Here is a 271,258-nt window from a genome sequence, read left to right on the forward strand (position 1 = left end):
AACCCCAATAATCTAAAACAGTTACCAAAAGTCCCACCTTCAGTTAATACAGTCACTCCTTCACCAGTTACTATTAATATGGCTCTTTTAAATGTTTGTTCTCTGCTGAACAAAACGTGTTTAATAAATGACCTGATTTTACATCGCAATCTTCATCTGCTTTTAACAGAAACATGGCTGAGTTCAGATGCACCTGTTGTTCTCAAAGAGGCTTCTCCGCCAGATTTTAATTTTTCAACGACGAGTAGCAAAAGGGGAGGCGGTACTGCTTCTATTAGTACATCAATACTTTCTGCCAAACCAGTTTTATTTGATATTTTTACCACTTTTACCACAGCAGCAGTTTTTAGCTCTCCTCAGATTTTATGTGTCACAGTTTATCGGCCTCCTAAGCAGAGTGCCATTTTTATTCAAGAATTTTCAGAGTTTTTATCAATCCTGCACAACTCCTTTGATAGGATCATTTTAGCCGGTGATTTTAATCTACATGTAGATAATCCTTCTGATCCTTCTTCAAAGGAGTTTTTAAATATTCTGAGTTATATGGATTTTAGTCAACATGTCACACAGCCAACTCACAACAGAGGACACACCCATGACTTGGTCATCACGTATGACCTGTCCACCAGTGTGCCCTCTGTTATTGATTTGGCTGTCTCTGATCACTACTGTGTATTTTTTAGGATCACCAGTTTTATCCAGCTGGAACCCTCTGTGAGAACTGTAAGGAAGCGTCATCTCACCCCTGAAGTGGCTGCAGGTTTTCTTGAAATTTTTAGAAAGATCCCTCCCACTCCGGTAACCGCCTCTTGTGATTTTACTGTCAATGATTTTAACAATAGACTGAAATCCGCTCTCGACCTGCTCGCGCCACTTAAAATCAAAAGTCTATATTCAAAACGTGCTTCACCGTGGAGAAATGAAAATCTAAAGAAACTAAAGAGAAATTGCAGGGTTGCAGAGCGGAGATGGAGAAAGAACAAAACAACTATAAATCATCAAATATATACAGAGCTACTTAAATCATATAATAACGCAGTGAGAAATTCAAGACACGCATACCTTTCCAAACTCATTCTAGACAATAAACACAATCCCAGAATACTTTTTTCCACCATAAACAACATTTTAAACCGTACATCCACTTCCCCTCAGAAAACACCCTCAAATGCACTCTGTGAGGAGTTTGCAGCCCACTTCAGAGGGAAGGAAGGTAGACACCATCAGACGGAATATTTTATCCTCCATAAGTAATAAGGTCTTAGATAAATCTGAATGTGTGTCTATACCAGAGGAAACACTGGACAGCTTTGTCCTGGTAGAAGCTGAGACTCTTGATAAAGTTTTCTCCTCAGCGAGACCCACCACATGTGTTCTGGACCCAATTCCAACTTCGTTTTTTAAACAATTTTATGGATCTTTTATTGATGAGATTTTAACCCTGATGAATTGCTCCCTTCAGACGGGGGTCTTTCCTGCTGCCTTTAAAAGGGCGGTGGTGAGGCCCCTGTTGAAGAAGAGCAATTTAGATTTGAATGAATTAAACAATTATCGACCGATATCTAACTTACCATTTTTAAGCTAAATTTTAGAAAAGTTGGTTTAAAATCAACTAAATGATTTTATAAACACTCATAATGTCCTAGAGAAATTTCAGTCTGGTTTCAGGGTGAACCACAGCAATGAGACGGCTCTTCTGAAGATTTTAAATGATTTAGAGTAAATTATGACAAACAGAAGTTGACAGTGTTGGTTCTACTGGATCTAAGTGCTGCCTTCAATACAGCAGACCACACTATTCTTTTAACTCGTTTAAAACAGATCGGCTTCTCTGGAGCTGTACATAGATGGTTCACATCCTACCTCACAGACAGGACTTTCATGGTGAGTTTGGATACCTGTTTCTCTAGGGTCCATGGGATTACATGTGGTGTGCCCCAGGGTTCAATTTTAGGCCCAGTGCTTTTTAATCTTTATATGCTCCCTCTTGGCGGAGTCATCAGGAGACACGGGGTTAACTTCCACAGTTATGCTGATGATACACAGTTGTACATCTCCGTGTCTCCTGATGACTCTCGGTCAATGGATGCCCTTTTTAACTGTATTTTAGACATTAAATCCTGGATGGCAGAGAACTTTCTCCAGCTCAACCAGGACAAAACTGAAGTTTTAGTCATTGGTCCTGAGGCCCAGAGAGAGAAGCTCTTGTTTTAAGTGTCTTAACGGTCTTGGGCCTTCTTATCTCTCAGAACTGTTTTTACCATATGAACCCTCACGGCCTCTGCGCTCCTCTGGCAGGCGTCTCCTGGTCATCCCTAAAGTCAGGACACACACTCACGGCGAGGCGTCCTTCCAGTGTTATGGCTCTCGCCTCTGGAACGAGCATTCAGAGGACCTCAGGGCCGCAGAGAACGTTCATGTTTTTAAGTCCAGGCTCAAGACCCATCTTTTTAGGTTAGTTTTTATCTAAATATTTACCACAGTTTTATTTCTCGTTTTACATGATATTTTATTGCTTGCTTTGCATGTTTTATATGGATTATATTTTTGCATTGTTTTCATTATTTAATATTATTATTTTACTGCCTATATGATTTTATTTAATACTTATTTTCTAACTTTTGTCCCTTATATTAGCTATTTTATTATATTTTTACTCATTTTAATCCAGTGTTTCCTCTGTAGGGGCCCTCTGCCCCAAGAGCGGTGGTTGACTGTAGCTTCCTGGGTGCTCTATAGGTGGGGGTCTATGCTCCCCCTTCACTGAGCGCCCTGACTTAGTGTGGAAGACCTGATGCTGCCGGGGCAGACGGCTCCTCTGATGGTGTTTCCTTGCCTTACCTTACTTGGCTCATCTGGACTCAGCCAAATATAATTTTTACTTGTGTGTGTGTGTGTGTGTGTGTGTGTGTGTGTGTGTGTGTGTGTGTGCGTGCGCGCGCGTGCGCTTGCATATGTCTGTTAACGTTTTTAACCTGTTATGGGAATCTGGGGTCATTTTGTAAAGCACTTTGAGTAGCACTTTGTTTGAAAAGCGCTTTATAAATAAATCTGATTGAATCTGATTGAGGTGTGTGGGCTCCATCGGTGTAGCCTATTGCCCTAGAGGGCCAAGGGTGGGCCCCTATGGTGAAAACTAACATAATAAAAAAATATATCTGGATCTTGTTTATACAGCTTGACCTTGTGGCCATTTTATTACATTGTCACTATCAAACTGATATTTCTATCAGCCATTTGCATTATTTTAGTGCCAGTCCTCTCTCAATCTGCACCTAATTTAGAAATGTCATCCTTTTTTTGTCTTCACTATTTGAACTATTTTTTTACAGTAATTATGATATTATATTTGCTGCCTGTAAAAATGAAGTATAATTCATTTATTTCATTCTATTTTATTCATTTAGAAAATACCAAAGCCTGCTGGAAAGTCTGATTTAGTCAGATTAATTGTCATCACAGATGTCAACATTGACGAACCAACCTCTAGTTCAGCTAACTTAGTGGAAAAAATGTAATAAGCTTTAGAGTTCAGTGCAAATGTTTGGAGCACAAGAAAGAAAAGTGAGAGGTGAACGTATGCAACTCAGAACTCCCTTTCATACATTTTTTAAACCTTCGTGGTGCTTAAATCCTGCAGCGGTATTCTTAGTGGTCCCATTTCGGTTCGTCCCTCAGTGGGCCAGAAGCATCAGCAATAACTTCTCTGAAAATCTCTCTTCAAACCCACTAGACCCAATAATGGTGTAATTAATCTATCCCAACCCGTGCTGATCCGTCAACTCTCTCCTTGATGGAATCCACCTTTTGTACCAGTCTGAATCTCAGCCAAAGATTCAAGATTACGACTCATCTCGACAATTATATGAGTTTGTGCGTTCACAGCACGATGCATTCCATCCCTGAGCTCCGGGACTGAGCCAATATTCCTCGAAAGCTCGTTAATTTTCCGGTAAGTCAGGTAACCGCTCAGGCCAAACAGCAGGAATCCTGACACCAAAACCACGAATATCCAGACATCTTCAGAATCCTCGAGAGAGGCATATCAGGTTCCACTGTTTCCAGGAGTCCATGATATACCCAGCTGGCTCTGTCCCAGAGGGGCATCCGGGAGCCCCTTCTCCCGTTCTCATCATTGAAAAAATCTTGTCAATCGCATTGAGAGACCAACTGACCAGATCCATTTTTAATAATTTCCAGTTTCCAGAAAAAATGCAGAAAGCGCCGTACACACAAGACAGGACAAAGAGCCTTGGGATGAGGAGGGAGGGAGACGAGAAAAAAAGCATCTGTACTCTCCAAGAGCCGGAAGAAGTAATTAATAATACTAATAAGCATATAAAGGTCTGTATTTATATAGTGCCTCCCAGAGTCCTATAAACCCCCCAGGGCACTTTACATTTACATTCCTGTTTAATCAAATGTTGATTTCTTTGAGCATAAAGAACCTTTAAGCCTGTTAAAGCCTATGATTAACCTAAATTACAATTTGTCATCAATAAAATCAAAAAGACAATTTAATATGTTAAGTTTGATGAAACGTAAGCAGCAATATGCAAATGAATAAAAACCGTGAAAATCAAAAAGTTGCCTTGAGGCTCTTGATGTCAGTCACAGCTTCACTTCCTTCTGTGCTTTCAGCGATCATGTCCTTGTATTTGCTCTTAAAGAATCCTGCCTGTGGGTAAAAATTAAGTCAAAAACACAGAAAAATGGGATCACTAGACTGAAATGCTTACTGGCCATGCTGGGCCATGATCATGTTTGTTTTTTCACTGAAAACCTTTGTATCTCACATACGATGCAGTGGCTCACCTTATACAGGCCAGCGGTGAGCAGAAGCAGAAGCAACAAGCCTCCCAGAAATCCTCCAATGATCTCTTTAGTGAAATCTGGTTCAGTAAACACTTCGATCTCAGCCTTAATCTGAAAAAAAAACATTTATTAACTGAAAGCTTGCTGGCTCTAAAAATATTAGCCAACATTGTGTAATCACCACGTGAACAGGAGGTGTGTAATTAGAGGCTGTTGAAAAGAAGATGTACTGGTTTGCATCATATTCTAGAAGGGCTGTACTGGTCAGGATCAGTTTGGTAGATGGGAGTCCAATCTGAGATGACGACAAACAGGAGAAATTTGTTCAGGACTTAACTTGTTTCATCACATTTATTCAGGCAAAACCAGTAGCACACAATAAGAGCTGAAAAGAACTACCTGCTCTGTCCATCCTGAGCTGAGGTTTGCAGTAATTGTATACTTTCTCTTCTCATTCCTTTCCATTAACCTGTTGCACCTGAACTGTCTGCACACTGCTACAGAGCGGTCCTGTGGATGGATGCAAAGTGTGCTGAAGTTTAATGAATATTCCTCATTGTCATTTCCAGCAGGACACTCATTCTTACCACAAGTTTAGTTGCTTTTACTTGTGCAACAACGTCTGTTACAACAGGTTCTTCATCTTTACTCCTCTCACAGTCAGTAATCTGCAAATAGAGTTCTCGTTGACATCAGATTGCTGTGCTTGAGACTTTTTGGGAAGAATTTGTAGCACATTCTACCTGCAAGCTTTCTATGTTCATCCAAATGTCTTTGTCTCCAAGCTGTACAGGAATTCTGATCACCACAGTGAAATTAAGAGCTCTGATAATATTAGTGACCTGAGAGAAGAGACGTACGGTGGATAAGTGCACATTAAGGTCTGAATTTAAAACCTACAAAGATCTGCTACCTCTAATAATTGCTGGAATGGTTTTTGTTGATCCTTTTTTCCAAAAGTGAAATTGCTATAGCTGAGAAAGCTGGACAGACCCAACAGACATTTAGTGAATATTTAGTGAAAATAGAGTTTAGTATCATTACTACAATAAAAGTGAATTATTTGGTTTGAACTGATTAAATAAACCAAACCTTTCAAAAGTGACAAATGCTGTACTTCACATCAATGTCTTTCTGCTTGTAGAGCTCACTAGAAGGAGAGTGCTGCTGATTACCACTAAAAAAGAACCGTACATACACTCAACAAAATATATAAAAGCAACACCTTTGTTTCTGCTCCGATTTTTCATGAAATGGACTTAAAAGGTCTAAAATTATTTCCAGAACACAATATTACCATTTCTCTCAAACATTGTTCACAAATCAGTCTAAATGTGTGATAGTGAGCACTTCTGCTTAGCTGAGATAATCCATTCCACCTCATAGGTGTGCCACATCAAGATGCTGATCTGACATCATGAGTAGTGCACATGTGTACCTTATTACGCCCACAATAAAAGAGTTTTGTCGTAAGAGTTTTCCCCACTGTTGTCCACCGAGACGGTCACATTTAAAAGCTCATCTATGCCAACTTTAACCTCTGAGGATCTGAAAAATAAAATAGTTATGACAGGATGCCATTTTTGAATATCTGCTTTGAACATTATCCTCCCTGACCTCCTAATCAAAAGGTTGCTGGCTTTGGGACAACCCTCAACTATTTGCAGATGGTTAAAGAACTGAACTTGTTCACAATTTGTCTGCATCAGCAACAATTTCTCCTTCACCATCTGTTTCAGAAGTGGCATCCCACAAGGATTCATGCTTGGCTTCCTCTATTTATACACTCATTACTATTTTCTGGGATTTTCAGAGAATTATATTACAACGTTTGTGGCACTCATTTCCAGAGAAGAGAATGATGTGGCTGTTGTAAGAGTTTTCCCCGCTGTTGTCCACCGAGACGGTCACGTTTAAAACCTAATCTATGCCAACTTTAACCTCTGAGGATCTGAAATGTACAGATGAGAACAATAAAATAAACTAAGAGCCGTGCAAGGACTGCTGCAAGTTTTTACTCACTTTCATCATAGATATATTAATATTGAGAATTTGGGCATAAATCTAAATGTGTTTCTTTTGTCCAGATTAACTGGCACAGTGATTTTTGATTCAATAATCAGAAATGACATGCACTCGTCAGATTTTATTAGCCCAAGGGACTTTTGATAGCAAAGTTTGTGGCCCTTTAACGTCCCTGTTTACTCAATCACAACACCGAGATTTGATATTCGTGCAGAGACAACCACACTGTCTCTGCACGAATATCAAACTATCTCTCTGACAAATCTAAATGGATGAAATCCCACCATCTCCAACTCAACCTCTCTAAAACTGAACTACTTGTCATCCCAGCAAAACCATCCATACAGCACAATATCTCAATCCAAAATGACTTCCTATCTCTGGCTCCTTCAAAGGCAGTTCGAAATCTGGGTGTTGTGATTGATGAACACCTGACCTTTAAAGATCATGTTGCCTCTGTTGCTCATTCATGCTGCTTTGCGCTGTATAACATACGAAAGATCAGACCATACCTAACACAACATGCCACCGAGCTCCTGGTGCAATCTACTGTCATCTCCCACCTCGATTACTGCAATGCCCTTCTAACTGGTCTTCCAGCCTGTACTGTGAGACCTCTTCAAATGGTCCAGAACGCAGCAGCGCGTCTGGTCTTCAATCAGCCAAAAAGAGCACACATCACCCCTCTGTTCATTGAGCTCCACTGGCTACCACTAGCTGCACGCATAAAATTCAAATTGCTAACACTAGCATACAAAGTCCGAGATGGTACGGCTCCCATCTACCTGAATCCTCTTGCAAAGGGTTACGTCTCGGCCCGGCCGCTCCGGTCATCACAGGATTTTCGGCCAGCAGTGCCCACACCACGCTCAGGACAATCCAGACACTTCTCATGCATCGTTCCACAAATGTGGAATGACCTACCAAGCACTACCAGAACAGGGGCTTCCTTTTCAATTTTCAAGAAACTCCTGAAGACCCTGCTCTTCAGAGAGCATCTTCTTAACTAGCACCTTCCCTGCACACGTACCCCCTCTACTGTCCACTCCTTGTTCCCTCCTCTCCATGACTGATGTCAAGTTGTTGTTGTTATTGTTAGCCTCAAGGGCAACATGCCGATTATCACTTGTAAGTCGCTTATATATATATATATATATATATATATATATATATATATATATATATATATATATATATATATATATATATATATATATATATATATATGTGTGTGTGTGTGTGTGTGTGTGTGTGTGTGTGTGTGTGTAGAGCTCCGGGAGTTGGCGTCACCTCTCCCGGTATGCAACAGTTCAAATCGAAACAGAGCCATATTGTCAGGTAGAAGCCGGCAGCTGGACTATTTGTCATTGTCAGAAAACTCAATCAAACGGGAAATATGGTAGATTCCTGTTGTGCCCCAGGATGCAGAACAGACGTGGACGACATAAGGAATGAGCCATCTACATGATTCCCCAAGATCCGGAGCGCCGCAAACGTTGGATCATTGTAATAAAACGCGCTAGTGACCAGGCTAAAATGAAACTGTGGGATCCCGAGAGTAAAGGTTTTCACTTATGCAGCGACCGCTTCATATCAGGTACTTAAACCAACGTTTCCTCAACTGTGTATGGTATTTATTTTAAATGCTTTTATTACGATTCTTAGCGGGCTTCCTAAACTTATTTTGGCGTGGCTTTTTCTGTCTTATTACTCATATCAACAAGTAAACATCACGTAAAACGTTGCCTCATGAATTCTGCGTGCTGCCGTTTACGTGTTTTATGATAACAGCAATTAACCTGCTAAGCTGTATTTAATTTTTAAGCAATGGTTGATCAATTGTCAGATTGCACATAAAAAGCACTTTGGATTGCTATTATCTGTCTCACTGAGACAGATCTCAGACAGATCCTGAGACGCTCTTGCCTGATATATTTATTTTATTCACGGAAAAAAATCAGACTATTGATTTCTCTTGGCGTTCAGTATATACATTCAAACAGCACAGCACTCTATTTAAACTACTTACATGTAAATCTATGTTATTTGTCCATCCGTCCATTCATTTTCATCTGCTTATCCGGAGTCGGGTCACTGGGGCAGTAGCATCGAGAGGCCCAGACTTCCCTCTCCCCAGCCACTTGAGCCAGCTCCTGCGGGGGAATCCCAAGGCGTTCCCCGGCCAGGTCCTGTAAGAAGTCCGCTCCGACAGCTTCTGGCGTTTTTAAAAAGTATCCCAGGGGCACGGTAAGGGTCGGAGATGTTTAGTCTATTTAATTTCTGACTATGTGAAACGATTTCTTCGGTTTTAAAGTGTGAAGTAAACTCCGACGAAGTAAAATCCAAGCCGATCCCGTTCATTTTGTTTACATTTGTTGCCTGCCAACATGGCGTCTACTCTCTGAGAGTCACGTATACAGGGGTTTGGCAGGATAAGTTAATACTTCTCCCTACCCCCTTTTGGACATGTATAAGTAAATGGTATAATATCTGTTTGAAGTGTGTTTGCACACACACACACACACACACACACACACACACACACACACACACACACACACACACACACATATACAGTATACATACATATATATATATATATATATATATATATATATATATATATATATATATATATATATATATATATATGTGTGTGTGTGTGTGTGTGTGTGTGTGTGTGTGTGTGTGTGTGTGTGTGTGTGTGTGCAAACACATACTTTTCTTCCCTGACCAAAACGGGTTGCATAAATCATCCAACCCATTGTTTCTCATCCACGACACGTATTCTAGTCATATAAACTTTCTAATTAGTTTGAGATTAATGTTTTTCCTCATTTTGAGAAGGTCAGCTGGTAAACAGTTATATGAATGTGGAATAAAAAGGAACTACACAAAGCTGATATAAGAGCACTAATGTAGGAGGAGTTGTAATAATGAGATTAGATCACTAATGTTTTGGTGGGCTTGAGGGCAAACATATAAATGAACTGTTATTTTAATTAAATTGTCATTAAACTGCAAATACAGTGCATACAGAAAGCATTCACAGAATATCATCCTTTTCACATTTCATTATTATAAATAAATTTTTCCCTCAAATTTTACACACAACACCATAATGATAGTTTAAAAAAACAATTTTTAGATTTTTGCAAATGTTTAAAATAGAAAACAAACTCAAGCAACACATGTACAGTAAATGATAATGAAAATGACCCGCACTTGTAGAGCACCTTTCACCGAGTCCAAAGCTTCACACTGCAGTGTATCATTCATCCATTCACACACACTGATGGTGATGAGCTACAATGTAGCCACAGCTGCCCTGGGGCTCACTGACAGAGGCAAGGCACCACCAGTCCCTCTGACCACAACCAATAGGTTAAATGTCTTGCCCAAGGACACAACAGCAGAATTCTCTGTCCAGAGCCGTGATCAAACCTGCAATCTTCCGATTACTGGACAACCCGCTCAACTTGTTGAGCTACTGTTGCCCCTGAGTAGTAGACCAGTGCTGGTCATAAAATGGGAATATCAGGGCAGAGTTGATTTATATCATTAATTCTTTTCAAAAAGTGAAACTTGTACATTAGTTTAATTCATTTCAACGGCTGATATGTTACAAATGTTAATTTCTTTAAATTTGATGATTATAACTGACAACTAATGAAAATCCCAAATTCAATATCTCAGAATGTTAGAATATTGTAAAAAGGTTAAATATTGAACAGCCCTGGTGCCACACTCTAATCAGCTAATTAACTCAAATGCCTGCAAAAGCCTTTAAATGGTTTCTCAGTCTAGTTCTGTAGGCTACACAATCATGGGGAAAACTGCTGACTTGACAGTTGTCCTAAAGACGACCGTTGACACCTTTCACAAGGAGGGCAAGACACAAAAGGTCATTGCTAAAGAGGCTGGCTGTTCACAGAACTCTGTGTCCAAGCACAGTAATAGAGAGGTGAAGGGAAGGACATGATGTGGTAGAAAAAAGTGTACAAGCAGTGGAGATGACCGCACCCTGGAGAGGATTGTGAAACAAAACCCATTCATAAATGTGGGGGAGACTCAAAGAGTGGACTGCAGCTGGTGTCAGTGCTTCAAGAACCACCACACCATGGTCTTGCATGTTTTTGCAGTGTTGGTCTGTATTTCCTAAATACAGCAAACAAACTGGCAAAAGAACTAAAGGAAATTACAATAGAAGACAACGACATACTCATCTCACATGACGTCACATCTCTGTTCACAAAAACACCAACCCAAAAAACCATAGACATAGTAGTTAACAGAATCAGACAGGACAAGACTTTACACAAAAGAACAAACATCACAGCAGATGACATAACACAACTGATAGGACTGGTAGTTAACTCCACTTACTTCACATACGATAACACAATATACAAACAACTGGAAGGCTTCGCCATGGGTAACCCGTTATCAGCCACCCTGTGCGAGTTTTTCATGGAAGACCTGGAACAAAAAGCCATAGCCACTGCCCCCCCAAACTGCAAAATAAAACTATGGAAACGCTACGTGGACGACATACTGGAAATCATACCAAAAGGTCAAACAGAAACACTAACACAACACTTAAACAACATTGACGACACGGGCAACATAAAATTCACTTATGAGTTAGAAACAGAAGGCAGCATAGCATTTATGGACATGAAAATCACCAGGCAGACAGACGGGACCCTAAACATAAACACATACAGGAAACCAACACACACAGACCAATATCTATTATGGACATCAGAACACCCCACCATACACAAAATGTCAGTAATCTGAACATTATATCACTGAGCAATAGGGCCTGCACAACTTTATTTTTTTTTAAAGTCGACAGTCAAGTAATGAAAGTCGAGTCGACTTCGACTAGTCGTTGATGACGTCATACGCCGGAAGCGGCGTGGGGGTTGGGGGTGGGGGGTGGGGGGGGGGGTTCGGTAGGTTCGCTGGAGTTTTTGACAATAAACATTGCGCCCACATTTTCTAAGTTAACACATCTCTTTTAACAACGGTAGCTCCTGCATCCTACTTCAGTCCTCTCCCCCTCCCCCTGCGCAGCAGCAGCAAACTCAGTGATGCGCCTGCAGCCTTTCCTGCTGCTCTAAACATTAAAATAATTATTTCATTTTCTGTTCCTCACTTCTGATTACCTTCAATGGTGTATGTTTGTTGCAACCACCAGGTACAAAAACTAACTTGTTTTTATTTGACTATTTTTCTGTCCTGTCTGTTTATCTTCCTGCATCTCCTCTCAATCCTAAAGAAAAACTGCTACCTGGGTTCATTTATATTCACCTTATGAGTTACCTTTGAACTGCAGTTCTAAAAGATCTACCGACCGCAAAAACAGCGGAGTGCCGCTGCTCGCCGGCCGACTACAACGGGACCGTTTTTGCTGCGGAGTTCATGCCGGAGCGGAGCGGAGTGGAGATAGTGGAATCTTGGAGGTGCGTCACCGGAGGACAACAGGTGATGCGCCTCGCTCCGCAGCAGCGAAATGCATCAGGCACAAATAACAGACAGAAAACATGAAAGGAAATGAGCCGACATGAACGATCGCGTGTTTAATTTGTTTTTGAGGTGGTGACACCTGATTTGGCGGTGCTCAGGACGCAATGTCTGGAGCGCACGTCAACAATCAGAGCTTTGCATGCGCAAACTGGTTAAGATTAGGATGGGGGTGAGGGGAAGGTTAAATTGCAAGAGGGAAAAGGTCTCAGTTTGGTTAAATGTCCGTTTTACCGCCGGTGTAGGTACCGCACAGCGCGTCGCCTCCGCCTCGATCCAGACGCGCAGGGGCTCATCACCTGCTGTCTTTTCTGAGGACTGCATCTTGTCAGTCATTATCACGTGACAGCGACTAGTCGATGACAGGCATAAAAAGCCACTACAGAGCCGTGAAGTCGACTAGTCGACTAGTTCGTACAACCCCTACTGAGCAAACATAATAACAGAAGAGAGAGACCGTAAACAAGAAGACAAACACATACAACACGCTTTAAAGACCTGCAGATACCCGACATGGGCAATAAACAAAGGAAAACAACAAACAAAAACGGAAAGCAAAGAACAACCCAAAAAAAGAACCAGAAACCCAGAAAGACAAGAACCAAAACCAGTGATAACCCTACCATACATCAGAGGCATAATGGAAAAAATAAGAGTAACAATGAAAAAACACAACATAAACACACCAACAAAACCATACACAACAGTTAGAAACAGACTAGTACACCCAAAAGACAAAATATCAGCTGGACAAAAATGTGGAGTCATTTACAAAACCCATGCAAAATATGCAATAAAACATACGTAGGAGAAACCGGATGCCAACTCAACACACGAACAATAGAACACAGAAAGGAGTGCGAGAAAGAGGCAAATCGAAAACACACAAGAGCAGCAAAAGAAGAAGCAGAAAGTACAATAAAAAAGTCAGCCGTAACAGATCATTGCTTAAGAGAAAACCATATAATGGACTGGGACAACTCAAGGATCATAACCACCGAACAACAAAAATACAAAAGATGGATCAAGGAAGCAATCGAGATAAGGAGACGTGGATGTGGGACCATGAATAGGGACGACGGAGTTTACACGCTGGACCACGCATGGGACTGCATCGTCGGAGAGGGGAGAGCGGGCAGTAGAGGGCGACAACATCCTCTGCTGCCCGCAGATAAACGGAGAAGGAAGTGACGCGCCACCATCAGCGTCAGCCTGAAGAAGCCGGCAGCCGTCGGCGAAACGTAGCATCAAAAACAGGTAACAAAACCGTTTCTGTGTTTTAAAAAAAGAACGACAACATGGGACAACATGACTCACATATACACCATTCATCTCATGTCTCATTCACACCAAGATCCATTCATCACTTAGAGTTTAGAGTTAGTCTTGTTTAAAATTGTTTAGAAATAAATCTTCTTAAATGTTTTAAAGGTGACTCTCTCTTCTCTTGTCTCTCATTTAATACGAAGTGTTACATAATCCCTGCAATAAAAAGTTTCAATCTTCTGGTTAAAAGTACCCAAAGATCCATAAGACTGATTTCATATTCACAATGGAATCTCATGTCTTATGGTTCATTACATAGATGTAAATTAAACCCTTACACACAGCAGGGTAATTGTGCCAACTTTTGACCACCCCACCCCTTCCAACAATCTTGAGGTTGTCCACAATCACCATAACTGCTCTAAAGATAATCTTGTTATATCATCCTACCATGTGTGGTGAGTAACAGGTTCTCTGGTTCACTTTGAAGGATGTGGGGACCGCTCTAATCATAAATCCGTGTTTCGAAACATGTTGAATTGACTTGTTCTAATTTTGGAGCCAAATGAACAATCAGAAGCCAATCAGAAAGTTAAACGACGGAATCACACAAAACCTTGGTTTTTTTACTTCAAAGTCATGTCTGAGTGTGAAATGTCCATAAGCGAACAACAAACAGCTGCAGCTTACAAGCTTAACTCTCCCATATTCCAGTCAGTATTGACAAACCTCCTTGGATGAGGAGCCAAATGTCTTCAAGAAACCAGAAGTTCAAGGAGTCCAGTTGCCTTCATTTATGAAAATATAAAAGATTTGTTCTTTTCATTTTTTCTTGAATTGGCTTATGTTTTTACTTATGGTAGCTTTATGCCATCTGTTAGACCATTCCATATTTTAATACCTGCCACTGAAATACACCAACGTTTTAATATTGTTCTGAAAGCCTGTGTTTTAAAACTCAATTTGACTTTGAGGTTGTACTCTCCATCCTTTTCATGAAACAATTTCAGTATTTGTTGGGGTAGTTGGTTGTGTCTTGCCTTAGACAGTATTTGTGCTGTTTGAAATGGAACCAAATTAGGAAATGTCAGTTGTCCGGTCTTTATAAAGAGTTCATTACTATGATCTTTGTATCTGAAATGATTGATTTATCTGATTGCCTGTTTTTGTTTTATAATAGTTGTTTGTAAATTGCTATTTATGTGATTCCACACACTTCTGCACCAGGAAGTCAGATAGAGTAAGAGTAGTGTATAATGTATGAAAAGCTTGGTAACAAGCAATGTTAACTCTATCAAAAGTTATACTTGCTACAACATTTTTGTGTTTTCCAAATAACATGAATTTGGTTTTATCTAAATTAGCAGATTTTTTTTTATCAAACCATTTGAGGCAGCAAACCTTGGTTAAAAAGGTATATTTGTGTCATATAAAGAAAAAAGGTTGCCAGGGTTGCATCTGTTGCTATTCTGCAACACAAATGAAGAAGGATGTTGCATCTCAAATCTGTAGAGAATTAACTATATTTATAATCACATTTTGTCATGTTGGGTATATATTTAACCCAGGACATGAAAGAATCAAAAATGGAGACGAGGGTGAGTAAAATTACAAATACATTTTTTAAAGGAACGTGTAGTAAACTTAAAGCGCTGCTCCAAACGAGAACAGGAAGAACCGAGATCTAGAACGAAAGAACAAACGGGAAATAAAATCACAGTAAACAAACCCTGGAACCAGAGAACCAAAACAGGAATGGTTTTAGGAGAGACTTCTCTTACTGGGAAAATTAAGATCCTTGGAGAGACTGGGCTGGATGGTTGAAGCCAAACGGGGACAAACACAGAGGTTGAAGATCCAAACTGAGATGCGTGAACAGGTATGTGGCAGACAGGAAGGCAGGTATTGCTGTAGATCCGGAGGAGGTTGGTAGGCAGGCAGGGAACCGGTAGGGTGACAGGCGAGTGGCAGAGAGCGAGGAGACCAAGGGACGGTGAGCGACGTGTAGTAGAAATAACAACTCCAGGCGGCAGTGAGTAATCCTGAGTGACAGATGAGTAGAAGTTTCAAAATACAAGACCAGGGCTGACAGGAATGGACTGACTAAAACACATGCTGAACATTTGAAGATCAAACTCGAGACAAAGCTAGTGGTACCCAAAGGCGAGTATCGACCGGCACTGGAGTTCTTCTTCTTCTTCAAGTTTAATGGCGGGTGGCATCTAACTGCTAGGTGCATTTCCGCCACCTACTGTGCTGGAGTGTGAGTCGGAGCAAGAGCGAGAAAAAAAAACTAAATTCTATGCAACAGACCACAGTGCTTTAGATACCCAACAACCAATTTATAATTCCTTTCTTCACCATTTAACAAATTCCTTGCAGTCATCACTCCACCTCCTATGTCTCTTAATTTCTCCCTGAGTTGCCCTCTACTTCCCTCATATTTTATGCAGTCACACAAAACATGTTCCACTGTTTCTCCCCCAACCCCACAACCACACAAACCGGTGGGATGTTTCCCCATCAGATGCATTGTATTATTAAGCCCAGTATGTCCCAATCTTCATCTTGATATTATTCTTTGATCTCTACTATTCAGTCTTATATTTTTCCATTTTCCTATTTTCCCTTGTATATGAAACAAATGTCTTCCTTTCTCTCCCCTTTCCAACATTCTTTGCCACTCTTCCATTATATTTGCTTTAATGATAGATTTAATTTCAGCGGCACTATATGCAATATTTATCATTTTCCTATCTCTTATTGCCTTTTTTGCAAAATAATCTGCCATTTCATTTCCTTCTACTCCTCTATGTGCCGGTACCCATAAAAATTTAACTTCCGTACCCAAATTCCCTAATCTAAATATGGTCTCATATATCTCATATAATACATCTATTTGACTCTTGGTAGACATTAATTCAACTGACACTAATACAGTTAATGAATCAGTACATATAATTCCTTTTTTAATTCTATTTTGTTCCATCCATTGCAGACTAAATAAGATAGCTATCATCTCCACCGTGTACACAGATAAATGCTATGGAGTTCTTTCCCTAACAACTACTCCTATATGTGGTACCACAAATGCAAAACTGGTTTTTCCCCCCTACCAGGTCCTTTGATCCATCTGTAAAGATGTGCACAAAAGACTCATAACTTTTCAATCTATCTTCTGTAATCATGTCCCAATTTCCTTTTCCCCCACTGCTTCTCATTTGATCATAAATACTATAATCAACACACACTTCCGGAAATATCCATTTTGGATTAACCGTATATAAAAACTTTTCAATTTGTACTTTATCATGGATCTTACTCTCTTTTGCCCAATCTTGCACTTTCCAGCTACCATAATCCTTCTTCATTTTCTCCGTTTCCCAACACGGACTCAGTGCCCTTTTTGCCATGTGTTCATTGTCCTCACACCCTTGTATACTTGCCCAATAATTCAAAGCTATCTGTTTTATTCTAAGCTGTATTGGCATCTCACCCATTTCTACCTGTAGTGCCACAATAGGTGTAGTTTTTAGTGCTCCACAACACACTCTTAATTGTATGGTTTCAATCCGTTTCATCAATGTTTTAGATGCTGAACTATAAACTATACTCCCATAATCTATCACTGATCGTATCATTGCACTGTACATGTTTTTTAACGCCTGAGCACTAGCCCCCCACCCACATCCTCTCACACATCTCATTATATGTATTACTTTCTTGCATCTTTCCTCTATTTTAGTTATATTATCCTTCCATATGAACCTTTTATCAAAGTTAAAGTTAAAGTCCCATTAGTTGTCACACACACAGGTGTGCGTGCGAAATTTATTCTCCGCATTTGACCCATCCCCCGGGGGAGCGGTGAGCTGCAGACAAGCCGCGCTCGGGAACTATTTGGTGGTTTAATGCCCCAATCCAACCCCTTAATGCTGAGTGTCAAGCAGGGAGGCATTGGGTCCCATTTTTTCAAAGTCTTTGGTATGACCCGACCAGGAATCGAACCCCTGATCTCCCAGTCTCAGGGCGGACACTCTACCACTAGGCCACTGAGAAAGGCATATATATATATATATATATATATATATATATATATATATATATATATATATATATATATATATATATATAAATATATATGTGTGTGTGTATATATATATATATATATATATATATATATATATATATATAATATATATATGTGTGTATATATATATATATATATGTATATATATATATGTATACATATATATATATATATATATATAATATATATATGTGTGTGTATATATATATATATATATATATATGTATATATATATATATATGTGTGTGTGTGTGTGTGTGTGTGTGTGTGTGTGTGTGTGTGTGTGTAGCGTAATGGTTGTTGGCTCTTTTATGAAAGATAAACCATTCTACATAATAATCTGGAACATTAATTTTTACAAATTAATAACCAAATGTTATAGAGATAAGAAGACTCAAAGGTTGTTTTCATCGATAAACTGACGATCATATCCGTTTGTCTGTGTTTCAGTTCAATGAAAAGACAAGTTTAAATTTTAAGAGTTTTAATCCTTCAATTTAAACTAACGATTTGAAATGACAATCATAGGAAAAACAATCAACATTGGCAACCTTTTTGGACAATCTTTAACGGTTGATATTTTAAGCTTGCACAAATAGACCTTGTGTTGGATGTGCTAAAATTTGAGGATGATGGAATTATGAATGCGTGCATGCAGGTGTCTGAGATTGCTTCAGGGAGCGAAAAGGTGATCTGAGTGAAAAATTATGTTTTGCAATTAAATTTTAGTTCTTATTAGAAAAACAGCATCAGAACGCTATCTATCGTGTTCTGCCTCACCGTACTTAGGACCCCCTTTATGCCCGGACCCCGGAGGATGTGTTATCCAGAAGACACCTTGGCTGGCAGAGAAGACGAAGGTGTGTGGCGGTCCAGTCCCGGGTTGACCTCGGTACACGTTGCTGAAGCGTTTAGGCAGATGCGCTTTCTCAAGTTTAAATTAACTCAGAAATCAAAAGACTCTGGGACGAGTCTGCGTTAGCTGGTTGCATTTCAGCTATTCTGTCTGGCTTGACAGACATAGCGTGGTGGGAGAAAAGAGCCTGCAGGGCTCCTTTCCCAATGGCGTTGGTTCCACACTTCCTCTCTCTTTCGTTCCCACTCTCGTTCTGACTAACTTACCAAAACCACTTCTCTTCCCAAAGCAAACTTGTTGTGCGTCAGAGCAAATGTGTTTTGAGTTACTGTGGATACGGACCTGTGAGGAGGTGTGAAGGTCATCGCTAGACATCTTCAAAAACATTATTTAATTAAGTATACTGATTCATTATAGTTCATTATGATTACCCAAAGCATAATAATCATTCATTTGATTAAAAAACCTTTATAATGAGCATAGTGATCAAATGATTATTTAGCATTAATAAACAAAGAAAGCTTTAGACTCTGTTTTACTATGACTAGACTGTGTGAGAAGTCCTTCTTCTGAAGATGCAGGTGTTGGATGCTGTGGCGTCCTTCAGACTTGCTGGCGGCAAAGGTCTTAATCTGTGGGTGAAGGTGCTGCGTGACCCAGCTTTGACCCAGCCGGGCAAATACGACCTTTGGCACAGAAAACCCATACTTCCTCACGTTACATATATATATATATATATATATATATATATATACATACATACATATATATATACATACATATATATATATATGTATATGCATAGCCATGCCCTGATGTGGGGCTGGGGGATACGTCGACATGGTCGGGACATAGAAGGGGGTGCGCGGCTAAATATGTTTGGGAACCACTGTCCTAGAGCAACCACCCAGTCACCGGCCCAAGCTCCTGTAACTACCAGTGAAACCACTTTGGTTTACACGTGACACAAAAGGACAAAGAACTTCATTCAGTTTTATAAATTTTACTATTGAAGCAATTACTTTCTTTTCTTTAAGCACACTTAATGACCAAAAATGCTGTTTTAAGCATCAGCAGTTTTGCATTATTCTTTGCAAGAGAGGATACAAATGTGCAGTCTTACCATATACACTGAGGCTGTATTTCTATGAGATAAAAAAAAAACACACACTGATATTTACAGGATTGGACATTAAATAATTAAATAAAAACAGAGAAGTCAGTTTTTTACATGTGGACATTGGGATTTTTTTTTCAATAAACTACATGTTTACACTTTGCAATGATGTTCACAATAGACAAGAAACATGTGCATTTGCGAATGTGTGTGTGTGTGTTTGTGTGTTTGCTGTAGTCTTGTAAGGATGTTTCAGTATTCATGAAAATTTTGATATTTTTCTTTTAAATTGTATAAAATGTAATACTCTACTAGAAAATACAGTCTTAGAAACAGAGTTAACTTAAAACAACAAACGAGGAAATAAAACAAAAGGTTTTGCTTTTGGGGGGGGGGGGGTGCATCTAATGCCAAATTTTAAATTAACATAAGCATAAATAATGCCTAACCCTTACTTATATTCTAAAAATTGACATAGTTTGAACTTTATTTCAGATATCTCCTAACGTGAGCCATATATTCACTCGGTATCACCGGAGCTTCCCTAGACAGGAAAGTTCCATTTTTACCAGTGCTTTAATCGCTGCTCCTCCCTCACCACGCCCAATTTCTCTTATCGATGATGAGTGACGGGGGAGTGGTTTCTGAAACACACCTGTTGTTTTTTCTTTATTTCACCATAAAAGCATTAAATGATAGAAAATGGTGAGATATGATGGTTTGTTGTATCGTGTGGTCAGCTGAACAGATGAAAGGGCTTAAGGGAAACTGAGTTCTGATTTTATCCATCTATGGTTTCACCACCAGCAGTTCCTTTATCAGCCTCTGCTTCGACATTGTCAGCAATCATATCCTTGTATTTGCTCTTAAAAAAGCCAGCCTGTAAGAGATAAAGAAAGGGGTTTTAAAACTCTGCTTTACTTTGGTTATATACATTTTTTTAATTAAAAGAAAGGAAAAACTAGTTGTCCTAGTTCCACAAGAAAAATAGATATATTTATTAGTAATGGCCTTAGTCTGTATACCCAAAAGATTCAGTAACTCACCTTATACAGACCGGCGGTAAGCACTGCCAGAAAAGCCAACCCTCCCAGAGATCCTCCAACAATCTCCTTAGTGAAATTAACTTCAGGAAACACTTCTACTTCTGCCTCAATCTAAAAGAAAAAGTAGTATAATTTATGTCAGATCTAATTATTTAATAACAGCTCTTAATGTGCAGTCACCTTGCGGACAGGAGGTGTGTTATTAGAGGCTGTTGAGAAGAAGATGAACTGGTTTGTGTCATACTCTAAACTGGCCGTACTGGTCAGGAGAAATTTGGCAGATGGCAGTCCAATCTGGAAGAAAAGATACATCTTCACATATCTTCTCTAGTCATAACCTGTTATGATTAGCAGCACGTGGAAATCAGTTACCTGCTCTATCCATCCAGAGCTGAGGTTTGCAGAGATGTTGTGTGTCGTCTTTTCGTTCCTTTCCATGAACCTGCTGCATCTGAACACTCTGCACCATGCTACAGAACAGTCCTGAGGCAAACAAATGCAAACCAAACTTTATCTTCTCAAATCAGCATTTCTTGTTGCTTATTTCAACAAAGACGAAAACACTCACCACTACTTTTTTTTCTTTTATTTGTGCAACTACATCTTTAACAACAGGTTCCTCATCTTTGTCTTTCTCACAGTCTGAAAGCTGAAATCAGAGCATGTTCATGTCAGTTTAACCCTCCTTCCATCCACTCCACTGCCACATTTGAGGTTTAATACATGGTTTAACATTTCTATTATATTTTACCTGCAGTTTGTCCACATCCATCCAAATGTCTTTGTCACTGACTTTTATTGGAACTCTGATGACCACAGTAAAATTCAGTGCTCTGATACTATTAGTGACCTGCAAGAATAGGGAGAAACAAATGTTTGTGCACATTCTCGTCTGTTCGGAAGACAAGGAACTTGAAGCTAATAGTGTTCCCACGTATTATTATTTCTACAAATAGGATTGTGGAACAGAATGGTAAAGGTAGAATTTACCGTAATAACAGAAAGTCTCAAAAATGGTTGATATGCAAGTGTGGTTTAACAATACTGAGATTTTTAGAAGTAATCATTGTGTTGTTCTCTGTTCAAAATGACGTTCACAAACAACAAAAGCTTAGGCTGCTGTAGCGTTGTATACAGGAGGATGGGAGATATCTAGCTGGGGCAATACAAAAGGTAAGGTGTTCTAGCAGAGCAACAACCAAACAAATTATTTGACAACAACTTTTATGTACAAAAAATAAATCTCTCTGTGCGTCATCCACTCAGGTTGGTGCTCTACAGCTGGAGGACATTCAGAAAGAGAAGCAGGACAGCTGGAGCACTAAAATGTGGATAAATATTTTAATGGTGCAAATAATAAAAACAAAAGTTTCAACGCCTTGTGTTATCATCAGAGTTTGACGAAAACACAAGGTGTCAAAATGTTAGTTTTTAGTTATTTATATTATGTGACGTGATGAAGGAGCTATTCCACCAAAGGTTATTTTCCCTCTCTCCTCAGATGTCTCTGACACAGAACTAATCTGCATGAGACTGCCTCAAGGTCATACATTTGCTTCTAAAACTGCTCCCTTTCCAGCTCAAGAGAAGAAAGAAGACAAACTCTTACTATTTTTAATAAATCAAAGTGTTGGTCCAATAATAAGATGTGAACCAATCTGTGAAATGACAATGTAATGATTAGTAAGTTTTAATAAGTAATATGACTTTAATCTAGCTGCACTAGACATCCTGATCCACGTAATGTAAGCCACATTGTCATGGTCTGCGTCTGCCCCCTCCTTTTTGTGCCTCCTGGTGTCCTCCATCCCTCTCTAGATTCCCTTTTGTGTCTGATAGCGCCCTCATGTGTCCTTGTCTTCGTCTCAGTTATGTGTCTTATGTTGTAACCTGTAAAATTATTCCTCCCAGGTCCCGTGTCATTTCATTCCTCCCCAGCCCCTCCAGGTCTTCATTCACATTCTGTGTCCTTGTAGCCCCCAGCCTCTCAGTCCCCTGCTCAGTGAGGGTGTGGGTGTGTGTATGCGTGTGTGTGTGTGTGTGTGTGTGTGTGTGTGTGTGTGTGTGTGTGTGTGTGTGTGTGTGTGCATGTGTGCGTGTGTGTGCTTGTCCTGTTTATATTAGTGCATTTGTGTGTGGTGGTGTGTGGGTGTTAGTCCTTCCCGCAGCCTTTAGGTTTAGTTTTTGTGTTTTAGAGTTTTTAGGTTTATTTGGCCCTTCTCAGTTTCTGTTTTCCCATTTTGATAATTATATTCACCTGTCTTCCCTCCAGCCCTCACTCCACACTCCTGCTGCCAATTTCCCTAATTGACTCCTTCCTGTTTATAAGCCTTGTCTTGTCACTCTGTGTTTGTCGGTCCATTGTTGCTGTCAGTGTGTCTGTTGTATTTCTGTCAGCAGTTGTTAGTGCTCTGTCTGAGCTTTGTCTCTTGGTCTTTGTGCTCCTTGTGAGTTTTTGGTCTCCTGTTTTTTTGTGCTTTAAGTGAGCTTTGGGTAACTGTGCTCTGGACTTTTGGACTTTAGGCTCACTGTCTGGATTTATTTTTTGTTTCCTCCACCAAATAAAAGGATTTTTACTTTACACCATCTCCTGCCTGGTGTCATCCTGGGTAATCTGCATTTTGGGTTCTAAACATCCCCACATCGTGACACACATGAAACATTTTATCTTTCTCATCCAATCGGAACCTTCCTTTCTGAAGCGTAGCATAGTCTCTGTGGTGTTTATAAATCTGTCGAACTTTGATTCGACTGTAAATCAAAACATCCAGATTAAAATAAAGTCCCCACGCCATCTTAAGCTTGGTTTATGCTTGACGCATCCACGAGGTTCGCACAGCTCCGTGCGGCAAAATTGCGTCATTTTAACAACCACGCCCCCGCATGGCCCAAAATTTCCGCACCGCGCACCTAGGGGCGACGGTGGCACAGAAGTTAAGTGCTCGCCTCACAATCGGAAGGTTGCAGGTTCGAGACCCACTCAGTCTGTCGCTGTCGTTGTGTTCTTGGGCAAGACACTTAACTCACCTTGCCTGCTGGTGGTGGTCGGAGGGACCGGTGGTGCCAGTACTCGGCAGCCTCGCCTCAGTGCACCCCAGGAAAGCTGTGGCTACATTGTAGCTCATCCCCACCAGCGTGTGAATGTGTATGTGAATGGGTGAATGACTGATTGTGTTGTAAAGCGCCTTGGGGGGTTCCAGGACTCTAGAAGGAGCTATATCAAATACAGGCCATTTACCATTTCACAATTTAGGAAATTTTCTAACCACGCGGACGGTCGGACGCGGAAAAACATGGCGGACTTGCAAGAACTAGTATGGCAGAGGTTCGTAAATACAGACATTTGTATGATTCAGCTCTCAAAGATCACCGTGATCAACATGTTGTTAATAATTCTTGGAGAGAAATAGTTCGCACTGCCGGAAAAGACGAGGACGCTGTTAAAAATGCTGGAATGCCATGTTGTAAACAACAGTAATTTTTACTTCTACTATGGTTTAGTGTTGGATGCATGCCGTAGAGCTCCATGCTGCCCCCTACAGTTTGGGAGAATATTGGCTCACCGCAGAGACAAGCCACATGAACCAGAAACGCTGCAAGTTGTGAATTGCGTTCCATCCGCGAGCCGCATCACCAAGCGGAGAGTAAATGCGTCAAGCATAAACCAAGCCTTTGTTCAGTTCACCCGCATTCTAAGAGAAGTATTGGACCGGCCACCCGGACTTCCTTTTTAAGCAAAGAACCAACAAACTGGATAAAATCTGTTGCACTTTACCAACCAAGCAACGGTTCCTTTCAGAATAAAAGCTGAACTCACTGACCCTCAGGGTCCATCTGACGCTGTCAACCAACTGTCGCTTTTTACCTAGAGACAATCCAAAGACCAGTCTGCCGTACTGCTTACGCTGTTTCATCAGCTCCGGTACCAAAAGGAAGGTCCGAGGACCTGGCATTCTGGATCTGTACGGAGGTCTCATCCTAAGGGTATGTGTGGAGCGACAAAATGGCGTCTTATGTGTTTATGAAACTCCGATCATAGCTTAAGAGCAAAACATCACTTCACACTCAGACTTGCTTCTCCGTATACGAGAGTTCTGATGACAACATCACTCACACATACACCATCCATCTCACGTCTCATTCACACCAATATCCATTCATCACTTAGAGTTTAGAGTTAGTCTTGTTTAAAACGTTTAGAAATAAATCTTCTTAAATGTTTTAAAGGTGACTCTCTCTTCTCTTGTCTCTCAGTTAATATGAAGTGGTTACATAATCCCTGCAATAAAACGTTCCAATCTTCTGGTCAAAATTACCTAAAGGTCCATAATAGGGCCCGACCGATTTATCGGCCGGCCGATAATATCGGCCGATATAGGGGTCATTAACACTATCGCTATCGGCCAAAAAGGCAGCCGATATGGCCGATATTGCGCTACCTATCCAGCAGATGGCGCCAGCTTTATGAACTCATGTTGTGTGGCTCCACTCCTCGGGGGGTGGAGCCACAGTCACAGCACACATGCAGCGGAGCAGCAGCAGAGACGACGGTGATGAGGAAGTAGGAGGTAAATCTTCAGTTTTAAGCATATTTGTTGTGTCAGTGGTAAGTTGAACGGTAAAATAAGCAATGACAAAAGTATGTTTCCCCTCAACATGGTCCCTAAGTTTATTGTGTGCCTCGTGGCCTCGTATTGAAAAGTTAACCTGAAAAAATAAAATAAAATAAAACTGCTGCAGCATTACGCTCTATGCAGAGCTCACACTGCTTCCCCTTTAGTCATGCAGAGCAGTAAGTAAGTAACATTGGCCTTTTTCTGGTAGACATTCTGGGATATTCTCAGACAATTTCTTCCGCTCTTCTTCAGCAGTCTTTTCAAACTCACGCAGTCCACCCGCGGCTTGCAAAAAAAAGAGTGCAGACGCTGATGATCGCTGCACGGCGCGGGCTGGAGCGCTGGCGCGCAGCGCTTTGGTGGCCTATGTGGCCTATAGAATAGGATAAGGGCGACAAATGAAGGCGGTCCCCGTTTCGCGGCGCTTCGGCGGCACACGACCGACGTCGCAGCTGAGGACGGGCGAGGGGGGGTTGGGAACAAAGCAATGAAAAGCTGTGCAGGGAGTCCCCCCTCCTCCCCCTAGCTGTGAGAGGAGTAGGGGCGGTAATACGAGAAATTCCTCTCTACAATAGAATAAATCTATTGTATTTTTCAGCCTTATATTTTACATAAGGCTTTTACATTGCCACATACTAGTCATTTAACGTATCTTATTTTTATTTTCCTAATACTGTCGGCTTTGGAAAGGATCAAAACACAAAAGTGTAAAACTCCACAGACTCAGAAAACAAAAAAACTTGAATGTTGTATTTATACGGACTGAGTTTGTGTGTTCTGTTGTTTTTGAGATTGCAAAATAAATCTTATTTGCATTACTTGGAAACCCTAGTGAGTTATTGAGACAGTTCTTTGGTGTGTAATATAGAAATAAGTTAGCATCAAAAAGGCAGAGAATGAAGGGTTTAATCTTAAGAACATTTGTATTTATTTCTTTTTTTTGTGAGGGAGATTTATCGGCCATTATATCGGCTATCGGCCTTTGTTAAAAGATTTATATCGGTATCGGTCCCAAAAAAAGCATATCGGTCGGGCCCTAGTCCATAAGATTCATTTTCATATTTCCTATGGAATCTCACATCTTATGGTTCATTAAATAGATGTAAATTAAATCATTACAATTAGTTTGAGTGCTGTAGCTCTCCAACCTTTCAGCACATGGGGTTAAACAGCAAAAACAGCACAATGACCTTCACAATCTTAACTATCTTCTGAATGGCCCTTCAAAATAAACTATGAGAACTGAGTCCTTGTAGAGAACCATTCATTTTGACTTTTAGTTACTAGATGATGATCCCCCCCCCACCCACCCACCCACCCACCCAACCCCAGTCTGTAACATAGCTATCAAAGACACACACACACACACACACACACACAAACTTGCAGATCACATGGCTTCACTTTGAAGTAAATGGCTCCATGAGTCCAAACACTATTTGTCAATATTTCTTAATTACTGTATTTTGTTTTTTGTCAAACTGTTTAATTGTCTCCAATTTACCTTTTAATGCAATACTGTTTAGGTCAAAAAATGTGGTCAAATCATAAAACAGAAAAAGTTGAATTTCTTTGGGCTCTAAATGAGATTATGTAACACTTTACCTTTATTAATTGCTGGAATGGCATCTTCAGATTATTCCTTCCAAAAGTGAAATTGTTATAGCTGAGGGAGCTGAACAGACATTGTAAATGTGTAATTTGAATTCACAAATATTCAATTATTACTTAAAATATTTTGTTTGAGTTAAGAGAAAACCAACCTTTCAATGGTAATGAAAATGCTATATTTCACATCAATCTCTTTCTTTTTGTAGAGGACACTGGAACTCAAGTGTTGCTTATTATCACTAAAGAGAGATGAAAATAGTTATGAAATAATATATATAGTATACTATAGTAGCCACTTTAATAGCATAAAACAACAGAATCTGTGACTGCTAAACTCTACCTTGTAGCATTTGCAGTGACAAAAATCCTCCTGTCAAGTGTTCTGGTGGGATTGAACCCATAGGAAACAATGAAGATCGCCTAAAATGAAACAAAAGGGAAGGATGAGACAACTTCCTGTTAGACTCACCATCTGAGCAGCAGTGAGAAGCAGCAGCGTAACAAACTAACCTTAGAGTTACTTTTGAAAATAGGTTTGTCAACACTGCAGTCTGTCTTTCCTCTTGCAACGCCATCTTCACTGTCCAGGGAGTTACACTCAATTCTTCCCTGTTTTAAAGACAAAACATCTGAGTGACCTGCTGGAGCCTCTGATCAGAGATGAACTCAACCAGACTTGGAGCAGATTCCTCACTTGTAGAGATGTAAACTTCCTGTAGGAGAGTCCCACTGGGTATGTGAGAATGATGTGGTTGTTGTAAGAGTTTTCCCCGCTGTTGTCCACCGAGACGGTCACATTTAAAAGCTCATCTATGCCAACTTTAACCTCTGAGGATCTGAAAAATAAAATAGTTATGACAGGATGCCATTTTTGAATATCTGCTTTGAATATTATCCTCCCTGACCTCCTAATCAAAAGGTTGCTGGCTTTGGGACAACCCTCAACTATTTGCAGATGGTTAAAGAACTGAACTTGTTCACAATTTGTCTGCATCAGCAACAATTTCTCCTTCACCATCTGTTTCAGAAGTGGCATCCCACAAGGATTCATGCTTGGCTTCCTCTATTTAAACACTCATTACTATTTTCTGGGATTTTCAGAGAATTATATTACAAAGTTTGTGGCACTCATTTCCAGAGAAGCGGAGTTTACTGACTGAAACAAGGTGTAAACTTTGTTATACTCACCAAGTCAAACAACATTTTGACTTGGTGAGTAAAAACAAAATAAATTGTGATAGACTTCCCTGAACAGAACAAACCAGCAACTTTTCTACATCTTCAAACAATGGGTGAAGAGAGTGGCTCACATAGATTCTTGGCAAATCATATTAGCCACACACTCATGTGGTCTATAAACACTTCTGACAGCTCTAAAAGGCAGGGTAGCAGCAGAAGTGTGTGTGTGTGTTTGTGTGTGTTCTTGTCCTTACTACCTACTGAGGACCAGCATGTGCTTTTAACCAATAGAATGAGGACATTTTTGCGATCCTCAATTTTTAAACATGCTTACTAGTTGGTTTAAGAGGTATGGTGTAAATTAAGTTTTAGTTAAGGTTATGTCTGAGGCTTTATGCCTCTGGTAGGGTCACCCATGGCAAACAGGTCCTAGGTGAGGGATCAGACAAAGAGCAGCCCGATGACCTCTTATGATGATTACTTCAATTGGAAACAGTGTTCTCTCGCCTGGACATGGGTTATTGGGCCCCCCACTTTGGAGCCAGGCCTGGAACAACAGAAGTTGGTCCACGACGGATCATTTTGTTCTTATATCAGCCAATAAGTTATTCATTTTTATTTCCTGTTTTTATTTCATTCCGTTCCTGTCAGTTTCTGCTTGATCTATCAGAATTTGGTTTCAAAATGGTTATTTTTGAATCATTCACACTATTTTCTGCAAGTTAAATGTCACATTTGTTCACCTGAACTTTCATACATCAGTAAAAGAATGTTGTCAATGCTGAGAAATCACAGGAAATGCGTGAAGAATTGGCTGTCCCAGCTGCCATCAGAGTGAACCGGCCCGGCCCACATTGGGTAAACGGCCCACCGGGACTTGATGTCAGTAGAGTTTCACTATTAGGTCTGCTTGCATTGATGTCTATGATCCAGCAGGTGTCAGTAGACCAATAGAGTGACAGTGTAAACACAGTATAATACAGTTTGGGTAATGAGCAGAAGCCTCATCTACCCATCACCATTAGCCCCTGGTTCATTACTCAATACCTCCTAAATCGTTCCCTAATAACAAAGCATAAACGTGTGCCCCTTATTGTAACGTGTTACAGAAAAGTGTTGCTCAAGCCTCACCTGGTGAAGTCAAAATCCACTTTCAGGTCATCTTCACACACATTGTCAACACCACAGCTGATCTCAAACCCAATCTGTGGAAGACATTATGTTTAGCACACTTAATTAAATGAGATTGTTTAAGTTCAGGATTATTGTCAGTGTACTGCTGAACTCTCCAAATCCAAAGGTAAACCTTTGTAAAGAGCGTGTGAATCAGCTGGTAGAGTACGGTTAGAAGTTACTCACAGGATGAAGCGTTGTTGTTTTAGCCTGCTGGTAGAGACTTGGCCTGAGATTTGTTCTTGAGGGAGAACCATGAAAGCTGAATCTGAGTTCATTTTGAAGTGGATTGAGAGCATCTTCTGGACAGGACTGAAAGAGGGTGGAAAGAAAAAATGTTGAATATAAAAGCACCTGCTAGTTGCATCAGATTGTTTTGTAGGTTTTCAGCTTCACCTCAATAAAGAAATCCACATTGTTGCAATTTTGTTGATTTAGCTTAACAACAACAGATTGAGTTTGGTCTCTCTGTTTCTGCTTGATGTAAGCTCGGTTGTTGGGAGTTTTGCGAGTCGCATCCAGAGTTAAAGTGTAATTAATCTGTGCTTCAGCTGAAATGGACGAGTGATTTGATTTTAGATCAAATGCACACAAGCAGACGTAAAAAGTTGTGCTTTCTGAAGAAGGAGTAACCTGTTTCAACTTTAGAGAGACTTCTCATGAGAAAGCAGATTCTCGCTGTATTTTTCAGTGGTTTTGAGCAGTCTGTGTTTTGAGTTGGGATTTCATTTGGAACGAATGACACAGTAGCATCCACCATCACAATGGGTCTGGATCTATAAAGGAACATAGTGTCAAAAATCAAACCATCAGTTTTTGTTTCTTTGGAAATAAAAATCTAACAAAACACCAAAGTGATAATTGGTGTTTCATGTATGAAAGTCAGTATTAATGTATGCCCAGACTTACCTGAGTAAGACGACTGTCCCCTTTGAACCTACAGCTAAGTCAGGCAGACTGTCACCACTCTGATCATAAGACCATGGACTGATGGACACACCAAAGAACTTTAGTCCTGACTTCACTTCAGAGGCTGCAATTCTCTGCAATGAGATTTCTGCTCCTTAGAACACTGTTTTAGCTGAATCCATGTAAAACTATGAAATATAGTAAATTCCTTTTAACTGAAAACATGTTTTATATTCTATTGTCTTCAAAAAACACCCTTTGCTCTGATTACTGCTTTGCACACTCTTGGCATTCTCTTGATGAGCTCCACGAGGTAGTCCTTCAAGACTGTTGGAAAAATGCCAAAAGTCTGCAAAGCAAAGGGTGTTTTATTTTATTTTTTTGTTGAAGAAAATATATACTAAAACATGTTTTCAATTATTTCACACTTTTTGGTTAAGTGCATAACTTCACATGTGTTTATTCATAGTTTTGATGCCTTCAGTGAGACTCTACCAATGGTCACGAAAAGTAAGACAACACATTGAATGAGAAGGTGTGTCCAAACATTTGGCCTGTACTGTAGTTTCTGCATGTTCTTTGTTAATTGAGACTTCCTTACGTTCCTGTGGTCTGATCAGCCACTATTGGAGCTGTTTTTCATGCGTCAGATGGTCTAATCTAAGTCATGCCCTAATTTAGGGTTCCCTTGGTTACAGTTTCAGTTAGAGCATGTTATGTTACTCTTAGTATACATTGGAACCCTCTTTTGAGAAAGTGAGGTAAATACATGAAGACATGTCAAGAAAGCCAACAGTGGTCTCCTAGCTTGCTTGTGCAAGTCCTTGACTGTTGTTGTTATTTACTCACCTGTGAGTAGGTAGGATTGATCCCGTCACCTCCTTCTCCATTGAATATGTAGATGCTACCTTGGCCTTCATTCTCCAGAGGAGCTCCAACTACCAGATCATTGAAGCCATCTCCATTCAGATCCGGCAGAACAGCAAGAGAAGACCCAAACCTTCCTTTGGGGATTGGATCCCCTCTCAGTATTATTAGTTGTGATGGAGAATCGAAGAGGCAGTCGACATTCTGGTGAAGATGAAACAGAAAGTTATTAATTGCTTTATAAAAAGAGTAACTACACCTTTATTAAACTTGCATTTGTTAAAGCCTTCACTTGCCGAAAAACTTAATGTGCACACATAAACCCGTCCATGTCTATTGTTGTCCTTGTGCATCGGAGCAGAAATGAGGACCAGATCAGTGTAGCTGTCGGAATTCACATCCATAGCACAAACCTCTGCCCCAAAATATTCACCAGTCTGGAAAAGTTGTGGGTTTTGTTTTTCAGAGACAATTATTAAAGAGGGACAAAAAATAGCTTCTTAAAGAACATTATTCACATTTATATTTTCTTTGATCCACTGATTGGTTATCAACCTACCTGCTGTTGATAGGGGTCAATTTGTTTTAGAGGTTTTTCTTCTAAAACAGTGATCACAAGTCCTCTGTGTTTGTATCGTGGAGCGCCAAGAATTGTCAAAGTGCCAAGTAGAGTTTTAGCCACTGCCATGGAATAACCTGGAATTTTGTGGTCAAGAAGACAAAGCCATCAATGAAATGTTGAATTCTGTCTGTGTCTAAAGCTTTTAATTACGCCTGGAAAATCACACAATATGTGATTGCTAAACAGAACAACATACCTTCTTTTGACTCAACGACAAATAGTTTTAGCATAATAGCGTTAGAGCTGTGCTTATACATATTTCTGTTTGCTACATTACTTTATTGACACAGTCTTACCAAGATAACTGCTGGGCTCAATAGATTGTGGTTCATATGAACCTGTAAGTGCAGCATTCTGAAGTGAGTATTTCCTGTAGCCTCCTCTCCACTGGTTAGCACCAACAATAGACATCTGAACTCCCTGTCATGCAGACAGGTAGTACAAACATCTAAATGCACACACAAATTGTGATGTTTAACCTTGCAAAGCTATAATTATTTACTTCAGGTGTCAAAGTAGCTCTGAACCCCTCTTGAGACATCTCCAGTTTTAGTGACTCTCCACTGGCTTTAGATCCTGTTAGGTAAAAAAGAGAAGAGACTTTAGTTTTGTAGATTTTCTTAATGCTAGAGTTTGATGTGTGTGTGTGTGCGTGCGTGTGTGTGTGTGTGTGTGTGTGCGTGTGCGTGCGTGCGTGCGTGTGTGTGTGTGTGTGCATGCGTATGTGCATGCGTGCGTGCGTGCGTGCGCGCGTGTGTGTGTGTTTAACCATAGTCACTATGGGTCAGACTTGCTTTCTAGATAGAAATTCAGACAATGCAGGAACATTTCTCCAATCTGAAAATGAACTGATTTGAATCTTGTTTTGTAAAAAGAACAATACCTTCAATGGAAAATATTTTGTCCTGCAAATTCTTCTGTATTTTGTCAAGAGCACCAAAACTTTCCACTTGAAACACAAAGTTCTCAGAAGGACGAGATGCGATCATATTCAACTCCGCTTTTGCTTTTTGACTTGAAAATGCTGCTCCCACCTAGAAATCCAGATAAAATGTTAGCAAAGGTATTATATGCTTCAGTTCCTCAAATAAAAACTGGAATATTATGATATTATAGTTATTTAAGTACTGGCTCATCTCGTGTTTTAATTTTTTTTCCTTCAAATTAAACTTTTTACATTCATTTACATAGCACCTTTTAATCTTGTTTCACAAAAAATATTTCACTACAAAATGTCTTGGATTTGAATTAAAATGCTGAAAGGTTACTTAAAATAGCTGGTCAATCCTATCGTACTGTATTATTTTGTTATGTGAGATCATTTTTTATAAAGTCAAAAGTCCATTTAAAGTAATTAATAAAAATTTCTAATCAGTTTGTCTTTCCAGAAGATAAAAATGGTATATATACCCCGATTGCAAATCGTGCAATATTGTTCTGGTTAGCTAACTGAATTGCATCTGGTAAATTGTATTGGTCCTGAGATTCTCCATCTGTGATGACAATCAAAATCTTTTTCACATTTGACCTGGCCCCTTTGAATGGCGAGAAGACATCATTCCTGTCAAGAAAAAGAATTGTAACAGGGATTGGATATTTAACATGACATTCACTTCAAGAAATGCAGAAAAAATGTTTACAACATACTAAATAGTTTATTTGAATGTTTAAAGAACAAGAAACAAACCCGCTGATTGTGCTGGAAGTCTTTTTGTATTTTTTCTCTTGAATAAATAAGTAAAACCAGGTTCTGTTTAAATTAAGTTGATGGTATTGTTCTTTTTTCTTCACAAGATCATGTAACCATCAGTCGGTATCAGTGATCAGCCCTCTTGCTGATCAGTATTGGTGATTAGTAAAAAAAAAACCTGATAGGAGCATCCCTAATGGGCGGAGGGAAATTACAAAGCAGTGAAGACAACATTTCCCCTCCTGGGCTGGTCAGGGGGAGGTGGCTCTAGAGTCTTATAATGGGTGAGTGTGTGAAAAGCATCTTTATTTATCATAGCCATAAAAGTCTAATGATTAATGACCCTCACTTGTATAGCACCTTTCTGAGTCAGAGGACTCCAAGTAGTGACCGAAAAAATGATATTGCGGATAAAAGCGGCCAAAATTAGTATTCTCCGCAGAGGGGCTGGACTCGCCCTTAGAGATAGGGTGAGAAACTCGATCATCCGTGAGGGGCTGAGAGTTGACCCGATGCTCCTCCACATCGAGAGGACCCAGTTGAGGCTTGGGCATCTGGTAAGGATGCCTCCTGGATGCCTCCCTGGTGAAGTTTTCTGGGCAAGTCCAACCAGGAGAAGACCTAAGGGAAGACCCAAGATACGTTGGAGGGATCATGTCTCTCAGCCAGGGAACGCCTTGCGATCCCCCAGAAGAGCTGGCCCAAGTGACTAGGGAAGGGGAAGTCTTGGCCTCTCGGTTTAGGCTGCTGCCAGGATCAAACCTACAACATTCCGATTGTCTGGACAACTCGCTCACCTCCTGAGCTACTGCTGCCTTTCTTAACGTCGCATTGCACTACGTCATAACCACAAACCAGTCTTGCACAAATGTTTTTTGTCATAAAGTGCTGTAACTTCTCCAGCTGACATAAATCACTGTGAACACAACGCCAGGTTCCATATGATAGACTCCATGGTGTGGAAAAATGTTTTTCCCCTTTCCTGATTTCTTTTTTTTTTCACATATAAATATTTCTGATCGTTAACCCAATTTAAATATTTGACAAAGGTAAGACAAGTAAGCAAAAACAATTTTAACTTTTTTCTGTCAACTCTGACTGAGCGGTGTGTCTGTGTGTACGCACTTGTGTAGCTGTAGCTTCTTACTGCATCTAACGGGTAGAATGTTTTCTTTCTGAGCACAAATGAGGTCTATTTTATTGGTTTGAATATTTTTTCTTTGAAAACTTACATTTTCATTGATATGTTTTGTATGTTTGGTATGTAGGTGAGGGATCAGACAAAGAGCAGCCCGAAGACTTCTTATGATGAATTATATAAATGGAAATCATGTTCCCTCACCCGGACGTGGGTCACCGGGGCCCCCCTCTGAAGAAGAAGAAGAAAATATCATTTCTATAGCGCCTCTCAAGATAAAAATCACGAGGCGCTCTGGAGCTAGGCCTGGAGGTGGGGCACGTTGGCGAGCGCCTGGTGGCTGGGCTTTCACCCATGGAGCCTGATCGTGCACAGCCCGAAGAGAAAACATGGGTCCCCATTCCCATGGGCTCACCACTCATGGGAGGGGCCAAAGGGGTCGGGTGCAGTGTGTGACTGGTGGTAGTCGAGGGCGGGGACCTTGGCGATCTGATCCTCAGCTACAGAAGCTGGCTCTAAGCACATGGAATGTCACCTCTCTGGTGGGGAAGGAGCTTGTGCTGGTGTGTGAGGTTGAGAGGTTCGGACTAGATATAGTCGGACTCACCTCAAGGCATGGCTCTGGAACCAGTTTCCTTGAGAGGGGTTGGACTTTTTAACCCCCCTGTGGAGTTGCTCCCACTGAGAGGCGCCGAGCAGGGGTGGGCATACTAGTTGCCCCCCATCTTGGTGCCTGTACCCCAGTGAATGAGAGGGTAGCCTCCCTCCGCCTACGTGTGGGGGAACGGGTTCTGACTGTGGTCTGTGCCCACCCTTTTTGGAGACCTTGGAGGGGGTGCTGGAAAGCGCTCTTTCCGGTGACTCTCTTGTTCTGCTGGGAGACTTTAACGCTCACGTGGGCAACGACAGTGAGACCAGGGGTGGGTGAGATCCGCCCGGGATTCCTTAAGGATCTGGATGTTGTGGGGCTGTGTTGGCTGACGCGGCTCTGCAATATCGCGTGGAAATCGGGGGCAGTCCCACTGGACTGGCAAGCCAGGGTGGTGATCACACTCCTGAGCCTTCCTGGTAAGGTCTATTCAGGGGTTCTGGGGAGGAGGGTCCGTTGGATTGTTGAACCTCTGATTCAGGAGGAGCAATGTGGTTTTCGTCCTGGCCGTGGAACACTGGACCAGCTCTATACCCTTAAGGGGATCCTGGAGGGTGCGTGGGAATTTGCCCAACCAGTCTACATGTGTTTTGTGGATTTGGAAAAGGCGTTTGACCGCGTCCCTCGGGGAGCCCTGAGGGGGGTACTCCAGAAGTATGGGGTACCAGGCCCTCTGATACGGGCTGTTAGGTCCCTGTATGACCGGTGTCAGAGCTTGGTTCGCATTGCCGGTAGTAAGTCGGGCTCATTCCCAGTGAGAGTTGGACTCTCTGTGCCCTTTGTCACAGATTCTGTTCATAACCTTTATGGACAGGATTTCTAGGCACCACCAAGGTGTGGAGGGCATCCATTTTGGTGGCCTGAGGATCAGGTCTCTGCTTTTTGCAGATGATGTGGTCCTGTTGGCTTCATCAGAACGTGATCTTCAGCTTTCGCTGGAGCGGTTTGAAGCCGAGTGTGAAGCAGCGGGGATGAGAATCAGCTCCTCTAAATCTGAGACCATGGTCTTGATTCAGAAAAGGGTAGAATGCCTTCTCCAGGTCAGGGATGAGGTCCTGCCCCAAGTGGAGGAGTTTAAGTATCTCGGAGTCTTGTTCACGAATGAAGGAAAACTGGAGCGTGAGATCGATAGGCGGATTTGTGCTGTATCTGCAGTGATGAGGGCATTGTACCGGCCTGTCGTGGTGAAGAGAGAGCTGAGTCAGAAGGCGAAGCTCTCGATTTACCAGTCGATCTATGTTCCTACCCTCACCTATGGTCACGAGCTTTGGGTAGTGACCGAAAGAACGAGATTGCGGATACAAGCAGCCGAAATGAGTTTTCTCCGAAGAGTGGCTGGGCTCTCCCTTAGAGATAGGGTGAGAAGCTTCATCATTCGGGAGGGGCTCGGAGTAGACCCGCTACTCTTCCACATCGAGAGGAGCCAGTTGAGGTGGCTCGGGTATCTGTTTAGGGTGCCTCTTGGACGCCTCCCTGGTGAGGTTTTCCTGGCACGTCCAACCGGAAGGAGACCTAAAGGTAGACCCAGGACACGTGGAGAGACTATGTCTCTCACCTGGCCAGGGAACGTCTTGGGATTCCTCCAGAGGAGCTGGCCCAAGTGGCTGGGGAGAGGGAAGACTGGGCCTCTTGCCTTAGGCTACTGCCCCCGCAACCCGACTCCAGATAAGCGGATGTATGTATGGATGGATGTATGTATGTATGGATGGATGGATGGATGGATGGATGGATGTTTGCGATTACTCACACCTTTGTTTCCACTCAAATACACACACATGTACATACAACAATCATCAGTACATACCTGATCTACACACATTACATCTACATGAGCTTAAACACTCCCTTCAAGAAGGATCTGAATCATTCTGTCTACCATAATTATTATTTATATAATTTATTCTTCAATTGTTCCCTAATAGCAATTTCTGTATATCTTTTGAAGCAGTTTATTGCGACTACTTTGAGTTTGTTACTGAGACCATTCCACAGAGTTACCCTACAAACAGACACAAAGACAAATTATTTGGTAGTGTTTTGTTTTTTACCTTAAACAGAAATTGAGCTGTTTTAATTTTAACCACATCTTCAAGTTTCAGTATTTTGGATTTTAGGAACAGCAGGTTTGGTATATATTTAATAACATGAATCTTTTTCCCCAAATCTTATTTATACTTATCTGCTGCAGGGTAACTTTATATTTCCCCATTTGTCTACACAGTAATACATATGTGGCATCATATCTTTTAGTACATCAAGTGTTTTGTTTTGGTAGAAATCTGGTTTCCATAATATTCCAACACTCCTTGATATTTATAATACACATAATCAATATGAAGCTACTGGTAAATCTTCTGGTCTAGTATGACTCCTAAAAACATGATATTATAATGTACCAATTACCAGTAGTAAATCTGTGCTAATACTGTGTTTTCCCAATATTGTCAGTTTTTCTCTTGGTCATATTCAAGGATGACTTGTTTAAATCAAAACACTTTTAAATTTTGCATCTCAATCAAAACCATTTTCAAGATCTGATGTAAGTCTGTTCTGGAGAAGAGGGGTTTTAATTATCAGCAAAAATAACAAATTTTTGTTTGTCTGATACTCGGATGTCATTAATATATAAAATGAACAGCTTAGAGCAAATGGCTAATGGGTGAGGATTTTAGTTTAAAATAAACTTCTATTGTTAATCCAAAACAATTAAAAGTTAAATTACCTGTATTTGATATACAATTGGAAAGTATTCAGACCCCCGTCAAATTTTCACTCATTGTTTTATTGCAGCTATTAAATTAAATCAATTTAATTCATTTTTACCCATTCATGTACACACAGCACCCCATACTGACAGAAAACAGATTTTTTTAAATTCATGCAGATTTATTAAAGAAAAACTTAAATATCACATGGTCCTAAGTATTCAGACCCTTTGCTGAGTATTTAGTAGAACATCCTTTTGAGCTAAAACAGCCAAGAGTCCTCTTGGTAAAGATGCAACAAGTTTCTTGCACCTGGATTTGGGATCCTCTGCCATTCCTCCTTGCAGATTCTGTCAGGTTGGATGGTGAACATTGGTGGACAGCCATGTTTCGGTCTCTCCAGAGATGTTCGGTTGGGTTTACATCAGGGCTCTGGCTGGGCCATTCAAGAACAGTCACAGAGTTCCTGTGAAGCCAATCCGTTGTTATTTTAGCTTCAGCCCAGTCTGAGGCCCTGAGCATTCTGGAGAAGGTTCTTGTCCAGTATATCCCTGTACTTGGTTGCGTTCATCCTTCCCTCAATTGCAACCAGTCGTCCTGTTCCTGCAGCTGAAAAACAGCCCCACAGCATGACGCTGCCACCGTCATGCTTCACTGTGGTGGACTGTATTGGACAAGTGATGAGCAGTGCCTGGTTTTCTCCACACATACGGCTGAGAATTAAGGACAAAAAGTTCTATCTTGGTCACACCAGACCAGAGAATCTTATTTCTCACCATCTCTGGGTCCTTCAGGTGTCTTTTAGCAAACTCCATGTGGGCTTTCATGTGTCTTGCACTGAGGAGAGGCTTCCGACGGGTCACTCTGCCATAAAGCCCTGACTGGTGGAGGACTGCAGTGATGGTTGACTTTCTACAACGTTCTCCCATCTCCTGACAGCATCTCTGGAGCTCAGCCACAGTGATCTTTTTGTTCTTTACCTCTCTCACCAAGGCTTTTCTCTCCCATTAGCTCAGTTTGGCCAGACAGCCTGCTCTAGGAAGAGTTATGGTCATCCCAAACATCTTCCATTTAAGGATTATGGAGGCCGCTGTGCTCTTAGGAACCTTAAGTGCTGCAGATATGTGCCACAATTCTGTCTCTGAGCTCTTCAGGTGGTTCCTTTGACCTCATGGTTCTCATTTGCTCTGACATGCATGGTGAGCTGTAATGTCTTATATGGACAGGTGTAGCTTTCAAGTCCAATCAGTATAATCAAGCTGGACTCCAATGAAGGTGTAGGGCCATCTCAAGGATGATCAGAAGAAATTAAAGTACCTGAGTTAAATATATGAGTGTCACAGCAAAGGGTCTGAATACGTAGGACCATGTGATATTTCAGTTTGTCTTTTTTAATAAATCTGCAGAAATTTGAAACATTCTGTGTTTTTCTGTCAATATGGGGTGCTTTGTGTACATTATTGAGGACATTTTTTTATTTAATTGATTTTAGCAAACGGCTGCAACATTACAAACAGTGAAAAGTTGACGAGGGTCTGAAAACTTTCTGTACCTGTGACGGCTACCAGCCCTGCAAATGGGATGCAGGAGCCAGGATCACCCAGCCCTGGTGATCAGCCTAACATTGCCCCTCCTCCTCCTCTCTTCCAGGCTGCTGAGGAGCACAGCTGAGCTGAATCCTGCTGATGACCCACACCTGGGATAAAAAGGCTGTGCCTTCAGCAGTCTGGGAGGCAGCAGTGCAGGGTTTCTGGTGTCCTCCAGGTGTCATTTTGTTTTCGACCCCTTCGAGTAGAAGAGTTTTAACTTTTATCGTTTTAACTCTGTGTGATCCAGAGGGCTCGTTTTAAAGGTTAACTCTGTGATACAATTTTATTGACTTTGGTTTTAAAACACCTTCTGTTCCAGTAAAACTTTTAACATTTGTCTTAACCAGGTGTTTTTAATGTTAGGTTTTAAAGTTAACTGCTCTTTTAGTGTTAACCTTTTTGAGAGTTTTTGTTTTGCATTATCTTAATAATGCTCGCCATCTGTTTGCACCTGTTTTTAGAACATTTTTATAACATTAGGCCCATTTTAACTCCACTGTTGCATTTCTTATGTTACCCCTCCTTCACATTTTAACACCTCCTGTCAGGGACGTACCTTTACCCCTCCAAGACCATTTTCAACACAGCCATGCACCAACATATTCACACTCAAGAGGTGATGAGCTACATTGTAGCCACAGGTACCCTGGGGCGAACTGACAGAGGTTAGGCTGCAATACACAGGTACTGCCAGTCCCTCCAACCACCTCCAGCAGGTAAGGCAGGCCAAGTGTCATACACAAGAACCCAATAACTGTGACAGACAAAGTTCACACCTGCAACCCTCCGGTTACAGGGTCAACACTGAACTCCTTTGCCAACATCCGCCCTTAGCAGTTAATGTCGATGACATGTTCAGCTGTTCAAAATAAATCTTTAAAATCAAAATTACCCTTGTGATATCTTCAAATCTCACTTAAAAGTACCAGAGAACATTAGACAAACAGAAATAGTGAAAATGCTTTTGTGCCGCTTGTCTTTTTGACCCAGAGGTCGGCTGGGGTTTGGTTTCTTGACCAAGTAGGACACTTACTTGCAGTGGGAAAGCTGGGATCAAACCACCAACTTTGAGTGTCAGGCAAATGGTCTTTCCACTGATCCAGTTACCTCAAATATGAATCAAATGTATATAATACTGTAATGCATTACTATCACAGATACTTACACAACATTCATAATGGCTGCAGCTGTAGCAGTTCCTCTATTTATTTGGTTTATGTTATTGATTTGCTGCTTCCAGTTTGAATCACTTAATGTATTAAAATAGTAATGAGTACTGGTATAGCTGGAAAACTGGGTAATGGCAAACTGCAAAAAAAAAAAAGAAAGAAAAAAGAAAAGGTGTGGAATTTGTTGTTATATTCTAAATAGTCAAAGTGTATTTTTTTGTCAACATTGCTACTTGATCATGCTCATAAAGGGCCATGTTTGGTTAAAAAAAAGTGGAAACATTTCATTTTTCCTGTTAAACTGAATATTATGATGATTAGCTTTACCTGAGTATCTTTTCCCCACAATGCACCGATTAGATTTACAACAAAAGTCTTCATTTTGGTAAAATCTACTGATTGTACACTGCCAGAGCCATCAAGTAAGAAGGCAATGTCAGCCTGGGTTGGACAATCTGTAAAAAATAATTTAGTTAAAATGAGAATCAGTAAATGTCCAAACAGTAACTTAGTCATAACAAATGGATTACTCTTGAATGATGTTATTAGTCTTTGTGAGCGAGATATAGTGAGTGACTGTGGGAACCCTGCTATGTTTACCTGGAACTGAAGATGGGTAAGATCTTCCAAATGCGTCATTTTGGTCAATCTCAAAGCACAAACCGTTGTACATGGTGATACTTTTGCAGTCTTTAGGAATGGTCGGACCACATGCCTGAAAATGGTTATAGGTTGGTTATTTTGATGTTGTAACATTGTATAAGATTCTAATATTTTCCATTGAAAATGCCAGTAGTTCACCAACGCACCAACGTTTTCTGTGTAGCAGGATCACTTCCCATCGCCAAACCAAGGGACATGTTGACATGTTCAGTGTTTTGCACTGTGGAACATTTCAACAATAAAAAAAATACATGCATTGTTTAATTCAAAAATATGTATATATTCATCCACTGGATGTTGTATTTATAAGTATTTGTATTGACTCATAAATGGATTTTCTTGGATTTTCTTCTAAAGCATTTTTCTTCCTGTATGTGTTCTAATTCCATGATAGATGGGATTATTAAAAACTACCTTAAATACAGAAAAACCAGCATTAGTCATCTGTCCTCAGACTACAGCATCACACCTTACTTGTTCTAGTCCTTCTGCTGCACTGGGGTGTAATACATTTTGTGCCACTAGAGGACACGAGTACCGCTATCAAAATGTTTACTGGGAAACCGAAGAAGAAAAAAGGAGCTTGTCACATGACCAAACCAATGTGGTCAAACATGAAACGGTTAGCAAACAGCGAGAGAAAAGTTTATTCTTAGTTATTTCATTCTTGGAACACAATAAGCCTCACATCAAAGCACTGAGCCTGACAGAGCATGGCATATCAAACTGAACCGAGACCAGCAGGTCAGTCGGTCCTACATTTGTCTAGTTAAAAAAAGGTAATTTCAGTTTAATTATTTAGTTCAGTATAAGAAAACATTTTTTTAAACCCTGACCTCTAGAATGCGCTTATAAGCACACAATCACAAGCAGTGCTGTGTGTTTGATGCCAGACGGTCTGGAAATTCTGAGTCTGAGGGACATTTCAGCTGTCGTCACACTCTTTACTTCTTGTTCATAAATGTAACGAGTGTGGGCTAGTTGTGCATCAGAATTATATTAAAAGAGTAGACGGAAAAAGTGTTATTATTTATAGAGCAGGGGCAAATGTTTGTGTGCATCGGGGGGTGTTGGTTGGCTATTAACCGTTAAGGGGCATCTATATATATATATATATATATATATATATATATATATATATATATATATATATATATATAACAATAGAGGACAGCTGTTGTGGTTGATGTGGCAATACCAAGTGATGCGACATCAGGATAAAGGAACACGAGAAACTAGAGAAGTACCAGGACTTCAAAGAAGAACTTGAGAAAGCCTGGAGAGTGAAGACATCGGTGATGCCCATGGTCGTCGGGCACTCGGGGCAGTAACCCCCAAACTGGAGGAGTGGCTAAATCAGATCCCAGGAAGAACATCAGACATCTCACTCCAGAAAAGTGCAGTTCTAGGAACAGCTAAGGTACTGCAGAACCCTCATGCTCCCAAGCCTCTGGTAGAGGACCCGAGCTTGAACGGATGAGACCAGGGTGAGATGGGAATTATTTTAACAGCTGGCAAGGAGGGTGACATGTCTTTCCCAAGGACACAATGACTGAGATAGACTGACATGGGCTCAACCCTGCAAACCCTTGGTTATGGTGCAGGCACTCAAACTCCTCTTTCACCATTGCTAAACAACCCAGTCTCACGGTAGTTCTGTAATCTAATGTTCCGTGCTCATGAACACAAATCCCTAAAATACATCCATCCATCCATCCATTTTCATCCGCTTATCCGGAGTCGGGTCGCGGGGGCAGTAGCCTAAGGCGAGAGGGCCAGACTTCCCTCTCCCCGCCACTTGGGCCACCTCCTCCGGGGGAATCCTAAGGCGTTCCCTGGCCAGGTGAGAGACATAGTCCCTCCACCGTGTCCTGGGCCTACCTTTAGGTCTCCTCCCGGTTGGACGTGCCCGGAAAACCTTACCAGGGAGGCGTCTAGGAGGCTAAAATACAAATAATCATATTTAAATCAGCCTTATAACCAAGTGACTCATCAAAAATAAAGCAAAATTATTTAAATACAGATAAATTTGTGTCAAAAGATTGAGTTAAATGTTAATGGCTGAATAAAAGTAGCGCTGTAGTTCTAAATTGTTTAAAAAAGACGTGCTGAGATGGCGATTTATAGACATATCCAGCCTATCCAGGTGATGGTCAACAGTGTCAAAGGCTGCAGTCAGGTCCAGCAGGACCAGAAAAGAAAACACTCCCCTGCATCACCTTGAGTCAGAAGGTCATTGGAGACCCTAAAAAGAGCTGTTTCAGTATAACGAGCTCTATAGAAACCTGACTGGAAACTATCATCGTCATAGATGTTATGTTCATCAAGAGCAGCTGTGAGCTGTTTAGCCACAACCTTTTCCACGTTTTCCCTACCGACCAAAGCAGACCAATAGGGTTCCAGATTGGTTTTATAACCAGTGCTGGAGTTTTGGAATAAATAAAACCAAAGACATTTCATTTGGTGGTAGAGGTGGTTTAGTGGTAGAGTGTCCACCTGGAGACTGGGAGGTCGTGGGTTCCAATCCACAGTCTGGTCATACCAAAGACTTAAAAAATGGGGCCCAATGCCTCCTCGCTTGGCACCCTGCATTAAGGGCTTTGACTAGGGCACAAACCACCAATCAGTTCCTAAGCATGGCCATGTCTGCAGCTCATCACTCCACAGGGGATGGGTAAAATGTGGAGAACATATTTCACCACAGTGTGAGGATGGGACTTCAAAACTCTAATACTTTAACCAGCTATGTCTAATTAGTGTGATAGTAGCATCCGTTGAAACATTCCTTAGTGTTTAATTGTCTGACTCACATATATTTTGGAAATGTTCTTTGGGTATTGTGAAATTAAACTTTTCCTACCTGTATTCGTCAGACTTCGGCATCTCTCATTGGTGCACTTGAATATCTGTCCCCTAGCAGTGCTTGAAAACTGATTAAGTGGGGCGCTGATGAGTAAACTGTGGAAACGAAACCAGACAGATCTTTGTGAAACATTCATCAGCCCAGAACTGTTTCTTCAATTTAGAGTTCAACAAAGTTCCAAGCTGGATTACAAAACATTACAAACAAGTTGCAGATTCATGGACGCTATCGTCAACGTTCAACAGATTGAAGTTTGGTCTGACTCACTCTGATTGCCGTTGCACCACTTGGTACCCAAAACCAGCAGCGGGTTCGCTCAGGGACTTCCAAGCAGCAGGATCAACATTAAAGCAAAGGGCAGCGTTTAATGCTGAAGATTTGGGGGGGAAATCCAACATTTAATCAACTTTAAAACAAATGATCTGGTTAAGGCAACATTTGTCTTAAACATATCCTCATGATTGTTTTAATTGACACAGTTCAGATTATATGTGTTGGAATTGAGAGGAAATTAAATCCTGCTTAATACCACTAGGGTGAGCTAAAGATCACGTTTTTTTAAAGTCCTCACATAGGAACACTTGCGATATAAAACAAAAGGGAAAAATACATGATAAATATTATAGTTTAGATTTTTTTTCACTCTCTCTGTTAAACAATTACAATCACTTTCATTTATTTTTCCTGTCATTGATAAAAGGAAAAAAGCTCCTTTTGATCAATGCGTGCACACCTGAAAGTGAATTTAACCTACTGGTGTTGAAATTTTAATATTAAACATCTTAGACCCTAACTTAAAGTTGGCCATACAAAATTAACTACTATGATTTTAAATACACTTTGTTATTCTGAGATAACTGAAACTTCTCCTTTTGGTTTCATCACCGGCACACCCTCCTGCTTTAACTCTGTGACCTGACAGAAAACTTCTACATTATCATGATTATTCTTTCTTCAGCGTTACAAAGTAAACATTAAAATAATATAGATCTTCATATTCATAATTACCATTAAGTCACTAATGGAATGTTTAATTCAACCAACAGTGATGAAAACCTCACAGTGGTGACATCAAAGCTGAAATTTAGAAACCAGAATCAGTGAGCTTGGTTTATCTCGACGCTATGCAAAAGAGCGCATTTACTAATTTGTAGTAAAGTGAAGATATTACAGCGGTATTGAACTTTAAATTTGAAATGCTGCAACGATGGCCTGTCCAGAGAATGAAAAGGGTATACTGAAGCCATTATGTTTGAATTTTAATTATAAATATATCAAAATGGGCATAAACTTTTCTTACCTGACAAAAAGAGCAGCATAAAACCGATCCCGTCCATCTTGCTCATCCCAGACGATGTAAAGAAAAATATTTTCGTTTAAACCACAGGAGACACCTCCATCTGTCTTTTGAGTGTGACAAGGAGTAAATGATGGAAGAACGCAGAAATCATGAAGGAACTGCTCTTATATAGGAGGAGTCACATTACTGATACTTTTCATTGCGAAACAAACCATTTTACGGAGTCTGGAGGCTCAAAGGGTTTTTCACATTTCAAGATATTTTTATCTTAGTGTCAAACTGCAAACATTTAATGTAACAACACACTGATGTTCACACGCCAGTGTCCACTTTGTAGTCGGTTTCCGATTGTGAATGTAGAAATGCTCACCAGGCAGTATTCTCTCTTTTGGTAAATATTAGTGACCACATTTCAAAATGGGATAGAGGGACATTTATTATTACATGTGTATGCAACCCATATATTTTAAACTCCAGCTGAAAGTGAATGAATGCAATTTTTGTTAAATGTTGTTTTTCTTAAGAAAACTGTGTGGGTTAGGTTTCTTTGTCAGACGCCACATTCGTTAGTTAGTTCACACAAATAGTGGTGGAAGGGAAACCATGATGAAATAGGATGAATAGTTCTGTCTCACCATTTAAGGTTCGACACATCCTCTAACAAAGGGAACATTTCTCTCTTTTATGGTTGCTTGCTTCCTTAAATTGTCTAACACTGAGTCAGAAATACAAAGTGGGCTAATTTTGTAATAATGAGCCACTGTGTGTTGAAATAGGCCATGCTCACAGCCTTTTGCATTCAAACTTGTTCTTCTAAAGCTCATATAATTGTATCCATGCTGAAAGTAAACAGGCTAAATTGGATTGGCATGGAATGGTGAATGACTTCAGGAGGAGGATACCTCCACACTGGCCCATCTGGATTCTGTGGGAGAAAGTGGAGGTTGTGGACAAATACATCTGCATGCACTTTGACAACAGACTGGACCGTGTCTAGTTCCTGAGGAGGCTTTGATCCTTCATGTGTGCAGCAAGATGCTAGAGATCTTTTGCTGGTCGGTGGTTGTAGTGCCATCATGTATGCTGTGGTGTGTTTGGGAAGTGTCACGGACTCTGGCAGAATCAACAAAGTGATTCACAGAGTCGGTAAAATTATCGGTTACAACCTGGAGACACTGGAGAACGTTAGAAAGGCTCTGATCAAGCTGGTCATTCACACACTTCATAACACTATGGAGGTACAGCAGAGCTCCTTCTCTAACAGAGTGTTCAGGAAATGATTTCCCCTGTTCTAAATATCTCCCTACAGTAGATCCCACAGATGTGGAAGGTGATCAACTTCTGCAGTTTAACCAACCTCATTAAGTTTCTGCAGCTCACTTTTACTTGAAGTACTTCATCTACTACTCATTAATACTGATAATATGCCCAGCTCTGATTTTATGAGGTGTGATTTGAGTAATCCTGATCAAAAGTTTAAGACCATGTAAAAAATGCCCCAAATCATATTTTGCATTGTTGGATCTTAAGAAGCTAAGGTTCAACATGCAACACTAAGAAAAGAGAGTTAGATACACCATTTTCTGAGCAGCTATTTACTACGAACAACACTTAAACCCAAATAGACCATTTCACAGCTGTTCAAATGTTTAACACCACAAAATGTGTGTAAAAAATGTGAAAATTCTTTTCGTTTTCTCTTCATTCCAACAAGCACAAACATGATTTTGATCATGTAGATAGGAAAAATCATGTATTGGGCCTGCTTACTTTAATTTGCACACTGGAGACATTCCAAAGAAAGGTTTTCGGTGTTCCTACATTTTTGCTCCTTTCTGTGTTGATTGAGATGCACAAAGGAAATGTGCTTGGATCAATGCGTACAACTGCTGTATTTTATGTGCACAACATTGTTTAGACAACATTAGAGACCATGTTGATTAATGCACTACTGTGCTTCTCAAACCTAATTGTTATTTTTAGGAAACTAAAAAGGTCTTGTTCAGTTTTACCATATTTTTAGTATGATCCTTTTTCTGGTCTTCCCAAAACAGTGAAGCAACTGCAGCTCATTCAGAATGCTGCGCTAGAGTCTTCACAAGAACCAAGACAACTGAGCACATCACTCCTGTTTTTAAATCTCTACACTGGTTACCAGTTAACTACAGAATCCATTTCAACTAGTTAAGAAATCACTCAATGGCATAGGGCCAGAATACATGTTGGATCTCCTTCCTGTATATACACCAAACAGAACCCCGGGTCAGAACAAAACAGGGTGAAGCTGCTTTTAGCTACTATGCTGTACAAAGAAGCAGCTTTCTCATGACCTCAAATATGCCCCAACTTTAATAACTTTTAAATCAAAACTGAAAACTTTCATGAATTCATCAGCCTTTGAATGACTGTTTTTAATTCTGCACCTTCTGCAGTGTAACTGCTCACCCTTTAACTGTCTTTTTGTTATTCTTAAATCTGAAATTAATTCCTGTATGTAATTTGGTCTAAATGTATTAGTGCATTTTTATTGTGCCATCACATTGATTTTAATGTTTGTGATATTGTCACAAACTGAACTAGAAGGACCCGTAAGGACACCAAACACTGAAAAGCTCCTTTAAAAGTCTTTATTTGATGCAGAGTTACCAGAGGATGACGAAGCTGGAGACAGAGTCGGAGAGGAGACGAGGGTAAAAACCAGATCAGACAAGCAGGTACAGGGAACAGACTGGAGACGAGGTGGAGGACAGGCGAGGGTCGTGATGGCAGGCAGAGTACAAGGCAGTGGTCAGGCGAAAAACGAGGTCCGGAGGCAGAGATCAGGCAGGGTGGGTGGCTGGAAGATTTACTTGCAAGGCTTTCAATAATCTGGCAATGACTGGGTAGCTGAATGGATCTTTTATATCAGGGGAAGCAGGTGTGTGAGATGAGCTGAGGAGTCAGGAGCAGGTGAAGTGGATGAAGCTGATGACAGGAACAGGTGAGAAGAATGGAGTTGATTGTGGTTGCCAGGGGAAACAGGGCTTGTCAGGAGCTTGGTGAAGGGACCAGGTGAGCTGAATGAAGGTTAAATGAGGAGGCAGAGGAGGGTGAAGGATGGGAGTCATGACAGTTATTCTCACTAATGGAAAGCACATTGAACTGCCCTTTGTCACGCTGCCTCTTTCACAACCCTCAACATCCTCCGGGGAGGACCACACACCCACTCAGGCCAACCGAACTCCACTAGCATCCCCAGTGCCAGTCTTCCGTGCCATGTCACCCGCCACATCTACATAAGGAAGTACAGCTCGACGCCGAACCACTCAGTCATCGTTCTAACCGAACCGTGCTTCGAGTTCCAACCAGATCCAACCCGATCACTCAGCCCGTTCTGACCAGATCAGCCCGAGCTACCCAACCTGTCCAGTCAAAGTAAGTCAGCTTTGTTTCCTTTTGGAGCCGCTGTGCTCACCTGTCATTATACGGTTGCGCACCCGGCTCCTAGATCAAACCGCGTGTCAGTCTCGCCCAGCGTCAGTCACTCTGCGCTTGGGTCTAAAGACACACCACATCCCAAACTCTCGCTCCAGTTCAGCTCAGCTAAAGTCAGGCCTTACACCCTTTACCTTCCTTTACCCTTTACCCGCTTCATCTTCCTAACAAACACACAAAAACAAATAGAGACTGTTTCGCAATGAAAGGTCAAAACAGCCTTTACTTTTTAATTTATTTACTTATTTTAACAACCACAAAAAAGAACTAGACAAATTAAATCATGTTCAGATATTTTTTGTATAAAAGCATTTTAATGTGTACCAAACTGCTACTTATTGCAAAATATAAACCAAACATGTTCAGTCATGTGAAAGAGCTACAGTACAATAAAGCCTCCTAAAGATATTGTCTCATACTATTTACAAGACCATCCAAACTCTGAGTACCACTAGGTGCTTGAAATACCGTTTTATGTTTCCGTTTTTCAGTTTGTATCATCAAACATTTGTAAAATAAGACCATTGTAGTTGATGAGTAAAGGGTTGAGTATGTGAGGGACAGGGTAGAAGTGATTTCCTTTTTCTGGATTTATGGTTGCTCCTCATGCATTGACTGGATCAGCTTCTCCTACATGTTCAGCCATTAGCTCATTATATTTGCTCTTGAAAAATCCAGCCTGCAGACACAAAAGATAAGAGGGATTTTAAAAGTGAAACATTTGCATACATTTGGTGGTACAAACAGAAGAATAAAGAAAAATGATGAAAGACTGACTAGTGCATTTAGACAGAAAATAGTTTTTGGCATTTCAACTTCATTAAAAATCTTTATTTTCTATATTTGCTCCATTACTAAAAATTAATAAACTGAGGATAAGTACTTACAGTTGAGTACTTGCTGATACAGAGTACCATTCATTACAGAGGACTATTAAATGATCTTGATCCAGGTCATGGAATAAACATCATCAGATCAAAACAGCTGATATCAGCACTATAAAATATACCTAAATAATGTTAATGTGTTGGATTTCATCCAATCTAAAGTGCAACTAACGTTCAATAGGCCGTGTGTCAAATAGGATATTTGGTCAATACAAAGGGGTCTCTCTCATTTGTGGGTTAAAAATGTATTTGTCGTAAGACAGCTACTGCTGCTGGGGCAGCGGGGTGTCCAGTAACCTCAGGGTTGTAGGATCAATCCCGGCAGAGAAGGCTGCTGTTGTGTCCTTTGGCAAGACACTGGTGCCTGCTGGTGGTGGCTGGAGACACCGATGGCGACAGTGCTTGGCAGACTCGCCTCTGTCAGTTCACCCCAGGGCAGCTGTGGCTACACTGTTGCTCCTCACCACCAGGGTGTGAATGTGTGTGTACATGGGTGAATGACTGTGTTGTAAAGTGCCTTGGGGGGCTCTGAGACTCTAGAAGGGCCTATATCAAATACAGGCCATTTACCATTTACAAAACAAATTATTTTCTTGAAGTCATTTCTTAAGAAAAACAAATGATTCTGCTCCAAATCGTTGCCAAAACATCTAGAACTTTCGATCTTTAAATCACGCCACCACATAGTAAGTGCCCACACATATGGTTCTCACACACACCGAACAGTCTGGACTTTGCTTAAGCATAGTTGCACTACAAAGTCACTAAAATGTGGTTTGCACAACTCTGGACATTATATATATATATTTTTTTTTTTCATTTCCATGTTATACTTGTTCAGCTGCTGTTTTGTATAGATATTTTTATTTCTTCATACATTCTTATACGTTTACATACTGTGAATTTGTTGTACAGTTACTTTATTCTCAACTTAAACTTATATACATTTTATCATATTCCTTCCCAGCTAAATTTACCTTTTATTCTAATTTGTATTGTATTGTGTATTTTGTTGTAAAGCTATTCTATTATTCAACTTTAATTCAGATATATTTTACCTTACTCTTTCCCAGTTAAATTTACCCTTCATTCTAATTCGTGCTGTACAGTTATTTTATTTTCAACTCTTAGGTCACGAGCAGTTGTGTAAGGCATTTCACTGCATTTGGTACTGTGTATGACTGTGTATGTGACAAATAAAATTTGAATTTGAAAATTTTAGAAGAAATACATGTATCTTATGATTTTTTCACAAAGCACACTGTCCCAGTCACTGCTGCTGTGTTGCTGAGCCAAACGGATTGGAATGAAAATGTTGTGACTCACCTTATACAGGCCAGCGGTGAGTAGAAGCAGAAGCAACAAGCCTCCCAGAGATCCTCCGATGATCTCTTTGGTGAAATCTGGTTCAGGAAACACTTCGATCTCAGCCTCAATCTGAATGACAGAATGAAACATTTTTACACCTAATGAAAGCTCAGTCAATACATTACTGAGTTAATGATGGGCAGTGCACCTTACGAACAGGAGGTGTGTAATTAGAGGCTGCTGAGAAGAAGATGTACTGGTTTGCATCGTATTCTAGACTGGCTGTACTGGTCAGCAGTAATTTGGCAGATGGGAGTCCAATCTGAAAACATGAGAAAGACATGAGTGAGTGTTGTGTTTCTTACTAAAGAACGTTCTTCTCACATCTGAAGAGTTGATAATGACCGGTACTCATCACCTATTGATTACCTGTTCTATCCACCCTGAGCTGAGGTTTGCAGAGATCTTATGTGTTCGTTTCTCGTTCTTTTCCATGAACCTTTTGCACCTGAACACTCTGCACCTAGCTACAGAGCAGTCCTGTGGGATGACAAACTCAAACATAGATCATTATACTTCTCATTTTTAATCATAGTTTCCAACAGGTTGTTTATTCTTACCACAACTTTTGTTTTCTTTATCTGTGCAGCAAAATCTGTGACGATGGGTTCTTCATATTTGCTTCTTTCACAGTCTGTAATCTAAAATCACTCTTTATTTAAGTCTCTCCTATCACTTTCCCCCTTTTGATCATTGTTTTATATACATCACAATGTAAATGTTTTACCTGCAAACTGTCCATGTCCATCCAAATGTCTTTGTCTCTGAGTTTGACAGGAACTCGGATCACCACGGTAAAAGTAAGAGCTCTGATACTATTAGTGACCTGACAGAAAAGGGAGGAGGGCATTAAGGTCTGAGCAGTAGACAATAAACCTGATGAGAAAATAGGTCTAGTCTATAATAAAAGCAATCCATTACCTCTATTAATTGCTGAAATGTTTTTTGCTGATTGCTTTTTCCGATTGTGAAATTGTTGTAGCTGAGGGAGCTGGACAGCCAATAAACATTTAGTGAGTATTCCGAGTTCATTATATTTGAAATCATCTCACATTTATTTTACAAAGAGTTAGTTTAGCTTGAACCAGTAGAAAACCAACCAACCTTTCAATGGTAATAAAGATACTGAACTTTACACCAATCTCCTTCTTCTTATAGAGGTTGCTAGATGCAGAATGCTGCTGGTTCCCACTAAAACAGACATTAAATGTTTATATAAGTGTTTTTAGAACAGTTCTCGCTTCTGTCAGTGCGGCCCAGGGCAGCTGTGGCTACATTGTAGCTTATCATCACCAAAGTGTGAATGGGTGGATGACTGATTGTGAAGTGCCTTTGGGGGTTGTAGAACTATAAGAAGAGCCTATACAAAGACAGGTCATTTACAACTGAGTAAAATGCATCAAACAAAGGAATATGTGATAAACATTACCTTGTAGCATTTGCAGCAATAAAGATCTTTTTCTTGTTGTCAAGTGATCGTCTGGGATTGAACCCATAGGAAACGATGAAGATCGCCTAAAATGAAACAAAAGGGAAGAATGAGACGACTTCCTGTTAAACTCTGTCTGAGCAGCAGTGAGTCAGCAGCGTAACAAACCAACCTTAGAGTTACTTTTGAAAATAGGTTTGTCAACACTGCAGTCTGTCTTTCCTCTTGCAACGCCATCTTCACTATCCAGGGAGTTACACTCAATTCTTCCCTGTTTTAAAGACAAAACATCCTAGTGACCTGCTGGAGCCTCTGATCAGAGATGAACTCAACCAGACTTGGAGCAGATTCCTCACTTGTAGAGATGTAAACTTCCTGTAGGAGAGTCCCACTGGGTATGTGAGAATGATGTGGTTGTTGTAAGAGTTTTCCCCGCTGTTGTCCACTGAGACGGTCACGTTTAAAAGCTCATCTATGCCAACTTTAACCTCTGAGGATCTGAAACGTTAAGATAAGAGAACAAAAATAACAAGTAAGTTACATCCATGTAAGGACTGCTGTAAGTTTTTACTCGCTTTTGTTATATATAAGTATTACGGAAGAGGATTAGGCTCTGAGATGGACTGGCAACCTGTCTAGGGTGTACCCCACCCGCAACCCTGGGTACAGGAAATGGATGGATAGAAGAGGATTAGGGCCACTCAAAAGAAGAAAATGAATAGAAAAGAATTCTGGCTTTTTTTTTCCTGAAATCTAACTTTAATAGTATTTAATAAGTCAGAATTATGAGGAAAAGGTCAGAGATTAAATTCATATTTATCTTTTTTTTTCATCTTTTTTTTCAGTGGCTCTAATCCTCTTTTGTGTAAATTAGTATTGGGAACTTGGGTATAAAATGTGTCATCCCACCCCTCTGGAGATAAACTTATTATATACGATCATTTACTGAAGTTTTACTAAATGCCTCAAATGTAGATAAACTCCCGTTCTGTCTGCTGGAACAGTCATAACTGGAACATAGTTGTGCAAATGCCTCTACACAAGAAGACCTTTACGCCTTTGCAAACTAATCAAACTCCTGGACAAGTAATGGGAAAAGTAAAGAAACTACGTGGAATTTTATTAGGAAGTTGTAACAATACAGCATTTATTTTGTCACCACAGAGAAATTAGCACATGCTGTGATGAAGAAACCCTCCGGTTAGGTAACTGCTAACAGGTTGTTTTAGAAGAAGAAGAAATGCTCCTTTATATAGCGCCTCTCAAAATAAAAATCACAAGGCACTTTACGAGAACAAAAATCTAAAAAAAAAAGAGGAGTGAGAAATTGTAAAAAAAAATGTGAGGAAAGGACAAGTGAAAATGAATAAGGAAGAGGTAATCGGTGGATTCCAAGCCCAGCTGCTAACTGGAGAGTTTCACAATGCCGTGCCCCTGGACAGAACACTTCACCAGCCTTGCCTGATAGTGATGGTCAGAGGGACCAGTGTGCCAGTTTACAGCAGCTGCCCCAGAACAGCTTACAACATAGCTCATTACCACGAGTGTGTGAATGAGCGAATGACTGTATTCTAAAGCAGCTTGGGGGGTTGAAGGTGCTGTGTATATACCATTTACGTTTTTGCCATTTTAGGCAGATTTGGGGTGTTAAAGCAAGATGATTGTGTTGTGGGGGTGATACTGAACCAAACCCTTTTGGGCTTGGCTGTCCAGAGGGTTCCGATGTATCTGCAACATGTGCATTTACCCTGATATCTAATGGGAAAATAAAAGCAGTGTGTTGATCTCTGTTATTTGATTTCGCATATTGATGAAACTTCTTTTACCCAAAAGTTCATGCAAATAAATTGCATTAAACTTTTGGTAGTTTCAGCAATAGTTGGTCAAATCTTATCAGACGCATAAAAAGCTTGACATTTAGGTTTGACCTAGAGTTCATGCAAGAATTTTTGTGATAATAGGATTTTTTTTGTGAATGTTCAAAAGGCACACATGAAAGTTGAGATTTGTTATGCTCACCTGGTGAAATTGAAATCCATGTTTAGTTCATCGACACACTCATTGTCAACACCACAGCTGATTTCAAACCTAATCTGTTGGCGGTAAGTGTAATGTTAATAATACTGCTATTATGGCAAAATATTACTAAGTTGGGATCTGGTGATGCATCAGAAAGTTTCTCACGTGCATCAGAAAGTTACTCGTGTGCAACAGAAAGTTACTCGTGTGCATCAGAAAGTTACTCATGTGGATCAGAAAGTTTCTCACGTGCATCAGAAAGTTTCTCACGTGCATCAGAAAGTTTCTCATGTGCATCAGAAAGTTACTCACGTGCATCAGAAAGTTACTCACGTGCATCAGAAAGTTACTCACGTGCATCAGAAAGTTACTCACGTGCATCAGAAAGTTTCTCACGTGCATCAGAAAGTTTCTCACGTGCATCAGAAAGTTTCTCACGTGCATCAGAAAGTTACTCACGTGCATCAGAAAGTTACTCACGTGCATCAGAAAGTTACTCACGTGCATCAGAAAGTTTCTCACGTGCATCAGAAAGTTTCTCACGTGCATCAGAAAGTTTCTCACGTGCATCAGAAAGTTACTCACGTGCATCAGAAAGTTACTCACGTGCATCAGAAAGTTTCTCACGTACATCAGAAAGTTTCTCACGTGCATCAGAAAGTTACTCACGTGCATCAGAAAGTTACTCACGTGCATCAGAAAGTTACTCACGTGCATCAGAAAGTTACTCACGTGCATCAGAAAGTTACTCATGTGCATCAGAAAGTTTCTCACGTGCATCAGAAAGTTTCTCACGTACATCAGAAAGTTTCTCACGTGCATCAGAAAGTTACTCACGTGCATCAGAAAGTTACTCACGTGCATCAGAAAGTTACTCACGTGCATCAGAAAGTTTCTCACGTGCATCAGAAAGTTACTCACGTGCATCAGAAAGTTACTCACGTGCATCAGAAAGTTACTCACGTGCATCAGAAAGTTACTCACGTGCATCAGAAAGTTACTCACGTGCATCAGAAAGTTACTCACGTGCATCAGAAAGTTTCTCACGTGCATCAGAAAGTTTCTCACTTGCATCAGAAAGTTTCTCACGTGCATCAGAAAGTTACTCACGTGCATCAGAAAGTTACTCACGTGCATCAGAAAGTTACTCATGTGCATCAGAAAGTTACTCATGTGCATCAGAAAGTTACTCACGTGCATCAGAAAGTTTCTCACGTACATCAGAAAGTTTCTCACGTGCATCAGAAAATTACTCATGTGCATCAGAAAGTTACTCACGTGCATCAGAAAGTTTCTCACGTACATCAGAAAGTTTCTCACGTGCATCAGAAAATTACTCATGTGCATCAGAAAGTTTCTCACGTACATCAGAAAGTTTCTCACGTGCATCAGAAAATTACTCATGTGCATCAGAAAGTTTCTCACGTGCAACAGAAAGTTACTCGTGTGCAACAGAAAGATTCTTGTGTGCAACAGAAAGTTACTCACGTTCACCAGAAAGTTACTGACGTGCATCAGAAAGTTACTCATGTGCATCAGAAAGTTACTCATGTGCATCAGAAAGTTTCTCGTGTGCATCAGAAAGTTTCTCGTGTGCATCAGAACGTTTCTAACGTGCATCAGAACGTTTCTAACGTGCATCAGAACGTTTCTCATGTGCATCAGAACGTTTCTCATGTGAATTAAATTGGATAAACTGACTTGCATTCTCAGAGTACAACATATTGTCTGGGCCAAATGAAACAGTATCTTTATTTTGTTTACCAATGACCCTTTAGGGGGCTCTGTAGCATTTAAATAAATGTTTTTAAAATAACAAGTTTGGTTTTATCTTACTACAAAGCGTTACAAATGCAGAATCAATGAAAACCTTTTCGAACATGCAAAGACTGCGTTAACAGATTTATATATTGTGTATAAAAGTCACTCACTGGATGAAAGGTTTTTGTTTGAACCTGCTGGGAGAGACTTGGTCTGAGATTCGTCTTCGAGGGTAAACCATCAAAAGTGAATTTGAGCTTATTTTCAATTGGATTGAGAGCATCTTCTGGACAGGGCTGAAAGAGAATTTAGAGGTTAATAAATTTGTATTCAGTAAATGTATTGTCTTCTTGAAATGCTGATTTTCTTAAATGGGTCATTTTAATTTCATTCAGTTTTACCTTGATAAAGAATTTTTCACTTTTGCACATTTGTCCATGTATGTCGACATTAACCGATCCTGTAATGTCTCTCTTTTCCTTAGTGATGTAAGCTCTGTTGTTTGGAGCCCTTCGAGTTGCATCCAGTATTAAAGTGTAACCAATTTGTGCTTGAGCTGAAACATACAAGTATTTTATTAAAAACAAATACACACAGCCCAGCCTGTGTGGACGCATGTCCACCTGTGGACCATCACCTGCAGGAAGAAAATGAATGGTTGGGTTCCATGTAGATTTGGTAGCATACTAAGGTGGGGGCCCTGGTGGACCATTCCCAATACACAAAAACTGGCAGGTATGATGTCACCTCTGGCATAGGAACTACAGTATAGCTTGAATATTACTGGCTTCATTTTATCAAAGTCGCCTTAACATGTAGCGTGGCCACTGGAACCCAAGTCCTGGAAAGTGTTGAAATCTTTTTATGGTTGGAGGTTCTCTGAGTGAGTTGCAAGTGGTTGGGGTGGGCATTTTGTTAACCCAGAGACCTTTTTTCTTTTTAAAACATTTATGTTTTCACAGTTTGTTTTCCTTGCACCTGAAAAGAACATTTCTTTCTGCGTATGACGTGTTATATTAAAAAAAGTTTCCTTGCCTTGCCCTGCATGCATGTTGTGATGATCTTTTGTGTACAAAATAATAGCAGTACTGTGCCTTTGGTTTGGAGAAGGCATATGGATCAGTATTTGTACTTATGCCCCAAATAGCAACTTAAAGTAACCACCTTTTTGTAGGAATTCTGGGATATGTGCTGGATGACACCGTACTGGGAACGTGTAGACCGGCTGGGGGTAGGGAGAAAGTGAAAGCTTGACCTGGAGGTGCATGATTGGGTGTAGTACCCTGCCGGATGTAAACATGTGTTTTGTTTTATTATTTAACTTATGAGGGAGTTTGGTAACTATAATAAGATAATCAAGATAATTATTGCACATGGAGAGGTTTGCAAAGGTGATTTGTGCATTTGGTCAGGATTCTTCCTGGCCAGCTCACATGGGAGGTGTTTCATATGTGTCCTACTGGAGGGTCTGGTCAACCCAGGACATACTGGAAGGATTATATCTTTAGACTGGATAAGGAAGCTGTTAAAACTGACTGGAGAAGGACAGGCTAGGATCCTAGTGCTGCTACCCAGTGACCCAGACCAGTGGCAGTGGAAGACAAATAATGCAACAACAAATACAACTGAACAGAATTAAGAATGAATGAGCTACTATTTGAGATGGAAGAACCTGCATCGATTCCAGACAATCCTCTCATGGTAAAGCAGATTTCAGCTGTACTTTCCAATGGTTTTGAACAGTCTGGGTTTTGAGTTGGGATTTCATTTGGGCTGAACAACACAGTGGCATTAACCATCACCAAAGGTCTGGACCTATAAAGAAACACGTCTAGAGTTATGACTCCAGGATTTTTTTTGCTTTTAGCTTAGTTAATACAAATCCGACAATACCCATTTCAAGAATATTTTTGAAAGATGAAGATAAAACCAAAGTCACCTGAGTAAAACAACTGTTCCCACTGAACCCACTGCTAAGTCAGGCAGTGTGTCTCCACTCTGATCATGAGACCGTGGACTGATGGACAAACCGAAAAACGTTAGTCCTGATTTCACATCAGAGGCAGCCATTTTCTGTGAAAGTGTAAAAATTCCTCATTAGCACATAAATCTTTTCATTTTCAACACTTGAAATTCTGGTGAGAAGAAGGAGGATGAAAAAAAGAAAATTAGCATGAGATGACCGTTGGGTAATGCTTCCTTTTACAGTCCCCCAATTCCTAAGTACTTACATGGTAATTACATAGTAGTGTAATTTGTTTCTGAGTTCTTGAACAGTTATTACCATGTAACACAGGTTTTTATTTTATTGATCATTCCCAGTAAATACTGCCTTACACAATAATTACACTTTTGTACAATTACACACTTTAATTAATGTAATTACCATGTACATCCTTAGTAATTAGGGGAATGTAAAAGGAAGCGTTACCGACCGTTGCTGTTATTTACTCACCTGTGAGTAGGTAGGATTGATCCCTTCACCTCCTTCTCCATTGAATATGTAGATGCTACCTTGGCCATCATTCTCCAGAGGAGCTCCAACTACCAGATCATTGAATCCATCTCTGTTTAGATCAGGCAGAGCAGCAAGAGAAGATCCAAACCTTCCTTTTGGGGATGGATCTCCTCTTAGTATTATTAGTTGTGATGGAGAATCAAAGTGGCAGTCGACATTCTGGTGCAGATGAAACAATGAGGATTTTTTTCTTAAAGTGGAAAAATATATAAATTAATTCATTGACAATGGCTGTTATTTACCAAACCAGTCAGCTTGCAAACATACACTCGTCCCTCTCTGTCGTCGTCTTTGTACATGGGAGCAGATAGGAGGATTAGATCAGTGTAGCTGTCAGAATTCACATCCACGGCACAAACCTCTGCCCCAAAATATTCCCCACTCTGAAGCAGTAAAGAAAAGTTAGAAGTGAAAGATTTACAAAACAGTGAAGGAGCTGATTATATTAACCCAAACTTTGTCATTGTTCTTACAGTACTATCAAGCTACAAATACCTACCTGTTCTGGATAAGGGTTTATTTGCTGGTGAAAATCATCTCTGAAAACAGTGATCACAACTCCTCTGTGTTTGTACCGCGGAGCACCTAGAACTGTCAACATGCCTGACTGAGTTGGAGCTACTGCCATGGAATAACCTGAAATTGTATGGTTGAGTTGTCAAAACAATGTGTAAAAATAACCATTTAAATGTTTAGTTGAGCACATTTAATTATGTGACAGGTGATATGTTAGCATGTGATTCTACTCAATATTACTGTATGTGTGAAAGTGCTCTATGATGAGAAATTAATTACTTGCAAATTAATTACTATTTGTACTTGCTGTTGAGGTGTGTTGTTACATAATCAGAAATATGATCTGGTTTCACTGTAATTTTCTTACCAAGATAACTGTCAGGCCCTATAGATTGTGGTTCAAATGAGCCTGTAAGCACGGCATTCTGAAGTGAGTATTTCCTGTAGCCTCCTCTCCACTCATTAGCACCAACAATAGACATCTGAACCTCCTGTGATGTGAGCAGAAAATAGCCTATTGTGAGTAAATGCATCATTGGTTTTGGATATTTGTTGCTTTTAAACGTGTAAAACTGTAGTTAAGTCTAGCCTTATTTCTAGTGTGTTTCTTTACCCCTGGTAAGATAGCTGTTCTGAACCCCTCTTGAGACATTTCCAGTTTCAGTGTCTCTCCACTGACTTTAGATCCTGTGAAGTCAAAAGAATTTGGCTGTATTTTATGTTTCTTGAAAGCTTTTATGAAACTTTGTAGTTTTACTAAAGAGAATCTTTGTTTTAGGATTCGTGTTTTCACCATTTTCAAACATTATGCTTCTAACTGGCTGTTTAAAGTAACAGTGTGTTTTCCCTGGAGATGGGGGCAGTACATACCTAAGTCATTACTAGCAAGTGGTGTTTTTGTGCTCGACTAAGACCTTACCAACGGATGGCCATTAGGGTCAAAAATCCCTGGGCGTACTTTGCTAGAACGTTCAACCTCCAGCAAAATAACAAGCACATCCAACTCCCTTTCATCACTGGCAACGAGCAAAGAGGTAATTGTGTAAAAGAAAGAAAAGGATCTTTCATGTAGCACCTCTTAAGAATTATTATTTTAATTATAACAATTAAAGTATAAAAATGCTTTCAAAAAATGATTAAAAAAATGACAAATAATTACAATTGTGATTAAAAAAATAATCATGTAAGGAAAGGAAGAGAGAAAATGAATAGGAAAGAGGGAAATCAGTGGATTGCGGGGTAAAGCAGAATAAGTAGAAACAACATTGTTTACGAATTGCAAAAGTTTTTGTAACTGCTTGTTAGTAATCAGTAAGCACATTTTGTCCCTACAGGCTCCCATAGAAAGAAATGTAATCTTTATTTAAGGTTTATATAATTGATGTGTTGGGCATTCCATTATTTTGGGCAGTACAGTAATTTTTGTGTTTATGTATATTAGAGTTCTGTATTAAAAGAAGAGACTGATCTGTTTCCACCACCTGCTGGTGGTTGAGGAGAAGACAGGCGGGGAGAGAGGGAGAAGGAGGAAGTGAAGGAAGCAGCGGCGAGCTGCGGTGTGGGAGTTTTTGGTTCTGTCCTGCTGTTCGGCAATAAAGAGGATTATAATTCAAAACTGTAGCCCGTCTTCCATGTACCCCCGAGAGCCGGCACCTATCAACAAATAAGGGTTACAGACTGGTGGCAGCAGTGCCGTGGACCGAGGCAGTCCACTAACTTCGTCAGGTGGGAGTTAATCGGACATTGTCCGTGGTCGCTAAAGACGTACTGTAAGTGGCTTGTTTATAAAGATGAACAGTTGGCAGTTGTGGCTGTAACCACTGAGCAGACGATGTGAGTTGGACAGAAATATATATATATATATATATATTTTTGCTATTCCTTTTGCTGGAGACGCCTCAGCAGTTGATGGCGTTAGAGACGCCACCATTTCAGGCAATGTAGGCGCAGGCCCAGTTACAAGAAACGAGAACTGTTGTTCATTTTCAAGTGGATGTACCTTCCTGTTTCCACAGTGATGGCAAGGATAAAGAAAGTTTTTCGTAATGGAGGAGACACTTGGAACTTTAAGGCATGCACTGATGGATAGCAGCTTGATATTGCCACAATACTCCCCACTCACCTCAATGGTGATGCCCTAGCTTACTGGCTATCTTTATCACCAGCTGTGCAGCAGGACTATGATACCTGTGTGGAGAAGCTAAATGAAGTTTTCGGACGGAAAGAATTTTTGCTTCACTTTCAGACTTTTGTGGATGCTAGACAGCGTTTGCCCAAGGAATCACTGGAAGTTTCTGCAGCAGAAATTACAAGACTGGTCCTAGAAGCATTCCCAAATTATGGGGAGCCAGCCATTAAAATGGAATGCTTCTGCAGATTTGTGGCTGGTTTAGACCATATCCTGCAGGCAAAATGCCACGAACATGGAGCAGCTACATTGGAGGATGCTCTGGCGGTCGCATGTAAATGGGAACGTGCTGTGGAGGCAATTAAGTTACTTCCTCCCTCTGTACTCCCAAGTCCTGTTTCGCCTTTTGGGGCTACATCAGTTGAACATGCTGAACCAGTCACTGCTATGGTGACTACACGCGGCGACAAGTCTACTTCTGATTCGTCTGAGGGACTGGTGGAAGTTGTTAAACAGCTGTCTAAGGATCTTCAGGCCTTAAAACTGGAAGTCTCCCAGTTGGGTCATGAACACGCTCATCGGCCGCATACATCTGGCTCTCCGGCCTCCAGGCAAAGATATGAGACGGATGACTTCAGATGTGACAGAGGAAGGGACACACATCGCAGATCCCCATCAGGTTCTCCAGCACGGCGTGGTTTCTACTCAGTCAGCCCAGCTCATCACTCTTCCGGCAGATTCTACGGAGATCATCAACACCAAGGAGCCTCGTCTGGTCCATGGGGGAGGCACCATTCGCCATGTCCACCCTCCACACAGCGAGATCGTCACCAGGATCCTCATCGGGGCTGCAGCCAGGATCAGTTAAGGCAATACAGCCCAGCGGGACGTCGCTTTTCAGACTGTTGTTACGTCAACCCATGTTACCATGGTGACGGCCACAGACACCCCGCTTATTAGCCTGATAGAGATAGATATGACTCACGCTCACACCCTACGATTAGGGACAGCTACCCCCAGCACAGACAGGGAAACAATGTCACTTTTAGAGATGACTTTGATGGTCAGGGAAATGACTGGTAGTGGGCACTGAGGGCCAAGTGTCTGCTGCTGTTGATGTGGCCCGACCAGTATTTCCATCACAATGTGGCACCTCTACACGACATGTGCTTGCAGTTATTGACAATATTTCCACAAAAGTCTATTTAGACACTGGATCAGACATCTGACGGATTAGTGAAGCTTTCAGGTTATCCATTCCGTTCAAAACCTTTGCAGTGCGCTCACATTTTCCCCAGAGCTGTAACAGGTGATTATCTGGACAATCTTGGAATGCTTCCGGTAGCCATTAGGTTAGGTAGTGAAGTTTTTACACACACAGTCCAGGTGGTTAGGAATGTCACACAAGCCGTTATTTGGGGTTGGGATTTTTTGTTAGCCCATCACGAGATTCTGGACTTGACACAGGGTGTATGTAAGGTGGGAAATCATAGTGTTGTACCTCTTTTAGTCACCACAGAGACTGCCCCTTTCAGCTGTAGTGCTGTTACTCTATCTCCTATAACTGTACCTGCTAGATCACAAATGACAGTTTTGGCTAAGGTTCAACCCACAATAGGAGTACCTGATCTTGAAACAGAATACACAAGTGTTCTGGAGCCCAGTTTACTGAACCATCACGGACTGCTAGCAGCACGCACATTAACTCAAGTACAGACCGGCTTGGCCTGCATCAGGGTAATGAATCCTATGACAACTGACATCCAAGTACCTCCTAGGTGAGTTTTTTCCCTTAGGGAAAGATGACCACAATGACTATTATGTAGTGGAGCCCACCGTAGGTGTGGTTCAGACGACGGACACCCCCACACCAGCAACATGTCCACCTGAGATTGACCTGAATCATTCAGGACTTACTGACGACCAGCGATGACAACTACAATCTCTCTTGCAGATGTACAGTGATGTCTTCAGTGCTCATGATCAAGACTATGAGTGCACCAATGTAGTGAGACATAGTATCCGAACAGGGGACACTCCCCCTATCAAACAACGAGCGTACAGAACTTCACCCAACATCCAAGCAGAGATAGTCAGGCAGGTGCAGGACCTCCTCTCCCGTGACATCGAGGAGAGCAGCCCCTGGTCTTCGCCGATAGTTCTGGTGAGAAAGAAAGATGGTGACTACAGATTCTGTATAGATTATAGGAAGTTGAATGCAGCTACTATTAAGGACTCATATCCTTTGCCACGTCCTGCTGGTGCACTTGAATGCCTTTCGGGTGCCTGCTGGTTCAGTTCCATCGACCTATCCAGCGGATACTGGCAGGTTGAACTAGACCCTTGTGATAGGGAAAAAACAGCATTCAGTACAGGTAGCAGACTGTTTCAATTCAAAGTCATGCCAATGGGTTTAATGAATGCTCCCCCAACATTTCAGAGACTTATGGAGTTGGTGCTCCACAGTCTACATTGGAAAGATTGTCTGATTTACTTGGATGATGACCTTGTCTTCAGTTGCTCGTTTACAGATCATCTTCAGAGTCTGAGAGAAGTCTTTGACCAATTTTGCTCAGTGGGTCTCAAGTTGAAGGCCAGGAAATGTCATCTGGCACAGCTTCAAGTTACCTTTTTAGGACATGTAATTTCCTGTCATGGCCTCCAGCCAGATGCCAGGAATGTGGACAAAGTGCAGGAGTGGCCTATGCCCAGGACAGCTACAGAGGTGAGGGCCTTCATCGGACTGTGTTCCTATTATCGCAGGTTTGTTGAGAACTTTTCCCTCATTGCTGCCCTGCTTCTCGCTCTGACACACAAGGGGGCCATATTTAACTGGACTATAGAGTGTGAGGATGCCTTCCTGTCATTGAGGCATGCTCTCATTAACCCGCCGATTATGGCTCATCCCATTTTCTCGCAGCCTTTTCTGTTGTATACCGATGCATCACAAAAGGGAATAGGCTTGGTACTGGCACAACGTACAGACAACAAGGAACATGTGATCGCCTATGCCAGCCATACACTCAGCCCATCAGAAAGGAAACTGGCTACCTTTTGACAGAGAACGTTGGGCAACGTTTGGTCTGTAAGACATTTTAAACATTTCCTATCGGGCAGTTCATTCACTGTTGTTACTGATCATAAACCTCTGTTAAATCTGAAGAAAACTGCTGTGGATCAAGATCCGACAGGCAGGCGCAGTAGATGGATTCTCGAACTTGATGTTTATGATTTTAACATAATATAATATCATCATCATCATCATCATCGAGAAGGCAGCCAGCATGTGAATGCGCACGCCATGTCTAGGCGGCCACTGGCTAAGACACAAGACAAAGCTGTACAGTGTGTAAACATCATTACCACCACTGACAGACTTCCTGTTGATAACGCTGGTAACACTAGTAACGCTGACACTATTTCTCCAGAGGTCAGCCACACACTGTCTACAGATTTGGATGCATTACAAACACACCAGCAGAATGATGAATGCATTAGGGAAGTCCTCTCATGGTTTACGGATGGCAACAGGAGGCCTCCTATTGGCCGACTAAAGCGTTCATCTCCTGTGTTACGGAAGCTGTGGCATGACTATCCTAAGCTGATAGTTAGACAGGGGGTTCTTTGTAGAAAAGTCAAAGCAAGTCCACAATCACCCACAACTTTTCAGGTTGTTTTGCCAGCTGCTCTCATTCCTACAGCCTTGACTGATCTGCATGGGAATCTGTTTAGTGGTCATTTCAGTGCTGAACACACGCTTCAAAGAGCGAGAGGTATGTTATTGGCTATATATGTCCCGAGACACATTTCCGTTTTGTTCTGAATGTGGGGCATGTCAAAAACGTTCTTCGCCTGTTCCTCAGGAAAGGGCACCACTGTCGTCAGTCAGTGCAGACAGACCTTTTCAGAAGGTGGCTACTGACATCACGGAGCTGCTGATTACCTCACAAGGTAACAGGTATGTTCTTGTGATAATGGATTATTTTACTCGATATGTCAACCTTTTCCCACTGAAAGATCAGCGTGCCATCACAGATGCAAAATGTATCTTTGAGGACTATATTAGGCAACATGGGATCCCTGAATTAATTTTTACTGATCAAGGCCGTCAGTTTGAATCTGACCTCATCAAACATCTTTGCACTGGACTTGGTATCACGAAAACTCAGACGTCACCATACCATGCCTAGTCGGATGATATGGTTGAGAGACTAAACCGAACTTTGAAAGACCAGCTTTCTAAATTCATTGCACAGGAAGGAAGTGAATGGGACCAGTATCTGACACAGTTTGAAATGGCTTATAACTCCAGTGTTCATTCCAGCACTGGTTTTTCTCCTTTCTTTCTGGTGCATGGCAGAGAGCCCCTTTTTCCTGTGAATGTTCTGTTGGACTGTGGACCTGCGGTGACCACTGTCACGCCGGGTACACCAGCTGCTTATGCTAATAGACTTTCAGCTCGCTTATCACATGCTTTTCGGAATGTGGATGAAAACTCTGCTTCAAGTAAGGAACATCAGAAACACTACTATGACAGAAAGACTGTGTGTCATCCATTAGCATCTGGTGATCTTGTTCTTTTGGATGATCTGGCACAGCAGATGAACAAGCTTGCTCCCAGATGGAAGGGTCCATTCATCATTTGCCGACGGATGGAGAAGGATGGATTTCCAGGGGTCACTTATGAGATACGTAGCCTGGAAATGACCAGTCACGTAAGTGGGTGGTGCATCACAATAGACTGAAAGCGTACAAAGGAACCGAGCAATCGCATGAATCTCTTCAGTCGCATCCACCTACACCCATACCTGAACTGGGTCTACTCAGTACGACTACATCTAGCCTCACAGCTCTGTCAGGAGCTTGGCCTTTTTGACCGCCAACCCCTCCGAATGTGCCTCAGGGGACTGAGAACGACTCTCCTGTGGATTCTGTTCAGATGCCTCATGTACGTGGTCCTGCATCGTCCCCTAGACTCTCTGACGCACCCACATCTCCTGTTCCTTCGGGATCGGGTGTTGCAGAGTCTGATGTTTCCCCTGCACACGATCACACAGTTACACCATCACACAGTTCGGCACCAGTCACTTCACGAAGTGGCCGACATGTTAGACTTCCCGGTAAACTCAGGGACTTCATTACTTAACGGACTAGTTGAGTCTGTTTTTGTCCTGTGTTGTTGGTTATGTTTCAGCTGCACATGTAGTAAATATACTATGTTATGATTGCTCATGGTTGTCATTAATGCACTTTTGGCATAGTGGTTCAACCACTGTTGGTTGAGGTTATTTGGGGTTGACAGTGCAATTATTATTTGAAAGGAGGACATTTTTTGCAGTGGTGGTCAACTGTAATCTTTATTTGAAGTTTATATAATTGATGTGCTGGGCATTTCATTATTTTGGGCAGTACAGTAATTTTTGTGTTTATGTATATTTGAGTTCTGTATTAAAAGAAGAGACTGATCTGTTTACACCACCTGCTGGTGATTGAGGAGAAGACAGGCGGAGAGAGAGGGAGAAAGAGGTAGCTAAGGAAGCAGCGGCGCGCTGCGGTGTGGGAGTTTTTTAGCCTGGCAAGCCAGACTAAATAAATGTATTATTTAGTCTGGCCATGCTCCATTGACGGCTCTCGGCTGTGGGGCGGGTTCTACCGTTGTCTTTCAAATGATCTCCGCATGCTACTGGACAATGAATGTGACATACTCTTGTTTCACTCTGTTGCATCATCCCACCCACCAGGCATATAGAGTGCCCTGATTGGCCCACAAAGCAGATAAAGCTCTGTGATTTGTTCACTAAGCAGATAAAGCACTATGATTGGCCCACCATTATGGACCAATCACAGCTCATTATGTGTTTGAAACCCCTCTAGAGAGCTGTGATTGGTTAGCCACAGTCCTGGTAGGAGCTGCTGAGGTTCCAATGGAGCATGCCTAGACCAAACTTTGCAAAGCAAGAATTTGGTCTAGTTTACTAGGCTAGGAGTTTTTGGTTCTGTCCTGCTGTTCGGCAAAAAAGAGGATTACAAATCACAACTGTAGCCCGTCTTCCATGTACCCCCGAGAGCCGGCACCTATCAACAAATAAGGGTTACAGAAACATAGCATCTAATATGGCATCACCGAAATACTTAGGCCCTTTCCCAATTGGCTAACAGCAACATTTCTCTATCACTCGTTGCTCTGCAACGTGGATAGTCTGGAAGAGTTTTCCTTTGTAGTGGAGTTGCTAATGCTAAGGGTTAGCTTTTAGTCAGGATGCTGTCTTCTGATTCCTGGAGGCTAAACCAGCAACAGCCTTCTCCATTGAGAGTCAAGATGGGTGTGTCCATGAATGTTAAGTGACAGTGTGAAGTTGATCCGTCTGGCTTTTCTGATCCTAGAATTTCTCCATCTGTTTTCTTTCAGAAAAGAGTAGAATGCCTTCTCCGGGTCAGGGATGAGGTCCTGCCCCAAGTGGAAGAGTTTATGTACCTCGGAGTCTTGTTCACGAGTGAGGGAAAACTGGAGCGTGAGATCGATAGGCGGACTGGTGCTGCATCTGCAATGATGCGGGCATTGTACCGGTCTGCCGTGGTGAAGAGAGAGCTGAGTCAGAAGGCGAAGCTCTCGATTTACCAGTCGATCTACGTTCCTACCCTCACCTATGGTCATGAGCTTTGAGTAGTGACCGAAAGAACGAGATCGCGGATACAAGTGACCAAAATTAGTTTTCTCCGAAGAGTGGCTGGGCTCTCCCTTAGAGATAGGGTGAGAAGCTCGGTCATTCAGGAGGGGCTCGGAGTAGACCCGCTGCTCCTCCACATCGAGAGGAGCCAGTTGAGGTGGCTCGGGCATCTGGTCAGGATGCCTCCTGGACACCTCCCTGGTGAGGTTTTCCGGGCATGTCCAACCAGGAGGAGACCTAAAGGTAAACCCAGGACACGGTGGAGGTACTATGTCTCTCACCTGGCCAGGGAACGCTTTGGGATTCCCCCGGAGGAGCTGGCCCAAGTGGCTGGGGAGAGGAAAGTCTGTGCCTCTCACCTTAGGCTACTGCCCCCGCGACCCGACTCTGGATAAGCGGATTAAAATGTATGGATGGATGGATGGTTTTCTTTCAGAAGCAAATGCAGGAGATAGGTGTAGGAGACTAGTTTCATGTTGAGCCTCCATGAAAAACTCAAGTAGCCGATTATGACAAAACATTATCTTTAAAACAGTAGTTTTTTGGAGTTCTACCCTCTTAACATGCCCTGAATGACTGAGGATCTACTCCACCATATATGTCTGGTAATGATTTCATTGTGCTTTTAATTTGAAATTGCAAGATGACATCTATACCTTCAATAGAAAAAATTCTGTCTTGCAAGTTCCCTTGAATTTTTTCAAGCGCTTCAAAGTTTTCAACTTGAAACATAAAGTTTTCAGACGGTTGAGATGCAATCAGTTTGAGTTCTTTTATTGCATCAAGGCTTGTAAATGCTTCTCCCACCTAGAGGTGTAAAAAGAATGCAAGTCAGTTCATACCTAAAATCTTTAGTCATGCCAAAATAGACTAAAACACAAATAACCCATTAAATTAGTTAGATGTATCTTACCCCAACAGAAAATCGAGCAATGTCTTTATTGTCAGCTAATTGTATCGCTTTGTCTAGGTCGCTGTCAGTAGACTGTCCGTCTGTAATGACTATCAAAATCTTTTTCACCTTTAGCCTGGAACCCCTGTCTGGTGAGAAGACATCACTCCTGTCAAAAGATTTTTGAATACTTGTCAGTATATTTTTACTAGTAAGGATTGTAACATAAGGAACGAAAGAACATATTGCTAGAAGAAGTACAATTACAAGAGAGAAAGGCATGGATGCATTCCTTTTGGAAACTTTTACATATTGTTTAGTTGAAATGTGTTGAACAAAGTGGGCTCCTCGTTACGGCTGATTGCTTCAAGATTGTTTTAACCGTGCACCACTCCCTTCAGAGAAGGTGACGGTTTATTTTCCTGGTGGGAGCATGTCAGGATTCTGGGTGGTGCTTAAGCCTAGTTTATACTTCTCCATCTGCGTTTGGACGGACGCACGGAACGCGATAACCCATCCTTTCGAGGGCTCTCCGACAGGCTTGCAAGGATGGAAGGAGCACTCTTTTCTAAACATTCGTCCGTCGAGATGGAGAATGCAAGTTTGTGATTGGTCAGGATGACGCTGTCGTCTACAGTGCCGCCTTTGCGCACTCAAAAACATAAAGAGATCAGAGGATATAGAGCAGCAGACACGGAGCAGCTTGAAGAATACCTCACGGAAAAACTCTGAAAATGTGAACGTTTTATTCTCGCGTGACTGGAGGAGTGAAAAGATACGGAGCAAGCATTTTATTTGTGGACGGAAATGACGGGAAACGTGGGTTTAGATGTGGCAAGTGCATGAAGAGGTGGAGGAAGATGAGGGACAATTTTGTCTGCGTTTAAAAAGTCTCTTAAATACAAAAAACACAATATAAACACACTATCGTGGACCGGATACATGACAGGATACCAGAGAACAGCGCTACACCCTCTGTTGTCCTGGCAGGGAATTGCTTTGCAACACTCCCCAGGAGACGGGGAAGTCTGAAGGCAAAACGTCTCCATCCATTTGTGCGAGTCTCTTCCTCGTGGAGCTGATGGAGAAGTATAAATTAACTTTAAGGGAATGATGGTGACAGATGCTTGACATAGGGCATAAGCATCAGTGCAGCTTGCTCGAGGAGGATTTCATGTTTGGCATTTGACTATTTACATTTTATTTTTAAATTGTTCTTGAATATATTCAGCAATATGAAAATATATTAAATCATTTAAATTTGGGACTGCCTTCACCCTGAGGGAACTTTCCAAGCCAGCCGCAATCTAATGGTTCCTGTAGAAATCCAGAGCTGTTTTTGTTCTATTATGTTCTCTATGGTTTAGAAGCACAGTGGCTGCAAAACTTATCTTTAACATTATCATTTAATGTATACCAAAGGTTATATTTATTTAGATTGTTTCGTAAATTCATAAATCATAACAACCAGGTCTGTAGCCTAGTGGCATGAGTGTCTGCCCTGGGAGATTGGGGTTCAAATCCTGGTTGGGTCAAACCAAGGACTTTTTTTAAAAAAGGCCTCTCCTCTTGTGACTCAGCATTACAGAGTTGGATTGGGGGGTTAAACCACCAAATAGTTCCAGATTGCAGCCACAGCTGCAGTTCACTGCTCCCCCAGGTGATAGGTCAAATGCAGAGAACAAATGTCACGGGACTGTAACTTTAATAAATTATCCTGAAAGCATGTATTACGTTGAGGTTACAGAGGTACTTACACAACTTTTTTGATAGCTGCAGCTGTTGCTGTTGCTCCAATAATTTGTTTTAAATTATCAATGTGATATTTCCAGTTTCCTGACGGAAATGTATCAAAATAATAATGAATTGTAGTTTTTGATGAAAACTGTGTGACGGAAAACTGCAAGAAAATGGAAAAAAAAAATCAATCTTAATGTCTAGAGTGTGTCTATTTGAACTGTGTGTGTATTTGAGCACCTTTGTGGCTTCTGTCTCTCTTCTCAGGAATGAACTAATTAGATTTTTCACAAAGGTCTTCATTTTAATAAAATCTTCTGCGGCCACACTGCCAGAGGCATCCAGAAGAAACGCGATATCAGCCATGTTTTGACACTCTGTTGAAAAGAAAACAGAGTTTAAATAAAATAAATGTCTAAGCCATCTTTTACTGCCTGTATGTTTTTTATGGTGAACTCTTCAATGAACCATCTTGAATAATCCTGCAGATATAATTCTATTACCTTCCGTGGAAGGCGGATAAGAGTTTCCAAATCTGTTCTGAGGATCTATCTCAAAGCACAAACCCTTGTACATGGTGATACTTTTGCAGTCTTTAGGAATAGTTGGACCACATGCCTGAAAAGTATTTTTTAGGTTTTATTATTTTGATGTTTCTGAAAATTTTCACTATCTGCAAAATAACATTTTTGAGATGTTTCATTTTAAAAATCTCACCAAAGTGTTTTGGGTCATGGGATCACTTGCCATCGCCAAACCAAGAGACATGTTGACTGGAGTTTTTTCTTCTGTGAAAATGTTAAAAACAAAGAAACTAAATTCATTCAAGCATCTCTGAGTGTCCTAAAGGGTGCTATATATGGATTATGGATTATTATTATTAATAAAGTAAAATGATCTTTCAAAGTGATGACCACACACACTAAACCACTCTCTACGACTGTGAAACTTTCTCTGTTGAATCTAAACCTCTCAATAATTATGGACGTTATTATTATATTTTGCTTATTAGAACCATGGCTACTTTATTTCACGTATGCATTTTATTTTTGGCATTTTAGGTGTGACTGTTAACGAGTTGGGTTTAGGATTAGCCAGATGAGCCTTTTAGGGGCTTGTTAAAATGGAAAAAAAAGTTTTGTTAGTAATAAGATTATTCCTACCTGACAGAAGTAACTCTTGGCATTTCTCGGTGGTACATTCAAATACTACTCCCCTTCCGTTACTCGAGTGCTGCTCAAGTGGGGCACTGATGAGCAAACTGAGGAAGCAAAACCAAAGGTTTTGGCGCGGTAGACTAAAGAGGCATGGATGTTATCTTACATTGGGGAGCACATTTTTGTTCCTGTTGCTAAATCATTAGTTTCACAAGCTGAGGTACTGTTAAAAAGAATAAATGTAAATTTCAAAGTCATGGCACCTGTTGCACAACATTTTACACAACAATGACTCACCTCAATTGCCGTTGCACCACCTGGTAGCCAAAACCCCCAGCAGAGTCACTGAAAGACTTCCAAGCAGCAGGATCAATATTAAAGCAAAGAGCAGCTGTTAACACTGTGAGATAAAAAAAAACATATCCCAATTTCTATTATACAACGTTTTTAGGGGAAGAGGGATGCAGAAATATCTCTTGTGCACCATTCTATTAGTGAAAACTATTATTACCCACTTTGACATAGATGCAGTAATTGTAATGATTCCACCTTGTTCGGCCATGCCTGTCATGTTTGTTTTTTTCCTTTCTACCAGTCCTCCTGTTAATCATTCTTCTTCTTCTTCCTTTCCGGTTAAATGGCGGGTGGCAACCCTCCTGTTAATCAGCTTCACACAGTTCACCTGAGCCCTGCCTAATTGTCTCCTTGCAGCACCTGTTCACTCCTCCTTTTAAGCAAAGCTCAGGCTCTGTCTCCCTGCCAGATTATTGGCAGCCTTTTGCCAGTAGAGACTTCAGCAATATTTACAACCAAGCCTTTTGACTTTTGACCATGTTTTCTGTCCATGGATTTTGTCTGCCTTGCCCCTCACAGATTCTATTGCCCATCTGTCATCTGGACCCCAACCTTGGCTCTGAACTGTGATTACTGATTCCTGCTCAACCCCCTGATCGGTATTGCTGACTTCTGCCTGCCTGTGTATGACTTTGCCTGTACCTCCACTCTGACATTGGATTTTGGATTCATGAACTTCTGTGGGCTGTACTAGTTGTTTCTCTTTTTGAGGATAGGCGCTTAATCCACAGACCGTCCCATAGCTGGCACTGAGACAGTCCCGCTCCCTCTCCCTGTCATTGCAGCATATGCTGCTCTGTCAGTTTTCCTATCAGCAGATTATTCTGCGATTCCCTCATTTGCCCACATTTTAAATAAAAAATAAACATTCTTTAATGTTTTACTGCTGTGTTTGGCTGAATTTCCAGGTCTTCAGGTTATTCCCATCACAGTAATTAAAAATTTCCAAAACTTAAATGTTTTTTTTTACTTTTTTACAGAGATGTTCTAACCTAAGTTTTCATCTAAATGTGATTCCAAATGTGTTTTACTTAAGAACTTGGCATGATTACCATGGCAGCAAAATTTGAAGCCTCATCGTATTTTTAAACATCTTACGTTTTTTTTTCTAAACTATTTAGTTGCATTATACTTCTACTTTGTTTCCTAAATGGCTGCTGTAACTTTTTTACTATCAATTAAGAAAAATATTCTAAAAAAAATCGCATCACAACAGATTAATCTTACAGTAAACTTACAGCTACATGAAAACATGCTTTTAAGTCTAAGGACATGGTGAATGAAGACGAGGTGCAGAAAACCTCACTATGATGACTGCAGAGTGGGAAATGTCTCTAAAGAACAAAATCCTGTACTGCCTTTAAGCATATTTAAGTATTTTGCTCAACTGTAACATTAGTGCCACAGTGTGACTATGAGATGTTTTAAAAAATAAAGTCTTTGGCTGCTGTTTCCATATTGGAGGAGCAAACACAATAGCTCTTGAAAGATCCACTTATTGACTATCTTGATTTCCTCATGGTTCTGACAAGTTGCTGGATTAAATTTGATGGTGCAAAACAAAAAATCTGATTAGATAATATTAAAAAGCAAAGAGACCTAAACTTTTCTTACCAGACCAGAATAAAATCACATTAATGGTCCGATCCATCGTGCTTTCCCCATTCAGAATAACTAAATGACTCCCATTCTGTAGAACCCAAATGGCACTTCTAGAGGAAATGTTGGAGGCGTTGCAGCACTCGCCCCTTCAGTCTGTAGCATGAAACTTTTTTGATTGGTGTTCTGGGACAAATAGATAAGACACATTTAAACATTAGTTGACTCTGTGGTTTAACTGCATGCAGACAATAGCACACTGCTGTTAAGATATCCCTCTCAAGAGTAACATCATCGCAGACACACCCTGAAAAGCATTAGGCTGAACAACTTTTCAGGCAGTATAACATCCCCCATGCCTTTCAGACCCTTGGACATTTGTCCAATGAACTGTCACAGACTGAACCCACTCTCACCTGTAAAAATGGCAGACTGCACAGACCTCTAGAGAATTGTCAAGTCGGCCCTCATGAAGTCTGTAATTTTTTTTTAAGATGTTCATGCTGATGATACATTTGAGATCATTTTGTGTTATAATGTGATTTTTTCTCAAGCTGAAAGGTCATATCTTGAGTAGGACCTGCTATTAGATGAAACTTATTGAATGTTAAAATAAAGAAATAAATGCAAAACAAACATTTGTCTTTTTCTTCTTTTGTACCTAACCTCTACAGGTCAATGTACTAGGCATAGGTACTCAGTTTCAGCATGTTCTCAGTAATACTTCTACTCGAGTTGGGAAGATGTGGTATTTTCAAAATATCTGAAAATATCTATTTGAAATTATTTATGATGAGAATAAAAGAGACACACTAAATTATTAAAACTTTATTTGTATTGCCCTTTTTTACAAAATGCTGAACATATGAAATAAGGCAGGTAAAAACAGTGATAAAAAAACAATACAAATAAAAACATCCAAATAACAGCATTGCTAAAATATCTATGAAAGTAAAAATTATATCTAAGTACCCACTCAGCTGCTGAAAGATCAAGAAAACACAAAGGTCTCTAGTTTTATTTTAAAAACCTCAAAAGAAGAATGCTTGTCTACTATTTGAAATTGTTGACAGTCCTGAGACGTCAAGTCCCCAGTCAGAATATAGGAATGAAGGTTGGCTATATAGACCTTGTAGTCACCTGAGCTGGACAAGGAAAGATATTTTACCACAGGAGGTTTTTTTTTCTGTAAGAATGTGGCCAGCCGCATTCAGAACCAATTGTAACACTTTTCTGAGGCCAACCAGAGAAAAGATCATTAAAATAGTCCAACCGAGATGAGACAAATGCATGTTTCAGGACTTCAGTGTTCTCAATGACTGGATTCTAGCAAGTTTCCTGAGCTTAAAAACGTCTAATTTTATTTACCTACTTGAGGTGTGAATGAAAAGAAGGTACTGGGTCAAACCAGATGTCTAGATCCTTTATCTTCGCACTGCCACTCGACATTAGACCATAAAACTGCAGTGTGAAATCCTGGAAGCGGTCCAACATCAGAGGAACAGGCCTGTAAATACTGACAGTAGAGAAGGGAATGTCTAACTGCAAATCATCAGCACAGCAGTGATAACATGGAAAGATCAAAGAAAAGGTGGAGTGTGTGTGTGTGTGTGTGTGTGTGTGTGTGTGTGTGTGTGTGTGTGTGTGTGTGTGTGTGTGTGTGTGTGTGTGTGTGTGTGTGTGTGTGTGTGTGTTCTTTGTTTTCCATCTGTGGGTGAACCTCAGGCATTCGCTGGTTCAGCCTCTTCTGCATTTGTGGCCATTTTTTTGTTGTATTTGCTCTTGAAAAATCCAGCCTGTGGACAGAGAAAGATTAATGAGCATTTGCAAAGTAAAGCAACAGAAAAACAATGAAAAAATACATTAAATTATGTTTGTTTATTTTTAACCTTTCTTTTACCAGGTAAAATATTCAGAACTAGTTGCTTTTCACAAACATGAACTGATTGACGGTACAGGTAAAAAAAAGTACTACTAAATCACATAAAGGCTAAAATTACAGAATAAAAAGAGCAGTGCAACAAATGTTTATGTTTATGTATTCAGCAGACACTTTTGTCCAAAGCGACTTACAAGTGATAATCGGCATGTTGCCCTTGAGGCTAACAACAACTTGACATCAATCATTGCGAGGAGGGAACAAAGGAGTGGACGGGGGGTGGGGGGGTACAGGGATGGTGCACTTGAGGCTAACAACAACAACAACAAACAATTTCCAGTCAGTTGTAGGTGGCAGTGAGGCAGCATGATGAATCATGGAGAGGAGGGAACAGGGAGTGGATAGTAGAGAGGGGGACAGGTGCAGGGAGGGTGCTAGTTTAGAAGATGCTTTCTGAAGAGCAGGGTCTTCAGGAGTTTCTTGAAAATCGAAAAGGAAGCCCCTGTTCTGGTAGTGCTTGGTAGGTCATTCCACATTTGTGGAATGATGCATGAGAAGAGTCTGGATTGTCTTGAGTGTGGTGTAGGCACTGCTAGCCGACGATCCTGTGATGACCGGAGCGGCCGGGCCGAGACGTAAGCCTTTGCAAAAGGATTCAGGTAGATGGGAGCCGTACCATCTCGGACTTTGTATGCTAGTGTTAGCAATTTGAATTTGATGCGTGCTGCTAGCGGTAGCCAGTGGAGCTCCATGAACAGAGGGGTGACGTGTGCTCTTTTTGGCTGATTGAAGACCAGATTCGCCGCCGCGTTCTGGACCATTTGAAGAGGTCTCACAGTACAGCCTGGAAGACCAGTTAGAAGGGCATTGCAGTAATCGAGGTGGGAGATTATAGTAGATTGCACCAGGAGCTGGGTGGCATGTTGTGTTAGGTATGGTCTGATCTTTCGTATGTTATACAGCGCAAAGCGGCATGAACGAGCAACAGAGGAAACATGATCTTTAAAGGTCAGGTGTTCATCAATCACAACACCCAGATTTTGAACTGTCTTTGAAGGAGCCAGAGATAGGAAGTCATTTTGGATTGAGATATTGTGCTGTATGGTTGGTGTTGCTGGGATGACAAGTAATTCAGTTTTAGAGAGGTTGCGTTGGAGATGGTGGGATTTCATCCATTTTGATATGTCAGAGAGACAGTTTGATATTCGTGCAGAGACAGTGTGGTCGTCCGGTGGAAATGACAGAGTTGGGTATCGTCTGCATAGCAATGGTAGGAGAAGCCATGTGATCGAATGATCTCACCCAGTGAGGTGGTGTATATGGCAAAGAGAAGAGGTCCTAGTGCAGAGCCCTGGGGGACTCTTGTGGCAAGATGGTGCACGGTAGAGCATTGTCCAAGCCAAGATACACTGAATGATCGTCCTGTGAGGTACGATTCAAACCAGGCATATGCTTTCTCTGTGATGTCCATGCTAGAGAGTGTGGACAAAAGGAAGCCATGGTTGACAGTGTCAAATGCAGCCAATAAGTCGAGCAGGATAAGCACTGAGGATTTGGCAGTCGCTCTAGCTTCTTTTAAGGATTCCGTCACTGCTAACAGAGCAGTTTCAGTGGCGTGGCCCTTTTTGAACCCAGATTGGTAAGGGTCAAGCAGACAGTTTTGAGAGAGGTATTCTGTGATGGCTTTCTTCTTCTGGCACTCACAGAGCACAGTCGTTTCTGCTTTGCTCCCTTATCTTATCTTTTCCCCAAGGCTCTTTTTGTCCCGTCTGCCTACAGAGCGCTTCTCTGCATTTCCTCTGGAAATCACTATTTTTCAGAAATGGATTTAATTAATTGGTCATTCAACGCAATTGATAAGATTTTTTCTACGATGAGAATGGAGGAGGGGGCTCACGCTTGCCCTCACGGGACACACGCAGCGGGATACATGCTCTTCCTGGAAGAAGTGGAATGTCATCTGTCTCTCTCAGCTGTCCATTGAGGACGTCGAAGATATGTGGATATTTGGCCTGGTGATCACTGGATTTCTTCTGATTGGAGTGGGAGGATATCTGGTTTTCCGAAAAATTGGGATGACGGGAGTGATTTGAGGGCGACCCGCACCCATGGACGGCACCGTCCGGGCGGAGACCTCACAGACTGGGACGTTACTCGAGGTGAATCGCAAGCTGGACAATGTCTTAGCTGCGTTACAGGTGTTAGTGCGCAAAATGGATGTCATCTTGGAGAGGGTCACCGCACGGTGTGGAGATGTTTAATCACCATATTGGCTTCACTGGAGGACTTGAATGATCAATACAGACTTTAAGGCAGAGAGGAAAATTATCTCTGCCTGACCCAAACAAAGTCCTGTTATCCAATCTGATGCCATAAGCAGCCTTGGAGTTGCGTGCAAAAAACCCCACGATGGAAGGAATGCAGACAAATGCTGTGAAAACCCTACCTACCGCCTTCAGATTGCGGTCTCTGCATCGAGGTCATCAAGATGGAGGCACTCACTGTGCTCTGTGCTTTCCCATGACCTCCCTCCCACCTGTGGATTCAGTTGGCCGAGCGCCACATAGGCTGCTCCCGCTGAGGAAACCAGGGTCCCAGCACCCCCCCCCCCCCCCCCCCCCCCCCCAAGTTCCAATGCTCTGACTCGCTGGAGCGCTGGCAATAACATTCTCTCTGAATCTCTGATTCTTTGATCTGCTTGAAAGCCACCCTTTCAATGATTTTGGACAGAAAAGGGAGGAGAGAGATAGGTGTGTAGTTTGCCACATGATTTGGAGGAAGAGATGGTTTTTTTAGCAGCGGTTTAACCTGAGCATGCTTGAGAGGGGTGGGAAATGTACCAGATGTCAGTGAAGCGTTGATCACATGTGTGACTGCTGCGGCTACTGTAGGAGCAATAGCTTGGAGCAGCTTAGTCGGAATGGGGTCGAGTGGGCATGTAGTAGGGCAGCTGCACGTGAGAAGCTTGGACACACAGTTCTCAGTGCGCTGGTTCACCCGAAAGACAAAACTCTTAAAAACAAACTGAACAATGTGGTGTATGCTGTACAGTGCAGCGAGGAATGCCCAGACCTCTACATCGGAGAAACCAAACAGCCACTTCACAAGCGCATGGCACAACATAGAAGAGCCACCTCCACGGGACAGGACTCAGCAGTTCATTTGCATCTAAAGGACAAAGGTCACTCTTTCAAGGATGCCAACGTTCACATTTTGGACAGAGAGGTGTAACGTGAGGAAATATGGGTTTTCTGTCACAATGGTGGTGTTGGACTCAGCTGTGTCAAAGCTGGGTCGCGGAGAACTTTCACCCACAGATTAAGACCTGAACGCCAGCGAGTCTGGGAGGAAACCATAACATCTGCCACCTGCAGTCTACCAGAAGATGTGTTTACATGAGTTGTACCCAGACCAAGTCAAAACATAAAGTTTAAACTTCTTTTTCTTGATTTTAATGTTAAAATAACCATTATCATTTTGCTCATTATAAATGTGTTTAATCAAATGAATGACTAGTATGCTTTGGGGTAATTATAATGGATTAATGAATCCACACTTAAGTAGATAATGTTGAATGTGTGGTACTGACCTTCACACTCAAGCACACAAACATTCACATACACCCACACACATCTTGCCCACAGTAAACTCCAGACACATTTGATGACGCACATGTTTTGCTTTGAGAAGAGAAAGGTTTTTGGTAAGTTTTCAGTCTTTTGAGTTCAGTTCGTGTTGGACAACGAGAGAGAACAGACCTGAAAACCAAAGGGGGGGCAGAGCCTGTTGGCTCGTTCTTCCCCCCTTTCACGCTGTTTCTGCCAAGCCAGGCAGAATAGCTGAATCGCGACTTCTAACGAAGACTCATTACCGAGTCTTTTGATTTCTGAGTGAATTAACTTAAGAAAGCGCATCGATAAAACGCTCTACCATCCACGTGTACCGAGGGCAACTCTGGACCGGTTCCGTTCGACACCTATGTCTCCTGTCAGCCGCCGGTGTCATCTGGATGAACCACAACATCCTCCACGGCCCGGATCCGAAAGAGGGTCCACAAGAGTTCGGTGAGACAGAGCACGGTTTTTAGCGTTTGATGCAGTTCTCTGATAAGACCTAAGTTTATCCAAACCATCACTTCACTCAGACACCTGTTTCTTCTTGAAGCAAAATCAGACTCACACACGCATTCATGTCACAACATTCTCAATCTTCATAAATTCACCAGAAGGTCTATTTGAACAAGAACAGCATATAAACTGTTAAAAGATTGTCCCACAAAGTTGCCAATGTAATTGTTATTTCCTGGTTGTCAATTTTCAAAATCATTAGTTTAATTTGAAGAATTAAAACTTTTAATCCTTCAAACTTGTTTCCTCATTGAACTGAAACACAGACACTCAGATATTATCGGCAGTTTATGGATGAAAACAACCTTTGAGTCTTCTGAACAATATAAAATTTGGTTATTGATTTATTAAAATTAATATTCTGAATTAATACGTAGCATGGTTTCTCTTTCATAAAAGAGCATAAATCCATAACGCTACATAGGTGGTTTGAAAGAGGAGTAAAGGAAGCCATTTATGTCCACTGTGAGCAACCATCTTTGAACAGAGGTGGTGGTTTACGACACCAACTGTCTGCCATCTATAATCCAGTTTTGAGATCCCTTCCCAGATGCCTCAATGCCCATGCATATCCTGGGCCATCTGACCTCAGGAATTCACATGATAGAGTGAGGCCAGGCTTCACAATGAGCTCACCCGAAACTCTGGCTGAATAGGACCCACACCCACCCTCACACCTTGGCTCATGTGTTTATGTTGAAGATCATCAGGGGGTCTTTTGTTCCCTCTTTGGGGGGAAACTCCCACTGGGTTTAAATCTGGGACTCTCCACCATTTGACCATATAACTGAAGAAGCCTCTCGGATGAGAGGTGAAACGTCTTCAAGCAACTCAAAGAAGTCCAGACGCTTTTCTTTCAAAGCTCATTAGACTACAATGATCTGGATGACTGAGAGCCTTCACAGAGACATGTGTGAATGTTTTACTGATGTCTTCTCATTTTTACCCCATATTTATTCTAACCTGGTCCTGTGTGTTCATAGAACATTGAATTGCCATGCAAGATATAAATAAAGAAATAAAGATTTAATTTGATTTAAACCTTTTCAGAGAGGCGTGTTTTTTTTTCAGTGATTAGGCTGGACGTGTTGTTGAGCTAAGACTAGGTTTCAACTTAAGCCCAGATCACATGGATGGATGTTTTAATTGTCGAAAGACTAAAACAGAAAGACCAAACACTCTGATGAAAAATCACAGATATACCAATTTTGGTCCTGCTGTGTGTGGTTTTCAGCAACACAGCAAAAACTGCACATTAACTCATTTAAAATGCAACATTGTCTGGTCAGATGAGAAATCTTGCTAGATCAAATGTGAGATTGTAGAAAATGAACATGGTGGAGGAGTGTGCCGTTCACTTCTGTGACCTGGCTTTGTTTGGCTGCATGACCCAATAAACGGGTGGGACACTTGTTTTTCCTCAAAAATCGGACAAAGGCAACATGTTTGAAAGACCTGACATGATCCAAGCAGTACCAACATGCTTCTGAGCAGACCAGATCTCTCTGAACACACCACACACAGCAGGAGAATCTGATCAAATTATCTTTGGAGCCATCACAGTAATCTGATAGCAAGACAAGTAGGGCTGCACAATATATTGCAAATATATCGTTATCACGATATCAGCATGCGCAATATGCATATCACAAAGAACAGATAAATATCGCAATGAAAAGTCAGCTCAAATGTTTGCTACACATAATGCATTCTGTCTATTAAATGAAAGCATGTTGCTTTCTTTAACAAATCAAATAAAGCTCTTCACCCATTTGGCCAATTGGGTGGGTTCTCATAGGTTAGATGTCCGCCCCCGAGGCGGGCGGCAGTTAATTCTGATGGTTAGCAAACACCTGCGTTAGCTTTGTTCTGCTCTTCTGCTCTTGCCACTGATCCACTGATTGCCTTTTCTTGTTCATTTTCTTTTCCCCTTTAATCACATCTTTTACTTTTCTCATTTTTATGAATTTTTTGTCATTTTTTGTTTCTTTGTTTCTGATTATTTTAGTTCCTGAGTTAAGTTTTTATTTATCACAAGTTATATCGTCATCGCAATATTAATCACTGTTATCGCATATCGCAGGTTTTCCTAATATTGTGCAGCCCTAATGACAAGCCATCCTATATAGCCCGTATGTGTATAGTGCCTGCTTAGGTTTCTACAACTCCCCAAGGAGCTTCACAACACAATTGGTCATTCACCCATTCACACAAACATTCACACGCTGGTGGGGATGAGCTATGATGTTGCCACAGCTGTCCCTGGGCTCACTGACAGAGGCGAGGCCTGCTGAACACTGTTGCCACCGGTCCCTCCGAAAACTACCAGCAGGTAAGGCGGGTTAAGTGTCTTGCCCAAGAACACAACAGCAGCATTCTCTGGTAAGAGCCGGGTTTGAACCTGCAGCCTTCTGATTACTGGACAACCCGCTGTACCTCCTGAGCTACTGCTGTCCCTGCTGAATATATATGGCCAGGGTTCATTGATGGCTCTCAGCCGTGGGGTGGAATTTATTGCTGTCTTTCAAACTGTCTCTGCATGCAAATGGATAACAAACAACATGACGTACTCATTGCTATGGATGTCAGTCAGCGACGCAGTCCGCCATACTCTATCAAAGAAGATGCAAATACTTCCTTTTTCTAAATAAACGAAGGTACTTCTATTTGCTCTTGAGTGAAAGAAAAGCCAGAGTCTAAATAGCCCAAATTTGATGCCAAAGCCTTCTCAAATAAGTCATCACCATTTTTGCTTTTTCAGTAACATCCCACCTACCAACAGAGTTCTGTGATTGGCCCACCAAACCAATAGAGCATTGTGATTGGGCCACTATAGGTGGGGCAATCCACCAGACATCGTGGAAGCAGCAGTGAGAAAGATGAAAATACATAATTTTTTTCCAAATAAACACGCTGTGATTGGCCAGCCACAATACTGCCCGAGTCTGCGGAGATTCCAATTTTTCTTCGGCAAATGACGGTCTAGATTCTGGGCTTGTAATCTGGCCCATCTGAAATTATCGGAAAAGGAGGATCGGGTCAAGAATCGGTACAATTATACTGCTGTGTGAACCGGGCTTTCGGACGGACAAAAATTATCCTGCTCCAAATCATCACGAAGAAATATCTGTGTGTCAAGGTTCATCACTAAGTCACCGTCCCTGTTGGCTGTTTAACTGAGCAGCTAGTTGGAATGAAAATGTTTATGTCACCTCAAAGCTGTGACTCACCTTATACAGGACAATGGTGAGCAGAATGAGAAGCAACAAGCCTCCCAGAGATCCTCCGATGATCTGTTTGGTGAAATCTGGTTCAGGAAACACTTCAATCTCAGCCTCAATCTAACAAACATGGAGACATTTTTAATCAACCTAAAGCTTTTTTATTCTAAAACAAACTAGGTAATGATGCAGTCACCTTGCAAACAGGAGGAGCATAGTTAGAGGCTGTTGAGAAGAAGATGTACTGGTTTGCATCGTATTCTAGACTGGCCATACTGGTCAAGAGCAGTTTGGCAGATGGGAGTCCAATCTGAAAGACAAAAGATATGAGTGAGTTTTTTGTTACTGCATAACTAAGTCCATGTTTACTATGTCTGAAGTATTAATTGGGGTATCTGGTCAGAACCGGTACTGATTATCATCACCTAAATGTTGATTACCTGCTCTATCCACCCTGAGCTGAGGTTTGCAGAGATCTTATGTGTTCGTTTCTCATTCTTTTCCATGAACCTTTTGCACCTGAACACTCTGCACCTGGCTACAGAGCAGTCCTGCGGGTGACAAACTCAAACATAGATCATTGTACTTCTCATTTTTAATCATAGTTTCCAACAGGTTGTTTATTCTTACCACAGCTTTTGTTTTCTTTATCTGTGCAGCAAAATCTGTGACGACGGGTTCTTTGTCTTCGGTTCTATCACAGTCTGTAATCTGAGTATAGATTCCTAATGTATGTTATGTTCTCTTTTTTTGCTTTCCCTTTTTTATCGTCGTTTCAGTTTCTACTTAGCATTTTATATTATGGGACAGTTTTATACATGTTTTACCTGCAAGCTGTCCATGTCCACCCAAATGTCTTTGTCTCCGAGTTTTACGGGAACTTTTATTACCTCGGTGAAATTCAGAGGCCTGATACTATTAGTGACCTGAGAGAGAAGATTAGGATTGGGGGTTGGGTAAATGCACTTTAAGGTCTGAAGACTAGATGATAAACCTGAAGGTGATACTGGTCCCAGATATAATGAAAAGTAATCCATTACCTCTATTAGTTGTTCGAACGGTTTTTGCAGATCATTTTTTCCAAACGTGAAGTTCCTATAGCTGAGAGAGCTGGAAGGACAATCAACATTCAGTGAATAAAAAGCTAATTTCAACATGAATTATTCGTATTTGGATCATTAAAAGCTGGATAACCAGCACTCCTTGGTGTTTCTAAGCTCTTAAATGTGAACAATTAAACTATAAACCTGTAGGAAACCAACCCACCTTTCAATTGTTATGAAAATGCTGAACTTCAGATTAATCTCCTTCTTCTTATAGACGTTGCTTGAAGAATGCTGCTGATTATCACTAAATCACACATTGAAATGTGTTTAAAAATAAATAAATGTATAAAACAACAGAATCAGACAAACATTACCTTGTAGCATTTGCAGTGACAAAGATTGTTCTCTTGTCATTGAGTGGTGTTCTGGTATTGAACCCATAAGAAACGATGAAGATCGCCTGAAAGAAAACAAAAGGGAAGGATGAGACGACTTCCTGTTAGACTCACCGTCTGAGCAGCAGTGAGAAGCAGCAGCATAACAAACTAACCTTAGAGTTGCTTTTGAAAATAGGTTTGTCAACACTGCAGTCTGTCTTTCCTCTTACGACGCCATCTTCACTGTCCAAGGAGTTACACTCAATTCTTCCCTGTTTTAAAGACAAAACATATGAGTGACCGGCTGGAGCCTCGGATCAGAGATGAACTCAACCAGTCTAGATTCCTCACTTGTAGAGATGTGAACTTCCTGTAGGAGAGTCCAACTGGGTATGTGAGAATGATGTGGCTGTTGTAAGAGTTTTCCCCGCTGTTGTCCACTGAGACGGTCACGTTTAAAAGCTCATCTATGCCAACTTTAACCTCTGAGGATCTGAAACGTTAAGACAGGAACAATAAGATAAACTAAGAGTCATGCAAGGACTGCTGCAAGTTTTTACTCACTTTCATCATAGATATATTAGTTTTGAGAATTTGGGCATAAATATGTATCTAAATGTGTTTCTTTTGTCCAGATGGACTGGCACAGTGATTTTTGCTTCAATAATCAGAAATGACATGTAGGAAGGGAACAATACTCGTCAGATTTTATTAGCCCAAGAGACTTTTGATAAAAAAAGTTTGTGCCTCCTTAACATCCCTGTTTACTCAATTTTTTCACATGAATAATACATCCATGTTGCCACCCACATGTGCTTACTTTTTGTCGCCATGGCTTTTAGCCAAATGCAACAAGTGGATGACTCGACAGAGTGCAGACCAGACAATTCAGTCCCACAATAAAACCTGAAAGGAATGGGTTCTGGACAAGAGCCACAGCATATCCAAGTATTTTTTTTTTACTTGAAAATTTCAGAAACACGTCAGAAACCTTAATTCACATTTCCTCACTGAGGAAGAAGAAAAGCACCTAGCCGCTACCGCTAGTTGCGAACCCTCATCAGAGGGCAATTGAGTAATGTACAAGGATGTCCACAGAAGCAAGACAAACAAGTTATAAGGTACATTGCAACTTTTACTGAGATGGATTTGCATTTGGTCATTGAGAACCAGGTCTTTTACGCTATGTATCAGATTTTGCAGCCACCATTCCACCTCTCAACTCAATGATAAGCTTGGTTTGTGCTTGACGCATTTACTTTCCACTTGGTGATGCGGCTCGCGGATGCAACACGCTTCACAACTTGCAGCATTTATGGTTCATGCGGCTTGCTTCTGCGGTGAGCCAATATTCTCCCAAACTGTAGGGGGCAGCATGGAGCTCTATTGCATTCATCCAACACTACACCATAGTAGAAGTAGAAATTACTGTTGTTTACAACATGAAAGTTGAGAGCCAACTCAGCTCTTAGAATTGGTGAAGTGTTTTTGTTTCCACCCGGATCACCGCTTTTCCCTTGCCTTCACATATCGGTCCCTCATGTTTTTCCTGCATTTTTTAACTGCGTCCTCGTCTTTTCCGACAGTGCGAGCTATTTCTGTCCAAGGATTATTAACAACATGTTGATCACTGTGATCTTTGAGAGCTGAATCATACAACTGTCTGTATTTACGAACTAGTTCTTGCCAGTCAGCCATGTTTTTCCGAGTTCGACCGTCCGCGTGGTTAGAAAATCTCCTAGGTGCGCGGTGCGGAGAGTTTGGGCCTTGCGGAGGCCAGGTGGAGGAGCGTGGTTGTTAAAATGACGCAATTTTGCCGCGTGGAGCCGTGCGAACCTCGCAAACGCGTCAAGCATAAACCAACCTATAGTTTCCCCTTATACAATGAAACGTAAAACAAATGAATGTAAACACAAACGTGTGGGTTGTTGCAGAGGCTTTTGCCTTTCAAACACCAAGGGGAGGGGAGGGAGGATACAATTGAAATGATAATTGTTCCCAAAGAATCCCACTGATTTAGTATAACCTTCACTTGGCGAAGTGTAGCATGGAACAGGTTGGTTGCATTCCACACGCAGAGGAGGACCAGTTAAAGTTGGAGGAAGATGGGTTTTAGAGGAGCAGTAACAGTGACAAGGCATGAAGGGAAGGGCTATAGCAGTGGGCTTGGGAAGCTAGTTCTTTGTGTCTTTGAGTCAGGCTTGGCTGGGAACTGATACATATCACATAGATCAGAAACTCATGCGTAAAAAACACACAATGACTGAGTGATGAAGGATGGGTGAGTGAGTCCTTTGAACTGTTTGTGAAGCAGGTGTCTGCCCAGCAGCGGGTAAAGAGCTATGATGCACGACTGGTGCAAGCTGAGCTTGATGAGGAGGTTCTGCCAGGGTTTGAGTTGCTTGGTGTTTTTGATGTGGATCCGATCTCGGTGGTCCATCCAGATCAGGAAGGGCTTTGGTGTGTCCATTACCCAGTAGCACTCCTCCAGTGCCCACTTCATGGCCAACTGCTCCCGAAGGAATACCCCCATAGTGATGCTGAGTGTGAGTGAACTTCCTTGAGAAGAAGCAGTAGGGGTGAAGTCTCTCGTTGAAGTCATGCTGGAAAGGAATCGCCCCTACGCTGATGTCGGAAGCATCGACCTCCACTCTGAAGCAGGGTCCAAATGGATCAGAATGGGTGCAGAAGTGAAGAGCCAGGTGACATGTCAGAAAGGCTGTTTGGCCTCTGGGGGCAAGACAAATGGTCGAGGTTGGTTGGGAGGTCTGGTCAGAGAGGTGAGGTGAGGTGAGGTGCTGTGAGCCACCACAGTGTTGTAGTTGTAAATGAAGTGGTGGTAAAAGTTGATGAACCTGAGGAGGGACTGGAGCTGTTTTAGGAAAGTAGGTTGAAGCCAGTCTGTGACTGTGGCGACCTTCTAAGAAACCATTGCCATCACTTTGTCTGAGATGGCACAGCCTAGGAAGGTCATGGAGTGCGGCTGGAAAGAGCACCTCAAACCTAAGCAAGGGTCATGAAGTGGCAACTATGCTTGGGCCCGGGATGAGATAATATTAGATGGGCCCCCCACAACAGGATTTCTCCTTTTGCCCTTGCTCTTTAGGGCCCCCCTCTTACCCTGAGCCCACTGAGCTCTGAGAAGAGGCTTCCGACGGGCCACTCTGCCATAAAGCCCTGACTGGTGGAGGACTGCAGTGATGGTTGATTTTCTACAACTTTCTCCATCTCCTGACTGCATCTCTGGAGCTCAGCCACAGTGATATTTGCGTTCTTTACCTCTCTCACCAAGTCTCTTCTCCCTCGATAGCTCAGTTTGAGAGATTTTTTGCAACCTTGACCAGATCCGTGCCTTACCACAATTCTGTCTTTGAGCTCTTCAGACAGTTCCTTTGACCTCGTGATTCTCATTTGCTCTGACATGCATGGTGAGCTGTAAGGTCTCATATAGACAAGTGTGTGGCTTTCCTAATCAAGTCCAATCAGTAGAAGCAAACACAGCTGGACTCCACTGAAGGTGTAGGACCATTTCAAGGATGATCAGAAGAAGTGGAAAGCACCTGAGGTGTGTGTCACAGCAAAGGGTCTGAATAATTAGGGCCATATGATGGTTCAGTTTGTATTTTTTAATAAATCTGCAGAAATTACTAAAATTCTGTGTTTTATTTTTTTGTCAATATGGGAGTGCTGTGTGTACATTAACGAGGAAAAAAATTACTTATTTGATTTGAGCAAATGGTTGCAATATAACAATGAGTGAAAAATTCACTGGGGTCTGAATACTTTCCGCACCCACTGTAGTTTTGCACTGTCCAGTCATCGCAAGTTTGCAAGTTCGATCTCGGCTTTGAGCAGAGAATGCTGCTGTGTCCTTGCGCAAGACACCTAACCCGACTTGCCTGCTGGTGGTGGTCGGTGGGACCTGTGGCGCCTGTGTTCTGCGGTCTCGCCTCTGTCAGTGCGCCTCAGGGCAGCTGTGGCTACATCTTAGCTCATCCTCACCAGGGTGTGAATGTGTGAATGACTGATTGTGTTGTTGAGCACCTTGGGGGGTTGTAGTGAAAACACACCACATTACCTCCATAGACTGACCACTTATAGATAACTAAAGGCTCCCTGCTGCTGCCTCACATTTACAGTAAAGTAATCCCATAGGTTTATGAAAGACGCTGGAGTTCCGGGTAAGTATTTTTAACCCTTCTTCGATTGTTGGCTGGTTAGGAGGAACAACCACCAGCTTCTTCTCTTCATCTCACACAGGATGGTGTAGGGTGCTGTCACATGTTGGTAGTGTTGTTGTAATTTATTTTAGTGTTACTGAAACTTTCTTTTATCCTCCTGAGAAATAAATCTTACATTCAGTGGCTAAACCTAATAAACAAGCTTCCACCATTGCTCTTGTGTTTTTTCACAAAGCGATATATCGATTAAATTGTGAATCGGCACACCTCTAGTTGTGTCTATACCTTCGACATATTCATTTACCATAGACATTTAATGTGATAATTATATATATATATATATTATATTATATATAATTATAGCACTGTGTTTATTTCTGTTATGTGATTTCCCAAATAGTTTCAATCTTGAGCATTAGCAAATGTTTTGTAATCTCAGCAAATGTAAGTAAAAGTGCATCAGACACACATGAAAGGCTTCACATCTGTTCCCTTTACCTGGTGAAATCAAAATCCACTTTTAGGTCATCTACGCACTTATTGTCATCCCCACAGCTGATTTGAAAGCTAATCTGTGGAAGAAAATGCAATGTTAGGAAAATAAAGAAAAATGCAGAATGATTTGGGAACTGCAAAGCCTTTTAAATGTAGCAACTATAAAAAAAGAAGTCAGACCAAAAGAAAAGCAATATAAAGACCATTATTCTATTGCTAAATTGTGGTTAGAAGTTACTCACAGGATGAAACGTTGCTGTTTTAGCCTGCTGGGAGATGCTTGGTGTGAGATTTGTTTTAGAAGGAAAACCATCAAAAGTGTATCTGAGTTCATTTTTGAGCGGATTGAGAGCATCTTCGGGACAGGACTGAAAGAGGGTGGAAAGATGAAGAGTTGACCTCAGCAAGGTAAACCTTTACTAGTTGCATCAGATTAGTTTGTAGGTATTCAGCTTTACCTCGATGTAGAAATCAACACCAATGCACTTTTGTTCATTCAAGTCAACAATAATAGATCCATTTTGGGCTCTCTGTTTCTGCTTGATGATGTAAGCTCGGTTGTTGGGAGTCTTACGAGTCGCATCCAGAGTTAAAGTGTAATTGAACCGTGCTTTAGCTGGAATGGACAAGTAATTTGATTTTAGATCAAAAGCATACAATCAGGAATTTATACGGATTAGTGCAATATGACAAGGAAAAACCTGTATCGACTCTAGACAGTCTCCTCATGGTAAAGCAGATTGTAGCTGTACTTTCCAATGGTTTTGAGCAGTTTGGGTTTTGAGTTGGGATTTCATTTGGGCTGAATGTCACAGTGGTATCCACCATCACTAAAGGTCTAGATCTATAAAGGAACACATTTAGAAAAGGCATGACGGTTTTGCTTTGGGAAAAGAAATAAAAGCCCAACCAAGAACTAGTCTTGGTCTCAAGGAAAACATTGTACATGTTTATGAAAGATAATGACCAGATTTACATGTACCATGGTTATCTGCACCTGCTTATAAAATAAAAAATTTGAAATGTTTACCTGAGCAAGACGACGGTTCCCACTGAACCCACCGCTAAGTCAGGCAGTGTGTCACCACTCTGATCATAAGACCATGGACTTATCGACAAACCAAAGAACTTTAGTCCTGATTTCACTTCAGAGGCTGCAATTCTCTGCAATGACAAATCTTATACTTAGCACTGTTTATTTTTATTGAACTCCTATGAAAACTATGACATTTTTAAAATATTTTTGTTAGGAGTTTGCTCACTTGTGAGTAAGCAGGATTGATCCCTTCACCTCCTTCTCCATTGAATATGTAGATGCTACCTTGGCCATCATTCTCCAGAGGAGCTCCAACTACCAGATCATTGAATCCATCTGCATTTAGATCAGGCAGAGCAGCAAGACTAGACCCAAACCTTGCTTTTGGGAATGGATCCCCTCTCAGTATTATTAGTTGTGATGGAGAATCAAAGTGGCAGTTGACGATCTGGTAGCGATGAAAGGATTAGGTGTTTTTTTATAGCTAAGTAGACATTTAAAAAGATGTTGATTACTATGACTATGAAACTATGGCTGGTATTTACCCGACCATTGAATGAGCAAACATAAACTCGTCCTTCTCTGTTGTTGTCTTTGTACATGGGAGCAGATATGAGGATTAGATCTGTGTAGCTGTCAGAATTCACATCCACGGCACAAACCTCTGCCCCAAAATATTCACCAATCTGAAGCAGGGAAAGAAAGAAATCATAAAGGAAAAATTATTGCAAAGACAAACAATACATTGCAGTAAAGAAACGTCTGTCGTCGCTGGGCATGTTTTTCAGGACAGCCATGCCTACAGACCTACCTGTTCTGGATAGGGGTGGATTTCTTGTTTGGTTGTTACTTTATAAACAATCCTCACAAGTCCTCTGTGTTTGTATCGTGGAGCACCAAGAATTGTCAATATGCCAGATTCACTTGTAGCTACTGCCATGGAATAACCTGGAATTTTATGGTCAAAAACATCAGTGAAAATGTTTAAATGTTTAGTTGTTAAACAGACTGATAGATCCTTCAACTACTACTACCACCATGACAAATGAATTTGGTATGAAAGCAGTGAAGTTAAATATTTGCTTGTTTTACACGTTTTCTCACCAAGATAACTATCAGGTTCTATGTCTTCTGGTTCATATGACAAACTGCCTGCAGGATTCTGAAGTGAGTGTTTCTTGTAGCCTCCTCTCCATTGGTTAGCACCAACAATAGACATCTGAATTCCCTGTGATGAAGGCAGGAAGTTTAAGAAAAGTTTTGTAAATACATAAATCCATGGTTAGTATCCTGTTAGTCTCCAGTGTGTTTCTTTACCTCAGGAACGATAGCTGTTCTGAACCCCTCTTGAGACAATTCCAGTTTCAGTGTGGCTCCACTGGCTTTAGACCCTGTAAAGACAAAACAAGTCCATTTTAGTTTCCAAAAAGTATTTTGAGGATGAAGTGTTTCTTATGTATATGTTTATGTTTTGCTTTTCAAAAATAGTCAGGTTTTGAGCTGATTTTTACATGTAATATAAAATGTTTTTTTTGGGGGGGGGGAATAACATCTGTACCTTCTATAGAAAAAATCCTGTCCTGCAAATTCTCTTGAATTTTTTCAAGTTTTTTAAAATTATCAACTTTAAACATAAAGTTCTCCGGAGGACTGGATGCTATCAGGTTGAGCTCTTTAGTTGCATCCTCCTTATCAAACGCTTCTCCCACCTAGAGACGTCGAAAATGCATGTGAGTTGATACACTTGAATAATTGATATTTGGATGTATACTTGGTAGACAAAAAAGATCAAGACACAAGCGCACACACACACACACACACACACACACACACACACACACACACACACACACACACACACACACACACAATGGCATAGACATGTTAAAGTTGTATGTATTTTCAATATATAGATTTGCAGCTCACCCCAACTGCAAATCGAGTGATGTGTTTCTTGTCAGCTAATTCTATTGCTTCGTCTAAGCCACTGTCAGTAGATTTTCCATCTGTAATGATTATCAAAATCTTCTTCACATTTGGTCTGGAACCTTTATTTGGTGAGAAGACATCTTCCCTGTCAAAAGGAAAGTTCATACAACATATTGTGAGTTTGAACCCTTTATAGGGACAACGTCTATATTTAGACATTTCCACACACATCATAAATGATGTTGGTGTGCGTTTTCACAAACTTAGAATTATGGGATTTCACCCAACCAGTCATCAGAGGTTAAGCTAGTCATGGTTTGCACCATGGCACCATTCCACCAATCAGTGCGGAGCTATAACGCGCCAAATATCGGTGTGTCTGCAGAACCAGAAAACTGCTCAGTCTCCTCTCGTGTTTACGGTCACATCTCTAAAACTAACAATGCTGGGTTTATGAAACTCTCACATCACCAGGTTGAATAGTTGTGCTAAATAAGGATATATGTATAAAGTTGGTGAAATCTTAGCATGAAAATCATATCTGCCATATTTGAACATTCGCCCTGAACAAGGAAAAGAAATTTAGAAAATTTTTGGTAAAATCTGTTGTTTTTTTAGACTTAATCTTAATATTCATGGTGTAATGTCACGAATGGCCTCATTTTGAGATCCCACAGGTCAAATGCACAGCCAGGTCAACTTACCCTGGCTATGACACATCCTACAGTATCTTTTCCCCTCACAGGAGTCTGGAAGTCTACACGTAGCCCCTTTAATCAGAGCCTACTTCCTCACACCAGCTGGACTGCAGAGATAATAAAGCATAAACAATAACATTCGCCTCCAAGGTCCATCACAGAGGAACTCTTTTAAATAAACTCCTTTATTCTAAGAAGAAGAAAGAAGATTTTATAATTAAAGATAGTCATTAAATATTGCCATTTATAATTATAAATAATGAAATGTTTCATTAATCTGTGCTCAAAGATTGTTTTAGTATGTTTACTTGACGAGGTCATAACATTTGCACTCACAAGTAAAGTTAACACATGACACATAGTTGACCTTTTGCCTAGATTCAGAGTCTCCATCACAGAGGGTGTGTCTCTAAGATGCTTGGTAATATCCTCAGACTTGTCAACTTTTGGTTGGCTAACCAAGATAACATCAATCCGTTAAAACTAGTTTTACTCTGTTTTTTCCCTGAGTTCAGCTTCAGACAAAACAGTTCGAACAGCTCAACAGTTTGAGGGTTTTAGAGGAAAAGCTTTAGACTGGCCATCTTTTGCATAACCTCTGGAACCACAAGGATTTTGACATGTCTGTCAAAACCTTCTTAAACCTTTTTCGCACCTGCGAAGCTGAAACAACCAGATAGTTTTCTGCAGAACAAAGCTGACTCAAAACTCTTTCAGAGTTATTTTTTAAGACGCTCGGTTTCATCCATCTGTCGTGACCCGGGAGACATCTCTGGACTGAAAGTTGGTACCTCGGTACTCTACAGCCCTCCGGTGCCAGCAGTCATCCGACCCCTCTCCCTTTCGGATCCACAAGGGGGTCTCCGAATCCGGGTAATGTAGACACACAGATAGTGTCCGAATGTGGTTCTGATAATAACATCTTTCTAGCTTATTTGCAAACCAAATTTCCATCCAGAACTCAGCTCTGAGAAACAGAGATTCTGAACACAATATATTCACACACAGGTTCCAGACGCCGTCCTTAGTTGCATCCACTTACAGTCAACAATAGTTTAAACAATTTGTCAAGTCTTAATTGTTTGTAAAATAAATTCTTATTTTGTTTATAAACCTGACTGTTTCTTGAATCAAAGCGAAGTGTGTACGATCCCCTAATGAATAAAATAATCTTAGAATCTTCTGACTAAAATAATAAGACCAAGCAGGTGATATTCTAGTTAAATAGAGTATCACCACTTATTGGTCACAAGTAGTGGTAATAATTTAAATAACTTTCTAAGCAATTTACTTAACCCAATTTACCCTCTATTATCATTACAATGGTAACGATAATGATAACAATTAAGATATTGAATATTTTTGCAGCATTTAACTAAGATTCCTTTGGAAAATGGAGTAGGACAGTTATTGTGCCAATCAATTTCACCATCAGTGATGATGATGAACAGGAGGAAGATGACATTGAGGCACATTCTCAAATATAAAATATTCTAATAATCTACATTTGATCAGAATTAGTACCTATTGTTCAATAACTTTTCAAAAATACGTAGTCTACAGTAATCTGTTTTTATAAACATATTCTAAATTCTTTAATAAATGTGATATATTCTGTATTATTGAACAGTGATATAATGTTCAGAAATTTGCTAGATTATTCTAAAGTGTCTTATAACTATCTATATTATTCAAATATAATGTTCATTAAAATTGTTCATGTTATTTTATTGTGGGATTACTTTTACCAGAACAGGGCCAACGTCCTGTTTTGTGCACTTCGTTTTCTCTGATTTTCGGCATGAAAACAAAAATGTAGGAAAATTTTTACAACTAAAATGCACTTTGGGTGTGGAGTAAAATAAGACCCTGGAGTTGAAATTTTTAAATTTAAATACTTCAATGAGTGTCCTATAAAGTGTTAAGAGGTTAAACACAATCATAGAGAGCAATTGTAAACTGCTGTTAAAATGCTTAAAGGTTTATTTTACAGTATCCTAATGGTATCTCTACTCTGTAGATTGAAAAGTGCATTGGCAGAATGGTGATAGTCTTCTGTTTCATGGATATGAGAACACAGTGGCTTCATTACTTTATGTAGCGGACGATGCTGCTAGAAGGAGAGGATTTGTTTCTTCTCTGTCATGGCGGCAGCTCATTGAGGTTCGGGAGGAGCACAAGGAAGGGGGGGGGGGGGGAGCATAATGGTGAGGTTAAATAATGAGATCACAGGGGTACTTACACAACTTTTTTGATGGCTGTAGCTGTTGCTGTTTTACCAATAGTTTGCTTTATTTTATCAATATGAGATTCCCAGGTTTCAGAAGGAAGTTTAGCAAGGTCATAATAAATTTGGACATCTGTTGAAAACCCTGTGATGGAAAACTGCAAAAAAAAAAGGGAAAAATAACAATAATGTAACTGCAGCTGACTTAGGTATGAGCCAGTGTTTCACAAAACATTATCAATTATCTTGTGTCATCTTCATTTTTGGTGTGTGTGTGTGTGTGTGTGTGTGTGTGTGTGTGTGTGTGTGTGTGTGTGTGTGTGTGTGTGTGTGTGTGTGTGCGCGCGCACGTGCGTGCATGCATGCACATGTTTGTGTGTGCATGTGTGTATACCTGTATGTCGTCTGTATCATTTTTCAGGAATGAACGAATTAACTTTTTCACAACATCCTTCATTTTTATGAAATCTTCTGCAGCCACACTACCCGAGCCATCCAGCAGAAAAGCAATATCTGCCTGGTTTTTACACTCTGTGCAAAATAATAGAGTTTGAAGATGACAGTTCAGTTCAAGTTTATTTATATAGCGCCAAATCACGACAAGAGTCATCTCAAGGCACTTCACATAATAAACATTCCAATACAGGTCAGTTCATTAAGCCAATCAGTAAAACATATCCTATATAAAGAACCCAGCAAATTGCTTCATGTCACTGACTGGTGTCAGTGTCTTTACAGCAATCCTCATACTGAGCAAGCATTTAGCGACAGTGGAGAGGAAAACTCTATTTTAACAGGAAGAAACCTCCAGAGGATCCTGGCTCAGTATAAGCAGCCATCCACCACGACTCACTGGGGATCGAGAAGACAGAGCAGACACCAACACTAACCCACCCACACACAAACACACATCCACACACAACATATATACCAAGTAATGTTTCTGTGGTTACATTGTGATTTCTTAGTAAATATCCTATTTGGTGAGAGATGAACTTTCTTTTATTTATCCTAGTGAATCTATAATTAAATGGGTAAACTAGTAGTAGCACATTCAATGTCAAAGAAAGTAAAATGTTATTATCAGGAGAGGGAGAATGTTTAAATGGTTAGCAACAGTGTTCAAGCCGATGGCCCCCTCCATGAGGGCACCATTTCCAAAGTTCAGTGTGTCTTTGTCATCAAGTTCATGTTAATTCCTTCACCTATGGAGGTCACCATTAGTTCTCCTGTGCATTGCATTCTGGGACATTTTTATTATTATGCATGACAAGTAGAGATAAACAATCTTCTCTTCGTGCGTTTGCTTTTCCTCACTTTGAAGTAAAGTCTCATTTATGTTTTTTATTCTCTATCAAAATCCTCAGATTTAAACTGGAAAGACTGAAAGGAAATGTGTGTGCAAATAACGCTTATGTCATTCCCAGAATGCCCTGCAACTTAACAAAAACAATGGTGATGTATAATGGAAATAACATTTTACATAAAATTAATTTATTTTTAAAGGAACACTTGGCAATCTGTAACACCTTTACCTAACAGCTGAAATGTCTCCTCAGCCTTTATTAGTGTCTACAGGAGCGTTTCATAACTGAATCAAACAAATCAGTTGTGTTCTTGATGCAAAACATGCAGAAAATGTGCTGGAAGCAGACTCCAGCGCTAGCATGTTGGCTAGTCACATTACTGTCGACTAACAGAGTTCCTGGTAAGTAATATGACTAAAGACCTGAGAAAAGGAATCATGTGACCACAGGAAAAGGCTGTAGCAAGTTGGCAAACCCAAACGAATATTCAGAGTGATGGGTGATTATAGGCAGGCATGTTGCTGGCTAGCCAACAGGACCAGAATCAGGAGTGGCTGGCTGGCAGACCTGCTCAGCAACAGCCAGAGTCTGCATGGCGCGCTGAGGATTCAGTGGTGTGTGAGGATACAAAGACCTTGGGTAAAGATGAGAAAGCGTCAATGTCAGGGTTTCCAGGTAAGAAGAGAGCTTATGTTGGTGGGTTTGGGTGAGTGTATGATCACTACCACTTGACAAATATAACATGTTGCGTTGTACTTACAAGCACAATAGGCTCATTGCTAGGTCTGCATCCAATCCTTATTTGTCTTAGCTCTCGTGATTCAGGAATTTCCTGATGTTGACTCATTGACTCCTATTGTGGTCAGATGTTCTTTTATTTTTTTTAGTTTCATCAGATGCATAATTTGATGCCTAAATGTTTTCTTTGTTTCTTCCGAGGCTCCATCATGATAAACACGCTACAATAAATGCTAACCAGGTATAGCTGGTCTGTTCTGAGGTGTAAACATGGAGTAAAACGTGACTTTGTGAGACTTCAGGACTGCAAGTCAAATGCTGCTTCCACATCTGGCCCTGTACGGGTGGGGTGGCGTCGGTCCCGCACCAGTGGATTTTGTTCACAACCCCTTCTCAGGAACGCAGAAATCTCAAAGCACGTAAAAGTCCATGATGCTTAAGTTATGCAAAGGCTGTGAGCAGTGTTGCTTTTGGAGACTCTGTGTGTGCGTGCGTTCGTGTGTGCGTGTGTGTGTGTGCGTGTGTGTGTGTGTGTGTGTGTGTGAGCGCGCGCGCGTGTGTGTGCATGTGCGTATGAGTGTGGTAGGTGTGAATTAGTGCCAGCCAATGAGTTGGCAGTTTCTGTACTTGCAGTCCACATGGCAGGGGTGAGGTGGTGCTCAGTCCTCAAAAATCAAAAAACACGTGTGGTTCAAGTCTCCCTTTGGGATCACATTTATGTAGCGAGGAAAACGTTTATCAAACAAGTGTCTGTTACTCCTTAAAGTCAAGACTGTATATATGAATAATTTTGATCTTCATGTGAAAGAAAAACAGTTCATCTTTACCTTCAGTGGAAGATGGATATGTGTTTCCAAATCTGTTCTGTGGGTCTATCTCAAAGCACAAACCATTGTACATAGTGATACTTTTGCAGTCTTTAGGAATACTTGGACCACATGCCTAAAACATAAAGTTTTATATAAATTTTAATTACTTTGATGTTTTACCTCCATTAAACATTTAACAGTTCATCTCACCAAAGTGTTCTGTGTTGTGGGATCAATTGCCAACGCCAAACCAAGAGACATGTTGACTGGAGCTTCTGAGGAAAGATTTGACAACAAAAATCTTTCAAAGTGATAATTGTTAACATAGCAATCAGGCTATACAGGCTGTACAGTGCGACATATATGTTGCATGTGCGCAGAAAATAAACTCTGTGTGATAAACTACTTTTAGACTTAGCACCCGTGCGGCATCTTTTCAAGTTAGTTTTTTTTAACCTATCCTACACTTCTTCTGCCACCACACTCCAGCAACCCAGTCTGATGAGAGCTAGACTAATTCTCTGTTTTCTGAAACTGCATGTATGAATCCACAGCTCAGCTCCTGTTGACCCATCCACCCAAACCACTATTCCTGTTCAATAAACACTGCACATCCTATCTCATCCTGTGTTTTGGATAAATCCTTGGGTACCATCCACTTGGCCCCTGACAAAAAGTCTGAAAGATGTAGGAAGCTGTGACAAGGAGAAGCAAACTTTGGTAATGAAGTGATTCTTACTTGGAAGATGTAGTTCTTTACACTCATTCACGCAATCGAATATTTGTCCCCTTCCATTACTTGAATACTGTTCAAATGGGGCACTGATGAGCAAACTGAGGAAAGAAATCAAAGGTTTTAAAGTGGCAGACTGAAGAGGCATTGGCAAATATTTAGTCTGTTGTTGATTTGGGTTTTGAAAAAAGAAGAAACACAAGTTGCAGACTTATAAAACCTGCTGCTTAACATTCAACGCAATGACTCACCCTGATTGTCGTTGAACCACCTGGTAGCCAAAACCTGCAGCAAAGTCACTGAAGGACTTCCAAGCCCCAGAATCAATGGAACAAAGTCCTGCATCTAACACTGTGGAATAAATGAAGCAGAAAAGCACATAATCGCTCTAATATCTCATTAACTGAACAAACATGTGTCTGTTGTCTAGTTTTTGCAGAGAAAGATGAAAATCCTACAGTTGAATAAAACTTTATACTTTGCAATAGGTGCATTTTCCTAAATAACAGATGAAAAACGACGTTTTCATGTTGAATTTGGATTTTTTGTTGTCTAAAAAAGTCTCTACTTTTAAATTTTGTGTTATGGAAAGTTAAGAATAAGCAATGACAGCATGAAAAATGATCTATACGCACTTGTATAGCGACTTTCAGAGTCAGAGGACTCCAAAGTGCTTTACATTACAGTGTATCATTCATCCATTCACATCCACATTCACACACTGGTGGTGATGAGCTACATCATAGCCACAGCTGCCCTAGGGCACACTGACGGAGGCGAGGCTGCCAAGCTCAGGCGCTGCTGATCCCTCCAACCACCACCAGCTAGCAGGGAGGGTTCAGTATCTTGCCCAAGAACACAACAGCAGAATTCTCTGTTAGGAGCAGGGATCGAACCTGCAACCTTCTGATTACTGGAAAACCAATCTCTACCTCCTGAGCTATTGCTGCACTACATATGGCAACAAGGTTTTGGTTGCCAACACAGTAGTTTAGATAATGGTGGCTTTTAGTTTCTTGGTTGTTTGACACTTTATTTCGTGTGATTTAATATGATGATGTGTTTTAAATTGTTTAAAATGAAAAAATATGATTTGAAAAGACTTTTTACATGTTACATGTTGTTCTGTGGGTTTAGCAAGATGCTGCTGTTGCCTTTTCCCTTCAACCAAAGAGAAAGGCAGTTTTTAACTTTGAAGTAATGGCGTACAACAAACCTCAAAACATTTTTCTTGCAGCTGTGAACCTCAATAGATCTGCTGAACTAGGCTGTCGGCGGTTGGAAACCTCTCTATGGCGATCACAATGTCAGAGTGACTGAGACATAAATGTGCAATGTCTACGGAACCAACACCTGAACAATTTTGGAAGTATATAATTTATCATAAATTGTTCGACTGTGCCACTGTTTATGAGGTTCTAGGTTGAAAACCACATTGTTTTAGCAGCTTACGTACTAGTCAAACATTTAGATTTAGAAGATTTTCCTGCCTGATGAATGCTACATGCGTGTAACAGGTTACAGAAATAGTTTTCTGGAGCCTGTTTGCATTACAAATATAAAATAACTGAAAAAAATAGAGGCACAAACTTTTCTCACCTGAGCACAAAAGCATCACAATACGGATCCCATCCATTCTTACCTCCCATGCAGTGTAACTAAATGTGCGGTATATTTGCTCTTAAACAAATTATTTGGAAACTAGGAAAGAAAATGTCCCTACTTCATATGAGGAGATGCTAAAAGCAAAATGCAAACTTCATAAAAGGACTGCTCAAAACCTGTAGAGGAAATGTAGGTGGAGTTAAACCACCAGCACTTTCAGCACATGACCTGAAACCTTTTCATTTTTGCTTTAGAAGCAAACAGAAAAGAAGTTGGTGCATTTAAACATTTGCTGCAAACATAACTGAAGACCTTGGTTCAGCTGCAAATGCAGGCATAAGAAAACGCGGCTATACTGCCCTGTTACTTCTACAGTGTTCTATAGCCCCTGTACCCTTCTCTTTACACGTACACATGTGTTTGTGTATTTACCATCAGAATCTTCTGACGCATTTAGACATATCCTCCCCAGCCTCTAAAACCAAAAACAATGATAGACCATAGAAAGTAGGAACATCATGCTTTTTCCTCGTTCTGCTTTTTAAATGAAACCACAGTATCCCGTTTATAGACAGATTCTGAAATTCTGTGTCTGAGAAATGGTGTCACGTGCACTGCAGATTGTGTTTAAAATTCATCATCAAATCATATTTGCCTCACAATAATAATAATGCAACGTTTATCTTAAAAAGGAATCCACTCTGTTCCATCCATAGGACCCATCCAGTGACGTCAATGCTACTATTTATGTCTCCAATGTGGTGCAGTGTCAGGAGAGCTACTTGATTGTGTTGTTAATCTTTCCTCAGTATGGAGCTACTATGCTGCTGACAATGTTCTAAATACACTATATGGAAAAAATAGTATGTGAGGCATAAATACAATGAATTGTTTAACAGTTTTTTTTTTTGGAAAGACGTTTACAGTTTGCCATCAAAGAGCTACAGTCAATCACCCTGGATCATGTAAACTTAGAAATGTTCCCCAGCTTTGGAAACCTAAACATTTACTCAATTTATTACCTATGGCATTATATGAAAATCAGCTGAAATTACACGGCTTATCAGCTGATACAAGAATAGTTAAACTCCATCAAAGTTTACGTAAAACGTACCACGACAAATTCAATCTTTTCTTTGGACAAAGTGAGTTTTGAATCAAACCCAGGCTAGCTAAGGACCTGCAAGTGTTTTTAATGTTGAATCAATGTTGAAAAGAGTTGGTAGATGTTCATAATTTACATGACTTTAAAGGTGCAATGTGTACAATTGAAGTAAGAAGGACATCCTGTGGCCAAATTTGGGTGCTGCAGTCCATTTTTCCTAACAACATGTCACTTTCTCATTCCCGTTCCGTGAGTTTCATGCCGGTTGCCAGTTATGTATCAGCACCAGAAGATTCTAGATGCTTGGGCGCCATAAAGGGGTGGAAGGTTAGGACGATTCTAATGGGCCATTCCCATCTGTACCGGGTCGGCCCGGGCCGGGTAGCCCCAGTCGGCCCCAGCCTGGCCCGGTTGATTCCACACATCCTTGTCTTAAGCCCATGTGGGCTGATTCTACCCACCAATCAGAGGCTTGCTCTCATGGAAGGTGTGAATTTGCTGTCAGCAGTGGGTGTGTTGGCCCTGTTCGGCCTGAAGCAGACCCAGGCCACCCAGATATGTAAACAACCTATGCTACCCGGCCCGGGCCGACCCGGTACAGATGGGAATGGCCCATAAGGGTCCAGGCTGTTGAAGGACCCAGAAGGCCAGACCCCTGTTTTTTTTTTTCTTTTACTTTTTTCTTTCTCTTTTTAATTAATGCATTAAATCAATTAATCAATTTCCCTCTGGGATTAATAAAGTATTTTGAATTTGAATTTAATTGAATTGAAATGTGCTAGGGCCCTCATGCGCTCAATGTGTGTTTAGCCTATTCATGTTCATGAATATACTGCAGTAAAACTGCAGCTGGGTGTGAGTGTGGTCTGAACGGGTGCCAACTATTGGAAAATTATTTCATAACTTTTTAATATATATATACTATTTCGTTTTTGGAACAGTGAACTTAGTTCAATTTTTTTTAAATTATGAACTACAAAACATACTAGTTCATTTTAAAATGAACTCAGCGGTTTAAAGGCGCTTTATAAATAAAGCTTTGATTGATTGATTGATAAAATGTACGAACTCAACTTTGAACTAGTTCATTTTTTAAATGAACTTGCCCAACACCGATTATTTGGTCAAGAGCTATAGAAACCTTGTATGAGCACACTAAGCATTCAACATGGTTATAAAATCAAATACATAACATGGTGTCGAACATGTAGCATCCAGAAATGGTCAGTTTTTCATCTATATATTTGACCTACATCATCGGCAAGAACAGGTCAAACTATCTGCGGGATTCTGCTATTTTATCAGCTGAAGTCCAGGCCTCTGCAGCTTTGCACACAGGATAACATATTGTCATCAAATTGTTCCCGTTTCAAGGCCTTAAGCTTTCCTCTTGTCGCTTCTACGGGATTCCTCCTGCCTCTGAATAAAAGTGAACATTTTCAGCTCATATGAGTTACTTATTCATACAATGAATGGAGAAGGGATTAAATGAAATGTTTTGATTAATTTGTACCTAAGTTAATAAGATTGAAATGAAAATTGTCCTGCAATGATCCATTTGTCTGATAATCAGTCTACGTGACAAGCTAATCAGCCATCCTCTCATACACATGTGCATATCTCCATATGACGCAAGTTAAAGTAATTGCATGCACATAGATATCCTTTTATCCACAAATTAGAGCATCTGCTATCCGAAAGAAAGCGTGATGTCCTGAGGGTTGTTTGTTAACACCTCTTAACATGGCAGGTCCTGATTGGCCATGCAATCATAATATGAGAATTATTAAAACAGAACTCACTTCCTGAGTGATTCAGTTCAAGCTCAGCTCAAGCTCAGTTCAGTTCAAGTACACCTTCAGAGTGGCCAATCATGAAGGGACTTTGAACCATCGAAGCTTTCGACAAGCCAAAAGCTGCCTGCAGTGACACAGTAACTTGCTCCTTCAGCTATTCAGAAATAGCTGTTCTAGATGCAAATTATTTCCTCTATCGTTGTGACCCGGAGGCATCCTAGGAGTGACTTGGTTGCATCAAGGTTTTCCTACGAGCCACGTGCATTGGGGTCAACGACTCCTTGACATCTCGGATCCAAACAGGGTCTCCAGGAACGGGTACGTAGGCACGACATGAATTGCGTCTGATGCCGTTTTGATAAATCAGTTCTTTAGATTATAGCAACCACAAATTCTTACACCCAGAATTCATACTTTCTTTCAGATACAAAGGTTCTGGTAAACATCACACACCATTCCATCATCATACATCACAATCCATCTACTTATATTCATCCATCACATAAATTGTTTATAGCTTGTCTTGCATATAATTAGTCTAGAAAATAAAGTTTATTTTTGATTATATCCTTGACTGTCTGAATTAATACGAAGTGGACCATGATCACTGAAAAAGCAAAGAATCCTAATTCTTCTGATTTAACATTCAAAGATCAATCAGGTTGATATCCTATATTTATATAGAATATACCATCTTGTTGGTCATAGGTAAAGGTAGTATATTAAGCTTAAAAGCAACAAATTATTCCTCTACAAACATATGATAAATTCCATAACCATGAAAGCAGCAAAGTACACAAGGAGTGCTACTTCAAATGGAAAACTTTGCAACAGTTTGTAATGGCAGGTGTCCCTGGAGAAATAAGCTCATGCAAACAGAAATAGACTAAAATCAAGCTATTCTGAAGAAGACACTAGATGTAACCTTGTTCTTGGATTCTCAAAATGTACCCTTTAGGGGTAAAAACAAAAGACATCCATTAGGGCCGGCTCTGGGTGATTTGGTGCCTAATTGACAGTAACATCTTAAAGAGACAATTTTAGATGTGTATGTTCGGATTATTTAATATTCTCAATGCTAAATCAATGCTGCACTCGTGCCAAAAACAAGTGTCTGGTGTGGATTTAAATAAATTAATTTTGCATATCGATATATGTGATAAGCCATTTAATTTGAAAAAGTCCATTTCTACTGCTGATTACAAATAGCCTAACAAGTAACTTACTCACCTGGTTCTAGATGGTGAGATTGTAGCTCAGTAAATGTGCTGCTGCTGCGGGATGCCTGGATGAAGACGCTGCAGCGTAAACAAGAAAGAGACGGCGTAAGATGTCATGCTGTGTTTAGGCAGTGCGGTAGGCAGTTGTCACTCCCCGCCGGGCCCGGCGGCAGCTGGGGAGTCCCCGCCACGGCGCCCGCCCGATGTGTCGGACAAAGTTGAAATGTTGCTACACCCACACCTAACGTTCTTCTGGTATGAAAATATTAAATTCATATTGTATGTGTACTTCAAACTTGAATTGAAGTTCATAAAAGGCTGCAATCATACTCAAACAAAAACGGTAAAATAAATCTTACATTCTTCTTCATCACAGTGAGACTCAATAGGTGTAGAAGACAGTCTCGCCCCCGTGGTGTCAACAGGTGCCTGTCGACAGGCTGCAGATACTGTCTCACTGCATCTGGACATGACGATTCAATAGTAAAATTAATTGGTTAAAGTTACGAGATACTGTATTGTGTATGTAAACAGCTAGCGAGGGTCCGTCCATGGACCGTGCGTGGCAGGAGAGGCAGTTAGCTACAATGGTAAAGCAAAAAGTTCCTTTGCCAAATTTATAAAGTCTACATACCTCTGCTTTGGGCCCATTTATTTTTTTCTTCCTCCTTCCTTCGCTTTGGGAATGCTGATCCCGATGGCTTAGGTGTTCTTTTCATCATAAAAGACATCAAAAGTTTAAATGCGACAACAGGATGTCCTTCTACAGTGCTACCCACGCACATGATCTACGGCACCCTTAACGGTCAAATGCATCGGAGCGGTGGCCCAAGCGGGAGCTCGTCATGCAGCCAGAGTTTTTCCTCTCCACTGTCGCTAAATGCTTGTTTAGTATGAGGATTGCTGTAAAGTCACTGACACTAGTCAGTGACTTGATGCAATTTACTGGGTTCCTTATATAGGAAACTTTTTTCTGATTGGCTTAATGAACTGACCTTTATTGGAATGTTTACTATGTGAAGTGCCTTGAGATGACTCTTGTCGTGGTTTGGCGCTATATAAATAAATTGAACTGAATAAAACACAAATAAAAAAAACACACAGATAGAATTACAGTTTAGAGCAAAAGGAGAAGGAGAAGACAAAGTTACAGAGCAGGTTACAGTGGAGATGACGCAGCATAGGAAACTACTAAAACAACTATATGTTTAGAAAAGTTTAGAAAAATAACAAAGTATAAATTGAGAGGTGTTTGAACTGGTGTCTCACTTCAAACATCTGGGAATCAGACTGAACTCAAATCGAACCTTCAAAAATCTCATTAAAAAGGTTGTAAATACTATAAGATTCTATCTAAGATTCTAAATAGTTTTTGTTGTACTTGTAGAAGTAGGTCAGCTGCCTTTAAACTCATGAACACTGTTTGAAAGGCCTTCAATAAACATGAACCCTTCTAATGACACAACCACAATCATTAACTGTTGTTTAAGACAGACTTTTTGAACTAGACTAGAGACCTGTGTAGACATCTGTCTGCATACAAAGCAGACTGTGATCTGTGTCAATAAACTCTCCCTTTACTGTGATCTTCTACTGAATCCAGCCCTAACACTATTTTGGACTGAGGAGAAGCCAGGATGACCCAAAAATGATTCTAATACAGCCTGACCACATACATCCCTAAAACAAATGTCAATTTAAAAAAAACATAACATAAAAGAAAATATAAAAATAAAACACATTAGCTGATACATTTGTCTATCAAGACTGTCTCAGCTCAAAACAGAAAAAGGAACAGTCTGCAAGTGCGCTTTGATCACATCTTTTGGCTGACACCCAATTTTCTTTCTGCCATAACACCATGACAGCTCTACATTTTGACTCATCCAAACCCACAACATCCTCTCATGTCGCTGCTCATCAGTGATAAAGTTTACTCTTTTCTCAGCATAGCCTAACCCCCAGTGCTCCAGCCACTCCCTCGTCTTCTCACCCATGTGACTGGTCTGAACACAAAGCAGTTTGAAAACGTCCATGTGTGCGTGTGCAAACTATGCAGCGCATGCTGGTAAAACTCCTTCCTGCCAAGCAAAGATCACCATTAAAGGTCAGGGAAAGGTCAAAGATCAGAGCACTGAGATGCTGCGTCTGACTTGGATTTCTAAGGGCAGGTTTGCAATGTTGTCACATGCTCCAGAAGCCCTCTATGGAGGAGTGTGTGTGCTATCAGTGCATACTAGATGTAACCTAAAGTCAGCTTCCCACACATAACCTTTAAAATAGTACATTTGATGAAATACCTGTCTTGCACAATGAAGCAAATTTTAAAATAAATCCTGCTAAACAGGATATGAAACCCAAGTCTTTCATAAAATCGAGGAAACATTGCAGATTTTATTAGTTTTGTTTAATGAGAATAGAGGAAGCAGCAGCTTGAATATTATTGTTTTCCTGTTCTGTGTAATAGCTGCAGTCCACCTTTCTATTGATGTGTAACATACTTTATACTGTAGTGCAGATTGTCCTTCGTCTTACACGACCTGTCCCACTTTGTCTCATTCCGCCATTCACCGAAACACTCTTTGCCCTTTCTGTCGCTGCTCACCAACACGCTACTCCAGCTCAGGGCGCTGCTGAATGTCACAAGCCTTCTCTAGTTGCGTCCTGATCTTTTTATAGCTGTGCAGCTGAAATGTGAAGGGTCACAATGGGAGGATAAATATAAGGGCCAGCACTCTGGAGAGGTGTCGCAGACGAAGGTCGGATCTTCTGCCTCCTTCTCTTCTCCCAGCTTGTCTCCAGACCTAAAAGGTAAAAGAGATGACCGTTCAACTAGCTACGACAAGAAATAATGCTCCATTTTAAACCTTGTCAATTCCTAACTTTGAATGTTTTTTTCACTTAAAGCATACTGTGCATGAGACCATGTATGTAAAACTATTACAATAATAGTTCTTCTCAACTAATCCATTTTAAACCACTTTATCTGGTCAGGAAGCCGTCTGCGTGTCACACATGACCTCATTCTAACCACTGCACATTTTTACTACACTCAAACGCCACTTTTAAATTGCATTTACAAATCAACCTCAGTTTAAAAAAAACACTTACATTCAAACTTATCTGATCAACCGGTAAACAGCACCCTTCTCTGGCGTGCATCAGAGGCTGCTGCGAAAACACCCAAGTTTCCACGGTCAGTGCAGCATTCGGGACTCACATGTTTGTGTGAATTTCTCAGACATGTTTGCACAGTAATACTCCATTAAGAGTAACATGGCTACTGAGAAAGTGTTTTTTTTTTCACACTCAGGATAGTTGCCTTGTGCAATGTACAGGGGCACAGAACAAATTTAGTCCTGACTTTTCATAGTGTGAGCACAGACAAGGGGAGTGTGTCCTGTGGAGGAAGAGGGTAGTGAGTGTAAAGTGACAGGGTTAGACTGAAAGGTTATAAAATAGAACGGGGCACCCACATGCTTGTCAGGTGTGGTCATTTTATTGATGGTGGAATATTGCAGAAAGCCAAAATATTGCAGAAAGCAAAAATGATTCTAATACTGCCTGACCACATACATCCCTAAAACAAATGCCAATAAACAAACATAACATAAAAGAAAATATAAAAATAAAACACATTAGCTGATATATTTGTCTATAAAGACTGTCTCAGCTCAAGACAGAAAAAGGAACAGTCTGCAAGTGCGCTTTGATCACATCTTTTGTCTGACACCCAATTTTCTTTCTGCCATAACACCGTGACAGCTCTGCATTTTGACTCATCCAAACCTACTGCATCCTCTCATGTTGTAGTAATGACGTCATCTGGACCTCTGCTACAGTTACAGATAGACCATCTACAAACACACAATTAGAGCCTTGGTTGTTCTCGTTCTTCACTAGGACATAGACACACAGGAAAACCACACATCTGTCTCACTGCTGTGTTCCTGCATCGCTGTCCTCCTTTCATCTTTAACTTTCTCACACTGGTTTGTCATACAGAAGAAAACCAAGACCTCTGATTATAAAACATTGCAGCTTTGCAATTTCGCTGAACTTTTACCCCTTGTGTCTGTCAATGTTGAGACCTGTCGCTGACTTTACTGACAGGATTTGTCTGGTCCTTTTTCTGTCCAGAGTCAAGATGCCTCACGCATACCCCTTCCTCTCCCCTGAACAGAAGAAGGAGCTCAGTGATATTGCTCAGAGGATTGTCGCTCCTGGCAAGGGAATCCTTGCTGCAGATGAGTCCACTGGTAAGAAGGTCATTGAAGATTGTTATTACTACTCAGTATGTACGAGCATAAAGTATCAACAGGGTATGTTATTCACCACAGAGTTACACAAGCCAAAATAGATACTAAAAACACTTTTCTAGGTTTGTCTTGCTGGTTTCCCAGAGACTGTTTTACATCACCGAAAACACCAAAACCACCTAGCAGCTGAGATGGTCCTGTCTTGATTAAATTCAAATCAACTCAAGTTTATTTATATAGCGCCAAATCCCGACAAGAGTCGTCTCAAGGCACTTCACACAGTAAACATTCCAACACAGGTCAGTTCATTAAGCCAATCAGAAAAAATAATCCTATATAAGGAACCCAGCTAACTGCATCAACCTTCAACACTTTTTACAAGTCAGTCTGCCAAAAAAATCTGATTATAGGATGGTATGTTAAAAAGTACCCTAAGACCAAATGTTACAGGCCAGGCAGCTAAAATCAAAAAAGGACAATGCTGAACTGTCAAGTAAAACTTATTGAATTTGCCTTTGGTGCAGGACAGTAGAGAAGAGAGAGAAAGGCATAGTTGTTGTATGATTGATATGATAATCCACAGGCAGTGTAGCCAAACGCTTCCAGAGCATCAATGCTGAAAACACAGAGGAGAACAGGAGGCTGTACCGCCAGCTCCTCTTCACTGCTGAGGACCGTGTTGTGCCTTGCATCGGCGGCGTCATTCTCTTCCATGAGACCATGTACCAAAAGACAGATGATGGCAAAGTCTTCCCACAATACCTCAAGGAAAGAGGCATGGTGGTTGGCATCAAGGTTGACAAGGGTGTCGTCCCCCTGGCTGGAACAAATGGCGAGACAACCACCCAAGGTCAACAAACATACGATCATGACACAGCCTGAATATTTCAGCAATGTTTTCTCTGGCTATTTTCTCATATCAATCCTCCTCAACAGGGCTTGATGGGTTGTATGAGCGCTGCGCACAGTACAAGAAGGATGGCGCCGACTTTGCCAAGTGGCGTTGTGTTCTGAAGATCACCCCCACCACGCCCTCACGGCTGGCCATCATTGAGAATGCCAATGTCTTGGCTCGCTATGCTAGCATTTGCCAGATGGTGAGACACCACAGATAGATGCTTAGATGAGCATGAACCCTTAAAACTTTTACTAAGTTAAAACTGAGAAATGCCACTTAAAATTATTACTTGGATTTTCTGTACCAGGAAGCAGCTGATTTTTTTTATTTTTTTTTTTGAAGAATGACATAGTCACTATATCATCCCACCCACCTCCTTCCTGCGTGCTGGGCATGTATGATAAGCGTTTTATTCTAAGGAAGCAAAACCACATGCAAGTTCTGCAGGGAAACATTTTTGTGACAGTTTTACTCTTAACAGGATTTGACTTGAAGAGTTCAGATCCATGAACCCTTAGTTATGGTTTACGAAGAAATGGCAATGCTTTCACCATAGCAAAGGAATGCCAAGAAAAATGTATGGTATACTGCCCCTAATAGAGTCCTTTTGACCTGTTTTACCCCTCAGCATGGCATTGTCCCCATTGTTGAGCCTGAGATCCTCCCTGATGGCGATCATGACCTGAAGCGCTGTCAGTACGTCACTGAGAAGGTTCTGGCAGCTGTCTACAAGGCCCTGTCTGACCACCACGTCTACCTGGAGGGCACCCTGCTCAAACCCAACATGGTCACCCCCGGACACTCCTGCTCTCATAAGTACAGCAACCAGGAGATCGCCATGGCAACTGTTACTGCCCTGCGTCGCACTGTGCCCCCTGCCGTTCCCGGTAAACAAGATGTACAGCTTGTAAACAGACGGATTTATAAAGTCTCATTTACATGTCTCCCTTGTATTCTCCTGTACAGGAATCACTTTCCTGTCAGGTGGCCAGAGTGAGGAGGAGGCCACAGTCAACCTGAATGCAATGAACCAGTGCCCTTTGCACAGGCCCTGGGCTCTGACCTTCTCATATGGCCGTGCCCTGCAGGCCTCTGCCCTGAAAGCCTGGGGGGGCAAGAAGGAGAATGGAAAAGCATGCCAGGATGAGTTCGTCAAGAGAGCTCTGGTATGTGTGAATACCTAGCTTCCAAATGGATCCTCAGCTTCATTAAAGATTCATTATTGTTGTTATTTTCTCCTTCTGCAGGCCAACAGCCAGGCCTGCCAGGGGAAGTATGTTTCTTCTGGAGACAGCGCTGCTGGTGGAGAGTCACTGTTTGTGGCTAACCATGCTTACTGAGTACAGATAGCCTTGCCACCTTCCATTCACCATCTCTGCAACACTAAAGAAAAATACCAGTGCTAATGTAAAATCCCTTGCCCACAGATAACATCATAATTAACAGCTTTAACAACACCATGGCAGAAAGCAAAAGAGAAGGAAGAAAAACCATCAGAATTTATGGTGAAAATATCTGCCTCCATTCCCTTACCTTTACTTTTTAAACACCTTTGATTCCCAATTTGTTTTTATGCAACTTTTCTTTCTTTGTCTGCCTTCAACAAGTGCAGAATGTAACTGGAGCAAAACATAAAGTTTATTTCCAAAGCTGCTGTTTCATGTTTTTTTGGGCTGTGCTACATGTCTGTTCTTCACTACATTCTTCAGAATGCACAACAAGAAGAAAACGCACAAACTTGTGCAGAATCAACAATGATGAGCATTTCCTGTATTGTAGTCAGGTGAGAGACATGTGTGTCATTTCAAACACAAAAGAACATTTTACTTGAAACTAAACTCAATTTTTTTCAAACATTATAAAGAATTCTGTGTTTTGGTGAAAATGGAGACATGTGTGTGTAAAATGGTCAGTTTTGTAAAAAGCACCACATTTGGTTCACAATTTGAATTCTTAAGGAAATTGCTTCACTTCTGCAAAAAAAAATAGATGTGTGAAAAGACAGATCATGCTTAAAACTTGCTTCTGTCTTCACCAAATAAGGTTTAGATTTATAATAAATTCAGATGAAACCAGTCAGAGAAAAGTGGAACAGCAATAATGAGTCACAGCGTTCAAAACTCAGCAGGAGGGCTGACTAAATCTGAGACAACAAATGTGAGCCGTAACAAATGCTTCATCCATTTTAGTCACAGCAGCCATTTGGTGGAATGTGACCCACACTTTGTCACCATCTAAACATGGCAGCAGGTTGTGGTTAATAATAGCCTCAGGCTGTTTGTGGTACATCCAGGGCTGAAAAACTCACGCTCTTCCTTACTGCTGATAACATCTTACAAATAACATATTGTTTATCATTATTTGGACCAAAAAGTGTCAACATTTGTACAAACAACAAAATGGCATCATCTCAGACTTCTGTACTAGTCGATAGCAGAAAATGCCCAATAGTTCACTGATATTATTATTCACGTTGAAAACGTTCAACAATAAACGCTGATTTCAAACCACAGGAATATTGTAGTAATACTTATAGATGCAGGGTTATAGATGCCGGGAGCTGCCTAACTTGTGCAAGAGGCGATGGACTCCCTGGACAAGTTGCCAGTCCACCTCAGGAATACACAGACATTAACCAGAGTTAAAACCATTCACACACCAACTCACATAGAGTAGGGCTGGGCGATATGGCCTAAAATCAATATCACGATATGTTGAGAATTTCATCTTGATAACGATAAATGGGCGATAACTACAGATATGCACAGAAACAAAAGTTGTCCACTAGATGGGGCTGTCACATGTATTACGTTGAGTCACATTTTTACGTGACTCAAGGTGGTACAGCTTCTTAAAGCAACATGAATGTTGCCAACCTACACACATCTTTTCATTTGTTTATTATCTAATTTATTGACATGGGAAAATTTATCCCGATAAGTGTGAGAAGTTTTGATAACGATAAATTTTCGATTTATTGCCCAGCCTTTACATACAGTAAAGCCTAATTTATACTTCTCCGTCTGCGCAACGCAACTCCATTATCTGTCCTTGTGAGCCTGCTGGAGAGCCCTCGCAAGGACGGACGGAGTCAAGCTCTCTTTTCTAAACATCCGTCTGTCGAGATGGAGAACGTAAGCTTGTGATTGGTCAGGATGCCGCTGTCGTCTACACAACGCCGCCATTGCGCCCTCAAAAACATAAAGAGAGCTGAGGATATCTCGCAGCTTGAAGATCACCTCCTGGAAAAAACTCTTAAAAATGTTTGATTCCCCCGTGACTAAAGGAGTGAAAAGATGCACAGAAAGCGTTTTATTCGTTGATGGAAATGATGGGAAATGTAGGTTTAGAGGTGGCGAGCGCATGAAGAGGTGGAGGAGGATGAGGGAGTAATTTGTCTGTGTTAAAAAGTATCTTAAATACAAAAAAAACACAATATGAACACATTATCTTGAACCGTATTCATGACAGGATACCTCAGAACAGCGCTGCGCCCTCTGTTGTCCTGCCGGGGATGTGCTTTGCAACACTCCCCAGGAGATGGAGAAGTCTGCTTGAAAACGTTTCTGTCCATGCGTGCATGACTATACCCAGTGGAGCTGATGGAGAAGTATAAATTATCAGATAAATATATTATAAATATATTATATATAATATATTATAAATAATCTATCTTATTTCATTTTTGAAATTTTCTGTAAAACATCCTAGTTTATTTTTATAGGATTAATCAGGTTACACTTTATGTGACTGTGGCAACACTGCTAAAATTAGCCAGACTTTTAGTTGAGACACTGGGGCTAATTCAGAGTTGTGTAAATTGGGATTTCACATTTAAATATTGTATTCAGAGCCACAGATCTAGGAGTTCTCTGTCTAAAACAGGCCTGAGAAACTTCCTTCTCTCAAAGCTGACACTTCCTGACCATGCATTCAATCTGAGATGCACAGAACCCTCATTTCACATTGAAGATGCACAAATCAGAATCATTTGGATAAATAAACGTTAAATAACTAAAATAAAAATAAAATAAATATATTTTGCTAGTATTTCCAGATCTGTCCAGTTTTCCTCATGTTGTTTTTTTTCATAGTTATTTTTGGCATATTTTACCGATATTGGGAGATAAGACTAAATAGGTTTTCCGCTGTTTATGTATTTGCCCATTTTAATAAAAACTAATGGGTGCACAAACGATTGGATTTGTAGGCTTGCAGAAATCTAAATGGCAAAAAAGTGTGAGTGTCCTGTCACTGTGACCCGACTGATCATGCGCCCTGGCTACTTGACTAAGGGGATGTCCCTTTGACTGACTGGTTAGCGCGCGTGACTCTCACCCGGGAGTCTGGGGATCGAATCCCGCCTGGGCCCTCGTTTCTCCACCATGCCACATTTGGCGTTCCATGCAGTACTGTCAAGTAGGTCCATGGATTTGAAGTTTGTGGCACCCTGCGTGGGAGCATAGGGACGTGCTTGTGGAAAGAGGGGGAAAGATGTGACAGTGTGAGCGTCCTGTCACAGTATCCCGATTGATCATGCACCCTGGCTACTTGGCCAAGGGGATGTCACTTTGGCTGCCTTGTTAGTGTGTGCGACTCTCACCCAGGAGTCTGGGGATTGAATCCCACCCGGTGTCATGGTCCGTGGTGAGCTGCCTGCCTGTAACCTGGTTTTTCTACTGAGCTTGTTTCCACAGGTGGGCGTGTCTGAGAGCTCCCAGCTGAAGCTGATCTCATCATCAAGGCCAGGGGATTTAAGTGACTCTTCACCACGCCGGATGATTTACTCAGTTTGGGTTCCTCTTAAAGTCCTCAGCCTCTCCAGAACAAACCCGGATCACAACCTACTTGCCACACTTCTCCATCCTCTGACCGCCCGCTCTCAGCCGCTCACCTACCACATCCATTTCAGCTCCTACACCTCTGGACAAACCAACCACCTTTCTTGGATATCCTCAGCTCACCCGGACCCGACAACCCTCCCGGTGCATTTAGTGCTGCCAAGAAACAGTAAGACCAGTCTCCAGTTAAATTCCATCTGTTTCCATTAGTTATTCACTCTGTCTCCCTCCTTAGAAACCTCCGCCTGGATTCCTGCTGCCAGTCCTGCATCTCGTCGAGTCCCGAACCTCCGTTGCTCGTTATTTCCAAAAATAAAACCTTTGACTTACCATCCTGCTCTCCGTGTGTGATTCTGCATGTCGTGGGTCAAGAAACTGCCTCCCGTCATGACACCCGGGCCCTCATTTCTCCACCTTGCCCACACTATGCTTCTGAAGAGTTGTTTATTACAGACATATCATCATTAGAAAGTCAGAATACTTCCACTAGATTGGATATCTAGGAGTTTAATTATCTTGGTATATTTTTGGTGATGTTAGGATTAAATTTAAAAAGGACCAATGAATCAGGGCTTGGTCTAGAGTAACGAGGGTTTGGATTCAGGTTCATGGCGAAGAAAGAGCTGAGCTGAAAATCCTATAATTTACTTGATCATTTATTTTACAAACCGTACCTGGGTTTTCCACTGGGTGCATTACCGGTGCTTAACTTTATAGACACATTTCCTCAGTGGGCTCCACGGTGCATCCCTTCTCAGTGTTTCATACCAAATCGGCAATGAACACATTCCAGACAGTTGGTCCCGCAAGGTCATGAAATCACCATAGAATTGCAACATCACACGTGATTTTGGCAGTTTACCAATAACAAGCAAGGACAGGGATAGCAGCATGTATACAAAAGGTCTGTTGCAGTTTAATTTAAAATTTCTTTTTTACCTCTGCCATTGTTTCATATGTAATGTTATTGATTAAACAATTAGAAATCTGAAGAAGTCTTTTATTTTGAAAGTTGCCAAATTGTTTACCGCTGCTCCCATGTTTGACCTTCTGTCTGGCCCGATCCAAAATGCTGAGCTTGATGTGTTCGGAAGCGAGGCACATAAAAAATAGAGCTAAAGCGTAAACGGATACATAGATAAATTAATAGATATGTAGAGCAACAATGTGACACTGCTTCTGGGACAAGACAAGTTGCTTCAAGGCCAGTGGAAACACACCCATCCACTTGAAATACGTTGTGAAGAATGATTAAAGTGCATTGTTTATTTTTTATTTTTTTTTAAACTGATCTATTGAAGTAAAACTTGATACACGACCACCGTCATTAATGTGACCAGTGAAAGCTCAGCTGAAAACCTGACTGAACTTCCTGTTGTGGTTTCACACACAAAGCTGCTGTCTTGGTCCGTTCCAGTAGAAGTGACTGTCACAAAGTTAACTGTGGTGCCTGCTACTTGACTTGTGATCCACGTCTGAAACTCTGAGACCCGGGCATAGACTTCAGGGAAACCAGACAGGGCACAAGGTATCCCAAAGCTTGTGATGCCGGCCTGGATCCAAGATGAGCCTTGTTTACATTGCAGAGGTCCTCCAGAGTCTCCCTAAAACATTCAGAGATGCAAAATGGTTATAATTAACAAACGGTGAGATGCACACTCAGGAATTTCATGTAAAAGTACTCAGAAAAACAAATCTATGTATTTTGTTTCCTGCCAATCATTACCCATATTCATATTGTGTGTATATCAACAAGCAAACACCTAAAGCCTTTTAACCTGACATGATCCTTTGTTCTGCTGTCCTGCACAGATCATTTGGCTAGTGATGGTTGCATCTGTTGAGATGTAGTTGCAGCTGCACTGCTTGTTTCCAATGACAGGAACCTGAACCTGCTGCAGAGGCTGGGTAACTGGCAAATTCTCTGTCAAAAACCGAGTAAAATGTGTTTTTTTCTTTGTGTTTCACAGATTATAAATGTGACTTTTACAACCAAAAGCCTGCAGAGATCCTCACCGGTCTTATTAAGTTTTCCCCAGCCGGTAGCCCAGCATAGGGTGGAGTTGAAGAACTGGCTGGAGCTGCTGGCGAGGCAGATAGGTCTGATGTAGTCAGTGAAAGTGACAGAGGTGCCGAGCTTCATCAAGGCGAGGTCGTTGTTGTACAGTGTGTTGTTGTAGTTGGGATGGACGATGATCTGGGACACACTACGTGAAACCTCATTGACATTTGGGCCAGCTTGAGTCTCTCTTCCAAGGTATAAAGTCCACACACTCAGTGTCCTCCTGTATAAGAAGAATACTTTGTTTTTAATGTTTGTTTTATTTTTACTCGTCAGTTTTTGACCTTTTTGGTTTACACCAGCAGCTTAATGATGCTGGTACACCAGCTGGCCAAAGTAAAATCTTTTCTATTCAGAAACTTTGCTGAACTTTTATTTAATGACTTTGTTGATTACAAGTCTTGTTTTTGGTACCATGATCTATTTAATCCTTTTTTAAATTGAGAAAGTGGGTAAAACAAACCAAGAAGAACAAAACCTAATAGTTCTCTTAATTTTAATTATATCGGATGGAAACTACTAGAGTTATAGTCAATATGGCTCCAGCATGGCCAAAATCTATTAATAAATTATAAATGATTCTTATATTCATAGAAATCATCATATTGTTCTAGGTACTTTTCAAAATAGTGCTGAGTAACCATAACCACTAAATGAACATTATACTCTTAAAAGTACTGGTCACTGTCAATGAATCTCATACACATGTAGTCTATCAGATGCTGTTTTGCAAATTTTCAAAAGGTGATTGTCCTTAAAGTTTTTCCAATAATTTTAAAAACATTTTTTAATTTTATGAGGAAAGCTGGTTTTTAAATGGTTAGAGGTTGCTAAATCAAGTTCTGCACAAAGTTGTGATTTAGAAAGAGAAAAGTTGGTGAGTTGTGTGCCGTGGTGTTTTACTAGTCCAAAAATAACTTGGACTAGTAAAAGTAGATTAATTCTTTTTTTAATTAGCTCAAAGGTGCAATAAGTAAGAATTTTACAGTGAAATAATCACAAAATAGTCTAATGTCTCAGTCATGTTGGAAGGAAGATTACACTGAAACAGATTTTCTTCTCAGCTGGCTGGGGGGCCTGCCAGTTTTTCTCCTTTAAAAAAGGCTGAAGAGGGAAGCAGCCTTTGTTTATAATCTTTCCCACCTCCCTACTTTCTGGTTCCAGGGTCAATCATATTTGAGCCCACGGGGTTGCCAAGTCTTCACCAGCAAACATTGCTTCATCAGCATTTGTAATTTAACACCAGCCAGCAAATAGCAGCTGTGCTGTGAACAGCCTGGAACACCATTAAAATGTGTGGCTCAAAAGTTATTTAATCTAGCTCTAAGAGGCCACTACATCCTTTTTGTTTTACTCCACCATAAAAGAAGACTTGAGCCATACAATGAGCTAACACTGCTAACAGTGAATTAAAATAGTATATCATTTCTATTAAAGCCTTTAAAAAATCAGCTTAGAAGTGAAAAAAGCAACAAAAAAAAAAACGGATTGGAATTTTTTACGTTTATTACTGAACAGGAACTTCAAAATTACCGGGCAAACAATTTACACTTCGAACAGTAATGCAGCTATTCTTAAAAAAGTGTGAACCTTGGTATCTTTTTCAGCAGTTTTTAAGACCATTTATTTTTGTAAACTTTCAGATGTTTTTATTTGATGTGGTAGGCCTTGAAGCAGTTTCTCTCCAGCTGCAGGCCGAGTCCTGCACTCCTCACACTGCCATGGGGTGCTTCTCTTGCACACCGTGCACTGCTATACCAAAAACTTTTGTTTTAGCAAAAATAATTATTTATTACAAAAAGATAAATAATGCTGGGATGAAGCTGAATCTTACAATTAGCAAATAGTTGAGGGTTGTTCAAATAAAAAATAAAAAATAAAGACTGAACAAACAATCATACCCTGGTTCACTGGAGATCTGTCCTTCTTCGTGGTCACTGTCTTCAGATATAAGCCTTCTGGGACATCTATTACATCGTGTTTATTTTCTTTGAGGCATTTCCATAATTTCATGCTGACTTTTTATGCTAATTAGCTTCCCCGTTCCGTTATCCCAACACATTCTCACTCCCAGAACGTCAAAAACAAACGCTTGGTCAGCCACACTCCGCGTCAGACCCTTGACGCCAAAAGTGCCCTTTTTCGTCACTTATGTGCGAAAAGGGGTTTTTCCTTTTTCTGACTGCAGATCCCAATGCAGCGCTCTCGCCATGTATATTTTCGCTCGAGAGATGCTAACTTCCACGCGTGAGTCCCGTTCCATGCGCGATGTGGACCCATGCACGCGGAATATGCGTGCACGGGTTTTGGCACCCATCTGACGCCATAGTCAGCCATTCAAAAGTTATAAAACGGAGCATTTTGGATGACAAACTCAGCACGTCTCTGAATCTGTGTTGTGATTCGTTGCGCTCAAGACAGGGAATCCCGGTGGCTACCGTAATGTATTGTATATGCCAGAAAAGCCCCATTTTTGATCTTTTCAGCACTTTTGGAATTTTAATGATATCTTGAACGGTTCAGGAATTATGGTAATGAGAATTGTGCATGTCCAGTCCTGTCTGCGGCGACAGGTTGGTAATAAGAATATTGTGGCATTAACAGAGGGGTGCCGGCAGTCAGGGCTAGGGGCCCCCCAACACAAGGGGGCCCCAGGCGGCCGCCGACCTATGCCTAATGGTAAAACTGCCACTGTGAACAAGTGCACATTTCAGCTGTTTATGTTATTTTGTCCTCTGTAACAGCACTAGCTAACACTACGTAGCCGCATCTAAAGCTGCATCGCTGTTTTGCTTATAAAATCATCATACTTTGTCCATCATAATACTGAGACTACTGGTGCATTTTCTGAATTTCACTTCCTTCTTTAATAGAAACTAGACATGAAACAAAAACCACTTTGGTGTGCACTAATAACCATGTGGTGGGGTGAAAGCCACACAGACATAGCACTTTCAGAAAGTTGCTATGCAGTTATATCTCACTGGCGAAGCGAAGCTTTACATCAAATTAATAGTTTTAATTGTGTAACATGAGTTTAGCTGCCTACAAGTGTTGGAATAATTCTCACTCTGTAAAAAGTAACCCAAAAACCTGAAGTGAGACATCCTACGTCTGTGCATGTTCCAATTGTTAAAGGCCCAGCAGTTTGTGACCCAAGTGTGCAATGAGGATGAGCTGTAAGAATACAATAAATGTTCCTTATTTGGTCAGAATCAGCTGACACCACCCTCTACATGTAAGCACTTGCTTTCCACTCCAAAAAAGGATGTGTGCTCAAACAAGATGAGGTCTTTGTTTTGTTGGTGTGTTTCACTGAAAAAACATTTCAATGATTATTTCTGATTTTAATTGATCACTCTGAGATTTTCATGCAGGCTGAACATGAAAATAGTCTCCTACACCTATCTCCTGCATTAGCTTCTGATAGAAAACAGATCTCAGATTATATTTTTTAGGGCAAGCAAAGATCACCAGCTACGCGGATCTTACGTCAGAATGCAGTGGGCTGCTGTCAACACCCACTGGTCATTGATGAGCGTCCCTCCACAGATGTGACTTGTTGAGTAGTGTATGCTGACCTGCCAGGGCCACGACCCAGACGTTGCATTGTCACCTCCGACTATTCTTGTGTTTAGAGGTGCGATTCCACAGTCTGACAAAACAAAGTACACTAAGTATGTGTCCAAGCACTGTCTTCCAGTACGCCTTCATATATTCATCATTCAAATCATGAAGAGTGTCTTGAAAAAGCATCCCTCCAGCTCCCTCAAAGATTTCTTCTGCCTTTACCCTTTTGTAGTACTTTTAGTTTCAGTTCAACAAATAACTTCACACTCAGAAAAAGAGAATTAGAGTAAAAGCAGCATGTTGTTTTCAAATAATGATTTTATATTTTTTATATAATGCCTTTCAAGATAAAAATCACATCTCAAACAAAAAAAACAAAACAGTTTAAACAGTTAAAAATAATCGTAATAAAAGGCTGGGTTTTTTATCCACAATTCTGTCATTAAAATTGCAGCAGTGTTTGAATGTTTCACAGTAAGGAACGTTGCGATAAGCAAATTGTGTGTGTGTGTGTGTGTGTGTGTGTGTGCGTGCGTGCGCGCGCGTGCGTGCGTGCGTGCGTGCGTGTGTGTGTGTGTGTGTGTGTGTGTGTGTGTGTGCGTGCGCGCGCGCGTGTGTGTGTGTGTGTGTGCGTGTGTGTGTGTGTGTGTGTGTGTGTGTGTGTGTGTGTGTGTGTGTGTGTGTGTGTGTGTGTGTGTGTGTGTGTGTGTGTGTGTGTGTGTGGTGCACAGAATGTGAAAAAGGGAGTCAACAGGAAGTTGCTGGAGTGTAGCTACAACACTGTTGATGGGGCTGACAGCAGCTCCATCAGTTCACATAGGGGCCAACTTCATCGCCATCAAAGCCTGATTTGTTAATAAGATTAATTAGCTGTGGCATTTGCTTCATTCATGTGCTCCTTGCTCCTTTCACGTTTGTGAAATAAAAGATGGTTGAAATTTATTGAAATTCATTCAGTCTCTGCTAACATAGTAGAACACAAAACCCAATCTCACGTTGGACAAAAAACATTGTGACAAGTCACAAGTTTTCTGGGAAAATTTTTATTCATGAGACCAAAGGAGAACTTTCTGAAAGTGTGTGTTCCATTCCATCAGGGGTCAAACGGACACTGAATTTCAGAATAACACATTCTTCCAGCAGTCAAACATGGTGGTGGTAGTGTGATAGTCTGTGGCTGATTTGACTCTTGAGGACCTGGAATTTTGCTGATAACATTTTCTTTGTCTGATATGAATTGTGTTTGCTGAACTGAAATATTTAGATGTGATCAAAGCAAAACATTAAAAAAATTGTAAGGAGTGAAATATATTTTTTAATAAATGTAAATGAACTTACCCTGAGTCTTTACCCCTGGAGGAACAAGAGAGGTAAAAGTTACACAATTGGTGGCTGTGCCAAAAATCAACCACAAGGGGGTAGTACAGCTACAGCTTTTTATCTGATGATGTGTTGTTACTTTTTTATTACAAAGCATATTTTCTAACTCATTATTATCATATAAGGTATGATAGATATGTGAATACATTCCCTTTCAGTGGCTGCATGTTTCACTTTTATTATTAGTGATCCAAAAATTCATGATGAGCAGAAAAAATCTGTACATATTTAATTGTGGTTTAACAGTTTTGTTTCTCATCACTAACAACACCATACAGGGAGTGCAGAATTATTAGACAAATGAGTATTTTGTCCACATCATCCTCTTCATGCATGTTGTCTTACTCCAGGCTGTATAGGCTCGAAAGCCTACTACCAATTAAGCATATTAGGTGATGTGCATCTCTGTAATGAGAAGGGGTGTGGTCTAATGACATCAACACCCTATATCAGGTGTGCATAATTATTAGGCAACTTCCTTTCCTTTGACAAAATGGGTCAAAAGAAGGATTTGACAGGCTCAGAAAGGTCAAAAATAGTGAGATATCTTGCAGAGGGATGCAGCAGTCTTAAAATTGCAAAGCTTCTGAAGCGTGATCATCGAACAATCAGGCGTTTCATTCAAAATAGTAAACAGGGTCGCAAGAAGCGTGTGGACAAACCAAGGTGCAAAATAACTGCCCATGAACTGAGAAAAGTCAAGCGTGCAGCTGCCAAGATGCCACTTGCCACCAGTTTGGCCATATTTCAGAGCTGCAACATCACTGGAGTGCCCAAAAGCACAAGGTGTGCAATACTCAGAGACATGGCCAAGGTAAGAAAGGCTGAAAGATGACCACCACTGAACAAGACACACAAGCTGAAACGTCGAGACTGGGCCAAGAAATACCTCAAGACTGATTCTTCTAAGGTTTTATGGACTGATGAAATGAGAGGGAGCCTTGATGGGCCAGATGGATGGGCCCGTGGCTGGATTGGTAAAGGGCAGAGAGCTCCAGTCCGACTCAGACGCCAGCAAGGTGGAGGTGGAGTACTGGTTTGGGCTGGTATCATCAAAGATGAGCTTGTGGGGCCTTTTCAGGTTGAGGATGGAGTCCAGCTCAACTCCCAGTCCTACTGCCAGTTTCTGGAAGACACCTTCTTCAAGCAGAGGTACAGGAAGAAGTCTGCATCCTTCAAGAAAAACATGATTTTCATGCAGGACAATGCTCCATCACACGCATCCAAGTACTCCACAGCATGGCTGGCAAGAAAGGGTATAAAAGAAGAAAAACTAATGACATGGCCTCCTTGTTCACCTGATCTGAACCCCATTGAGAACCAGTGGTCCATCATCAAATGTGAGATTTACAAGGAGGGAAAACAGTACACCTCTCTGAACAGTGTCTGGGAGGCTGTGGTTGCTGCTGCACGCAATGTTGATGGTGAACAGATCAAAACACTGACAGAATCCATGGATGGCAGGCTTTTGAGTGTCCTTGCAAAGAAAGGTGGCTATATTGGTTGCTGATTGGTTTTTGTATTGTTTTTGAATGTCAGAAATGTATATTTGGGAATGTGGAGATGTTATATTGGTTTCACTGGTAAAAATAAATCATTGAAATGGGTATATGTTTGTTTTTTAAGTTGCCTAATAATTATGCACAGTAATAGTCACCTGCTCACACAGATATCCCCCTAAAATAGCTAAAACTAAAAACAAACTAAAAACTACTTCCAAAAACATTCAGCTTTGATATTAATGAGTTGTTTGGGTTCATTGAGAACATGGTTGTTGTTCAATAATAAAATTATTCCTCAAAATATAACTTGCCTCATAATTCTGCACTCCCTGTATGTATATAACCATATACAACTAAACTAAGTGTCAAGAAGTAAGATTTAGTTTGTAGAAGATGAGAATAAGTTCTAACCTTTCCCGGAGAGATGCGAAAATGTGAAGAGTATCCATAGAGTCAGAGCAACCATCCTGTTCACTCTGGAAGCTCTGAGTGATCATAAAGCACTTCATCTGCAGAGAGCACCTGTAGCTGGAGCAGACAGTCGTCCTCAAACCTGTTTCTCTTTCTGCCACAAACATAGGAAGTTCTTAACATCTAGAAATAGACAATGATTGGATGGCATGTTTATGGATATCAACTTTCAGACTTGTGTGACTCCTCGCTCAGCTTTTGTTCATAAATGGGCTTGGCTTTTTTTTTCATACTGAACAGGTTTGTTGCACAACTTGTAAAACGTGTTCACTTGTTCCTGAAAAATCTCTCTTTAATCTTTTAATACAGTTGACTTACACAGACCTATGTTTGTGAAAACAGAAATGTGTTTCAAAAGTGGTGAGAGATTCTTTCATCATCATCATCATCATCATAATTGCCGTCATCATCGCCATCATCATCATCATCATCATCATCATCATCATCCCAGCATGCATGTTAAACCATTAAAACCACAGGAACGTATAAACAGATAAGGCAACTAAAACATAAAATACATAGAAGAGAACAAAACAGAAACAGAAAAACAAATATCTCTATGCGCCATAAGATCTTTGCTCTCTATTTAGGAATGCTAGCAAGCAAAAATTAGTCTTCAAATGACTTCTGAAAACCTGGAAAGAGGAGGACGGTCTCACATTCATTGGAAATGCGTTCCAGAATGACCCGGGATGGCTCGACAACCTCTAGATTTACATTTGGATGTGTTCATCAATTATTGCATGTAGAAAACCCACATTTTGTTTCTCGTGTGTGTTATTTCTTTTACACTCAAGTAACCCAAGCTTGACAAAAACAAACATACATCTCAGACTACTCTGAGTCAAGAACTTGAAACGGTTATCCATGCCTTTATCTCCTCCCGTCTAGATTACTGTAACACACACTTCACACGTTTTAACAAATAAAGCCCTTGACCGCCATCAGTTGGTCCAGAACTCTGCAGCAAGGCTCCTAACTGGAGCAAACAGAAAAGCACACATCACTCCTGTTCTGATGTCTCTGCACTGGTTACCCGTTAACTTTAGAGTTCATTTTAAAGTCCTGATTATAACTTTCAATGCTCTACACAGTCAAGCTCCTCCCTATATTACTGAACTGTTAAAGCCTTATGCTCCAACCCGAGCCCTCAGGTCCACCCACCAGAACCTTCTAGAAGTTCCAAAGACCAGATATAAAAGTTGAGGTGATCACTCCTCCTAGACTGTTACACCCCAACTTTGGGATGATCTTCCTTTATCCTTACGTATCATTGACAGTCTGGACACTTTAAAAAACAGCTAAAGACCCTTTTATTTGAAGCTCCTTTTACCTAAATCTTTTATTTTTTTATTTTCAACTCAAAATTGTAATATTTCATCTGTTTATGACATTTTATACTTTTATGACTTTATTTTTTCTAATGTTAACCTGCTTCTGTTTTGAGATCATTGTGTAACGTCCAGGAAAGGTCAGTTTTCACCTACAGATTGACCTACATGCCACCGGTCATCTACAGACATAAATTCCATTCTCTAAGGTGGATTTTACATTCTAGCTTCCAACAAGCCCAGAAGGTTCTGCAGCTCTGAACACATGATATCGCATTGTCAACATCATGTTCCCTTCTCAAGGTTCTTCTCTGCCAAGCTTGTCTGCCTGTCTAGGCTGTCCTGCACAGAATAAAGGACTGAACTGTTTTAATAGTAAATAATCATATGGTCGAATGAACAATAATGGGCGATGAATAATAATAATGTTTTGATTAATCTGTGCTTAAATTAATAAAATTGATTAATCTGTGCTTGAATTACTGAAGTTGAAATTAATATTATTATGATGATCAGTAATATTTGGTTTAACAAATGAATCATTACACTCAGACACAATGCTCATTAGAGATAAATTAAAGTTAAAGTAACATCACTGCACATAGATATTTTCTTAGCCACAAATCAGAGCATCCTGTATCTGAAAGAAGGCGTGATGTTCTGAGGGTTTGTTGTTAACACCCTTTAACATGGTACGTTCCGATTGGCCAAGTAAATCATAATATGAGAAAATTAAAACAGAATCACTGAGGAGTTATTTATCATTCCAGCATTCCAGCATTCTGTGAGATTCAGCATCCTAGAAGTTGAGCTAACTCTGACTGGCCATCGGAGGAAAACTCTCTAGCCACCGCATCTCTTGCTTTCGACAAGCTAAAAGCTGCCTGCCGCTGACACAGCAAAATGGTTCCTTCAGCTATTCAGAAACAACTGCTCTAGACGCAAACTAGTTCCAACTTGTGTGCATGGCGACATCGCTGGACTGGAGCATCAGTGCTGCGGTTATTCTACAGACCCCGGTGCCCAGAGGTCATCCGACCTCCCTGACCTCCGGATCTGCGAAGAGGGTCTCCAAAGAAAGGGTGAGGTAGACACACATGATTGTGTCTGATGCCGTTTTGATAAGAACCAACTTCATAGTTTAATGCAAACCAAATTCCTTTCACACCCATAACTCAGTTCTTTTAGATACAAGGTTCTGATAAACACACACCATTCAATCACCATACTTCACATCCAATCCACGTAGATTCATCCATCACAGTAGCCTTTGTTAACGTGTCTTGTTTTTAATTGTTTAGAAAATAAATTTCTTATCTTTTATAAACGTGACTGTCTGAATTGAGACGAAGTGTGTTTGATCACTGAAAAAAAAAAGAATCCTAGAATCTTCTGATTAAACATCCAAAGACCAAGCAGGTTGATATTCTATATTTATACAGAATATCACAGCTTATTGGTCATAAGTAAAGGTAATATATTAAGCTTAAAGCAACAATATTTACCACCCTACAGTTATGGTTTTATAACTTTGTTTTATTTTGTTTTGATCTATGTGAAGCACTTTGTGATTCTATGTCTGTGATGAGTGCTATATAAAAAAAATACTTAGATAAGCTTCTTTTTTAGTTTTGTCTCAGAAATAACTGTGATAAAATAAGTTCAAATGAAATGTTATATACTTTACTTTCAGTTTCCTAACATTACTTTTGCTTCACTGTTCTGCTGTTGTTTGACCATTTGACTGCTAATCTCACTTTGATCTTAGTTTTGGAGAAACCGGTTTTCAATACACACACAAATGCTGGGTTTGTATTTCCTGAATGGTGTGTTTTAAATGAGAACATTTATTTGTTTGTTTTTTCTGAGAAAGTTCCAGGTAATGCTCAGTGGACTGATGACATATTGGAATTTTTTTATTTTATACTCAATCAGAAGATTTTTATGGGCACCGTGTCCCTTATTGTTAATGGAAGAATTGACTAAACAATCTGCTTTTTATTAACCCTTTACAGAATATTGTAACAATATCTCATCAAACCACTTCTGGCCTCAAAACATTCAGATGAAGTATTAAGATTAGAGCTTTAAATGGATACTTTGCAACTTTTCATATTTTTAAATAATTTTCTTGCTAAAGTGACCCTTTACAGGCTTAATGAAAGGCCACCCAGCTCCTATTGCCTCTTCCGGCCAGAATATTCTACTAGCAAGTTCAGAGTGCCGGTCCGGTCTGTTCGGGTCTTGAGCCGGAGTTTGCTTCCAGCACGTTTCCTACATGTTTTAGATCATGAACACATCTGATTTGTTTAACTTAGTGATGAACCACTCCTGTGTCTAATTATTTATTGTTATAATTGGATTTTTTTAATGATTTTTTCAAAATGTAACTTTTGCCCTGACAGAAAGGAGTTTAATAGACTCGCCTGAGTGTTTGCCCACATAAGCCCAGTGGGGATTAGTCTCTCGTTTGTTCAGGGCGACACTGCACCAATGTAAAGTAGCCCCCAAAATCTTGGCCAGAGGCCTGTTTGAATTTTAAGTGGCCAGTGTTCTTATTTGTGTGTCCCTGCACTTCTACATTTTTTATTTTTCCCTTCTCACTCCTTTGGGGAACTTTTCGGAGAACACTCCAAGGGCTTTCTTTCACTCCAGTGAGGCCCAGAAACAATATTTCTTTTTTCACAACCCGCCCACTGTCACTTTGTAGCTCTATATAAGACAGCAAACGGACCGATGATAAGAACTTGGTCTCAGGACAAATCAGGCCATGGAGTGTAAAGTCCTCGTCTGCGCCGTGCTCCTGACCCTCGTAAAGCGTGGTGAGTATTGTGTTGTTGCACTCACCGGCTGCTCTCTAAGGCTGCTTTGGTATTTTTGCATTTAATCACCAGCTTTCAGGCTTTCCAGCCTGAAACTAGAAATATGCGAGTGGTTAACAGGGATAACTGGCAGGTCACGGTCCTGCGGTAAACACTGAACTTGTGTTTGTAGATTTCCATCAGATAAAAGCTAATTCAAGGAAAAGATCTGTTTATTATAATTATTATTTGTAAATTTTAAAGTTATATTAATCCCAAAAATCTGTAAAAGTTTTTCTCCAGACGTTGGCTGATTTTCTGGCCTTGTGCTTAACCATGACAGCATAATGTGTCCTTTATGCTTAAATATGGGAAAGGAAAACAAAATGAGGACAAAAGAAGAAGCAACTCTTTTAACAGCAGATGATCATCATCTGAAAGTGAAATATAGGAAAACAACTTCAGCAAAGACATGAAATGTGATCTGAAAGATGCGTCATCCCTCAAGTTGACCATATGACATTTTTTAGCTAACAGTATTTTCAGAAACACCTTTGGTTGTAAAATAGTATTTTACGTCAACATGTGAGATTCTTTGTTTTAATGTTTTTTGTATAAATGCAAACAAATTCCATCTTAATGCATAATAAACTACTGTTACTGCTAGCAAACACAAGCTAGCTATCTTATTCTTTACTCCCAGCAGAGAGCGTCTCGGCTAGTATTAGTGTTAGCATTAGCAACTCCACCACACCGCAGATCTCCTCCAGGCTTGTGTTATTTGTTGAGATAAAACATCCACGTTGCAAGTCAGTGGCGATCGCATTGTTGTTATCAAATTACCAGGAAATAAGACTCCAAACCCTGCCATCTGAAGCTCAACTGTGATGTGGACAAAGTTTGGTTCCAGGAAATGGTGCACTCATTCCTACTAGAAACTGCTACAAATTTAAAAAATGATCAAACGAGTAAACCCCTCCTTCACTCTGAAAGACCTTCAGAAAGGTTGAATAAAAACACAAGTTTAAAAATTACAAAAGAAGTATCAAAAACTAGGACTGATTAAGATTTTTTTTGTATTCTCTGTGATGAGCAGCATTTGTTGTCAGGGGATTTCCAAAGCAATCTTTTTGGTCGTCTGTTGCAGACATAGAAATGTTTTTGTTTATCATCTTGAGTATTGTTAGCTTACTTGAAATATTATTAGTTGGATCGTGACGGGCAATATAATTTCCTCATAGTGATTAATTGTACATCAAGCCGAGTTTTAAAATAAACTGTTTGACAAAAGCCGTCGTCTGATGACTCATCTCACCCCGAGCATAAATACTTGTGAGCTCTGTTGCTCTGTGTCGTAACTGAGTGTGAGAATTTGTTGTTCTGGTTACTATTTAAGCTGATTAGTGGCCTTCACTCCTCTGCCAGGCTTTATACAGCATTTAGACTGATTCTATGAGATTACTGATTTACTTCTGGGATGAAAAAAATGAATGAAACTAAAATAATTTTGATTCTTTACTGCTCACAGTGATGACATGTCTAATTAATAAACCAAATAAGTATGTTATTTACCCGTTATTTACTCGCATTTGCTTTAAATTCCTCTTTTAGATGAGAAAATAAGAGATTTTTATGTTTTTATATGTTGTAAATGATAAAGGTATGTGATGTTTAGACATGGGGCCTCAATAAAAGCAGAGATGGATCACAAGGTTTACAAACTAATGTTAAACTGATTCTTTGGTCATTTTGAAGTGTGTTGCAAATGTTTTAAATAGACACCTAGAATGAGATAGAGTCATGAACCACCTCAGTTTGAAGAAATAGAGTTGACACCCTGCAGGGATGATATGCTAATGGCTAGTCTAGTGTGTTGCTGCCATCTTGAAATAATATAAATTCCTAAATCTTCGCTGTGAATCACAGACCTTATTTATGAACTTCTACACCAAGGTTTTAGTTGTTTCCCTGCTTAAACACACTTGATTTTAGTCAGCGTGTCACGCTGACGGGCAGGAGGTTAGAACCCAAGATGCAGAACACCAGATCACTCAGACAGGAGCGGAGGTAAAAAAATAAATTCTTTATTCCTTTTAAGGTGGAGGCTTAATCCAGCAGTTGAACACACAAAAACTGAAGTTTCAAAAAACCAGGAGCAAGGACTCAGGCAAAAACACGGGAGGACACAGAACAGCACAGACAAATACAATAGACCGACAAACACAGAGTGAGAAGACAAGGCTTGTATACACAGAGAGGAGCAATTAGGGAAACAGGCAGCAGGTGTGTGGAGTGAGGGCTGGAGGGAAAGCAGGTGAATACAATTATCTAAATGGGGAACAAAACCAGAGGAGGGCAGATAAACCTAAACTATAAAAACACGGATAGCTAAACTTAGGGACTGAGGGCAAATATAAACAACCAATAACTAGAGGGGTGAGGGCTGAGGAGAATAATGGGACACAAGAGGAAAACCTGGAGTGGGAACTGGAGGGGCTGGGGAACAAAGGGACACAGAACATGACACAGCGGGTGATTAATAGGCTTCTGTAGAGCTTAAACAGGGTAACAACTAAAACATGCTGGACGGCGGCCCTCTAGGAAGGGAGTTGCACATCCATGTTCTACATCAGAGATTCCCAAAGTGTGGTGCACCCCCAGGGGTGTGCGAGCTGCCGCTAGGGGGTGCGCGAGGTGAAAAGTGTAATGGCTGCGGAGCTCAGAGAAGTCTGTCAAAAGTCACCATTAGCGTTGCCAGAAACTCATTTGTGGGTGGGCCTAAGAAAATGTAAGTGGGCCCAATAAATGTAATTGAAAACAAGTATATTTTGTTTGTGTGTGTGTGTGTGTGTGTGTGTGTGTGTGTGTGTGTGTGTGTGTGTGTGTGTGTGTGTGTGTGTGTGTGTGTGTGTGTGTGTGTGTGTGTGTGTGTGTGTGTGTGTGTCCTCCACACATGCCCTAGCTCAGGAGTCGGCAACCCGCGGCTCTGGAGCCGCATGCGGCTCTTCCATCCATCTGATGCGGCTCTCTGTGCTTGTAAAATAATGAATGGGTATTTAAATTAAATGCTTTATCTTTTACTGCATTAATTTTACATCTGTAAGCTCATTCTAAATGTAAAGATTGTCTGCGTAAACCTGAACAGGTCCAACCCGGTCTACTGTGAGACCGGGTTGACGCGTCACGCTTGTGCGTAATCATATAGGCGCTTTCTGAGCTGAAGACGATGTGAGATTCTGGGACTCTCCTCAGACGCCACATTGGAGACAGGAACAAGCACAATTCAGCCAAAGTTTCATCATCAGGGAACATTTTCTAAGTGACAAGTTTCTCTGAGAGACCGGGTTTGGAAAACTCTCGCTTCAGTGGAAGGAATCTTCCCGCATACGCTCTGGTTCTGCAACGCGCTCCAAGCCCCTCTCCACATCTTCAGCTCGCTGTGCACCTTATGTATGCGCTGACAGTGAGCTGCGCTGAGCGGTGTCCAGCTCAGATGTTCAGAAGGAAATCTTTTCTTGAGTGATTTAGCTACATCTGCGATGTGCGAAACGAATAAAGTGTCAGTTTGTCTGCTTGCGTCGGGGTAATTCTTTCTATTCTTTCTCCTTCAAAATAAATGGCCAAATACGGGAACTATCCAGTCAACACAAGCCCTGCTTTTAACTGTTTTGTTTTCTTTTGAAAATTGTTGCAAATTTAACTTGATTAACACCAGACCCAGGCGCACTGCGCCGTTATCTCCGTCTCTGTAAATGAGAGAAAAACAAAATGATCGGATCCTTTTCTGACCTTCCCCACCTACAAAGTTTAATTACAACAATCAAACGTGACAGAGCTTGGATTTGTATTCTGAACAGTCTACACATGTTTTAAAAAGAAACGTATGAAAAAAGTGGCACCTGCTCAGTAAAACCACCAAGAGGGTGAAAAATATCAAAATATTGTAGGCAGAGACGGGCTACAACTTCTAGATCCACTTTATGTAAATCGTTTTATTGATTATCGTCTTATGAAAGATAACTTTGACGTACACGAGCGACCGGTACCGGCTGCTGTCACCTGTTGTGAGCAGCGCTCTGCTGACTGAGGGTAGGCCCCGCCCACAACGCCGCGGCTGCTGCGGTGTTTTCTTTACTGTGGGAAACGGGTAATAATGGCTCTTTGATAGGAACAGGTTGCCGACCCCTGGTTTAGCGTAACGTCTGATATATATATATATATATACATATATATATATATATATATATATATATATATATATATATATATATATATAGCCATGCCCTGATGTGGGGCTAGGGGGTGCGTCAACATGGTCGGGACATAGAAGGGAATGCGCGGATAAATAAGTTTGGGAGCCACTGTTCTACATCATCATCAGTTTTACATTAAAGGATTATTTTGACCAGAATATCCCTGAGGGTCGTGACCCCTGGATGCACTGGAGGTTCCATGTTTTGCTGATTTTAATGATTGTGGTGAAACTCAAGAAATTCAAATATGGTGCAAAAGTTAGTGTATTTCAAAATTCATCTTTAAAGGTGAAACTAATATATGAGACAGACTCGTCACATGCAAAACCAGGTATTTCAGCCTTTACTTGTTATAACTGTGATCATTATGGCTTACAACTGATGAAAACCCCACATTCAAAATCTCAGGAAATTAGAATATTGTGAAAAGGTTCAATATTCTAGACTCAAGGTGTCACACTCTGATCAGCTGATGAATCCAGAACATCTGCAAAGGGTTCCTGAGCCTTTAGATGGTCTCTCAGTCTAAGCAGAATTACTTACATAAATGGACTTTTGCACCATATTCTCATTTTTAGAGTTTTACCAGTAAATAAGACCAGAAATCCAATTTAAAGGGAATTTCACTAAAAACTTAAGATTAATAAAATTAATTTAAACAAATCTTATTTAGAAAGGAGGCTGGATCTGTTTGAAGCAGGCTGCAATTCATGTGGCTGCAGACAGACTAGCTGTTAGCTCATCAGTCGTGAACATGAACATTAATTCCCCGGATAGAGGTCAGTCATGATTGCATTTATTTCTGTTACACAGAAAATCCCTTGGACGTTCGTGTAAACTGACAGTTTTTCATTTGCAGATTTTACATTTAATTATTTCCTAATTCCTCTTTTTACTCTGAGTGAATTACTATAAAAATGTTTTTTCAGGACATTTATGCTAATGTTGCCATTAAAAAAAGAGTTTCCTATAAACAACAGTTGAGTTAAATCTGTCCTTGTTTGGTTTTATCTGTCATTCCAGTGTCTTCAGAGGACATTCAGGCCAGCCTGAATGCAAATGCATCCCTCCCCTGTAATGTCTCCATACCAGGAGACAAACTGGACGCGTCTCTGATCAAAGTCAGCTGGACTAGAGATGGCTCTGGAGTCGCCTCTTTTGGAGAAGCAGCTGCAGGAATAAAGGAAGGCTTCAGCTGGAACATGGCTGATTTCATCCATGGAGACTTTTCCCTCACTGTCCTCAGAGCCAGTCTCAGTCTGCAGGGGGTGTATGAGTGCAGCGTTAGCCTCAACGCCACAACTCTGCACACCAGTAATTTGACTTTTACTGTCGTTGGTATGTTTTACTTCTCACCTCATGGGCTGATCAGCATTTTAATTCCTAGCTTGAAGCTAAAGATGAGCCTTGTTATTCTTCTCTTCAGCTGCTCCTTCTCTGTCTGTGCCTCAGCGTTGGGTGGCGTTAGAAACAGAGAGCCAACTGGAATGCTACGCTAGTGGCTTCCACCCTCCTCCCGTCTCTTTCACCTGGACCAGAGATGGACTAGTCATTCAGCCTCCCTACCAGGTGGAAGGTGAGATGACTCCAGATGGGTCCTACACCGCCATGAGCAACCTGACTGTCTGGGCATCTAGAGAGGACCAGAATCTGACCTTTGGCTGCAGAGTGTCACATGAAGGCATCGATCAAGAGCTGGATTTCCAACTCAACATCACACGTAAGTGACGCAAGCACAGGAATCAGGTTAGACCTGGAGATGAAGCTAGAAGTATTTCCTGTTGTCTGTTCTCAGACCTTCCTACGGCCAGACTCTCTGTGGTACCATCATCCTCCAAAAGCATCCCTCTCACCCTCTACTGTGACGTGGAGAGTTTTTACCCACAGAAAGTGTCTGTGTCTTGGTTTCAAAATGGCACGTCACTCCCTGACCCTCCAGTGACTCATCAGAACCCAGATCGGACCTTCAGGACCAGGCGTTATTTCACTCTGAGCTCAGAGGAAAGGCAGAAAGGAGGGATGGTGGAGTGTGCTGTAAACCAGCCTGGAGTTGTGAGTCCCATCAGTGCTTCTGCAGATCTGGACAAGGTGGATCCTCAAGGTGCCCCCCCCCCCCCCCCCCCCCCCCACACACACACACACACAGTCACTCTATGTTTCTTATCTTCTAGATTCCCTTTTTCATCATTCTAACAGATGTTGAATGTGCTGTTTCCTGTTAGATGAGACTCCCACCCTGACTAAATCAGCAAAAGCAGCCGTGGCGATGATGTGTATATCCATAGTCCTGGTATTCCTGCTATGTTTCGGCTTTTCCTGGAGGAGAAGAGATGGTGAGTCAGAGCCTGCTGTGCACATTTCAATTTAACTTTAATAATAAAGCATTTTTTATCAAGCACACAGGACCAGAGAGCTAAAAATTGCAGCTAAACACATTTTTTGCAGGCATGAAACAGAAAAAAGGCTTCATAAAACTTAAAAAAAACATTAAATCCACCAAATCAACATCTCACTTGATAAAGGACCGGTTGTGTGACACAAAGGGATTCGGGGTTTTGAATTAAACTATTAGAAAAGTTGGCCTGCACTACCACCCCACCAAACCAAAGCTTTCAGATGATCCAGTAAAGACGCAGTTAAGTGAGTTCTGTGTAGAAGCAGTGGTGCTCCCAGAAATTCTGCGTAGGGGTGGCCAGACAAGGCCAGTGAGACATTTGGGGTGGCACACAAAATGAGTTCCTATGATAATGCTGTGATCATTCCTTCTTTTTCCATTTTTATTTTTTTTTTTCAATATAAAAATACAAAACATTTACCTCAAATTTGAGAAACAAACATGAGAAAAAAGACAAACTTTCAAACCATTTTTCTGTTTTTGCTTCAAGTTTATTTTTAGAGGAGTTAATTTATTGTGTTTCTGTCTCAACAAAAGCCTCAACACGATCTGGACTCTTGTGTGTCTCTCTCAAGGTGCTTTTATAAGACACACCATGCCGGCAAATCGGTGTAATATTACCGCAATGGTATGTCTATAAACGCGCCATGCCGGCATGACGTTATGCAAATTTTGCAGCATTCGTTCCGCCTCTCTTGGTAGTAATATTGCCGCATGAGCTCCTCGCCTCTGACGGCTAAACGCGTGTCAGCCCCACTAATCCCTTTGGAGCGACTGTGGGAGGCCCCCCCGCAAAAGAGGGTGGTCGCGTTAGTGACGTACACTGCGCGCCGAGTGCCGGCCGGAAGGGATGTAAACACAGATAAACATGGCTTCTCACTAGTATCTTTCAACCACCTACAACATGGCAAACTGGACAGATACGGAGACCATGGAGCTTTTGGCCGTGCGAGCAGACGAACAGATTAGTCGCCTTTTTACGAGGACGGTGGGAGACAGCCAGCTGTTCGACAGAGTGATGAAAACACTGGCTGAGCGGGGCGTCAAGCGGGACAAAAAGCAGGTAAGATCTGAGCTAAAGGTCCTGAAAAACAAGTTCCATCAGTCTGACGGGTCTTCCGTCTGACGCTGAATGCGCGACCCTGTACGTCACATGCGGGGGGTCGCCCAGCGACGTCCCTATATCCCGTCTTGGTTGGAGAGGTGCCTGATGGCTGTACATTCTAGCTTCAGCTTTGCTGCTATAAATGCCAAAATCCTCCCCAGGGAGCCGCGGCAAATCCCGTTTTGCAAACGCTATGGTCCTATAAAAACAGTTTCAGGGACACACACAGGGTTTAAATTGCAAGAGTGCTAAGGGGATCCTGACTCCCCCAAAGGTTGACAGCACCCCCCCCCCCCCCCCCCCCCCCCCAGCAACCTGAAAAATGCTCCAGCCCCCTCCACCCCCTTGCTCTCACTGCATTTTCACAAGGCTCCCCAGAAGCTTGCATGTAAATCAAATGTTTTGGTTTCTGTGCCTTCCCAGTGTCATATCAGGAGCCCCCATCTGGCTGCCCCACACATGAAAGCAGAAAGTAACACGCCTGCACCCTCATTTCTAAATAAAACTAAAAGAGTTTCTATCTCTTTACACTCACTCAGCTATCAGACAAAATTTTAAAAAGCATCTGTCCATCAGAGTAAAAATAATGAAAAGTAGTAAGGGTCTGTCTGTTTGCAGGAGGAGATAATGGATATCACCCTGTTTGAGTTTTTTTTTTTTTTTTTTTTTTGTTTTACTATCATCACCAGTAAGCATTGATTCTTAATCTAGTTATTTCATTTCCTCTGTCACATCACTCAGAGAAGCAAAAGTCCCTGATCGTATCCGGAGTCATCCTCCCCCCACGGGTGACTGTCGGCCAGAAGGGGAGGGTGACGGTGAGCATCGAAGGGAGGCGGGTGGATCGGGTCCAGACTTTGTGGTTTCTAAATGACACCCCCATCTCTGACACCTCGCTCACAGGTAGATGTTACTTTCTGTATCACTTCACTGATTCAGTCCCTAAACAGAATCACTATCTGTCAGACACCAGCTGAGTTTTTCTATAAAAACTCTGCTTCATAATCATTAATGAGCTTTGATCGCTTAAAAAAAAGCACAATATTTAAAAAAAAAACATGTTTTTTCCAATAAACTTACACTATTTTTTATGCTTGCATTTTGCTAACAATTTGCTACATCACCCTGCATGTAGGAGCTTCCAAATCTAACTTTAACTGCCTCTACAACCCCTTAACCACCATCCATCTGCCCTTTGGTCTAACTCTCACCTCCCCAGCTTCAGAGAAAGGTCCTCTCCTGACCTCTAGGGGTGGCATGGGATACTACAAGCTGCACACTCAGGGTCCACTGCATTCATCTGGGACGGGAACCCAACAGCTGATCTCGGCGCTCACCTTCATCCCCCAGATTTCCCTCCACAAAGGAGCTGTGTTTAAGTGTCAGGTGTCCTACATCGGGAAGGACACGTTTGTGGAGGAAAGGGTTTCGGAGAAGTTCACGATTCTGTGTGAGGACACACTTCACTTTAACATTTGACTCCTTAAGAATGATTTTCACATAAGTGACTTGTTTTTTTTTTTGTGCACAGCTCCTCCTGAGGTGTCAGAGATACAGCTGGCAGAGACGGGAAATGACCCAGGTATCACCTGCTACATTCCCAGCCTTCCCAGACATTCCTTCTAGAAAGACGTTACATCTCTGCAAATCTCTTGCTTCCAGAAGTGATCAGCATGACGGTCCGAGCGTCCCATTTCCACCCAGATGTCATCACCTTCCGCTGGTTCTGTCAGGGTGGTGAGCTCAGCCCCGTGGCCTCCCAGGCCTCATCCTCACCTCGACCCGATTTCGAAGGATTCTTTTCCGCTTTCAGCCAGTGCAAACTTCCCCGGAGCGAACTGGAAAAGGGAGCTGCAAAGGTGTGGGTCAGCGTCCACCACATTGCCCTGAAGCAGCCGGTAACTCGTGAGACCAGAGGTGTGGAAGGACGAAAGAGAAACACAGCAATGCTGAAACGTCAAACACTAACAATCCTTTCCATCCCGGACAGGATTCATCAAACGGCCCCGTGTATCTGAAGTGGTCGACGCCACCAACTCCTCAGATCAGAGCCTAACTCTGGGATGTGAAATCACTGATTTCTACCCCCCCAACATCTCAGTCACCTGGCTGAAGCTGAGAGACGGAGAGGCGGATGACAGGGAAGAGGAGGTGATGGAAGGAGAGCTGTGGGGTCCGGTGCAAACACATCCCAAACTCTTCAGGGCCACGGCCACGCTGAAGAGAAACACAGCCCACCAGGGGAAAACAGCCAGAAGAGGAGGCATGATCTGCAGAGTCCAGCACTCGTCTTTACATGAGCCAATAGAGAGAGAATGGAGAAATGGAGACACTGGTACAGAGACATATTTACAGTCAACAAGTTGTATTTTTCTATAAACTCCTGACTTTTTCTTCAACTTCCCCCTCTTAGCTGCTCCCTCCATCCCTCCATTGGTTTCTGTTTGTTGGAGCAGTGAAGGCGTTGGCGTGTTCTCTCTCTTGTTGAAGGGAGGTCACCCTAAAGCCAAACTCCTCTGGACAGCTGGGGGACCTACTTTCTCTCCGTTGGTGTCCAGTGAGACAGAGGAGATAGGAGACGATGGGCAGAGGGAGCTGAGAAGTGTGTGTGCCCTGGAGAGGTCCGCCGTGCCACCAAATCCCACAAACAAGCAGCAGGAAAGACGGAAAAACAAACGGGCAATAAGTACACAGACACACACACACACACTCACACACACACACACACACACTTTAATTAATCACGTTTAATTTGTGTTCTTCAACAGAAACAAAAGCTGCAGTCACAGACCCTGATGCTGAAGGGATAGAGTACATCGACGAAAAGGTGGATGGAGAGAATAACATCAGCAGAGATGAGGACACATCATCTGAGTCAGAGGACGAAGATGAGGAGGAAAGCGACAAGGAAAGAGAGGACAACCCAGGAGCCCTTCACATCAACAGAGTCGATCTGAGGACAGGTCCTGGAGAGAATGAGAAAGAGAAACTGAGAGTGTGTGTAGAGATCACACACCCGGCCCTCAAGCTTCCTGCGTATCGAATGTGGACAGGTGAGATTCTTTACTCTCAGGCCCAGGATGCGGGAAGTAGCGACATCTAAAACCCGGTTCACAGGATAATCATGCTGATTTCTAAATGGCCCCGGCCCTTCTGTCAATCTTGGGAATGTGCATGATTACCGTAATGACTCAAAAAAATCACAAAATTATACATTTTATGGAGCACTTTGGTCTGCTCAGAAGAACGTCGGACTGCTCTGATAATAAATCCAGGTTTTGACAGCTGTTCTTGGTCTGATTTTGGGGGACAAACAAGCATGCTTCCTGTTCAGTGTGATGTCTAGCCAATCAGAGAGTGAGCCACATGAACAGCCACAAACGTTACTTTACCTCCTCCTCTTTTGCCACCATCTACAGATGGTTTTGTTCAGCCCACTTCATGCAGCAGGATTTTTAAATAAAACTCTCCAAAGAAATGTATGTATTTTGAATGTCTGCACACAAAACCATGATTGTAGACCCAATAAAAGTTATTGTTTACATCAGGGTAACATCCACGCAAGCTGGAGCGCAAGACCCCCATCTCCAGTCATTATCCAGAGCTCTCTCTCTCTCTCTCTCTCTCTCTCTCTCTCTCTCTCTCTCTCTCTCTCTCTCTCTCTCTCTCTCTCTCTCTCTCTCTCTCTCTCTCTCTCTCTCTAAGCTTGCAGATCCATTTCAAATAGCTAACAAACTGTGGGGACAACAGTCCTCAGAAACTGCCATCTGGACTTCTCACAGCTGAAGCAATGGAGTAACCAGGTCTTGTCTACGTTTTGCGGGCTGAAGGATCACCGTGACACCGCTGGTCTTTGGAGATGTAGGGATGGTCCGATAATTCTGAAGAGGAAAGTAAACAGAAACACAAAACAAACGGAGGCTGCCCGATCCAACTACCCAATACATTTTGTGTAATGACTATAACAGGACTGTTACCGCAGGTCAAACAGAACTACACACCACACCGGTGTTGTCATTCTCACACATGTTTATGTCTGATGATCAGCAGCACAGTTCTCTCTGATGCTGCTGCCTCTGAGCCGATGATATTCCCCTGGCTCCTCGGCCCCCGCAGCCGCACACAATTATATAAAAAGAATATAAGTCATTAGATGGCTATTGCTTGTTTGTTTCTGGACATGTGGGGCAGATATTTCATTCTGTCACGAGACGTTGTCTGCCACGATGTGGGTGGTTTATTCACCAGAATTCTTTACATGACCGTTAACCCTTGTAAGGACTAACGTCTATATTTAAACACTTCCTCTCACATCATAAATGGTGTCTGTGTTTCTTTTCACAGACTTTTAGAATTACGGGATTTCACCCAGCCAATCAAAAGAGATCAAGATAGTCACAGTTCATTCCATGGCACCATTCCACCAATTAGAGTGGGACTATGATGCACCAAATACTGGTGTGTCTGCAGAACCCGAAAACTGCTGGGTCGTATCTTGTGTTTACGGTCAGATCTCTAAAACTAACAATGCTAGGTTTATGAAGCTTTCACATCACAACGTTGACAAGTTGTTAATTATAGCATAAAAGTCAAATTACCATATTTGACCATAAGTGTTGAACAAGTAAAATAAATTATGTACGTTTTCAGGTAAAATATATTGTTTTTAGACAGAATCTACATAATCATGGTTACAGTGAGAAAAAATATCATTTTTAAGATATTGTAGAGTTTTAAACTAATATTTCCTTGCATTATGACCAATAAGATGTGATATTCCATACAAATATGAAATATTAATCTGATTGATCTTTGAATGTTTAATCAGAGGATTCTAGGGTTCTTTGCTTATTCAGGGACCATAAACACACTTCGTATTAATTCAGACAGAGTCAGTATATAGTATATAAAATGAATTTAATTATTTTCCTAAACTAACAATTTATACATGACAAGATATGAAAAAGTAGATGTGATGTGGTGGATGTGAGATGTTGTGATGGAAGCTTGATGTTGTAGCAACCGTTCTTTGTATCTGAGAGAAATTGTGAAATCTGGGTGTAAAAGAATTTGTTGTTTGTTTTAAACTAGAGAGTTAGTTATTGATGAAAACCTCATCAGACACCAGTATGCAGGCTTATGGTGCCCTGGTATGAGTTGCTCCCGGAGGTCTGGAGGGTTCCGGTCAGAGTGGTGAGGTCACCGGATGTCGAAACCACAAAACTCAGAGATTAGTAGCTTCCTCTGAGTTCAGTTTCCCCGGTCATGAGATGCAACCCGGGGTCTGCGGGTTAGGTGTCCAAGGTGGATGTCTGAGTTTAAGTAGCTCTGAAAAGAGCTGTTGTGTCTGTAATCATTTGCAGCGTCGCAGAAAGGTTTTGCCTTAAGGTCGAAAGAGTTTGTTTCAAAAGAGGCTTCTTTCCCGGTTTGGCCCAATTGAGGGTCAACTGGAAACTGAATTACTCGGGAAGTAATTCTTGTTTTATTAAACTACTTTTTCATGATTTCTGGCCAAGTCTGGCAAATCAGAATTTGACACGTTTCTGAGTGTTTACCAACATCCCTCAGAAAGCCACGCCCTCCTTCAGATACAAAGATATTTTAACCTTAATATGTATCTTATTGCAATTTGTATGAGAGTAAACAATGATTAACTTGTTAAATCAAACACATACTGATTTGTGATATAAATGGATCATTGTAAGAAAAATATTCATTTTAAATTCATTGATTTAAGCACAGATTATTCAAACATTTCATTTAAACATCTTGTTCATTAATCACATGTGATTATTTAAATTATTCAGAGTGAAGAATGTTGACGTCTGGCGTTCACACAGTGAGTGCAAGAACCTTGGGTGAGAATGTTTGTTTGAATGTTTTGTCTTCATGAAATGTCAACACGCCCTGAACAGAACCTTCTGGATTTAGAAGGCCAAACAGAAAGTGGATTTATTTCTGTAGATGAAAGGTCACTATGTTGATCAATATATAGGAGAAAATTGACCCTTTTGGACGTTACAACTTTATAAAATATCCTAATAATCTAAATTAGATCAGAAATGCTATCTAAAATATTCTACAGTAATCTGTTATTTTTATATTAAATTGTTTAACAGCTGTGATATATTCTGCATTATTCTACAGTGATAAAATGTTCCAAAATTCTGAAGTGTCTTATAATTATCTATTCAAAATCCATCTTTATTTCACTTGTTTCTGTGTTTTATTTTTGGGATTTTGTTTACCAGAACAAGACCAGCGTCCATATTTGATCACTTCATTTTTATTTATTTTTCTGCATGAACAGACAACAGAAGAATGCTTTTATTATACAACAAAAACAGCAAAAGGTTGACATTTTAAACTACTTCAATGATAAGGGGTTATCCACTGCCTTTAGCGTATTTTATCAGCTGGTATCCAGTCAAATTTTACGTTTATTGTCACGTTTTTTGTTCACTTGTGCAGCCTACAGCTCTATGTGTGTTAACTTTGCTGAAAGATTTTATTTTGCCGCTATTTAGCTCCGTTTATTACCAACAGATAAACACAATGATGGTCAACGGGGAGGTGCTGGCTGTTTGCCCTCCAGTTAGTCTGGAGGCTGGGGGGTGGGCATGGGGGGTGGGCATGTGACGTCACGTTTCAAGTGGTCTGTAATTGTTCAAAGACATTTCTGCCAACAGCTGATTTTCTTCATACACTGAAGCTACATTGTAAAGATAGGAAGAAAGCAGATACAGTGAACAACAATGTTTGACCATTTTAACACACATGAGTTCTGTAGCGGCAGAGAAACACCTTAAATGTAGAAAGTGGATAGGTTTTTTTTTTTTTGGATAAAGATTCGGTATCAGTCTGCTTGTTGCTCAAGATGAGTGTTTGACCCAACAGGAGGTTTGTTCATCTTTCTGTCCTCTCTTTCAGAGCCTAATGAGGAAATTTCATCTTCTGCTTAAAAATGATTCAACAAGACCTCTTCCTTATTCGCCGTGTCTCTATATATTTATCTCTATAATAAATAAAAACTACAACATTGAACTGGATCTGATGTAATCTTTGAAGAAACTACTTTATGTCTATTTAATAATTTAGTCCTAATTTTAACACATTTTCCTGTAAATGTTTGCATTATTGATCCAGTCCAGTGGATTACTGTTGCACATTAAAGACACATTCTCATGGAGATAGGAGTTTTTTTCTGGTTAAATTGTTTCATATTAAAAGGGAGTGTGGCCTTCATTAGTTCTGTGAATGTTGAGTTAGTTCTGGTTTCAGTTTGTACTTCTGTTTTTCCTTTGCCACTTTGACCACAGGAACTTTTTTTTATTGTACAGATGTGCTGCAGAGGTGCGTTAACTCCTGTGATGCTTTCACATGCAGAGCATGTACTGAAACTATAAATAATTGAAGCTTTTTTGTTATTCTAATAACTCTGAATGTCACAGGGACCTTTATCCCTGTAGTTTTGTACTTAAATGGGAATTTATTTTGTTATTAAAAAGTATTTAAGCAATGTTTTCTTAAAGCTTAAAGTGATTTTGAAAATGTAAAAATCGGATGCAACAGAAATAAATTCATAACTCTGAGGTTTAATGGTGGCTGGTGGAGCTGAAATGACATAGACCTTAAAAATACATCTCATCTTTTTAAATCCACACTTGTTTTTCTAAACCATAAAAATGATTCATTTTCTCCAACAGCTACAGACATGTGAGAAACATTCTTCTCTGTGAAGTTGCACCAACAAAAGGAGAAGTGACTTTTGGGAAACTGTCTGAACTGCTGTCATTTATGGAGGCAAAATGTCTCAGAACTTATAAATTACTTCCAATTTTGTTACTGGAGAGCCGTTGACTTCTCCTCTAACTTCTCCAAATGTTTGCAAACTGATAAGCTCTGTGTCATAAACAGATGAAGCAAATTATCCTTTAACCAGTCACAAAGCAAGTCTTCAGAGGTCTGTGGGTGCTTTTTGTTCCATTATGTCCACTGGTGAGCAGAAAGCATTTCACATGTTGCTTCGGCATCTCATCTGACACATTTTAGTGGCTTTAGTTGTCAAAAAGATCTGTTTACATACTCAAACTGTTGCAACGTGTGTTACTCAGCTGTGTTAATCATTCTCTTCCTCATCACAACTGCAGAAAAAAATGTCAAGTCAAAAGTAGGAAGTTAACTGTCAGTTCATCTGTGTAGAGCTGTTGAGTTCAGTCCAGGGGGGAAAAGCAGCAACTGTGAGAGAATGAGCGAGACTCCCGATCAGATCGGCCACATTTAAACGGTGAGAGAATAAACGAGAAGGAAGGAGAGTGAAGATGGATCAGGAAAGCACTTTCGCCCGGGTGGAGAGGACTCTGTGGACGGTCTGGGTGAGCTGATGAATCATTTTAATCTCTAACAAAACAAAGGCTTTGGCTTCGAAAGGGTATCGTTTCTCTAGAGGCTCTCAGTGTGTTAAACACACACACACACACACACGCACACGCAAGAACACACATACATACGCATGCATACACACACACACACACAAGTACACATGCACACATTGCATGAATGTTCTCTCCTCAGACCCCTTAACTTCCTGCACACACACACACACGCACACACACACACTCACATACATACGCATGCATATACATACACACAGACTGGACCTCTCTTTGCTCAGTACATAGCTGTTCTGACCAAGTCCTCCAAACACACCCACATCACCCCGCTTCTCCTCCAGCTTCACTGGCTGCCAGTCAACTTCAGGGTTCATTTCAAGATCCTGGTTCTGGTCTATAGGGCCTTACATGGACAAGCACCATTTTACATCGGTGATCTTCTTAGTCCCTACACCCACAGCAGGTCCCTGAGGTCCAGTGATCAAAGGCTACTGGTTGTGCAACGCACCAGGCTAAAGACCAAAGGTGACAGATCATTTGCTGCTGTGGCCCCCAGACTCTGGAACTCTCTCCCCCTGAGCCTGAGATCAGTGGACTCAGCTCCTATTCAGGCTGGCTTTGGTGTGACCTTCATCACCACCCTCTCCTTATTCTGTTCTTTCTACCAATTCCACCTTTCCTGGGAACCACTGATGTCCATCTTTCTTTTCATTTTCTTTTTCCCTTCACTCACATTTTTAATCACTTTTCCCATCTTGATGATATTTTTAATCATTTTTTAAAATCTTTCTATTTTTAATTTTTGTTCTTTTGAAGCGCCTGTGAGAGGCGCTATAGAAATGATCGTTTTCTGACAGAAAGTGTGTCTCATTCTGCAAAAAAAAAACACCATTTAATTCAAATGTATTTAATTTCAAATGAAAATGTAGAATTTTGCAAAATAGGTTAATTATTGAAGGAATATCAACAATAAAGGAAATAGCGACCCAGTGCTGTTCAGTTGTTTACACATGAGCCATGAGTGGAGGACGAGACTGTTTATTTCCTGCCTTTTGGAGCTCCTGGTTAATGGATCAGGTCAGGATTATATTAGGAAACTGTGATGTTCATCTCAAAATCCTCACCTTGGGACAGCTGTAGCTCAGGAGGTAGAGCGGGCTGTCAAGTAATTGGAAGGTTGCAGGTTCGATCCCGGCTCCAACCAGAGAATGCTGTCGTTGTGTCCTTGGGTATTAAGACACTTAACCCACCTTTCCTGCTGGTGGTCGGAGGGACCGGTGGCGCAAGTGTTCGGCAGACCTCATCTCTGTCAGTGTGCCCCAGGGCAGCTGTGGCTACATCATAGCTCATCCCCACCAGTGTGTGAATGTGTGTGTGGATGGGTGGGTGACTGATTGTGTTGTGAAGGGCCTTGGGGGGTTGTAGAACCCTAAGAAGGCGCTATACAAATACAAGTCATTCACCATTTATTTTCCTATTCTGTCATTTCCACCATGTGGGTTCGGTGCAGAACCACTGGGCTGATGGGTGCTAATAGTTCTGTAACATATTCTGCTAATGGTCTGCTCTTACTGTACTATAAATAATAAGCCAACATTTACACGTGGAGCCCATTTGAGAGTGGTTGCTGGTTTCAACTTGGCGACTAGTGTATCCCAGTTGGGAAACTGATTTGGGTTCGGTCTATAAGTTAGTAAGGGGTTCTATCTGGTGCCACCTGGATTATGCTGTGAGATATGGGTGCATTGCAGCTCACCACTCCCCAGATCTGTCTCTTTTCTGTCCAAAGCCTCAGTGATTCCTGTAAAGTTGATGGGAGCTCAGTGGAAGTTTCCAATCACATGTTTGTTCCATGTCAAACCTGAGGTCTGTACTGAAAAAAACAAATAGTTTCCCATCAGATACTTTCAACTCTGCCTAAAATTGATCTCTGTTCAGAGTTCCTAGCATCAACCAGCAGTTCAGGACACAGTCAACAGAAATCTCAGGGTTAGGATCTTTATCCAAACACAAACAAAATTACGCTTTTCCAATTTCTTAAGTTTTTAAGTGGACATTTGAAGAAGCAAACCTGGCTGCAGACTTTCCCTCTGCTAAAGGCTGTCATTTTAGTCAGCACATATAAACTGATGCATCTACGTGTAATTCTGTCTCTGCAGAGATAACCGTGCATGTTCATGAGCTGGTGTGAATCCGTGTCACACCTCTATGAGAGCCCAGTTGTGTGTTTACGTGTCTAGTTGTGCGTTCTGAAACACTGAAACCACACTCTTAATTTGGCCCCTCCTAAACTGCTGCTGGAGGGTTTTTCTTTTCATTCTGACCAACATTTAGTGGTCTAGGTGACACTGTTTCTGAATCAGTAAAACCAAAGATTCTCTACTTGTTCCTACACAACCATCCAACAATTAGAATCCTCAGATGAACTTTTTATTTATTCATTTCCTGTTTGCAACAGTTTAACTTCATTTTTATTCCAGATTGTTTGATGTCTCTTAGGTGTTTCAAAAGTAGTCTGAAAAAGTCAGTGGAAAAAAACTCACTGTTTAAATGCAGGTATTATTTAAAAGAGCAATATACATGAATTTTACAGTGAAATGATCCCAGAACAGTCTATTGTCTCAGTCATGATGGATGGAAGGTTATGTTGAAACATATTTCAGTCTCAGCCGGATGGGGGGTTGTTGGTTCTTCTACTTAAAAGAAATTCAAGAGGGACGTAGTTGCTGTTTACAATCTGTTAGTCCGTGAAGCTGAAGGTTGTGGCGAGCTAATGCTGCAGCACTAGAATTTGTAATTTAACATCAGCAGGCAAAAAGCTCCAGAGTTGTTTATAGATCTGAAGCCAGTAAACAGGAGCGACCCAGAAGTTATGTCTTGTACCCTAAGAAGCCACGGCATCTTTTTGTTAAAATCGAGTGAAGCAGCCTGAGGTGGTGCTCACTCCTCATCCCTGCCATGGACCTCAAAGGATAAACCATCAACCCTGCTCAATGGTCAACTTTCCTGGTGGGGTCACCCAATAGGACAGTGGGAGGGTTAAATAACAAAAAAAAAACAATACACTATTTGCTTAATAGACAGCCAGATCTCCCTCCTAGCCTCCAGCCCCAGGAAGCCAAGCAACAACAGAGGTGCGCTAAGACCCCTAGTCTCCCTCGGCCTGCTCCAATATAGTGTTGTGTGATCATAAGGTGTATTCCATGGCGGTGGTGAGCGGGCAGCGCGGGCATCATCCGGCCTATGCCAGCTGATGCCACCGCACCACCCCACTTACACCCTCAGCCCTCGGTGTCTAAGTGCAGTTTAAAATAGGAAGTGGGCACCGGCACCCGGGAGGAGGCTGCGATATCCCCCTGCCAAGTGCCATTGAATGTGCTCACTCCCAAGGCCCTAAGTGTGTGTTTGTGTGGAATGTCGTCAGTGGAAGTGTATAAGGTGCAAATAAAATTGGGTGGGTAGGTTGCCACAGGAATGCGGAAATGGGGTCCATACCCGCACTCCCTGACTTGCCCACCCCCCAAGGTCCTATGTGCATGTTTGTGTGATGATGCGAGGGAGCAGGAGGAGAGAAATATGCGGGGATGGGGAGGAATGGCTGGTTGGGCTTAGCCCTCCAGGGAGCCAGCTCCCCTACTGGCCCCAATAGGCACCTCTGTTGTCAAACTGCCACCCAGGGCATGGAGACCCCAGCCCATCCTGCCAGGGCCCAAAGCAGCAGCATTACAGAGCCCCACGGAGTCCGAGGGCACCAACCCAGCCCCACCCCAGCAGAATATCTATGCCCATCCCTGCATTTGCACAACTTCCAGATTATATAAGACATGGGACATCCAGGTAAGGTTGGGTCCTCCCCCTCCTGGACCTCCCCCTCCCCTGTGATGGAACGGCAGAGGAGCCAAGGTCTACCTGAGGCCCCCGAACCCGGCACTGCTGCATGTTCCTGCCTTCTTCCCGGCAGCATACATGTCAGGACCCCACAGAGAGGATGGTCGGAGGTTTCGTTTGGGGACATGAGTCTTTAAAAATTTCGACAGATCAGGAGGGGCCAAATTGTGTTGTGCCTTAAAACAGATCAGTAGCATTTTAAGTTGAATCCTGTAAGTGATCGGGAGCCAGAGAAGAGCTTGTAAGACTGGTGTTACGTGATCCCTGCGCCCCCTACCTGTCAGCAAGCGAGCTGCCGCATTCTGAGCCACCTGCAAGCAGTGAATTGACAACTGCTCCAATCCATGATATCAGGTGGTGGCCACTCACCTCAGATCATGACAATGACAAGTTAATATGGAAAGCTTTTATATAACAGTCCTGTTGACATAGTTTAATGGACTGATGACTTGAAATTAAGGGATGGTGACCCTAAAGCCCAAACCTGGGCAAAACCAGAATGTGGATAAATTACTGTTTTTTAAATTAACACAGAAGAAAAATGTTTTTTTGCTAAAACATTAATGATTTAGGATAACTTTATATGTGTGTGTGTGTGTGTGTGTGTGTGTGTGTGTGTGTGTGTGTGTGTGTGTGTGTGTGTGTGTGTGTGTGTGTGTGTGTGTGTGTGTGTGTGTGTGTGTGTGTGTGTGTGTGTGTGTGTGTGTGTGTGTGTTAAATAACCTTTTGTGCTATAATAACAAAAAAATAAAATAAATTAAAAACACAACGTGTTTTCATCGTCAGAGTTTGTATAATCTGTTTTCTTTTTCTTCCACAGTGTTATTTCACCGAAGCTGTGAACAGATTCATCAGAACGCAGGAAGCTGGTCCCAGCAGCAGTGACCCGGCTGACGGTGAGCCTCCAGACTCCGAACACACACAGGACAACACAGAAGATTCCCATGGAGGAGGAATCAGTGAGGTGCAACTTCTTCCCTCCATCTCTCTGCTCAGCTCATCTGCATCAGTTGTTGCCTGGACAGTTGGCACAAGCGACTCTAAGTCTGAGGAAGGAGACACACAGAAAAGAAGAGGCCATGAGAGCAAAGGCTCTGATGGCGGTAAAGCCACCAGACAGGAACACGTCGACCAAACAGGAAATGACCGAGCACAGCTGCTGGCTATTGAAAAGGAAACAACAAATCAACTCAAACGAGAAGAAACTGAGAATGAAGAATCCTACACTAGTGAACGAGTCAAAGTGACCAGTGAAGATAACCAGGTTACAGGAGATAATGGAGATGTTCTGGATGAAGAGAAAAGTGAAGGAGTTTGCACCAGAACAGCAGAGGAGGTCCGCGTGATCACAGGGGAGGAAGGAGAAGAGGAGAATAGTGCAGAAGAGTTGAACACTTGCATGTTTCAGGTGAGCTCTGAAGCTGGATTTCAGCCTTCAATCTGTGATGGTGATGATGTCATTGTTATTAGACAAGAGGTTGGGGGTGAAGATGATCAGACAGAGGATGAGACAGCTCAGATGGAGGAAGAAGACATCAATGAGGTTGCAAACAATCAGGCGAAAGGAGAAGAGGAAAAACAGGAAAACAGCAGCAGAATGACCACAGATGGCTATGACGAGGCAACTCTATCAACTCACTGCAGCGAGGACGCCGTGCAGACAACACAAGAAAACGCAGAGAAGTTCGTAGATAAAGGAGAGAAAGTGGTGGTCACTGTTACACGCAGCACCTCTCTCTCAGATGTGAGTGCAGCAGGAACGAATCTAGATCAAATCATTGTTGATGAAGGTGAGATGGACGTGGAGAGGCTCTCCGGGAAAGTCCACAACAAAGAGAGCCGCTGGGAAAATGACTGTGCCACCTCCTTGGTTACAGTAAAACCCGAAGGACTGAAGACTGAACAGGAAGCAAGCAGAGAGTCCAAAAATATTCCCCAGGTTGCAATCGAAGGCCAGGATCCTGCGCTGAACGAAACGATTCCCAAAGCATGCGAGGAAACACAAGAGGGGGTTCCTGAGCACAACAATGAGCTCGGGTCAGATGAAAACAAAACACAAAGCTTCTTGGAGAGAGGAAATTATGGGGAAATCCGCAACAGTCAATTACCAGAAGAGGTGGAGAAGGAGGAACAGGCGAGCCTTAAAAACAGTGGCATGGGAGCAGACTATTTACTGGAGGAGGAACAAGATTTAGCTGTGGAGGAGCTCACTGGAAATCTGCACTTTGCACAAGAAACAGAGGAACCCCCCGTCGGAGTGGGAAACCTGGAGTGCAAGGAGGAAGAGGTTGAGTGTCTGGACACCTCAATGAAGACGGAGATCAAACCTTCAGACAAGGACGAGACCTGCAGCAACTCAGTAGATGAGACAAACAAAGATCTGCAAGAAGCTGCAGAACTTGGAAATAACCAAGATGAAACATCAAATTCCCTCGAGGTGAATGTAGAAATGACAGAGACACACTTCTGTCAAGAATCCATGAAATCCATCGAACCCAGCGGTGATGAGAGCTTTAGTTTAGCAAAGGAAATCCCTGATTCTGGGGTTTTGCAACTAATTGAATCTAAGTTATCTGATGACAGCGCTGTAGAAACTCAATCCGTTGGGGCTGACACTGAGGAAAGAGATTACACTGATGAAGCGGAGGAAGAAATCTGTGTTACAGGAGAGGAGCTTATAATCAGTCAGGAAGACAAAGAAACACCCCTGACTGAACAGTCGGAGTCATCTCCAAATCCTGAGGCACAGGCGACAATAACTCAACCTTCTGTCGAAACAGACCAGGAAGATAAGATCGAGACAATAACGGACACTGATGCTGTTGAGTCAGGGGCAACAGAATCCAAAGATCTTCCTGCAATGCCAGTGGAGGACACAGAACATCCATCCCAACCAGAGGAGCAGCACGACCAAGACACGAGCAGCTCAATCAGAGGACAAGAAGATGTCATCGATGAGGAAATCCTAGACTTGTGGATAGAGGCGGCAATGTCCAACGATTCCAGCCAAGAGGAAGAGCCTCAAACTGACACAATGAAAGACCAGATGGAGGAAGAGTTGTGTGAAATGTTACCAGAGGAGTCCGAGCAGATGCCTTCATCAGTCAGTTCCACAGAAACGTCTTTGTCAAATTTAGACTTTGGATTTTTGGACCAGTCTTCTGTTGATGTTCAGACCCCGAAACCTGAAGATACTGGATCACTTGAAGATGTGCGTGACACCCTGGCTACTGTGTCAGAATCAGCCAGTTCCTCTGAACTTTCAGAAGATAATTCTGAATCTCGAGCTGTCATGAAAGAGGAAACAGGGGAATCTGTAGAGTCTTTTCTGAGAGGGAAGGAGTCAGCCAGAGGGACCGAACAAATGGATTCACAGGAGGAAAATCAGCTCACTGAGAAACCTGAGACAGCAGGAGAGGAAAACTCATCTGGGACGGAGGCTGAGACGAAGGCAGGGGGGAGGGACACTGAAGAAGGAGATGAAATGTCACTGGTTGAAGGCATTGATCAAAATGAAGAAAAGATGTTTGGAATATCAGTCGAACTCCGAGTTACTGAACCCAGGCTGACTTTGTTAGAGGAGACAGCATTTTGGACAGAGCTTTGTTCTGGATCTGAGGACAAGCAGCGTTCAGAGGATGCACCAGACCACAGATGGTCCTTACCCGCACTGAGCAGAGGTCATGTGGCAGCAAGGCAGACAGCATCAGAGGATCAGAGTCAGGTATTTCATCAAATCACTCATTAAATCCAACAATAACCACCAATTACAGGTAAGGTTTGGGATCAGCTGTTTGTGTTGTTACAGCTAGACGCGCCGGTGCTGGACATCACAGTGCAGAAGTCACGCATTGCTGTCAAAAACCCCAAAGCGAGGCCCCCTAAAAACCCCCGCTCCCTGATACACAAGCCTTCAGCTGAGCCAGCTCCCTCCACTCATGTGCTGGTCAAAGATCCTCCCGCTGTGCCTTTAGGTGGATTGGGGATTGGGATCAAACTACCTGGTAGGTGACTTTTTGATGTGTCCAAAGCTTGTTTTCTTTTCTTGTTCTTGTATAACTCTTTTGTTTGTGTTTAGGGTTTGGAGCAGGTCTTCCTGTTTTAAAGAAGACTCAAACATCTGTGGAAGTTGAGAATAGCCAGGATACTCAGATACAGGTGCGACTAATAAACACCTGCTTTTTATTGTTGTTGTTGTTGTTATTATTGTTGTTGTTGTTAATATTATTATTATTGTTGTTGTTGCTGTTGTTGTTGTTGTTGTGAGACATTATATTAACAGAGTGAAATCTGCAGGAACCTGAAACGCAAACAGAAGAGAAAAGTGAGGGTGTGAAACCAAAGTGGAAGCCACCAGGACATCCAGGGTAAATAATAATAAAATAATGTTATTAATACATGTTATTCTCAACTAAATCAGGACATGTCAGCTTTTTCTAATTTTCATTTTTTATGTCTTCACAGATTTGGAATTCCACTTATGTCTGAACTTAAGACCAAACTAAAGAAAACGCCCAAAGAGTGAAAAATATTGTTTTGTTTTTTAAACAAATCCTGTAAATATTTTGATATGTTAAAAATTATTATCTTCACTTTTATTCAGCAGAGAACAATAATAAGATCTCTATCTTTTTTAATGCTTACCTTTTATAATAAAACATTATCTTAAAAATAAAGTGAATGGTTTTATTTTATAAGGTAAATGAGTTCTCTGTTTCAAAAGGGAGACTAAAGGACAAGATCCATGAATGCTCTCTCTCTCTCTCTCTCTCTCTCTCTCTCTCTCTCTCTCTCTCTCTCTCTCTCTCTCTCTCTCTCTCTCTCTCTCTCTCTCTCTAAAGAAGACATGTCAATCATGAGTTAATGAGTCACCTGAAAATAATTGCTATTTCAAAATATATTAAATTAATTTTGGATTTTGTGTGGTTTGTATTGTCATTTCAATCATACTGTTCAACTTAAATGTGTTTTTGAGTAGGTTAACAGGAAGAACTCAAATCCCTTTGAAACCACATCAAACCACTCTGTACTTTTAACCTTATAAATGAAAATAAACGTTTGGGGCTGCATAAATAAGAGGTGACTCCAGGACGGAGGGTTTCTCCAAAAAGAAACGTCGTACGCAGCACGGTGGGCAGTGTTGAAGAGTAATTTGTCATAAATCTTTGTCTAATTTCTAATAAATTGAGTTTTTACTTAAAACAACAGATGGCGCTGTTGCTAAAACACAACAAGATCCACGAAGAAGAAACCTCCTGCTGTGATTGGTTAAAACCATCATATAAGAATAAACTGACGTTTTCAAACTTGAGCGGCGCTTCCAGAGGTCTCCAAGTGAAACCAACATAGTTGTTATATTTTAGTTTTATTTAACATTTATAGCTTTAAGTTTAGTTGGACCGTTTGAAATATTTCAAATAAAACGTGTCTGTTTCAAGGTAAGTACCGATAACTTCGTTTTACAAGCTAACGTTATCCAACAAGCTGCTGGATGTAAACGTTGGTTTAGTAAACCTGTCCTCGTGTTTAGTCCAGACCACTGAATTAATCTGCTTGTAGAACTTGGTCCAGAACTGATTTTCAGAATTTTCTGTAATCCCCGAAATAATCTCCAGATGGGCAAACATCGACTTCTGGGCTCATAATGCAGACTTTCAAACATTCAAACCGTTTTACAAAGTGTTTAAAAATAAGTTTACGCGTTTGTTTTTGTTCTGTGACGTGTTTGAACCACGTCCCAGGCCTGTGGGGAGTGCTCGTGTGGATTTATAAAACATTTGATCAGAATCTTTCACAAACAGGCTGAGAGCTGTAAAGGTTGACATGGATGTGTTTTGTTTTGACTCTTACTTTGAAAGCTAAAACCTATTAGTATATAAATAAAATAAAATGCAGCTGTGCTGTTTACAGCCACCTACATTCTTGTTAGGGGTTTAAAAGTAGCTTGACAAACTGGACAATCTGGACTGGTGTGGAATTCTGATTTTTAAAAAGGCTGTTTTGTGTTTTTCTGTTTGTTCTCTTTGATCCACAGGGTGTCCGCCTGCAAAGATCCTCAGAAATGGCCCAAATTAGGTGTTTGAAGTAGATTTTATTGCAGAGTTGTTTTGTTTTTATAGAATAAGAATAAATCCCTACTTTGTTATAAGATAAAAGGAATATTCCTCCTTCATGGCCAGTGAGACAGCAAGGCAAACGTCCCTTATTCAAGAAGATCCTCCGGCAGATGAATGCCGTGAAAATGTTCCACCTGAAGTTTCTGTGGCTACAACGCTGAAAGTTCAGCCTGAGAATGAAATGAGTTCCCCTGTGAGGCTGTGTGAAGGAACCAGACCTGGATCTAATATTAATACTTTATCAACACCAACTCTGAGTGGTGGGCATGGAGGCAAGGCAAGGTCACAGCTATCTGGGATACAGTCTGCTGTCACCCCAGTTTTAAAACGCTTAAATATCGACAACAAATGCCCGAACCCTTTAAAACATGGGAACAGTCCTCACCCATCATCTCCTTTTTACCCCGTGGAGGTTTCTACTGCACATCGAGAATCAAAAGGAGACTTCTGGAGACAAATCTGGGCTAAAGAGGCTCCTTTCTCCCTGATTGAAGAGGAGAGCTTGCCTGAAATTTCCTCGCTTGAGCTTACCTACTTACACTTAACAGCAAACGATTCAGTCCTCCCTCAAGGTTCAACTGCAACATTTAGTGATGAAACCCATCAAATTCAAGTGAGTGTTGGAGAAAGTGGTGGATCTTCTGAGGTACCACAGCTGACCGCCACGACAACGAGCGCAGACCTCCGTACCAAGAGTGCTTCTGCATTGGCGGGGATACTAGACACTGAGATCACTCTGCTTGATGTTTCGTACAACAATGATCTCTCACCGGTTGGTCAGATTTCGTCTTTGGACATTATTCGTGATATTCCCGCGTGTCATTATTTGAATGACAGCAACACTTTGCCAGAACCAAGTAGACGGATTGAGTCACAACCCAGCAGTTCAAACGTGTTTCTAAACAAGGATGTGTCGAGTACGAGTATGCAATCCCCAAAGTGTGCAGCAGAAAGGACTATCAGAATGTCCCTGGAAGTAACTCGTGACATTTCTGTGGGTAGTACCTTGGAAAATGGCACATTTTCATCAGAGACTAGTGGACAGAAAATGCAAACATCTCACACATCAGATGAGGACAAAGTTGTCCCCCAACCTGCAAATATTACTCACGATATAAGCGCCTCTAGTGGTAACAGTAGTTCAAAGGAAATCCCGTCTGATGTGTGTCTGCATTCTGGACCCAAAGAGGTCAACAATCTTGTAGAAACAAAGAATGAAGAGAACCAGACCTGCTGTGACACCAAGTCAACCAACAAGATGTCACAGCAAAGTCCAGAACCCGCAGCATCAGCCAACGACACGTTTACAGTCCCGTCTTCCAACATGACTGCTTCTTCTGATTCTAGCACCTCTGCTTCCTGTTCTGGGAAGAATACGCTAGACCTTCCAACTGTAAACAATCCAACCGCAGAATCTGAGACCAAGAATCAAGCGGAGTCGGTTGCCAAAACATCCTTTGTTGTAAATCAAAGCAGCTTTTCTGAAAAGAAAAACTTTGAAAAATCCTCTCTTCAAAAAAGCAGCGGGGGCTCTACTTTAGAAGCTGCTGCCGTCGGCTTCGAGAACCTCACGTTTGACTGTAAAGCCCCCTCTCAGAGAAATGGCACGATCACTCTGTCGGAGATCAGCTTGACTGATGGTCATCACACTTTGGACAAGCCCTCCTCTCCTAAAGTCTGTAATTTAACCACCAGCCTAAATCGCAATGATTCAGAAGAAAACCCCAAAGAGCTGCCGAGGCACGAGGCCATGCCGCCGCCAGGGGCGGAGGAAAAACCTGGTGACACTTTGGAAGTCACACCTGCTCTGGAAGGCGTTTCTGGAGATGATGGAGGTGACGCCAAACATCTGTCGCAGTCGGGTCTGCCTGTAAGGGATGGTTCTTCCGACACGCCAAACAACCAAAGTGTGGATGCCGTGAGCAACAAAACACCCGAGTTCAATCTGGATAAAACTCTGGATTTTAGAGTAGACCTTTTGATTACTTCAACACCGATGACCAGCTGTAAAAGTTTTAACGTTGGCTCAATCAGAGAGGCGGCTCACAAAAAGCTTTATGAAGCTGGTCCCAGTAAGCCTGCTGACGCGGCGGTATCGGATATCCCACCCAACATAGTCGGTGACCGAAAAACCTTCATGAGGCAGCCTGCTGTTGGAACCCTTCGCCCGCCTTCAAGAGTTGCTCCCCAGTCGTCAATGAGCCGGCGGGGATCCACCGTCCCTGGACGCCTGGAGAAGATGTCGGCCGGCCTGCCTCTGAAGCATTCCAGAATCCAAGAGGCTGCTGGGAAACCCTCTGCTGCTATGGAGGAGCCTCGGAGGGTAGGATGATCACTGGATATGGGTATTTGTATAAGCCTAGAGGACGGTTGGTTGATATTGTCCCGCTCTGTTTTAGAACGCTGGGACTTCAGGATCATACAACCTGAAGTCTTTAACAGCAGGTAAAGGAGGAGTGTTGATCACCTTCATTCGTTTACTTTTGTATTGTATTCTACTAAAGCCGACACATTTGTGTGCACTCCAGCTTCCAGGAAGCTTCCTCCTGACCTGCAGAGACCTCCATCTAGCACCATCCCACGACTGACAACAGGACAGCGATTACCAACGGCCAGAACACACACGCTAGCATCCTCAGGACCTGCAGGTATTCTCAAAGAACCTAGCTGTATGCTTTCATTGTTGTTGTTATTGTTTTTATGTAAATGCCAAATACATGTGCTCTTGTCAGACTATTCCCACGCCCTTAACTCCTCATGAGACTGTAGGCTGGGTTCACGTTTCTGTAATTTAACATGCAACAGCCGACCTAAACCTTTTCATTAATCTCCGTGTCGTTTGGGTTGCTCCACCCTGCGGCCGGAGCAAAGGTGAAGGTACACAGAAGAAGAAAATTCTGATTAGGAGCAACTTTTCTTCTGAGAAGTGTCACCGCACAGGTCATAAATGGGTGAACTGTTGCTTTTGTGTGGTTTTGTTTTCCATCCATCCGTCGTCTTTACTCGCTTATCCTTGCAGAGTCAGGGGGGGGGCTTATCTCCAACTGTCTCCGGGCGTGCAGGCTGGGTGCACCCTTGACAGATTGTCAGTCCATCGCAGGGCAACACAGAGACACACAGGACAAACAACCAAGCACACACACACACTCACACTTAAGGACAATTTAGAGAGACCAATTAACCTAAAAGTCGTGTTTTTTTGGACCGTGGGAGGAAGCCGGAGTACCCGGAGAGAACCCACGCATGCACAGGGAGAACATACAAGCTTCATGCAGAAAGACCCCAGGTCGGGATTTGAACCCAGGACCTTCTTGCTGTAAGGCAGCAGTGCTAGCCACTGCACCACTGTGCAGCCATGGATTTATTTGATATGTTATTTGTTTTAAAGTTTACAACAGGTGTGTCTAAACTGTGACCTGGCCCGGCATGCTTGTGGCCGTGAGGACTAACTCAACAATTTTGGTCCTTTTCTTGAAAGTTTGGACGCCCCTGGTCGACAGTTATAATTAAAGTTGTAATAATCCAACACATTTTTACTTTTGCAATCATTTAAAATGAGAAAACCTTTATTTTCTTGTCTTTATAATTGCGGTCCTTGAGACCTGATAGGTTTGAAGCTTTGGTCTGTGGTTCTAACATGTTGATTTCCTTCTTGATCCAGTTCCCAATCCTGTGGTGAAGCAGCCACAGGGAAAGAAGCACCCATTTCCAAAGGGAGAAGCTTTGCCCGTGTCAAAGAAGAAAAAAACAGGTAGTTGGTTACCGAGTCGCAGCTCTTGGAGCATCTGGATCAGATGTTTCATGTCTGAGATCTAATTTCAGCATCAGACTCAGTAGGACTGTTAGGGATTTTATCAATAAACCCATTTCCTGCAGCCAGAGAGAGAAAAGGAGACGATGAGGCAGACATACAACCAAATCATGATTTGTGGCAAGTGCACAGGGCAAATGCCCCGAACATCTGGTCTCAGAGTTTATTTACACAAATACATAAGGTGTGTGTGTGTGTGTGTGTGTGTGTGTGTGTGTGTGTGTGTGTGTGTGTGTGTGTGTGTGTGTGTGTGTGTGTGTGTGTGTGTGTGTGTGTGTGTGTGTGTGTGTGTGTGTGTGTGTGTGTGTGTGTGTGTGTGTGGTGTGTGTGCGCGCGCTTTCAGGACATTCAGTTAATAGATTTGTTAATAGGACTAAAGTAATGAAATATAAAATTTCCATAACAAGGACCACTTCAAAAATAAATTCTTGGTTAACATTTTGCATCTCAAGTTTTAGCCGTGGAGAAATAGTTGATCTTGTAAATAACATCTATTAATGCAGAGGCCCCAGCATCTCCTGGTGATTCTGCAAGCAAGGTGAAAACCCTAAAGCGGCCTGTCATTGGTCAGACGTCTGCCCCTACTAAAGTCCAAAGGAATGGTGGGTAATGATTACTGAGGTAGTCTGGGTTCAGCTCTGATAAGCTCCTGTTCTCCTTCAGATGCTGAGATGCCAACAGCAGGAACCTCTGGAACCTCAACATCATGTGACAGACCCAGCAAATTCAGAGCTTTGAAACCACCCGGAGCCAATCAGAGAGCTCCTTTGGCGACCTCCCAAAGCCACGGTAAGTTTACTATTTATCAGACTAATCTAATTCTACCTCCAGGTGTGTGTATGTGTGCGTGTGTTATCTGACATCCCCTCTTGCTGCTGCAGGTTGTGCCAAATGTATGGTCCTCCAAGAGGAACTCAAGCTAAAGTCAGAAGAAGTGCAGAGGCTGAATGAAGGTAACGTTTGAGTTTTTATGTTTACCTGAACACTGCAGGTGAGTTGGAACAACACAAGCTAAATGATGCTGTTTTCAGACCTAACTATTTGGGATATTTTGATTTTCATATTGTAGTAAATCTTTTAATGTTTACAATATCTTGATGATTTGGAAGTTTTCTACTGCACTAGACTTGTTTCATGTGTTAAATGGACAGCAGTAGCTCAGGAGGTAGAGCGGGTTAGTAATCGAAGGGTTGTAGGTTCACTCCCGGCTCCCAGCAGAGAATGCTGCTGTTGTGCCCTTGGACAAGAACCTTCCTTGCCTGCTGGTGGTGATCGGAGGGATGGGCAGGGCCAGTGTTCAGAAGTCTCTCTTCCATCAGCATGTAGCTACACTGTAGCTCATCATGAGTGTGTGAATGTGCGTGTGAGCAGGTGGATGATTGTGTTGTAAAGCACCTTGGGGGGTTAGAATCCCAAGAAGATGCTTTACAAATATAGGCCATTTACCAAATGATCTAATGATCTTTTCTCTTGTCTTTAGAGCTGCTCAAGTACAGAAAACCAGACGACTGCTGAAAGCTTCATTAACTGTACAAGATCTTATGCATATTAAAGCTTGATTTATTGAAATGTTGGATTTTAAATGGGGTTCATGTCAATGATGGGTCTTTTATTGTCATACGTTTAAATAAAATCTTTGGTTTACCAAAAAATACTCTGTATGACATGAAACCAGAAATGTTTTATAACATATTTGAAAAGTTCTTTAATAAACGGAGTGCCACACTTTCTATGCTTTTTTAATTTGCTTTAGATTGACTGTAACCTTTTATCAATAAACTGTTTCTGCGTGTATGTAACGTTGATTCTTCTCGTACTTTTATTTGCCAGTGCCAACATCTTTCTGACATGCCACATTATTAACTAACAGAAATAAATCTGCTGTGAAATATGTGTTTTGTAACTTATTTATTTTATTAAGTATAAGAACACTAATCATGCCGAATACAGGCTCGGCCATGTGTTTTTTTTTTTTTTTTACACAATTATTTAAACAAACTATTGGTGTATTGTTTATTCATTGTTTTGGTAGATTATTTGATCATTTCGTGAGGTCCCGCCGCTAGGTGGCAGCATAGCTCAAACCGCCCTGTGGAGGGGCCCATCCTTTTGTTGTGTAGATCTGCGGCGGACTTCCTTTTCTGACGCAAGCACCCGGCAAGGCTGCTACACGCGTTTTCTGTTGCACCTTTTCCTGCAAAGCTGGATTTTACAAGTGTTCAGCGCAGACAAAAATATAATAGAAACTTCACAAAAACATAGGTAAGGATTATTTTTAGCTGAGTAAACCCATATCTGAGCTGTGGTTCAGGTGAAGGTGATCTGCTGTTTACGTGCGCGAGGCCTGCTATTAGCTTAGCAACACCGCGCGACACAGCGGTGGCCTACGGTTTCCGATTAAAAGATTCAATTATTTACCTTTTTTAACAGGAGGCGGGTGTTTTGTGTGTATTCGATATAAAGGTGCCTCGTAAAATAAGTACGCCTTCTGGTTGTCTGTGTCCATATGTTTAGTTAGCTTCAGACGCTCCATTAGCTCCATCCCACATCTGCCTGTCCTTACAGCTGAATACCTTATTAAGCTATTAAGTGTTGAGCTAGCTCAGCATTGTAGAGTGAGTGGTGACAGAACTGTTTTATCAATGGCTGTAGTGTTTTTCTGCCGCATCCTTAGCAGTGCGGTTAAGGTGTCAGTACTTGTGTTGTTCTTAAAGGGGGTCGCCATACATTCAAACACCATAAGCGGGTCATAGTAACCTACTGCACTGCCATATTTGGAATAACTCATGTTGTGTTTGATGCGTTCAGTCAAACCCTGTAGATCGAATGTGTCCTCCTGTCCATGCAGATTGAGAAGTCCTTTCAAAGATGTCTCGTTTCTTCGCCACTGGGTCAGACAGTGAGTCTGAGGAGTCCTTGTCCTTCGAAGAGGCCCCCCCTAAAGCATCCGGAGGAAATTTCAAGCAGTCAGTCCCAGTTTCAAACATAAACCTCACCACCAAGCTGTAAAACATCCTTTCTTATTATGATCGTGTTTGAAATGAATCGATCTCCTGCTTTTCTTTTGCAGGTCACTGCTTCTTAGTGACGATGAAGAGGACACCAAAAGGGTGGTGCGCAGCGCCAAAGACAAAAGGTATTTTGTTCACAGCATAACTTAAAAACTGCAGCTTGTGAGATCTTTTGTGAAACAACCCCCCCTTTAAACCCTAGGTTTGAGGAGTTGACTAATTTGATAAAGACAATTCGCAACGCCATGAAGATCCGTGACATGGCCAAATGCTTGGAGGAGTTTGAGCAGTTATGTCGAGCCTTCCTAAAAAGCAAGAACATAGTGGACAAAGAGGGTGTCCCTTCTTTTTACATCCGCCTTTTGGCCGACTTGGAGGACTACTTGAACCAGGTTGGTCATCAAACGTTTGATTCCGTTTTAGCTTTTCCCGCATCTCTTAAGAAAAATTGTTCTTTTAAAGCTTTGGGAGGATAAAGAGGGTAAGAAGAAGATGAACAAAAACAACGCAAAAGCCCTGAGCACACTGCGTCAGAAGATCCGCAAGTACAACCGAGACTTTGAAGCAGAAATCACATCATATAAGGAGGTCAATACAGAAATCCTCTCATGGTTCTGGACTTTAAAATAGAGAAAATAAATGATATAGTTGTCTAAATATATTTTCTACCCATAAGAACCCACAAGAGTCTGCAGATGAAGAGGAGGAAAAGGAGGAGGATGATTCTGGTTTGTTTGGTTTTTTGTTTCTTGCCCCGGCGTTTTATAGATTAGTGAAATGCATTCAGAGCTAATTTAAAGTCCTGTGTTTATTAAAGCACAGTAATGAAAAATGTCTTCTCATCTTTTACCCTGTAAGTACGTTATTTACTGCACAGCAGCAGTCTGTTGGATGCTTGTGTGACTGTTCCTGGATAACATCAGGCTGTAATAGTTGTCTTTTACACATTTCTCTTACAGAAGGATCCTCCTCTGAAAGTGAAAGAGATGATGAAGATGGAGTTTCAGCTAAATCCTTCTTAAAGAAAAAGCCTGAAGGTGTTTCTGAAGCCAGCAAGTTCCTCAAAAGTGCAAAAGAGTCTGGGGTAAGAGTCGGGATTTAGGTTAAGGATAGATCTGTGATCTGATGGAGCACTGATGGTCCTCCCTTCATCAGGACGAGTCCTCTTCTAGTGATGATGATGATGACGGTGAGGGCTGGGGGGAAGACACCGAGGAGAGTGGCAGTGAGAGTTCTGGTGATGAAGAGGGGAAGAGCAAGTCACTGGCCACAGTTTTCCTCAAGAAGTGAGGCTGAGGGTGTATGAGGCAAGTGGTGAATGCAGTTGGAGCGTGTGTTCTGATCACTGTGAACGTCTCTAGGACCGCTGGACCCGACAGACCCAGCATCAAGAAGAGCGAGAAGAAGAAGAAGATCCAAAAGGTGCGGCTGGAGGAGGAGCAGCTGGAGGGGGAGGGAGAAGAGGGCGACGGACCCTGGGAGAAGGTTAAAGGAGGCGTCCCTCTCCTTAAGGTAAAGCAGGACGTCGTTTTACATTTGATGCTGGAGCAGGACGTGTTTCAGCACCAGGTGACACGGTTTTGTTGTGGATCCATCAGGAGAAGCCCAAGATGTTTGCTAAAGGCACAGAGATCAACACCGCCGTGGTGGTGAAGAAGCTGAATGAGATCCTGCAGGCCAGAGGCAAAAAGGGGACAGACAGGTAAATGGGGGTGCCATTAGGGTTCCTGTAGATTCGATTTTTAACCGGGGTCCTAAGACTTGGTTATTAAACGATTATCATGATTACCACAATCACGACTGTTGAGGCAGTATTTTTTTATCACGTATCATTTTTCATACGTTCAAATGAATTCAGCCCACACTAACTGGCACTCACCCCACATACCTTTGCTATACATGTACAGGATAAAAGTGAATGTTGAAAATGAAAGTAAACACGGGCCGTAAATTTAGCTTTTGTAACCGAATCACCTGAGACGCCTAACTGGAGCGATGCAAAGCTTCTGGATGTAGAGCTGAAGCTCACGTCACCAGACAGTTCACGTGGGACTGTGAAGGACTAACCTTCTGGAACGACTCGTGAAAAAAACTTGGAGCGTGGCTTTGATCGGCATAAAAATAACTTCTGTTCAAGCTAAAGGGAGGGGTCTGTGATGGAGCTACGAGTAAATCACCCACTCAGTGGCTAAAGCTAGTAAACAAGCTTCCACCATTGCTGTTTTTTTTTTTCCCTCTGGTCCATTCCCTAAAGTTTCCAGGTGACTCGTCTAACTTTTATGTTCCTGCCGGCTGTTTGTTTATAATCATTGATGAACATTTACAAATCAATATTTAATCTGCACCTTAAGGCTGAACGAGCTATCGCAGGGTTACTCAAATGTAGCCAGGTGCACCAGACCTGGCCTGCGGGCCGCCTGTTGAGTATCGTTTTGGACCAAAATTGAGATTTTAAACAGCGCCATCGTCAAGGGAGGGGGGGTACTGAAGCCGAGCCCAGTGATTCAGCTGACAGAGTTGCACATTTTGGTTATTTTCCCTGTTTTATTTGTCAATACATCGCACTGTTAGAGCCAGTAATAATGACTGTGGCCGTTGGTCTGCAGCGGGTGGCGTCTCTCAGCACCATGAGGGCGAGAGAGAGAGAGAGAGAGAGTTGTCAGCATAACAACACTAACGGCTGATTTCTACGTAAATGGATTGAATTTTTCTGATGGCACACAGTAATTCAGACAAACATGTCAGAGTTAAAGCAGTGTTTTAGTGCGTTCAGACGGCACAGGAACGTCCAGGCAGCCTGCCTCGGTGATGCAGAAAACTCTGTAAATATTTTCTTATTTACATTTGAAAGTTATTTTTACCTTCAGTTTTCCTTTTTTACACTGAGTAGAACAAGAAAATGCTTAATATAAAGCACCTTTCCTGATAAAAATCACAAGTTGCTCCACAAGCACTTTAAAAATAATGGGAGAAAAAATGATTAGCTTTGCATTTTGTACTGTATGACTATATTGTAATATTTATTATATAAAACATATATTCTATATTATGAATAATGTGTTGAACCTTGATTTGAAGGAAATTGTGAATTGAACTGAAATTGCAATTTCTCCTAGAAAAGTTGCAGTTGAATCTTTTCCTAAAGCGGTTCAGCCCTACTGCACGTGTCGCGTCGCCATGCATCAATCCAGCCAGCGCTTTAGACGTAAAACAGAAGCTTGTCCTGTTTCTAACCCTCGCTGGTGGGTTTCTGCTGACAGGGCCGCTCAGATCGATCTCCTTCATGCTCTTGCTGCCATTTCTAACGAGAACAACCTGGGACAAGGGATCCTGGTCAAGATCAAGTTCAACATTATCGCCTCCCTCTACGACTACAACCCCAACCTGGCAGCCTTCATGAAGGTGCGCCTTACATTCACAAGTTCATGAAGACTTCATGAGTGTTTGCAGCTTCTAACAGGTTTTTGATTAGCTGAGAAAATGTCTTAAATCGTTTTGAACGAAAGAGTCGAACTTCTTGGTTTCTGGTTTGTTGTTAGCCCGACATGTGGAAGAAATGCCTCGATTGTATCGACGAGCTGCTGGATATTCTGTTTGAGAACAACAACATCTTCATCGGGGAGAACATCGCGGAGGACAGCGAGAACCTGGCCGTCTCTGAGCAGGTGACCTGGTGTTTTATACTTATCTGTGAGGGAGCGTCTGGTTCACATCCTGGTTACCTAGGTTACCGGGTTTAACCGCTCTGCTACCGACCCAGAGGACACCGACTCCTCCTTATGTTGTTTGATGTTTGGTTTTAAACTACACCGTGGGTCTAACGTGTAAATATTATTATTTAGGAACTCGGCGCTGTCCTTGTTGCTTTGTCTCACTTGTGTGTTTGAACAGAACTAGAAGACTGCTCTGTGTTTGTGCAGCAGCCTTTCAGGGTTCGTGGTTGTATCTTAACGCTGGCTGAGAGGATGGATGAAGAGTTCACTAAGATCATGCAGAACACCGACCCTCATTCTCAGGGTAAGGGTTAGGCTAAAACGGGCTTTCCTTCCCCTCCTCGTAGCTGTTAACATTTAAAATAGTCCTTAAGAGTCGTTGACGAATGAAAAATTAAAAACAAAACTCAAAGAAAACCCCAGATTGTGTTGTTGGATCATGTCTCCCTTTAATCAGCCTGTTTTTGCTGGTGCAGAGTATGTAGACAATCTGAAAGATGAAGGCCGGGTTTGTGGAATCATCGACCGGCTGCTCAGCTACATGGAGAACAAGGGCTCCACGGAAGAGATCTGTCGGGTCTACCTGCGCAGGATCATGCACACCTATTACAAGTTTGACTACAAAGCTCACAGACGCAGCTTAGGCCTCCAGGGAGAGACGAAGGTGAGATCAGCACCCCGACGTTTTAGAAAAGACGAAGACCTTTCCCTGAGGGTTTCTGTTCTGAGTGATTCTGTCGGTTCAGTCCGAGCAGGACCAGGAGGAGAGCGAGGGGGAGGACAGCGCTGTGATCATGGACCGACTCTGCAAGTTCATTTACGCCAAGGATCGCACCGATCGCATCCGTACCTGCGCCATCCTCTGCCACATTTACCACCACGCCCTCCATTCACGCTGGTACCAGGCCCGTGACCTGATGCTCATGAGCCACCTGCAGGACAACATCCAGCATGCTGACCCACCTGTCCAGGTTGGTGGAGCTGGACTTTAACTAAACGTGCTTTCAGTGAAAACTCCACTCGTGTACATTGACTGTCCCTCCTCTAGATCCTGTACAACAGAACTATGGTGCAGCTGGGCATTTGTGCTTTCAGACAGGGCATGATCAAAGATGCCCACAATGCACTGCTGGACATCCAGTCATCGGGCCGAGCCAAAGAGCTGCTGGGTCAGGGTTTACTTATGAGGAACATGCAGGAGAGGAATGCTGAGCAGGAGAAGATTGAGAAGAGGAGACAAGTAAGTCCTGGAAGAGTGTTGGAAAGATGAAGCATCACGCAAATTTAACCCATTACATCACTCCGTAGGTCCCGTTCCACATGCACATCAACCTGGAGCTGCTGGAGTGTGTGTACCTGGTGTCGGCAATGCTGTTAGAAATCCCCTACATGGCCGCCCATGAGTTCGACGCTCGCCGCAGGATGATCAGCAAGCAGTTCCATCACCAGCTCAGAGTGGGAGAGAGACAACCGCTGCTGGGTACCAAACATGTCTCCTGAAGCTTCAGCGCCATCGGGGTTGGTTCAAAGCAACAAGAGGCGGTGACAGCTCTGTTTTTTACCCTCCAGGACCGCCAGAGAGCATGAGGGAGCACGTGGTGGCTGCCAGCAAGGCCATGAAGATGGGAGACTGGCGCACCTGCCACTCGTTCATCATTAATGAGAAGATGAACAGTAAAGTGTGGGACCTGTTTCCTGAGACGCAACGAGTACGAGAGATGCTCGTCAGGTGGGCGGTTAATCCTAATCTCGTGTTATTGTGGCTGTTGGGTTAATAGTTGTGCTTAATTCTACTTTGTTCATCGTTTTATAATCATGATTGTGTTTCATTTGATAGGAAGATCCAGGAGGAGTCTCTGAGGACGTACCTGTTCACGTACAGCAGTGTTTATGACTCCATCAGGTAAACCACATGAGAGCACAAAAACATCCACTCTGCTTCCATTCTGGTCTAAAGATGACCTTTTCAGCTAACAACAACTATAATTGTTGTCCTGCAGCATGCAGACGCTGTCTGAGATGTTTGAGCTGGAGATCCCAACGGTCCACAGCATCATCAGCAAGATGATCATCAACGAGGAGCTGATGGTGAGTTTCAGGGCTTCTGTGTTCACAGATGTATGTTAATGAAATGCTCTAACTGGTTTTTTTCTGCTCTTTTCCACACAGGCATCTCTGGACCAGCCCACACAGACGGTGGTGATGCACCGCACAGAGCCCACCTCCCTGCAGAACATGGCTCTGCAGCTGGCGGAGAAACTGGGCAGCCTGGTGGAGAACAACGAGCGCATCTTCGACCTCAAACAGGGCGTCTACGGAGGATACTTCAACAGAGGTGAGCTGGGACGTCCACAAGGAGCAGGAGAGAGAGGTGTCTGTGGATCTGAACTCGTCTGGACCTCCACAGCTCAGCTCACAGCTCACTTCCTTTTGCTTTACAGATCAGAAAGGTGGTTACCAGCAGAAGCAGTCGTACCAGAGAGGTACCTCGTTTTTTATTATTTTATTTTATTTTTTTATTATTCATAGTTGGTTATTTGGATTTCTGGTTGTTATTCTTAGACAATGAAAGCGGTTAAACATTTAAATTTAGAGCCTTGTGTGAATGGGATCTGAGAGCGTTTGTAATGATGTGATTAAACTGTCTGCATGGACACAGATCAGAAAGGCTCCTACCAGCAGAAGCAGGGTGGATACCAGCGAGGCGGCTACAGGAACCAGAACCAAGGCGGCTACTGATGTTGGATCTCAGTTTTTCCCACCGAGCGTCGTCTTCATTCCTCAACAGCACCATAACCCGAGCTCACAGTCAGAACTGTACACACCTGATCCTCACACTGCTGAAGAGGCAGCAGCTCATGTCAACTAACTCTGACAGAAGGAAATAAAGTAAATAATAAAGTTTGTGTCTTGAGTTTCATTCATACAAAAATAAAACTAGTGTGGATAGTTTCATCTACATGGAATTTTACACATTTATGTTGAACCTTAGAAAAACAATTTGTTATATTATTGAAAAGCAAAAGTAAAACTTTCCTTTTTCATCAGCTGAAAAATTCCTGTTTAGCTCTGTTAAAGTTTGACGTGTGAAAATTAGTGACGTTAGTCTGTGCTTTTAAATCCATTATGAGACATTTAGACAACCAAACACCAGGGCCCTCATTTACATAAGCCTAGTAGAAATTGTCCTATAGTCCTGAACAAAAACATGATTTGTGAAACATGGCCTCTCATACACGTTTCTCTGCAACTGTGATAAATCCCGCCTGTGTGTACCCAGGTGCTCGTCTCCGTTCTCAGCTATTTACATGCAGAAGCTCTCAACCATATTTAGTCACGCTACATCCTCCGCACGTGAGGGAAATCTCTGGGTTTTCCCCAAAAACGTTGACACCAAGATTGAGACACTGGCTGCCGAAGTGCAAAAGAACCAAACAAGTTGCAGAGGTTATAAAAACTTACTAAATAATTAATGAATTTAAAGCATCATAAAATGGGTAGAGTAGAAATTGTGATAACGAAATCGGCCAACCTACAATGACAGATTCCCGTCACTCATGGGTGTTGTAGCACCAGTTCTGTGACGCAGCTGTTTTTCCACCTAAATAAATATTTCTTGGGTAAAACGTTTAGTGGTTGAGGAACGTATGAGGATGACTGAGATCTTCAATGTGGCGGTTCCCTTGTTCTACCACTAGATGCTGTTCGTACGCATGGTCAGAGCTGTTCTTACATTTAGGAACATCTCTACACACAAGTAGCACAAACTGGTAAATACCACACAACGCGTGAAATTGTTTCTACGTACAAAACTTGCACAGATCCATTCGTAAGTACGGTTGATAAATGAAGGCCCAGATCTGGTTACAGAGTCTTCACTGTTGAGAAAAGGTCAAATTCCAGTACTGCATTGAAAATGTTACTGGTGAGTGTGTCCCAGTGACAAAAACCTCATCAAGTTGCAGGTGAAACTGGAAAATAATACGGTGCTAAAGTCCATTCATAAGTAATTCAATTGAACTGGGAGACCATCTAAAGGCTCACACCCCTTGCAGGTGTTCTGGATTCATTAGGTGAAGAGTAACACTTTGAGTCCAAAATGTTGAACCTTTTCATAATATTCTAATTGTTTGATATTTTGAATGTGGGGTTTTTATAAGCTGTAAGCCACAGTCATCACAATTATAACAAACGCTTGAAATCTCTGGCTTGACTTGTATCTCATTTTAGTTTCACCTTTTAAGTTCAATTTCTGACATAAAGAACTTTGTATCATATGCTTATGTTTCTAGTCACCTGTATGACCTGTTTAACCTGTTCAGGGTAAACGGTAGAGCACTGACATCTGGAATTTCTGGTGGACAACTACCAAAGGAAACAAATTTAAACTTCAATTTCGTACTAGAACGCACAGGGAACTATTTCAATATATTGTTGTGATCTTTGTGGTTTTGATCAAAGGTACGTGTGAACTGTCAAAATACAAATAAGTCTCATTAAAACTCAGGGAGTGAACCAGTTCAACACAAAAACCATGTTCATTGGATAATTGAGCTTTTTATTAGAAGTCTGTTACAAAAAATATGTGTTTACATTTTTTTATTTATATTCTATTAAAAATCACAAAAAATTAAAGGTTGGGACCTGAGATATGATTCAGCACAAACAGACATTTTTAAAGGTCAACTCCACTTGTATTTTTAATACGTTTGTAGTGGTTTCTAGTAGGAAAAATACCTTGTAACGCTTAGTTTATACATCTCCGTCAGCAGGTTTGTACTTAACTATGTTTTTCTAGCTAAAAGCGTTCAAAATCCTCCATTAGCTTCGGGTAAGCTATGGCTACCAGGTCAGTGAAGCTTTGGTTAGCTTGTTGTAGCTACATATGGGTGTCAACCATTGGCTCACACTCCCACAGCCCCACTCTCTGCTCCACCTCTTTTGCCATTTTTTGATTATCTGGGCGTGACAAGATGTGTGACATGGCCAAGATGGCGGTGATGGTCCCCTTTTGTGGAAGTTATGCATTAATAAAAAAAGGGCGGGCTATACTTCCCAGTTGGTGTGTCAATCTCTGTCAGGACTGCAGATGGTGTAAGGGGTATCCTGCCATCAATGCAGTCATATCTCTAGTGCGTTTGTATTTGTACAGAGACTTTTTAACGTGGACAAGTTTGCCCTTATTCTCCTCCACCTCTTCATCGTCACCACCTCTAAACCCCCGTTTCCCATCATTTCCGTCCATGAATAAAACCTTTGTTGCGTATCTTCGTACTCCTTCGGTCATGGTTGTATTAATGTTTATATCGTCAGACTTTTTCTTCAAGACATTCTTCAGTCTGCTCTCAGTCTCTGCCGCTAAATTTATTTGGCTCTCATTTATTTCATGGCGGTGCTGTCAGCAAAGTTAAAGGAGGCGGCATCCTGGCCAATCACAGGCTTGTGGCTTCTGTCACTTTCAACGAATCTTGAGAAAGTTAGGCTGTACTCTGTCCTTAAGAGCCCTTATGACCACAAATAAAGGTGTTGTGTTTCTCTGCACCTTCACAGATGGAGAAGTATAAACTAGACGTGAGTTGTACTCTGGGGGGAAAAACACTCCGATGCACCTGTTTGTGGAACTAGAAGTGAGCCAGATTAGAGTTGAGCTGCACACGGCAGGATTATAGTACTTCCAGATATTTGGAAATATCGACTTGGATTGGCTAAAAGCAATGTGACCATTGACTCTGTCTGCTTTGCCCCCCCCCCCCCCCACCTCCCCCCACCCCCCACCCCCCGGGTGAAAACAATAGGCGTAAGATAGGTGTAGGAGCCTATTTTCATGTTCAGCCTGCATGAAACACTCAGAGTGACCCATGATCAATTAGAAGAAAATCTGTTAAGTTGACCTTTAATTGTCCGTACACAGGCAAGTGTGGGTGTGTGTGTGCGTGCGTGCGTGCGTGTGTGTGTGTGTGTGTGTGTGTGTGTGTGTGTGTGTGTGTGTGTGTGTGTGTGTGTGTGTGTGTTATATTTCTGTTTATCTTAGTAAAGTGTCTGTCAGCTAGATCTGACACCATTTCACTTTGGGTCCTCTTCTGTTATCAGCTCGCTCCCTTCAGACTCAGCTTCAGTCGGTGTTTCAGCTCCTGCCTCAGCAGATCCCTCTCTTTACGAATCCCCTGCAGCACTGTGCGGTTCTCCTGAGCCCGGCGCACCAAGTAGGGCAGCGTGTCATCCACAGAGCCGTATGGCACCGACTTGTACACAATATAACCTTCCTGAGCTAAAGGGAAGAAGAAGTCAAAGAAAAATCACCACAGGAGAAAATGAATTAAATCTTTCTGTAACGTCCTGCTGTCATTTTAATAAAAATGCAAGACCTTTATTGAGTTATTGACTGACTGTCCATCTTACCCAGAGTAAGAGAGACGTGATCACACATTCCTAACAGCTGGCCGAAGCACACCGAGCCGCCATCTTTGTTTATGTTCAGCTCCTCCATCCTGGAAATTCAGTGTGGAATATTTAAAGAAGCGACTCAAATGGTAAATGGTCTATATGTGTATAGCACCTTCTTAGGATTCTACAACCCCCCAAGATGCTTCACAACACAATCAGTCATTCACCCATTCACACACACACACACACACACACACACACACACACACACACACACACACACACACACACACACACACACACACACACACACACACACACATTCACACCCTGGTGGCGATGTAGCTACAGCTGCCCTGGGGCACACTGACAGAGGCGAGGCTGCCGATCGCTGGCGCCACCAGTCCCTCCGACCACCACCAGCAGGCAACGTGGGTTGAATGTCTTGCCCAAGAACACAACAGCAGCACTCTCTGGTCAGAGCCGGATTTAAACCTGCAACCTTACTGGACAACCCGCTCTACCTCCTGAGCTACTGCTGCCCAACGTAGCAGTTGAGGTAGAAAACAAAACATTTTGTGACATCTTCACAGCAGAAGATATACAGATATAGAACAGATATACAATACTGTATGATGTCACGTATGGTCGTATTCTGATCCTAGATCCAGCTGTGATGCAGCTGATGACGTCCATGTGTTGCTCTGAAGTAGCCAAGCGCAGTCGGACATTTCTGCTGCTGCAGTGAGTCATTTCCTTGTAAAACAGTATGCTCAACTGTTTTGTTTATTATATTTTTTGAAAAATAAAAAGCTGGGCCTGTCCCCATCTCGTTGTATTATGAGATTTATGACATGACTCATGAAAAAAACCCACTCACTCAGCATTTACATATCTCCTGTTGCATCACAGTTGGATTCTCTTTTTTTAAGTTAAAAATAAAAAATGTGTTAATTATTTTGTTAGGCTACAGATATCATCTTCAGCAGTCATCAGAGGAGAGGTGGGGGACATCTTGGACAGGTCCATCGCAGATCCACACAGAGACAAATAACCAGTCACACACACCTAGGGACAATTTAGAGTCCCCATCAACCTAACATACATGTTTTTAGTCTGTGGGAGGAAACTGGATCACCTGGAGAAAACTCACACACTGCATGCTAGTGAGATTCGAACCAGCAACCTTCTTGCTGTGAGGCAACTGTGCCACCATGCTGCTCGTCATGCAGCTATGCCCCTAAACCAGCTGTGTGTTTGTTGTCTACACATCCTTACCGTTTGGCGGCTCTCCTCACTGACTCCTCGTTATGAGTAGCCACTATGATTCTGTAGCTCTCAGGTTTCTCAGATATTACATCCAGCATCAAATCTAGGGACCCGTTATAACTGGGAAAAAGAAATAAAGACAAAACTCTCAGTTTAGTGGAGCCTTTGAGACATCCCTGCTCTATTTGCAGTCTTATCAAGACCTTTCCTGTCTGTAAATATCACCAGAGTTTCTACACTGATCTGATTCTAGAAGAGATCAAATCTGAATATGTTTTGCTACTGCAGCTTATATTTTATATAGAGTGGCTACCTGTTATTGGTGTCCTCCCAGCTTCCGTGGACCGGATCTTCTTGACCTTCTCTCTCTGCCTGCTTCCTTTCTTTGTCCATGTAGGCTCCTCGCACCAGTTTAACACCCAGACAGAAGCCTTCGGTCTCAGACAGACGCAGAGCCTCTAACAGGAGAGACCTGGACTCCTGAGGGACACAAGGAGGAGCTGTTAAACCCATCAGTGACAGGATATTGGAGAAGACAGCAAAGAGAATTACCTTTAAATAGCATTGATAGGTGTTCCAAATCCAGGCGCCATCTTTGTTAAACTTCATCATCATCGCCATGGTGACAAGAGACAGCGCAGGGTTAATATAGGTGTATTCTGCATCAACCAGGACTCGGACTTTGTTCACACTTGCCTATAAATAAAAACACAGTGAACAGTATTTAGGTGATTAAATTAGTTCATGAAGCTACTTCATCTGGATGGAATTGAAATAAATGAGCAAAAGTGGGTTTTCTTCTCCACGTTGGCCTGATGTTGTCCTCATCATTGTAAAATCAGTTTTTTGCATGAAACCAACATAAATTTTGTAAAAATATGACAGTACCATTTTAGATGAATAGCATGTATTTAATACAGTGCCTTCTAGGGTTCTACAACCCCCCAAGGTGCTTTACCACACACCTGCTATTCAGTCTGCAACGGACAGGGCTCAAACCTGCAACCCTCCGGTTACAGGTCCTCCGCCACTGTTGCCCTAGATAAACAATCCTTTAAAAATTAAGATTATATGAACACATGTAGAAACATAATATACTCACTTAAACTGTTTGAATAAAAAATTATACTGAATGAAATGATTTGACTGATTTGTTTTAAATGAAATGATCAGAAAGTTTTTGTTACATTTTCATGAACTTCTCTAAGTTTCTCTAAAATACTGAGATGATTTTGTTGTAAACTGGTGCTCTAAATAGTACAGAAGAGTAAAGCTGCCACCCAGGCTGAATAACATGATTACTTTTATTGTTGTATTTTAAAAAATCACATTTGGACAATCTACCAATAAAATGGTAAATGTTAAAAGGCCTGTGGTTGATATAGCACCTTCTAGAGTCCTGGAACCCCCCAAGGCGCTTTACAACACAATCAGTCATTCACACATTTACACCCTGGTAGTGATGAGCTACAATGTAGCCACAGCTGCCCTGGGGCGCACTGACAGAGGCAAGGCTGCCGAGCACAGGCGCCACCGGTCCCTCCAACCACCACCAGCAGGCACGACAGACTGAGCGGGGCTCGATTCGGCAGCCTTTCGATTACGGGGCGAGCACTTAACTCCTCTGCCACTATCTCCCAAAACATCCTTACAATATAATATTTAAATATAAGAACCTGATAGTATATTGTACAAACATGAACTATATAATGTTACAACAATAGCTACCATGCTGTAATATGATATTGCTCTCATTTTGTTTTTACGTGGGTCGCAGCTCTACTCTCCTGATAATAAACTATTATTTTATTAATTCGATTTTAATGGAAAGCTTACATTTATGTCCCTAAATTATTATTTATTTTGTTGTTGAATTGATCCATGTTTGTTTGTTTTCATTATTTCTACTGTTGAGCACGTTGGTATTTCATAAGTGTTGGTCCCAGAGTAATTTCAGAATAGCCTCAGAATGGTCCCTGAGTATTCTTAGAGTAGTCTTAGAATACTCTCAGTGTGGTCCCTTCCTGAGTATACTCAGAGTAGTCTCAGAGTGGTCCCTCACTAGACTCAGAGTAGTCTCAGAATAGTCTCAAAGTAGTCCCTGGGAAGTGTGATTGTCAGAGTACTCTAAGAGTAATCCCAAAGGAGTCTCAGAGTGGTCCCTGAGTAGTTCCTGAGTAGATATGAAACAGGGGGGTCAGAGGACTCAGGTGAGTAAATAATTATTAGATGCAAAAAAAAAAAAACACAAGAAGCTAAGGTTCCGACGCCATATGTGTCTTCGTCAGAGACGCATCTTTTGTTGTAACTTTGACAAAGACACATATGGTGTTTTGTATTTAATATTTACTCATTTGTGTTCTCCACCCTCTCTGCTTCATGTCAGATTGTTTATCGGTTGTCGAGCATCAGCTTGTGAGTTCATGACGTGCAGCCTTATTCTGCTTAATTCCCAGAGTAGTCTCAGAGTAGAGCTAGACCTAGAGTAGTCTCACAGTTGTCCCTCATGCATGTAATCAACACCAGTACCTCTGCTATTGTGTTGAGTCTCTGCAGGCCACACAGGAAGTGAGCAGCCTCATTTTCCTTCAACCCAGGGAAGCTGACATGCTGAAAAAGACAGAAGTCCATTAACAACATGAGGAAATGTTTGTCTGTCTTTGTGGATTATTGACTTACTTGTCCATCCATGGCCTTGACGAGGAGACTCAGATTATACGATCGTTGTGACATGAGGGTTGTGAGTTTCACCTTTGACACAAGCAGTTTATTCTCATCAGTCAGAAGTAAAACAGGGTCTGGATCAAACCAGAGAGTGATGCTGAGGAACAAAGGTGATGGAGCTTGTGTTCAGCTATCAGCGCCATCCCAGAGTAGCTGCTGATAACGTCAACAATAATCCAACCTTAACCTAAGAAACCAGATGCAGGAGGTCAGTGTTTCCCAATCCTGGTCCTCAGGGCACACTGTCCTGCATGTTTTCCATGTTGCCCTTTTAAACACCAGTGTTTTCCTGCTACCACACATGGCTTAAATGAATGGGTGACTAACAGGCATCTGCAACACTTGATGACCTCCTAAGAAACCAATGTAAATCAGGTGTGCTGAAGCAGATCCACGGAAAACACGCAGGAAAATGTGCCCTGAGAACCAGGGTTGGGAAACACTGTGCTAGAAAACCACATAGAACTATGTTCAATTTCTGTTCAATGTCCTGTTTCTACAACTTTTTAGAGAGTAGCTGCAAAGTAACTCTCATACGGTGTCGGCCTCAGAGAGTGGACTGGTGTCAGTACTGGTTCTGCTGGATCTCAGTACAGTATTTAATACAGATGACCTGGAATTATGGGAACAGCACAAAGATGGTATAAATCTCATTTATCTGACACCTTCCGGAAAATGTGTGTTCATTGTTTTTATTCAAATTTAATTGCACTAACTACATTCAATGAGCCTGAATCTGGATCTGGTTCGATTTAAATTTGTTGTGTTGTAAAACGTCTCGAGCTGACGTGTGTTTTATAAATAAACTGAACAAACTAAAGTGTGTGTTCTTATCTTTTTTCCCATTCAGATATTGTGACAAAGCTGGGAACTAGCACAGATGTGGGAGGTTTCATGTATTCCACAAAAACGGAACCTGTTGAAATCCAAAGGAAATCCATTCTTAGTAATAAAGACATCTTTTATTAAAATAAACCTTACACACAGCTCCGAGCTGAGTAGCGCCGTGATCTTCAGCTGCATCATCGGGTCCACACTCCAGGTGTTGCTGCTGGACATTTTCACACATTCCAGCATGGTCTCCATGTTTTTGTCGTACTGCTTTTCCCTGGTCGTGAGTCAGCGTAATATGAGAACATTAGTAGACATGAATTTCACGAACACCTGCCGATTATTTTTAAAAATCGGCAAATTGAGGACTAATTAAAAATGTGCTGTGGGTGATGTAATGATGCAACACTTCTGATGGGGTTTTAGGTTTAAAATGAGCAGCTTTTTGGAAAACGAAGTCAAGAATAGTTTTAGAATAAATTTGCACAACAAATCGACAATGATCGTGTTTTTGTTTGTTATTTTGATTTAACCCCAAACACTTGGTTTTACAGTGAATTTAATACTGTTATTCTAACTCTGAAGAGTGAGGAGATCAACAAATCCCCTCAAAACGGTGTCAAAATCAACCCTCCACTATTTGGTGCACCATAGTGTTTTTAACACCACTACGTTGCTGCTCACCCTGTGCTCTCTCCCAGGACCTCCTCGATAGGTACAGCCAGCATCGGCCTCAGGCCCAGCGAGCTCATCTTCTTCATGGACTCAGAGATCTCACTCTCATTCTCTCCAGCCACAAACTGGGCATAAACAGTGGGTTTGAGCAGGAAGGAGAAGCCCCTGCTCCCTAGGAGGGTTCGAGTCACAGACATCAGCTGGAAAACACGACAAAGAAAACAAGCAGGTGAGTTGGACTGAGGATAAAAGGATCTGTGTCCAGCTCTTTCTGCTGGAGCTTCTTTGATGTGAAGATCTATAAAATAATCCCAAATCCCACCTTTCCACAGTTGTTGACCAGAATAGAGAAGGAACAAAGGCGGAAGATGGCAAGTGCACGTAGCAGCTCTCCCCAGCTCTTCACCCTGAAGGCCCGGGGATCCTCAAAGGACAGCGTAGCTGAGAGAATGTCAGCTTCCTTCACTGCTGCTGACCTGGAGGCCACAGTACCCAGACATCTCAACGACAGGAGGTGAGGGAGCGACGGACGCAAGATCGAGCACAGCATCATCCTAAGAGGAGAAAATGCTGCGAGGGTGTGTTTGTGTCAAATGATCAGGCAGCTCAGGAACTCTGGTGGAAAACTGTAGGAAGATATAGAAACATAAAGAAAATTTCATTCTCCACCAAACTTAAACCCTGCTTACTTTAAAATCCACTGTGGCGAATACATCCACACATTCTTCTGATCAGGACTTTAAGCTTTGTAGTTTAATTTTTAATAATCCTGCACAAAGCCAAGTAAACAAACAACACTTCTACATTTGCAGATGGTCTACATCACCTAAATCTGCTGGATTTTTGCATTTTAAAGGCCTTACCCTCCATTCTATGAGTAGAGCTGCAAACTCCTAAACAATGAAGATCCAGAGAAACAGCAGGAGAGTCTGGGAATGAAGTAGGTTAATGAATGATTGCTTGGAAGTTTAAGTAAACACCCAGTTTGAACATTGAACCGTTCATGGATCTAAATTTCTTTTTAGTTCAGTCCAACTCACTTATTCTCAACTATGTTGATTATGTTTTATTTCAGTCATGTAAATAATATGATTAATTTACTATTGGCTTCATATTTCTTCAAACTATTTGTAAAAACTTCTGTTTTACCCTCTAAAACTGAAACACACAGGAGTTTTATTTTTGTCCTGACTCAGTGTTTTAAATGAGTTCCCTTCTTAAAGTAGATTCTTTATGTTATCGGAAAGTAAACAGTTTCTTGCTTTAGATATTATAAGTCCTAATTTAATAAAGCATGTTTTAAGGTTAATTTGTTTATCAATACCCAGTGTAATTCATCAGTCCAATTGCCTTTTTCTGCATTAGGCCTACTGTTTATACTTTATGTTGTATGTGTTTCTATACAGTAAAGTACAGTACAGTAAATCAAGTATACTGAAGTCATTTCATTCATTCATTCATTCATTCATTCATTCATTCATTCATTCATTCTCTTTACACACTTATTTCTTAGTAGTCATGGGGAGCTGGTGCCTATCTGGTGTTAATCTATGAGTCTTTACTGTGCATAATTACCATTTATAGTCCTACAAGTATGGGGCGCCAAGTGTAAATCGCTGGTGTAAATTATTTAGCAGACATTTTTTTTTATATTTAGCTCAGTTTTCCTACATTTAGCAACTTTTATCACATTTAAAAATATGTTTAAATATCACTTAATTTCAGCTCATCTAAATGTTAAATCTAAACTTAAATGTTAAATCTAAATCTAAATGCTAATTCTAAACCTATATATAAATGCTAAGTGCATATGTTAAATCTAAATCTAAATTCAAATGTTAAATCTAAATCTAAATGCTAAATGTAAATGTTAAATATAAATCTATATCTTAAATCTAAAACTAATTATTAAATCTAAACCTAAACATAAATGCCAAGTGTAAATGTTAAATCTAAATGTAAAAGTCAAATACAAACCTAAATCTAAATATCAAATCTAAACGTAAATGTAAAATGTAAATGTTAAATTTTTCCTAAATCTAAATGTTAAGGCTAAATTTAAATCTAAATGTAAATATAAATGTTAAATCTAAATCTAAACCTAAATGTTAAATCTAAACGTCAAATCTAAATCTAAATGTCAAATCTAAATCTAAATGTTAAATCTAAACCTAAATGTTAAATCTAAATCTAAATCTGTGAGTTAATTACATCTTTCTGTTATATGCAAATTAGCCAGGTGTGACCACGCCCACGACAAAGGCTGGCCAATTGCGCTCATTTTCACTCCTCTTTCTTTCTGCTGGACACTGGCTGTACTGCTCAAGTCTTCACTGGGCATCTTAGCAAAGGTAATAGCACATTTCGCTATCAGTTTTAAGACGTTTGTTGAGTAAACTACTTGTTTTGATCGTGCTGTAAATTATTTCTCAGCTAGGATTGTGTAATAGAACATAATGACCAGTCACAACTGAAAAAGACAGACATGGCTGCCAACTCGCTTCAGGCAGGAGAAATTGAACATGCCGTCATGGCAGGTGTCCGAGCAGCTCTTCAGAGCGTGCTTCCCCCTGCATTGCACCCCGCAGCAATGACGGTAGGTATTCTGGTGGTTTTTCGCTCAGTTAGCCTATTTAAGTGGAAGTGTTCATACACTATAAAGTTGCCATGAACCTAGCTAAGCTAACTAGCTAACAACTGTGTTGCATAAGCCTGTTTAAAAAAAACAATCGCGCCACTTTCTCGCAAAGCTGAGCCGACTTCAGAGAGCCTGTTCATAAGTGGCCAAATGTGGCAGGCGATCATGTGTTTTTCACAAAAGATAACGTGATGGCGGGGGCACTGTGTCCACGCTGCCGCAGACATCCTTATAGCTTTTACCTAACTTTATTTTCATACAGATTGAAGCCACGCTTCTTAAGTTTTTTCACTAACTACTACAAGTAGTGGCAGTTTTTCAGTCTCTGTGAACTGTGGCTGGTTGTGAGCTGCCTGCCTCTTAACACCAGACTTGAGAACTGTGTTAACAATCCATTTTATTTTCATTTCATTTATTTATAAAGCACCTTCCATGACCTTACAGACCAAGGTGCTGAAGACAACCAAAAAAGCTCACGATAAGAACAAATATAATGTTGTGTATGATAAAAAGAAAGCAAAAAAAAACAACAATCAAGGTTTCTCTATAGGAGCGTCCAATAGAGAGTGTGAGGGGCCACAGATCTGCCCTCTAAAGACGTGCAGGAGACGGGGGGAGCTCCAAGTCCCAAAGATCCAGGAGCTGCCCCAGAGCGCAGGAACCCCAGGGAGACTGCGACCCTCGAGAGGCGCATGCCCCGGGGTGGCCACAACCAGCAGCCGGCAGAGTCCCGGGAGATATCGACGGCAAGCCCACAGGTCCGCCCGCAGTCTCCCACCCCCTAGCCGGCCGAGCCCGGGACCCAGCGACCCGGGACCATGGGGCGACCAGCCCCGCCGGGGACCCAGCAGAGCCCAGGGACTCAGACCCCATCAGACAGCCACCGGGATTGATCAGGCAGATGCCAAAAATCTTAAACTCCCTGACCCGGGAGCCACGACCCAGGCAGACCAAGGCACCACACTCCACACCAGGTGTGGCAGGGAGAGGGGAGACGAAGATCTATATCATCAAAAGAAGTCCCAGGAGAAGTGAGGAGTCAAAGGCCCCACCTGACAAATACAGTCATACACAAACACAGTCACACACTCCCTCCCTCATGCTCACACATACACATACAGCCAAAGACTTACAAAAATGCATGCCGGACACCCACTCATGCTCCCCATACACACCCTATTCACTCTGGTCCCGGTACTGCTGCACATGGGGTACAGCCATCACCGGTTTCCAGAGTTCGACCCTTTCTGCTGGGGCGCTGATGGGCAGGCTCCCCCGCCTAATGCTGAGCACAGCAACCCACCACCCCAGTCCCCAACCGGATGGCCGTATCTCCCTCCTAGCCTCCAGCCCCAGGAAGCCAAGCGACAACAGAGGTGTGCTAAGACCCCTAGTCTCCCTCCGCCTGCTGCAATATAGTGTTAGTGCATGTTGATGAGGTGTATTCCATGGCTGTGGTGAGCGGGCAGTGCGGGCATCATCTGGCCTATGCCAGCTGATGCCACCACACCACCCCACTTGCACCCACAGCCCTCGGTGTCTAAGTGCAGTTTAAAATTGGAAGTGGGCACCGGCACTTGGGATGAGGCAGAGAAATCCCCCTGCCAAATGCCGTTGAATGTGCTCACTCCCAAGGCCCTAAGTGTGTTTGCGTGGAATGTCGTCGGTGGAAGTGTATAAGGTGCAAATAAAATTGGGGGGCAGGTTGCCACAGGAATGCGGAAATGGGGTCCATACCCGCACTCCCTGACTTGTCCACCCCCCAAGGTCCTATGTACATGTTTGTGTGATGATGTGAGGGAGCAGGAGGAGAAAAATGTGTGGGGATGGGGAGGAATGGCTGGTTGGGCTTAGCCCTCCAGGGAGCCAGCTCCCCCACTGGCCCCAATAGGCACCTCTGTTGTCAAAATGCCACCCAGGGCATGAAGACCCCAGCCCATCCTGCCAGGGCCCAAAGCAGCAGCATCACAGAGCCTTACGGTGTCCGAGGGCACCAACCCAACAGAATATCTACACCCACCCCTGCATTTGCACAACTTCCAGATTATATAAGGCATAGGGCATCCAGGTAAGGTTGGGTCCTCCCCCTACTGGACTTCCCCCTCCCGTGTGATGGGACAGCAGAGGAGCCAAGGTCTACCTGAGGCCCCTGAACCCGAGCCAGGCACTGCTGCATGTTCCTGCCTTCTTCCCGGCAGCATACATGTCAAGACCTGACCCCCAAGGCCCCACCCAGATCCCCACACAGGACCGGCCACCCCCACACCCCGAGCCCCCAGGCCCCCACCCAGACCCGCCTCTTTTTCCACCAATAGAGGACGTAACAGTATATATAGATAGTATACACACACACACACACATTTACGCTTCTAACCTATTTACCATCAATGTCACATGACTAAACAATTACACATCATGACCTCCCTCACCCTCTATGAAACAGAAATACTCACAAAAACAAGATGGAACAAATATTGGTTGTTTATATCGGCGAAGTTTAACTAATCAAACCGATACCAATAAGTTTTAAAACTATTTACGCTACAGATATTGATGCAGTTATATTGTGCATCCCTAATTAAGACACAAAAGCACATTGTCCCAGTTAAGATGGGGGTACATCTCATTTCCGACAGCATCGTGAGATTTTGGTTCCGGCGGAAGTGTCTCAGGGAAGATACCCGAGGGGAAGGGTGAGTGTTCGTGACCGTGTTTGCCATTTCTGCAGCTCCCCTCTACCTCTACCCTGCCAGGGCCTGTCTTTAACTTTGGGAACCTTGCAAACGTTTTGGTCCATTTTATTTACATTACCCAGTTTAAAGAACAGAAAGCACAACAGAGCTTCATCAAAAACATTTTATTTCTCAAAAATATAAGGAATATTCAAAATGCTAGTCTTCAATTTTTTACAAACCACTACTAGTTTCATCTGTGTGGTCATTATTAAAATAATAATAAAAAAAACAAATAAACAACAATGAAATGTTTACAAATATTTAAAACACTGTTCTCGTGCTGATGAAGGACCCCTGGGGTTGTCTGTACAGATGCCTGAAGGGGTTGGAGAGGGACGAGTGAGGGTCCTGATGCAAGTAGAGAGGGTATGATGGGAAGGTGGAGTAAAGGGCTGATGGAGGGGTGGAGGAGGGCAGTGATGGATCCAGCTGGGGTAAAAGATTTGGGTGGTGCAGAACCACGTCTGGGCGATAGGAGGTGGCAGGGTTAAACTGAGACAAGGTGCTGATTTCAACTGGAGGGTATGAGGAGGTATAGGAGGAGGTGGGGGGACTGGGAAGAGCTGCAGAGGAGACACATGATTGGAAGGTGGAGGGGGGGTGGGAGAACACTTGCTGGTTTAGATGAGGGAGGTTCAGGGTGGGGCTGGGGTTAACAGAGGGGAAAGGAAAAGAGTTGGAGGTGATATTAGGTTGGTGCTGACTAGTGAATGTTTGGGCAGCAGCTGACCCAGGATCTGTGTTAGGGAGGAGTTCTGGATAAAGGAGCGGTTCTGCTTGTTGGCTGTGAAGAGAATCAGCTGATCCTGGATCCTGCAGGTTTGGCTGGCATGAGTTCGATGGAGCCTGAAACGAGCCTGGCATGTGAGGGGGTGCTGACTCTGAGAGGGTGCTGTAGGGGTTAGAGGGGGAGGACAGCTGGGGGGAGGAGGCATCTGAATGAGGAGGTGTTGGGAAGGTGAATCTGGTTTGCTGCAGAGAGGGGGTGGCAGGGAGAAGGGAGGGGTAGTCAATGGGAGGAAAGGAGGCCTGAGGATGGGATGAGTCAGAAGAGAAGGAGGGAGATGACTGAGGAAGAGGAGCTGGGGGGAAGGAGGAGGAGTTGGACTGAGCAGCTGAGAAGTCCGACTCGTACGTCGCTTCAGCCAGAGCGTCTGACCTGTGGAGGAGAGACGAGTTTCAGGTTAGTGTCTCGTATCAGGATCCAGCAAAGGAATCCAGTTAGAGTCCAGCAGATTCAACACACTTTAAGGTTGATGTAAGCAGTAAATAACTGAACAATGCATCAGTAAAACACATTTCAACCACAAGAACCAGAGTCCAACAAAAGCTTCTAGGGAGAAAAACAATCATAGAGAAATCTGTGGTAAGCAGGACTGTTAGAGATGTATAACATTCATGCTTTTTTACAGCCTTACCCATCATTTCCTCCTGTGTCCTGCAGCCCGGTGGCTATCTCCATGCTTATATCAGAAGTGATAAATGCCTGGCCAAGGTCTAGACTCTGATCTGGGGCTGGATATGTGGCCTCCTCAGGTCTGAAGCCACAGGAGGGGTCCGTCAGTGGAGGCAGGGAGGGGAGAGCCAGCGTTGTTGTTTCAGGAGATCCACAGTTAACTGAAACATAAAGAGGAGGGGAAATGGTTTAAGGTGACATCATGCAAAAGTTGAAATTCAAAGGGACGTTTGTTTTGCTCACCGACGTCTAAGGTTTCTGTCAGGACGGTCACTTTGCGTTTCTGTCGTGCATCTCTTTGTCTGGAAAGTAACATTTGGGTTAGATTCTTCACAAACGACAACCAATAGCATCTTCTGGTTTAGGTCTGAATTACTTTTTGCTGTTCATTCCACCTTCTCGAAAGCCTTTAGCAAAGGGATTAGAGTTGATCTTGAGCTCTGTGATCTACAAACAACGTCACATTTTCTTTAGGTTGAAGGACATTCAGGTGCACGCTCTACGTCTTTTGATGGTGAGGTATGTAAAGTAAGCTCCATAATACCTGGTGGTTCTGGTACGCAGTGACGGTGATGAACTGGGTTTCTGGGAACACAAAGGTGTGCTGTCCGCCCCCCCACCTCAACACATCTCTGGCTTCGATCACATGAACTCTGGGCTGGTAGCGATGCAGTGAATGCAGGATGATCTTTAAACAACGAAAACCAAAAGATTAAACCTAAGCAGCTCCACAAAGACCCACAGACACATGCTGCACGGCGCTCTGCCGGAGACTCACGTGTCCCTGTGTGTCCAGAGTGTTGTTGGTGAGCTTGGCGTAGTGGAAGGAGATGCTGCGGCTCTGCCAGTGTGCACCTGTGGCAGGTGAGTCCGGGTGGATGAACACTCGGTCCGGCAGCCTCGCCTCTGCCCCGCCCACGGCCTGCCAACCTCCGCCTTGGAAACGGTAGCGGGAGTCGTCAACTGGAACGATGTCAAGGAGGAGGATGTAGCGGAGAGACGGGTTTAAACCCGACAGCTTCAGTTTCAGCCCAGGAAACATCCGCCTGAGAAAGAAACATACCAAAACTGTCTTTATGTCTTTTTCTTGGAGCTATTTGAGGGTTAGGTGTCCACCCTGCAGACGGCTCTCACCTGCCCTTCTTTGTGATGATCATCTCTGTGCCCACAGAGCTGAACTGTTTCCATAGAGACGAGTTCTCCAGCTCGATCCCCACCTCCTCTTTCGGAGACTTAGAAGACGGCTTTGGAGGGGGGCCTAGGAGCCTGGGGGCCATGTCACAAGCTGTAGGGAACAGAGGTATGTGTGCAGGAACCTCTCTGTCTGTAGAAACGGACAAATCAGGGCTTAAATGGCCAAACGTCGGTGGTAAAGTTGTAGTAAAGCTAGAATAAGTAAATGGCCTGTATTTGATATAGCGCCATCTAGAGTCCTGGAACCCCCCAAGGTGCTTTACAACACAATCAGTCATTCACACACTGGTGAGCTACATTGCAGCCACAGCTGCACTGGGGCACACTGACAAAGGCGAGGCTGCCGAGCACTGACGCCACCGGTCCCTCTGACCACCACCAGCAGGCAACGTGGGTTAAGTGTCTTGCCCAAGGACACAACGACAGCGACAGACTGAGCGGGGCTCGAACCTGCAACCTTCCGATTACAGGGCAAGCACTTAACTCCTGTGCCACCGTCGCCCAAAGTCACTCATTTGAGCCAGCAAGATGTTCACCCTTTTCCCATCATGCTTCTTGCAGCTAAATCCTTAAAAACATTTAAAATGTGTAATAAAAATGAAAGCACAAGTCAGGATGTGTTGCGCTCTTACCTCTATAAAGACTCTGAGGTCCTACAGTCAAACTGGGAAACATCTCCACACCTGTTTTTGCCTCACCTACAGGCAACTTAACATTTCTTAGTTCACCTGACTTTGCTGACAAATCCCAAAAGTTGTTCAGGTGAGGCTCATTCACTAGTCTTCTGGTTCTGCTGATGCTCCTGCGGTGTGCTCGGCTGTAAGGACCCACAGCGCTGACCCGATCTGTTAAATAGGTGTGGAGGACTTCGCACCTCTGGGCCAAATGGTCCCATTTTCCCTTAGCCCTTCATTTGCCTCGCCATCTCTCCTCCCAGTCTCCTCAGCTCTCCTTCAAACTCACAATGGTCATGCTGGAGGTGAGTGGAAACATCTAGAATTTCTTCAGTGTTTAGAAAGCACCAGATGTGTGATCTGAGTAGAAATGGACTTTGATAAGCTTGACTTAACCATCCGGTGAAGTATGGCACTTTAGCAGTGATGTCTGAAAGCACAAGCTGACTTTAAGCTGTCCTAAAGTGCCATAATGTTTGCTTTTTACATTTTTATGCAAATTATTTACAAATAATTAAAAATTTAAGTATTTTACAATTTTTTTGCAAATTCATATTCTGCATACTGATTTCAAAAGGTCAGATTTACTCAGCGACCACTGATCAAAGCTTGAAGACAAGTTTCTGTTATAATCCATGAAATATTTGACTCTAAAACTTACACAACAAAAAAAGTTTTTTTTAATTAATAACCTGATTTAAAAAAAATTTTTCTTTTCAAAACATCAGCAATTATATTTAGGTACTGAGTGCCTAAGGTCTCCCTCGTGTCACTTTTCCTGAATCTTTCGGATTCTTCTGATAATAAAATAGCAAAAAAAAAAACAAGTGACAGAGGCTGTTTTGTGCTTGTTTTTCTGTCGTTTCAGCAAAACACCTCACGAAACACTCAGAAAGCAACTTTTAGAGTCAACCAAAGATGCCCGCTACAACACAATCATCACCAAAATGGCTCTAATGCATTCAGTTGCAGGTATTGAGCTGAAATCTGGCTTTTTTAGTAACTGAGAGTCATTCACAGCTTATGCTCCAAGAAAATGTAATCAAGACAGCCATAAGTCTGTCATTTCAAACATTAAAGGTGCTGTGATTTGTGCATTCCTTGCATAAACACTAAACCTTTAATTTGGGGAAATACGAGGCTCCTCCTGTCAAACACATAAATCGAGTGGAGTAATGGTGGACCCCCTGTAGCTGTCTGATGACTTGGTGACACGTTTCTTCCTCCCAGCAGTCAGACGGTTTAACTCTCTCTGCAGGGCGTCAGGCTGCAGGTGGAACAGGAGAGGACCACAGCTGGCCATCAGCAACAATTTGGTCCCAATGGATCAACGTGAACGTTTTGGTAGAAGTTTATTCATGCAAATACATTTATTAATCTGTTACTGCTGCCTGAGATTAAAGGCTGTCAGCGTCATGTAGAGATGCAAACACCTCTGCATTTGAACTAAAACAATCACCCTGTCTGGGACCCTCTTTACTGTTATTTTGCTGTGAGAGGTTTTACAGCGTCAGTTTAGATTCATCCTCATCCAGCTGCAAATAATTAAAAGGTCAAATTTACTTGTGTTTTTAATACATTTACAGTCGTTTTGAATAGGAATTTGTTTTCTGAGGGAAAAACCTCGGTGCGCTTGTTAGAGGATGTAACAGTCAGCTGGGGCAGAAAGTAGCTTCAGAAGTCAGGATTTGGAGTCTAATTTCCTGATATTTGGACATCTTACCTCTGACTGACTAACCACGATGCAACTTTACCACTGACTCTGCTCAAGAACACAAGCCTGAAGGAGTTCTGCTGTGTGGTGGAGTTTCTAATGCTAAAGGTTAGCTTCTACTAGTTGAGACGTTCTCTTCTGTTTCCTGGACACTTAACCAACAACAGCCTTCCCCGTCATGGAAGTCAATATTTGACCCCTGCACTTTTAACCGTCCAAAAACAATATTACGCTATATTAAATATACACTGGTTGAGCACTAGGACCAATCGGAAAACAACCATTTATGTTGAAGCCCGTTTCCCATTAGAACATACTGTAAAAACACACCCCCTCCCCCGGTCCTCATGCTGGTTGTGTCTCCCTCACTTCTAAAGTCAAAACTACGCCCATGTTCCCCGTCATGAGTCAAGTTGGGTGAGTCCATGAATGATAAGTGACAGTGTGACGTAGATCAGTCAGGATTTTCAAATCCTAGAGTTCACCGTCTATTTTCTATCAGAAGCTAACGCAGCAGATAGGTGTAGGAGACTATCTTCATGTTCAGCCTGCAAGTAAAACTCGGAGTGACCGGCTATAATCATAAATCATCAAAAATGTTTCTTCAGTGATGTTGACCTTTGAAACACGTTGCTTTTACCAAACTCTAAATGAGTACATATTGAAAATGTAAATAAACACTTTTTCTATATTATATTATCTGTTTTCTATATTGGAAACAAGCTCATTAAGATCAAGAATTATTGTCTTCAAATAAGTTTTATAAACATGACTTAAGCCAAATTCCCTTTACTAATATTGGTCTGCCCTGATATGTTGGTTTTATATGATAAATAAATCTGTGTTGTTGCCTTTATGGTTGGTTTGAAGTTTTAAAAGTTAAAATTGATATTAGTTTATTTTGTTACCTATAAAAATAGGCATATAAATCCAGCTTTTATTTTGAAGCCTGTACGCATTGGGAAACAGAAAAGGAAGAAACTGGATGTTTTGAGATGAGCAGTAGGAGAGAGTGCGTTTACATGTCCCTCCAAACGCTGATGGAGTCCTTTAAGCCAGTGGTTCCTAACCTGGGGGGTCCCGACCCCCACAAGGGGGCGCCAAAGCCTCTCAGTGGGTCGCCAGGACCTCTCCACTTTAAGGGGTTGAAACTTCATTTATTACTTGTTTATAGCCTACATTTTACTCACATTTTTTTCATGAGTGAAAAAATTACTGATATTAAGACAGGAAATAATTAGTACAGAAAAAGTAACACACTTTTAAGAACATTTTGCTCAGCTCACTGTTTTATTTTCAAGTGTCAAAAGTTCATTAAAGATACGACTGGTTGATTAATCACAGCCTTTACAGTAAATAATCTAGTATAAACAGTAATATACACATTTAAGTACATTTGCTCAGTGTATTTTTTATGTGTCAAACGTTTATTGAAAGGAATGATTGATTTATCAGTGTTTACAAGAAACAATGTGTTCATAAAAGTAATACAAACTGTCAAGCACATTATGCTCTGTTTGGTTTTGTTAATGACTTTGTTCTGTACTGGAGCCTACTATTACTGCTATCTATTGAATCAAAGCATATTAAAATGTGCTTGAACAATTTTATCATTTCTTAATAATGTTTGTACTGGAAGAGAGAATGGGAGGGGGTCATCAAAAATTTTACTGGTAAAAAACGGGGTCCCTTGGGAAAAAGGTCGGGAACCACTGCTTCAAACAACCGTGTTATAAAGGTGTTCCTCTGCAGGATGGAGCTGGTTAGGACCCAACACTGACAATTCACCAAGGCTAGAACGTGAGAACGATGTTTTCCATCACAGACGGAGCATGTTGAGCTGATTAATGAAAAACAGAACAAATATTTTCGTAGTCATCTGGTGATTTTATTGGATCTCAGTCGTCGTCTTCCCTGTCCTGCTTCTGTTGTTTGAATCAGCATCGAAATCCTCTTAAATATTCTGTAACATCTAATGAATCAAGCGAGCACATGAATAAATTGTGGCTTCAGCACTTCCTGTCAGTGGAACAAAGACAACTAGCCCACAGGTCCCAAGTGGACCCGCGTGCAGCCTCTCCAGCTAAGATAAAAATGTGACAGCTGGAGTCGGTTTACACGAGCGGCGTTTACGTGTTGTTCTAGTTGCTGTTTTCCTTCTCCATTTGTGTTTGTTGTTGCGGATAAAAGTGAGTGAGGTCTGAGGGGAAGTGGAGGTGTGAGCTCCACGCTGGGATGGAGAGCTTGATGAGAGCGTTGAGGTGTGGGATGAGTCTTAATGTGTTTACGAGCAGACAGGTGCGCCGGGGCCACTGCAGCAACAAAACTCTGTTAAACACCGTAACAGGAGCAGTTTGGATTGTTTTTATTTTTCTATGGGCAAAGCAGGGGGAGGTCGAGCTGTTAGCGAGGATTCAGGATTACGACGAGGCTGAGATTTGACACGTATGTGCTAAATAGTTTGATGTCCACCTGCGTTTGCTCACAGAGGTCTAAAGGTCATTTATAGGGGTTTACAGGCTGCACCCGTCTTTTGTTTCTCATTTGGCTTCGAATCCTCATAGTTAACTCAGCTGCTGCTGATTTAGCTTAAAAAAAGATTTCTTACTTCATAATGAACCAACTCTAATCTGATGAGGATTACTTTCCATCCTACGGGCTTCTTGGAAGGGAAAATTTGTGCGGCCAGAAATTCCACACAAAAAAGGTCAAGCTCTCTGATTGTTGGGATTAAAACACACTGTGTCATCTCCAAATAGATCCCTTGTGCATTTAAATTACAGATTATATCCTTTATCTTCGACTCTCACTTGCCAGATGATGACATTTCGTCTCATCTGGAATAAGTACAATCTATTTTGATCAACCGGGATCTATTGTTGTTGAGACTCAGCCGGCCGTGTGTGTGAATGTGGCAGCGAGACAGCGCCCTTCATCACAGCAGGTTTTCACAATCAGTGGATTAAAGCACAGCCTGGATACTTTCACATCAACATGGGTCAAATAACTGGAGCAAATCCGAGTCTGTCAGACAACCTCCAGAGGGTCTCTATCCGCCTTGGACACCAGCACCGTTACATCGTCAGGAAGCCGCACGGCCAGCCTCTCCCTGAACACAAACAGGAAGCCACGCTCGCTGTTGCTGTGGTCACTGAGGATGACGCTGGTGCCCTTCGCCACCGCGTCCAGCACCTCGTGGTGGGACATCTCACCTGAGGAATGGGACTTATTAACGTCACAAACCTTAAAATGTAAAATATTCAAAAAGCAAAACAAGGACAGGACTTTAATTTCATATAGTTTAAACAAGTATTAGATTTTGTTGATTTCTTTCTTGTTCTTTGCACATTTTAAGCACCGCAAGAAATTCAAACATCAAAAACGTACCAGTAACAAATGAAAACACCTAATCTGGTCTAATCAGATCTAATTAATTCAAAAGTAAACTATTCTAAGTAAAATTAGGCTGGATGGATATAAAATAACTGATTTTTTTCCAGCTAGATGGTACAAAATCTGATTGAAAGCAGAGAGAGCGAGTGGTGCGACTGTGACTTTAGAGGAGTGGATTACTTCTTTAATCAGTACATTTGCAGTGGTCACTGCACCATTTCTCAGAACAAAAGTCGCCCACATCACAGCCGAGCTTCAGACGGCAGGTTGTGAGGTCTTACTTTGGACATCTCACCCATGATTGGCTAACAGCAACATGACTCTATCACTGACTTGTAATGTTGATGTTTACTCTCCACAAATAGCACAAGCCAGGAGGAGTTCTGCTGTGTGGTGGAGTTGCTAATGCTAATGGTTAGCTTAAACTAGCTGAGATGTTCTCTGCTGTTTCCTGGATGCTAAACTAACAACATCCTACCCCGTTGTGAGTCCATGAATGCTAAGTGACGTAGATCTGTCCAGATTTTCTAGTCCTAGAGTCTAAAAAACACGTTTTTTCAGTGAACCGCATCTTTGCTGACTATTGTGTGTGGGAGTGGCTAAGTGGAAGAATCTATGAAGGTCAAATGTATTGTATGTAAATTCCAGTGCCTCTGAAACCTTTCCCATCCCGTTTCTCATTTACCAGTGATGTAGAGGTCCGCCTTGACACCGCTCAGCACCGAGGCTCCAGATCCAGCACAGACAGCCACGCAGCTCACGATGGACTCTGGAAGGAACGTCACAAAAAAGACTCAATAGCTCTATAGACTAAAGTTATTTTATGACTGAGAGACGAGGATTTTCAGCTGCTTTGCTCAAGTCTTAACGACAATGTTGCGAAAACCCTTAAAAAACTTCCCTCAGTTATTGCAGCATCAATGTTAACTAAACATCTGCAAAACGGTTTTTGTGTTTGCTAACGCAAATCAACACAGGAGTTTAATCAAGTACAAACAGATTAATTCAAATGTAAGTCCAGTGATTAAATTCTTACAGATATTTATTAAACATGGTCTTGAGTCAGTCCTGCCCCAAGTGGAGGAGTTTAAGCATCTTGGGGTCAAGTGAGGGAAAGCTGGAACGTGAGATCAATAGTCAGATTGGTGCTGCATCTGCATTGTACCACTCTGTCGTGGTGAAGAGAGAGCTGAGCCCGAAGGCAAAGCTCTCGATTTACCAGTCGATCTACGTTCCTACCATCAACTATGGTCACGAGCTTTGTGTAGTGACCGAAAGAACGAGATTGAGGAAACAAGCAACTGAAATTAGTTTTCTCCGCAGGGTGGCTGGGCTCTCCCTTAGACACAGGGTGAGAAGCTCGGTCATCCGGGAGGAGCTCGGTGTAGACCCGCTGCTGCTCCACATTAAGAGGAGCCAGTCGAGGTGGCTCGGGCATCTGGTTAGGATGCCTCCTGGACGCCTCCCTGGTGAGGTTTTCCAGGCATGTCCAACACGGAGGAGAACTAAAGGAACATGCTGAAGGGACTAGGACTCTCTCCCCTGGCCAGGAAACGCCTTGGGATTCCCCCAATGGGGCTGACCCAGGTGGATGGGGAGAGGGAAGTCTGCCTCTCTGCTTAGGCTACTGCCCCTGTTACCCGACCCCAGATAAGCAGATGAAAATGGGTGGATGGATGGATTTGTCTAACACACACCACCTTCAACATTAAAGTGAAGGATAATAAAAAGGTGTTATTGGATCGTGATATTTAGCACCAACCAGACTTTTACCAGCTCTAAGTCCAGCAACCATAATGGAATAAAGTTGTATCAAAAACTTTAAACTGTAGAGCTACATAAGCTGAATTCAGGGGGATTTATTTTCCAGGAGTAATATTCCTATGAACAGGCCAGATTCCACACTAGTGAAGCTTTTACAGAATGTTTACAAGAAAACTGAGCCACAGACACAGCCTCCTCAGTCTTAAAATGTCTTCTACACACTGAGATGGCAGCGACAAACAGAGAAATCTTTAGCTGCAAACCTGAAATTCAGAAGTACACATTTAATCTGAGAGCTGAGTTCACTAATCTTATTTATTTGACCAAAAAAAAAAAAAAGCCACAGTAGATTTTGGACTTGGCTTATTGTTTGTTTTTAATTAGCATTTTCTGGATTGTCCTGTCACTTTGTGATTTGGGCGTGTAAACCCTAAACGTTGTGACATTAAAGGCCTTTATGTGAACATTTATAGTCCATAAAAAATGAATTAAAGAAGAATAAGTCAAATGTGTCATCAAAATATAGCTCCAAATGTTTATTGGGAGTGTGTTTCCTCACCAGGGGTCTTCCCCGCTCCCAGAGCCAAACGGAGATGATTCAAACCCAAGTGGGACTTCATTTTCTGGACGGCTGTAGTCAGGTCTACTGGGTGGTCCAGAACACTGAGTCGGCCTTGACCGTGACCCATAAGAGGAGGCTGCAGGGGAAGCAAGAGGTGGAAAATCACTGGTGTGTGTGTGTGTGTGTGTGTGTGTGTGTGTGTGTGTGTGTGTGTGTGTGTGTGTGTGTGTGTGTGTGTGTGTGTGTGTGTGTGTGTGTGTGTGTGTGTGTGTGTGTGTGTGTGTGTCATCCTCAGGATTCAGTTAAATTCTTTTCTCATAAGTGAACTAAGAGCTGTCCTACCTTCTCCAGCTTCAAAATGCTAAGAGACTGGCTGGGTGTGCTGTGTTTTAACAGAGTCTGGACACTAGAGGTCAGTGCTGAGTCACTGCAGGTCACACTGACATGGACACAGCTGCTGTCTGGTCTATAAGAGAGAAATGAGCCTGTTACACCACAGTGCAGGGAACTGAAAAAGCGCAGTATTGGGATTTATATGATTTTACTTTGGTTTTATGAAGCATTAAATAAACAATTAATAAATTAAAGTGTGAAACTTGACTCATCCTGTCAAACTTTCTGATTCTATGGAGTGAATTTACATGTTGTATTTTCCTAAACTGTCCCCAAAATGCACCCAAATGTAACGTGTTTCTGAGATCATCTCCATGTGCAGCGACATGTTTTCTAACAACCTGCTGCTGGTGAACTGTAGAGTTGTTCCGTCACCACAAGCCTTCAGCTCCTCTACAACAGAATTGAGCTCCTCGGCGTTCCTAACCATGAACTCCAGTTTTTGACAGTGGGAGGCTCCGCCGAGGGCCTGATTCAGCACAGACACCTGACCGCGGCCTGAAAGGATAAAAACAAAACAAGAAAAGACAGTCAACTGATAGCAGTCTTTAAGCTAAAACATGCATTAACAGGTAACTCTTGGATTTCTTTACCAAGACCCCCAACCAGCCAGTCATTCACCCCTCCTTTAGCACTATCCCAAGAAGTGTGAGGGGAAAAGATTGCGATCCCAGCCTCCACAGCACGAATGGCTAACCGCTGCTTCCAGTCTTTCTGAATCAGACGCTTAATGGGCCGAAACAAAGGTGGGTGGTACGAGACGACGAGGTCACAATTCACAGCCTCAGCCTCCTCCATGACCGCTTCAGTCAGGTCATTGGTCAGCAGGATGGTTTTAATCACACGATGTTTGCTTGGCTCAACCAGTAAGCCAACGTTATCCCACGATTCGGCCAGCGACAGAGGAGCCAGCTGCTCCAGAACCTCCAGAACCTCCTTTAACTCCATTGGGCCGGAACACGAAGCAGAACCAGACAGGCAGAGGACGGAAGAGAAATTAGGAAAAGGCTGCAAATAAACAGATTGTCTGCTTGTTAGGAAGTGGTGACTCTTAGTGGGCGGGGGGGCAGAGTAGAGAGAAGAATTTAGGCTTTTAATGTTTAAAAGTTTTTTTCTACTTATGGAGGATAAAACAGTCCAGGAGAGACTTCTGGATCCAGTCCACATCTGAGGAGATCTGTTAAAAAATAAAGAAATAAAAACAACTGATGGGTGACACATTTTCACAATATCTATAAATGTGGCATTGTTAATTACATAATTCAATAATCACATTTATATAGTAAATATTTATTAGACAGATATTTATGGAATAACCTACTAACTGATCAGCCAAGGAAACTTCAGGACTTCAACAGGTCAGAAGTAACGAAAGTTTGTCAATTTTTGCATTTGTTATCAAAAGTAACTAAGTGTAAGTGTTTGAATAAAAACCTACCAGTGACAAATAAATGAATTACAGAAACAGAATACTGCTGCTAACAGGACAAAGCTTTCTTTTTATGTGCTGCCTAAAAGCAGACACTTCCCAGAGAACATTACAGAATTTATTTTAATCTAAACCCACCTTATACACATTTGGACTTTATGTTCACACAAAACATTTTTGGTAATGCTAACCTGATAGCTTTAGCTGCTAACAGCTACGCTAACCAACTAGCATAAAGAGCTACATAGGCACAGCTAAAGTGTACATCAGAGAATAAACATTTGAAGTTGGGGTGTCTTACTTTCTTATTTACTCTTACCAGCCTTTCAGGGAAGAAAACCACGGCTGTTCTATATTCGCTACGTTTCTGTCAGACTGACACACAAATGTACACTTTCTGCAGAACTCACTAAATGTCCCTTCTCAGCTTCCGTTCCGTTAACTGGTCCTGGTCTATAGTAATGTCGATGGTCCTGGTCCTAGCCTAGCCAAAGTGCTTTTTTTCTGCACTGTCAACTCATAAAATAATAGTGTTAGACGTTGTAACGGAAAGAGTGGTAAAACAAATGCTGAATTATATATTTAGTGAGTTTTAAAGTTCATTTACACGTCAGAAAAGGAATTGTTTTATTATTATTTTCAAAATAAACATTTATATCCCAACATTTATTTTGGAGCTAAACACTCAGTTTACAAAAAACAATATTTAGGTTTAGCCCTAAAAAATATTTAGTTGGGATCTCAATATTTATTTTGGAAAATATATATTTGATTTGGAGCTAAATATTTAGTTTGTAAACTAATATTTAGCTCCAAAATAAATATTTACATAGTAAATTAAATATTTAGTTTACAAACTAACCATTTAGGTCAGATCTAAATGGTTAATTTGTAAACTAAATATTTAGTTCAAAATAAAGTATTTATTTTACAAACTAAATATTTAAGTATGAGCAAAATATTTAGTTTTTAAAAATAAATATTTAACTTAGAATTTATTTATTTTTTAGCTTTCTAACAAAATATTTAGTTGGGAACTTTAACATTTATAAATGTATGTATAACGTTGTGAAAATATGAAATAGAAAAATCAACTCCCATTTTTTCTTTTATGATAGACTAAATAACCAAAAAACAAAAAACTATCCACCACAGCCATTAAACTTTTCTCTGTAAATTTGTCACCACTTTCACATAAGGAAACACACTTTATCTCTAATGTTTAATTCTAACCGTTAGTGTGTTTTGATTAAATCATGTTTTAAGAGCTATCTACAAAATGACTACTAATCCACGTTGTTCTTCCGAGTTTGAGAGTACATTATGAAAGAGCTAAGATGGAAAATGCTTCTCAGAGCTGATCTGTGACCTGCAGTGACACTGATGTCTAACCAGTAAGCTTCTACTCTTTGTTTTCCTAAAGTAGACAAAAACACTTTAATTAACTTTATCCTGAATTCCTCAAGCTGAAGTAATTAAATTCTAAAAATAACGAGATTCTGAATTATTCAATCAACTCGTAGTAATAGAAACAGAGTCTAAGGTGATCAACAGCTTTAATAAAGTGTTCTGTATTACACAATGCTCTTTATGTGATGTTATAAAATGGAAGGATCTACTGACCTTCACATGGTGCAGGAGGCCAGCTGTAGTGGGAATGAAACAGGTTTTTTTCTCAGACTAAAGAGACTCCCTCTATGAAGCGTGCATGGGAAAGGAGGAACAGAGACACCCCTTCTTATGTTAATGATTATTTATTTTTACAACCAAACACTGACAAGACACCTAGAATATTTATAAATGAGAACCTTCCTGCACCTGGGACACCAAAGGTTGAGCAGGCCCACTCCATCCCCGATGCCTGTATGTTTATGTGTTTATTTATTTATTTTACATATAAATATCTGCCCCTCAAAAGGCTGGCTGTCTGCAACAAGCACCAAGTGAGAAGGAACTACCCCTCAGAAACGAACTTGGAACTAAACAGGGAAAGACCTGACGACTGACGAGCTGTATTCATTCGTTCATCTGACTCTTCTCAGAAAGATTAGCGGCAGTGTGGCCACTAACAGATGAAATCTGTCTGCAAATGAAGACAGCCGAGGGTTAAAACTGCAGTTCTGGCAGGATGGCAATGAGCTTCTGGGCAGAATGGCTTCCTCAGGATTGAGAGTGACCAAGAGAGAGATGAGTGTGGATTAATGCAAAAAAAGGTTGATGCTAGATGTCAGGAGGGGGATCAGGGAAGGATCAGATTAACAGCACAGCAACGAGCATTACATCATTTTCCTCTGGCCCTCGTCAGCCTTGCCCTTCCACACATAAACATATTATTTTCAGACACATCTAAGTTTGCATTAAGAAGCCAGAAAGCAAAGTAACTTTCTAAAATCTACTAAAACGAGCCTCAGAATTTCAGATATTTAAAAAAAAGAAGTAATTCAGCTTTTTGTTATCACTGCTTGTATTCCTATTTATTAGCATTCACAGATGTGTTTAGGTTCACAGAGAGATCTGCTTCACTTTTGTTAATTGGCACTATAAGCCCCATCTTTGCCCCATCTGTCTGTCTGTTTTAAGCCCAGCACTCTGTCCTACAGCATCTGTCTGTCTGATGAATTCGGAGTGAGAACGCACACCAAGTCCCTGTCCACCATCCAGATTTCCGCCCAGGCATTTAATCTCCACTTTGCCAGCCTCTTTTCTTTCTTTTTCGACACTATAATTGAAAAATAAATGAGAAAATACCATTGTTCCCAGATCAGAAGTGGATGGAAATGCTAGAAACATAAAGACCTAATGCAGAAATTCAGATTATGTCCTATATTTGTCTTGATTTTTCTCTTCCCTCTTGTTTTTTCATTAGAATTTGGAGTATTTCCTCCTTAATCCATTTAATGCCTTTAATGCGGTTACACAACTGCCATGATATGTGAATTTTGATATTTTTCTCTATAAGCTGCTCTGTTTTCAAATCAGTGGCCTGTCCATTCCAGGTCCCACAATCTCTTTATGCCGATGTCCTTTGAAAACAAGGGCGGAGGTCTGTCCATACTAAGAGGAGCAGCAGCAACAGTGTTTCTGGTTCACAAATCCCTTCTGTGAAACAATAAATCCATAGATTATTACATATATTTATATACCCACTACTCAGGATGTTGGGCTTTATGGATTAGATTTGTTTTCTGCATTGAAGCAACAGGCTTTATTTCATAAAAGGCATTTCAATTTTCCATTTTACGAAAAGCACATATCAAATATAGGCAGATACTTTTTATTATAGTTGTATAAAAATAATAATAATTATTGTTATAATCATTATAATCAACACTAACTGCATTTAAATTTCTTTCAGATTCTGTGATTGTCATTTGTTTTGTTTTTTTTTTATTTAAGGCATGAAGCAAAATTTTATAAATATAAAGTCAGACCAGTTTGCTGGCCAATCAAGAACAAACGTAAACCAGGTACTGGTAGCTTTTGCACTGTGTGCAGGTGCAGAGTCCTGTTGGTAAATATAATCTGCTTCTCCATGAAGATGGTCAGCAGCAGGAAGCATGAAGTGCTCTAAAACGTCCTGGTAGACAGCTGCATTGACCTTGGACCTCAGAAAACACAATGGACCAACACCAGCAGATGACATGGCCCAAACCATCACTGACTCTGGAAACTTTACACTGGACCTCAAACAACATGGATTCTGTGCCTCTCCTCTCTTCATCCAGATACTGGGACCTCGATTTCCAAAGAAAATGCTAAATTTACTTTAATCAGAGAACATAACTTTGGACCATCACCAGCAGTCCAGTCCTTTTAGTCTCTAGGGCAGGTGAGATGCCTACGATGCCCTCCTTGAGTACGGCGTCAATGGTCGTCTTTAGGACAACTGTCTGGTCAGCAGTCTTCCCCATGAGTGTGTAGCCTACAGAACTAGACTGAGAGACCATTAAAAGGCTTTTGCAGGTGTTTTGAGTTAATTAGCTGATTAGAGTGTGGCACCAGGGCTCTTCAATATTGAATCTGTTCACAATATTCTAATTTGAAACCTTTCTCAAGAACCACAGCTTTAGATTTTATGCTGATCTTCATTCTAAAATGTCACGCCTGGCTGAAAACCTCCCAGCCAAAGCTGAACGTAACAGTTTGAAGGGGCCAGGAGGACAACATCATCCACTGAAAGAAAAGCTGAGATCCTCCAATCACCAAACTTGGCACCAACACCCCCTCTCCCATCATGGGCCTCTAACCCTGGAACAGCTCTACCTATAGGAACAGTTTTCCATGATGGACACAGCCAGGAGACAAATGCCTTGGACAACGTAGATCTTAGGATCATTACAAAACTCAAACCATAACCCCAAAATCATTGTTACCCAATAAAATATTACTTAATAAATAGTGTTTGAACAGTTTTTAAATTTGTCGTAAAATAACTCAAAATGTTCACAATAACTGCATAAACAGTGTTGTTTCATGAGTCTTCATTTATTTCTCAAAAACAAAGCAAAAACTCAGTGAACTTATCCAAAATGACTTCTGCATACAAAACACATTTCCAGTTATTTTACACTTTTTTTTATACTTTTCCATTTATAAAAGTTCATCATTTAAAGCCCGATCTTTGCATAGTGACAGAATCCTTTGAGATGTTGTTTGTTGAGTATTTGATTGTTGGCTGTGATGAGCTGAGTCTGAGGGAAACAGCATCCATGTTAAAACATCGTGAACCGACGTCCTCCTCGGGAATTCCTAACGGGACATCATTCTGACAAACTCTGTAAAAAACAAGGAAATATCAATTAGATTCAACTCTGATCACATCTCCTCCAACTGCATGCAGGGAGGTGTCATCTAAAGCTGCTGTGTGATGCAGATGAACAAAACCAAAAACCTTCAAAATCTACTGTTCCGTCTCCATTATCATCCGCTTCTTTGACGATGGCGTCAATTTCTCTGCGACTCATGTGCTCCCCCATCAGCTTGTTCATGGCTTGTCGCAGCTCCTCCGTCGTGATCTCCCCATCTCCATCCATGTCAAACTAACCCCAGGAACCAGGGAAGGAGAAAACAGGAAGATCAAAGAGTTGTTTATGTCCAGGATCTCATAGATGTAGGGATGTAGGACAGCGGGTGAAATGAGATTTCAGTTTCCTTTTCACCTCTTTAAAGGCATCTTTGAGCTCCTTCACGCCGATCATCCCAGCGGTCTCTGCCAGAAGCTTTGGAGCCATCAGCTCTACAAAGTCTTCAAAGTCCACTCTGCCACCGACTAGAGGGGGAAGAGATGCTCCATTAGTGCTGGAGCCTCGCGAGATTTTAACAAAGGTTTCATCACTGTGCATTTCGGTCTCGCTACATGTGACAACATTTCTTTCACGAGCGAGCTTTTATTTACACTTACGGTTCATGTTGATGTTTTGGCCGAGCTCGATCAGCTCCATCTCCGTGGGCATGTATCCCATCGTCCTCATCAGGTTCCCCAAATCCTTACAGCTGATCAGCCCATCTTTGTCTTTGTCAAACTCGTTGAATGCATCACGCAGCTCTGCAGAAGTATACACAAATGTGAGAAACGTAGATGCAGCAAAAACCAGATTCCTCCATATGCGCTCCGGTCGAACTGAACTGAACATACCGTCAATCTCGTCTTCAGCCAGCTGTCGCGACTGCATGAAGACAGAAAGACGTTAGGATCAGGAAATTCTTTTAATGTCGTTGTTTGTTTTTTCTTTTTCACAGCATGCTTCAGTAAAACAACAGGGGACAAATAGGAACTGGGCTGAGCCGCCAGTAAAAAGGCTGAAAATCCCAGTGAGTTCTAATCCAATCAGCAAACAGAAACCCGTTAAAATAGAACGGATCATACTTACAATGTTCTTCCCCCCTCGCAGGAAAATGCACGCTGCACCAAAGCTCATTTCTGAGAGAGGAGTTGTAGAGAGTGATGTGCAGTTAGGTGGAATGAGAGCAAAGATAAACCAAAACCTAAATAATAAATTGAGACTTTGTGCGCCCACCTTCTTCTGATGATTCCTGCTGATCAGTCAGACGCATCGCACACGAACCCTGAGGTCCTTCGGCTGACACTTGTGGTGCTGGGAGCTCCTTCTTCTCTTTTTTACTCTTCCTCTTAGAATCAGACCCGTCCTTCCTCAGCCAAGACAGCTTTGCTCGTCAGAGCGCAGTGACCCTCTCTGGCCTGCCTGCCTGTTGGGAAGTCTGAGGGATGTTTGAGTCGGGGGTGTGGCTGCATCCAGGGTTGTATGTGAGCGTAGGGGGAGGGCGGAGTCAGCGGTGTGTCTGCAGGAGATGATGCTCTGGTTTCCAGCTGAGTGTTGACATAATAGAACGTAATAATCCAGATCCAGCTGTAATCGGCTTCCTCGCAGCTGACAGGAGAGGTTTGGTTACAGTTTGCATTTGACTGTTTAATGCAAATTAGTTTTAAAAGTTTCAAAGTTCACACGCCTGAATTTTTTTACATAATCTTTTTGTCATTTTCTTACTTCTCTTCACTGATTTTAATTGTATCTAAAAAGAAGGAAAGGACGGAGAATAAAACCGTGTTTGTTTATTTATCATTTTAAACTCAAAAATCCACCAGGTTTTAATGGTTTTCTATAAAAAATAAATACTCTTCTGTTCATAGATTTATTTTTAAAATCTGAGACAACAAACCTCTTCCCAGTTATAACTAGGCATTCCTACTAACTATAATAAACCTAATTGATCTGATCACAATTGTTTAAGGAGAAAAACAAGATTTTCTCATGCTAAAGCACTCTGACAGAAAAATTCACCATTTTTGTGTGACTAAAACGTTATTCCTGCTTTTTTATCGTTCGTTCGTTTGCTCATGAAGTCAACGTAGCCCAAAGTGATGAACACTTAAGCATGGAGCACATAAAAAGTTAAAAATCGAGATTAAAACAAGTAAAAGCATAATCAAACCAATACATAATGACGGCAACAAAATACAATCAAAATAGTGACCCATTAACAGACAGAGATTGAGAAGAGGTCATGAAACACTATCTTGTAGGAAGCCTTCAGAATGGCACATATTTTGGGTTTGCACCATGGACGTAGTTTTGACTTGAGAAGTGAGGGGGACACAGCCTAGCCTAGACTCATCCTCTGTTTAATTCGGTGCAAACATCTTTTTTTTAGAAGAAATTATTTTAGCGCTTCTAGTTGTGGTTTTAAAGACATTCAAGTCATTTAGAACAGAGGAAAGATCCGCAGCGAACTCTGCCACTGTCCGTTGTTTATGAGAAACTGAGCGTCGCTGTGTGTGACATCCATCACGCTGTAGTGTTTTTGCTGTCATCAAACATGGCGTCTGGCGACGACGCAAACATCTTTATTTAGAAGAAAGACTTTTAGCTTGTTCTTTTAAAGACGTGTCCAAGTCATTTAGAACAGAGGAAAGAGCCGCAGCGAACTCCGCTTCAGTCGCCATGTTTATGACAAACTCGGCGTCAGTGGCGGTTCTACATCGAATTACTCCCCGGGCGAGGCCCCCTTTGAGCGCCCCCCCCAACCGCCCCCCCACCACCACCACCACACCACCCCACCTGCATGAACACACGCATGTTTTCTACAAACAGGCATGTTTTATTAGAACGACTATTGAACATTCATTTTTCTAAGTTGCACATATTTACATTAATTACTATGAAGTTGTCAGAATGTAAAGCAATTTACATTATATACTGTATCAAAATATATAGAATCAAATATACAAAAACAAACAATAACTAAATATTAAGAATATATGAACATAATAGATAATAAATATTCTAAATAGCAAAATATTTCACACATAACAAACAAAAGATAATCACTATAGCATTGCACTTAGAACAGAAAACACAAACTAAAATTAAAACCTAACCTTGATGCAACATCATCAATAATGTCATCACATAACAAACTAAAGATAATCACTACAGCATTGCACTTAGAACAGAAAACACAAACTAAAATTAAAACCTAACCTTGATGCAACATCATCAATAATGTCATCACATGAAATCTGCTCCCCTACTGAGTGATTGATACTAATCAGAGCCAGGTTAGTGAGCCGCCCCTGAAACATAGCTGACCTCAGGTATGACTTGATCAAGTTTTGAAAAGCTCTTCTCAGCTTGAGCCACAGTGACTGGCAGAGCAGTCCAAAAGTTGGGGTAGATCTCCAATAGATCTCGTGATCCATAATATTTTAGAATTGCCTCTGAAATTGTAATTTAAACTGACATAAAAAACTATAGACTACCAAAAATGCCAACTTTTACAGAACAAATCATGTAAAAAATAATCAGTGCAGCCATCTGCAATAAATAAACAGGATAGTTAGTGGTGACTGGGGTGTTTTCTTCTGCTTGTAGAATTGTTTTATTTATTATTATGTGAACATGATCAACATGTGTTTGTTGTTGTTCAGGCAGGCCACGGGCTGCAGTGAGCATTTAACAAATCCTAGTTTGAATCAGTAAAAACCGATTCAAGGAATTTTTTCAAACCATTTGAATATTCGTTTAAATATTTCAGCCCTATTAGCTCTGTTAGCAATTAGTTGACCGCATTTAACCGTTAAAATCCCAGTTAACTGGTTCAAAAAATTGAAAACACATGCATCATGAGAGCTACATACCTTTATCTTTCTGCTCTTTTTTTCTTTTTTTCCCCCTGAATGGGGGCACCTGGTGGTTTTAGCCTTTTTATGTGCATCTCTTCTGTTTGGCTCCTGACTCAGTAAGTTTCCTTTAGTCGGGACTAAACAATTTGACCTTGATGGGGGGAGACCACAAAATCGTTTTGTTTTTCCTTTTTTTATTCTGCCATTTCACACAATTCAGAGAAACCTGAAAGAATGATAGGCCTGTGTTTATGATATTATGAATGAAATATGGAAGAACGTTAAGATGTGATTGACTTTAGCCATGTTAATACAGTTGATTCAGCCCCTGCACGCTCATTTCATTTGGGAAAGACTCAGAGGTGAATTCCCCCGCCGCACCCCTCCCCTTCCTGTTCTTCATAGACACACAGAGCACGTGAACGTTCTCAGTCAGCAGGAGCGCCTGCAACTGCAGGGGGCGCCAACTTGCCGTTTCCAATCCAGACACTGTCATATGACAGATAATAGAAAACCTCGGTGCGGCGCAGATTTCCTTTTTTTTTTTTACTCCGCGCTTGTGCGCCCCTTTTATGTCATGAAAAAATGCCGCCCCGGGCAACTGCTCTGTCTGCCCGTGCCTAAAACCGCTACTGCTCGGCGTTGTGGTGTGTGTGGTACACTGCTCAGCGCTGATTGGCTCGGTTAGAATTCTCACGGGGTGGGGTTATTTATTTAGGAGAGTTCCCAGACCCTTTCTCTCTGCAGAATTAAACAGAGGAGGAGGCCAGGCTAGTGCAGTCAGCATGAGGACCAGATGGGGTTTCCTAAAAGAGTATACAGTACAGTAAGTATACAAAAATATGTATAAAACTACAGCCAGGAGGCTCTTTTATGCAGTGTCAGAAATGCAGAACTGCCTGGTACACAGGTGGCAGGAACGGCCAATCACACATTAGCAAGTATCAGCAGAGCCAATAGATGAGCTTATGGACGGGTCTAAAGGGAAGCAGGCTTCAACACTTGGTCTTAGTGCTCAACCAATGTCTATTTAACATAGCGTAATATTGTATTTGGACAGTAAAAATTGCAGGGGAGGAAAATTTACATTGGATGAAGTGGGGGGTACATGCCCCCCCCCCCCCCCCCAAATAACCTACGTCCATGGTTTGCACCCACAGACAGATTAAAGTCTGAGTCTGAATGCTGACTTCATATGTTAAAACAGACTAAAGCCTTTTGATTAGAATCAACCTAACTTTATTTTAAAAAGTATTTTTATAATGTACAAAACTGAGTTCTCTGATTTTGCTGACAAAGTCTACTTATACAGTCCTAAAAGGTGTGGAACACTGAAAAAATGTTTTTTTATTCTAATTTCTGATTATAATCATCATTCTGAGTTTTTAATGCAGGCTGAATGTGAAAATAGTCTCCTACACCTTTGTTCCCCGGGGCGACTTGTATTCCTACAAAAGACCACTGCAAATGTATTAATTATCAAGTGTTTAACACCCTTGAAAAAAACATCAGACTGGGTTTGACTCTTGAATTGTTTTACTGACGTTTCCTCGTTACTTAAACTCTAAAAACTTCTGACCTGAACAAACGCATGTTCTTCCTGTTAAATTATTATTGCTCATGTAAATAATCTACCCTTTCTCTGACTGACAAACAACTGTCTCCCCTTATGCGTCAACTATCTACACAAAAGACATGTTTATTCCGTCTAATTTAACCTTTACTTTGAAAAACTGTGTGCGTTCAATGTGACATGTAGTATGTTAGGGTTAAATGTTGATAAAAAAACACGATTTAGTAAATGTTTTATTGTTTATTTGAGATGTTCTTGTCTAATTAGAACACTGGAAAAGAAACAAGCTGTTCATCCTGTCAGATTTATGTGTATTTTCTGCAAAACATATGACAGTGTCACAATAAATAAACAAAAGCTTACGTGGATCTTCCTCCATTCAAAGACTGCACTGTACAACAGATCGTTGTCATATTAAAGGGTCACAGGCCGAGGCAGCGTTTATCCTATTGTGTGGTAATCTGCCAGAGTATTTGTTGGATCTGTGTGACTAAAAACTAATAAACCACTCGATTCATCCAGGATCAGGTTTAATTTCCTTTAGCGAGGATGCTAATGCTGATTCTTAATTATTTTAATCTGAGCTGACACATGCCAAGTTTCAATAACAAACAAGTCATCTGCTCTAAACTTTTATTCTGTGTTCATCTCTTATGTAAATTAATCTGAAATCAGTTTGCATAAGAAGCTTAATCTGCTGCACCATGCACTGGTGAGTAATAACGATTTATCGTTTTATCTTTTTTTTTTTTTTGCAGTTGAGAAGGTTACGCAAGGCCAAATCCACAGTCGTGAATGTAGAAATAGAGGGCTGGAGGTTTATGGGTGAGGAGAGTGACTGAGAACTGGGGGGGTTGGCATTAGTTTAATTCTGGGAATGAGGAAAAAACTGATAGGAGAGAGAATATGCTGTACTGTTTGAGTAATTCCGTGGTGTTACGTTACAGTTAAACACAAAGTGTGGCAAATGTAATCATCACCCCTAGAGAACATACATACATCATCGTAATGCACCATCATAAAAGAAGAAGAAGAAAATATCATTTCTATAGCACCTCTCAAGATAAAAATCATGAGGCACTTCACAAAAACAAAAAATGTAAAAATATAAAAGAACATTTAGAAAAGGTTTAAAAATATATTGAAAATGAGCAAAAATAGACAATTGGGATTTAAAAGAAAAAATGTTAGGAAAGAGAGAGAGTGAATAGGAAAGAAGGAAATCAGTGGATCCTGAGGAAGGTGGAATAGGTGGGGAGAGCAGAATAAAGAGAGAGTGAACAAGGTCATACAAAAGCCAGCTTGAACAAGTGAGTCTTCAGCTGCTTTTTGAAGGAGACCACTGAGTCCACTGATCTCAGGCTCAAGGGGAGAGAGTTTCAGAGTCTGGGGGCCACAGCAGCAAATGATCTGTCACCTTTGGTCTTTAGCCTGGTGCTGCACAACCAGTAGGAGGAGTCTAATGAGCTTTGAAAGAAAAATGTCTTGACTTCTTTGAGTTGCTTGAAGACGTTTCACCTCTCATCCGAGAGGCTTCTTCAGTTCTGAGGTCAAATGGTGGAGAGTCCCAGATTTGAACCCAGTGGGAGTTTCCCCCCGAAGAGGGAACAAAAGACCCCCTGATGATCTTCTATGAGCCAAGGTGTGAGGGTGGGTGTGGGTCCTATTCAGCCAGAGTTTCGGGTGAGCTCATTGTGAAACCTGGCCCCACCCTATCATGTGAATTCCTGAGATCAGATAGCCCAGGATATGCGTGGGCGTTGAGGCATCTCAATCAATCAATCAATCAATCAAAGCTTTATTTATATCTGGGAAGGGATCTCAAAACTGGATTATAGATGGCAGATAGTTGGTGTCATAAACCATCTATAATCCAGTTTTGAGATCCCTTCCCTCTCGGATGAGAGGTGAAACGTCTTCAAGCAACTCAAAGAAGTCCAGACGCTTTTCTTTCAAGCTCATTAGACTACAATGACCTGAATGACTGAGAACTTTCACAGACAGTAGGAGGAGTCAATTCGCTCAAACTGATCTAGAAAACTGAAAAATCTGAACATAGAGATTACACCTAGAGGATTACATGAACTATCATTCATTACATGAACAGGAATACAACATTCCTAACATTGTAGAATACATTTAGGCCCTGTCCACACGTAGCCGGGGATCTACCAAAACGTAGATATTTTTCTGTTTTGGCCTGTCATCCACACGAAAACAGAGTTTTTTCACACGAAAACGGATCTTTTTAAAAACTCTGGCCAAAGTGAAGATCTGCCTTTTCTCCGTTTTGGGTGTCTGCGTGTGGACAGACAAAACCGGAGTTTTAAGGTCTGCAACGTCACTTTCTGTGACAAAAAAATGCTGACATCACGTGTGCGACCTGTGTTTACACTAGCCGACAGCATGGATGCCCTCAGAGCTGCGCTCGCTTTATCAGTTGTCCAAGCGCTTTTTGCTTGTTTGTTTTTGCAAGCGGAATTACTGCTCCTTGCGGAAGACCACAGATGAAGAACGAGGTTAAGAACTGGGGAAGTACTGCCGCCTCCAGGTCTGGCATGTCCTTAACAACGTATTTATCCGGGTACGTGTGGACAGTTTTTTTTTAAACGAGGTGGTGTGGATGCAAGTTTTTGGAGGGGCGGATATTCGTTTTAAAAAAAAACCCGGCTACGTGTGGACTAGGCCTTAGACCACATACATTACTATAATATATTATAGCCATAAATTTGATATTTAAAGTGATATTTAATTACTTTAAATCCTACAAGAAGCCATAAACTCGAGTTGTTATATCCCTTTTAAAGTGGTTTATTGAAAGCTAGAATTCTGCTCCAGCTTACCTTGAAGAAAACATGTAGCTGTTTATGGTTTGAATGATGATCTATTATGTTCATTAGAATACATTTTACTATCCATCCATCCATCCATCCATCCATCCATTTTCATCCACTTATCCGGAGTTAGGTTGCAGGAGCAGTAGCCTAAGGCAAGAGGCCCAGACTTCCCTCTCCCCAGCCACTTGGGCCAGCTCCTCCGGGGGAATCCCAAGGCGTTCCCTGGCCAGGTGAGAGACATAGTCCCCCCACCGTGTCCTGGGTCTACCTTTAGGTCTCCTCCCGGTTGGACGTGCCTTGAAAACTTCACCAGGGAGGCATCCTGACCAGATGCCAGAGCCACCTTAACTGGCTCCTCTCGATGTGGAGGAGCAGCGGGTCTACTCCGAGCCCCTCCCGAATGACCGAGCTTCTCACCCTATCTCTAAGGGAGAGCCCAGCCACTCTTCGGAGAAAACTCATTTTGGCCGCTTGTATGCGCGATCTCGTTCTTTCGGTCACTACCCAAAGCTCATGACCATAGGTGAGGGTAGGAACGTAGATCGACCGGTAAATCAAGAGCTTCACCTTCTGGCTCAGCTCTCTCTTCACCACGACAGACCGGTACAATGCCTGCATCACTGCAGATGCAGCACCAATCACCCTATCGATCTCACGCTCCAGTTTTCCCTCATTCGTGAACAAGACCCCGAGATACTTAAACGCCTCCACTTGGGGCAGGACCTCATCCCTGACCCGGAGATGGCATTCTACCCGTTTCCGAATCAAGACCATGGTCTCAGATTTAGAGGAGCTGATTCTCATCCCAGCTGCTTCGCACTCCGCTGCGAACCGCTCCAGCGAAAGTTGAAGATCACGTTCTGATGAAGCCAATAGTACCACATCATCTGCAAAAAGCAGAGACCTGATCCTCAGGCCACCATAACGGATGCCCTCCACACCTTGGCTGTGCCTAGAAATCCTGTCCATAAAGGTTATGAACAGAATCGGTGACAAAGAGCAGCCTTGGCGGAGTCCAACTCTCACTGGGAATGAGCCCGACTTACTGCCGGCAATGCAGACCAAGCTCTGACATCGGTCATACAGGGACCTAACAGCCAGAATCAGAAGGCCTGGCACCCCGTACTCCTGGAGTACCCCCCACAGGGCCCCCCGAGGGACCTAATGAAACTCGTTTGAATATCTTTATTTTGATTATTATTAAAATAAAATTTGTCAGTGGGTTAAAATTTGAAATTACAAATTTTAGGGTTGGATAAAATTTTAAAATGTAATTTTACATCTCTATATTTTTGGTTCAGTTCAATATTTCTATATGCACAAAAACTGTATTTCAATACTATCTTTATAGGTTGATTATCTTACCATGGTTGGCTGCACTGCATATGGATGTAGCAATCGGTCTGAGGGAGGAATCAAAGTTATGGCTTCCCCAACGATGCGGAGAGAAGAAGAAAATGGTTGGCTCGAGTCAACAGGAGCAACCTCACCATGACCAGAGATCACAGTAACAAAACACTGTGTGCAGTGAGTTTAATATGCACTCTCAAATGTTTTCTATCAAGGCACTACGTTTTGCTCTCAGTGTCACACCCTGTCCTGTCTCCCCATTTGGTTCAGCCTGTGTCCCTGTTGATTGCTCCCACCTGCCTCTCGTTTCCCAATCACCCAAGCACCCAGCCCTTCTGTATTTAAACCCCTCCAGTTCTTTGTCTCTTGTTGCCTCATTGTTTGCATGTCCCGTGTGTCTGTGAATAAAATCCCTCTTAAACGTTCCTGTCTGCCTGCCTGCCTGCCTTCTCCCCTGCATTTGGATCCTCACCTCCGCTCCAATCACCGGCACGTCCTGACAGAATGAGGCAACCAGTTGAAGGATCCAGCGGGGAGATTCTCCCGTGGGAGTACCTGCTCCAGTGGCTCACCCCGAGCCACCACCCAACTTCTCCAACTCCAGCTCCACCTCGCCGCGGACAACGGCGCCGGCTTGCACCCTCGGCCATCCTCTCCACCCTCCCAGCGCCTGATGAGAGACCGGATCGAGAGACGCGTTCGGATCACTCCAGTTACGTGGGCACCCGTCTGGCTGTGTGCTCCCCCGGGGTTGGTCCATGGCGTGGGGAGAGACGCCGGGCTCCCCCGCAGTCCTGTGTTCTGGGACGGAGCTGTGTGCCCGCTGCTGCCCCTGCTCTGCGCAGCAGTTTGGACACGCCCCGGCCAGACCAGCAGTTCCGTCTCCGACCCAATCGGCGCCTCCGTCATCTGCAGAGGGAGGAGCGTTGGCCGCAGCCCAGCTGACTGAGCTCGTCAGTCTCCATGTGGAGCTTGGCCGGTTCCGCCAGCTCATCAGCTTCCAGGAATCCCGCCTGGACGCTCTATCCTCCTCCTCTCAGGGCCAGAGGAGCGAGCCCGGGGTTCTTCCATCCAGTCCAAGGGTCGACGCCTCTACCAGGCCAGAAGTCGCGCCCCTATATATATATATATATATATATATATATATATATATATATGTATGTACATAAATAAACAAATATGACAGGCGATTCAGTTAAACAGACTAGATAAATAGCAATCAGTTGAAAGCTAAGCTAAAAAGGTGGGTCTTGAGCCTATTCTTAAAAGCCTGGATGTTCCCTTCGGCCCTGAGGTCCTCCGGCAGCCCACTCCAAAGGCGATGGCCGTAGAACTTGAAGGACGCCTCGCTGTGGGTGTGTGTCTTAACTTTAGGAATAATTAGGAGACGGCTGCCAGAGGAGCGCAGAGACCGCGAGGGTTTATATAGTAAAAGCAGTTCTGAAAGATAAGAAGGCCCGAGACCATTAAGACACTTAAAAACCATTAAAAGAACCTTAAAATCGATCCTGAAACATACGGGAAGCCAGTGCAGTGATTTTAAAACCGGAGTGATGTGCTCCCGCTTCCTGGTCTTCATCAGGACACGAGCTGCTGAGTTTTGTAAAAGTTGTAAACCTGAGATGCTCTTCTTGGGAAGACCAGAAAGCAGGGCATTGCAGTAATCAATTCTACTGGTTATAAAAGCATGCATCAGCATCTCCGTATTGGCCCGAGAGAGAATGGGGCGGACTCTGGCGATATTCTTAAGATGGTAAAAATCTATTTTTGTGATGTTTTTAATGTGTGGGGATAAAAGTCAGCTCAGAGTCGAAAATAACACCCAGATTCTTCACTTGTAGTGATGGATAAAAAGACATTGATTGTAGTTTAGGTAAAAGTTTCTCTCTCAGGGTCTCAGGACCGATGACTAAAACTTCAGTTTTATTGGTCCCTCCATTTGTGCTTCCATTTCTGATGCATGTTCGTGTTGATACAGCAACCAGACACGTATTGTACAAAAAATCCCAAATAAAACTAATATGTAAAAAGTTTGTAACCTATTTCAAACTGTGGGGAATATTTTTAAATTGTAAAATCAAACAAACTGAAATAAACCCGTCTACAGCTCAACAATCTTGTCTAAACCCCTCCTGCTCACAATCAACAAGCTGCACACAATTAGCTGATTAAAGGTTATCTAGCAAAACCTGGCAACATAAAATATCATTGATGGCTTATTTCAGTACGAAGCGGTTAGCTAACGCTTCACAATGCAAAAAAATAATGACGTTTCATCAACTTATCGGAGAAAATCCTTCCGAAACACTGAAAATGAACTGCGGTCAATGCAGCAGCGGGGGCTGTTTGGAACTATTCGAAGCTACATGAACCACATGACTTCTGCATTCCATTCTTTCCATAGAAGTCTATTGGAGTGTTGTAACTCTCTCTTTCTACAGCTCTGGTCCAACCTGGCCTTCTTCCAGGCATTTCAGGGCCACTCTCCGAGATCTGGTCGCCAATCGACACTCAGCTCACCACCGTGATGTGAAAAACAGTTGGAATGAAAGGGAAGAAAAAGCTGCTGGTGGAAGTACAAGGAAACGAACAGAGGCACGACTTCTGGTTGGCCCAGATCCAAGAACCCTGCATCATTGGTCTGGATCTGCTGATTAATTGGGGAGCGGTAGTCGACTTGCTCCATTCGACTCTCACCCTGGGAACATTGATGGTAAAACTCCAACCTGGACAAAGAAAGAGAAGACCAAGAGTGCGAAAGGCAAGCTCCCAAGTCGCTCCAACCTAGCCACCAGATCGGTCCATCTCCTGGAACTGATAGTGTATTGCCAGCGGCCCCATCAACAGAGACAGCAGAAGCCATTCAGGAGCTTTGGAGGCAAAGCTGTGAGGGCCTATATCAAGTCCAAAATGACCAAGTAAAGTCCCTGCTAAATGGATATGTGGACATATTTGCTGCCAAAGATGAGGACTGTACCCATACGGGTCTGGTGCAACACCCGATTGACACCGGCTCTGCAGCCCCTATCCGCCTGCAACCTCACTGGCTGGCAATGGCTAAAAGACACGTAGCAGCAGAGATGGTTCAGCAGATTTTGAGTACCGGAATCATCGAGCCATCTGACAGTCCCTGGGCGGCGCCGGTTGTCCTGGTTTGAAAGAAGTCAGGTGGATGGAGGTTTTCTGTGGACTATCATCGCCTTAATGCAGTCACAAAGAAGGACTCTTACCCACTTACCTGCATCAACGATGCATTGGATTACATCAGCGGCTCCAGCTGGTTTAGCTCCCTCGACCTACGCCGCGAATACTGGCAGATGGAGCTGCACCCTGATGCAAGGCCCAAGACGGCATTCACCTTTGGACAAGGGCTGTGGCAGTTCTGGGTGATGCTGTTCGGACTGTGCAATGCTCCAGCAACGTTTGAGTGGCTCATGGAGAGGGTGCTAGCTGACATACCCCAAACCTGCTATGTGGTGTACCTTGACGATCTGCTGGTACACGCGGTGGACTTTGTTCAAGCTCTGACCTGTGAGGTTCTGTGTGTGTGTGTGTGTGTGTGTGTGTGTGTGTGGTTCCTCACCTCTTCTCCTCAGGTTTGACAGGCAGGCCGCACCAGGTGCCATTGATCAGAGGCAATTAAGGTGGAGCACTTAAAGCTGGCCGGAGGAGGAAAGCAGATGCCAGATGATTAAGCCACACAGCTTGGTAATCAGGTCAGCTCTGTGTTTCCTTGCACTTCCCAGTGTTTCTCTCACAAGTAATGTTTTGTCTCGCAGTCGTCCCGACCTTCTGAGTTCCCAGGATCTCCCAGCGTCTTCCCTGAACCGTGGTGTCTGCTTCACCCAGTGCTCCTCCTGGCTGCTGTGCTTCAGCCTTTTCATCCACGCCCTGTTGGATCCTCCTCTTCTCCACCTGCCTGTCCACCCTCGAGCCTCCAGCAAAATCTCAACCTCAGCCTGCCACACTCCCACACTGGACCTCACCTCCTCTCCAAACACTCCTCGCCACGCAGACCAGTAAGCTCACCCCCTTCAATTCTTTTATCAGAACAGTCTCCTTGCTCCTCGACTCACCATCTGTTTTCCCCTTCAGAACCGCCTCTGCAAACCCGTCCAGAGTTCCTCCACCATTTTGAGAACCCGCTGAACTTTTCAATAAAACTGTTAAACTTTCTCCTGTGTCCGGGTGTGTTCGCTCCAGAGTCTCTTAGAATCATGACAGAATCATCTGGCCATTCAGACTCTGCGGCACACCTGCGCACTGCTCTGTCCGAACAAGGCATCCTGTTGGGCCGACACGAAACGGCTCTCCAGAACATGTCTCAGCAACAGGATACGTTACTCCAAGGAATGAATCATCTCACTAAACTCTTTCATGATCTGAGTTCTAGGCTCCCCTCATCTGATCCACAACCGTCGGCACCAGTCCCGGTCCGCCGTGATCCTTCAGCATCGTCCGGTTTCCGTGATGCGGTTTCTCCGACTCCTAATCCGTTCTCTGGCGAGTTAGGTAAGGCAAAGGGCTTTCTATTGCAATGTTCCTTAGCTTTTGACCGCAGTCCCCACTCTTTTCAGACAGATGAGAGTAAAATTTCATATGTCATCTCCCTCCTTAATGACAAGGCTCTGCTTTGGGCCCAGGCTACTCTTGGCTCCGACAGTCTTTCAGATCACTCATTTGACTATTTTCTCGAACAATTTAAGCAGACTTTCTGCCCAAAAATTAGCGAGGAACAAGCCACCAAGAGATTATGGAATCTAAAACAGGGTAGTAGATCAGTAGCTGAGATGACAGTCGATTTCCGCATTTTGGCTGCGGAATCAGGTTGGAACGGTCCCGCGCTGAAAGGGGCGTTTCAACATGCGCTTAATGAGAATCTGAAAGACGAGTTGGCCAGCAGAGACGAGCCCGACACCTTGGATGAATTAATCAATCTCGCTATAAGGATCGACAACTGTCTTAGAGAGCGAGCAAAACTTAGAGGTCCGGGTCCCCGATTCCCTGCTCCGCGTCGGGCTGAACTAACTGCATCGCCGTCTCCTCTCGGGGTTTCGGCTCCGCCCCTTGTGTCCAGCGCACCGCCAAACTTGCCTCCCTCTGAGCCCATGCAGATCGGCCGTGCTCGGCTTTCTCCGGCGGAGAGACAGCGTCGTATGGAAGCTCGTTGCTGCCTATACTGCGGTTCCCCTGACCATTTCATTGCAGCCTGCCAGCTCCGCCCAAAAGAGTTTGCTCGTCAGTAAATGTGGGGGTACTGACGGGCAACCTAAATAAAAGTAATCTTCGCCTCACGCTTTCCGCCACCATCCAAATTAATTGTCTTCAGGTCCAAACTAGTGCCCTCATAGATTCTGGTTCAGAGCAAAATTTAATTAGTGCTGGTTTTGTTCAACAACATTGCATTCCCATCCTAGAGCTCGATCATCCAGTGCAGGTTTCTGCATTGGATGGTTGTTCTCTTACTACAATCACCCATCAGACTGAAACGGTTAACCTAGTGGTTTCTGGTAACCACTGTGAAAAAATTACATTTTTGGTTTTCCCAGTCAATGATTCACCTGTAGTTTTAGGTTACCCCTGGTTGTCCCAGCACAATCCCTCCATCAATTGGTCCCAGGCCCGCGTGGAATCTTGGAGCCCTACCTGCATTCGCGAATGCCTCCATTCTGCCGTTCCCATTCAGGTTTCCTCCGTCCCAGAACATTCTGAGCCCACTGATCTCACTAACGTCCCCACAGAATACCATGATCTTCACAGGGTTTTTAGTAAGGAGCGTGCCCTCTCCCTTCCGCCTCATCGGCCCTATGACTGTTCCATAGACCTTCTCCCAGGGGCCCCTCTTCCCTCCGGTCGTCTGTTTAGCCTCTCAAAACAAGAACGTGAGACTATGGAGGAATACATTAACGATTCATTAAAAGCAGGCATCATCCGACACTCCACTTCCCCCATGGGAGCAGGCTTTTTCTTCGTGGGGAAAATAGATGGAACCCTGAGGCCCTGCATTGACTATCGTGCCCTGAACAACATCACCATAAAGAACAGGTACTCCCTCCCTTTAATTGCTTCTGCTTTCGAGCCTGTCCAGGAAGTTCTATTTTTTACCAAGCTTGATCTCAGGAACGCTTACCATTTGGTCCGGATCAAGGAAGGGGATGAGTGGAAAACAGCGTTTAAAACACACATTGGACATTTTGAGTACCTGGTCATGCCCTTCGGCCTTTGCAACGCCCCAGCAATATTCCAAAATCTGATAAATGATGTACTCCGGGATTTTTTGAATGTCTTTGTTTTTGTCTATCTGGACGACATTCTAATCTTCTCCAAATCATTCTCAGACCACCAGGTCCACGTCCGCCGAGTCCTACAACGCCTCCTGGAAAACAACCTCTTTGTGAAAGCTGAGAAATGTGAGTTTCACACACGTTCCATCACCTTCCTTGGTTACGTCCTCGGGGGTGGGCAGGTGAAGACAGATCCAGAAAAGATCAAGGCAGTAAAGGATTGGCCCATTCCAGAGTCGAGAAAACAACTGCAGCGATTTTTGGGTTTTGCTAATTTTTATAGGTGGTTCATTCGCAATTTCAGCATTCTGGCAGCCCCATTAACTGCTCTCACCTCCACTAAGCAGATTTTCCGTTGGACCAAAGACGCAGACCAGGCTTTTCTGTCCCTTAAGCAGAGATTTGTTGATGCTCCCATTCTGGTTACACCTGACAGCAAGGCCCAGTTCATTCTGGAAGTGGATGCCTCCAACACTGGCATGGGGGCAGTCTTGTCTCAACGTTCATCTGCTGATCAGAAGCTCCACCCCTGTGCCTTCTACTCCAAGCGTTTCACCCCCACTGAAGGCCGGTATGACATAGGGGATCGAGAGCTTCTGGCCATCAAGCTTTCCTTTGAGGAGTGGAGGCATTGGCTCGAAGGTACCGAGTTACCAGTAATCGTTTGGACTGACCACAAAAATTTGTCATATCTACAATCGGCCAAGCGTCTAAATCCCCGACTGTTTCGTTGGTCACTGTTCTTCTCCTGTTTTAATTTTGTTATCACTTACAGGCCAGGCACCCGAAATGTCAAGCCAGACGCTCTTTCACGCCAGTTTTCACCCGACGATCCCTCTGAAGCCCCAGAACCCATCTTACCGGCCACATGTTTGGTGGGCAGTCTCACCTGGGACATTGAGAGACAGATCCACAAGGCCCAGGAGACTGAACCAGACCCGGGTGGGGGTCCCCCTAACCGACTCTATGTCCCTGCAAGTGTCCGGTCCCAGGTCATCCGGTGGTCGCACTGCTCCAGGTTCTCCTGCCACCCAGGGGTGAGTCGTACCATAGCCTTTGTTCGCCGTTACTTCTGGTGGCCTGGCCTGAATAAGGATGTCACGAGCTATGTTACTGCCTGCACTACTTGCATTCGTAGTAAGAACTCTCACCATCCACCTGCTGGGCTCCTGCAGCCTCTTCCAGTTCCAGCCCGACCATGGTCCCACATCGCGCTGGATTTTGTAACAGGTCTCCCCATCTCCAAAGGCAAGTCAGTCGTCCTCACTATAGTAGATCGTTTTTCTAAGGCATGTCACCTGGTCCCGCTGTCCAAACTACCCTCAGCTGCTACTACCGCTCGACTTTTGTTTCTCCACGTGGTCCGACTACATGGCATCCCATCTGAGATCCTTTCAGACCGCGGACCCCAATTCATCGCCAAAGTGTGGAAGGACTTCTGTCGCTCCATTGGGGCTGAACCCTGTTTGTCTTCTGGCTTTCATCCCCAGACGAACGGCCAATGTGAGAGGCTCAACCAGGAAGTCGAGGACACCCTCCGTTGCCTCTGTGCCGATAACCCTACATCATGGAGCCTCCACCTTCCTTGGGTTGAGTACTCTCACAATACTCACGTCTCTGCCGCCTCAGGTCTGTCTCCATTTGAGGCCTCACTCGGGTATCAACCACCTCTCCTTCCTGGCACCTTCCCCGATTCCATCACTCCCTCTGTCCGTTCTCACATGATGGCCTGCAAACGAGTTTGGAACCATACTCGGTCCGCCCTGCAGCGCACCTCAGCCCAAAACAAGAGGTATGCTGACCGGCGTCGCATTTCAGCCCCCGCATACTCCGTTGGGCAGGAGGTCTGGTTGTCATCCCAGCATTTCCCGCTCAAGGGCGCTCCCAGGAAATTGTCTCCCCGGTTTCTGGGCCCTTTCCCTATTGCTGCTATCATCAGTCCTTCAGCTGTCCGTCTGAGACTCCCTAGCCACCTTCGTGTTCACCCAGTTTTTCATGTTTCCCAGATCAGACCGGTATCCTCGAGCCCCCTGTTCCCTCCTGCCGATCCCCCTCCGCCCGCCCGGGTTGTTGATGGCCATCCCGCCTTCTCTGTGTCCCGGATCCTGGACGTCCGACCTCGGGGACGTGGTCGCCAATACTTGGTCGACTGGCTGGGTTATGGTCCTGAGGAACGCTCCTGGGTTCCTCGTTCTGCTATCCTGGATCCGTCCCTCATCCGTGATTTTGAGCGGTCTGTTGCCTCGACCTCTCGGGGTCGGCCGCCGGGTGGCGTCCGTTGAGGGGGGGGGTACTGTGAGGTTCTGTGTGTGTGTGTGTGTGTGTGTGTGTGTGTGTGTGTGTGTGTGTGTGTGTGTGTGTGTGTGTGTGTGTGTGTGTGTGGTTCCTCACCTCTTCTCCTCAGGTTTGACAGGCAGGCCGCACCAGGTGCCATTGATCAGAGGCAATTAAGGTGGAGCACTTAAAGCTGGCCGGAGGAGGAAAGCAGATGCCAGATGATTAAGCCACACAGCTTGGTAATCAGGTCAGCTCTGTGTTTCCTTGCACTTCCCAGTGTTTCTCTCACAAGTAATGTTTTGTCTCGCAGTCGTCCCGACCTTCTGAGTTCCCAGGATCTCCCAGCGTCTTCCCTGAACCGTGGTGTCTGCTTCACCCAGTGCTCCTCCTGGCTGCTGTGCTTCAGCCTTTTCATCCACGCCCTGTTGGATCCTCCTCTTCTCCACCTGCCTGTCCACCCTCGAGCCTCCAGCAAAATCTCAACCTCAGCCTGCCACACTCCCACACTGGACCTCACCTCCTCTCCAAACACTCCTCGCCACGCAGACCAGTAAGCTCACCCCCTTCAATTCTTTTATCAGAACAGTCTCCTTGCTCCTCGACTCACCATCTGTTTTCCCCTTCAGAACCGCCTCTGCAAACCCGTCCAGAGTTCCTCCACCATTTTGAGAACCCGCTGAACTTTTCAATAAAACTGTTAAACTTTCTCCTGTGTCCGGGTGTGTTCGCTCCAGAGTCTCTTAGAATCATGACACTGACCCATCTCCAGGAGGTCTTTGACACCATCAGATGAGCCAGATTACGGATGAACCCTGCCAAGTGTCACCTGCTGCAGAGGAAGACTGCATTCCTGGACCATGTGGTCAGTGCTCATGGAGTTGCGACAGATCCCCCCACCCCCACCCCCCCAGCTAATGTTCGGGAGTTACCCAGATTCCTGGGGTTGGCGTTCTACTACCGCCGGTTCGTCAAGGACTTTACTTCAATCGCCAGCCTCCTCCACCAGCTTACCGACAGTCAGCCCCTTCACTGGGCTATTGCCTGTGCTGCTTCTTTTGATCAACTTAAGACCTCCATCACAGCAGCCCCTGTCCTGGACTACCCTCAAGCACAGGTCCCCTTTGTAGTGGACACAGATGCCAGCAATGTGGGAGTGGGAGCAGTCCTTTCCCAAGCCGGACCTGGGGGAGAAAGAGTGGTGGCTTCCTTCAGCCAGGCCCTGAGCCGGGAAGAAAAGAACTACTGCGTGACTTGACGAGAGCTGTTGGCAGTGGTGGTGACAGTCCGACACTTCCGACCATACCTCCAGGGTAGCCGATTCCTGCTGCGCACTGATCACGCTGCGCTGACCTAGCTCTTGAATTTCAAACAACCAGAAGGCCAGGTGGCTTGATGGCTAGAGATCCTTCAGACCTATGACTTTGAGATCCAGCATCGACCTGGTCAACAACACAGCATTGCTGATGCCCTTTCCCGGAGACCCTGTGCGGTGGCAGAGTGCCATTACTGCCAACGACAGGATGAGCGGGAGAATCAAGCAAGCCCAATCGTTGCCACTGCTCAGGTGAACACTGATGAAGGAAATCTTCATTGGACACAGAACCAGCTGAAGCAACTCCAGGAGGCAGATCCAGCCCTGGCGTCAATCAGAGAATTGTTGGAAACAGGTTGACGCCCCGTGTGGCCCCCTGTGTCAGCCCAGGGCCCTGAAGTGAAAGCCTACCACTCCCTGTGGGACAACCTCGAGGTCCGAGGTGATCTAATGTACAGGAGATGGCAGCTGCAATGACTTTCTGCAGCCACTGGTGCCACCGGCTCTTCATGCACAGCCTCTCCAGAGTGTGCAGAGTGTGAGGACGATTCTACTGGCCGGGAAACAGACAAAATGTGGAACTGTACATCCACTGTTGTGATTTGTGCACCTCCCAAAAAGGGCCACCTTAGTGATTGCACGCTCTCCTGCAACAGTACCTGGTAGGGGTCCCCATGGAGCGAGTGGAGGTGGACATCCATGGTCATTTTCCCATCACCGAGACTGGTAACCGCTATGTTCTTGTAGCAATGGACTACTTCACGAAGTGGCCCCAGGCGTATGCGGTGCCAAATCAAACTGCCTATATGACTGCTGAGAAGTTGGTCAAGGAGATGTTCACCCGCTTTGGGGTCCCTGCCAAACTCCACAGTGACTAGGGACGCAACTTCGAGGCCCAGGTGTTCAGGGAAGTCTGCAGGTTGCTCGGGGTGAAGAAAACCCGGACGACCCCTCTCCACCCACAGAGCGATGTACTGCTGGAGAGGTGCAACATGACCTTGGCCACTCAGCTGGCCATTCTGTTTGATCGTCATCAGAGTGACTGGGACCGTCATCTGCCCTGGGTCCTCTGGGCCTACCGCACGGCTGTGCAGGAGTCCAGCCAGTGCACACCGGCTGCTCTGATGTTTGGGCGAGAGCTTAGGACTCCAGTGGACCTGGTCATTGGTGTCTCGCCAGAGCCGTAGCTTACAGGGGGCACGAAGACTGACGAACCCAGCCAGAGTCCCTTGAGAGACTCAAGCACTGGACGACCGACCCGACAGCGGCACCGACCCGCTCATCTGAATGACTTTGTTATAGAAGATGGGGTTGTTGGGAACGACTAACCCCTCTGGTGGGGGCTTTGTGGTGTAGCAGAGCCATGCAGCTTGCTCAGGAGGCTGCAAAGACTTGTGGGTAATGGGCTTTAAGTGTTAGCGGCAGAGTTCTCCAGTATTATTTTATGGTTTGACGTTATATATTTGTGTTTCAATAAATACCTGTTCTTTAGTTATCCTTCAAGTTCTGTTGGTGTCAGTATTTGGTGGTATTTGTTTGTCGCCATGATAGAGAAGTGGGTGCACGAGAATGACCTGCTGGATATCTGATCATCAACTAGAAGTTTGTGATTGCAAGAATTGTTAATAAACTGCTCTTCATTGTCAACAGGGGTGGACTGGGACCAAAATTCGGCCCTGGCATTTTTACGAATCGTCGGCCCTCCCCATTGGGAGAGGGGTGGGGGGTGTTGCCGCCCGTGGACTCGTCTCTTGGCTGAATGTGAGATCTAATCTGGACTGGGACTGTTAAATTACAAGCAGGGCCAGACCGCTGCGACCGGGAGCCCTGGCCTTCCAGATCAGCTCATTCTCCACGGGTGGAGATCAGCGGGACATTAGCTACATGCTAACGCAGTAAAACAACACCTACGTCATCGCTCTATCGTGTTTTTCTTGCTAAAAATGCCTGGAAAACTCTGTTAGCTTCGGGTTACCGTGTAGCTAATGTTCTGCAGATCACCAACTGTGGAGTGGTGTCGGCCCAAGCTGGGCAAGCAGCCCACTTGGCTAAGCGGCCCACCGGAACGGTGCCAGAATGCCAGATAGGCCAGTCCACCCCTGATTGTCAAGCCATGTTTCACACTTGAGGCCTACAATAAAGCTTCTCTCTCTAGTGACTCTCTTCCTGTGATGTCGCAATATCTTATCCAGGGTTTCTACAAGTCAAAAATAAAAATAAGTAATCTGTGATTTGTGAAATGTGCCGAAATAAATCTTACACCAGTGTTTCTGACTCAGGTGGGTCTGTTTACCCATCTACCAAAGTTCCCAATCTTTTTTGTTTTAATCAGCCCTTCGTGTGTGTGTGTGTGTGTGTGTGTGTGTGTGTGTGTGTGTGTGTGTGTGTGTGTGTGTGTGTGTGTGTGTGTGTGTGTGTGTGTGTGTGTGTGTGTGTGTGTGTGTGTGTGTCCTCGGCCACATGGGGATGGTCTATTGGACTCCCGCCTGCCTCTCAAGCACCGAAGAAGACCACTTCCGCTTTCCTCTCAGCTCCCGCCCCGCTCCGCCATCATGAAGTCCTGAACAAAAACGGATGAGAGTCGAGGAAAATGGGGGTAAAAACACGGACTAGAGTCAAAACCCACCGACTACGCTAATGAAATGTCATAGCGCGGCGGAGAACGGAGCGGAGCGGCGGCTTTGAACGACTCGGTTTCCCGTTGAAAGCGGCCCCGGCAGCTCCTGGCGTTCCGTTATTTAGCAGCCGCTAGAGCTGGTTTTCTGGTTTCCTCAGCGGCTGTCAGCGGTTAGCTGGCAGGCGTCAGTCTGACTGGCTGGGTCTGTGGTCTGTACTCATGTCGAGTCGTAAACCCGTCCTAGCTGTTCTATCTACCAGGATGGAGCGGGCTTCGGCTAAAACCGTCGCTAGACAGAATGAGGTCCTTTCGTGCTGAATAGACACCAGAACCGAGGACAGGGAGCGGAGACCCAATATTTTCCTGCCAGGCCAGTCAGCTAGCTCCAGAGCTAGCTACAGTGGATCCCAAAAGCCACGGTAAGACGTGTTATAAATCATTCAGCGTGCTAATCTGTTCCTCAGCCTGCAAGGGAGTGACCACTCAGCGCTCCTTTTTCTGATTTTTCATCTATGACAGCTTGTTGCCGGAGGAAGTTAATGCTCATCTGGCATGCACACAAATCATGATGATCACAGCAGTGATCAATCTGCATGATCCACCAGTGGGACCGCCATTTAGTTCCCTGACTTGGTCATTTTCCACTCCTGTGATTGTAGGTGTCTGCCACCAAATTCTTACAACATAGATCCAAGAGCTGGCCTTGGGCAGCAGTATTTCAAGAGCTTCTCGTTTGTAAAAAGAAGCATGAGCTTCCTCCTGTAACAAATAACCAGACAGAACAACAGAGATGCCCTCTGTTTGAAGTGTTTTGGCACACTAATATGACTCGGTTGTAAAAGCATATTCCTTTGTAAATAAATCAGGTGTTGTTCACATTACCGGTTTGCTCCATGATCTGTTCCCACCAGGCCGTTGTACCGCAGCAGCTTCTGGCTATTCTACTGTGACGCACACATATTTACAAGAGACCATATTTTAAAACTTTTATGGTCCCCATTTATCACAGACTGATGGATTTAGTTTGAAGTTTGTAAAACTTTCTTGTTTACAATATTACTCCAAAAAAGTATTATGACCTAGTATGTGAGGTTTTGTTGGAAATTACTTTTTGTTTATCCACAACTATTAAGTATATTTATTTTAAAGAGGGACTATATATATTACATTGGTAAATGTATAAATAGGCCAGATTTAACCACATAGCTCATGCTTTATGTGTAGTTCCACACAGGTTGGTGGTAAAAGATGAAAATGTGATTTTTGAAGATGAAATGAATTTAATATAAAGCAAGATAAAAACCATGAGGCACTTCACAAGAACAAAATGAAATGATTTAAAATATATCAAATTTAAAAATGGGGAAAAGGGGAAATATTCAGATTAAAAATGTGAATAAAAAAGGAAAAAGTAGAGCAAAAAAAAAACATTAGCAGCAATCAAAAGACACATGATTGATAAAATCATTGATCATGATTCTGAAATGAGCAGACAAGAGACAAAATTGCATTAAATACAAAAGCTACACAACACATCTGCAAAAATTTTATTTAGTTAAGAATCTACAATGAAACGATCTTTTACCTTTTTATCAAATCGTGTCAGGTATTACAGTTTATGGCAGGGGTAGGCAATCCTGGTCCCTGAGTGTCAATATCCAGCACATTTTTGTATTTTTCCTGTTCCAACACATCTGATTTTATTCAGTAGGTAATTAACAAGCTTCTGCAGCACTTGATAACTTGGTTAACAAGTGAATCAACATTCATTCAGGTATGTTGGAGCTAAGACATGCTGTATAGTGGCACTCCAGGACCAGGATTGCCTACCCCTGGTTTATGGTCAAAGTAAGGGTCATGCACATCTTAAAAGTCCCAGTAGGTAAATATTTTGGTATATATCAATGCTAGAATGTAATTGTACTAACACCATATTAAAGATGCATTTCAAAAGTAAATTATGAATAATTTATTACACAAGTATGTATAGTACTTTTACCATTGATAGTGGTCCACCTTCTGCTCTACCTTTGGGATCTTGATCTTTATAGATATTGTAGGGAGAAAAAAAATTGTTTTATTCGTATCGGGATTTAAACAAAACCGGTAAGACCATTCCGAGATCTTGATCAGTAAAGCAGACCATTTTAATGTGTTTTCCTGCAAGTTTTTTTTTTTTCATAATGTAAAACCATAATATTGGCATGTATTTGCCAAATTAAATTAAAATGACAAACTTCAGGAATATCTTTAATGTTATAAACTAAACAGCAGAGTTCCTAAAATAAAACCTTGGGGTACACCTGTGTTATCAACCGTTTCAGAAATTATTGTCAGACTTTTAGAAACCTGATCATTATTATTTTAGATTTCTACCTTTTTGAAATCTGTGCTAAAGGATAACCTGACCTTGTTGCATTCAGTAGGACAATAATTCTTATACACACACACACACACACACACACACACACACGCATGTGTGTGTATATTTATAGTTATGTTTTAATTATTTTACTTTGTGCTCCACTGTTTTGACTGTGTGACTGCCCAGGTGATTCTAGATTAGGTTTTCCGAGAACTACCAGGTTCGGTCGGGGTTTCAGGTTCCTACGAGGGTTCAGAAAAGCAGGGAAATCCTGTGGCCTAACTGTTTTATACAGCATGCAAATCATGGACCGTTTAATCGTTAACCTGTACGGTCTGGAAAGCTTTTACTACCCGTGTTTTAAAAGACACTACATCAAGTCTTAAAAGCTCAAATAATATATACATTTAAATTTAGTCAGATATCAGTCTTTGTGGTGACTTAACTTTCTGCAAAATTTGCAACTATTTAAATGTTTATTGGATGAAGTCGTCACTTCCTAGCATCAAGTGTAATCATGCAAAACAGATATACATCGTACAGTTTTTAAGCTAAGGGGGAAGTCATGATTTTTTTTTATGCCAACATGTTACTGTTTGGAAAAAAGGAGCGAACAAAACACTAAATTTTTAATCCCTTTGGCAGCCTGGGTGTGCGTACCGGTTGTCTAATTGTCGATGGAGGTGTTACCGAGTGTGTGCAGGCTCGTAAAAACCTCTGAACGACCACTTCAGATGATTCAACAAGGGGGAATGTTTGGTTCAGCAATAGAACGAAAAGAAAAGCGTTTGTTTAATTTATCAGAAATCCTCCTTTGAGGCGGTTTTAGGTAAGAGAAACCTTTACTAGGAATTGAGTGGTTTTTAAATGTTGTATTCACATCATATTGACATTGTTGTTGCTGTTGAACAATAAGGATTTTATCTGGTAGATGAGAAGATGTGGATTTTATTTGATGTTTTGGCTCATATGAACTAGCACAGTTGGGGTGGGGGGGTTATACTTTAAATGCCGTTGCAGCACAACTAGTGCTTTGTAGGCATAAAGCGAATTGGAAACAAAAACCCTGCCATGCTGCAGAAGGGTGCGTAGGTCATTAGTGGCAGTCTGTGTAACAAAAAATAATTCAAATATCTGTTTTAATGCGCTGACTTTGATACCACTGTACAGCTGTTACTCCGTTGTCAGGACAAACCTGATCTAAGTGCTGTTTTAATGTTCAGCTGCTCTTCCACACTTCCTATTTTCAGTTTCAGCATAAGCAGTCTCTAATTTACCTCTGCAGGACATCTAGAAGAATGACAGGAGACTTATAGTTGCTCGCTAAACACCAGTCTCCTGGCTAGAAGTGACAGACTGAAGTGCATTTCCTCTTCGTTTTCGACACAAACGCTTGTAATCTTTACAAAGAGCAGACGCTCATCCTGCCTCTTTGTTTCTCACCAGGCGCTGGCCATGCCGTCGAGTGTGCGGGCCGGGAGCCTGAAGGACCCGGAGGTGGCTGAGTTGTTCTGCAGGGAGGATCCTGAGAAGCTCTTCACAGACCTGAGGGAGATCGGTCATGGAAGCTTCGGAGCAGTCTACTTTGTAAGTAACATTATTTTTCTGCTCTTTGATGGAACATTGGCACAGCAGCGGCCGTACTTGGCTTTGACTTGGATCAACTGATGTAAGACCTGCAATAATGTGTTTTTTGCTTTAAGTATTTATCCTAACAATAAGTGGCAACATCTGTCATAAGAAAAGGGCCTTGTTGTTCATTTTCTGATTTCTGTTTCCCTAAAATAGGACGTGAATGAGTCCCAAGATCGACTTCTTGCAGAACTTAATTCCTCTAATCTTAGACATTTTCTTTTTACATTCTGAACAGATTGATCAGAACAGAGAGTAGCTACGTTTACATACGCCGAATTTCCCCTGTCTGATTCAAATCTTGGTTGATCGGAAATCCCAAATGTCTGTTTACATGGACACTAACTAAAATGATCCGATCATGCAGTGAGTATAAATGCACCAAGCGTTCAGTCAGATTAAATAGGTTGAGCATGTGCAGAGTTGCCTTTCCCGAAAAAAGAAATTGTAACCAAACATCATCTTGTTCGCACGTCTTTTCACTCTCACTTTATATTCTTGTTCTCTAGCTTTGTCTGTTGACTTACCTTTCCAGTGGTTTTTGAATTGGTCGATCCTTCTGTGAATTCCCGCTTCCTGTGTCTTTAGATGTACTTGAGTGTATAACTCGGCATTTTTAGCCATTTGGCCATTGAGACATTCAATGATATTAAACTTCCGTAGAGTTTCCAGTAAACAGACCACTTCTGTTTACCTTCCGTCATGTTTTCAACTCATTCTGAGCGTCTGCAAAGGCGGAAAAATGTCATGCTGAAGTTGCACAAATGCACCGTGGACATTATTTTACCCCAACAATCCAAATGGGTGTGTACTTGGACGTCAATCAGACGGATGATCGGACAAAACCGCCTCTCTCAGTTGGAAGGAAATTTCATTCTGATCAGGCCGTATTGGATCAGAATATTCTGATTGACATGTTTTACATAAAGAACTTTTGATCTTATAGGTCTGATTTTTTTTTGCCCATGTAAACGTAGCTATTGTCGTAATTAAGGTTTATAACCTACCATACAAGATCAGCAGAGTAAGCTAAAGACCTTTACCATTCTTATGTTTATTAACATTTATTAAGATGCATAACTTTCATGGAAGAGTTCAGTAATAGATGAGCTTCCATTAGTGAATGCCAGGCCTTTTCTACATTAGTCCAGCATGTTTTAGCTGTTTCTCTTCTTCAGAAGCCCAATAATCACCTCTGCCCAACACACCTCAAACCAGGTGTGTTGGTGCAGAGTAAAGGTGGGCGATTGGAGGAATTTATCGACCATTTTATTATTTTACCATTTCTATGAGTGATTTTTTTATGTAGCCTCGTAGATGGTATATTATTACAAAGTTGATGTCAAATCAGCATTTTTTTTGTTTGTTTTTTTGCAACACTTAAAGACAAATACGTAATTAGAAAGCTTGTGACACAGAATCTTTTGTAACAAACCCCATTCACACTGCTGCCAACTAGTGGCCGCTGTTTGAATTGTGACAAAAGAAAAGAAAATACACAAATGTCTGCATGTAAATTCTTCCAAAAATTAGATACACTGCTTTTGAATGTTGATATATTGCTGGAAAAAATATTGTGATATATTGCCATATTGATATTTTCTTACATCCTTAATATCTCCTCACTTCTTTTTTTAAACCACAGAATAACAAATGAAAGCTGATCAGTATGACACCAGGAGTTAATGGGTACTAACAAAACTTTCTAATAAGATAAGAAAATAAGAACATTTTTAAAGCAATTCCTGTTAACCACATTTATACGCAGCAGGGACAAGTAATGGTTTCATTGAATAATCCTGAAACCTGTGTGCTGAGCTCAGAAGATTGAGATAAAAGGACAAGGTTGCTTTTCCAGAACATTTAACTTAAGCCATCATCAACCAGTTAAAGAAACTGCTCCGAGTCTTGTCAGGGTCATTGTAGTTGAAGGTAAAATAAACTGATAGAACTAAAAAATAACATTTATTTGATGGTGTTGATAAATTGTGGATCAAAGATGTTATTGAAGTTGGTGCTTAATAAGTAAAAGCTGGATACATCTATCAGGAGGTTATAAAAAGCTGACGAGAGAAATAAAAGGTATTAAAAAAAGCAGTGAGTGAGTCGGGGTTGAGGAATAACTTGGCAGTGGTGGATGAAAAGGCTTGTTTAATGAAGGGTGAAAAAGAGCTAGTCGTGGATGTAGAGGTGGACCGGAGAGTGAAGCCGAGCAAGCACAATAAAAATGTTTTTATGTAATACTCATAGCTGCTGTGTCCAGTTTTTAAAATGAATGATGAATCATGGTGTATCTACCTTTTATTAAAAAAAAATTAAAAAGCTTAATTTCTCTGCTTCCAGCCAACATTGAATTAAAAACACACCAAGTGCAGGTGGAGCACCTGTATAATACTGAACTGGTTTGTGTCCACTGTCTTCCAGGCCAATGACATCCGCACAAGTGAGGTGGTGGCAATCAAGAAGATGTCCTATAGTGGCAAACAGTCCAATGAGGTAAGAGTTGAACTAAATTGATTCCAGCTCCCGCCAGGGGTATTCTGCTGTCGTGTCCTTTGGCAAGACACTTCACCTAGACTTTCCTGTGTTGGTCATGGTCAGAGGGGCACGAAATGGTGGCCTCACCTCTTGTCAGACCTCTCCAGGGCGGCCATGGCTACATAGTAGCTTACCATCACTGGCAGTGTGTAAATGTGAGAGTGCATGAAAAACAGAAAGCGCTTTGGGTGCCTTTAAAAGCTCTATATAGATCCAGTCTATTTTTTATTTTAATTATTATAATCGTTCTACCCCTAAGCTCTGTAATCTACTGAAAACCAGTTTATCTGTGGAGAACATTTGCTTATTAGTGACTTGCTCTGTTCCTCCTCCAGAAATGGCAGGATATCATCAAGGAAGTGAAGTTTCTCCAGAAACTGCGCCACCCCAACACGGTTGAGTACCGTGGCTGCTACCTGAGAGAGCACACAGCCTGGGTGAGTAAAACAAACTGCAGTTGTGTCATATTTCGTGATTAGTATTGTTTTCCGGTGTAAAGGCCCTGCCCTGGATTCAACAATGGGTTTGCCTGCATTTCTTTGCTTTACCAGTGGCTAAACATATTAGCAAATGAGGAAATAAACACACATCTACAAGGGCAGCAAACACTGGAAGGAAATTTTAAAAAACCCATTGCATGCATGGGATATATGATGCTAATCTGCTTTCCAACATCAATAGATGAGAATTTGATCCAGATTTCAGTTATTGTAACATCTCGGAGCAAGAGGGGGTCAAAAGGTCACCGGTTGAAACCTGCTTTTATTTTAGAAGAAGGAAAGATCATTTCTATAGTGCCTCTCAAGATAAAAATCACGAGGCGCTTCACAGAAACAAAAAATGTAAAAGTATAAAAAAGAATTTAGCAAATGATTAAAATATATTTCAAATGAGCAAAAAATAGACAATTGTGACTAAAAATTTAAAGAAAGAGAGAGTGAATAGGAAAAAGGGAAATCAGTGGATCCTGAGGAAGGTGGAATAAGTAGGGAGAGCAGAACAAGGAGAGGGTGATGAAGGTCACACAAAAGCCAGCCTGAACAAGTGAGTTTTACATAAAGAAGGTTGGGCGATTAGCCAAACCCTTTTTATTTATTTATTTATTGAGCGATTTTTATTTTTTTATTGCTTGTAATTCTTGCAGATGGAACATTGCAAACTTCCACGTCGAATCAGCATCTTTTCTGCAACTCTTTCTGTACATATACTGTACATCATTTCAAATCTATGATTCCAATGATATTTTGCAGTCAAGGATTCAAACACGCCTGTAGACTCAGTACATCCTTTTGTCAAACTACTCCAAAATTCACAGTAATGTCCAACTAGCCGTACGAAGCCTCTTACCATTAACAGAACTGAGCCATCTCCAACAAGGATGGACTTTTTACATCCAATAAAAGTACAATCAAATATTTGTTCCCTAACAAGTCTTGTGTTAACAATCCAACTTCAATTATTGCAGAAAACAATCTAAATTTCCCTCAGATGCATCTCTCAAATTGCACGTTAGCATCTAAATGTTAGCTTCACACTTTTGAGTGACATTTTCTCAAAAAAATAGGTGAAGGGTTGTCTCCTCCTCGGCTGGACCTAAATCATCTGCTATTGGCTGACAGGTTAGAAGTACCAGCCTCTATTATCAGGTGTGTAGCGCAAACCCAACTGTGGTACATCTTACAGTTTATTAATGTCTCAAATAGCTAATGAAATTAGGAAAACAGTGAAGTCTCAGGTAGAACTATCCTGACGTTCTTCAGCAAACTGAGTATGAATGATTGTGATTGGTGGAGTGCTCCGTGCAGTATGTGTCAGGCCCACAGAACATATATATGTTGTGATATATAATATATCACAATTATATCACCCATCGTCATTTTTTGATTGACGAATATCGATTGGAAATTTTTCTGAAATCACCCATGAATTGCTTTTGTTTGGAAAATAATGTGTATTTGAACAAACCGTTGATATCATTGCTGAGTAGACAGTGATGATCAGGTCAGAAGCTTCTACACACACACACACACACACACACACACACACACACACACACACACACACACACACACAAACAAACTACAGATGATGTAATAGCCATAGGAAACACAATTGCAAGGGAAAGATTGTACTGCCCCCCCCCCCCCCCCCCCCTTTCCCTTTGGTTCATTAAAAATGATTAAGACTCTTGAAGCCCGTTTTAGAAGATGCCTGCATCAGATTCTAGGCCCTCTCAGGCGTGTGTGTTTCTGCTTCATGGTTATTGATGAAGGTCTCGGAATCGTTTCTTGTGGGATTTTGACTGCAACTTTGCAGAAAAGCGTCCGGGTGCTCATTCAGATGTGATGCCAACACAGTCAGTTCCTGTGAGCTAAATGGAAAAGAGAAGATGTGTTATATTCCTCTCTAGATTCTAACAACCATGACAACATTAAATCAAGCTTGTTTTCATCCTGTTAGCGACTTTCTCTGCTTCCCTCCTCGTTTACCCATATTTCCTGTCATTCTGAACACACAACAGCAAAGCCAGTTGTAGTTTTTGCTGCTGACACAAAGCATACAGAAATTTAGGTAGTATTCTTGTGTGTTTTTCTCTTATTGTGCGTTTCCCTGTGTTACACACAGTCAGTGTTTGACTAATCTGATTCAGTCAGTTCTGCTTCCTGGAACAACAGGTTGTAAATGCAGGTATTAAGTTAGGTGTTGGATTCCGTTTTGATGAGTTAGTGGAGATAATTTAAAAACAGCTGCACTCCAATAAAGTTAAAGAGAACAGTAGAAGCATACCTGATAAAGAACATATTTATGTATGAAGTGGTTACAACATTACAATGTTTTATGGCCACTACACAATCAATCAATCAATCAATCAATCAATCAAAGCTTTATTTATAAAGCGCCTTCCGCAACCCTGTCAGGAAGCCCAAAGCGCTGAACAGTGTTACACACCTTCGTTTATAAAACTTATTCAGCCCAGATTGAATCTAAACATTGTCTGTTGTGTTTTTAAGCTGGTGATGGAGTACTGCTTGGGTTCAGCATCTGACCTCCTAGAAGGTACGAAAAAGTGAAGAGAAAGAAAGGCTTTTTTTTTCTTTGCGTAATTAACACTCAATGTTTCTCCCAGTCCATAAGAAACCCCTCCAGGAAGTGGAAATAGCTGCCATAACCCATGGTGCGCTGCAGGGACTGGTGTATCTTCACTCTCACAACATGATTCACAGGTAACCCTCGTTTAGTTGTTTCATTACCTGTACTCTGCTCTCACCACCCACTCTTCTGAGGAGACAAAGCACAAACGGGAGCAGGCATAAAGCTTATGCAACATGCTCACACACACACACACACACACACACTCTGGTCCAACTCATTTAGGTACAAACATCTCGTTACTCTCCAGCCTCCAGGGCTTCATCTCCTTGTTTGGACGGTTTCCCTCCGTGTTTCCTGACCAACTCATTTCTCCTCACAGGGACGTGAAAGCAGGAAACATCTTGCTAACAGAGCCGGGCCAGGTCAAACTGGGAGACTTTGGCTCTGCGTCTATAGTTGCTCCGGCCAACTCCTTCGTTGGAACTCCTTACTGGTAAAACTTTGTATTTAACTCTTTAAAGTGAATGATGGGTGGTATAATGTCCTTCTCCTGCATTTGTTCCCTTTTTGTGGTCTTCATTGGTGAATTGTAAAAACTTGTTTGCTCCTACTAAAACTGGTTGTCACGGGAAAGAACTTATTGGTTAGTGATGGAGCTGAAGTTTAAATGTAGGCCAGGTTCTGCCCGCGGCACATTGAACCAGTGTTTAACCCCTTAAATTTCCAGGTTTAATGAACGCAATGGGGGTTTTGTCCTTTGGGCGGGATGCTGGAATGATGAGGGGTTAATGACAGAAGGTCGTTCGAGGAACACTTGGATCGTACTGAAACAGCATCCAGGATGAACAGTCAGCCAGTTTAGGAAGACTTGGCACAGAACCACCACCCACCTGCTGTAAAGACGAGTTGTAGATGGACACAGAATGTAAACGCTCATGAAAATGTGATCTTTTTCTTGGTTCATCTGCATCATGGTGCGAGGTGAAGCTCTGTGAGGAATAAACAATGAATCTCATCAAACTGAGTTAAAACCAGTGTCTCACTGGGCTGCAGCTGTTGTCGAGATGGCAAGAGTTCTCCGTTTTGGGTCTGAAAATTTAAATAGGATGAATTTAATCTAAACGTGGTCCCAGATTCCTCTGAGAAATCTGCAAGCATCCTCCGTTGGGTTTCTGTGAAAGCCACAGGAGGCACGTTTGGGAGGACTGGTGACCAAATTGTGAACAAAACACGAGACCCTTTTTAAATCTGAACAACAGTTCTGATTTGTTCTCACAAGGATGTCGGAGGTCCCACATGACCTGGTCGTGTATACAGGTGAAACTGTTAAAAACTAGAGTCTGGTGCAAAAGGTCATTTATGTCCGTAATTCATCTTTAAAGGTGAAACTAATGTCTGAGAGACTCGTCCCATGCAAAGCCAGATGTTTCAAGCCTCCATTCGTTATAACTGTGATGCTAGTGGTTTACATGAAAACTGCACATTCAAAAAGTCAGACAATTAGATTATTGTGAAAAGGTTCAATATTCTACACTAAAAATGACACACTCTAACCGGTTAGTGAATCCAGAACACCTATAAAGGGTTCCTTTAGATTAGGGGTGCAACGGATCATCAATGATCTGTGATCCGTATGGATCGCTCTCTACGGCTCGGCACGCCCATGCTCCGCGGATTGGTCAACGAAAACAAAGAGGTGTGTTCACGGAGCGTCGAGGCGCGGCGTGTTTAATGCAAACGAGGAAAAGTGCAGCAGTAGTCATGGCAAGTGGAGGAGGAGAGGAGCTTGAAGAACCACCTGCATCGTTTAAGTCGCAAGTATGGGAGCATTTTGGCTTTCCTGTAACCTACAGTAATGATGGAAGAGGGGTGGTGGAAAAAACAATCACGGTGTGTAGGCTTTGTGGCACAAGAAAGCCTTGTGAGAGTGGAAATACGTCGAGCATGGGCACCCATGTAAAGCGACATCACCCTTGGCGTGTCCAAGACAAATGCTGGCGCTCCTCAACAACCACACAGTCCAACCGAGCTAAAGCGATAACGAATGCTATTGGTGTGTTTATTGCTGCAGACATACTCCGTGGCACAAAGCAAAGGGTTTAAACGTGTGCTGAAAGTGCTTGAGCCACGTTACGACGTTCCGTTGCGCACCCACTTCAGTGAGAAAGTCGTACCAAGTCTGTACGAGCAGGAAAAGGCTAAAGTAGTTGCTGAACTGTCCCAGGCGTCTTCTGTTGCACTCACCACAGACGGGTGGACCTCCAGAGCAACGGAAAGCTACGTCACGGTGACCGCTCACTACATTACAGCGGAGTGGGAGATGAGGAGCCCTGTGCTGCAAACACGCCCCCTGCATGAGAGCCACACAAGCTCAAATCTGGCGCAGGTACTCACCGAAGCAGTGGCAGCGTGGAAGCTGGAGAGGCCCAATACAAATATCCCAGTCACAACAGATGATGCTAAAAATCAGACAGTAAATGAGGCAGGACTGGGCCCACAAATAGGATGCTTTGCACATACAATAAATTTTGCATCCCAGAAGGGAATCATGCCGAATAAGATGGACCGTCTCCTTGGGAGGATCAGGAAGGTGGTTTCCTATTTTCACAGAAGCACAACAGCTGCACATGTGTTGAAGACCAAGCAGGAAATGCTTCGGCTGCCTACTCATAAGCTCATACATGATGTCACAACAAGGTGGAACTCTACTTTTGACATGTTGGAGCATTATGTTGAGCAGCAAGCAGCTGTGTACTCTGCACCAACAGACAAGACCCTGAAGAAAAATGTCAGAGACATCGTGACTTTGTCTGATGATGATGTGAAAGTAGCTGAGGAGGTCCTCCAGGTGCTCAAACCCCTCAAAATGGTTACCACACCAATGAGCACTGAAACTGGTCCATCTGTTTCCACGATCCTGCCACTGAAAACAAGGATTCTACAATCCATGGCTCCAAGTGAAGAAGACGGTACCATCACGGCGGATGTTAAAAATGCCATCAGTGAAGACTTAAAGCCCAGATACACTTCATCCCCAACTCTGGAGGAATATCTTCACAGATCTACTGCATTTGATCCCAGGTTCAAGTCTCTATCCCACCTGGACCCGGCCATGTGCCAAAAGACATACAATGATGTCACCAGTGGGATTGTGAATATTCTGGGCACTAAAGACATTGAACAGGTAAAGAAAAAAATATTTTATTTGCTTTAAATAATGACTTTACAAAACAATATTTTTAATTTTTCTAATTTATGGAAAAAGAAAATTAATTGTTGCTCTGCAGGGTGGTGTTGCAGAGCCAACCGACGCAGGTTTGGACACATCTCCTCCCCAGAAAAAGTCGACCATGGAGGAGCCTTTTAGTGAGACCTTTACAGACAAGGATGTAAGTAAGACTGTTACAGACACCATCAAAGAGGAGGTGACTTCCTACCAGGCAGCAAGGGGCATTCCGGTGGATGGTGATCCACTGGAATGGTGGAAAGTCAATGAGGGTAAATACCCTCACATTGCCATGATGGCGAAACACTATCTAGCTGTGCCTGCTACTTCAGTGCCTACCGAGAGGGTTTTCTCAACAGCAGCAGACATGGTGACTGCACAGAGGTCCTTGCTCTCCCCAGACAGTGTAGACACCCTTATTTTACTCAAAAAGAATTTGAAACTGTAAGCTCAGATCTGCTTTATTTTACTTCTTGATTTTTTTAAAATTTATTTATTTTTTATGATGATCTGCACAAGGGCTAGTTCGTTCAGTCTTCAGGTTTAAAAGCAGGTACCAGGCCTTATTGCACTTTAAGTTGTTTCATCCACTCTCCTGGTTTAAAGGAAGATGTCTGCCTTGTTTTTATATACAGCCTGTCACTGCCATGCCATTTACTGCACTTTGATTTGTTTTTTAATTATTTAGAATTGTGTATTGGATAGGCATCTTGAGTTAAATGTTTGTATTTAATAAGCATGTTAAGCAAAAAATAATAATGCTGCGCTACGTGTTCTACAAAATAAATGGAGAGCAAAGTTATTTGTCCTTTTCTTTGGATCATTTTTCGGATCAGCAGAAAACAATCTGTGAGTCAAAACCATGATACGGTCCGAACCGTGGGTTTTTTGATCCGTTGCACCACTACTTTAGAGGGTCTCTCAAGGCCCTTACACACTAGCATCAGCTCTACTCCACCTGGACCGGGTTGGGAGTGTTCTCATTTGGGTAGCCTTGGATTTCCTCGCGCACAATCAAACGTCTTTGCAGCCCTCTTCCCAAGGCTAACTGCCTGGAGCTGAACTGGTCCAACACACCCAGTGCTGACTGACTGGCCGGCTCAAATTCATGCCGACCGTTAGGGGAAGCCTCCGATTGGTGGATAGAATCAGCCTTCGGGGGCGTCACGCAAACTGATTCATCATCATTCTGAATGCTGTGGAGATAAAGAGCTTCTGACTGAAGCCGTTTTCTCACTGTTAGGGGAACACACACACACACACACACACACACAGCAGGATGCAATACCAGAGTCTCCAAAAACAAAACCGCTTTTGTTTAATAAAGGAGACACTGCGGACTCATCTGCGCTCTTTTGCCCCGCCCACGTGCTGGGAGATGCTCTCATGACATCACTGATATCTTATTTTTCACACCAATTTTGTAGACCGCCCATGTGCTCAATCATGCCCGCATTCCTAAAGCAGCGTGGAATGATTGTAGCCAGGCTGGGGCGGGTGGAGTAGAGCCGATGCTAGTGTGTAAGTGCATTAGTCTAAGGTGGATTACTGACATAAATGGACTTTTGCACCAGATTTTAATTTCTCCTATCAAACTTCCCACTAAACAGTTTTTGCTTATTGATTTGGTGTGAAAATCTAACATTTTCTTGTATTTTTGTGTCTCCACCCATCCAGTCACCCACGGCTGCAGCCCAGTGCAGCAGTTCTTGCGTGTGAACAAACATCTTTTATCCGCTGATCTTTGAAGATGTTTTTCTCTTTTTCGCGCTTAGACCTTAGATGTGGCTCTAGTCCACTTCCGTAGGTCTGTCTGTAGCGGGTGTGTTCCATCTTCCACATGAATGAAGCCAAAACGTCTCATGCAGGTGTGGCAACATGAAAGTCAGTTTGCACATAGGAGCTCCCACAATGCTCAGCTGCAGGATAAAACATTCCTTTTAACTTTATCAACATAAATCTGAGCTTATTTTAAATGACCTCCATTGGTAGATCTGTTTGTTTTCATTGAAACGTGTTATCCATGAAGCTCCGAGTGTGTTGTTTTACATCACTCAGCAGGTAGAAGTTACTGTAATGTGGTGCAGATGTTAGAGGTGAAGCGGCTCTGGGGCGCTGTCTGCTGCTCCGGTCCTAACAAAAGGTGAAGAGTTGGACGTGGTTGGATGCTGGGTGGTGAGTTGCTGTCTTCTCTCTGCAGGATGGCCCCTGAGGTGATCCTCGCCATGGACGAGGGGCAGTACGACGGGAAGGTGGATGTGTGGTCACTTGGCATTACCTGTATAGAGCTGGGTAAGAGCTAGCCTTAAGTGTGTCAGTAGTGTTCACTGGGCTGAAAGCACCCACCTTTTCTCTCCTCTGTGTTTGAGTCATGCTATGTGGTGTTTTATCACTCTGCAGCGGAAAGGAAGCCGCCTCTGTTCAACATGAATGCTATGAGTGCCTTATACCACATCGCCCAGAACGAGAGCCCTGTGCTGCAGTCTGATCACTGGTGAGGCTCAGTCAGAGAACATCCATGACTTGGCAGGAAGCAATGCGGCTTTATTGTCCCGAGAGGATCATTTTCTCATTTTATTCTTTGGAATAATAAAAATGAGATGACATCTAGTTTTTTTCCCCCTTTTAGGTCGGATTATTTCCGCAATTTTGTGGATTCCTGTTTGCAAAAGATCTCACAGGACAGACCTACCTCTGATGTGCTGCTGAAGGTACAAAAGTCTGACTGTTGGATTGTTTGGAGACTTTATTACTACTTTATTTGGTATTCTGTCCAAATGACATAAAAGATGTGATCACAGATGGCGAAGCTATACTTCACTCTTAGACTTCATGGACTTAATTATCAACTTTTTAAAAATTAATTTAGACGAGAATGTAGTTTTTAATTTTTCCTTTGTTTTTAAACCAGCTATCCAGTTTCCCCCTTTCAGGAATTATGTATGATTATTTATTTATTTATTTATTACTCCATGAAAGTGATGTAATTTCCTTTTTTTTTTCTTTTTTTTCCCCCCGCATCCACTGTTCCATAGATCCCCATACAGTTTAAATGGAGCTATGTTCAGCATTAGCCAATAGCATTAGACATCCGCTTACATACAGATGTCAATCAGAGCGTGCACGAGAGTTTGAGGACATACGCTGACTGATGAAAAATAATTTATAGATCAACAACACAGCTTTGTTGGCCAGCTAGAGGTGTGGGTTCATGAAGGAGAGGCGTTGCTTCCAGCCGTAATCAAGGAAGTAGGGGGAGAAGCTTATTGTGCAATACATTGAATTTCTGCTTTAAACCGTTACTGAGTGTGAAGCAGCTGGGATGAGAATCAGCTCCTCCAAATCTGAGACCACAGTCTTGAATCTGAAACGGGTGAATGCCTTCTCCGGGTCAGGGATGAGGTCCTGCTTCAAGTGGAGGAGTTTAAGTATCTCGGAGTCTTGTTCTGTAGTCAACTACAACAAAGAAATCTACCCGTCTCTTAATCAAAAACTACTCAAAAAAAGAATCATAAATTCACACAAACGTATAAATGAAAACGTCCCAAACCCTCACCTCTTTGTCTCCTAACCCGTCTCTCTGCCCAGCACCATTTCCTATGCAGAGAGCGCCCCATGACCGTGGTGATGGACCTGATTGCACGCACCAAGGATGCTGTCCGTGAGCTAGACAACCTTCAGTACCGCAAGATGAAGAAAATCCTGTTTCATGAGGCGCCCAACGGGCCAGTACCAGAAGGAGGCGATGAGGAGGAGGTCAGATAACTTCAGTTGGTTCACTTTTAGGGAGGGTTTGAGAGGGAGTTTCCTTTTCCAGGTTATTCTAGGATTTAATTCCCATCCTAAATTACCTCCTTTTGCCAAAACGTTAAAAGTTCCTGAACAGAACCACCTCCTTCTCTTGTCTGCCAGGACGTGGAGCAGTACATGCTGCGTACCGGCACGGTCAACAGCATGGAGAGCTCCCACTCTCTGCCGTCCATGTCCATCAGCGCCAGCTCCCAGAGCAGCTCGGTCAACAGCCTGGCAGACGGCTCCGACGACAGCGGGGAGATGGCCATGATGCAGGAGGGAGAGCACACCGTCACCTCCAACAGCTCCATTCTGCACAAACCCCTGGTCAGTCCAGACGGTGAACCGCCTGCTGGTAGAGACGACACCGCCCTGGTGCTTCTGTTACTCGTGAAGGATAGCTGATTGTGTTTCTGGCAGCTTTTGTGTTTTGATGTTGTAAGAGTTAAAATTTTGGTCCTATGGTTTCATTGTTGTGTGACAAAGTCTAGCTGTCTCAGCTACAAATACAAACATTTACATGGAGGGTTTTTAGCTTTTCAACTCAGAAGACCTCTTTTACTGATGCCAACTTGCACCCCCTCCAGGAAGAGTGAAGTAAGAGCAGAACCATCACATTGTTCATGGAAGTTGAGGAAATTAAGATAAACGTACATTTTTGAGTTGGAGAAATAAAAGTGGTTCATGTTCATAAAATTAAAAAAAAATTACCAGCAGCTGGAATCATCTGGGATCACACTGGTGAGTCCTGACTGCCTCTTCTACAGGACAATGTCACATACTGATGTTTTTGTTAAATTACGTCAAAATAACTTCTGTAAATCTGACTTTTATCCAAAAGTGAGTCTAGAGTTTTCTGTGCAGTTTTAAACCTCCTGTATAAACAGTAAAGTTGAGTTTAATGACTACTTGAGACTGTTTGTCCCTCTTTGTAGAGCCATGACAACATCTACGACGATCCATATCAGCCAGAAGTCGAGTCGCAGCGAGAAGCATCCTCTGCTGGTGGGGGAGGAGGTGGTGGTGGGGGGAGACGCCGACGCAGAGATCACTTCGCTACCATCAGGACAGCCTCACTGGTGACGCGTCAGATCCAGGAGCACGAACAGGGCTCGGCTCTCAGGGAGCAGATGTCTGGGTAAGGTGGTAGATCTCGTTAGGAGAGACCAGTCGTTGGTTTCGGGTCTTTCGACTCCCTGCGTCTCCTCTCAGGTACAAGCGGATGAGGCGGCAGCACCAGAAGCAGCTGATGGGCCTGGAGAACAAGCTGAAGGCAGAGATGGACGAGCACCAGCTGAGACTGGACAAAGAGCTGGAGGGTCAGAGGAACAACTTCTCCATGGAGATAGAAAAGCTGTCCAAGAAGCACCAGGCTGTCCTGGAGAAGGAGGTGTGCAGGAGGAGGACCGGGAAAAGCTGAAACGAGACAACCACACCTCCTTTAAATTGGTTAAAATTCTCTTTTAGGCTAATTTAAGTCCTTGATTGTTTTATTCAGACTAAGGCGGTCCTGACTGAGGAGAAGAAGTTCCAGCAGCACATACTGGGTCAGCAGAAGAAGGAGCTGACGGGTCTGATCGATTCTCAGAAACGACAGTATCGACAGCGAAAGGAGCAGCTCAAAGAGGTATGTCTAGTTCAGCTCTGTCGCTTCTCTGAGAGAAGACAAGATGACATGGCAGCGGAGATGATTGCTTTTCGTCCTTCACTCAAGGAACTGAACGAGAACCAGTCCACACCGAAGCGGGAGAAGCAGGAGTGGCTGGTGCACCAGAAGGAATGTCTGCAGCAGCTGCAGGCTGAGGAGGAGGCCGGCCTGCTGCGGAGGCAGAGGCAGTATTATGAGCTACAGTGTCGCCAGTACAAGAGGAAGATGCTGCTGGCACGCCACAACCTGGAGCAGGACCTGCTCAGAGAGGTGCCCCCGCCCACCCTTGGCTCTAAACGGGAGTTTTATAAAGTTTAAATAAAACTCAACACTTAGCCAGATTAGGTTCTAGCAGTTAAACCCGAGTATTCCTGTGCAGCTCGGTTCATCTTCCGCTCGTTGTTTTCTGTAGGAGCTGAACAAGAAGCAGACTCTGAAGGACCTGGAGTGTGCCATGCTGCTGCGTCACCACGAGTCCACCCAGGAGCTGGAGTTCCGGCAGCTGGGTTTGGTCCAGCGCACGCGGGCCGACCTGATCCGCACGCAACACCAGACGGAGCTCACCAACCAGATGGAGTACAACAAGAGGCGTGAGCAGGAGTTGCGTCAGAAGCACGCCGTGGAGGTCCGCCAGCAGCCCAAGAGCCTGAAAGTGAGTGAGAGCAGCGAGAGCCTGGGGCCTCCTGAGGAGTGCCAGTCCACTGAGGGTCCAATCAGCAGCTGGGACAGTGAGGCGGGGCCGCTAGAGGACGGGGGCATCGGAGAATTAGAAAAGGAGAACGGCATGGTGGTGAAGGAGGTGTGCGAGGGTGGAGCTGAGCTAGATGGAGTTGTAGAAATCAGAGATGATGAAGATTTTAGAGAAGTGATGGAGGAGGGGGAGGGGGTGTTTGTGTCTGAGGTCCAGGGGAAGTTTGAGATGGAGGATGGAGGAGCACAGAGGACTGGTGACGGAGATGCTGACTGGAAACTTGAAGAGGTTGTGGATGTGAGAGAAGTAGAGGGGGTTCAGTGGGAGGATGAGGACGAGGAAGAGTACAGCCACATGTCTCGTGTGGACACTGATGAAGCGGAGGGCAGAGGCGTAGCTGATGGATGTCCATCAGAGCTCATCTCCTCGTCCACTCCAGAAAGAAGACGGCTCCGTGAGCGAGACATGGATGAGCTGTCAGAGTTTTACTTCCCCAATGCTACAGAGGAGCTGGAGCCCATTCCCGTCTCCCCCCCTACTCTACCTCCCCCTACCCAGACTTCCCTCCCCTCCCTCTTTTCTCACGCCATCTGCCTCCTCCTCTCGCTCTCTGCTGCCGCTCAGCCCTCCAACCTCACTTTAATGCTGCTTTCCATCTTCCTTCTGTCCCTTCGTCGTTCCCCGCCCCTCCCCTCTGTCGCCTCCCTCATCCTCTCAGCGGAGCTTGCTTTCTTGGCGCTTTTCTTTTCCTACTTCCTGTTGCGATCATGCTGCTCGCTGTCTCTCTCCACCTACCTGACTCTCAGCCTTTGGGCCAGCGCCCTCTTTAGTCTAGGACTCTCCTTCAGCTTGGGGATTTACTACATCCCTGTGATTTTAATCTCTGCCTCCTTCCTCAGCTCTCCCTCCCTCTTCCTTTCCCTCTACTTGGTGGTGGTTCTGGTCGTCAGGCCGGCACGCAGCTTCCTCCAGCACGCACCTCGTAAAATCAACCGATTGTGCATGCGGGTCCTGTTCCGCCTTCCTCGACCCCTGTTTGCCATGTGCCAATCGGTTCTGGGTGGTGTCGCTGAGCGAAACCTGTACGAAATGTTTCCCAAAGCTGGGCGGAACTGGGGGGTGCGCCAGTCTAAAATCCCAGTTGCCCTAAAGAGTTTATCTTTGGAGCAGCAGGCACGCTGCAGCAGCACCTCCCCCCTGGCCAGGTGCCTGCTCTGGGGGAGGCGCTTCAGTAGACGCCCGCTGGGGGTCCTGGCAGACTGCGCTAACACCATAGTTCTAAAACTGGCCCGACGGGTGGCTACAAAGATGCCCGTCGGAGTCCTGAGCAAACTCCAAACCCTGGGCCTCCTGAAGAAGGAGCTTCCGAGCCGGTTGCCTCAGCTTCTCCCTAGGGAAGTCAGGGAGAGCAGGCAGAGGGAAAGGAGAAGGAGAGAAAGGGAGAGGATGCGGAGAGAGGAGAGGGTGAGGATGTTTCGTGATGAGGCCAGGTGGGAGTGTGGGTTGAGGCGAGCATCGTCTGGAAGGTTTGACCGGGTCAAAGTTCGACCATGGAGATAGCAGGAGAGTGAAAGGGAGTGTTCTGAAATGTGTGTGTGTGTGTGACCCCACTATCCATTCCCCAGACCATTGCAGATCATTGGGTCAGGCCCATCCTTTTACTTGGACCCCAAACTGGTTTGTGGTCACACTTAGAGAGGATTTAAAAACCACACGTTCTGTGTGCGCGCGCGTGTGTGTGTGCGCGCCTGCGTGCGTGCGTTGGCTGAAAGCGATTTTGGCTCTTCTGTCGTTCTCTGGTGCATGTTTACGCCACACTGTTGACTTCAGAAGGACTGGAGGAGCTGCAGTCCTAATCCCAGTGGATCTTTAACATTTTATTATTGTGCTTTTTGTAAAAGTTCAACTAAGTTTCTTTAATTTTATAATTTTGCTCTTAATTTCTAAGACAAATCTTTTATGGTTGTTTTTAAGACCGTTTTTGTGCAATTGTGTGTTGTTTTCTCTCTGGTGGTCTTATTGGATAAAGTGCACTGATCGGCGTAGAACAAATACTCCAGTGTTATTTCTCTGTGGGTTAAACTTCACTCCTCTGGGATGAGTACTGTGAAAAAGGAAAAGGATGCGTAACAGTTTCACTAGCATCAGCCTGAACACTAGCTGTCGGTCAGTAAAAGTGCAATAAACATTAGAGTGGAAGGATCTCGAGCCACCAGGAGGAGATGAAACCCAGACGGTTTGGATCTGACCCGGTGTAGTCAGCTGGTGCCTGTAATAACGAAGCTAGCTGGACTCTTATTGCACACGATGCAGTAATCTTGTAAAGTTTTACCATGTAAACATTTTCCCCTTAAAGACAAGAACAGGGCCTACTTACAAAGTTTGGGCAAATCTATGAAGGGAACAAAGAGGAAAAGCGGGATGTGAGAGTGTAGGAAGACCTTTGATAGAAGAATAAAACTATATTTGAATGTTTATAGTAGCAGAGTTTATATGAAGCCATACATTTGACAATCCTCCACATTTAATAAAGATTCATTTCATGAAGCCATTTCCCAAAGAGGCCAAATAAAGATCCGTTTGTTTTTATTGGTCTTTGAATCCTGAAACCTGCGCAAGTGCCTTAAACGATGCTTTTAATGGTTCCTTTTTATCAGAAACCAAAGATCATCAACGAAAGGATTAGAGCTGCAAATGTTCAGGTTAAATAACTAAATAAACCAAAGATCTCGTTAGATTTTTATCACAGGAAACACCAAAGTGCTTCTTTACGTTTATTTAAGTGAAATAAAAGAATAAAACTCGTGAACATAAAAGCCAGACTGCCTGCTTTAAAAACACCTAATAATGAGGCAAAAAGGGCTGCGTGCTGCACCTTTATGTGGGGTTAAATCAGCTGTAAAGTCTCTACTTCCTGTTGTCCAGGAAGTAGCCCTGGTTTGCTTTGAATGTTACGTTTTGCCATTGATCTGTGTTCATCTTGTTCCTCTGTATGTTTACATGTCCGAGTGTTTCCTCAGACTTATGCCACCCTTATTATTTTTATTATTATTTATGCAGGGTTTAGAGAGCTGCATAGATTGTTCTGGACCTTTTTGGGCGAGCTCATTTTAGCTGTGTGTGTGTGTCGGCGTTTTCTGTACGGCCGTGTGCTCTCAAGCATAGAAAAAAACATTTGTCCTTTTTTATTTGCATAAAAAATAAATTCTTTTGTTTTGAAATCATTGTCCTGTCTGTTTATGATTTTTCCCTTTATTTACACCTCTTTTGTTTAGATTCTCCCTGTTTTCTGTTAACAGCCCTTATTTAGCAGAAATCCCTTTAGGATTTAGTTTTCCCCTCAAGCCTCTCCTGTCATCACACACATCTGTTATAACCCCCTTACCCCCTTTTTCCATCCAACACATAAAAAGTACGTCTTTATTTCCTGGGTAAGTTATAATAAGCTACAAAAGGAGGACTTGTCTTATCTCTGAAGCAGATTAGATTATATTGACAGTGAAAGCTTTTGGTTTTGAGTCGAGATTATTTAAATATAACTTGGTGAGTAATAAACTTTTCCTCTAATGGATGCGTTCGCTGTTGCTGATGGACCTTTTGATCTTGTGTTTCGGTACAGATGAGTTCAATCCATCTACATCCAGTTTAATGTGAGTTTGTCCATAAATGTGCTGACTCGCTGCTAATTGGTAAACATACTCAGATTCCCGCGACAGCTGCAGGAAAGGTTGTTTCACACCAAACGCCGTCATTTATGTTGAATATTTAAAAAAGCAACAAATAAAAATGCAACGACTGATCAAACTCTCATCTGCTCTTCCAGTTGTAGCAGGTGAAAAATCTGATTCATTCTTTCCACTGAGACAAAAGTAGACTGTGACCCAGTTATAAGTGAAATGATTATTATTTACATAACTGTTTAACATTTAGTTTTCTCGCCTCGCCTGATTTTCTGCACACGTCATTTGAGTAAACAAATTTCTTTTAATTTTGCCCTAGCGTCGGGGATTTGTTGACCCCAAGGTACATGTTTCACACTGGTGAGTTTGCACTAAATCTGCAGTGTGATAAGAGATTTGTGTAATTTGGAGAAATAATCTGAGAATAAGGGCACATCCACTCTAGGCCAGGACAGCGCCACAATCAAATCGGAGTGAGTGAACCTTTAGAAATGTAGTTTCTTTGGTCAAACCTTTAAAGGTTTGTGTTACGGGGAAGGCCTCAGAGCTCTAGTGGTAAAGTGTCCGCTCTGAGACTGGGAGATCAGGGTTCGATTCCTGGTCGGGTCATACCAAAGACTTTGAAAAAATGGGACCCAATGCCTCCCTGCTTGACACTCAGCATTAAGGTGTTGGATTGGGGGGTTAAACCACCAAATGGTTCCCGAGCGCGGCTGTGTCTGCAGCTCACCGCTCCCCCAGGGGATGGGTCAAATGCAGAGAACAAATTTCGCACACACATCAGTGTGTGTGACAACTAATGGGACGTTAACTTTAACTTCTCTTAAATTTCTCTAATTCAGAGGAAGGTTTGCTGAGTTTTTGTTCCATTAAGTGCTTTTACGCCATAGCAGTGGTTCCCAAAGGACCCCATTCCTGTGTCCAAGACACAACCCCAACTCCTGCCTGCATACACACAACTAAAGTGAATAATTACAAGATGTATACAGAGTTATAACTTGCATAGTTTGGATTATACTTCTTGGCGTGTTAATGGGATTTTATGAATGTAATTATTTCAAATCTAATCTTGGTAACCTCACAAATTCAGCATACGCAAAATAGTAGGGGCCCTCTACAATCTTGTGTGGACCTCAGGCTGGGAACCACCGCCCTATAGGTACTGCAGTCTAGAGCGGATAAGAGCTCCCTCGGACCGGGTTAGGGGGTGGGGGTCAACAAAACACCGATTAAAGTGCTTTTGGTTTTTTAACTTTTTAGATGTCATGGAGATAAAGTAAAAATAGCCCCAAGAACATTACTTAAGTACAGTTATAGAAAATGTGTACTTAAGTACAGTAACAAGTACTTGTAAGTAGTTTACATTACATTACTGTTATTTCCTACCAAATATTTGCGTTCATGTTTTGGAACCACCTGATCCCGGATATGTTGGTCAGTCCAGTCCGACCTGGCCTTCACAACTCCATTTGGTCCCATTTTCACTCAGATGCCTCAAAATCACATGATGTCTTTGAACTCCTCCCACTCCAGAGCAGTGAGCAGAACGTTTTCATAGAAAAACAGGATGAGATCTCTGCAGCATCTAGAAGGCTTTATTGTTAGCCTAACATGGATTTTGGTTCCCTGCAAAAACTGTAATGAAAGGTCAGTGTCATTAAAGTCAAAAATGTACCCTTCTGAATCATGCTCAAGCATCACTCCTTCATTCATTCATTCATTCATTCATTCATTCATTCATTCATTCATTCAAACCCCCGGAGCTCTTTCAGCCCAGCTGCTTCCGTCTCTCCTCTCTCCTCCAGTCCAAAGAGCTTCAGATAAAGCGCCAGTTCCAGGACACCTGTAAGATCCAAACCCGTCAGTACAAGGCCCTGCGGAACCACCTGCTGGAGAACACGCCCAAGTCGGACCACAAGGCCGTGCTGAAGCGTCTGAAGGATGAGCAGACTCGTAAGCTGGCCATCCTGGCAGAGCAGTACGACCACTCCATCAACGACATGCTGTCCACTCAGGCTGTGAGTAAGACGGAGATGTTGTCCGCTTCACACCACACCCACACTGCTGTGCCTGGCTCCTGTTCCTCCCGTCTAATCTCCACCTGAACTCACATTTCTGTAGCAAACCCAACCCTGCTGGGTGAAACTGCTCTTCTTAAACATTGTGTTCCTTGGTCTGGACCCAGAGCAGACATCTGGAGGAAAAGAGGATCAGACTAGGAGCACTAGTATTCAGCTAAAACACCCAATCAGGTTTTATTATAATAAACTGACATTTTACCAGTGCACTCCTGCAACATTCACACAGCTGCATACATGTTTGTTTTTAAATACAAATGAAATCTGAATTCATATATTAAAATTGTGTCACTCCCTTTAACCTGCAGGTTAATTGAATTTAGTCTTTAGAGCAACAGTGCAGAAGTAGGAATCTAAAGGAAACCATCATAAAACAACCATTGTCTTACGGACAGTTTCTTTAACCTGATTTACTTTTAGGATAAAACTGGTGCTGAAGGAGGCGGTTAGAGCTCCTCTGTCTCTGTCTCCAAGTCCTGGATTGTCCATGATGGAGGCCTTTCAATGAAAAATAAAACAATCCATTTAAATGATTTTTGTTGCTCTGATTTTACTTGATAAAATAAAAAGAAATACATCAAAAATAAATTATCTAATTTAAAAGGATGCATCATTCAGGACATCTGGTAAAGTCTCTAAATAAAGTGGTTAATCTCAGTTTTACCCACAAGATCAGGTTGGTTTGAATGGCTTACTACAAAAGACAATTAAAAAAATGCATATTATATTTCCTACTGTCATATTTATGTGATCTGAAACATTTAACAGCATAAACAGAAGTATTTAATTACAGCAGGATTGTTTCAAATTGCTTTAGCCATCCTCCAGTCTCAGTGCTGATGCCCACACAGCTGGAGCTTTTAAACAGATAACCGGAGTGAGGCTGCAGCAGCACGTCTCATCGGTGACATAACCATCTGTGGGACTTTGATTACCTCACATGGCATCGTGCCACATGAATCTCAGTAAGCCAGATCCCCACTGCCCTTGTTTATGCTCCGATCCACTCACGGAGGTAAAGTCTGGGGAGCTTTATGCTGTCTAATGGAATCTGAGGTCAGGAAAATGTTTATTTATAACTCAAGAAATGTCGTGATGTAATCAGCAGGTTATTGCATAAAATCAAATCTTCATCAACTCCAACTGCACAAAAAGCAACGCCAACTTGGAGAAAGGATTTTTCAAACGTTGCTCCTCACACTCCCTTTTGATCTCCTCAGCTGAGGTAGATATTAATACAATCATCTCCTGCTCCTTTCCTCCTCTGCCTCAGCTGCGGTTGGATGAGACTCAGGAAGCGGAGTACAAGGTGCTGCGGATGCAACTGCAGCAGGAGCTGGAGCTTCTTAACGCCTACCAGAGCAAGATAAAGATCCACACGGACACGCAGCACGAGAGGGAGGTGAAGGACCTGGAGCAGAGGGTCTCCATCCGCCGGGCCCTGCTGGAACAAAGGGTTAGGCTTCTCCTTAAAATATGGCTCAGGATTCTGGTGAGTTGCTAAAAGTTAAAGTAGGTGACAGGAAAGTGTGTAAACTGGATGATAGCCATCTACAAAATCAGGTAAAATTGGTGAATTGAACTCTATTACAGCCCCATTATGCTCTGAGTTTTATCATTTTCATGTTGAGTCCACTAGAACAGGCTTAACTGACCTCACTACAGAACCTCTTGCTACATTTTGGTTTAAAATGCCTTAAATCAGCTCCTGTCTCTTTAAAAAATGGAAGAACAGTTCTCTGATTGGTCAACTTAGTCAACTGTTTGACTTAAATTAGTGAAGAGTGATATGATTGGACACGATGCAGATTTATACGATGTGATTTATGTCCTCTTTTCCTAGATCGAGGAGGAGATGCTCTCCCTGCAGAATGAGCGCTCGGAGCGTATCCGTACCCTGCTGGAGAGACAAGCCAGTGAGATTGAGTCCTTTGACTCTGAGAGTCTCCGTCTAGGCTTCAGTAACATGGCTCTGATGGGCATGCCAGGTGATGCTTATGCCAAGCAGGGCTTCCCCAACGCTCAGCCCTCCAGCTCCCGCTCTGTGGGCCACTGGAGCCATGGTGTGCACCAGCAGAACCCGTCTTCGCAGCAGCTTCCCCGCCGCAGCCATAACAGCAGCAGCAGCAGTGGAATCAGCAGCGGGATGGGAGACCGTAGGAGTGAGTCCTCTTCCTCCCACGGCTTGGGATTGGTTCTGGGCCATGGCCGGGATGGGAGGGACATGCACCATTCATCCCGTTCCTCTGCCTCCTCTTCCTCCTCCTCCTCTTCGTCTTCCTCCCATCATCAGCGCCACCACCTGCCCCAGCACTACCACCATCAGAGCACGCCGCAGCTCTACCGAGAGCGGGAGAGGGATCGAGAAAGGGAGCGGGAGAAGGAGAGAGAGCGGGAGTGGGCTGGAGTGCGAGGCTCTGGCGGAGACCTGGCCCACCCACACCCCCTGCCCTTCTCCCATCACCTTCCCTCACGCTCCTCCTCTCAGTCCCTGGCCATGCTGCCTCCCCCACCCCCCGCTCCTCCCTCCATCTCTGGCCCATCCTCGTCATCCTCCTCATCCTCCTCCTCACAGGGTGGGATATATGGAGGCGGAGGACTGGCCGTGCGAGGGACCCCCAACCTGATGGCTCTGAGGAACAGCCCCCAGCCTCTTAGGAGGACGGCGTCGGGTGGTGGGCCCGGAGGCGCTGGAGGTAGCGACGGTGTTCTCAGCCGGAGCACCTCCGTCACTTCGCACATCTCTAACGGCTCCCACTTGTCCTACTCTTAGAGAGGAGGCAACACATCAAAAATTGGGGGGGTCCAAAAAATGGGTGGGGCTTATTTTAGGAAGGTAGCTATCACAGGCTTCACCTCAATACTCTCGGCTTGCCACCTTTCCTAATTTACTGAACCGATTCCAACTTTGCTGAGAATTATTTATGCACAAAAAAAATTCAAAGAACCCAGAAGGTGGTCAAGCTGATGTTAATGAGCTGCAACCTGCATCTTTAGACTCAGGGTGGGTGGAGAAGTTTTCTCCCATTCTCACAGGTAGAAGTGTGGGAGGAATGTAACCTCCTGCTGTATTAACCCTGGACTAAGGTGATGTTAGACAAACAAAACAAAACAGGATGTTTCTGTTCAGTGTTTGACCTTTGTATAAAAGTGAGCTAAGATGTGTGAACGTGGCGACATCTGGCCTTTATTTCCTCCTAAAGCTGCAAACGTAAAGGACGGCAGCTGTGTCTTCTTCTATGATGTTCTTTGCTGGAATGGAGAAAAAAGAGGGCATGAGAGGAAAAAGGTTTTGTCCACACTGTGGTGTCCAGGTTGAGAGAGAGAGAGAGAGAGAGAGAGAGAGAGAGAGAGAGAGAGAGAGAGAGAGAGAGAGAGAGAGAGAGAGAGAGAGAGAGAATAAACAAAAAAGTAAGATTGGTTATTCTAACTTCCAGCCTCCTGGAGTTTAGGTTTTTTTTATTTTGTTTTTTTTTTAAACAAATGCTGATGATCTTTTTTATTCTTAAATAAGCGTCTAAAACAACAAAAACAAGTTGCTTGATACATCACCAATGCCTTCAGGAGGCTCTTAAGGGATGTCGTGCCACCAGTCATAATCTCTGTTTTCATTATTATTTAAAGACTAAAGGACGATTTAAAACTATTAATCTGTCGAATGTTTGTAAAGTAAAAAGACTCTTCTAATGAAATTCACCAAGGATGATGAGAAATGACGTGTATAAATATCTAAAAAGAGTAAAAGCAAAGGGGAGGGGTTCTGAGATCGATGACATATTGAATAACAACATAATGTATGTGTCCACAGCAATCACCCCAGTGCATGACATAGATGTACAAAACTTAAAAATAATAAAAAATATATTGTAAACTTGACCAAACACATTTTAAAATGTACTGTACCTGTCGTAAGTTTCACTGGCATTCAAGGATGACTCGTCCCACGTTTTGGATCTTTACTGTACATTAATTATGGGCTTATCAAAAACAAATCATTTGCTTTTATAGAGTAACAAAGACAATGATAGTAATTTTTATATATTCTAATGAGTTTTGCAGAGTTTTGCAGCAGCAAACTGCATTTTCTATAGGTGTCAATATTACCATAATTAATCCTGGTGTTTAATTGTTGTTGTAATCATGTTCACGGTTTTTTCTTGCAAAAAGCAAAAGGGCCCACATTTACTGTAAAAGGAAAAAAAAGCTGATCAAACTGTTGCATTGTCAGGTGTGGTGTGTGTCTTCAAGATATTAATTATTATTAATAAGCGATGGGTACTAACTGTTGATGATTTATGTATGTGTGTCCAGCGGTAAAGTCTTAAGTATATTGCAATTTTTTTAGGCAGCAAACTGAATTTTAAGACACTCTTGCAGAGAGAACAACACTCCACTGCTCGTGTGAACTCCGACCTCTTCTAATGGACTCTCACTGGGGGAAAAATGTCCACTGGAATGTAAACACTGGTTTTTATTGGTATTTATTTGTTTATGAGTTCAGGACTTGCAGATAAACTGCCGAAGGACAAAGCATGCAGGCGGTGGAAATGCGCAGCTGCAGAAGAAGAAATGGCAGGACGGGCCTCGACTGAGCTGCTGTGAGCGCGTGGCCGCAGCAGCAGTGACCGCAGCAGCCTGTCCTAACCAATCAGTGTTTCTGAGCCCCGTTTACCGGATGGACGTCAGATCAGAACTTTTTTTATTTGTTATTATTATAACTTCAACTTCAAAAAGAAGAGATAATCACCCTGCTGTTTGTATGACTCAAAAACACCAGCTCAAGACAATTCCCTGTATACTGTACTACTGAATGCTCGGTTGGATTCTAGGTGCATGCATTAACTCCTCGTACAAGCTAAAAGAGTGTTTGGGACGGCCTTCGTGTGTGGAAATCAGTGTGTGCTTGTGTTTTCTCCGTTGGTGTCGGAGTAGGAAGACCCAACAGGCTCCTCTGTGTTTGGCTGAGCTTTCTTTTTTAAATTGAATTTATTTTTTGTGACGGTGCTGGTGGTGGTGGGGGGATCATCAGACATTTACACCAAGCAGTCCCAGGCTTGAGGAGGGAAAGGAAGATGGGTTCATGTGTGTTAGAAAAAAATGATGGGGTGTTTTAAGAAGTAATTTAAAAAGATAATAAATTGATATTAACACATTCACTTTGAAGCTTCAGTTGTGGATTTTATTATTATTAGAGTGTGTGAGCATTGTAAATGAGACATTACCTTTTTCAATATAGTTTAAGTTAAATATGCCAATGGTGATTTTAAAACGTTCATTTGACTTCTGCAGCTCTTCTTGGGGCCCCAGCGTTCTGTAACCCAAACTGGGGTCTCGGTCCCCTTTTGGGGAGTTGGCTGCTCTGGAACATCAAACCTGTTGGATTTTCATGAAACTCCCAGGAAGTCATCCTCGGATGTATGTGGGACAACTGCTGATTGAGTTCTAGTGTCTGCTGGATTAAAGTGGGCTACCACAAACACTCAACACTAGTAAACACAAACGTAATAATAAATAAATGCATTTTAAATATACAGAGCCCAACTTCGTGTTAGTTACCCAGAGTCTGCAACAACACACTTCGGGTGTGTGTGTCAGAGAGAGGAAGTGCTGATACACAGCAATATTTTTCAAAACATACATTTTAGCAAATTTAAACTCATCACTCAATATTTGCATGGAAAACATAAATTTCACAAAGCGAGAATTCAATTTTGTAAATAAAATGCTATTTCACAATTTATTAGTTTAAAACTACGACCAATTTCCAAATTACCGTTTTTATCTAAGGTCCTTGAGAAAATAGTCTATGCACAGTTGGTGAAACATCTAAATGAATATCAGGTAATGGACACCTGTCAGTCTGGTTTTAAACAACAGCACAGCACTGAAACTGCTCACGTTCGGGTGTTTAATGACATTTTTCTGGCTTTAGATTCAGGTTTCCTTGTGGTTCTGGTACTTTTGGATCTATCTGCAGCATTCGACACGATCGATCATGACATTTTGATCACAAGACTTCACACTTGGGCTGGCATTTCAGGCACTGCCCTGGATTGGTTTAGGTCATACTTTTGTAACAGGTCTGCTAGGGTCATGTTGGACGGCTGTTCATCAGAGTCACAGCCTCTACGTTGGGGTGTCCCACAAGGTTCAATTCTCGGCCCGTTACTGTTCAACCTCTATATACTGCCCTTAGGAGCCATTTTCAGAAAGCACGCTGTCTCATACCATCTTTACGCTGACGACTGTCAAATCTACTTTTCATTTAAGCCAACTCAATCAACGAAAGTTCTGTCTGATTGTATCCTTGAGGTCAAGCAATGGCTAGCTGACAACTTCCTCCATCTCAATGACTCCAAAACTGACTTAATCGTTTTCAGTCCTAACAGTATCACGGCAACTCAACAACCTGACCTCAACTATCTCTCACCTAATGTATCCTCTGTAATCTCCAACCTTGGAGTAAAAATGGACCAGGCTCTGAAGATGGATGCCCAGGTCAATAACACAGTTAAATCATGTTTTTACCAACTAAGACGCATCTCAAAACTAAAGCACATCCTGAGTGTCCGTCTTCTGAAATCGATGGTCCACACTTTTATCACCTCAAGGCTGGATTACTCTAACTCCTGCTTATATGGCATCACTAAAGCAGCTCTTTCTAGACTTCAGCTGGTCCAGAACTCAGCAGCTAGGTTGCTGACTGGAGCTGATAGAAATTCTGAAATCTCTCCACTGGTTGCCCGTGCAGTTCAGGATAAACTTCAAAATTATGCTTCTCACTTACAAATCCTTGAACCATCAAGCTCCTCCATATCTGTGTGAACTTGTCCATTACTACAACCCGCCGCGTGCTCTCAGATCTGAAGATAAGCTCCTCCTAGCTGTTCCCAATGCACGTTTAAAAAGCCGTGGAGAGAGGGCTTTCTCTGTCTGTGCACCGAAGCTGTGGAACGCAGTACCACTGCTAGTGAGGCTAGCACCAACAGCTAGCATTTTTAAATCACGCCTGAAAACTCACTACTTCAACCTAGCTTATACAACATAATTATGAACCTCACTGACATCTGCACTGTTTATGAATGGACTCCACAATTATCGACTTCCGTATTATTGAGGTTCTTTGTAAAATGTTTTTTCCTATTTTTATTTCACCCTGTGTCTTATTGATTTTTAGCTGTTATTTTTGGGAATTTTGTTGTATTTCCTTTTTATCTTTTATCTGTGTTCGACATGTTTATATAACGCCTGTTTAATTAACCAACATTTTTAGTGTACAGCGCCTTGTTTGGTTGTAATGCCTTGTGAATGTGCTTTATAAATAAAATTGGATTGGATTGGATTGGAAAACTCTTAACTAATCCCAACTAAAATGGCCACAACACGCAATGAAATTAAACACAATGAAACAGCGTAAAAGGGCGATACAATGTTCTATTCTGTTTTGTTGTTACATTAAATATTTTTTCGCCACGTGGTGTAATTTATGCTTTTGTTTATTGCTACATGTAAACCAGAAAAGTATTATAAGGGCTAAAATGATCACGATCAACCATCGACATTAATATAAATCAATATTGATTAATATCGATCAACGAGGCCCGTTCTGGTGCCATGCCTGCTGCTGACGTCAATTCTTGTTTTTTCCAGAGCTGTGGAAAGCTCTGTTTTTTTCGGCCTGACGCTGACATCATTATTATCGGCTAACTGAGGATTTGTAGAATGCGCCCCTTTAAGACGAGTCCGTCATTCCTCCGGTTTTTGCCAGGTCCGGTGTTCTGGAGACGAGACAAATACGTTGGAAGTCATTTTCTGTCGGCAAAGACAGGATGGGGGAGGGGGAGACAAGCTGCGAGAGAGAGAGAGAGAGAGAGAGAGAGAGAGAGAGAGAGAGAGAGAGAGAGAGAGAGAGAGAGAGAGAGAGAGAGAGAGAGAGAGAGAGAGAGAGAGAGAGAGAGAGAGAGAGAGAGAGAGAGAGAAGGGGGGGGGGGGGTCCACAGAGGAAACTATCCCTTTAAGAGCAAGTGGGACATAGCGGTGCGAGAAAAAGGAGAGGGGGGGGAGAAGAAAGAGGAATTAAAAAAGAAAAGGAAGAAAGAGACAGGGAGGGAGGAGGGAGAGCGGGCGATAAAAAAAGAAAGATGACATCCTCGCAGCTGAACGGCCGAGGTGGAGCGAGAGGCTGCGGCCCGGCGAGAGCGCTGCTCGCCGGGGTCAGGGCTTGAATCCAGCAGCGAGGCTTCGACTAAACACCCGCTTGGCCTATCGAGGAGGGGAAAAAATCAGGGAAAATAGATCCCTAAATTTAAAATAAGAAAAGAAAAACAAAGCATGACCTGGTGTGCTGTCAGATACGTGTGTTTATAACTCATATTTGTTGTGTTTGCGTCCAAAAGAATGCCTTTATTTCCCGGAGGCTATTTTTACTGTGGCTAGCTCCAGAGAGACTGGCAGGAGCGGGAGTGCTGGAGCAGATGTGTTGTGTTCAGGTTCGTGTTTAGACAGGTTTGGTGTTAGATGAGTTAAAGTTAGGGCTGCCTCGGCCTGCTCCACCGGCACTCTACGGTTAGCGCTAGCTAAATGACAAAGACAGATCCCCGCAGCTGCTTCACGCTTTTTACGAAAAACTGAGAGCCCGTCGGTTCTGCTGCGGGACAGGCGGCCGCTGGCGCCTCCATCTTCCGTGGTTCCGACCCAAACCATGCAAAGGCTGCTCTCCACGATCTCAACCAGGAGCTGACTGCATAATCTCCCATCTCTGTGGCGCAAAATGGATGCTGCTTGGAGCAATTTTCTCTTCCAGGTAGGCTCTACGGACCTTTGTTTGTCCTAATCTGGGTTATAATCTAGCACTGTTGTCCCTCCCTTTACGGGCCTTTCCGGGCAGATCCAATGTGTCTACGTTGCATCTGTGGGAGATAATGGTGTGACTTGTGTTTACGTTTGGTGATGGCCTTTCTCCTTGCTTCTCCAGAGTACTCCCACCCAAAACCAAGTGGAGGGGAGCCTCCAATCAGAGCTCATGCAAGTGCATACGAGTTCTCCCCAGACCCCACCCACAGAGCACTCAGCACAGCCTCCTTCCACGGTGGACACCACTGCTCTCAGTGAGGATCCCCTTCCTGGTGAGGAACTCCTTTCTCCTCTGCACCTGAGGAGCTCAACACAGCCACCCATCAGCTGATCTAGTCAGTGGTAGGGTTAAAACATCAGTGGACCCAAGAGATGGCAGAAGGCTCAATGTAAACATGCGTAGCAATCCTATGACTGTTTTAATGTGGACGCCATCGTTTGCAGGATTCGTTTAGTTTTGCCGTCGCATGAACAGAAGGTTCAGAACACCTTTGCTGCACAGATCAGAGTCATCATTTAGCATGCGTGTGTGAATGACATGCAGCTACTAACATTTAAATTTAGCTAATTACCTGTAAAGGTGACTGTCACTGACCTCTTGACGCGTGACATCACAAGATGTAACTTTTTTGATCATATGCACAAAGATGCGTTAGATGATCTAAAATAGTAATATATACTGCTCTAGGTTTTATTTTGTTAGTTTAAATCTTGGAGATATAGCTCTAGATGGTGGCTGCAGAGGCTCTTTTTGCCCTCCAACATTGTGTGCATGTGCACTATCATCTGGATGTAAACAACAATAAAATTCAAGGGGTCTGTAGTCATCATTGGTTAGCTAAGGTCAGTTCACTGTGGCAGCCATATTGGATCAGAATAACTCTAAAAGAAGTTAACCAGCCATCGATGAAGCTTCTCTAATAATTTGAGTTTCATTAAAGATCAACTTTACTAAATAAAAACATTTGTTAGTGATTATAATTGGCCACTCAGTGTTTTTCATGCAAGCTGAACATGAAAATAGTCTTCTATGCCTATCTCCTGCATTAGCTTCTGATATGGAGCCTAAGTCTCCTCCCTTCCAGTTGGCTCATGGGTCAACGGGGCTAAAAGAGCTATTTTCTAATCTGCTTTGCCTTACGCCCAGAATCACAAATATGTTGTACTTCAATTTAATTAAAAAGTCACGTGTTTCGACCGCGCCAGTCACGTACTTTGAGATTTATCAGATTGTAAAAGTTTGTAATTGTAACAAGTCAGACGTCACTACGCTGCATATATGACATCACCACATAATCTCTCCTCTCCTCTAGCGTAGCTGCTACTTACCACATGACCATATTTATGGTGGTTCTTTCCTCCCGAGGGAAGGCCATTTTGCCTGTTTGTCTCCATGTCTGGTTCGATGACGTTAATATGGTGAGACCATCGGGTGAGATGCATTTGTAGTCCTGGACAACTTTTCACACAACACCTAAAGTAACTTCTGCCCTGTTTAAAAATGAGTGCTTTCTTGGTATCAGAATGTGTGTTTAAAATTCCCAGACATCATATGTGAAATCAACAAACAGGATTAGAAAATAGCATTTACAGCCCCATTCACTTGCATTCATTTTTTCGTCCTTCCGGGGACCCATGGTCCAGAAGTAGATGGGCGTGACTTAGGCTCCCTATAGAAAATAGACTCTAGGATTTGAAAAGACCGACAGGGCTACGTCACACTGGCACTTAACATTCATGGACTCCTCCATCTTGACTCACAATGGAGAAAGCAGTAGAGAATGTCTCGGCTAGTAGAAGCTAACTGTTAGCATTAGCAACTCCACCACACAGCAGAACTCCACCCACCTTGTTTTATTTGTGAAGATAAAACATCAACATTGCTGTTAGCCAAGCAGAGGTGAGATGTTCAAATATCAGGAAATAAGCCTCCAGATCCCGCTGTCTAAAGCTACTATCCTATGGTTACATTCGCAGTGCTTTTTTTCCCCAGAGAACGACTTAAGCCTGAGTTATATTTTTCTGAGAGCTCTGGAACGGAGAGACACACACAGGGTGTCGGAAAGGTTTTCACATTCGAACTTCTGTTCAGGCAGCGGAGTGTTGCAAAGCAATTCCCCACCAGGACAACAGGGGGCGTAGTGCTTTTCAGTGGTATCCTGCTACCATAACACTCATGTATCCGGTCTCTGATAGTGTATTTACTAATGTGTTTATTAGGAATGGACAGTATACCGACATCAATATCGGTATCGGCCGATTTTAGTCATTATTTAACATATCGGTATCGGTTCGATAAATAAAATCGGGCTGATTTTAACAACTGATATTTTTCTATCTTGTCTCCATTTGTTTGCCTGTGTCAGAGAGTGAGGGGGGTGATGTGTAATTGTTTAGTCATGTGAACAGTGAATGAAATCATCTCAACTGTAAATGTGTGTGGTGTGTGAACATAATAGCGCAAATTCAGCTTTAATAATTTTCATTCTATACAAAATCTGCTCCGTCCCGCAGCGCTCCTCCGTGGGGGTGGGGGGGTTGCACACGTTCCGCTGCTGTTTCTCACCAGTATCAGCTGATGGAGGGCTCTAGTTTCGTTGTGCCGTTCGTGTCAGCGGACACGGTAGGGTCGGGGAGGGGGGCGGGGCATGACGCTTGGCCTGTCAGGCCGCCAGGCTTATAAAGCGCTGGGGTAAACCCTGATGTATGATTTGAAGCAGTGGTTCCCAAAGTTGGGGTTGTGGCTCCAATGTGGGCCACAAAGCACCAAGTTGGAGTCTTGAGATGATCACCAGAAATCAAATGAAATCAGAAAAATCATATATAATTGTTACAGAAGCTAAACACAGTTGTTATAAATGTAGTTCAAGTTGGCGCTCTTTACGTACCACAGGCTTCATAAATCTACAGCAGTAGAGGCAGGAAGTGGAACATGGATGGACGAAACAAGCTTACCGTTGGTCACATGGTCGTATTTTATCGGATCTGATTGAACAACAATATTAGAATTTATTCACTCACGCTGATGTGTAACGTTATGCAGCAACCTATTTCATGCCTCCTTCTGCACATCTGGCTGTCTTGAGGTTCTCAGACTGCTTACACTGGAATCTGTTGAAGCATTAAAATTTTTGTGTGAACACCATCCCAAAAAGTCTAATCTCAGCAAGTAAATTGGAAATGAGCATTAAAGGCACACTTTTCACTTTCGCTTGCTTTCAGTGCCCCCTAGTGTCCGTTATTAATTATCAGTGGTTAAACCAAAAATGAAACATATCTCCTCACTGTGCGTTGGTCTTTTTCACACCTTCGTCTAACAGCTGAAATGTCTCCCGGCCTTCATTAGTGTCTACAGGAGTGATTCATCAGCTTTGTTCATGATCCAAAACATGCAAGAAATGGGCTGGAAGCAGACCGCAGCGCTGGCATGTCGGCTACATTTTTTTACAGCCACTCTGAAGTTGCAAGAGCGCCTATCAATGCCTTTAAACAGGACCTAAGAACCTACCTTTTTAGAAAAGCCTTTAGCTAAATGTATTTTATAACCGCTATTTTTACTGTGCGTTCTGTAGCACTTGGAGATTCCTGAAATCGAAAGTGCGTTATAAGTTTAGTTTGATATTATTACCCATATTATTAATATTAATAATAAAAATGATAATGATAAAAGTTGTATAGTATTCCTTTAAGACCTGCAATGGTTACAAAGCCTAATTCTTGTCAGTAACAACAGATTATCCTTGATCAGACCTTTGTAGGAAAAAAATACTGTTTTGTTAATTATAGTTACTTGAGAAAAATCTGAATTGGCATCGTATTCGCGGGTCAGAGTTGTACAGTATTCTGAAATCGGTATTGGCACTCAAAACCTGAATTGGTGCATCTGATTCCTAATTCCAGGGTTTTTTGTGCTGCCTGCCTTTTATTGAGTCTCATTCTGTGATTTTCCTTCAGTCTGCAGAAGCGCTGCAGCCGCTACATCCCTGCACCAGGTGCTTGGGTGTCTGCATTACTCTTGACACATTTGAAATTTGGAATTAAATATTGGGAGTCTTTGAAATGATGAACTTTCTGTGTGTGTTTTCTCCCGGCTCCTTTGGGATCCAGTGAAGCCAGCGCCTCGTCCGGCCCGCACCCAATACATCTGTGCCATCTGCAACAAGCAGTTCAAGAACAACTACAACCTGCGGCGGCACCAGTCGGTCCACACTGGGGTACGCATGAAGGACAGGGCCAGGGTGCAGGCGGAGGGGGCGAAGGAGGGAGCAGCTGGCCAGATGGTGGTGGCGGTGGCCCCGCCGGCGATGGTGGTGGGGGTCGGAGGGGAGGTGGAGAGGCCCACTGTTCCCCTCTCCCTGCTGCACCTCTCCGTGCCTCCCCCCCTCGCCCCTCCTGGTGTGCTGGCGGGCGCTCAGCAGCCCCCCCTGTGTGGTCAGGATGGTGATGGGGTTGCTATGCCAAATGTAATGGCTGGTGTTAACCCCCATGCTCCGCCTCCTGCTGCTGTCGTCATGGCCACAGGGGCGACAGTACAGGTGGGTCAGGGCCTTGTGAGAGACGTCGGCCCCAAACCTTCAGGCATGTCGTTTCTTAAACTGCTTCCAAAAGGATAACTTGTTTCACGAGACATCTAAGGAACGTAATCTGTTCAGGGACCAGGGACCAGTCTTTGGTACTGGTTCCCAGTTTAAGAAACTGTGTGCTCGAAGCCCCCCCCCACGCTCCCCTGCATGTTCTCTGTAACCCAGTAAAAGCTGAAAGTGTAGCAGGAGATAGTTCACCTTACATCAAGTGTCTGATCGGCTGATTAGCTGAATATTTGCATGGTTCTGATTAAACACAAATATTAGAGTAGTCTCAGCTTGAACTTGAGCTTTGGAAGAGAAGCCCTCATATCTAAACTCTGAAGCCTGTTTTGTTTTTGCCTCAGCGGCCCGCCAACCCCAACCCTAACCCTGTGAAGAAGAACCACGCCTGCGAGACGTGCGGGAAGGCCTTCCGAGACGTGTACCACCTTAACCGCCACCGCTTGTCCCACTCGGACGAAAAGCCGTTCTCCTGCCCCATCTGCCAGCAGCGCTTCAAGAGGAAGGACCGCATGAGCCACCATGTGCGCTCTCATCAGGGCGGCGTGGAGAAACCCTACATCTGCCCGCACTGCAGCAAAGCTTTCTCCAGGTGAGCGAGCAGCCATGCAGCATGGCCACGTCATCGGCTCATCGTCCTGTCCTAACGTTGTCCCGTCTCTTTCCTAAGGCCGGATCATCTCAACAGTCACGTCAGACAGGTGCACTCCTCAGAACGACCCTTCAAATGCCCTGTATGTCACACCAACATCGTTTCTGTTTGTTTTGTTAAATAAGGCACCAACTTTACTGATACCTGATGGTATCGCAGAAAAAAACTCAATCAGAGACGTGTCGATGTCCAACGCCTTACATCTGTGTGGTTTTCCAGACTTGTGAATCCTGCTTCGCCACGAAGGATCGCCTGCGCGCGCACATGATTCGTCATGAGGAAAAAGTGCCGTGTCACATCTGTGGGAAGCTGCTGTCAGCTGCTTACATCACAGATCATATGAGGGTGCACAACCAGTCTCAGCACCACGTCTGTCACCTCTGTAATCGCAGTGAGTGCATGTCTTTTCCTCTCACACACGTCTGTTCAGGAATTTAACTCTTGATGCTTTTAGATTTGTGTCCTAAACGACTCTTGTCCCTCATCAGGCTTCACCACGCTGACGTACCTTCGTGTCCACGCCCAGAAGCACCATGGCCAGGAGTGGAAGGAGAGCCCGGGGGGCTTCGGGGGCACAACCTCTGGCGGGATTCTCGTCTGTCACTTGTGCGGCGTCCACTGCAAGACGCCCACCCAGCTCCAGGGCCACATGGGCACCCACAGCACCGGCCAGGGCTCCCCAAGCCCCGTCACCTTCAGCGTGGCTCCCAGCAGCTCCGTCTCCCTCAGCAACACGGTGACGGCCCCCACCGTTTACGTCACTGGGAACACGGTGGTGGACCTGCTGGTCACAGACTGCTCTAGCATTGCAGCGCCACAGTCTCACAGTTAGCAGCAGAGAGCTAACGCCATGCAGAGGGTGAGGTCAGGGAAGGTGTGTGTGTGTGGGTGGTTACTCGTAGATGCCGGTCTGGTTTCAGCTGTGTCGCTTATCCATGAGGTTAGGGGAGGAACTAAATCCAGTTTCACCTGAGAGCTCAAAACAGGAAGTGAAAATGTGACAAACGTGGACATGTTGTCCAGATGTTCCTGAGGGAGCCGTTTTCTGAGCATCTACAGTTTCACTCTCCTGTCTCTGCCCTCTTCCTCGCTCTCCCTCCTACTTCCTAAGTCCGATCTTCCCCTCTAGACCTTTAGTGGCGTCAGCTGCTCTCTGCAAGCGCACCAAGTACTGTATGTCTCTCACCAGCTCTGATCTTACCTCCATTTTTGCAACTCAGAATTAAAAAGAATCCAAATGGTTTGTTGAGAAGTTGCAGGAAGATAGCTGTCAGATAAAAAAAAAAAAAACAATAGAAGGGAAGTTTGGGCTCCCCTTGCATGTTTTTTCATTTTTATTCACAAGATGGAGATTTGATTTAATGCTAGTTTACCACGTAGTGGGATGTTAACGGATCAGGACAGGAGACCGTAATGTTGTGTGGGATTGTGGGATGTTCACTTCCTAAAGGTACTGAAAAAAATAAAATAACAAGAGTTGTGTTCAGGAGCTCCAAGCACCTTAAGCGGTTGTTGTTGGACTGGGTGAGATTTGAGTTTTCGTGGATTGTTCTGCTCTGAGTCTTCCTCTCTGGGTCCGGCCTCTTAAATAGAACATAAAGAAAAAAGAAACGCACCTGCTAATCAGCACTTCATCTTCTGAGATGGCAACTCTCCTCACACCTGAGAGCTACATTTTGCATGAAAACAAGCTAGCTCGGTCATGCTTATTGTTAGGGAACTGTCCCAACTAAATAAAACAATGGCGGTTCCTCTAGGTTAGTTAGCTGTAAACGATAATATAAAAATAAATAATGATTTTACTCAATCATTTGACATAGTTTGCCATTCATTTGATTGTGTCATTGCCATAGTTCTTTTGTTTTTCTTTTGAGTCCTATGGGTGAAACGCATTAGATTTAGTGGTTTAATTATTCGTATAGCACCTGTTTCATGTCGTTCTGCAGCAGTGGTGAGGCAAATGGTCCGTTGTGAGTGAAGTGTGGTGTGGACGGGGCTTTTAAAGTCAGTGATGGATGAAAAGAGTCGGCTGTTAACAAAACCTGGTTTTGTTTTCGAGCGCGGTTTTCAATTTCGTGTTCATTTTTGTTCAACTTTGTAGTTTTTTTTTTTCCTTCAAAAATGTGTTCTTCCTGTTGAGAAACAAGTGACTCGTCACAGTTTAATTTTAAGTTCTGTTCATCACACGAAAACAAAAAATAGTAATGATACCTCTAAGAATTTGTACAGCTCTTGTGATACATCTTAATGCCTTATCGTACTCAACTGCATTTTAATTCTTTTATGACAAAATATTTCAAATCTTAGTCATGAATTCATTAAGAATATTAATGGGATGTATTTATATTTATATTTTTATATTTCTCAACAGTATGCATGTCTAAAAAAGTTGTTAGAGTTAAAAAAATCAATGATGCTTATTACAGTCAATTATTCAGTTTTTTTTTGTAGATGAAGTAGAGATCATGTTATTGTTTTATAATTTGGACAATTTAAAGTAAAAAGAGTAAAGAAAAATGATTCTGTGTGCCGATCTTTTATTTTGTCTTGTGCATTTTGTTGAAGACTTGTCAGCTACAGCACTAGAAGGTTGACGGATGGTACAAGAAGTTACAAATCTGTATTTGCTCTGACAGCCATGTCTTATCTAGCTGACCTGCACATCTGGGTGACTTATTTAATATTATTCTATTCTAAAGCCAGTTTGTTATCCTACATAATAAAAATTCTTTTCTAAATGGAGGGTTTGTGCACAAGAGCCTTCTCTAAGGCAAGCCTAGCTTAGAATGTAACCACCCTGCAACACCCGCAACAGTTTTGGCATTCTTACTAGTTACAGCTGAATTCATCATCATCACATGTATTTATCAAAGTGCTTTCAGAGACCAAACAGTTTCCAAAGCACTACAGCATACATGTATAACAATCCAAATTATGTTAAAAAATCACAAAACAACAAATACAGTTGAGTAAGAATAAAAGAAACACAAGCACTAAAAACCTAAAGGATTCAAATGACCATAACCTGGATGAGTGAGAACCTGGACCAGAATACAAACCACTAAAACCCTAAGAATAACTAGCTGTCAGGAAAGGCAATGGTCTAAAGATGGGTTTCAGGTGAGTCTTAGGTGGGCACAGATGCTGCGTGCTTATGGAGTTCAATGTAATCTCATTCCACTACTTAAAGTGACTGTGTGTATTTTTCTTGGTGATGGGGGCAGTAGATGCCTAAATCGTTGCAAGCAAGTAGTATTTTTGTGTTGGAGTAAGACCTTAGCAATGGTTGGGCATTAGGGTCAAAAAGCCCTGGGAAGTGCAAACTTTAGCAAAATAACAAGCACATCAAACTCCCTTTCATCACTGGCAACAAGTTAAGAGGTAAATGTGTAAAACATGAATGACTAAAGTTTTATAACCATTTGTTACAAATCAGTAAATGCATTTTGTCCTCATGGGCCCCCGTAGAAGAGACATGGCTTCTAATATGGCGTTGCCCAGAGACTTAGACCCACTCCCATGTATTTCAGACCTGATTTTTATAGTTACATGTTATGAAGCTGCCATTTTCAACAACCGGGCATCATTTAATTCATTTTCAACAACACCCAGGTCTCTTGACTGTTTGTATGGAAATATTGTTGACGCCTTGCGGCTTCCTGAGCCAAGCAGGACGCTTACTGTTTCTACATGGCAGCTCTCTTTAACTCACACCACAGATTTTCAGTAATATTCAGGTCGGGGGGACTGAAATGGCCATTCCAGAACGTTCTACTTGTTCCTTTGCATGGATGCCTTAGGAGATGTTGAGCAGCGTTTAGGGTTGTTGTCTTATTGACTCTAAGATAGCTTTCTGTCTCCTTCCCCTAAAACATGATGGTGAACAAAGTTAAGCCCTTTTTAGAAGACAAACTATGCCAGCAAATCAGGCTTAAGGAGCATCTGCATCACCCTGCAGTGCATGCTGGAAACTGGGCCATATTTATTGTCAGCTTCCTCTTGTGGATATGCAAAATCTACTGGTCAATGTTCCAGACTTGCAAACATTTTTTTTTTTTTTCGTTGTAGAGGCCAGGGGAGAAAAACTGCCATTGCGGTTTGTTTTATGAATGTGCTGTGGTGGCATGGTGTTGCAGAAATTTTGCAACATTCGTGTCACCACGCTTGGTAGTAGTATTGCCACAACACCAGACTTGTGAATACATATTACACCTTGGCCCAACAGAGGGTGGTGTCATGATTACGTGGGAACTTAATGTACTATATTGAAAATGAAAGTAAACACGGACATAAGTTTCACTTTTTAAACAAAATCAGCTGGGATGATAAACTGGAGTAGAGCAGAGCTCCAGGAGCATCTCTCTGTTTGAGCTGAAGGCCAGATTACCAGAGACTGCACGAGGACTGTGGGGGACAGACACCTTCAGGAGCGGCTTGTCAAAAAAACCACGAGCGCGACTTCGATCAAACAAGTTATGTCCAGTTTAAATGGAAGTTCATGGCAGTGCAGACATACTGCATTTATACCGCCATCACGTCATCTTTTGAAAAAGGATGTGATTGTGCCACATTACTGCCACAGTTTGTCTTTTTATAAACAACCTAAAGCTCCCAGATGCTGGCTCTGTGTTGCAGCAAATTGGTGGCATTGTTTTTTAAAAAGGCTTTTATGTTTATGTTTATGTATTTAGCAGACGCTATTGTCCAAAGCAACGTACAAGTGATAATCGGCATGTTGCCCTTGAGGCTAACAACAACAACAACAAACAATTTCCAGTCAGTTGTAGGTGGCAGTGAGGCAGCATGATGAATCATGGAGAGGAGGGAACAAGGAGTGGATAGTGGAGAGGGGGACAGGTGCAGGGAGGGTGCTAGTTTAGAAGATGCTCTCTGAAGAGCAGGGTCTTCAGGAGTTTCTTGAAAATCGAAAAGGAAGCCCCTGTTCTGGTAGTGCTTGGTAGGTCATTCCACATTTGTGGAACGATACATGAGAAGAGTCTGGATTGTCCTGAGCGTGGTGTAGGCACTGCTAGCCGACGATCCTGTGATGACTGGAGCAGCCGGGCCGAGACATAAGCCTTTGCAAGAGGATTCAGGTAGATGGGAGCCGTACCATCTCGGACTTTGTATGCTAGTGTTAGCAATTTGAATTTGATGCGTGCAGCTAGCGGTAGCCAGTGGAGCTCAATGAACAGAGGGGTGACGTGTGCTCTTTTTGGCTGATTGAAGACCAGACGCGCTGCTGCATTCTGGACCATTTGAAGAGGTCTCACAGTACAGCCTGGAAGACCAGTTAGAAGGGCATTGCAGTAATCGAGGCGGGAGATAACAGTAGATTGCACCAGGAGCTGGGTGGCATGTTGTGTTAGGTATGGTCTGATCTTTCATATGTTATGCAGCGCAAAGCGGCATGAACGAGCAACAGAGGAAACATGATCTTTAAAGGTCAGGTGTTCATCAATCACAACACCCATATTTCAAACTGCCTTTGAAGGAGCCAGAGATAGGAAGTCATTTTGGATTGAGATATTGTGCTGTAAGGATGGCTTTGCTGGGATGACAAGTAGTTCAGTTTTAGAGAGGATGAGTTGGAGATGGTGGTATTTCATCCATTTTGATATGTCAGAGAGACAGTTTGATATTCGTGCATCGACAGTGTGGTCGTCCGGTGGAAATGACAGATAGAGCTGGGTGTCGTCTGCATAGCAGTGGTAGGAGAAGCCATGTGATTGAATGATCTCACCCAGTGAGGTGGTGTATATGGCAAAGAGAAGAGGTCCTAGTACAGAGCTCTGGGGGCTCCTGTGGCAAAATGATGCATGGTAGATGATACACTGAGGTACGATTCAAACCAGGCGTGTGTTTTCTCTGTGATGCCCATGCTAGAGGGTGTGGACAAGAGGAAGCCATGGTTGACAGTGTCAAATGCAGCCGATGAGTCGAGGAGGATAAGCACTGAGGATTTGGCAGTCGCTCTAGCTTCTTTTAAGGATTCCGTCACTGCTAACAGAGCAGTTTCAGTGGAGTGACCCTTTTTGAACCCAGATTGGTAAGGGTCAAGCAGACAGTTTTGTGAGAGGTATTCTGTGATCAGCTTGAAAGCCACCCTTTCAATGATTTTGGACAGCAAAGGGAGGAGAGAGATAGGTCAGTAGTTCTACACATGATTTAGAGGAAGAGATGTTTTTATTATCAGCAGTTTAACCTGAGCATGCTTGAGAGAGGTGGGAAATGTACCAGATGTCAATGAAGCGTTGATCACATGTGTGACTGCTGCGGCTACTGTAGGAGCAATAGCTTGGAGCAGCTTAGTCGGAATGGGGTCGAGTGGGCATGTAGTAGGGCGGCTGCACGTGAGAAGCTTGGACACACAGTTCTCAGTGAGAGGAGAAAAAGAGGAAAATGAAGCAGTAGGGCTTGAGATGGTTGGGCTAGAAAGAGTTAGTTGTAGCAAATGTTCAGGAGTGGCCAGTTGAGAAAACTGTTTGCTTATAGCTGCCACTTTGTCAGTGAAGAATGAGGCAAAGGTGTCAGCTGATAGATTGTTGGTAGGAGGTGGAGACGGAGGGTTGAGCAGAGTTTTGAATGTCGAAAATAGTTTCTGAGAGTCAGCAGAGCTGAGAATTTTGTCAGTGTAGAAAGCTTTCTTTGCATCAGAGATGCTGGCAGAGAATGAGGACAGTAATTCATGAAATTTCAATTGATCACCAGTATCTTTTGTTTTGCGCCATTTCCGTTCCGCGGCTCTAAGATTGGCGCGTAGAGACCAGAGGGTATCATTTAGCCAAGGGTGCGACTGAGAGGATCTAGCAGGTCTAGTGGCTAAAGGGCACAAGTTGTTACGACAAGAGCAGAGTGCGGAGCAGAGTGACTCGGTGGCATCATTCACTTCATAAGCAGAGAATGTGCTGGGAGATGGAAGAGTGAAGGCAACAAGAGAGGAGAAGTGGTTGGGTACCAGATTGCGGAGGTTGCGGCGGAATGAGACCATTGAGGAGGAAGCAGTGGACCTCCCTTGTAGAGTTGAGCTGAAATGGATGAAGTAATGATCGGAAAGATGCAGCGGTGTGACAGAGATCGTGTCTATGGCACAGTTTCTGGTGAAAATGAGGTCAAGTTCTTTTCCAGCTTTGTGTGTTGTAGGACTTTGTACTAGTTTTAGATCAAATGATGACATTAGTGACAGGAAGCCTGATGAGCTGGGATTGTCCAGGTGAATATTCATGTCTCCAAGGACCATTGTGGGACAGTCGTGCTCAGGAATGGAGGCGAGCAGGATGTCGAGTTCATCAAGAAAGTCTCAGAGTTGCCCTGGTTGGAGATAAATGACAACCAAAAAGAATTTTTTCGGTACAGTTACCTGGATGGCATGGTATTCAAAGGAGTTGTATTTAGTGATGGGTAGCAACTGACTGTATATCCATTTGTTGGAAATTAACATGCCCGTTCCACCACCTCGGCCAGATGCACGAGAAGTGTGGGAGAAAGTGTGGTTAAATAAGAGAGCAGATGGGGTAGCATTGTCACATGGTTTGATCCAGGTCTCAGTGAGAGCCACTACATCGAGTGACAGGTGGTTTGCATATGCGGTAATGAAGTCTGCTTTGTTTGCAGCTGATTGGCAGTTCCAAAGTTCCATAGACAGCGGAGTGTCTTCAGGGGGAGTTGGTTTTAGCGAGCGGAGGTTTTGAAGGTTGCGAAAGCGGTTTGCTGTGCGTGACCTTCCTCTGAGGCCAGTAATCGCAGGTATAGGATAATGGCGCATTTTGCAAAGTGTCGATGGAGCAGCGCCTGGGTTAAGTTTGTTGTTATCTAGATAAATAGATAGATAGATAGATAGATAGATAGATAGATAGATAGATAGATAGATAGATAGATAGATAGATAGATAGATAGATAGATAGATAGATAGATAGATAGATAGATAGATAGATAGATAGATAGATAGATAGATAGATAGATAGATAGATAGATAGATGATAGATAGATAGATAGATAGATAGATAGATAGATAGATAGATAGATAGATAGATAGATAGATAGATAGATAGATAGATAGATAGATAGATAGATGATAGATAGCTAGATAGCTAGATAGCTAGATAGATAGATAGATAGATAGATAGATGATAGATAGCTAGATAGATAGATAGATAGATAGATAGATAGATAGATAGATAGATAGATAGATAGATAGATAGATAGATAGATAGATAGATGATAGATAGCTAGATAGCTAGATAGATAGATAGATAGATAGATAGATAGATAGATAGATAGATAGATAGATAGATAGATAGATAGATAGATAGATAGATAGATAGATAGATAGATAGATAGATAGATAGATAGATAGATGATAGATAGATAGATAGATAGATAGATAGATAGATGATAGATAGATAGATAGATAGATAGATAGATAGATAGATAGATAGATAGATAGATAGATAGATAGATAGATAGATAGATAGATAGATAGATAGATAGATAGATGATAGATAGATAGATAGATAGATGATAGATAGATAGATAGATAGATAGATAGATAGATAGATAGATAGATAGATGATAGATAGATAGATAGATAGATAGATAGATAGATAGATAGATAGATAGATAGATAGATAGATAGATAGATAGATAGATAGATAGATAGATGGATAGATAGATAGATAGATAGATAGATAGATAGATAGATAGATAGATAGATAGATAGATAGATAGATAGATAGATAGATAGATAGATAGATAGATAGATAGATAGATAGATAGATAGATAGATAGATAGATAGATAGATAGATAGATAGATAGATAGATAGATAGATAGATAGATAGATAGATAGATAGATAGATAGATAGATAGATAGATAGATAGATAGATAGATAGATAGATAGATAGATAGATAGATAGATAGATAGATAGATAGATAGATAGAACACTAACCCAAAAAACCATAGACATAGTTAACAGAATCAGACAGGACAAAACTGTCCTGTGAGGAGAGGGGAGAGCGGGCAGCAGAGGGCGACAACGTCAGAGGTAATTTTCAGAGAAGTCAACATGAATTAAACATTCATGTGACTTCAAGCCCTATCTCAGTGCCCTGTAGTGGGTAAACTGATTCTTGATGTTGTAAGAATGTCTCTTAAACCTATGCAGCAGCAGGTTCAGCTAGTCCAGAAGTTCATCTTGTGTGGCCTGGGATTCTTGTTTGATTGTGGTTTTTGATGTTTTGCCACTGGGGTAATTCTTATGCTCCTTATCCACTATTGCCCATTGGAGATATGTCTCTTGAGTCTTGACTCTCTGGATTGTACTTGGAAGAGACTGGGCAGCATAGGTTCTTGCACACAGAGCATTCTCCATACATGCACTTCATGTTTTCCTTGTCACATGCGATGGTTTTCACAAGATCATCCAGGTCGATAGTGCTGATCACTTTCAAGTGGTGCAGCTTCTGCACAATAAAACCCAGATTCTCGTGCATCTTGCACATGCATGTGTCCCGATCACTCAAGAGTTGGATGAACAACCCAGAAAGGAAGAAGCAAACAGAAGATGAGTAAGAGATGGAGCTTTGCTCTTCAGATAAAACCTTCATGTGCAAATTTTTCATCCAAAAGGAACCGTTTCTGCTTTTTAGTTTTCTTCTAAGTGATGGTCTGCCTCTTCCCTGTTGTGATACGACTAACATCATCCCTTGAGTAGACAGCTCTCGCTCTGCTTGTCAAACTATCTGGAACCCTGTTGTTCCGCTTCCGTTGGTAGCTGTAGTTGACATTCTCATCATTCCTCCATCTTTTCTTTGAAAATCCTAATGAGTTTTGAGCCAAGCGTTGTAATCTGTAATTTTTAAGGACTTTTCCTGTTAGTACTTTTGCAATTATTTGCCTTTCTTTTTACCCCTGTGTTTTTCTGTATTTGTTTCAGATGCCGTCCACCAGAGCCTCATGAAACAGAAGAATTTTCTGAATGGCTGCTGGTGGAAGCTGTGTCATCTTTCTTTTAACTTTCGTGCAAGGAGACTCAGTTTCTTTTGTCTTCTTTTTAGGACTTTCTTTGTCATGCGCTGGACTTTTTTCTTGTATTTTTCTGTTTTCATTTCTTCAATAGGCCTTGTAGTTGCTGAATTTGTTTTTCAAGGTTATTTTGAGTTTTTTGTCGTCTTCTCCGCCCCTGATCACATTGCCTAGAAGAACATGTCAAAATAGCACTTATTCACATTTTTCAGATGTTAGAATTTAATGTTATTATATTGTATAAACTGATGGATATCAATTTCATAAATTGGACCTGGAGGTTCTTGGTTGTGGATCTATAGCTTGCTCTGGTGACAGTTGGGGTGTGTTTGGAGGGGTCACAAGGTACTGCTGAACTTTTCTTCTGTCTTTGATTGTATGGTATTTTGAGTCGTCTGCACTTTTCTCTCTCACTTAGTTAGTCAGTCCTTTTCTTGCCTGATTCTAAGTCCTCCCTGTATTTTCTTTTTTCCCTCTCAAGATATCTTTCCCTCTGCTCTGGGTCGGCATCACGTCGAGCACGGTAGAGCCGCTGCTCTTTTGCTGCACTAAGTGGTGGCTTTGCTCCCTGCAAGCATTTAGTCACATTATAAAACTGATCTTAGATCACGACCTCTGCAATGTCAAGTATAAAAGTAAAAAATTAAATAAAGTCAAGTCAATAAGTGTAAAATAACAAAATATTCTATCTAAAAAAATATCACCTCATCAATGGACTCTACTCAGCCCTGTTCCCATTACTCGGTCCTGTTACTCCTCATATGGGTAACAGGACTGAGAGTAACAGGACTGAGAGTAACAGGACTGAGTTTTTAACATAGAGTTAGCAAATACACCAATTATAGCCACATGGCATCCTTGCTAATAGCATGAGGACATAAAGCACAATCTATTAATTTACCAAAAATGTGTATTTTTAAAATAAACAAATGGTAAGTAAGATATAATTAAAGTAACAGGACAGTATGTTGAGATTGACCTCGTCATTTACTGCTAATATATTATTAAATAGACAGAAAAATGAATGAGAGAACTTACTTTTGGTCTTCCCATGGCCTTTTGAAGATCCTTATTATGCACCATCCTGTTGTATGGGTCACTTTTGGAATTTTCAAAATTAAACAGAATGGGGTAATGTGTTTGGGTAATAGGTGTAACGTGAGGAAATATGGGTTTTCTGTCACAAAGGTGGTGTTGGACTCAGCTGGGTCAAAGCTGGGTCGCTGAGAACTTTCACCCACAGATTAAGACCTGAACGCCAGCGAGTCTGGGAGGAAACCATAACATCTGCCACCTGCAGCTTCGTGCCAGAAGATGTTGTTCCCACAGAAGATGTTGTTCCCATAAA

At 42.4% G+C, this 271,258-nt stretch overlaps 15 protein-coding genes and 2 long non-coding RNA genes across 29 annotated transcripts; 7 read left to right on the top strand and 10 right to left on the bottom strand.

The window, feature by feature from the left end:
* Positions 1–4,171: 4,171 nt before the first annotated feature.
* LOC139063523 (uncharacterized) lies at positions 4,172–4,926 on the bottom strand. Its single transcript, XR_011516891.1, has 2 exons — positions 4,816–4,926; positions 4,172–4,678 (listed from the first exon to the last, which is right to left on the bottom strand). It is a non-coding gene; the product is annotated as an uncharacterized lncRNA (long non-coding RNA).
* A 14,719-nt stretch (positions 4,927–19,645) lies between these two features.
* Positions 19,646–45,650, bottom strand: LOC107387973 (integrin alpha-M). Its single transcript, XM_015963277.3, has 30 exons — positions 45,491–45,650; positions 44,458–44,560; positions 44,188–44,285; positions 41,474–41,547; positions 41,265–41,379; positions 40,992–41,119; positions 40,661–40,803; positions 33,135–33,285; positions 32,608–32,758; positions 32,227–32,300; positions 32,021–32,144; positions 31,662–31,798; positions 31,399–31,539; positions 31,085–31,306; positions 30,236–30,369; positions 29,960–30,102; positions 29,723–29,877; positions 29,513–29,638; positions 29,285–29,358; positions 27,669–27,810; positions 27,485–27,583; positions 27,315–27,394; positions 27,127–27,213; positions 26,969–27,038; positions 21,499–21,597; positions 21,316–21,396; positions 21,120–21,230; positions 20,928–21,041; positions 20,748–20,858; positions 19,646–20,581 (listed from the first exon to the last, which is right to left on the bottom strand). The coding sequence occupies exons 1-30, from the start codon at positions 45,534–45,536 to the stop codon at positions 20,483–20,485; spliced, it is 3,432 nt and encodes a 1,143-aa protein (XP_015818763.3). The 5' UTR covers positions 45,537–45,650; the 3' UTR covers positions 19,646–20,482.
* Positions 45,651–49,258: 3,608 nt separating this feature from the next.
* LOC107387974 (integrin alpha-M) lies at positions 49,259–74,619 on the bottom strand. 2 transcript variants are annotated; one of them, XM_070545588.1, is made up of 30 exons: positions 74,013–74,619; positions 72,342–72,444; positions 72,051–72,148; positions 71,605–71,675; positions 71,391–71,505; positions 71,128–71,264; positions 70,908–71,050; positions 69,172–69,319; positions 68,915–69,065; positions 60,076–60,149; positions 59,830–59,953; positions 59,446–59,582; positions 59,189–59,329; positions 58,884–59,105; positions 58,368–58,501; positions 58,101–58,243; positions 56,830–56,984; positions 56,599–56,724; positions 54,668–54,741; positions 53,005–53,146; positions 52,821–52,919; positions 52,649–52,734; positions 52,324–52,410; positions 52,141–52,210; positions 51,947–52,045; positions 51,780–51,860; positions 51,589–51,699; positions 51,368–51,481; positions 51,178–51,288; positions 49,259–49,643 (listed from the first exon to the last, which is right to left on the bottom strand). In XM_070545588.1, the coding sequence occupies exons 1-30, from the start codon at positions 74,047–74,049 to the stop codon at positions 49,569–49,571; spliced, it is 3,408 nt and encodes a 1,135-aa protein (XP_070401689.1). In that variant the 5' UTR covers positions 74,050–74,619; the 3' UTR covers positions 49,259–49,568. The 2 variants fall into 2 exon arrangements, with proteins under 2 accessions (XP_070401689.1, XP_070401690.1); XM_070545589.1 differs by lacking the exon at positions 74,013–74,619 and adding an exon at positions 72,560–73,994.
* On the bottom strand, positions 74,049–100,712 carry LOC107387976 (integrin alpha-M). 2 transcript variants are annotated; one of them, XM_054749187.2, is made up of 32 exons: positions 100,400–100,712; positions 99,052–99,151; positions 98,807–98,901; positions 98,278–98,342; positions 98,086–98,200; positions 95,608–95,744; positions 95,229–95,371; positions 92,286–92,433; positions 91,918–92,068; positions 91,677–91,750; positions 91,464–91,587; positions 91,171–91,307; positions 90,905–91,045; positions 90,586–90,807; positions 90,354–90,487; positions 90,025–90,167; positions 89,782–89,939; positions 89,566–89,691; positions 89,327–89,400; positions 84,999–85,140; positions 84,821–84,919; positions 84,645–84,730; positions 84,491–84,574; positions 84,265–84,334; positions 84,052–84,150; positions 83,855–83,935; positions 83,665–83,775; positions 83,421–83,534; positions 83,234–83,344; positions 75,718–75,793; positions 75,366–75,513; positions 74,049–74,183 (listed from the first exon to the last, which is right to left on the bottom strand). In XM_054749187.2, exons 1-30 carry the CDS (start codon positions 100,434–100,436, stop codon positions 75,719–75,721), a joined length of 3,396 nt encoding a protein of 1,131 aa, XP_054605162.2. In that variant the 5' UTR covers positions 100,437–100,712; the 3' UTR covers positions 74,049–74,183; positions 75,366–75,513; position 75,718. The 2 variants fall into 2 exon arrangements, with proteins under 2 accessions (XP_054605162.2, XP_015818765.3); XM_015963279.3 differs by having other exon boundaries at positions 75,366–75,793.
* Positions 100,713–107,213: 6,501 nt separating this feature from the next.
* Positions 107,214–111,332, top strand: aldoab (aldolase a, fructose-bisphosphate, b). The gene is made up of 7 exons (XM_015963276.3): positions 107,214–107,337; positions 108,667–108,785; positions 109,369–109,635; positions 109,722–109,882; positions 110,312–110,570; positions 110,650–110,849; positions 110,931–111,332. Exons 2-7 carry the CDS (start codon positions 108,674–108,676, stop codon positions 111,021–111,023), a joined length of 1,092 nt encoding a protein of 363 aa, XP_015818762.1. The 5' UTR covers positions 107,214–107,337; positions 108,667–108,673; the 3' UTR covers positions 111,024–111,332.
* A 4,305-nt stretch (positions 111,333–115,637) lies between these two features.
* On the bottom strand, positions 115,638–123,600 carry zgc:123217 (chymotrypsin-like protease CTRL-1). The gene is made up of 6 exons (XM_015963275.3): positions 123,450–123,600; positions 121,495–121,509; positions 120,079–120,241; positions 116,541–116,809; positions 116,303–116,448; positions 115,638–116,128 (listed from the first exon to the last, which is right to left on the bottom strand). Exons 1-6 carry the CDS (start codon positions 123,502–123,504, stop codon positions 115,817–115,819), a joined length of 960 nt encoding a protein of 319 aa, XP_015818761.3. The 5' UTR covers positions 123,505–123,600; the 3' UTR covers positions 115,638–115,816.
* A 3,477-nt stretch (positions 123,601–127,077) lies between these two features.
* Positions 127,078–141,992, top strand: si:ch211-180a12.2 (uncharacterized). 5 transcript variants are annotated; one of them, XM_070545591.1, is made up of 13 exons: positions 127,078–127,662; positions 132,918–133,232; positions 133,321–133,614; positions 133,690–133,995; positions 134,117–134,227; positions 136,136–136,297; positions 136,530–136,844; positions 136,926–136,976; positions 137,057–137,311; positions 137,385–137,729; positions 137,808–138,080; positions 138,163–138,447; positions 141,202–141,992. In XM_070545591.1, exons 1-13 carry the CDS (start codon positions 127,611–127,613, stop codon positions 141,204–141,206), a joined length of 2,769 nt encoding a protein of 922 aa, XP_070401692.1. In that variant the 5' UTR covers positions 127,078–127,610; the 3' UTR covers positions 141,207–141,992. The 5 variants fall into 5 exon arrangements, with proteins under 5 accessions (XP_070401692.1, XP_054605686.2, XP_015818760.3 ...); XM_054749711.2 differs by lacking the exon at positions 141,202–141,992 and adding an exon at positions 139,100–141,195; XM_015963274.3 differs by lacking the exon at positions 141,202–141,992 and having other exon boundaries at positions 138,163–138,869.
* A 1,140-nt stretch (positions 141,993–143,132) lies between these two features.
* Positions 143,133–152,340, top strand: si:ch211-136m16.8 (enolase-phosphatase E1). Its single transcript, XM_015963273.3, has 6 exons — positions 143,133–143,769; positions 148,496–151,399; positions 151,484–151,679; positions 151,754–151,833; positions 151,972–152,042; positions 152,140–152,340. Exons 1-6 carry the CDS (start codon positions 143,716–143,718, stop codon positions 152,198–152,200), a joined length of 3,366 nt encoding a protein of 1,121 aa, XP_015818759.3. The 5' UTR covers positions 143,133–143,715; the 3' UTR covers positions 152,201–152,340.
* LOC139063524 (uncharacterized) lies at positions 148,254–149,442 on the bottom strand. The gene is made up of 2 exons (XR_011516892.1): positions 149,315–149,442; positions 148,254–148,721 (listed from the first exon to the last, which is right to left on the bottom strand). It is a non-coding gene; the product is annotated as an uncharacterized lncRNA (long non-coding RNA).
* A 613-nt stretch (positions 152,341–152,953) lies between the features above and the next one.
* LOC107387968 (proteoglycan 4) lies at positions 152,954–159,332 on the top strand. Its single transcript, XM_015963272.3, has 9 exons — positions 152,954–153,113; positions 153,710–156,114; positions 156,191–156,236; positions 156,320–156,439; positions 157,453–157,542; positions 158,106–158,204; positions 158,266–158,391; positions 158,484–158,555; positions 159,083–159,332. The coding sequence occupies exons 2-9, from the start codon at positions 153,847–153,849 to the stop codon at positions 159,115–159,117; spliced, it is 2,856 nt and encodes a 951-aa protein (XP_015818758.3). The 5' UTR covers positions 152,954–153,113; positions 153,710–153,846; the 3' UTR covers positions 159,118–159,332.
* Positions 159,333–159,721: 389 nt separating this feature from the next.
* eif3c (eukaryotic translation initiation factor 3, subunit C) lies at positions 159,722–167,232 on the top strand. 2 transcript variants are annotated; one of them, XM_015963269.3, is made up of 23 exons: positions 159,722–159,864; positions 160,451–160,568; positions 160,673–160,738; positions 160,816–161,005; positions 161,076–161,201; positions 161,290–161,341; positions 161,573–161,697; positions 161,769–161,899; positions 161,975–162,125; positions 162,212–162,315; positions 163,874–164,015; positions 164,153–164,278; positions 164,534–164,630; positions 164,803–164,990; positions 165,073–165,297; positions 165,375–165,566; positions 165,635–165,806; positions 165,896–166,055; positions 166,164–166,229; positions 166,327–166,414; positions 166,496–166,661; positions 166,768–166,809; positions 166,986–167,232. In XM_015963269.3, exons 2-23 carry the CDS (start codon positions 160,471–160,473, stop codon positions 167,063–167,065), a joined length of 2,787 nt encoding a protein of 928 aa, XP_015818755.3. In that variant the 5' UTR covers positions 159,722–159,864; positions 160,451–160,470; the 3' UTR covers positions 167,066–167,232. The 2 variants fall into 2 exon arrangements, with proteins under 2 accessions (XP_015818755.3, XP_015818756.3); XM_015963270.3 differs by having other exon boundaries at positions 164,537–164,630.
* A 2,960-nt stretch (positions 167,233–170,192) lies between these two features.
* prodh2 (proline dehydrogenase 2) lies at positions 170,193–176,762 on the bottom strand. 2 transcript variants are annotated; one of them, XM_015963268.3, is made up of 10 exons: positions 176,532–176,762; positions 176,219–176,409; positions 175,685–175,811; positions 174,659–174,730; positions 174,509–174,589; positions 172,532–172,582; positions 172,293–172,459; positions 171,989–172,099; positions 170,726–170,814; positions 170,193–170,594 (listed from the first exon to the last, which is right to left on the bottom strand). In XM_015963268.3, exons 1-10 carry the CDS (start codon positions 176,760–176,762, stop codon positions 170,413–170,415), a joined length of 1,302 nt encoding a protein of 433 aa, XP_015818754.3. In that variant the 3' UTR covers positions 170,193–170,412. The 2 variants fall into 2 exon arrangements, with proteins under 2 accessions (XP_015818754.3, XP_015818753.3); XM_015963267.3 differs by having other exon boundaries at positions 172,532–172,675.
* A 5,081-nt stretch (positions 176,763–181,843) lies between these two features.
* Positions 181,844–184,907, bottom strand: tbx6 (T-box transcription factor 6). The gene is given in 8 exon segments (XM_054748938.2): positions 181,844–182,769; positions 183,008–183,199; positions 183,282–183,340; positions 183,415–183,485; positions 183,583–183,726; positions 183,817–184,084; positions 184,173–184,362; positions 184,865–184,907. Coding segments are annotated over 8 exon segments (1,893 nt in total).
* A 4,519-nt stretch (positions 184,908–189,426) lies between these two features.
* Positions 189,427–194,615, bottom strand: nif3l1 (NIF3 NGG1 interacting factor 3-like 1 (S. cerevisiae)). Of its 3 annotated transcripts, XM_015963265.3 has the most exons (8): positions 194,463–194,560; positions 193,851–193,909; positions 193,326–193,740; positions 193,074–193,230; positions 192,682–192,805; positions 192,337–192,475; positions 190,699–190,782; positions 189,427–189,832 (listed from the first exon to the last, which is right to left on the bottom strand). In XM_015963265.3, exons 3-8 carry the CDS (start codon positions 193,678–193,680, stop codon positions 189,648–189,650), a joined length of 1,044 nt encoding a protein of 347 aa, XP_015818751.3. In that variant the 5' UTR covers positions 193,681–193,740; positions 193,851–193,909; positions 194,463–194,560; the 3' UTR covers positions 189,427–189,647. The 3 variants fall into 3 exon arrangements, with proteins under 3 accessions (XP_015818751.3, XP_015818750.3, XP_015818749.3); XM_015963264.3 differs by having other exon boundaries at positions 193,326–193,909; positions 194,481–194,615; XM_015963263.3 differs by having other exon boundaries at positions 193,326–193,909; positions 194,463–194,601.
* Positions 194,616–198,628: 4,013 nt separating this feature from the next.
* cabp5a (calcium binding protein 5a) lies at positions 198,629–200,355 on the bottom strand. The gene is made up of 7 exons (XM_070545592.1): positions 200,179–200,355; positions 200,032–200,081; positions 199,797–199,827; positions 199,563–199,706; positions 199,321–199,430; positions 199,053–199,200; positions 198,629–198,936 (listed from the first exon to the last, which is right to left on the bottom strand). The coding sequence occupies exons 1-7, from the start codon at positions 200,213–200,215 to the stop codon at positions 198,911–198,913; spliced, it is 546 nt and encodes a 181-aa protein (XP_070401693.1). The 5' UTR covers positions 200,216–200,355; the 3' UTR covers positions 198,629–198,910.
* A 20,893-nt stretch (positions 200,356–221,248) lies between these two features.
* taok2b (TAO kinase 2b) lies at positions 221,249–248,701 on the top strand. 2 transcript variants are annotated; one of them, XM_015963260.3, is made up of 20 exons: positions 221,249–221,471; positions 224,864–225,004; positions 227,474–227,545; positions 227,923–228,024; positions 230,599–230,644; positions 230,715–230,811; positions 231,060–231,173; positions 236,107–236,198; positions 236,307–236,400; positions 236,536–236,617; positions 237,495–237,662; positions 237,819–238,025; positions 238,634–238,836; positions 238,911–239,088; positions 239,197–239,325; positions 239,413–239,616; positions 239,759–239,998; positions 245,523–245,735; positions 247,069–247,251; positions 247,639–248,701. In XM_015963260.3, exons 2-20 carry the CDS (start codon positions 224,873–224,875, stop codon positions 248,566–248,568), a joined length of 3,486 nt encoding a protein of 1,161 aa, XP_015818746.1. In that variant the 5' UTR covers positions 221,249–221,471; positions 224,864–224,872; the 3' UTR covers positions 248,569–248,701. The 2 variants fall into 2 exon arrangements, with proteins under 2 accessions (XP_015818746.1, XP_015818745.1); XM_015963259.3 differs by lacking the exons at positions 245,523–245,735; positions 247,069–247,251; positions 247,639–248,701 and having other exon boundaries at positions 239,759–241,810.
* Positions 248,702–254,334: 5,633 nt separating this feature from the next.
* Positions 254,335–260,945, top strand: mazb (MYC-associated zinc finger protein b (purine-binding transcription factor)). 2 transcript variants are annotated; one of them, XM_015963258.3, is made up of 7 exons: positions 254,335–254,598; positions 254,770–254,920; positions 258,756–258,862; positions 259,579–259,826; positions 259,905–259,968; positions 260,106–260,277; positions 260,375–260,945. In XM_015963258.3, the coding sequence occupies exons 1-7, from the start codon at positions 254,566–254,568 to the stop codon at positions 260,716–260,718; spliced, it is 1,119 nt and encodes a 372-aa protein (XP_015818744.1). In that variant the 5' UTR covers positions 254,335–254,565; the 3' UTR covers positions 260,719–260,945. The 2 variants fall into 2 exon arrangements, with proteins under 2 accessions (XP_015818744.1, XP_070401694.1); XM_070545593.1 differs by lacking the exon at positions 258,756–258,862 and having other exon boundaries at positions 254,338–254,598.
* Positions 260,946–271,258: the final 10,313 nt, after the last annotated feature.

This window comes from Nothobranchius furzeri, chromosome 16 (genome assembly GCF_043380555.1).
Source record: "Nothobranchius furzeri strain GRZ-AD chromosome 16, NfurGRZ-RIMD1, whole genome shotgun sequence".
Classification (NCBI taxonomy): Eukaryota; Metazoa; Chordata; class Actinopteri; order Cyprinodontiformes; family Nothobranchiidae; genus Nothobranchius; species Nothobranchius furzeri.

What these genes read in the sequence shown, in the direction of transcription:
- LOC107387973 (XM_015963277.3), bottom strand. Translation starts at nt 45,536, where the DNA reads ATGAGCAAGATGGACGGGATCGGTTTTATGCTGCTCTTTTTGTCAG. An exon ending in TATGCTGCTCTTTTTGTCAG is followed by an intron (nt 44,561 to 45,490) that starts GTAAGAAAAGTT and finishes CCAAATCTTCAG; the next exon opens with CATTAAACGCTGCCCTTTGC. An exon ending in GGAAGTTTACATCTCTACAA is followed by an intron (nt 27,584 to 27,668) that starts GTGAGGAATCTG and finishes TCTTTAAAACAG; the next exon opens with GGAAGAATTGAGTGTAACTC.
- LOC107387974 (XM_070545588.1), bottom strand. Translation starts at nt 74,049, where the DNA reads ATGGATCGGACCATTAATGTGATTTTATTCTGGTCTG. An exon ending in GTGGTGCAACGGCAATTGAG is followed by an intron (nt 72,149 to 72,341) that starts GTGAGTCATTGT and finishes TTGCTTCCTCAG; the next exon opens with TTTGCTCATCAGTGCCCCAC. An exon ending in GGAACAGTTGTTTTACTCAG is followed by an intron (nt 58,244 to 58,367) that starts GTGACTTTGGTT and finishes GTTTCTTTATAG; the next exon opens with GTCCAGACCTTTGGTGATGG.
- LOC107387976 (XM_054749187.2), bottom strand. Translation starts at nt 100,436, where the DNA reads ATGGATGGGATCCGTATTGTGATGCTTTTGTGCTCAG. An exon ending in TCCACCCCTATCCAGAACAG is followed by an intron (nt 91,046 to 91,170) that starts GTAGGTCTGTAG and finishes TCCCTGCTTCAG; the next exon opens with ATTGGTGAATATTTTGGGGC. An exon ending in ATGCTCCTCCTGTTTGCAAG is followed by an intron (nt 83,345 to 83,420) that starts GTGACTGCATCA and finishes CATGTTTGTTAG; the next exon opens with ATTGAGGCTGAGATTGAAGT.
- aldoab (XM_015963276.3), top strand. Translation starts at nt 108,674, where the DNA reads ATGCCTCACGCATACCCCTTCCTCTCCCCTGAACAGAAGAAGGAGCTC. An exon ending in ATGCTAGCATTTGCCAGATG is followed by an intron (nt 109,883 to 110,311) that starts GTGAGACACCAC and finishes TTTACCCCTCAG; the next exon opens with CATGGCATTGTCCCCATTGT. An exon ending in TGTGCCCCCTGCCGTTCCCG is followed by an intron (nt 110,571 to 110,649) that starts GTAAACAAGATG and finishes TCTCCTGTACAG; the next exon opens with GAATCACTTTCCTGTCAGGT.
- zgc:123217 (XM_015963275.3), bottom strand. Translation starts at nt 123,504, where the DNA reads ATGGTTGCTCTGACTCTATGGATACTCTTCACATTTTCGCATCTCTCC. An exon ending in GCAGCCCACTGCATTCTGAC is followed by an intron (nt 116,810 to 120,078) that starts GTAAGATCCGCG and finishes CTTCTTATACAG; the next exon opens with GAGGACACTGAGTGTGTGGA. An exon ending in AGAACAAAGGATCATGTCAG is followed by an intron (nt 116,129 to 116,302) that starts GTTAAAAGGCTT and finishes TGAATGTTTTAG; the next exon opens with GGAGACTCTGGAGGACCTCT.
- si:ch211-180a12.2 (XM_015963274.3), top strand. Translation starts at nt 127,611, where the DNA reads ATGGAGTGTAAAGTCCTCGTCTGCGCCGTGCTCCTGACCCTCGTAAAG. An exon ending in TTTGACTTTTACTGTCGTTG is followed by an intron (nt 133,233 to 133,320) that starts GTATGTTTTACT and finishes TCTTCTCTTCAG; the next exon opens with CTGCTCCTTCTCTGTCTGTG. An exon ending in GGAGAAGTTCACGATTCTGT is followed by an intron (nt 136,845 to 136,925) that starts GTGAGGACACAC and finishes TTTTGTGCACAG; the next exon opens with CTCCTCCTGAGGTGTCAGAG.
- si:ch211-136m16.8 (XM_015963273.3), top strand. Translation starts at nt 143,716, where the DNA reads ATGGATCAGGAAAGCACTTTCGCCCGGGTGGAGAGGACTCTGTGGACG. An exon ending in GATTGGGATCAAACTACCTG is followed by an intron (nt 151,680 to 151,753) that starts GTAGGTGACTTT and finishes GTTTGTGTTTAG; the next exon opens with GGTTTGGAGCAGGTCTTCCT. An exon ending in GCCAGGATACTCAGATACAG is followed by an intron (nt 151,834 to 151,971) that starts GTGCGACTAATA and finishes TGAAATCTGCAG; the next exon opens with GAACCTGAAACGCAAACAGA.
- LOC107387968 (XM_015963272.3), top strand. Translation starts at nt 153,847, where the DNA reads ATGGCCAGTGAGACAGCAAGGCAAACGTCCCTTATTCAAGAAGATCCT. An exon ending in CTATGGAGGAGCCTCGGAGG is followed by an intron (nt 156,115 to 156,190) that starts GTAGGATGATCA and finishes GCTCTGTTTTAG; the next exon opens with AACGCTGGGACTTCAGGATC. An exon ending in TACTAAAGTCCAAAGGAATG is followed by an intron (nt 158,205 to 158,265) that starts GTGGGTAATGAT and finishes GTTCTCCTTCAG; the next exon opens with ATGCTGAGATGCCAACAGCA.
- eif3c (XM_015963269.3), top strand. Translation starts at nt 160,471, where the DNA reads ATGTCTCGTTTCTTCGCCACTGGGTCAGACAGTGAGTCTGAGGAGTCC. An exon ending in TGGAGGACTACTTGAACCAG is followed by an intron (nt 161,006 to 161,075) that starts GTTGGTCATCAA and finishes GTTCTTTTAAAG; the next exon opens with CTTTGGGAGGATAAAGAGGG. An exon ending in AGAGAGACAACCGCTGCTGG is followed by an intron (nt 165,807 to 165,895) that starts GTACCAAACATG and finishes TTTACCCTCCAG; the next exon opens with GACCGCCAGAGAGCATGAGG.
- prodh2 (XM_015963267.3), bottom strand. Translation starts at nt 176,762, where the DNA reads ATGATGCTGTGCTCGATCTTGCGTCCGTCGCTCCCTCACCTCCTGTCG. An exon ending in GTCCTGGGAGAGAGCACAGG is followed by an intron (nt 175,812 to 176,218) that starts GTGAGCAGCAAC and finishes ACTCACGACCAG; the next exon opens with GGAAAAGCAGTACGACAAAA. An exon ending in GTGAGGAGAGCCGCCAAACG is followed by an intron (nt 170,815 to 171,988) that starts GTAAGGATGTGT and finishes CTGAATTTCCAG; the next exon opens with GATGGAGGAGCTGAACATAA.
- nif3l1 (XM_015963264.3), bottom strand. Translation starts at nt 193,899, where the DNA reads ATGTGGACTGGATCCAGAAGTCTCTCCTGGACTGTTTTATCCTCCATA. An exon ending in CTACAGTTCACCAGCAGCAG is followed by an intron (nt 192,806 to 193,073) that starts GTTGTTAGAAAA and finishes TCTCTCTTATAG; the next exon opens with ACCAGACAGCAGCTGTGTCC. An exon ending in GCATTTTGAAGCTGGAGAAG is followed by an intron (nt 192,476 to 192,681) that starts GTAGGACAGCTC and finishes CTTCCCCTGCAG; the next exon opens with CCTCCTCTTATGGGTCACGG.
- cabp5a (XM_070545592.1), bottom strand. Translation starts at nt 200,215, where the DNA reads ATGCGTCTGACTGATCAGCAGGAATCATCAGAAGAAG. An exon ending in TGCGAGGGGGGAAGAACATT is followed by an intron (nt 199,828 to 200,031) that starts GTAAGTATGATC and finishes GTCTTCATGCAG; the next exon opens with TCGCGACAGCTGGCTGAAGA. An exon ending in CCAAAACATCAACATGAACC is followed by an intron (nt 199,431 to 199,562) that starts GTAAGTGTAAAT and finishes TTCCCCCTCTAG; the next exon opens with TCGGTGGCAGAGTGGACTTT.
- taok2b (XM_015963259.3), top strand. Translation starts at nt 224,873, where the DNA reads ATGCCGTCGAGTGTGCGGGCCGGGAGCCTGAAGGACCCGGAGGTGGCT. An exon ending in AGCATCTGACCTCCTAGAAG is followed by an intron (nt 230,645 to 230,714) that starts GTACGAAAAAGT and finishes TGTTTCTCCCAG; the next exon opens with TCCATAAGAAACCCCTCCAG. An exon ending in AGGCTGTCCTGGAGAAGGAG is followed by an intron (nt 239,089 to 239,196) that starts GTGTGCAGGAGG and finishes TGTTTTATTCAG; the next exon opens with ACTAAGGCGGTCCTGACTGA.
- mazb (XM_015963258.3), top strand. Translation starts at nt 254,566, where the DNA reads ATGGATGCTGCTTGGAGCAATTTTCTCTTCCAG. An exon ending in GGAGCAATTTTCTCTTCCAG is followed by an intron (nt 254,599 to 254,769) that starts GTAGGCTCTACG and finishes TTGCTTCTCCAG; the next exon opens with AGTACTCCCACCCAAAACCA. An exon ending in ACCAGTCGGTCCACACTGGG is followed by an intron (nt 258,863 to 259,578) that starts GTACGCATGAAG and finishes TTTTTGCCTCAG; the next exon opens with CGGCCCGCCAACCCCAACCC.